This window comes from Triplophysa dalaica, chromosome 1, assembly GCF_015846415.1.
Source record: "Triplophysa dalaica isolate WHDGS20190420 chromosome 1, ASM1584641v1, whole genome shotgun sequence".
In the NCBI taxonomy this organism is placed as follows: domain Eukaryota; kingdom Metazoa; phylum Chordata; class Actinopteri; order Cypriniformes; family Nemacheilidae; genus Triplophysa; species Triplophysa dalaica.
The window spans coordinates 3,450,242-3,696,090 of NC_079542.1; the positions used below are offsets into that span (position 1 = coordinate 3,450,242).

General features: G+C 39.3%; 10 protein-coding genes across 14 annotated transcripts; 7 read left to right on the plus strand and 3 right to left on the minus strand.

The window, feature by feature from the left end:
• The first annotated feature begins 6,043 nt into the window (after nucleotides 1–6,043).
• On the plus strand, nucleotides 6,044–43,239 carry acsf3 (acyl-CoA synthetase family member 3). Of its 2 annotated transcripts, none has more exons than XM_056755777.1 (10): nucleotides 6,044–6,082; nucleotides 7,365–8,119; nucleotides 11,555–11,710; nucleotides 23,394–23,551; nucleotides 23,940–24,085; nucleotides 27,721–27,818; nucleotides 27,900–28,026; nucleotides 38,965–39,099; nucleotides 39,173–39,284; nucleotides 42,837–43,239. In XM_056755777.1, exons 2-10 carry the CDS (start codon nucleotides 7,418–7,420, stop codon nucleotides 42,958–42,960), a joined length of 1,758 nt encoding a protein of 585 aa, XP_056611755.1. In that variant the 5' UTR covers nucleotides 6,044–6,082; nucleotides 7,365–7,417; the 3' UTR covers nucleotides 42,961–43,239. The 2 variants fall into 2 exon arrangements, with proteins under 2 accessions (XP_056611755.1, XP_056611746.1); XM_056755768.1 differs by having other exon boundaries at nucleotides 6,062–6,082; nucleotides 7,360–8,119.
• Nucleotides 43,240–62,104: 18,865 nt separating this feature from the next.
• cdh15 (cadherin 15, type 1, M-cadherin (myotubule)) lies at nucleotides 62,105–76,885 on the plus strand. Its single transcript, XM_056755864.1, is given in 15 exon segments — nucleotides 62,105–62,237; nucleotides 67,797–67,961; nucleotides 68,294–68,449; nucleotides 68,676–68,820; nucleotides 69,673–69,854; nucleotides 69,985–70,113; nucleotides 70,196–70,381; nucleotides 70,470–70,708; nucleotides 72,055–72,197; nucleotides 72,293–72,526; nucleotides 72,657–72,692; nucleotides 72,695–72,895; nucleotides 72,998–73,143; nucleotides 73,962–74,156; nucleotides 75,575–76,885. Coding segments are annotated over 15 exon segments (2,406 nt in total). The 5' UTR covers nucleotides 62,105–62,189; the 3' UTR covers nucleotides 75,776–76,885.
• A 997-nt stretch (nucleotides 76,886–77,882) lies between these two features.
• Nucleotides 77,883–85,040, minus strand: spg7 (SPG7 matrix AAA peptidase subunit, paraplegin). Its single transcript, XM_056755670.1, has 17 exons — nucleotides 84,558–85,040; nucleotides 84,173–84,266; nucleotides 83,141–83,224; nucleotides 82,659–82,900; nucleotides 82,418–82,557; nucleotides 82,207–82,309; nucleotides 81,992–82,117; nucleotides 81,746–81,908; nucleotides 81,489–81,662; nucleotides 81,298–81,422; nucleotides 81,105–81,207; nucleotides 80,185–80,295; nucleotides 79,980–80,095; nucleotides 79,746–79,902; nucleotides 79,269–79,432; nucleotides 78,994–79,071; nucleotides 77,883–78,402 (listed from the first exon to the last, which is right to left on the minus strand). The coding sequence occupies exons 1-17, from the start codon at nucleotides 84,708–84,710 to the stop codon at nucleotides 78,181–78,183; spliced, it is 2,355 nt and encodes a 784-aa protein (XP_056611648.1). The 5' UTR covers nucleotides 84,711–85,040; the 3' UTR covers nucleotides 77,883–78,180.
• A 1,523-nt stretch (nucleotides 85,041–86,563) lies between these two features.
• Nucleotides 86,564–182,088, plus strand: ankrd11 (ankyrin repeat domain 11). Its single transcript, XM_056752901.1, has 13 exons — nucleotides 86,564–86,970; nucleotides 117,998–118,079; nucleotides 163,551–163,696; nucleotides 165,600–165,738; nucleotides 170,865–171,038; nucleotides 171,873–172,073; nucleotides 172,227–172,369; nucleotides 172,445–172,592; nucleotides 172,700–179,772; nucleotides 179,861–179,959; nucleotides 180,276–180,419; nucleotides 180,500–180,592; nucleotides 180,796–182,088. Exons 3-13 carry the CDS (start codon nucleotides 163,610–163,612, stop codon nucleotides 180,979–180,981), a joined length of 8,487 nt encoding a protein of 2,828 aa, XP_056608879.1. The 5' UTR covers nucleotides 86,564–86,970; nucleotides 117,998–118,079; nucleotides 163,551–163,609; the 3' UTR covers nucleotides 180,982–182,088.
• Nucleotides 182,089–186,283: 4,195 nt separating this feature from the next.
• On the plus strand, nucleotides 186,284–196,642 carry slc22a31 (solute carrier family 22 member 31). Its single transcript, XM_056755939.1, has 9 exons — nucleotides 186,284–186,765; nucleotides 187,998–188,101; nucleotides 188,932–189,086; nucleotides 192,916–193,084; nucleotides 193,325–193,470; nucleotides 193,928–194,036; nucleotides 194,294–194,508; nucleotides 194,650–194,761; nucleotides 195,307–196,642. The coding sequence occupies exons 1-9, from the start codon at nucleotides 186,376–186,378 to the stop codon at nucleotides 195,737–195,739; spliced, it is 1,833 nt and encodes a 610-aa protein (XP_056611917.1). The 5' UTR covers nucleotides 186,284–186,375; the 3' UTR covers nucleotides 195,740–196,642.
• A 672-nt stretch (nucleotides 196,643–197,314) lies between these two features.
• Nucleotides 197,315–203,056, plus strand: ist1 (IST1 factor associated with ESCRT-III). 2 transcript variants are annotated; one of them, XM_056754646.1, is made up of 10 exons: nucleotides 197,315–197,447; nucleotides 198,259–198,355; nucleotides 198,447–198,627; nucleotides 198,709–198,796; nucleotides 198,879–198,962; nucleotides 199,059–199,169; nucleotides 199,250–199,441; nucleotides 199,517–199,627; nucleotides 201,460–201,508; nucleotides 201,605–203,056. In XM_056754646.1, exons 2-10 carry the CDS (start codon nucleotides 198,268–198,270, stop codon nucleotides 201,769–201,771), a joined length of 1,071 nt encoding a protein of 356 aa, XP_056610624.1. In that variant the 5' UTR covers nucleotides 197,315–197,447; nucleotides 198,259–198,267; the 3' UTR covers nucleotides 201,772–203,056. The 2 variants fall into 2 exon arrangements, 1 of the variants encoding a protein (XP_056610624.1); XR_008907296.1 differs by having other exon boundaries at nucleotides 199,517–201,508; nucleotides 201,605–201,704.
• A 2,160-nt stretch (nucleotides 203,057–205,216) lies between these two features.
• On the minus strand, nucleotides 205,217–214,612 carry LOC130426164 (polycystic kidney disease protein 1-like 2). The gene is made up of 21 exons (XM_056752758.1): nucleotides 214,263–214,612; nucleotides 213,270–213,383; nucleotides 213,049–213,155; nucleotides 212,781–212,843; nucleotides 212,503–212,640; nucleotides 212,307–212,404; nucleotides 212,095–212,212; nucleotides 211,671–211,799; nucleotides 211,358–211,580; nucleotides 210,784–210,965; nucleotides 210,476–210,706; nucleotides 209,541–209,642; nucleotides 209,278–209,456; nucleotides 208,569–208,703; nucleotides 208,200–208,402; nucleotides 207,844–208,037; nucleotides 207,616–207,748; nucleotides 206,774–206,969; nucleotides 206,073–206,289; nucleotides 205,887–205,971; nucleotides 205,217–205,797 (listed from the first exon to the last, which is right to left on the minus strand). The coding sequence occupies exons 1-21, from the start codon at nucleotides 214,585–214,587 to the stop codon at nucleotides 205,751–205,753; spliced, it is 3,219 nt and encodes a 1,072-aa protein (XP_056608736.1). The 5' UTR covers nucleotides 214,588–214,612; the 3' UTR covers nucleotides 205,217–205,750.
• Nucleotides 214,613–215,623: 1,011 nt separating this feature from the next.
• Nucleotides 215,624–223,179, plus strand: dhodh (dihydroorotate dehydrogenase). Of its 3 annotated transcripts, none has more exons than XR_008906549.1 (9): nucleotides 215,624–215,710; nucleotides 216,477–216,689; nucleotides 216,828–217,027; nucleotides 218,664–218,746; nucleotides 219,177–219,364; nucleotides 220,212–220,325; nucleotides 220,754–220,907; nucleotides 221,010–221,176; nucleotides 222,167–223,179. XR_008906549.1 is itself a non-coding variant. In XM_056746754.1 (9 exons), the coding sequence occupies exons 1-9, from the start codon at nucleotides 215,693–215,695 to the stop codon at nucleotides 222,270–222,272; spliced, it is 1,233 nt and encodes a 410-aa protein (XP_056602732.1). In that variant the 5' UTR covers nucleotides 215,624–215,692; the 3' UTR covers nucleotides 222,273–223,176. The 3 variants fall into 3 exon arrangements, 2 of the variants coding, with proteins under 2 accessions (XP_056602732.1, XP_056602653.1); XM_056746754.1 differs by having other exon boundaries at nucleotides 219,180–219,364; nucleotides 221,017–221,176; nucleotides 222,167–223,176; XM_056746675.1 differs by having other exon boundaries at nucleotides 221,017–221,176; nucleotides 222,167–223,174.
• Nucleotides 223,180–226,893: 3,714 nt separating this feature from the next.
• LOC130430238 (adenosine receptor A3-like) lies at nucleotides 226,894–230,318 on the minus strand. The gene is made up of 2 exons (XM_056759275.1): nucleotides 230,114–230,318; nucleotides 226,894–227,762 (listed from the first exon to the last, which is right to left on the minus strand). The coding sequence occupies exons 1-2, from the start codon at nucleotides 230,316–230,318 to the stop codon at nucleotides 226,894–226,896; spliced, it is 1,074 nt and encodes a 357-aa protein (XP_056615253.1).
• A 6,888-nt stretch (nucleotides 230,319–237,206) lies between these two features.
• On the plus strand, nucleotides 237,207–240,866 carry hp (haptoglobin). Its single transcript, XM_056758944.1, has 4 exons — nucleotides 237,207–237,350; nucleotides 237,648–237,736; nucleotides 238,673–238,941; nucleotides 239,798–240,866. Exons 1-4 carry the CDS (start codon nucleotides 237,343–237,345, stop codon nucleotides 240,437–240,439), a joined length of 1,008 nt encoding a protein of 335 aa, XP_056614922.1. The 5' UTR covers nucleotides 237,207–237,342; the 3' UTR covers nucleotides 240,440–240,866.
• Nucleotides 240,867–245,849: the final 4,983 nt, after the last annotated feature.

Below are 245,849 nucleotides of genomic sequence, written 5' to 3' on the forward strand. Positions count from 1 at the left end.
TTTTCTGACCAATCAAATGAAAATCGAAAATCTAAAGGAGGAGCTCCTCAGTTTGGAATAGGAGGAGCCACTCAGAAGGTCCCGCCCTAACTTCCTGTTTCAGTGAAAATTACTTGAACGCATTCAACAAATTTGTGCATTTCAAGGAACTTCTGTAAATCTTTTCAGTCACCAATTTTCACGAAAGCTACATAAGAAAGGACAGCACAAATGTAGTTAAAAAGAGACAGATCTCTATGTTACTTCCAGCTTGTCTCCTCTTCAAAGTGTGCCCTTCACCACATGCAGTCACAGCATCTTCCCCAAAGCAGAGCCGTGCCGCCCTCCCAGAGAGGCCAGACAGCATATGGTGGTGTCTCTCAGCACAGAGCTGTGTGACAGTCTCACACCAAGACATGGAACGCTTGTCTGTGGGAGGTGAAGGAAGGGGAAATAAGAACCTGCTTCAAGACAAAGTGTGTCTTTTGTGATTTATTTCTCCAGCTTGTGGCCACATCCCAGAACTCTACATCTCCCCACTATTACAGGAGTTAATACATCTTTAGTCTCGTTTAGACAGACAATTACCATAAAGACCTATCCAAATTGGCCAGTATGTGCCCATTTATGAATGTAAACCGGACAACCATAGTTTGCTTATTCTGTATATGTGGCATTAAGAAAGATAGGTCACCGAATCATTTACTCACTCTCATGTCATTCCAAATCTGCATGACTTTCTTTCTTCTGCAGAAAACAAAATATATTTTAAAGATCGTTGGTAACCAAACAACATTGGACCACATTGACTTCCATTGTGGCGACACAAAACTACTGAGCCATTTCTGAAATATCTTCCACAGAGGAAAGAATCACATTCCGGTTTTGAACCACATTTGGTTGAATGAATTCAATGAATTCATGAATTTCTATGTTAGGGTGAACTATCCAGCAGGTAATAGTTCAGTTACACACAAAACGATACACGTAAAAGGCAATTCACTCTTTGTCATTTTAAACCAACTGAAAGCAGCTTTTGTGTGGTGACCTGAAGCAAAGATCCGAGTCTAGAGAGGCCAAGCTGCCTGGAAGTTAGACCGGGAAAGCCCTGATTGTCTCTCTTACGCAGTCATTTCCGTTGCCTTGGAAGAAAGCAAAGAGAAAACACAGCGATCAATAAGTCATTAGTGAGAGAGCATCAGTAAAGCCAGTGTGCTGCGAGGAGGATAATGACCAGCAGAAATACCACTGCATTTCAATCTTCTACTCTTCAAAACATCACATCTCAGTGAAACAGTATGTGTGATGAAAACATTCCACATCAAGATGTGATAGCAGTTTTTTTGGACGGCCCATCTGCATCAGCTGATTCACTAGAGTAAATTACCTGTACAAAATATAAGGGTAACACACTTTATTTTACTGTGCCCAAGTGCTGCCCATTTAGGAAGATGACAAAATGAAAATTCTTTCATTATTTACTTACTCTCATGTCATTCTAAATCTTTTTGGCTTTCTGTTTTCTGCAGAACATTGAGAACATGAGAACATTGAAGAAATTCGGTAAGCGAACAACATAGGACCCCACTGACTTCCACTGTACAATGCAACATGGGCGCTGTTAAATAAAGTGTCACCAAAATAAGCATACTTACAAAGTTATTTTAATTAAGTATGCTAAGGTTAAGTTTTTGTTGTATACTGAAGGTATACTAATATTAATGTACTAGTAGTGTACTTGTAAGTGTACTATTTCAATACCAGGTGGCCCAAATTGGCCAACTTTTTTCATGTATAAATGTATACTTTAAGTACACAACTACACTCAAAAAAATTATTTGTTGGATTTACATAAAAAAGTACAGTAAATTGGTTCCACGCAAATATGTTGAGTAGTTTCTACAATTAACAATTTAGTTGAATGAACAAAATAAAATTAAGAAAAGTTGACAAAACAAACCGTTCAGATTGTACCAGTAATTTTAAGTTACAACTTCACTGAAAAACACTTTAAATAACACTAAATTTCAAAAACGTATTGCCTAAATGAAGTCTTACGGAAAGCATGCTGGGAACTGAAAATTCCCCTCAACCAGTCGTTTTAATTTAACTTGTTTACATTAAGTAAACTCAACAATAAGTCCAATATTATAGGGTTAACATACGTTAATGTTGTTTCTTGCATTCTTTATGTACTGTGAACAAGGAGTGTTGTGTACAATTAAGTTTTTTGCTTGTACTGCAACTTAACTGCAAGTGATCTTATAGTTCACTAGTTCATGTAGCGCATTTTATAGTTAATGAAAGTGTACTTTTAAGTATTATTTCGGTAAACTTCTAGTTTTAACATTTTTATAGATCAAGGTTTTTTTATTTATTTGTCATATACACAGAATATACAACCAGCAGGGAAATGTAGGTAATGTTTCCCCCTCCGAGCCAGTGAACATATACTGTAGCAACCATCTTCCTTAAATATATGTTTTCTTCTCGTGAACTCAATATCATACTTATATTTTACTACATGTGTGTATACATAAAGTATCCATTAAAGTATACTAATACTGTACATTCCTATTTAGTATTGATTTTTATTCTTGAAATATACCTGTACTTTAAGTAGATTTGATCAAAAGATTGACATCAAGTTAAGGCCTAATACTCTTCTATATCTTTCAGTGTATGTCAAGTATAATAAGGCTACTTACAATATAATTGTTAGTATAGTTAAAATAGTTAAAAATAATTATACTATTAGCACACTTGAATAAACCTCTCTTTGTAAGTGTAATGACAAATCAGCTGAGATCTAGGAAAGAAAAGTGGCACACATGAATTCACCCCAAAGTGTTACATTGGACCCAAATGTAATAGAAGTGTTTCAAAAATTTGGGAAAGCCACAGCATCAGCTCAACACCAGCATCAGTCACCATATGTGGTGTTCACACTCTGCTCCCAATGGGCACAAGCCCCGGGCACTGATACTGTACACACATCTGCTTGGTTACCTCCAATGCCAACTTCCCAATGCTCTGGTTTTGGGAAAACCCCTGGTCCTGCAACTCAAAACTGCTGCTACTCAGATCCGGGTTTCATGTCAATCTTTTACAGGGTGTTTTTTGGATAATTTGTGAAAAAATGTTTAACATTAGAAGATATTTGGAAAAATGTAAGTCAATGGAAGGCCAATGTTGTTTGGTCACCAACGTTCTTCAAAATCAAACTATCCCTTTAACATCCACAAATAAAAACACACCAAACACGTTCGCAATTCCGGCTCAGACGCCCCTAATACCAACTCTAGCGCCCTGATAACACAGATTTTGTTTTCAGTGCCACAGCAGATGAGCTCCAGTGTGAGCTGTGGATCTTGAAGGCCAGTCCCGCTCCTGACATATGCTGCGGTAAGAGAGCAGACAGCAGCGGGGTCTAGTGTCATTTCTGCGTGTGGCGAGGATCGCTTATCCCCCTGCAATGGCACATATGCTTGGGACACGAAACAGTTGGATGTGGCCGTGGGCTAAAGTGGGTCACGCCAGCACAGATGGAACCAAACTCCCAGCGGGTCACGTTAGCTGAACGACAAAAGAAAACTGATGCTGATGAGACTTCATTGAAGAACACAAACACACAATCCGTACAGTAATTCAATCCAAAGTGCGGATTCCAGCGTCAGGCCTTGGCACGTAACGGATGCTTATAGATCACAACAAAGCCTGGCATGTTTGTAAAATGTGTGGCATGAAGTTGCCTCCTCTCTGATGTAAGCATGACACTCCGTTCTTTTTTTTTCACTAAAACAAGAAGATGTCGGAGAGCCTCTAGAGGTTTCCCAACTTCTGCAACATTTAAAGAACACAACGGTTACCCTTGGAGAGAGCAAATGATGCTTTCCAAATGAGAAGCTCTTTCAGAGTGCTGAAATGTGCAGAACAGCAGGCGTGTGAGACATGAGCCATGAGCAGACCTTATGTCGTAGGTCCTCAAGGGTGTTCTCCATATGTGTTAGTCAACAAATTCCTTTTTACATCCTAAATGAGAAAGGAAAAATATGGCAAACAGATTGGCAAATCCAAGATTCTTCTGTAACGGAGTACAAAGGTGTCCAAGTGATATTGAGGGTGAACCTCATCCAGAGACCAGAACGCCAGTGTTGAAAAACCAAACCCAGATGCAGCATCTTCCTCCCATGCGTTTATAAACATGTGATGCGAACGCTTGCGTGTGGTATGAGTCTGGCGTGTGTTTACGCTACTGTGTCTCCTGGAAAGAAGTCAAGTTTGCAGCTGCAGCACAAATAATTTATCGCCCGGGAGAAGCCACAGGTAGTTGATGAAGTGGCAGTGCCAAGCATGCCAACTGGCGAAGACAAAGCGCAGCTGCTGAGAGTCAACGCAGCCAGATGCCGCCGTCGACGTGCCATGTGTTCCAAGAGGGGCATGAGGGGGAGATTGAGGGGCTTGCCAAGATATTCTCATCTGGTGCCAACCTGACACATGTTTTTGGAACACCCTATGATTTCCGCTCCCCGCTCACTCTCTTGAATGTTTTGGAAATAAGGGGGCTTCTCTTGTCAGGGAAGCCGGTGGCAACCGAACAGGAGCTGGCGCCCACTGCCGGACACGTTACCTGCCAACGGCGAGATTTCGAAGACGCGGGTTTGGCGGGCAGCCATCGTAGCAGGGCGTCGAATGAGAGCTCACCGGGTTGCTGTCTGCTCACCGTCCACCCACCGATCGTCGTTCGAGAGTCAGAGAATCTTCGAAGAGCAGCTGGAACGTCAAATTTTGTGCCAATGCTACGATCCGACGAAAAGAGAACCACGTTCGGTTGCCAGGGTTCCTCACGAAAAGGACGCTCGAGTGACGTTCCAGCAATATATCTGCAACAAAATGCAAAACACACCGTCAAGAATCAATGAAATGTTGAGCTCATAAAGCCTTCAGTAGGGTATCCTTGCTTCGAGCTCTTGCTTAAGATGTGAATGGATCGTTCGCTGACGATACTACTTCTCAAACTGGAGGGGAGATTCTCAGTCAAAGCTTCCAGTTTGCAGGAACATGCCATCCCTATTTGCCACGGAGGGGTTTAGGGAAGTGAGAACTTTTTGAATGAGTGCCATGTCTGTACCATTCTTATTTGAGGCCCGCGACTGCCAGCTGGTGGCTAAGTGCGCCCGTGCTGTGAGCTGATGCCAAAACCAGTTGGCACGATGAAGCTTGGGTGAGAACAGTCGTGTGATGGCAAAATACCCGCGAAGATGGGTATTAGTCTCCACCACCTTTAATACATCTGTCCGTCCTTACACATTTTAGAAATGCTCACCAGAACTATAAAATAAAGTTAATATAACGTAAAATATGAAATAGCCAAATGACAGCGTAAAATTATGTAGTATTCAAAAATTACATATTAGAGACTTTGTTGGATTGCAGGTCTGCACATTCTCTTAACCAAATTCATGAAATGCATTCTGGGATGTACTAAAGTCTGCCATGCTTGCGTGTGCCTTTTCCTTACTATCTGGTGCACTTTATACTATCAAACAAACAAACAAACAAATAACGCATTAAGTAATGCACCTTTTAGTTTTTAAAGAATTTCAAGTTATATTTCTCCATAAAACTACAGAATAATTACAAGCATTTAAACGTAAGACTTCAATTGTTAAAATCACAAACAAAAATACAGTCAAAATTCTAAACTTATATAATATATTTTAATTTATACTAATATTTTAAAACAACATTAAAACCAGACTGCTATTATTAACTTACATTGTAAACTTTCTTTGCATAATGGAATCTAAATGGCCTGCAGTATATTTCCTCATTACTGTAATGATGTCATCTTTTGTGTAAAAATTGTATTATGTTTATTATATATTCATCAAATTTACCTTTATGTGCATAAGCACGCCTAACATAAAAGGGAAAGTGAAATCTGCATGTCATGAGGATTTCAGTCTCATAAAATCCAAAAACATTTGGACAGTAAAGGAAGAACACGGTTCCTAGCGAAGAGGACAGTGAATCAAAGGTTCCGCTTTTGCTCGGTTTCCACACGGACTGTTGTACACGACGCAAAGTGTCCGGCGTGATTGTAAGTAGGATGCGGTTTATCGCAGCATTGTTGTCGTTCATTTGTGTATATTTGATTGACAGCTGTAGAAAATATTATTAACTGGTTTTATTTCAAATTTCCCATAAAAACAAGTGCGTTTTTAAGCTCGAGAATGCAATATACAGTGTTTTATTGACCCGAGCGTCCTGCCAGATTGACTCGTGGTTCATTTGATAGGGACCCAAGTGTCATTGAGTCAAACACGTCTTATGTTCTCATTTGATTCTTTGGGATGTCAATCACAGCAATACCTAAAGAACAGTATATATAGGAGGTGTTATACAGTATGTAAATATTGTTTATGTTTGGGTTCAGTTTGACACCATGAGGAGGACTTTGTACTGTAGACATTGAATACATAAATGAATGCAGGAATAATTATATTAAAACCACCATTTGACAGGGTTGAACAACAACAGTGTACAACATTTAAAAACTTAATCGCAATGCAGTTTTACACATGAGGTCTAAAAGACACAAAATGTAATTTGCTTTTTGTGATGTAAATGGTTTTAAAAAAGGTTTACACTGTTTACTATAAACTTGCTTAACTGGTAATAAACGACAAGAGGACTAATATCTTGAAAATATATAACGTTTGAGGTAACACTTTATAGTTAACATTCATATTGTTGTGAAATACAACTGTTCTTAAAAAAGAACAAAAGTACTGTTTGCAACAAATTATTATTAAACTGTATATTAAAAAAAGAATTAATGTTCAGATTAAGAAATGTAATCTCATTGATAAAGTGTTATTATACATGTGACAAGTTACTATTGTTATTTTGATACCAAACAGGCTTTCTGGCTTGAGACCTGTTAGACATGTGGCTATTAAGAACATTCTCTGGGTCGCTCTGGAAGATAATATAATTTGTTTATTAAATAAAAAATATTTCAGAAAAGTTGGAAGGTTAAAGAATCGTTAACAATTAGTGTAAAGTAAGTTTGGTACATGATTTTGCCTTTTGTTTCAGTCTTACGGATTTTATATTAATATTTAGATACTAATCGGCCAATATATCAGTTATCGGATTCCAATGTTAAAGGATTAACATTATCGGCCAAAATCTACATATCGGTGCATCCCTATTATAAAGTCAAATATCTAATTGGCTGTTCTTCCAGATTGTATTTGTAATGTTTGAAATGAGTAATGAGTAATGCGTTCATCACATTTCTTTGATGTAAACCAATGAGTTTTAAATATGCAAATACAACTTTTTGTGTTCATTTTTTTGTGTGTTCCCAAGTTTAGACTTTATTGTCGGATGATAACATTTGCAGACTCCTCCAGTGCATTTGTGTGTCATGCTGTCCATCCGCACAGCATCTGTCTGGATCAGGTCTTCAGAGTGGTCTCAATGTAGAGACGGCCGAAGACCTTTGAAGTGGCTTTTTATAAATGTAGAACAGAGAGCGCCAGCATCATCCAGCCACAAAATCACTTCAACTGGAGGAAACGTGGCCCCTGTTTTCTCCAGAGCTCCTGCATACGGAGACAACGTGGCCATTATAGATCACAGCGGGAGCCACACCTACCGCTCCCTCTACAAAAATGGCAAAGGCCTGGCGGGACGTATTACCGAAGCACTCGCCTGTCAAGGGGGAGACCTGCAGGGTAAGCGTATCGCATTCCTGTGTGGCAATGATGCCTCTTACACGGTGGCGCAGTGGGCGTCCTGGATGTGTGGTGGCATTGCCGTGCCACTCTACCGGAAGCATCCACCAGCGGAGCTGGAATATGTCATCACGGACTCCGAGAGCTCGCTGTTGGTGGCCGGACAACCTTTTACTGGCTCCCTGCAGCCATTGGCCCAGAAACTAGGGCTGCCCTGTCTGGAGCTCCCTGCCACATCCAGCCTTGTTTCTATGGAGTCTGAGGACACGTCCACGGTATCCGAGGAGAGCATTTCTGACTGGGCAGAGAGACCGGCCATGCTGATCTACACCAGTGGCACCACGGGCAGACCGAAGGGCGTACTTCACACCCACAGCAGTCTGCAGGCCATGGTGAATGAGTAACTATTCTGCATGCAGCTTCATGGTTACAATTAGGGATGCACCGATACCATTTTTAAAGACTGATATTTGTTTTCCGGTACTCGCCAATTACTATGCCTGTACCTTTTCACAACACAGTGAAACTAATAAAGATAGAATAGCTTCATAATTCCAAACAGCTCCACCTTAAACACATTATGAAAAATATAATAATTTGATGTGCTTTTCACAAACTTTCAAAGCAAATTTCAGTAATATGTCAGTTATGTCACATGAGTTATCGGTCTTTGGCATCAGTGCATTTTACGATAGTACTATTACAAGTACGAGTTCAAGTACGTGAAATTACTATCGGACCCGATACTGGTATCGGGACATCCCTACCTACGATCAGCCGATTATTACATTGTTATACGATTTTGTTGTTAAGCTCGACCGCTAAACCACAGGAAGACAGACTCAAATGTGCTGCTTACACTGAGCTGTTCAGGGTTTGAAGTGTTTGACTTTGTATGTGAAGCCGTTGTTACATCAGGTTTTTGTAGTTGTGGAGTACTAGCAGCAATTTTTATGTGATTTGGTTTGATTGATAGTTTGATTGCGGTTTGTTAGCTGTGGTTTGAGAAGCCCCAGACCCTCTGTAAATATCATTTTAGCCTTTGTCTTACGGTCCATTTTAGTTTTTGTGAATAATTGCTCATTTCATGCCACACTCAGTTTCTTCAATCAAAACCTAACTTGCTTTTCTGATAGGGTGGAAATTTAACAGGAAACTTCTAACCAATTCAAATGCCTCTGTGTTTATTAAAGAGTAAGTAACATTGTATTTTTAAGCTCCTTCTTTGGTTTATGCAGTGTCAAACAACAAGTTTATGTACATAGAAGTTGTAGAAACACTATTATGTTGTAATTATAGGCAGTTATTCTTACCTTCTTGACTGACTCTCAAATGATTCGTTCTGCGATTCGTCCGTCTAATCCCCTCCTATCCGCTAGCCTAGTGTTGTGTGAATGGTCAGATGGTGTAGTCGGTTGTGATTGGTCAAACGCGTTCAGCATGTGGAGCAAACAGGACGTCTATTATCATAACCATAGTCTACTTTGATTGGTAAAACGCGTTCATCTCACGTGTCGCAAATGGAACACCTACCATCATTACTGGATGACGGTTTACAGGTGGTTGGATATTATATACAGTGAATAGATAGAGATGGCGGGATTTCACCTTACCAGTTTGAGTCTGACGAAGAAACATCCGATTTGTAGATAAACGATAGACGATAATAGATTGAACACTTAATTTAGCCGAGTTCAAAGCTAGATAAATAAACTGTAATACCCCAGAAATAACGGTACATGCTAACATTAGCGTTATATGCATTAGCTTAACACAGACATGAGGTACACTACTATTTCTTGAAGTTAAGACAAAAATAAATAGTCACACTTACAGGTTGCGATTCGGTGGAGCTAACAGGTCCAAATAAGGTTGGTGGTTCCCCCTCTTTCAGCGATAGTCGTTTAACATATCCTGAGGTGAACTCGGCAAGAATTTTGAAGCAATCTTTGTGAAATGACGTGCGTACAGTAAAACCCTGGGGTTCTACTCCTTTGGTGTCGTTTGAAAAATTAATTGTAACCATTGTTTCCTCAGAAGTTCATCCTTGGGTAGTTTAAAAAAGACGGACTTAGTTTCACATCGTAGAACACAGATCCTAGACACGATGCACACGCATCATGAACGAGCGAGCGACAGTGTTTGTGGGAGGAGAGTGAAGTCCCAGAGTGAAGAGTGAAGTTCGCGGCAGTCCCAGCAAAACGTAGGCGGCGGCCATTTCTAGCGACGTAGATACGCGGTGGCTAGAGACTCGGACTAGTTCACGTCTTGTTTGCTTGATTCAGAGTCGCCTCCCTTTACAAGCCAATAACTTTGTTATTCATTCACCTTTGGACTTACAACTTTCAAACACGGCAACATAACACACTGCATGAAATGTAATTTTCATCTAATGTAACTGGCTCTTTAAGAGAGATTCTTCTGGTCCATTTTTATGCATTGGGTGGTAGATTTTTTTATTCAAAGCAGCTAATAATGCGCATTTTTATCAGTATGTGTCAACTGGAATCGAACCCATTACTTTTGTGCTGCTAGCGCACCGCTCTACCAATTGAGCTAAAGGAGCAAGTCAACATTTTATCCTCCCCAAAACCTTTTTATATACAAGCCCTTTATTTCATTCCACACCCTTATTTCTATCACAATCTAACAAACCCCTGAGTGACATTTTCTGTTTGCCCTGAAATATTTTTATTCTTACTCAATATTCACTTTAAAGGTAAAATGATACGTCTTGCTTTCAGAGTTCTATGTAAACCTCTAGGCAGTTTTTGCTTAAAACAAGAAACAACTGTTTGCCAACGGGAAAAGAAAAGCAAGCTCTTTCCTTTTGAATAAGACTTTTTCTTGTTTAATGCAAAAACATCACAAACGTTTGTTAAATTTTTCGGAAAGCCAACATAAAATATAAAGAAAATATTTAGTGCTTCTTAAGTAAAGGTGTCATGTTTCAAGGATGTATAAATGTAATAAGACAAAGACCAGATCCTTAACTGTGTTTTGTGGTCATTATTGAATATAATACAATACAGAGTATTGAAGGTGCATGTAATTTATTCGCAATAAAGTTGAGAATAAGTTATGAATTTACCGTCATTAATAAGTGGCTGCAAACTGTTACAGCATTCATGTGAAATGTACACGTGATTTAATGCTAATGTTTGCGCAATGTTAGATTTTTTTTATCGACACAGATGACCTAATTCAGGACTGCATGATATTGTGTCCGCATGCATCATCTCTGCTGCATAATGATGTTCATTCTCAAACTCATTGTGACTTGAAGAACCGCATGTGTAGATCCTTCAGCACACTGTGAAATCAAACAATTAATATTAAATACACATCCATGATTTAATGGGGGTCGAGCACAAAAGCTTTAGTTTAACCTGTTTCTGACCCCTCGGTGCCTCCTCGTGTTTCTCTGTGCGGACTCATGAAAAATGTATATGGGATGGCGGGGTCAGAAATTAACCGGGGAAGGCCTACAGATGTCCATGTGCTGAATTTTGTTATCAAACACTGGAGGATTTTCATTCAGTGTTATAGATGGTTGGGTTTTATCTTAACAACATAAACAAGTGTTACTGCACATGCGCACTTTTGTGACCCCCAGCTTAATTTACGGTACACTTTCATAAACAATAGAGTGCCTTTAAATTATTTCTGATAACAATCAAAAGAAACCGAACTCAAACTGGAAGTTACCTGGGGGTCAGGTGCGTGCGAATGTACTACTACAGTTAAATGAAACAACGTGCAAATGAATCTTGATTGTAATGTGAGTGATTTTGTTATAAATTCAACTTCTATGTTTGGTCTCGTAGGTTCAGGGTTTGGTCTCGGAATGGGCGTGGAGTCGAGATGATGTCATCCTGCACACGCTCCCTCTCCACCATGTACACGGCATCGTAAATAAATTGATGTGCCCACTGTGGGCGGGTGCAACCTGCGTCATGCTGCCCGAGTTTCAACCTCAGAAAGTAAGTTCATCTCCCACTTTCAAGTTATAAATGTTCAACAAAAAATCAAATCACTTTATGGCGAGTGAAAGTCTTGAGTGCGCATATACAAAGTAGAATGCAGTTGGACAGACAACTGTATGACAAACAACTGTATGACTATTAGTGACCTTAGTGACAATGTCAAAAGTCCCCCAGAACTGTTTGCTTTCCTACATTCTTCAAAATATCTTCTTTTCTATTCAACAGAACAAAAAAGATGCAATCATTTTTCTTACTATGGTAGTCAATGATGCCCCAGAAATGTCCGTTGCAAACATTTTTCAAATATCTTTTTTGCGTTTAACAAAAAGTTTATACAGGTTTGAAAAACCTGAGAGTGAGAAAATGATGTTGTCAGAATTTTCTTTTGGGTGAACTGTCCCTTTAAATACTTATTTAAACCATTGCAAACATGCCTAGATTATTTGCAATTATAATATTTTTAACCAACAAGCAGCATTAAAAAGTGTTTGGTCATAAAGGAACAAACCCAACTGTTGGGTTGTAAATTGACTGAAGCTGGGTTGTTTCAAAACAAAATGATAGGTTGTTTTAACCCAGAAAATGTTTATATTTGACCCAATAGTGGGTTAATTTAACCTAGTATATGGGTTTGTCCCTTTTTGAACCAACACAGAGTTAAAAATGTAACTTAAATTCTTTAAAATCTAAACTTATTTGCATAAGTAACAGCAAGCCACAATGGTGAAAATTGAAAATTGACAATTGAAATGACTCATAAAGTTAATTTGATTGTACTAAAAACATTTAAGGCAGAAAACAAATGACAATGTATTGTATTGTATATTAATTTATTTTCCATATTCTCTATGTCCTTATTATTAGTTAATACAAGATACAATATTGAAGATTTAATCTTTACAAAATCTACTATATATGTTTGTTTAACTAACTTAAAAGGAGATTCAAAATATTGCCTGTTTATTGTCTTTGTGTTTTTGACTGTATCTAGTCTTTCTCACTATTTCTCACTTTTATATTCAGATTGAAATCCCACATCTGTTGTTAAATGTGATTTGTTTAGCCATGATGCAGCTCAATTCTATTTCATGAATTCTTCTGTAAAACAGTTATTTGAGTTGTGTGTGTGAGGTCTAAATCTAAACCTATTTTGGAGGTGCGACTACATTTCCAAGTGAATGAACTGATGTAATTCCTTTGGGTGGAGTAAATAATACCCGTAAAGCAACCGAGTGCTTTACGGGTAATCGCATCACTATTCTTCCTGGTATCACTGTCTGTAGGTGAAATTTACGAGTTCAAATATTATATAAGTATACATGTAATTCTATTAAACTTACACAGTGGTATAAGTTTGTAGGGTTTTTATAAGGAGACAGATTCCTCCATCATTGCTTTGCTCTTATTTTTAAGATTAAATGTTATTAATTTTCGGTACATTTAAAATCAAAGTAACTTGAGTTTAACTAAAATAGAATAAGAAGAATAAGCTTAAAAATGAACTCAATTCAGTATGTTTTCTCTAAAATCCAGTTTCTGAATATGTAAGAAGGACGACCCATTACAGTAAACGTGTTTCTCATTTTAAAGGGATAGTTCACCCAAAAGTGAAAGTTCTGTCATCATTTACTCACACTCAAGAAATATATTTTCAGTTCCGTTACATCATCCACTACCATAGTAGGAAAATAAATAATGTGTATTTTGTTGTTCTGTTGAAGACAAAGTGACATATTTTGAAGATTTCAGGATACACAAACAGCTCTGGGGCACCTTTGACTACCATTTCATTTGTGCTACGATGGCAGTCAATGATTTCATCAGAACAAAGTAATTTATACGGGTATGAAATGACATGAGGGTGAGCAAATAACGACAGAATTTTCATTTCTGGTTGAACTTATAGTTGTCACTATAATTTATTGTCTCTCGTAATCGACACCGTGCCGCTGATGCAGTTCTCGTACTTAGAGTTGTAAATAAGTCGTATCTTTGTCCCTTTCTGCGATGTGTGAAACTTTCTCTACAGAGGTGAAATGGGTTTGTGGGAGTCAGGCATCAGTGAGTCGGGTGTCTGCTCGGGTCCCATGAGAAAGAGCTCCTGAGACCTGCACAATGAAGTTGTGTTGGAGAGAGCCGATCGCCCTTATCGGTTACTTGTCAAAGGGACGCGCTAATTGTAGCCGTGTTGCTGCGTGCCGTCAATACCAGGATGCGGAACCTGTCAGATACTGCCTCGAACCACTGTGTGTGTGTGTGTAAAAGAGAGCACGGACTGTCGCGCTAAGCGTGACGCTTGCGTGATGGATTGCCCAGTGTAGCTTTGTATCTGGCCACGCCAACTCTCGGTATGGGCCTTAGAAGCAGATCAATGGATGCAGTGACGTTGAGAAATGATACCTCGCTTTGTAAAGGGCGGGGGCGAGCCTGCAAGCGGGCGAGCGCGCGGAAGGGCTTTAAGGTTCAGGAGAATTTAATGGGAGTCAAAGATGTGACTGACAACAGAGGCCTGGAGAGGACGACATAAGAAAAGTTATATCTTTATTTTTTTGGTGACCTTAAAGGCAACCGTTAAAAACCAAACATTATCTTCGAGTGATCAAACGCTTGCTTCACCACAAAGGTTTGATTTTTTACAACATGCGGTTCAGTCATTTTAATGAAGCGGAGAAATCGATATTTGAACCGCCACTACTTGGGCTTTGAGTTTTTTGAGCGATGAGCGCTCAGCTCGGTTCTGTTGGGAGTGTAGATGTATTTATTGTGGTATGAATAGATTAGACAGCCTGCAGTCAAGAGACTGTACCATTATTAATGACACCTTGTAAACGCTATCCATCAAAGGATGAGGCAGGGCGATGTTTTACGCATGGATTTTGCGTCTTATTGGACAACAAGGGGAAGAATTTCAAATTTGGGGGTGTAGAATTATCAGAAGTTGCTTTTTTTAAGTCTGTGAAGTGTCCTGGGTTCCACGTTTCATTTATCGGTTGAAAAAGTGCATCAAAGTGTTTTTAACACACTACTCACATTATTTATACTACAAAATGGTGTCGAATAGAAAATACCGTAAGTATGCAATTTGGGACACATCTTATGTCTGAAACAAACAAACAAACAACAATTTCCATTTGCAGTTTTTTTCAGTTTCTCTTAAGGCAAATATTTGCTGTAACACTATACTACTATACTACAGGGATGTTATTACACGGCGCTCTGGAATACTTGATTCTGATTGGCCAGTTGCAACATTCCAAGGGTTGTTATTCTCAGATAACTCAGGTGCTGTTTAATATTACACAAAATTAAATGTAAGCATGTATTTTTATCACATACATGACATTATATTAACAAATGATTCAACCAAATTGTGTGTTCGTAAATGTCATTTGAAGGTCGTGTCTTACCGAAAATAAAAGTTTTTTTCTTGCAGAAGGTCTCCATTCGTTAAAAATGAGCTAATCAAATATTTCAAATCGACATTTAATGTTGCTTACCTTATGATGTAATTAAACGTGTCAATGTCACTGTCGGAGCTTATTTCTGCAGCTAACATTAAATAACCAAAAAATATACTTTTACAGAATTTTCTTTTAACTTTTAGGTTAATTTCATGATATATTTACATAATTTAAAAATCAAAGTTGTACTGTAAAAATTAGCTAACTAACATGAACAATTGTATTATAGACAGGTTTCTTTAAATTATCGGTAACAATCGGTATCGGTTGATTAAAGCAATTTTTCACACTATCGGTAGAGGACAGTACAATGTAATGAATTTTCGCCTTGCATATAAAAATAAAATAAAAGGGGTGATTCACCGAAAATACGTGTTTTTCATTGTCTGTGGTGTGTTTTAAGTTGCTCATGCATGTATTGACACATTGTATTACATCTAAAGCAAACAATAATATTTGTTTTAGCCACGACATATGCTCCCTTTAAGAAAGTCACCAGTTTGATGTTCAATATTAATAGTCATTATAAGAATTAATAACATCAATTATCAGTTTTTTTTATTTCAGTAATAATTGCTATCAGTTGATAAAAGCAACTCTTCAAAATATCGGCCAAGGACAGTATCATGTAAAGAATTTTCGCTCTGTATATAGAAAATGTTAAGAAAGATCACCAGTTTGATGTTCAATATTAATAGTCATTATATGAAAAAATAACATTCAGAAAGTTAAGAAATATTTTTTTTGATCTTCAGAATTGGTATACCGGCAGATTTCTGTCACGGTTCTGCCTATCTTGTCTGGCTAATTCTTGGTCTTGAGGCAGAACCAAAACAGAATTCCCTGTTTCATGTGGGGAGAGAGATTTTGGACCTTTTGGGCTTCCATACTCTCCCCGAGTCTCGTCTGTGTTTCCCGCCATTTCGTGTCATTAGCTTCCCCTTAGTGTTTCATCTGTTTCACCTGTCCCCTATTAATTATCCTGTCATTGTCTCCCTTTAAGAGTCCTCTTGTTTCATTGTCTTGTGCGGTTCATTGCTTGTATTTGTGCTCTGTTCCTGTATACCGTGATCTTACCTTGTTCCTGTTTCCCGTGTCAAAGTGAGTGTTAGTTTAGTGTTCTGTTCCTAGTGCTTGTTTTCTTAGTTTTAGTTTAGTAATTCAGCGTCCTTGTTTTTGTCTAAGTATATTTATCCCTGTATTGTTTTCCCCCATCGTGGGTTTTGTTTTGCTTGTTTGTTTAGTTTAGTGTTTATTGTTAATAAATATATTTGTCAAGTCTTCGTCCGCCTTGCCTCTGCCTGCACTTGGGTTCTCTGCCATGCCTATCGAGAAGATTCATGACAGAATGAACCGCCCCAACAGAACCCAGCAGGCAACCGCGGACGATTCCTTGCGGTCCCACCAGGCCCGACTCCTGTTGGGTTTTAAGCAGGGGGATCGCGGGATCAGGCAGTTCGCTCGGGAGTTCCTGGCTGCAGCTAGGGAGACTGAGTTCGGTGAGGCAGAGCTCAAGGTTATTTTTAACTGCTGCCTCACCGAGCCTCTCCGGCGGTCTGAGATGAGGATGTTGAGCTCCCTGTGGATGGGCGACATGATCAGGTATGTGGTCAACCGGGATGATCCCTGGCCATTAGTGCCAGACTGGGTGTCCACCCCCGTGGCTACCGTCCCGGAGGACCGCGCCCTGGCCGCCCTTACCCTGGGGAGCTCGGCACCCTCATCCGCAGCACCTCCTGCGGCCACTCTACCGTCGGCCAGTCCCACTGGCCGGCGGAGGAGAAAGAAACTACCCAGTCCGGAGCTACCCAGTCCGGAGCTACCCAGTCCGGAGCTACCCAGTCCGGAGCTACCCAGTCCGGAGCTACCCAGTCCGGAGCTACCCAGTCCGGAGCTACCCAGTCCGGAGCTACCCAGTCCGGAGCTACCCAGTCCGGAGCTACCCAGTCCGGAGCTACCCAGTCCGGAGCTACCCAGTCCGGAGCTACCCAGTCCGGAGCTACCCAGTCCGGAGCTACCCAGTCCGGAGCTGCCCAGTCCGGAGCTACCCAGTCCGGAGCTGCCCAGTCCGGAGCTACCCAGTCCGGTGCTACCCAGTCCGGTGCTACCCAGTCCGGAGCTACCCAGTCCGGAGCTACCCAGTCCGGAGCTACCCAGTCCGGTGCTACCCAGTCCGGTGCTACCCAGTCCGGTGCTACCCAGTCCGGTGCTACCCAGTCCGGTGCTACCCAGTCCGGTGCTACCCAGTCCGGTGCTACCCAGTCCGGTGCTACCCAGTCCGGTGCTACCCAGTCCGGTGCTACCCAGTCCGGTGCTACCCAGTCCGGTGCTACCCAGTCCGGTGCTACCCAGTCCGGTGCTACCCAGTCCGGTGCTACCCAGTCCGGTGCTACCCAGTCCGGTGCTACCCAGTCCGGTGCTACCCAGTCCGGTGCTACCCAGTCCGGTGCTACCCAGTCCGGTGCTATCCAGTCCCAAATATTTTTTGGGGGGGCGCCGTGGGGAGGCGACTGTCCGAGCGGCCGTTCCGGCCGCGGATCCGTTCCAGGAGCCGGAACCAGGCCCGTTCCAGGAGCCGGAACCAGGCCCGTTCCAGGAGCCGGAACCAGGCCCGTTCCAGGAGCCGGAACCAGGCCCGTTCCAGGAGCCGGAACCAAGCCCGTTCCAGGAGCCGGAACCAAGCCCGTTCCAGGAGCCGGAACCAAGCCCGTTCCAGGAGCCGGAACCTAGCCCGTTCCAGGAGCCGGAACCAAGCCCGCCGTCAAGTCCGGCCGCCCAGCCGCCGTCAGAGAGCGCTGCCCAGCCGCCGTCAGAGAGCGCTGCCCAGCCGCCGTCAGAGAGCGCTGCCCAGCCGCCGTCAGAGAGCGCTGCCCAGCCGCCGTCAGAGAGCGCTGCCCAGCCGCCGTCAGAGAGCGCTGCCCAGCCGCCGTCAGAGAGCGCTGCCCAGCCGCCGTCAGAGAGCGCTGCCCAGCCGCCGTCAGAGAGCGCTGCCCAGCCGCCGTCAGAGAGCGCTGCCCAGCCGCCGTCAGAGAGCGCTGCCCAGCCGCCGTCAGAGAGCGCTGCCCAGCCGCCGTCAGAGAGCGCTGCCCAGCCGCCGTCAGAGAGCGCTGCCCAGCCGCCGTCAGAGAGCGCTGCCCAGCCGCCGTCAGAGAGCGCTGCCCAGCCGCCGTCAGAGAGCGCTGCCCAGCCGCCGTCAAGTCCGGCTGCCCAGCCGCCGTCAAGTCCGGCTGCCCAGCCGCCGTCAAGTCCGGCTGCCCAGCCGCCGTCAAGTCCGGCTGCCCAGCCGCCGTCAAGTCCGGCTGCCCAGCCGCCGTCAAGTCCGGCTGCCCAGCCGCCGTCAAGTCCGGCTGCCCAGCCGCCGTCAAGTCCGGCTGCCCAGCCGCCGTCAAGTCCGGCTGCCCAGCCGCCGTCAAGTCCGGCTGCCCAGCCGCCGTCAAGTCCGGCTGCCCAGCCGCCGTCCAACCCTGTCAGGCTGATCTTCAGACCCTGGTCCAGCCCGGCATTCCAGCCGTGGTCCAGCCCTCCAGTCCTGCAGGGGACTAGGACGGTTCCCCCCAGGACTACCCCTGTCAAGCCTCCTGGGGCTCCGCGCCCTGGCGCGTCCCCAAGGGCTGGAACTTTCCCACCCAGCCCTCCCCCCCTTGGACTTCCCATGTCTTCTTGTTTGCCCCCACCCCCCCTCCCTTGTTTGTTATTTTTATTAAGTCACCCTAATCCCCTATTGATTCTTGCCTGTCTGCCACTGATTTTGTTTTCCATGTTTTGTTTAGTCTTGTCTATGTCTCAGTCTGTCTTGTCCTGTGAGTCTCCTTGAGGAGCGTCAGGATGTCGCTCCTTAAGGCGGGGGTTCTGTCACGGTTCTGCCTATCTTGTCTGGCTAATTCTTGGTCTTGAGGCAGAACCAAAACAGAATTCCCTGTTTCATGTGGGGAGAGAGATTTTGGACCTTTTGGGCTTCCATACTCTCCCCGAGTCTCGTCTGTGTTTCCCGCCATTTCGTGTCATTAGCTTCCCCTTAGTGTTTCATCTGTTTCACCTGTCCCCTATTAATTATCCTGTCATTGTCTCCCTTTAAGAGTCCTCTTGTTTCATTGTCTTGTGCGGTTCATTGCTTGTATTTGTGCTCTGTTCCTGTATACCGTGATCTTACCTTGTTCCTGTTTCCCGTGTCAAAGTGAGTGTTAGTTTAGTGTTCTGTTCCTAGTGCTTGTTTTCTTAGTTTTAGTTTAGTAATTCAGCGTCCTTGTTTTTGTCTAAGTATATTTATCCCTGTATTGTTTTCCCCCATCGTGGGTTTTGTTTTGCTTGTTTGTTTAGTTTAGTGTTTATTGTTAATAAATATATTTGTCAAGTCTTCGTCCGCCTTGCCTCTGCCTGCACTTGGGTTCTCTGCCATGCCTATCGAGAAGATTCATGACAGATTTCACTCTGAATAATCAGCTATTGTTAGCTCATTGTTAGTTCATGTTAGCTATTAATGTATTTTTTGTCTTCTTAAAAAAATATATCATTTCTAATTTTATTTGCCTCCTATGTGCAATAATAGCAAATCACAATTCTTTGGATGCCCTCCTGAAAAAAAGTTATCCGACAAAACACTAATTTTCATGTGAATCGAAGAAGGAGTCTTGGAAAGATTCACACACACTGAAACCAAACAGTAGTTGAAACAAATGCGATGACTGATGAAACGAAAAGGAGAAACATGAGAAACTTGGGTACCAAAGTGAACAGGAGGAGGTGCTGGGATGAGAGATGGGTTTTTGATGATAAAAGAAGTGTCACTCTGTGTGTGTGTGTGTCTGTGTGTGGGGCGGGCGGGGGTTGATGGAGAGAGTGTGAGACACGAGGAATGATAAGAGCGTGGAGCTAGTGAAGCAGGAAATAATGAAATGGAGAGAGAGAGAGAGGGCGGGTGGGCGAGCAGGGGGAGATGTATGCCTCCCAGGAGGGACAGAAGCAAGGAGAATCTGTCGTTCACCTTCAATTAATTCACACGTTTCTCCCGCTGTGTTCTGAAGGTTCAGCCAGGCGTGTCACCCGTGTGTTTGTGTGTGTGTGTGTGTGTGTGTGTGTGACACGAAAAGAGAGAATTGTTACATTGTAACTTTAATGCATTTTTATTTGATCATTCAGTACCTCCTGTAGTTCTCATATGCTTGTATGTTGCGATGAAAGAATGTGTTTGAAAAGAAAGAGTAAGTGTGTAGTTTATACTGTTATTGATTTGAGTGCCTGCACGAGATGTGTGTTTATATCGGCTGTTATGCTGCTTGTCTACATGCATTTGTTCACTGTGATAGACTGGCGTGTGTTAGAGAAAGAGATAAAAGTGTTTTGTTGTAACTCTTGTAAACATTTACATTTGACAATTTTTCTGCGCTGCATTCTTGTGTACCTTAAAGGGAAACTTCTCCAAAAATTTAAAATTCTGTCATCATTTAATAGCCTCCGAGTTGTTTCAAATCTGTAAACATGTGAAAGATATTTGGAAGAATGTTTGTAAGCAAACATATCCTGCCCCCCATTGACTACCATTGTTCTGGTGAAGAATGTAGGACAGCAAACAGTTCTGGGGCACTTTTGACTACCATTGTGTTTTTTCCTGCTATGGGAGTCAATGGGAGTCAAAATCTTGTCTAGTTATAAGCATTTTATTTCAAATATCTTTCTTTGTGCTCATCAGAACAGAGAAATGTCAGAAAATAGAAAAGTGAAGTCCATTTAGGAAATTTGACAATAATCATAAGAAGTAGTCATCTGTATATAAATGATAGTATGAACATTCTTGAACCTTGATTCTATCATTATTATTCACCCATATGCCATTTAAACCCTGTCTGACATTCTTTCTTCTGTGAAGCACAATTGAAGATATTCCAAGAAATGTCGTAATGGTTTTGTGTTCATACAATGAAAGTCATAGGGTTCCAGTGTTGAATGCTCACCAACGTCCTTCAAAATATCTTCTTTTGTTTTCTGCAGAAGAAAGCAAGTCATACAGGTTTGGAATGACATGATTCATCCAAAACACTATTTGTATGCTGCCCATGTAGTGCGGTTCAGATCAAATTAGAATCCCGCCTATGAAGACAGTAGACAGCACGGCAGCTCACTAGGGTTTAGAAGAGAGGTTTAGTATGTAATGTAAGTTCTGTAATTGACTGTTTATATCGACTGTTATGCTGCACGTCGACATGCATTCATGTGATGGTGTGTGTAATGAATGTGTGCGTGTTTCTGCTGTCCTTCACTGCGCTTCACTCAACACATTCATCAAAGAAGAGAAACGCTGTAAAGGCGCATGGAGTCTTCATCCTGACCTCAATAGCGTCTCTACAGGGATTGTGTTTCTCTTCTGCTGCACATCACACTGACCTTTACGAATCTATACTGCCTTTTTCCTTTTTAACCGCATTTCTTCAGTCGGCAACCTTTCCCGTTGAAAACCAAAAGAGTCACTAAGACAGATACTGCAGTGATGTATGATACAGAATATATGTGACTGTGGTGTTTTTAACTGTGCACTGTGTATTTGTTTATCAGTTACTATAGCACTTAACACCAAATCCTAGTTTATGGACTCTGTGCACAAGGGTTAGAGACGTACATCCGATGTTTTCAGAGGTTGGGATATCAATTTCCGATTTAATTTCTAAAACGACTTGCAATAGCTAAACAACGACTAGGGAAAGTCACATTACTGTCAATTTTTTTCTTGTAGGAAAAACTAGCTGTTGTCAAAAGAACGAGCCGTTATTCCACTGATGCGGGAGAAAATGCTTAACGTGAGATTATTCACTTTATCCGTTGAATAAAGCTGTGATCACACAAAACGCGAACAATCGTGTTTCTTAATCTAGATTACTCGCGGGAAAAGTTCTTTATTTTCGTGACATGAGCTGACTAATATTTGTTACTTGCGCGGAAGGCGTGGTGGATGCACGTGATGGATGCGTCATTTGCGCAATCTCACCGGTCAATTCGTGTCATTCAAATTCGTTTCTGTCTATACGCATCTTTGCATTGACTTTGTATGAAATTTTCTTGCGCAAAACGCTTCATTGGCGTAAAAGCAGACAATAATTTTATACACGCGCAGAAGATGCATGTTCACGTGAATCGCACCCCTCGATTCGTGTCATTCGCTTGCGTCTATTCGCGGTTTTACATTGAGTTAGTATACAGGTTAATCATGCAAATCGCTTAATTCGTGTTTGGTGTCACAGTTTAAGACCTCATTTTTTTGACAGCGGCTAGTGTCTATTACAAGAACATTTTGATAGCAATGTGGATTTCCCCAGTTGTTGTTTAGGTGTGTTAAGTAGTTTTAAGAAACTGAACCGGAACTGATATCCCAACATCTGACAACATCGGAAGTTCATCACTAACGGTTTAGTCGAGTAAGTCACTTTTAGTCTTTTTTGTAAGTAAATTGTTTTTTCGTGACAGCATTTAAATATTTGTAGCGTTATTCAACCATTGGGAAAAAAATTGAAAACCATGGTGAATTCAGTAAAACTGAGTTGTTAAATATAAATTAACATACATGTACTGTATACATTTAAATTGAGTCTTTCAGCAGATGTTTTTATCCAAAGACTTACAAAAGGGCAGAATGCACAAGTACATCAAAACTGAACTCAATCTGAAGAGCTAATTTTCAAAAACAGATAACTATTATGTTAGCTATATTTTGTTAGTTATTTTCACTTAATCAAAACAACCCAACTACAGTTTGATTGATTATACTTGGAATGCACAATATAAAAACAAGATTTCTAAAGCATCGGTTTTTATTTTAATTTGATATTAGTAGATCAAGTCCATGAGCACGCTTAAAGGTTGCCCAGTTGTTTATTGTATCTCAATATACACCATTTCTTTTTTCAAGATTCACAGTTATATAGAAAATATACACCTAGTAGTGATATGTAGGTCAGTTCAGCTCAAATAATGTTTTGATTAACACAAAAGAAATAAAATAAAATAAAGATAAAGGTAATTTATAGTCGATGTGTAACAGTTCTCTAATGATGACAGCGGAGCCGTGACTGTCAAACTATGATAGAAAGTTAACTGTAAAAAAATTACTTGTTTGTTAACTCTACTACACAGTTGTATTTACTTATCATGTTTTTTGACAAAAAAATTAAATGGAAGTTTCATAACGAGCCGTTTTTTATAAAGTTGTTTATCTGATAATTGTTGCATTCCAGGTTTGGGAGCATCTGATTGGTTCTTCGAGAGCTTCAGGGGTGAATGTCTTCATGGCAGTTCCCACTATTTACTCCAAACTCATTGAATACTACGACCAACATTTCACTCAACCCCGCGTCCAGGATTTCATCAGGGCTGTGTGCAAAGAGAGAATACGGTACTCTCTGCCTCTCTTTCTCTCTCTCTCTCATTCTCTCTCTGTCTCTCTCTCTCTCTCTCTCTCTCTTTCTCTCTCTCTCTCTCTCTCTCTCTCTGTCTCTTTCTCTCTCTCTCTCTCTCTCTCTCTCTCTCTCTCTCTCATTAGTGTATCCAGAGTCATGACTATAGGCTTTGACGTTAGATCCACAGAATTGGACCCAAATTCTCTATTATCCCTCAGTAAATTCACATCAAAGAAGTGCCACCTAACATTCATTCAACTCAACAGACCCTCTTGCGGGCTTCTGTCTACTTTACCTGAGGATCCCAAAACAAGACATTTGTAAAAACAAGATATGCATCATTCCATAACACAGAATAATAGGAGATTTGATTCTCTTAAACAGGTTAATGGTGTCTGGTTCTGCTGCTCTTCCTCAGCCGATTCTGGAGCGTTGGGCTGACATCACAGGCCATGTACTGCTGGAGCGTTACGGCATGACTGAGATCGGCATGGCCCTGTCAAATCCACTCAAGGGGCCACGTATACCTGGTACCGCTTTAGTTATAATAACATTAAGTTTTGGTACTGTAAGTTGTTTGTATAAAAGTCATATATGAGTCATTCTCAAAATGAACAGTGACCTTCTGACTTTAAGGAGAGGTTGTTCGAATAGTTTCACTAGATGTTAAATAAGTCTCTGGTGTCCGAAGAGTGTGTTTGTGAAGTTTTAGCTCAAAAAACACCACAGATCTTTTAATATACCATGCGCTACATGCCCATGTTTGCATGTGAGGAGAAACGCGCTGTTTTGGTGTGTCTCTTTAAATGCAAGAGAGCTGATAGTCTCCGCCCCCTTTTCAGCAGAAACCGTGCAGTGAGCCTGTGCTTCCAGCGACAAAACATTAAAGTATGGTCACTTAAAGCGAACGAGAAACAAGTTCTCGTCTTTGAAACAACCAAACACATTGTTTCCGATAAGCACACCGGTCTCCCCCGGGGCAATTCGCGAAGCCCGTCCGGTCACGACCGCATTAAGGAGAGAGAAACGCGTTGCGTGTTTACAAAGCAATGACACAGTTTTCTGAAGTGAAGATACTTGAGACAAACACATCGACAAATAAAACACTCTCTGTCTCCCGTGAGTCTGTGAACACTGTTCTGGTGCAGCCAACAACACAACAGTTCGTAAGCTTTGCTACTTTTGTCATGGTGTTGGAACGTCACACATGTGAAAACAACAATGGCGGCGGCGCGATGGGTGGACACATTCAGAATAAGGGGTGGAAATATTATAATAAGAACGACAGCTTACGTCAGTAAGAGTGCGATTTCTGAAGCGCTCATTATCTCAAAGGCTTGCAGAGATAGGCCCAATAAAAAAAGTGAATGATTTGTCTTTTTTCACGTTTTCTGAGTTGACAGGTGCACTGGAGACCCATTTTTAGCATTTAAACATGGAAAAAGTCTGTTTTTCATGAAAGTCCCCCTTTAAAAAAGTAAAAAAAATTGATGTTTAGTATTCACTGGCGTGATTACATTGTTACCAATAATAAAGGGTAACTTGAATCTTCTTCCTTATTTAATTACTTTATTTTACTTATTATTTGCATAGAGTTTTCTGTCATTGGTGTAACACCAGTTACAAAATTCCCACGAAAGGCAAATTTTCCATCATGGTGGCTTAAAACACCTATAAACTAGCATGATGCTAATCTTAAATCTATACATTATACCGATAAACATATTTTCTCCAATAAAAATCATCACACTGACACAAACCAAAGCAACACAAATGATGCTTTTAAAGAACCACATCAAAATCGTCATTTTAAATAAAAATTCTAACTTATATTAAGGAAAGGGACGCTCACCATGTGTGTGCGTGAACAGAGCGTCCTCTTTTTTGACCTTTGACCTTGCAAGTATATATATTATATATTATATTATTTGTATTAATAAAATATTATTTTGGTTTGCATTATCATGCATTTATTAGGCCCTATACTTGTTTACTGGTAAACTTAATTTAAGTGTAAATTTCAATTTGAAATGAAATGTTTATACATCATACAAAAAACCTCAAAGAAGAGGGTTGCATTAGTCTGTTATTATTGTCATGCCTGTGTTACTGATTCTTATCCTTTGATATTTCAGCACAGGATCTAGTTTTTGCTCCGTCTCCGCTGTATTAAGATGGCGAGTCGTCACAGATCAAACTCTCGTTCTGAAACTAGTTTGTTTGTCTTTGTTTTCTCTATGTTTTGTTTACATGAGATTATCTTCTGAGAAACTCTCTGCGGGTCTTCCTCAGTGCTGAAGCATTGATCAAACTTCTCATGTCAACCTCCACGTCGTCCGTGAATGTCAGTATCAAAGCGGCTTTAGCGTTCTTCTCGTGAGCGTTTGAGGATTGTTTTGTACGTGTGTGTGAAGCGTGGTGTGATTTTCTCAGTTTGAATCGCAGACTGAAGTTAAAGCTCGGAGGGGATTTTTTTGGAGCTCAACATTTGTTGAAATGTTGTGCCACATGAGACACGAGTGCGATTCGGAAGAAGGTTCGAGGTGATCAATAACCGTCACAGAGATGACTGTGATCATTCTAACCCCCCTCAAGAGGAAACGCCCGTGAATTATGATGCGTGTCACAGTCAGCGTGTGGCGTGAACTAAATCATTCTCGTGTCTTTGTTGTTGGCACCGTGTTGATGTTGTTAGACTTCAAACTTCGATGAAATGAGGTTGATTTTATTTTTCTTTGTGACACCTCTCTCTGAATTGAATAATAAAATGGATATTTTGGACGCTAATATAAACTAATATAAATATAACAAATATATCATTTAAATGACATAAAAATGTTTATACATTTGTATATTTAATATTTTTCTTAAATACATGCATGTACAGTATGTGTATAAATATACAACTAATATAAACATAACAAATATATAATTTAAATGACATATAAACATTTTTATATTTCTTCTTTTTCTTAAATACATGCATGTACAGTATGTGTATAAATATAAAACTAATATGCGCACTACACCGACATATATTATGCAAACACAAACTTTTATTCGGGCTGAATCGCGATTAAGCGTTTGACAGCCCTAAAACAAAAATCTACTTGGATGTACTGTAAAAAAACTGCATTTGTATTCTTTAAGCATCTGCAACATAGCTAAATATAATAGAAAATAGTACAAAATAAATCAATTTTAAGATGTTGAACTCTTGCTGAAATATTTATTAATTTATACAGTGAAACACTTATAAAGTACAATTGTATCTTTTTTTATCTGGCTATATGTTGCAAATTATTTAACAAAAGATTCCATATATCAGCAGCATTAAAAATGCATGTTTATTGCTAAAGTTTTATTAGAAAAGCGTGCATCCAAAAACTTTAATTGAAGTACCTGAGTCACATCTACAATCCAAATATCAGATTTTTGTGTATAAATTCTTTATATTTGTTTCTAATTTTGAAGACAACGTTTTCAAGGGCAAACATCGCTCTCATTTTCATCAGAAAACCTACTTATTTAGTTAAAAAACCATTAAACATAATCATAATGTAAATTCTCTGTCTGTCTCTTTACTATTTTTACCAGGAGCTCGTGCCACACCCTGTGATGGCACAGTGTGCAACGCTGTGAGAGATTTTGAATAAAACATGTGTGTGTGTGTGTTGTATACGTGTGTGTGTGTTGTGTTTTAATGAGGGTTTGCGATGGGCAGAATCACTGGAGGCGTGTTAATGGTTTCTCTGTGCAGACTGGGATCTATTGTGTCCTATTTTCGTTTTGTGACAATAATGCTGTTATACTGACATCCACATTCCAGTGAACAGTATACTCGCACACTCTTATATCCCAGTGGACACAGCAGCACACAGACCTCAGATCAAATCCAGTGTTGGCTGTAACTAGCTACTAAGTCATTATTTACTGTAATTTAATTACTTTCCTCTGTAAAAGTAATGTAAGGGATTACTCTATTTTCCTGTAATTTAATTTCAGTTACTTCAGATGTAAGACATAGAACTTCTCTTTTGTGTTTCAGCTTTGATTTTTTGATTACTTTTGTTATATTCTATTTAGTCTTATTGTAATATATATTGTTATCGCTGCACGTAGACAATATAATCTGATATCTTTAATGTCTCTTTGTTTATTCCAGGTTCTGTTGGAGTGCCACTCCCGGGTGTGGAAGTCCGGATCATGATGACAAACTCCACCAACGCTGTCATAGCTGAGGGCAACAGCAAGGGGACGCAGGTACCTTATTAACTCCTTATTACTCACTATAGCAATTAAGACATTAACTTTACAGTTATCTGTGTGTGTTTGTGCCGTCAGGTGAAGGCCGGTTTAGAAGGGAAGGATGGCGAGCTGATGGTTCGAGGATCCTCGGTCTTTCAGAAGTACTGGAACAAACCTCTGGAGACGTCAGTCGCCTTCACTGCGGAAGGATGGTTTATAACCGGTACTGCTCTGTGGCTCAGATACAGAATCACACGCTACACTCGCGTGTTGTGGTCTTGACAGGTCATTGTGATGCATGTCGTTAAGGTGTTTTAAATATTTTTACCCATTATATCACGCGTCAGGTGGAATTTGAAGTCTCACTGTTTAAATAAGTAACCTTGCACTTTTGCACAACAGGAGGTGATGTCATTGTGATGTCATTTATGCACAGAGTACGAATGATGTGGGTTGTGCACGGACGTTTAACACTGAGGTTTTTTTTAAATATTAACCTCGAGTTTAAACATTAGTAGCAGTGATGAGGCAGCGAGAAAACATATTGCAGACGAGGAGAGAAAGAGAATAGATGAGGGAGAGAAAGGATGATGAGGAAGAAAGAGAAAGAGAGAGAGCAGGAGAATGGAAGGATGGACAGAGTTGCTGTGTGCTTCACGCCTCTGTCACACTCCATTACACACTGCCATCCCATAATGAGAGAGAGAGAAATCAGCTCAGTGCACACCAGCCTGCAGACATTGGGTGTGTGTGTGCGTGTCTTCATATTATCATGCTTGTGCTTTGAATTTATGGACAAAACCAACTCTCCACCTCTTATTTATTAATATTGTGTCCTTTTGGGCATAATTGTCCCATATTACCAGATTTTTTACCATAGGCATGAAAAGCAAAGCATTTAACACCTTGTTTTTGGCAGAAATCACTTAATTTATACAGGAAGTGACCGTCTGACACAGATTATTTAGACTTAATCTGAAGAGTATTAAAAGAACTGCGCAGCCAAAAATACTAATTCCTTCATTATTTACATTCCAAACTTGAGTGGAACATAAAAGAAGATATTTTGAAGAATGTTTGTAACCGCACATCACTGACCCCCTGTTGACTTCCATTGTATGCATACGAAACCGGTGTATACAAAAACACATCATCTCTTGTGTTCCACAGATGAGAGAGTTATGTACAGGTTTTCAGCCACATGAGGGACGGATAAATGATGACTGAATGCTTCTGATTTTAATTTTGGTTTCCTTTAATGTGTCTGGCTCCTGAAAGGCAGGGTTAGCATTTTTCAAAAACTGAAGAGGGCCGAGTACCAAAACAAACTTGTTGCCAGTCAGCAGTAAGGGACGTGTTCGCTCACGTTGATGGAGGGAAGAGAGGAAGCAGGCATTAGAAAGACTAGATGTCTAATCTATTACATATTATAGGTATATAGTATAGGGTCTGTGGATTTTAAGTATAAAAAGAAGGATAAAACTCTAGCGTTAACATTATACAGACTTTCCAGCGGAGATAAACTAGCACTCGCGATACTATGAATCCCAGCAGAGAGAAATTGCAGAGAAAGATGGTTTAAAAATCACCCCGAAGAGGTCGCTTTGATGTGAGTAACAATTGTTTTGCTGTTTGTCAGAACCAAGATATGTTGTTGTTGTAATAATAGCGGCCTAACGGAGCAGATTTTCTGCGTCATTGTTTATCTGAAACCAGTGTGCGGCTTGTTCACTCGTGTCGTCTTATTTTATTCATTTGCAGTATTATTTGCGCGGTCTAAGCTATGATAAAGCCAAGCGTTTCGTACCTGCGTTGCAAAGCACGTTTGAGTGCGGAGCGATGCATGAAGGGGCCTGTTCCTGTTGCGTAGTAGTGTGTTTTGTTGTCGATTTCAAATAACAACAACAGTTTTCAGGATTCCATTACCCTGCCTTTAACCTTGAACCTCAGAGAGGTTCATCTTGACATTTCACAAGTTAAATTCATTCAGAAAGAACTGTGTAGAACTTTATTTTTAATCTGTTTTGAGATCGTGTTCCCGGCTTCAACCCTCCTTGGCCGTCTGTAGCCTGAGGCTGCGTGTGAATCTTCTTTCTCATTCTCTCTTCGCTTTCATGTCCCTCTCCTCCTCTGCTCCTGAATTTGCTGAAGTCCATCCGTCACCTGCTCACCCTCACTCCTTCCTTTATCATCATCACACTTTCAGACACACAGAGAGAGAGAGAGAGAGAGAGAGAGAGAATCAATGTGGCCCATGTCTCAAATACTGTAAGTGTGGCCTGTGAATGGCACCTGTATAGCTCATCTGTCACCCGCTGTTGAGCGCTCACCTTCAACCAATCCAAAATCATTGATTTTCATGCATGCCTTTCTCTCTCTCTCGTTCTGTCACACTCTTTTGTTGTTGAGAATCTCAGGCCGCTGTTCTCCATCAGTAATCCGCGCTCTCATTATCTCCGCTTGAAGGTCATTAGGGCTTCATTATGAAGATCTGGGATCATTATATTCATCTGTACTGGTTACGGCTTTCGCTGTGTTCTGTCTGTAAGTGAAATATGAACACACTATCTCCTTATTAGGTGTCTGCACCTCTGGTGTAGTCTAGTTTCACCTAGCCGGAACGATATCGCAATGGCCGTTAAGTCGGCCAATCAGATTGCAGCTTGCCATTTTAGAAAAACGGTTTGCCGTTTGTTTGCACTAGTGTGCATGCTATAATAAGTCAGAAATCAAGAGTTTTTCTGGTTGTACGCTGGGCGTTTCTTTGCCGACGCGATTTCCGCCTCGTATTTAATGTTTGCGTAAACAGCATTTTTGTTTATTCTGTTTGAGAGACACGTGAAAAAGAGGGAGAGAAATGAAAGAAAGATAAACGAGGTGATGCCTTCATCATATCAGCTCACCCCCTTCCTGGAATGAATTACGCTCGGGGAAACGATAAATAAAAATAAATAAATAAGCAACGCGAGGCTACACGCAGAGAAGCATTAGCAATTTTCCAAATGCCGCCGCGCGCATGTAGTTATGAGTAATGGAGGCGTGCTAAAAGTCGGGCGCGCTCGGGTAAGCACTGGTTAGGGAATGCACATTAGACCGTCTGCTCGTAAATAACACAAGTGGGGTGGTAACGGGGTTGAATTCCGTGCACCGGAGCGCTGGGAGAATGTTAACTAGCTGTTTCACTCTCTATCTCCACCAGTGCTGTTGCCAGATTAGTCTGTGGACTGTTGTTAATGATAAATGGAGCCGTTCGTGCGGTTTATTTGCTTTGTTAGGTTCATCAGTGAAGTTTCAGTCTGCGGGCTGGACGATTCATCACTTCTGGTGACCTCAGCCATCGCATGCGTACGTGTGATTCCAGCATTAGTCCTTTCTCACACACACACACACACACACACACACACACACACACACACACACAGGTTTGTTTTACTATTTTAGCAAGGACATCTTTAAGACTTTACCTCTCTCTCTCTATGGTGGAGTGCGGAGAGACTTGTCATCAGATCAAGTGATGGTCTACTTACTCGACGTTAAGAGTGGAAAAAAGACATGAGACAGAGGTCAACCTCCTATAGTTACTGTTCTGGTAACCATCAGAGGACAATCCATTGACTGTTTGACTGTCTTTCTTCTGCAGAACACAAAAGAAGATATTTTGAAAAATGTTGATAACAGAACAGCACAGCCCCCAGTTCGCTTTTATTGCAACGTATACAAGCGAATAGGGGCCTATTAGCAACGTTCTTCAAAATATCTTCTTTTGTGTTCTGCAGAATAAAGAAAGTCATACAGGTTTGAAATGAAAAGAGGTAAAGAGATGAGAGTAAATGATGCCCAGGGTCCTGGCTCAAAATGAGGCGGTGGTGAAACACAGCTAGCTCTTGTTCTGCAACTCTTTTAAGCGCATCGAGGACTCTTAACGAAGTAGCGCCATCCCTGTGGCTTAATGCCGCAACTGCAGTTACAAATTACAGTCTGTAAGACACCCAACATAATTCTGGAGAGTCTGAGGCGGCGCGACATTTGACGGACACGGCCGCCTCCAATTTCTCTATGCAGGAAAAACCCTGATGACAGAATTTTCATTTTGGAGGTTAACTACTCCTTTAATAGTGAGAATCAGAGGTGTAAAGATATATTGTGGCACGAAATTGCGATCCATATGTCAAATATTTGGGGGGCACGGTGGCTTAGTGGTTAGCACGTTCGCCTCACACCTCCAGGGTTGGAGGTTCGATTCCCGCTTCCGACTTGTGTGTGTGGAGTTTGCATGTTCTCCCCGTGCCTCAGGGGTTTCCTCCGGGTACTCCGGTTTCCTCCCCTGGTCCAAAGACATGCATGGTAGGTTGATTGGCATCTCTGGAAAAATTGTCCGTAGGGTGTGAGTGCGTGAGTGAATGAGTGAGTGTGTGTGCCCTGCGATGGGTTGGCACTCCATCCAGGGTGTATCCTGCCTTGATGCCCAAAGACTCCTGAGATAGGCGCAGGCTCCCCGTGACCCGAGGTAGTTCGGATAAGCGGTAGAAAATGGATGGATGGATGGATGTCAAATATTTAAGATATAAAAAATGTTACATACAGTATATCATTGAGCTATTGTTACGATATTGTTTTAGAGATAGTTGCTTCAATGCAATAGGTTGAGCGGCCATCACGTCAACGTTTATGTTTAAAATATTACTTTTCTTATTTTTGTGCCTTTACGGATTTAGGAACTTCTCTCATGGCAAATTCATATTTCTCAATTTCTATTACATTTTTATGAATGTACATACTGGATAGAATGTTCTCTTAAACCTTTCGTGTTGTCCATTCAATAACAACATAACAAATTTGATGGAAAGTTGTTTATGTTTGATTTTGAATTTCATTTAAATTTTTACGTTTTGTTGAAAATACTGTGATAACAATAGGGATCACCCTAGGGAGAATATTAGTTGTAAAAAGTAGTTTTGCATCGCTGCATTTCTGTTCTTGAAATGATCTTAATGATTCAGAGAGAATGACTGTGTTGTGTTCACTGCACATTAGGCAGGTGTGATGTGTGGTGTATTCACATGATGCTCTTAGCCCCAAAGAACAGGTGTAATAGACTTTTTCAACCTGAAATTGGAGGCGAATTTATGATGTTAATGTACTGTAGCTCTCAGAACTGAAGAACTACAGTAATTGCAGACATAACATGTTGAGAAGGTCTGTCTATCCGTTGTGTTGTTTCTAGCTGTGCACTACAAAAAAAAACGTAATTGTACAGAATTTGTTTATTACATTTTAACAGATTTAAAACAGTTTAAAAACAGATTTAAAAATTTAGATGTAAACTTAATTTTACTGTTTTTACAGATTCTTAATGTCATTTTGAAGTACGGTCAAACAAACGTAAAATTACAGAAAAAGACAGGAAATAAAAAAGCGAGGGGAATTTATTTCTCTTATTTTTCTCAGTTTATCTCGTGTCACAAGATTGTATGTTTTACAGTTTTAAAATGCGGTAAAAATTTTTAAAAACAAATTTACAAAACAAATACGGGAAAACTGTTTATTATAGATCATGATATCCTGTAACTTTACAGGGATAAAAACTATCATTTAACGGTATATTTCTATAGTGGAATGACCAAAAATCTATTTCACGGAATTAATAAAAATATATATTTCACGGTAACAATCTCATGTTTTTATTTTATATCTTAGACCAAATTTTTCTTTGATTAATTAAATTTACGTATTTATTACAGTTCATTTAAATGCTGACCATAGTTTAATTGTAGGCACGTTATTAAAGTTTTAGAATGAGCTTTTTTTATATGCACGGGCAGACCCCGCACCCCTGCACGAGCACTGTGGTCGAGTGAGAACGCGCCAGCCTGGAGCGGATCACCAAACTACCGACTGAAAGAAGGTCAAAAGAATGTTTGATTTGTTAATTGGTCGTGTATTGTTGTTGTTTTTATCATAACGGCCAACTTGCAGAGCGCCGAGCTAACATCGCCTACTTATTTACATTATCCGGAATACTCAGAATATTACGGTTGAAATTTTATTCTGCGGTAACGGAATATTCCATCATTTCGCCCAGCCCTGTAGGCTAACACAGCTCTTCTTGTCCTTTTGACACAAACAATGACACACACGCCGCAGTTTGTTGTGTGTTCTTAGGCTCTTTAGTGTGAAATATGTGCACTGGCGCTCAACAGCTCTTAGGTCTTCTTGAAGATACGTCCGCCCTGTGACCCGCACACCCACCGAGGGGCCGACTGCCCTCTCCAGCTGTTGACCTGGCCTACTTTTAATGTCCTTCTCAACTCTTGAGCTATGAAAAGATTGTCCTCCTGCCTCTGTGAATCTGAATGGATATGATCTGATAGCTGTGGGACTTACAGGACATATTTATCCTGTAATGCAGTTGTTGAAAAATATAATGGAATGTAGCAGCGGTGTGGTTGGACTCTTTGAGATGAATTGTTCAAGAAGATTGTGAGTTTTTGATTTGAATATGATGGAAGTTTTTGTTTTATTTAGTAATTGGGTTTAAGTATTTTTGGGCCTTTTCCATTTTTTTTGTTAGGACATCATAGACGGACAGAAAGCAACGGGTAGGAGAGAGGGTAGCAGGATCGGGAAAGGACCACGAGTCGGGACTGGAACTCGGGTCACCCGAAGCGCAGTTGCGCTAAATGTTTGGAGCACTTTCCACACGGCCACAGGCTCTGGCTTGTTTAGTATATTTAAACATTTACTAAAATAGTTCATGTAATTGAACATTATTACTTTAATCCACTATAAGCGCCACTGTTCGACCGGCCGCCTGCCGTTTTCAGCCACGTTAATGCGTCCTCGGTGGACACAGCCCCTTACTGTGCGTTCAGACTGCCGCCGTCAAGAGCGTCTTCTGTCCCATCTCATTTCGAAAAAATTAAATCGAGAAATTAAATGACTCGCTCTGCATACTGTGTGAAGTGAATGTATGATCAGAAGTGCATCCCAAATTATAGTATATAATGAAATATTACAAAATTTTCAGGCGTTTGATGCCTAAAAGCGCAGTATGTTTGTGAGTCTGTGTTCTTTAGTTTTGTTTTCATGGCTGTCAGGGAATATAAAGTCATTCACACACACACATGTTGAGGTGGATCTCACGGCGTGTCAGAACGTTGTGTTTGTGCACTGATGTGTAAGTGTGCTGGACGGGGAACATGGCCTCTTTCACACTGCCCTTTCTAGAGCTGTCAGCTCGCCTTCAGCCTCTCATGCAAGCGTGTACGTGTGTGATGTGTGTGTCTGTTTCATTTGTTTACAGCCTCTTTGTGTTTAAATGTTAGTCTGTGCCAGGAGTCATAAGGGGTGTGTTTGGGTGGATCAGTAAAAAGGACACTTCATTCTCTAACATTGAAGATCTGTAAAAGCAACGACGCTTAAACTCCGTCGTCTGATGAAGAGCATGAAATTAAAGGGCTTGTGAATATGTATTTTTTTGTGGTTTTAGCTTTTTAAGGTTCAAATGTTTGGAACTTGAAAATGTTCTTAAATAAAAGCAGGTCTCTTTGGTCACCAAACATCACATGCCATCATGTGAATGTACTGTGAGGGATCACTTTGGTTTGTTGTGTTTTCTGTTCATTTCTTTCTCTCTGTTGCATCATGTGTTGGTCCTTGTTTATCATGCAGCATGGCCATTTCTCCTTCAACATCTCTCAGTGACTGATTTGGTCTGAAAAAACTTGGCAGTAAAGCTTCTTATCATTTTAATTAGGAAAATCAGTAGCCTGTGACTGCGGAAGTCTGAGCTCTTGTCGCATCTCATATTAGGTCTTTTACCACTGCTCGGTTGTTGGCGGGACTTTGCTGATCATGACTGCTCATTTGTTGAAACTATTCTTGCTGTTCACGAATACTTCTTTATACTAGCTCCTTACTTTATACCAGTCAAAGGGATCCTTCACCCCAAATTGAAAGTTCTGTCATCATTTACTCACCTTCGAGTTGTGCAAAATGTGCATGAATTTCTTTGTTCTGATGAGCACGGAGAAAGATATTTGGAAGAATGCTTGTAACCAAACAGTCCTCAACATCCATTGGCTGCCATAGTTCTTGAACTAGTTCTTGACCACTTGTTTTTGAAAGTTAAATGGACTAGCTTTTAACAACTTCAATTTTAGTTAAATATACTATGAATTCAATGCACATGACTTGCCAGACACACTTTAAAGTCCCAGTGAAATAAAAAATGACAATTCCTATTTTGTCATGAAATATTGCAGCGTTTATTATAAATAGTTTGTCAATGACTATCCATCCTAAATGATGTAAGTTGGATGTCTTGGGCGGAGCATACTTTAACTCCTCCCCTTCAACCCTCAGTCTGCTGCCAGTTCCATTTCAAAATGCAACGGCTGTTTTTGTACATCCAATCAAATCGCAGAGACAGACGAAAGCCACGCCCACTATTTTTCTCATTCAAAATTTCCTTTCAATCGAAAATACGGAAGTAAAAATGCTTGAAGGGGACTTTAAGGTCTCTCTTGCATGTAGATTAATGATCATTTGGATGCTAATGCTTCCCCTCCTCATGCCAATGACATTTCAAGACAATAAAGTTTGTAATATTCCTCAATGGCTCACCTCAGTTATCCATTTTATATTTTATGCTCATTATTAATGGAAATTGTTACTGTAGTAACTCAAATATCACTTAACTTTCCATTCAAAGTAGCAGCTGTAGCCGTGATGCCGCCCGTCCGCTCGCGTGCCGTTTACTGTATGTTTGGATATGTGTATGACATCCACACATCAACACCAATCTTCTTTCTCATCTAGTCAGAGAGGCTGCCCGCTGACACGAAGGTTTAATAATTCCTGTGACCTTTGATTCCTCCCCAGGGGCATTATGGATTTTCTAAATAGGACAAAAATATCCGTAAATGGCGAGCCTCCCCTATCCGCTCGCGCACTAACTGCTTATCCGTCCCCTCGACAAACACACTCTCCAGTTCATTTCCATGAGAAGGGATGCACAGCGGCGTGACCAAATTACGCCCTGCGTTTGCGGGTGGGTTTATTTTAAAGAGGGACCGGGCAAGTGTAAATACATTCTTATTGCTGTTAACACCCAGGCATTTCTCTGCACCGTCCTAATTCCGCGGCCCCCCCCTCTCTCTCTCTTCATCTCTTCCACCCACCCGCTTCTCCTTCACCTCTCCACCCCCCCTCCTCACCCCAGCCTATCACTGCTGCGCAGTGGTCTGTGAAGAAATTCCCAATATCTAAATTTACACACTGTATCAATCTTGTTTAATAGACTGGAAAGCTTATTGCTCCGGTGCCGGGCGGCAAGAGAGGGCAGCGCTGATAAATTGCACCGTCCCTGCGACAGCCGCCCGTGATGTATAATGAAATATTTATGATTTATCCCAGCTAATAAACTGAAATGAAGAGGCTGATGTATGGGAACAGATGGGCCCTCTATTGATGCCGCTCTCCTTGCTGGAGTGAGAGAGAGAGATGGGGGGATGTGGGGAGGGTGATCGGAGGAAAGAGAAAGTGATGAAAATAAGTAAATTACTGATTTATTTGAAAAGATGGTTGTTTTATGTATGACACTTTGTGCACAGCAGCATTTTTTTATTCAAACGATCTCACATGTTTTAAATATCCTTCCTCGTCCCGTTCGAAATAGCGAATGAGTTTGGCACAAACGTTTAATATTTATGGTGAGGGCCAAATCTCAGCTGTAGGAACCACGACGCTCACCTTAGAAAGCATCACGCTGATGTATCGATCTCGGTCGCGTGGATGAAAAATCCGATTCCAGTGTCACCCATCAACAGCATCTCGCCTCCAACCAGTCACGGCCTGCTGATGTGTGTCCAGTTGCCCTCTCCCCCCCATCTTAACCCTTACAACACACACACATACACTACAAGCCATTACACACCGTCCTTAACCTACACACTCACTCTGGTTTCTCGACTTCTCAGAGCCACAGCTGGGGCTCAGCACTCAATAATGATCCACGCTGGACTTCCAACACCTTCGTCCAATTCTCTTTCCTTCCTCTCCTTCACACTCACCTGCTACGAGTCATTACTCGTCTGTACCAGATGAGCCCACGATCAGTGCAGGGTTAAGATGACGCTTGGTAGACCTTAAGCAGTCCTGTAGTTCAGTGGTCAGAGCATGGCGCTAACAACGCCAAGGTCATGGGTTTGATCCCAGGTATTGCACATAATTAAAAACAAATGTATAGAATAATGCCACAATTCACATTTAGCATCTTATTTGTTATTTTAAACGTAGACGCGCTCAAATAGGGGGCGATGCGTTTATTTTTCTAGGCGCGATGGCGCTGCATCGAGATCGAAATATAAATTTTGACGAGTTTATTAGCATTCTAAAATGTGCAAAACTACTAAAGTTACTCTAAACATTTGACCAATGACGTACGTTCACAATTGAAATAAAAAAGCAGCGATGTTGACTTTGCACCTCAGACATGTTCAGATCGGCTTAGATTTTGACTCTTTATGGTTTCGCTTTCAGCGATGAAACTCCAGAATGGCAGACGCGTGTCGACGCACCTGTTTTGGACCGTGTGTAACACGCACTCCTGCTGATGACTGTAGTGTGTGCGTGTGTTTCGGGGGGTAATTAAAGCGTCTCCAGCTGAGCTGCTCTGTGCTGTTAGTTTTTAATGTGAGCAGAAGATCTAAAGCTGACTACAGCCTATTATTAGAGCTCAACTGAGAATAACACACGGCAGCCCACACACACAACGCTCGCGCCCTTATGAGAATACTTACTAGTGTGTGTGTACCGTCCCCTGTCAACGGCTGTAGAGAGATGTAGACTGCACATCCATTTCTATTACTCTCTTGCTTGTGTCCCGGGTGAACTTTTGAACATTAAATACACCATGAAATTGCTTGACGAGTGCTGATTTCGGTCCTGTATTGATACATTTCCTATAGGAATGGGAAGTTTGGGTGGGACCAATAGGAAATCTAAACAAAGCATTAATCGAAGCTGTAAATCTTAATGTATATTATATATGCAGTATATTAATTTGCGGCCAGTATCAGCTGGGGAAAAACAAAAGTGTCTTCTTTATCCTTATTATTGCAGTTGCGTTGTGTTGATTTTCTTCATGTTGCTTATGCAGGTGACACTGCACTCTACAGAGACGGCGTGTACTGGATCATCGGCCGCACATCAGTGGACATTATCAAGAGCGGAGGATACAAAATCGGCGCTCTAGATGTGGAGAGACATCTTCTAGCGCACCCTGATATCACAGGTACAGACGTTCACACGCTCAGGCATATAAACCCAGACGAGGTCAAATCTGTATCCTTCATGTTTTTCTGTAGATGTGGCCGTGATCGGTGCTCCAGATGCTACCTGGGGTCAGAAGGTCACAGCCGTGGTGCAGCTGAGGAAGGGCAAGACGATGACTCTAGCTGACCTGAAGACCTGGGCCAGGTAACTCAGAATCTAACAGCGCCTTAGCATAAGCATCACACGTGAAGTGATCGGGGTCCAGTTGACTGGAGGACTAATCAGTCTTTTCATATTTCAATTAGCTCAATCTACCTTTTTACCGTATGCAACTGATTTAAAGAAGTTATGACCAGTCTTAAAGATTAAATGACTAACTTCTAACATGGCCGCACCGTGACACGATAAAAGACAATAGGGTTGAACGTAGGGCTGGGCGATAAATATCGCGATTTACGCGACTCTTTGATCAGTTCGAAGTACTGCTCGATCTAAAATGACTACGAGATTGAGTGGTATATAACATGAATTTAAAAAAGTAACACTCGTCAAACATCATCACTATAAATATACTTAATTGTCATGAAAATACCTGAAAAGATTTGAAAAACAGCGATGGAATATGACCACTGGCATTTCCTGGAACTTATTGTTCTTCTTTAGTTTCACATTTAATGCAGTCCTAAAATTTCCCTTGATAAACAATGCTGTATAAATTAAATGTCTCGCACATTTGCATTAGTTCCTGCATTAAAACATTTCCAGTGTACTTAATTATTTACTTTAGTAAACTTTTGTAAAATTCCTTGCCACTAGTGTTGTTTAGTCTTAAATATTACCATAGTAAAGTATACTTCAGTATTTGCTACAACTTATCCCATTTCTATAGTTTATAATACGAAACATTGTAGTGTACGGCATAATAAAGTTCACTGTAGTCAGATCTGATCCTTCCTACGCAGGTTGGATAGGACCTCTGCACCACCAGGGGGCCCCCTTGAGTACCGAATCAAAAAACTATAAAATAAACAAGACGCTATTTATATATAGTCTTGCGGATTCAACTTCAAAGGAATCATTTGGAAATGTCCTTTTTAGTACTTCATTTATTTAATTAATTTTAGTTTTGCCAAATTATCCAAGTACAGATTTACAAATTCAGTATTTATCTACTTTCAATAGTCTGGCATTGGCTGGTATAGTATCGTAAGATATGTTTATGGTAGCGTTACAAACCTAAAAGACAATAGAACTCATCTGAACTCATGACAATTTTTTCATTTAATGCAGTCGCGTCCGGTGTAGACACGGTGTACGACAAGCGTATGCAGTTTATGCAACCCGGCCCAGTATTAGTCTTTATTTACAGGGTACATTTTTAAATTAAAGTTGAAATGTGACAAAGAGAAAAGATAAGAAGGAGGATTAAATATTTCACAATGATGATTTTGTATGATTTTCTTTCTCCTGCAAAAATCAAAAGAAGATATTTTGATGAATGTTGGTAACCAAAAACCGCTGGTCCCTATTAGCTTGTATTAACCAGTGCGAGTCAATGGGGACCAAAGGTTTTCATTTACCAACATTTTTCAAAATTCTCTTCATTTGTGTTTTGTAGAAGAAAGACAGGTTTGAAATGACAAGAGGGTGAGTAAATATGACAGGATTTTCATTTTGGGGTGAACTGTCCCTTTAAGCAAAGGTGTCCATTAGCTCACCATTTAATCTCATGGATATCTAAAAGAGCATTGCTTACTAATTTGCTGACAAGCATACATCGAGAAACAAGTTCTTTATAAGTGGTAGTAACGAAACGACAAAACATTTGTTTGCATCACCAACCTAGCCAGAAAACACATCTCAAAGACTGAGACAAGTGATGAAATGTTGTCGAAATGCAAGCGCACCATTGCTGGTATGTTCATGTGAAGTGCAGGGCTTGCGTCAGCGTGTGTGTTGCGTGTTGAGTCAGACGCGTGTCAGGCCAGACTCCCTCAGTAGCACACATAACAGACACCGCTAAGGACATTCATTCGTTTCGCAGCAAGAACAGATGTGTGTTTGGGTGGGTGAAGGTTCGAGAAAGACTGGCGAAGGCTAGATGAAGGATGCTGCCTCAGGCACGCTCGGTTTTTTTATAGTCACTTGCATTTTATTTGCCCCGATGCAAACATGGTCAGAAGACACATGTCTCTTAACATAAAGTAGCTTGGGGCTGTCCTGGTCTCTGTGAGTGTGTGAGCTCCATATGGTATGTGGGTGTTGGAAGCGGTCCTCTGCCCTGCTGGTGCTGATGCTGCGGCCGTCCCCTGACCTGCGCCTGCCCCCTCCAGCACGGCCCTGAGAGGACTGAGATGTGTGGAGCAGAGAGAGAGATGCTCACTCCTCAGTGCTGGACATCCAGCTGTCATCCTGCATATTCTTCACTCTGTTTGTCATAAGGAGTCGAGGCAGGAGATGATAAGCTGGAGGTGACGCGGCTCACAAACACAGTCAAGTACAGAATTCTCGGCGCGGGAGGGTAGAGAGAGAAAAGAAGCAGCACATACAGAAACTAACAGAAGACAGCTTCTGTAGAAAACACATTTAAAAGAAATCTCTTTGCACACGCACAGAATTATAGATGATAAAGATGACTTCAGGCTTATAGACACCCATGACAGTCAGTACACAAAACATTTAATTAACACAACACTTAACACTGCCTTTAATTATTTGTCTTTATTTCACTCTGATGTTGTTGTTTGCGTTATTAATTGATTTACACGTTTCTGCAAGCGCTTTATGAAACATTCTATTCTATCATTGAGAGCTGTGTTATCATAGGCTCAAAGTGTGTGTTTGTCATTTGTGTATGCATGGGTGTATTTCACCTCTTCCTGTTAAAGTAACATCTTTATAAATATACACTGTATATATTAGTGATGCACAATATTTCGTTTTTGCCAATATCGATATCATATACTGTAAGTCTATGATGATGATAAAACAAAAGGTGTGTCTCTTAAGTTTGTTTTCTATCATAGTGTTTCCAAAAGCGGCCATTAGGGTGCTCTACAACCACTTATTACCCCAAATTGTTAGTTTGTAAAAAAAAAAGCAATTGTTTATTTATTTACCTGTATTTATATTTTACTTTATGTAAATACCTGCAAAACTTTTGTTGAGTTGATTTTTTTAAATAAAAATATATATTTTATACATCTGTGTTCGGATATCAGTGCAAAATAGTATGTGATTTTTATTCCAGTCATTTAACATAAATACTTTACTTATAAAGTACATTTAGAAGTTGAGATACAAAAATACGTAGGGCTCTTAATGATAGCATTAAGAAGCTAACTGCAGCAATTACTATATTCAGTTTTAAGGAAAATTATGAACCGTCAATTATTAATTTAAGCATATTCTTCATACTTTTATAATGGGCTTAATATTACATTTCATACTCACAATTAATATCACAGTTAGAGCTTATGTGAGTCTCTGATTGTTGTGAAGAACCTTTTAAGCACCTTTATTTTTAAGAGCGAGAGTTTGAATCTTTATGGAGAGTTTTTTTTATGTCTTGGCTGTGTTACGCTTCTTCATGATGTGTGCTCATGTGGGCAAGACTCAAAATCTGTGAATTTATATGTACAGCATATGTGTGTAGACTTGAGTTTGTGGCCAGCTTTATCACGATGGAGTCGTATCGTACAGTTTGATCATCATAATCAACAAATAAAGTGTTTCTCTGTTCTATTCCTCTCCTAGAGATCACATGGCTTCATACAGCATCCCCACGGGGCTGATCCTAGTGGACGATATGCCCAGAAATCAGATGGGCAAGGTCAACAAGAAGGACCTGCTACGACAGTTCTTCTCCACTTCGGTCTGAATGAAGCACACCTGATCTAGGATCAGCACACAGAGATGGGAATATCGAACGGAAGCTGTATCTGGATCAGTTATTTGTTTAAGAGACGTTTTAGAGAAATGTGTTTATGATAGCTCGTAGACGGCCGTAAGGGGAGACAACTTTTCCCACAATGCAACACGCTGCATTGTTTTTATGTGTGAGATGACATCACAAGAGAATCGTCGTTGTTTGGTCAAAATGTGTCAAACAATGAATATTTTTGTAAGATTGTATAATAATAAATTATTTTGATCAATAGACGGTGTGCTTATTTTCATGTGATGTGTAGTCTCTGTACGCAGGTGAGTGTGTTCAGCTGTGTGTACACAGGTGCGGTCGGCCCCAGAGGCAAATGAAGCTAGTGGTGAGGTAAGTGATTGAATCACAGATGGGTCCTCGGTTCTCTCCTTCACTGATAGTTTGTCTGCAAATAAGGTCGTTGCATTGGTCTGTAAGAAAACAACTGTAGAAGTTTCCGTGGTTATGAAAACCCAACATACAGTCGATCAGTCTATCCGAATTAGCAGATTACGGTTCATGACAATTTTACGAATTACTGTGAGACTGTGTTGTATTTTGCAATAACAGCCGGCTGCTTGTACATTATCAGCTTATTACATGGCTAAAAAAAATTGGACATGAAATGTGAATTTGAAATCTGAATGCAGACCTACTTTTGGTTTTATGGTAAACGAACAGCCAATTTGGTTTAATCATGCAATTATAATGTCATATATTTGCTTTTAAAAAACATATTTGCATTTAAATTGTCAAAAAAAAAAATGCTGCATCCAGGCTACCGTCTGTTATTAGTTTTGAGAAATTGTTATCTGGGAAAGACAAACCTGCAAATGTCGCTACTGGCCAATCAGAATCAAGCATTCCAACGAGCCGTGTTGTAATAGATATTAGATTATTTTAAAGGTTTGGTAAATCTGTTAACATCGTTCTCTGTATTTCTTTCTATTTTCTCTTGTAAAGCTGCTTTGGAACAATGCACATTGTGAAAAGCACTATATAAAAATTAAATTAAATGATTGTACTCGCTAGACAGCATATTTTTTGTTTATTTATAATCAAGAACGTTATGTAGGCCTACTGCAGCTTTGAAACAATGTTTGAATCCGCTTTAAAATCTTGAAAGGTACTATTTATTATTTAGGCCACTAACAGTGTAAAATAGTATAAGTAGATCTTCATCTGTTCTGATGCACTTCTCCCATGCATACTGGATAAAACGGCCTATAGAGTCTCCTGTCACACCCATCTACCCCCCCCCACAAACACACACACAATCCATCCACCAGTGCCAATGCACCTCAGCCGACACATCCATCCTTCTCTGCCAGGCCTGAGATCAATAGAGAGTCCCTCTTAATCAGCTCTCTGTCGACTGCGGGTGGTGGGGAGGGGGGTGAGGTTAGGGCTCTTGCTCACCTCTGTTCATTCACCATGTATTTTATTTTACCAGAGTCCCTCCAGCGCTGGTGGGGCCGTCGGGTTTCAAGAGCCCTGGCTGGGGGAGTCTGTGTGTTACCGTCTCTGTCAGCTTTCTGGACGCTCTGAGATCTCTGTTCTCTGGCTCAGAGCTGCTGCTGACATCTGGAGTAATTGTGGTGATTTATTGTAGAGGAACTGCAGACTGTAAGTTCATTTATACACAACAACTTCCAAAGTCACAAACACCCAGGAGGAGATGCTCTCAGAATTAACAAGATACTTCACACAAAAAGGAAAAGTCTGTCATCATTAACTAATCTTCTAAGTGTTCCAAATCTGTATAAATTGTCCTACTATGGTTGGAAAAAAATACAATGATAGTCGAAAGTGCCGCAGAACTGTTTGCTGTCCTACATTCTGCAAAATGTCTTGTTTTGTGTTCAACAGAACAAAAAAATATGTTTTTATCTATTTTGGGAGTCAATGGGGGGCAAGATCTGTTTGGTTACAAGCATTCTTCCAAATATCTTTCTCTGTGTTCATCAGAACAAAGAAATGTACACAGATTTGTAACAACTTGAAGGTGAGTAAATGATGACAGAATTTTCATTCTTTCATAAAATAAATTGCAAATAAACTAATAATTAAATGAAAAAATACAGAAAACTGAACAACTTAAAAAAATCAATAAGTGGAAATTATCAAGCACCGTCCTTCGCACCAGAAGAAATCTCGGAGATCAAAACACAAAAATAAGAATCAATGAATATATTCAATACATTTTATAATCGATTTAATGAAATATAAAGTAGTAACCGAACACTGCAACAATATCTTAACTTGCCTCACTTTTCCTTTGATTTCTGCATCTCCGGCAACCACCGTTCAAAATGTGGAGATTACGAAATATGCAAATTTGAGATATGAAATAGGTGTTTCTGCATGTATAGTTAAACAATATTTAATACAGTATGCCCCGCCTGTGAAGGTCAGTCATTTGAATCATTGCATCACCTTGGTGTGTTCATAATGTCTCATGCGTTTGGAAAATGTCTACACAGATCACAGAAAACACTCATTGCCTTTCGCATACCATGTAAAACACACTAAATAGTGTCGCAGCAAAGAGATGAAGGAGTTATTGGGTTTGATGATAATGCTGGTGAAAATTGTTTTTGTGTGTTTGTGAAGAAGGATTTAAGTCCCTGGGGCTGTAGAATGATAGAACGTCTGCCTCTGCAGTCAGACACACTGGAGTGCACAAACACACACACACACGCGTTCAAATACCCCGGCATGCATGGATGCCCAGTGAAGCGTGCTGTAGTGGGCTGTCTGCAGATGGATGCTTATTGGGCCTCTGGGCCTTGTGGGGCCCGCTGGAGACGAGTCGAAAGAAACGTTCGACTGGACTCCACTTTGTGTTGCAGTCGTTTTTCCACCAGCTTTCAACACGGTGAACGCGGTGAGAAACAAGCCATCGGGTGCTGGACCGTAACCAGGACCCTCAATTAAAACCTGAACTCCCTCAGAGGAAGTCAGAGCAAACCAGTGTAGGTCGTAAAAATAACTCCACTAAATTATATAAATGACATATATTTTTTATTTCCTCAGAACACACAGAATAGCAGTCAGTGGGGATGTATGATTCACCGTGAGCCGGGTGAAAATGTATTATAATATGACGATTCAGGTTGGTTGGGATGTTTAATGAATCGCAAAACATGTTTTGAACAGCAGGGGCCACTGTGGTAACTAGGGATGCAACAATACAGGTCACCTATAGGAACCTCGGTTTATGGCCAACGGTTTTCAGTCTAGTTCGGTTCTGATGGCTTCAGCACATTGAAGTTTTTTTATTGTTTTGTGACAGGAACAGTAAAAACCTAAGAAAAAAAACTATTTTACTGAAATTCTCTTTATTTTATTTTATTTTATTTTACTTGACTTATTTGATTATCTTTAAGCAAACAAAAATTTGTACGAATTCCTGTTGTATTTAAAATATGTAAAGATTTACACCGGCAGCTCACAGCAGTGTTTGGGGTACTGTCCATCAACATGGTGGTAAAATAAGCTTCTTGAAGAGGTTTTGAGCATCAGAGTAATTAAAATGACATAATGCAAAAACTGCGATTGCTGTAATCGAAGTAAACGTGCGCTCAGTGGGAAAGGCCAAAGATAATAAATTAACAAGGTGCAACACTTCCATTGCAATAAATTAGAAGAAATGCAATGCTAATAGCTCCTTGGAGGCGCTCTTGCTATGACGTCCCGCATGATTTCTTCCCTGTGTTAACATGAGAAAACATGCCTTCTCAGCCAACAACCTCTTTTTGTACTGTGGTGGCCACCATAGTGTTTTCGAAAGGGAGGGGTGAGTGGAGGACTGAGTGATTGGTTGCAATTCTCAGATTCACTGCTTGCGGCCGCTATAAATGTATAAACCTTTAAATGTAAAAAAATCGAAGAAAAGCCTTTGTTTGTTTATATTAAAGAGACTTTTATTTTATACTTTTGTTATTTGTTTTGGAATTTGTTTTAAAATTGCAGTTTAGTTTTGTTATTTGACATACAAGATATTTAAATTTTACAAAGAAATGTGCAGCATTTGAGAAATAATAAAAGGGCAATTGTTCATTTCTAATTTGTCTCAACTCCTTTTGTTAAAATAAATCGTATCGTGAGGTCAGTATCGTGAATCACATCGTGAGCTGAGCATCAGTCACCGAACCTTGAACCCTTAACATGTGGAAGATGTTCAATAATGGAGCAGTAAACTCAGGGTAAGATGCCATTTATTTTATTTTTTCTCTCTTTCGCTGATCATTTTGCTCTTTTAGTAGCTGTCTGTTGGACTTCATTCCTTCAGTGTATGTTGGACACAAAAACAACCAGAACTGCAGGAGTAAAATACATTTAACTTGCTGTGAAAGATTAGAGATTAAAGAAGAGATGATGATGAAAGACTTTGTGCACAACAGTGTCATTAACATGACAGTCCTTCAACAGCTATCAGAAAGACCCAATGACAGCTAGATTCTGTCTTTACTAACTCTCGAGTTGTTGCAAATCTGTTTAAATGTCTTTGTTCTTATGAACATGGAGAAAGATATTTGGTAGAATGCTTGTAACCAAACAGATCCTGGACCCCATTGACTATCATAGTCAGAACTGTACTTGCAGTGAAAGATACGCAGAAAAAAGGCCATTCCAAATTTTTATTACAGCATATCTAGATGTATTGTGGCTGTTCCAGTCAAGTGTCTGTTGAATTTCAACAAACTCAAACCACAGGAGTGACATAAAGTCATCCAACAGCAATGTGAAAGGCAAATAAAGACTGCAATTAAAATCCAGGTTATCACGAGCACCTCTTTTCTGTTATTTTCACATGTTTCTACAGTTTTCATTTTCTGCAAATAAATCAAGTTCAAGTCAAGTCAAGTTGAGCTTTATTGTCATTCCACTACATGTGTGGACATATAGCGGGACGAGATGTCGTGCCTCACAGGACCACAGTGCTACATAAATACAGATATACAACACGAAGTAAAACAATACAAACCTATACACAACTAGCCTACTGTCAGCTTTGACTATACATATGCTATATATATATGTATATAAAAGTGGTTGCTTATACATAAACTAACAAATAAAAATAAAATATAAAATACAAACTGTACATCTGTGCAAATGACTACAAATACTGTACATGTGCAAAAAGAGAGAGACATTCAAGCAGCTGTCTGGGGAACAGTGTAAGGTGATTAGAGGTGCATGAAGTAAGCATACATACATTACAATGCAAATAAAATCAATATTTTAATATACAATCTGGGAGAAATGTTGTAAGTAGTTCAGAGAATGAAACAAAAACAATCATTTTACACATACACATACCTATAAATGAAGAGTTTGGTTCCAAAATGAGATAACTCTGTTTTTAAAATTTTGGGTTTTATTGTGTTAGTTAGCTGTATTTTTTTTGAGAAATTATTGCCTAAATCAAAACAAAGCAACTGCAGTTTGAATGATATTTATTGGAATGCATGAAAAAAAAACATGAATTTTGGAACCAAACTCTTCAAATGGTCATTTCTGAAAAACTGAAAATGTTATTTGAAAAGGTCTCTTATTTTTTTCCCTGATGACTGTATTTTTAAACAATAGCACTTATGTTTTAACATGTATCTGAGAATAGTTCACAAACAAAATTGATGGAATAAGTCAGATGTTTAATCACAGTTTCCATGTATCTTCTGTTAGAATTCAACAGACACTGGAATGAATTGCTGCCATACATGTAGAAATGATTTGGAGTGGTCTCTTCATTTCTTCCAGAGCTGTAACAACAGGTAATAGTTCAGCTTACAAATAACTATTACTTTCAAAATGTTACTCACCCTTTCATAACACTCTTGAACATTAAAACATGACAGAAAAAGACCTTTAGGAGACCAGTGCGTTTTCCTGTCACTTATGGAACAGTTATGGTGCATTCGTTTTATGAATGGCCTGACACTCCGGCTTCAAACTTTTGAAAACCAGCACATGAATATTGAATTATCACGTCCCGGCACTCATAATCTGACACGCTCCACAATAGACGTACACAAGGTCATGAGAGAATAAATAACTGGCAGACTGGCTAATGATCTATCATCCCGGACAACCGTGGGCACCGCCAAGCAGCCCGGCTGACAGGATCATTAATAAAAACCGCTGGGATTGTGATCGATCGCTTTGATGGATGATCAGACTCAAAGATACTATTAAACACCTGGCCGTCACTTGTGAGAGGGCTAGCTGCCAGTCCACAGAAACAACCAGAGATACTGTATTAACAAGAGCTACGCTTTTATACCCGGCAGCCTGCCCTCTTCCACATCATATCACATCATGCTTACTGTAGATGTAGATGGCAAGGGCTTTAAAATGGACGTATGTTCACAGGTCACAAGATCATTCTGAAAGTGGTCATATGGCGCGAACACATGTTTTCTGTGTCTTTGGTGTGTTATAAGTTGCTCATGCATGTATTAGACACTTAAAATAAAAAAATTAAATTGTAGGAACAAAAGATGTATTTTATCTAAAAGCGAATGCTCAACCCAGACCAGCGTTTTTGAATCTTAAATCGTGTTACATCTAAAACAAACGAGAACATTTGTTTTTGCCGTGTCATACGACCCCTTTAAAATGGGTTGTGTGGTATCTGTAATGAAATAATTAACACAATGAATTAAGGTTACATGCTATACTTAACTTTTTGGTTTAAAAATAAACAAACATATAAAGTACATACGATCAAACGTCTTTGTGAAAAACTGTCTTGCCTTACCCAGATTCACAAATTTTAGCTTTTGAGATGTCTGTTCGTATTTTGTGGGAAATATCGGATGTTTTTCAATCCGTGTTCTGCGAACTGTTTGTTTACCATTTTTGGGGCCCTAAGCAAAGTAAAAACCTGAGGCCCCCCACACATTAACTAACATTTTAGTTTGAATTGCACAGCAGTATTGAGTACATGGAATTGATGAGACATACTGTATATACATACAAGTGTAAACTGGATTTATTTTACGTTCAACCACATAATAGCACAAAACTCTACAGTTTGTTATAAGAATAAGCCTGTTCTTTGTTTTATTCAGAATTATACAGAATGCTTATAGCTACAAAGTAAAAGGTGCAACATTCTTCTTTTCATAAGATTGTTTAGCTATATTCGTAAAATTAGTAATAGATTTCTTTTCTTATGCTTTCTTCCGATTTTGAGCACCGCTTCATTGCGTATATCTGAGTGTCTAAAGTAAATCTCATTGCTTATATCTGAGTGTGTAAATGAAGTGTCAAGTGATTTTACCGATTGTAGCCACATGGGGGCCCCAAGCTTGCAGGGCCCTATGCATTTGCGTGGTGGTTAACTACGCTACTGCCAATAAGGGATTAAGAAAAGTTGTTACTAAGGGATTTCATGTTAAAAAAAAGTGTAAAGAGCACAGAAGTACTGTCAGAAATATGTCCAACTAATTTTTTTTGACTATTTTTTTTTTTACTTTAATCAAAAGTTTTTTAGTACATTTTACAACATAGAAATTCACATAAATTAGCCACCTCATAAAATAGTTACGTATTCCTGTGAGATCAGCTTGGCGATTCTTAGTTGTTGTTATTGTCGACAGTATTACAAAAGTGCTAGAAAACATCACAGACTGATTTGAGAAAGCGCTGTGGACGTCTACACTTTGGAGTGAATGTGAGCGCAGGCTGTGTTTTGTGTGCGTTTTGATTGTAGGATTATCAGATGCGCTGGAGGTACAGTAGATGCTGGTGTCAGCAGAAGTCTCCCATTGCCGCTCTGTAATGAGACACATTCATTATCGACCAGTTGCCCTGCTCAACAACCCGCACTGGTAATATTTATCTCCTTCATCTCTCCGACGCACTCAATATCCTCCCTTACTCAGCGTTTTATACCCACTTTTCCTCTTGCGTGTCCGTAATAATAATCAATTCGGGTGGGGGGTTATCTATACAGTGTAGCTGTACATTGACCGCTGTTCCTATCTGTCCAGATATGAATTGATTTTGTGAGGCTGTGTGACCCGGGGATCTGACTTAGCGTAGGTTGTACTGGAAAGTTCAGTTATCACTTCAAATGTTGGGTTTGTTCCAAAACAACTTGTCAGTAGTTGCATGTTTTGCACTTTTTAGTACAAGTTTTATAGCCTTGAAACTTGAGAGTTTTGGAAACACATTTGCTGCATTTGGACTTACAAAATGCATAATTTACATCAATTTCTAAATAATTTTATTTATTTATGTATTTAATTCATACTTATTGTTTATTAAAATGAAAACACAATAATATTTAATGTATGCGTTTTTAAATTTTTTAATATTTCTTTTTTACATTATACATAATTTTTGAATATTGTAGGATCATTTATTTAATGTAAATGGAAGCAAAGTAACAAAATGTATCATTTAACGATCTGCAGTGCACAGTCACACTTTAAGTCATTTTGCATGCTTAAAGCATTTTCGTGAATGATTCACTCTACCGATATAACATCACCAACAAGATCCTCCGATATGAGGCTGAGCCAAGTGTGAACACAGCCTGGCTCGGACACCACTATCAAGTTAAAGTAAAAAAAGAGAAAGGAGTAGACTGGGAAAGAAAAATCGATAAGAAGAAGGCCATTGTAATGCCTCTATAATGGGCTAAAGTATTAATTATTCAGCTGAGGCCATTTTATCTGGCAGCCGGGAGGAGAAATATGCAGCTTTGTACGACATGTCTGAGGTCATTACCAACTCTTTCCTTTCCGGCTCTTTCTTTCTCACACGCGAACGCACCGTGCACCACCATGACCTTATCTTCCCAACCTTCTCCGCAGAGAAGGCGCACGTGTGATGCGAATAAAAAAATACCGCCGGCTATCCAGATGCAGATCAGGCTATCACTGCTTCTCTACCAGCCAATCCATCAAGTCCCGTTCTGTCTCAAAGGGCGTGCGGCGAGAATTTCGATTCCTCCAGCTGGTCCGCCGCGGCTCCGAAACGGCGTCCTCGAAACGATGAGCGCGTGACGCGATTCCCAATGACTCAAGATCTCCTTCGATTTATTTCTCTATCCGTTACCGTGGCAACACTGCACGCACGCATCATCTTCCGCCATCGCTGTCGTTGTGACATCACAAAGTCAAACGTACACGTGTCGGGTGTCGTGAAACATCTGTCAGAGGCTCATGCTGTCACATGGCATTACAGTCATGGTTGAGGCCGGGCCTGCAGGGGATGACAGTACAGCAGGAATATCTCTGCGGGTACGCCCTTGTCGCTGTCCGGCTGGGCTGAGGCGGGATTGACTCGAAGCGCCGGTCACGCGGGGGTGCGGACGCTTTGGGGGAATTGTGCCGTCAAAGGCATGGAAGAATGTTTCGGGCCAGACTCGTCCAGTCGCTTGGTCAGTGGGGAGCTCAACGTGACTGGTTTAGTCTTATACGTATAGACTGTTTAAATAGTTTCAGCTCACTTGAGGTGTTGTTTTTTCTGCTGTAAAAATCTATTAACTATCTATAAAATCTATTATTCGATCTATTAACACTTATTTAACTTAACACTTGTTATAGTTGTGGAGCAGCGTTCAGCTCATATAATTTACATTTTAATCTGATGCAGGTTGGAGTTCAGCATCCTCAAACTTCTCTAATTCTCGAATTGATTTCCTAAAAGCATCCAGTAAAATAAAAGGAAACATACATAAGGATTAGATGTGCAATGAGAAGCATGCGTAAAGATCTTTAATTCATCATCCGTCCTTCTGGCGAACTCTCACTCTCTTCTCGCCCGCCCGTCTTCTCGCTCTCCTTATTTGCCCTGATGCTCCTCACAGACGGAGGTATTTATCATCTTTATTCGAGGAGTTTGAGGCTTGTGGCTCGGGCAGCGGCATCGGGCTGATGAATGGGGCAGTCAGTGATGTGCAGCCACCTCGGGGGGCCGAACGAGACAGCTATTTAGTGACTGAACAAGACACATCGCTTTTCTTTTATTGTTTTCAAACTGCACAGAGGGAGATAAAGCCGAGTCTGGGCAATGGGAAGAAAGAATAAAAAAGGGGGATATATAGCGGGTGGTCGCAGGGAACAGCAAATAGCCCCTGGATCCACACTGTGTATACATACATACAGGAAAAAACACACGTGGTTACAGTTATATTGCCTCTTTGTCCAAACTGTCCCTTGTGTGAAAACATCTCTCAGGTCAGAATTGAGTTCAATCGCCAGCCGTGTCCAACTCATTTCTGCTGAAAACGGAACGAGAAAAATTACATCTCTCTTTCTATATTGTATGAAATAAAAGTGTAGACTTTTTATGAGACACAGTTTGGACAGATGTAGAAAAAGGTGCGGCGTAAAGTGCTATAAGATAGCGTATATTTGTGCCTATATGTTTTACTTAAGTGTGTCTATACAGTTAGTAATCTATACAAACAATCTCCATACTCTTCATACTAAAAATATTGTAAATTGAAAATGTAGCATGAGTAGTACATACAGTACAAATCACAAAACTATAGTTTGTGTCTAAATAATTTACTATTTTTGAATGTTTTTATGAAATACAAATTTTATTTAAAAAAAATATATATTAAGTGTGACTTAGATAAATATATATTGCTAGAAGTTCTCGATGACCAGGTAACTTTAAGCAGGCGTAACACACAGGGTTTCTGTCAATCTCATATTAATCTTGAGAGAAGAATTGCATACTACGTATCTTCGAAGAGTATTTTGTTTTATCACATTTATATTAGATAGATACAGCCGTACGATAGATTTTGAAAACATACGGTGCGTGCCGGAGAGAATTGTCTAATAAGGAACTAAGAAAAGTTGTTGTGAAACAGTTCTATATGTTCGAAAAAAACTTTCCGAAACCTGTATGATCGCTGGGGGAGTGTATCGAGCACAGAAATACTACGTAATACGCCCAACTCGTTTTTTGACAAGTTGACCATGTTAAGCATGAGAAGACAGCACGTTTAACATTGCAAAGATGTCAGAATGTGCAACACATCATTGCAGGGCCGCTTTAAAAGTCTGGTACAACCCAGTCTCATGGCACACATTTAGAAGTTGTTAAATTGGTCTGTCCGCTCATAGTAGCTCAATTGAATTTATTTGAAGCGACAATAATACTTTGTGCGAAAAACAAACCGAAATAATGCATTTAACCGATATATTCCCTTCTGTCTTGTAAGTCTATGTTGCACGTTCACAAGAGCACTGCGATGCATGCACATTGGGTTTGTATAGGATTGGAAGGGCATTATTTTGGGGCTATAAGGCAGTGTTTCTCAATCATGGACCTCGAGATTTAGACTTAAAATAAGAAAAACATTCAAATAAGTGAACAGCCTAATGTTCCAGTACCTTGATATGACATGAGTTCCTATTTAAATGTAATTCTATTTCGCTTATTTTATCGGCTAGGCAATCTTACAACGAAAGCACTTCCTACTTTAAAATACAAGTGTTGATGTTTGGCTTGTGTCAGTAGACCAAACTGAACATTTACAACAAACCCCCTTATGATTAAATATATTGATGTGTGGGTGAGTAAAGGGTAAAAGAGTGAAAATAGAGAAGCACAGAGAGGTTTGGTGAACACGCTGAATGTAGTTTCAGTGATGGCCACAGATAAAAGGCAGATGCGGTGGATGAGTGTTGGGTACGACAGGAAAAAGACGGTGACTGCCTGTGTCCTCGCCTCTCCTTTCATGCAGACGAGCATATGTGGCCTGACAAGCTGACATTGCCAGCGGTGTGTGCAGGACCGGCCGGGCGTTTGTGTGTGTGTGTGCTGACATCCAGCAAACAGACAGCTGATGGCACAGATTAGCTTCAACCGTACTGGTAACTGTCAGGGGCCGTGCTATACCCTCAACACCACAAACACACACATCTGACCCCACTACACCCCTTCACACATACACATGAACCTCTCTTCAAAGGAGAAAAAGTTTTTTGTGGAAATTTAAATTTGAACGAATTTCCCACTTTTTCGGAACACTTCTGAAGGTTTATTAGATGTATTACACTGATCTGTAAATGTCATGTGACTCAAGCGAAATGCACTGTAGATGACTTTCTTACTTAGTCTTTTTTTCATGTTTTCCAGTAAAAATCTCTAAACATTTTTGAATCAAGATGCATATTCTCAATGATCAGACTGACCTAAGAAAATAATTCTTGTTTTTAGTCTAAAAATATGAAATTTCAGGGAATTTGTGTTTAAAACAATGTGGATTGAAAAATAATCCTCAATTGAGAAGAAAAAGGTAAACCTTAATTCGAGATTATTTTTCTAACCCCTTGGCAGGTTATTTTGCTTGTTATAAGCACAAATTCACTGAAATTTTATATTGTTTTATTAAAAACAAGAATTATTTTAAGGTAATTTTGCTCAGCGAGGAAATGCATCTTGATTGAAGAATTTGTAGATATTTTTAGATGTTTTGAAGTTTGGTGTGATGGTGACCTCATAACCCAAATCTTCAATTGTGATTTCTGAGAGTACAAAAAGAAATAAGGTTATTGTCAAATGAACTAATGCAATTTTATTAAAAAAATCTTTTTTCTTTGCTCAGGTCAAAATAAGAGTGAAGATGCTTTGTATTTTTTCAGCCCTTTATTACTGGAAAGAAAACAAGTTCATATTCACATTTAAGCAATACAATAATAATATTTCTACAAATAAAGTTCAAAAATAAATGTTTATGTTAGAACCTGGATTTTGGTCACAGATTGCATGTGTCTTGTCATCCTGACAGTCATTCACGTTGCTTTTGGATGACATTTGTCACTCCTGAGCAGTATCAGACAAGTTACCTTGAAAAGTAATGAATTACTAGTTACTAATTACATATTCAACAGTGTAATAAGATTACTGTTCAACTTTCTCTCTCCCCTTTATCAACCTTGATTTGTTAAGCGGTTCAAGAATAGAACAACTCTTACCTAATTCAAATAAATAAAATAAAATTACATAAAGTAGGATAATTTACTGAACAAAGTATTACAAATGTGAGAATTATAAAGCAAGGATTCAAAAGTAAAGCCCATTGCACAATAAGTCCGAAATTTGAGTCCGAAATTTCCACACGTTAAAAATTAAATACGACCTCACGTTGTGTCAATCACACTTACACACTCCCTTCGGTATTTTCGTCCGTCATAAAGAAATTCGGACCAGGTTTGATTTCTGCGTTTTTCGGATCCGTTTAGCTTTTTGAGTTGCCTTTTTAACAATTCAGAGACACCGTACAAACGACACCCAAATAGGAAAAAACGTTTACGAAAATTTCGGATTGTTTGTGCGAAGACCTTTAGACTTAGAATTTTTATGTAAATTCTATTATTGCACACAAAGTATTTAGTACCACCAGAATTAACTGTAATGAAATTTCAGAAAAAAACAAGAGTAATCCCTTACTTTACTTAATTGCTTAGTTACTATTAACATCCAAAACTGCTCCTTTTTCATTTCCTGAAAACATCTAATTTGGACATCTGGGGTTTTGCGGTATTTAATATACAGTATTTATGTAGCTAGCTTTTCAAAAAAAAAATCTTTATCACAACTAAGAAGTACAGAGAATGTTATTCGTGTTATATTTATAATGATCTTTAGTATCTAGTTAAATTTGATATTTAGTCATTTAGCAGACACTTTTATCCAAAGCAAATGTGCATGGTAAACACCAGAGGCAATTACAACAACACAATGACAACACTGCATAAGCATTTGAGTGTAGTCAGCATCCTCACTGCTCGTGATTCCTTCAACACTGCTCTTTTAACTTCTCGTAATGTGTATTTTTGTATCTGGTGTTTGTTGAATGTCAATCGGTGTGATTTGTTGTGGTTTGTAATGTGTAATTGTATTGAGTGCAGTCAGAGAGACGGCGGGTGTGTTTGGGGACCGGAGAGCTACCATTATGGTCTGACATTACGCTGATGTTTTGTTCCACACGCGTGTGTATGTAGAGAGCATGTTATTAACATCTCACAGATGAATGACGGGGGATTCTCTGTTGTACACATCGGCTGTTATTCTAGTGCATTTATTCATGTATGTATAATCTGATAGTTCTGTGTTTGAGTGTGACTGTCTGTGTTTTGTGAAGGTCGAGATGAAATCCAAGTTCTGAAGAGATCTGCCATAAAGTTGTGTAGTTGCACTGCAAGTTGTTTTTATATAAATACACGTAGAAAACTAAAATATCATTAGTGTGATATGAAAACAGTGTCCATGAGATGTCCTCAGTAATGTAGTGAAACAAACGTGTGTGTTGACATTTCCTCCTGACAGCGGATGTAGGAGCGTGTGTTTTGTGCAGAGAGGGAGACAGGGTGTCATCGATTCAGCCCCATTATCCCGGCCCACGGTTCACAGCCGCAGTCAAGCAAGACGCTCGGCATGTCCCGCGTTGCTTTAATTGGTGAAGTGTGCCAGTGCACTTACCTTCTGATTCAGTATGTCCTCTCTGCACCTCCGTCCACACACGTTTGGGTCGGACTACGTGAAAGAAGTGAATTGTTTTGTCAGGGTTTGTGGGACGGTTGAACGATCTGACCTTGTAAGCGGGCGATGAGTCAGGCAGCTGTGATGGGAGCTTTGCGTTCAGGGATCTCATTAAACAGGAAACGAAGCTCACGTATCTTTTCTTTTTGTGAAGAGCACTAAATTCACCAGAAGAAAAAAGATGCTCTTGTGTGTGGGTATGTGTGTGTGCGCATTGAACGTCTGATGAGTCATGTTGTTTTGTAGTGAACACCCAAAGCCCCACAGCCAAATTGTGCGTCTGCACACACGCAAGCACACATCACTGCACTGCTGCAGAGAGAGAGAGAGAGAGAGAGAGAGAGAGAGAGGCAAAGGGGAATAGAGAAAAACTGGAGAGGTCTTGTGAATAGCTAATATGATGGATGATTGACACTTCTGGGAGCGGTGCGATGCGGTTCTTATTGTGTCAGATGACTTCTTGAAGCTTCAGCACCGAAGCTTTAGCTTCATGACGCTGAAGTTGTTTAAAGTCTAAAATAAAAATGTCAAAGGAACCGGAGAACATACGTATAATGTAGCAGGAGAAATATCACCGCTGGGTCAATGTGTGCCGTGCCTTTAAGAGCTCATTTCACTTACAAAAATGATCTGATTTGTGACAATTCCTGTGTGGGAAGAAAAGGTTTTATTGTTTAGGAAAGCTATCCCCTAATGAAGGAATGTTTCATAAAACAATAGGTACAAAATGTATTTAAAATGACATGTTTTGTATATATGTGCACATTTTACTGCATCATTTTATTATATTCCTCTTTTTAGACATCTTGCTGTGTAAAGGTGTGGATTATATGAGGGTGAAAATCTGATGGTGTTAGATAAAGATCTGTTATATTGTGATAAGGTCAATGGGCAATCTTGACCTTTTATTCAACGCTCCTACATCGCATATCAAATTCATTTAGTTTCCCATGACATTTGACTTATAAATGATAAATGAATGGCTCTGAATACTCATGTGTGTGTGTATGTTACTCTTGTTAGGGAAGAACAATGCATTGAGGGTTGTTGGGTCTGGACAAATCAAGTAACATCAGTATTCTGGAAACATGGTTTTTTATTTATTTTACTCAGTCTCCTAAAACAGGTCATATGGCACCTCCATGATGTTTGAATTCAATATGTTATATTAAGCATTAATGTCGAGTCCAGTGTGTTTGGGGTTGTGGGGGAGTCTGGTAGTGCAACACTGCCATCTGCTGGCCATGAGGCATAATTCAATTCAAAATTATTTATATAGCCCTTTTCACAATGTGGTTTGTTCCAAAGCAGCAGATTCAAAGTTACTGAGTAGATGTTTATGAAAAATAGGAAGAGCCGTATAGTTGTGATTAAGGAAATGTAATTTGTCTAACTGTTTAGGACTAATTTGGTCTTATTTTTTGACCGATATCAGACAACAGAGGAATGTTATAAGCAGGGAAAATAGTAATGGCATAATGTACCCGAGTGCAGCTATAACTCCAAACTCCCCATGTGATGTAAGTTTAGCATCAAATACTAAGTATTGTTAATATAGCATTAATGTGACCGTCATTGCTCTTGGTTGGGGATGGAATATTAGGGATGGGCACATGACGTTCATCTGGGCCTGGCACAATCTGGGCATCCCGAGGCGGGGGAGGAGGGCAAAAAGAGACTAATTTGCGTAGCTGTTCATTATTATTTTAAATATATTTAGAATATTATGCATTAAGTGAAGGCTTGGCTGAAAAGATGTGTCTTTAATCCAGATTTGAATTGGGAGAGTGTGTGTGACCCTCCAATAGTATCGAGTCTATTCCAGAGGTGCTACACATGAGAAAACTCTTCTCTCTTTGGTGGATTTAGTCATTAGGTATAATCAAAAGTCAGGAGTTTTGAAATCTTAGAGAGCGTGATGGCTTGTAGTGTGATGGAAACTCTGTTATGTAGGTAGGCTTTGTTATGGTGTAGTTACAAACATCTGACAGTAGAGGCTGCTGGTGATAACCAGACACATGCTGACCCTGACGCATACTGTCTATATGATGACAGGAAAGAACTTTATCATGAGCATATTATTAGATTTCAACACACACCTATTGTATTTTGAAGATGAAAATCCGATAAAAATATTGTATCACTGCGATGCTTTACATTCAAGAAGACCATTATCTGATGCTACCTGCAGGTCAAAATGTAATAAATAAATCAAATGTCAAGAGAATCACTTTGCCTGGGTCATCTCTATGTTTTGTGAGTTTCTATATACTTTGTGTATATAGCCATAGAATAATTTTGAACACATTAATTTAGCCTATTTATTTGTTCAATTAAGAAAATAAATACTAAAACTTGGATGTTGATAATTGACATTTATTCATTTAAAGATGTCAATTAAGAGAATATGGCCCGGTTTCTCAGAAAGGGTTTGGCTTAAACCAGGACTAACACTTGCTTTTTGAAAAATCTTTATGTAAAAAACATTGCTAGGCTGCATCTAGAGATAAAACAATGGAATGGACATGTTATTTGAGGTAGCTCAAACTTTATTTAAGTCTGGGACTATAGCCTTAAAGCCATAGTTCACCCAAAAATGAAAATTCTGTTATTATTTACTCACCCCCGGGTTGTTTCAAACCTGTATGAAAGATATTTGGAAGAATGTCAGTAAACAAACCGACCTCAACCCCCGTTTAGTGCCGTAATATGGAAAAAAATAACATGAGAGTCAAAGGGGGACGAGATCTGTGTGGTTAATGACATTTTTCCAAATATCTTCTTTTATGTTTAGCAGAAAAAATAAATGTAAATGATGACAGAAATTTCATTTTTGTGAACTATCGCTTTAAGCCTTTTCTATGAAACCGGGGATATATAATATAATAATTTATCATGTATGTGCTGCTTATTCCAAGACAAATGTGGGATACACGTTTTGGAGAGCTTGACATCTCTCTCTCTCTCTCTCTCTCAATTTTCAATTTCAAGATATTGGCATGATTGCGTGTTCTTTGTAAGCATTCAACATATAACAAAAAACATATAATAAGTTCAAACATTAGACATACAATAAGTCTAAACATCTCTCTCTCTCCTTCAGTGTATGAAGTGAAGGGTTGTTTTGTGTGGATGTAAGAAAAGAAGAGATCGGCTCCAGCCAGCTGTTGTTCAGTGTGACAGAGACAGGTGCTGTACGTTCACACCCACTACACATATTTCCTCTTTTACCCGTCAAACCACCCAGTTCCTTAACAACCGCATCACTTTTCTGCTCTTATTTCATACAACCAGTCAAACTGTTGAATATGATGCAGTCTAATTATATTTCTCCTTTGATGTCAGGATGCAGCTATATCTTTAGGTTTTGTGGTGTAAATGTTTGGAAAGGTAACTGAGTGTCCATCAATAACGTAGTACACAATGAGGGCGCTTGACCCCATCCAGATCCCCGGCCATAGTTTGTCAATCGACGCTGTGCGGCAAAAACAAAGAGTGAAGAATAAACATAGTCTAGATCATTCAGTCAAAGCAAGACCGACTCTCCCAACACTTATATCATCAAAGAACCTCCCAACACCATACCTCAGGAGATGTGATGGATTTCTCTCTGTAGGCGTTTCTCTTAAAATTTCTTAGGAAAAATAAAAGCGTTAACAAATGAGACTGTAATTGTTGAAGAGTATGGAGGTGTAAAATGAATGCAGATTGTAGATTCTCTGTAGATCTTCACAAATTTTGATTGCAGAAATGATGCTGGAAGACATGCACACGAGTTTATCGCCACGACTGACACCTACGACTTGATACCTATGTAACATGAATCATCGTGAGATGTTGGAATGAAGAGGTCTTGCGGTCTTCTCCATCTGTGCAGGAACATAACCTGTATGTGGACGCATGGAATGTCGGCTGCTGTACTGAAGATCTAGACGATATCACATGACCCGTCGCTCAGTTTGAAGTGAAAGCAAACATGTCCAGTGCTCATAACCAGAGCCGGCAGATGATGAGAGAAGCTCAAATCATCTTCATTGTGACTCTGCACTTGTTTTTCATTGGCTGGTGAGCGTGTCTTCAGATGTGAGTCCTGAAGCATCACACACTGTGAGATTTCATCTTGGAAACTTATCAGCCGGAAATTCTTTTTGTTTTTTCATACGTTTCACAAACAGCTGTGGCAGCTTTTGGCTTCACATTCCCATGCACTTCTGTTGCGCAAGGGATTGTGGGTAACATTTGCAACGAAAGCTTTCTTGGCATACTGCTTTTAACATTTCTTAATCTGAGTCACGCGTTCCACGAACTGTTTAATTTCATTCTGTCTGTGTCTTTCTGTTTGTTATGCTCGTTTCATTCTCACACATCTTATTTTCACCCGTGTTTAATGTTTTTGAAGTTTCTATTCCCCATTGAATGGATGATATCTCAGGCTCTTTAAGCTGGTTGTGGGGTGTGCCTGTGCCATGGGAGAGCTGTGTGGGGGTTGAGAGCGCAGACGGCCCTGCACACATGTGCTGTCACTCAAACTCACCCTGTGCAAACCGTTCAAACTGAGACTGAGAGGACGGAGAGACCCAGCAGCTCACAGACGCTGTGTCGCCCGCAGCAAACTTTTCTTTAAGTTTTACAGATCTGCGGTGGTTTGTTGTGGTCAGATAATGAAGGCTGTGGTGCTCCTGGCTGTTTTGATGGCTGTTGTGTGTCAGGTGAGCTGAGATTTAATTTATTTTACTATGGGTGATATAAACTTCTTAACCATTTCTGTGTTTCTGTAGTAAATGGTATGTCAGTATAAAGTGGTAGGCCATGAGAGGGGGTGTGTTACAGGTATTTTACCTTTTTTTTTTATTATGCTTAAAATATATATTTCTTAGTCTATAAAAAATCCCTTTTTCCAGTTTTAAGCAAAAACATATTTTTTTTTATTAAATATCTCTGTAAGCAATTTTGAGGGGCAAATGTTGTGTAGTTGAATTAATAATAATGAATTAATAGTATTAATAATACTGAATGAAGAAATGGTGAAACACTCACTTTTCTAGAAAAAGTTTCAAATTGTATTAGTTATTATTTCCGGAAAGTAATAATAATAAATAAAAACTGTCAAGTTTTTAAGACTGTATTATCATTTATATTTTAACCTTGAAAAGCAAGAGTTAATTTATAGTTATATTTAGGTTTGATAAATAATTTTAGGTAGTCCGACGCATCATTTTTCGTTTAAACTTATTCAAAGTTATTATTGTGTATTATTATTATTATATTATTAGTATATATATTATTGTTGTTATTTTTCATACTTTTGTTGTCTATATTATTATTAATATAAATTATAAATTTCAAAATAATATTAATCAATTTTTCTAACATTTGGTAAGATCAGCATATAAAAATTTACTGGAAACATTAAAGAATTGTTTTGTTTTAAGCTAAAAAAAGTGTATAAAATGCAAAGGACAGTTTTCTCAATATTGCAATTTTTATTGTATTTTATATTACATCTATTGATAAGCATTTACAGGTTCAGGGTTTTTAAGGGGTTACAGTATGCGACCCGGTGAACTTGTGGTGAAATCATCTGTGATGTGGCATTACAGCTCATGTTAGTAATTGATTGTTAACTTTCTTTGTTTTCTTTCGCTAACCCTATACCAGCCATCAGAGGTTTCATACTGCCAGATCTAAACATGTGTCATTTCAGATAAATGAAATGATGACTGAAAATGAATAATATTAAGAGAATGCAGCTGGTTTGAAGCTCATTTTGACATTTTGGTTTCATGACTCGCTTTGGTCTCAAAAACAATGAATGAGAACCTAAACAAAGTCACACCGCCAGAAACATTGACCACAATCAGAGATCACAACTGTTTATATGTGAAAGAGAACGCAGATTGTGGAAATGAATGATCCGTCCGGAGTCGCTCCCCGTGGGGAAGTTTTTCATCATGATGTGAATAAACAAGGAAAGACTCTCCGTTGGCTGGTTTAGTAACTCTATTTATCACCAACTGCTCCAAACTGATATATGAATTTGACTTATAGTAGATGTTAGAAGGAATCATGGCCTTTGGATTTAAACTGACCAAATTTTCAAAGCATTAGTCATTTTTGCCTTTAGTTGTGTTCTCTCTTATAGAGGAGACCGAGATTGGTACTGTCCTTTTCTAAAATAGGTAATTTATCCTAAAAGTATAATTTAGCGATTTATATATTTTACCAACACTATTAGTATTCTGTGTACCATTCATGTGAAGTCAGTGTGTTAGGGTGTAGCATTGATAAAACTGTATGTCAGTAGTGTCGGTGTGGATATATTGATGGTTTATGGTTGTTTATGGTGACGTGCAGCTGTTCCCAGAACTGGCCTGAACACCATTTGTCTCGCGTGGTAATCTCTCCTGCGGAAAGAGGAGGCGTGACCACGCAATGAGCAAAATCTGTTCATAAAGCAGCCAGTGTTGAGTTCATGCCTCGTTCCAGTTGGTGCTATTGAGATTTACAAAAAATATCTCGCTGTTTACCTCCGTGACATTTTTACAAATCGGTGTGTTCACATTGTAGAAAGTGCGCTGCAGCGCCTGACCTCTGATCTGCTTTTATAAACTTGCAGAAGGAAACTGGACAGGGCTCGTTCTTTAGATCATGTTCTAGTTATTTCATGTTTGAACGAGCATGACATGACATCATTCAGGATTTGGAGGTTTGCTATCTGGCTGATTGAAAGCAAGATGTGAGAATTTTGATGGACTTGTTGCACACTCCATATTTATTTAGAAACAGAGAGAGAGAGAGGACCTTGAACACAAGGACGTAGTGACCAATGACGCGACAGAAAATCTCCACCTGTGTGACCTCTCTGACCTCTCAGGGATTCTGACATGCACTGCTGTTGATCTCTCTCTCTCTCACTCTATTTTGAGAGTTATTCCCCATTAAAGTGATCCACGGATGAGATCTCAATTATTTATTGTAGACATCAGTGAGATTAAATGGAGAGCAAATGGAAAAGGGATAGTTCACCCAAAAATCTAAATGTTTTCATTTTTAATCGCCCACATGACGTTCTACACCGTTTAAGATCTCCCTGCCTCTGCAGAACACAAATACAGATTTTCTTATGACATCCGAGAGCTTTCCAGGCCTCCTCATAGACATCATGGTAATTCTCTCTGTCAAGGTCCAGAAAGTAGTAAAGACATCGTTAAAATGGTCCATCTAATCATAGTGGTTCAATAAAAAATTTATGAAGTGATGAGAAACCAAAATAATGACTTAAGTCAACATATTCTTTTCTTCACTGTGAGTCTCTGATGCGCGTCCACAAGACCACCACATTCGATTCGCCATGCAGCATTCGAGTGCACACCCCGGAGGCGCATGCGTCATACAGCGTTCGTATGCACACCTCGGATGCGCATGCGTCATGCAGCGTTCAAACCCACAACCCGGATACGCATGCATTATGCAGCGTTCTAATGTGGACACGGATGCGCATGCATCATGCTGCATTCAAACATATCACCCGTATGCGCATGTGCCATGCAGCATTTGTGCGCTCACCTCGGACGTGCATGCGACTTGGTGTTCTTGTGGCGCATGTATTAGACCAGACACATGCGGCATGCAGCGTAAGAGCATGCACCCAGCAACATTAGGAGAAACATCTGAGACTGATAACCAGGATTTAAAGTCAGTCCATGGGATACACAGGCATAATGTGTTTCACACTCACCCGTCAGAAATGTAGCATATCTTATTCTATTAGTCACGGGCCACACCATCAGTGCCCGTGCTTCAGAACAGCTGCCCCTAACACATGTGCATGGCCTTCTGGGAATGCCTTACTCCGGTAAAAGTGGGGCTAAACTGGCTTAAATGTGACACAGGGAGGAACAACTGCGTCCCGGAATGGTGTGGAAGAACTAAAAGCACTAAATGATGACTCTGTCTTGGTCATTCATAATGTCATGAGAAAGCTGTACGTTATAGTGGGTATAAGGTTGAGGGGTAGCAGCACACAGGCTAAAGTCGGCAGCTGTTGTCTCCGGGGGTCTTAACATGAGGATCATATCATTTTCAGATGAGCTCTTTCTATGAATACACGTTTTATATACTGTTCAGTGTTCACATTACTCAAGAGACATAATGGAGCTCTTAGGGGACGTCTACACAGGCTGTGTTATCGCATCCGTTTGCAATGTTTTTCATAGGTTTGACTTGAAGGAATTTGATAAGAAATGTCCTACAGTTCATGTGAATAATAGACTCGCAGAAGGATGTGGGGGGTAAATAATGAGAGAGGTAATGTAACTGTGCAGCTCTGTTAAAGGCATTAAGGGACCCTGGTGAGAGGCACACGGGACCACCCAACTGACTTTCGTCTTCAGCACTGGGGCTCAAGCCAAACACCCAAAATCAATCATCTCATAAAAGCTTTTATCTTAGTTATTCATCCTAATCATCAATGAAATGAAACGGAGAACACATGGCCATTCGAGCTTCAGAAGAGATCTCAACAATGTCTCAAACAGAGCTCGGATGTGTCAAGTCTGCAATCAAAGTCAATCTTTCTGAAGATCTCCGTATGAACTCGAACAATTCTCATCAAATCGACACGAATCAAGAATATTTGACCACATTCATTTTACACGTCATGTGTTTGTCTCATCTCAGATTGTCAAACCAAAGAGAGTTGATTCGGTTTATTTTCACCATTCCGTTCCTACTCTTAAAAATCATACTAGTTCTTGTTGTTTCAATGTGAGAGGGGTTCATGTTAGCTGTGGAATGCAGGAGTGTGTGTCATGTAGTATGGTGAATTCAGACTCTAAGATTAGCCTGCGCATGCCTGTAATGTCTGACATTCTGCACATGCTGCTCAGAGGACAGAACCATGAGAAAATCAACCTGTGACACATGGGATTGTTGTGTTGGATTTTATATGGCACGAAATTAGCACCGCATTCTCATATCAAGAAAACATCTTTCCGCTGGATGGCGTCTTAGAACAACTGACGGTAAATAAATGATGGTATTGGGAAATAAAGTTGAGGTCCTGGTGGAGAATATTGTCACCGAAGCATTGACCTTTGACCTCAGGTGCAGAGTGAGACATAAAGGAGCGTGTGTTTCACAGAGACTGTGGGTGGGAATGCCGAGCTTGTTTCTTTACTAAACAGCTGCGTGTGTGTGTGTATGGTCCTTTAGAATAAATATATGAATGCAGTTTGGTTATATTTCAATACAGAGTATTTGTCCGTGTCTGTAAAGGAGTGATTTAAAAAGAAAAAGGGAATGAAAGAAATGCGACCACTTGAAAACTCATTAGGGACGGTGTGAAGCTTTTCTTTGATCTGAGGTCAACACTGCAGCCGACATCACAATGACAATCTAATAGAAAACCTAGAAAAACAATTAAGCACTTTAACATGATTTCATGCCACAGTGTGTAAGAGGTTTAAAGTGAAAGTGCAGGTTAGTTACGCATAGTTAGAGAACGTAATTTATATTCAGTAAAAATGTATAAAGCAATACCTTCTGTATAAAATATAAATGTATAAAATAATAACAACATTTTGATTACAAAAAAGTGTGCTACATTTGATTGTTTCATTTGCTGAATTTGCAATAATTGAATAATGAAATGTTGACATACGTAATCTCAGGAGTTACCCTGAGTAAATCTCTATGAATCTATGGTTATTATTTACATTTGTATATTTCGTTTATTTCATTTATTTTGTGTTATTGAGTTATTGGTTTGCACTTTGAAATGGGACTGGCAGAAGACTTACAGTTAAAGGGGAGGAGTTAACGGATGCTCCGCCCAAACCGTCTAACTGACGTCATTTGAGATTCGCTAGAGGGCGGAAGTGCATTTTCAGATTTTAACTGAAGATTATGAGGGCACACAAAATTTAAAAAGAGAGTGAACCACATTGATAAACTATTTACAATTAACGCTACAATACTTCATGAAAAATAGACATTGTCATTTTTTATTTCAATGGGACTTTAAATGCTGCGGAAGGATTGTTTACTGTAAGTTTATGTGAACTAACAAATATAACTTTATTGAAAAGTGAGCTTGAAAAAATGTCAATTTTAAAGCAGCACTTTTAATTAGCTTTGTGTATGAAATGTGTTAAATAAGTTAACTGACCATGCCTATTTGTATAATGTTTTTAAAATAGAAAGCTGAGGTTTAGAGGCCGCTGTAGATCATGTGTGTGTTACTGAAGATCACTTGTGTTTTATTGCAGGTCTGCGATAGTAAACAGGTAAAGCAGAGAGATCTAAACCCAGCGGCGCTGTATCCATGGCGACACAGGAGTGCAGGTACACAGGTCCGAGTGAAGAGAGACTGGATCATTCCACCCATCAGAGTTTTGGAAAACAGCAAACAGGTCCCTGAAGATCTGGTGCAGGTACACAAACAGCCATCAGGTCACTATAGATCTGTAAAAGATATCATATTCATATATCGAGTACTCCGAAAATGTGTTTAAACCTATTGACGGACTTCAGTGGATACCATGAACAAGCGGTATTTTAAGAATAAAAAGCTCTGTCCTGTAGACTTAACTGAACATGTGGAGAATTTAACTCGGACCTCGGCAGTAAAGTATAAAACAGTCACAGCATATGTGCACACGCAGGCTAAATACCTGTTAAAGCATAAAATACAGTCCTCATATTCTCTGAAAGGGAAAAGCTGTTTACCATGTGTCTTGAACACGTTCCACCTCCACTTTTACAGATCAAATCTGACAAGATTTTCACCGGGGAGGTGATATACATGTTGGAGGGTCCCGGGGTGGATCAGGACCCCAAAGGCCTCTTTGAAATCGATGATAAAACGGGATGGATCAAAAGTAAAATGCCACTGGACAGAGAAAAACACAGGAGCTTTAAGGTGAATTTTTATGTGTATACATGTTTCAAACAAAGCAACTGGACACTGAATGTTATTGAACAAAAGTAAATGAATCAGAAACCAAAATATCAAACCAATGAAACGATTTATCCAAAGATAGCACACTTGTTTTGTAACATTGTACAATCTTTAATGAGTTTAATGAACCTTTGAAAGATTTTTGCTTTCTGAATAACAAACGTTTCTATACTGCATACGTCCTCAGCTCAAAGCCTTTGCACTTTCTCCGAGTGGAGAGAGATTGGAGAGTCCCACCACCATTGAGATCTATGTTCTAGATCAGAATGACAACAGACCTGTGTTTACACAGAAAGAGTTCATCGGCACAATCCCAGAATTCTCTGTTCCAGGTATGATATAAGATATGTGTATAACAATATGGGCATCATCCACTAGAGGAGTTTATTACACAGAGATTTTATTTCATTGAAGAATCAGCTTCAGTTTTCGTACTTAATTTCCTTTTTGTTTTTGTTGCGTAACACATTTGTTTGTGACATAAGTAGTCTTTTTTTTTACAAGAAATCAGTATACTTCTTTATACTGTTTATACGTATATTATTAGTTTATTTATACTACTAATTTTATTTTTTTAAGTATACTTAGGAAAGGGTGAAGTATATTTTAGGTATATAATATGTAATATTAATATACCGTCAAGTGTACTATTCAATCCCGTTTGGGATTAAATTGGCTCATATTTAGTACGTATATGAAAGTATACTTTTTAGTATTCATTAAATGAACAGCAGTCAACTTTGACTACACAACTAGTGTACAACCATACGTAAAATATAGACCCCTTCACAAGACGTTAAACACGGGTCCAGCAGCACTTCTGGTTTTATTTGTATTTATATTATTTTGGAACCTCGCCTGTCAAATGACATTTTAAATATATACGTTTAACATTTTGATTCACAATAAATGTTCTGCTGGTTGTATTTTGTTCAACGTTTGTGTAGTTTGTGAAAAACAGGACATTGTTCTGGACCAGCGTTGGATTATCATTGCCTACGTTTTCTAAAGTGGTCTATAGTACTCAAAAAGTAGACCAAAAGTATTCTCTATTATTTTAAATAAAAGAAGTCATATAGCTGACAGCATACTTTTTGGAAATGGTTTGCTTAAACTTTGCGGCAGTCTGTTTACACGACAGGAAATGAAATCGCCTTGTTGTTGTTTGTTTTTTTCCTGCGCAGGTACTTCAGTGATGCAGGTGTCAGCAGTAGATGCTGATGATCCAATGACGGATAACGCAGCTCTAAGTTACTCCGTCACTGGCCAGGAGACCGTCCCACCCAACAGCATCAACAAGACCATGTTTGGCATCAACAACAAAACAGGAGTCATCTACACACGAGACGTGGGGCTAGACCGAGACGTGAGTTTATACTTCTCTTTAAAACATAACCTGCAGACAGAAATGTTGATCTGACTCCCGAAACCGAGACGAACGGTAACAAGCTGCAACGTGACCCTGTGACCTCAAGTGATGTGTGCTGTGTTCTCAGGTGGTGCAGTCTATTAAGTTGACTCTGCAGGTGGCTGACATGTCTGGAATGGGTCTTGCCTCCATCGGCCACGCCATCATTACTATTTCTGACATTAACAACCACGCTCCGAAATTCCAGCCTGACCAGGTATGTAGCAGCCGAGGCCGATTGCAAAAACATGTGCGCTGTGATGTTCTTTGAAGTTCACGTTACGATTTTGTGACTGCAGTATAAAATGTATGCGCTGGAGAACAAGCACATCGCGGAGGTGGGCAGGATCAATGCGACGGATAAAGACCAGAGAGGTGGAGTGAACTGGAAAATTATTTACAAAATCTCAAGCGGAGATCCCGCAGGACACTTCGGTGTCCGTACAGACCCTGTGACCAACCAGGGCATCATTTCTGTGGTTAAGGTGAGATTACTGCCGCCTTTTTAAATGATTTTTTGATGGTCCAAAACTGCTCTCAGCATCGCAGTAAATCTTCTGTGTTGTCTTTCAGCCGCTCGACTTTGAGTCTCAGGTGGAGCATCGGGTTACTGTCACAGCTGAAAATCTGGTGAATGTCAAAGGTCCGTACGAGCGAGTACAAAGCGCCACGGTCACAGTCACTGTGGTGAATGAAAATGAAGCCCCCATCTTCTATAAAAACCCCATTAAAGTGTCTGTCGCTGAGTCTGCCATTCCCAGTACAGTCCTCGCCTCAGACATCGCACATGATCCGGATAACGCCAAGCTACGGTGAGACTGGCACAGAGAAAAACCTTGTGTGATTTTAAACCAGTATGACCTTATTTTCTTAGTAGAACACAAAAGAAGATATTTTGAAGAGCGTTAGTAAACGAACAACACTCACCTACATTGACTTTCATTATATGGAAACAAAATAAAATAAACTAAAATTATTTTGTGCTCCATAGAAGAAAGAGTCAGATATATATTTTTTTGAAACACATGAGCGTGAATCTTAAATCATGAAATCTCAATCAACAGCATTAATAAAGCCGAACACTAAGGCAGTTTCCCTGACAGGGATAAGATTAAACCAGGACTAGGCCTTAGTTAAATAAGGATATTTAATTCATTTTTAAAAACATAATTTACAAAAAAACACTACAAGTGTACATCTTGAAACAAAACAATCACACAGATATATTTTAAGATATGTCATTGCAAGTTGTTTTTAAGAAACTTCTAACATTTAAGTTGGTCTGGGACTAGACTTGAACCCCCAAAACGCTAAAGCTTTTTAACATTCACCATCAACTAGAACATGTCGCAATGCATGCTGGGAAGCCTTGTTTCATGTCAAATTGTATATTTGACCATTGAAGAAACACTTAGTGTCCGGTTCACAAAATAATCTGTGTTTGCAACATGTTTAGATGAATCTTATTCAGAAGACATGAACCAGTACATTTACTCCTCCTACAAAGCCATTATTCTTCAGGTTATTTTATGATCTTTACTGTGAGAACTTTTTATTTTTTTATTTCATTGAAAATAAAAAACTTGTCAAATTCACTTACAGAAATATACTTTTACAAATATATTTAATAGGTATACTTAGGCGAATATCTAGTATATTGTTCTATAGCTTTATATACTTTATTTTAATATAGTTTATTATAATTATTAGTTTCAGTATACTTCTAAGTATGCTATTTCAATACTACTTGTGACTGAATTGACTCCCTTTTTAGTTCATAATAGTGTACTTTTAAGTATACCTCAAAAGTTTCCTTAAAGAACCTTTATCATCTGAAGAACCTCTTTGTCTCACAAAAGGTTCTTTTTACAGTAAGAAAGAGATGGTTCTTCAAAGAAGGTTTGGCTGAATGCTTCTTTGTGGATCCAAAAAGTTTCTTTTACGACATCGCTGTGAACAACCTTTTAAGCCCCTTTATTTTTAGGAGTGTTCTGTAACTGTAGCAGTTGAAGCTTTCAAGTACCGAGAAGTACATAAAAGTATTCCATTTTTTATTTTTATACTCTTCTCAAACTTAAAATCTCAATATCTTCTGTTAAGATGTCATTTGATAACAAATAACAGAATTGGATAGATACACACTGCGTATTTTCTCCAGGTATGAAATCATTGAGGATCCTGAGAACTGGCTTTTTATCGACCACGCGACTGGACAGATCTCAGTCAGAAGAACCTTCAACATCCGCTCCCCACATGTCAAGAACAACATCTACTCGGCCATCGTGAAGGTCATAGATCAGGGTGAGAACGTCAGACCTTAGAAACCTGAAGATGGAACAGAAGAATACTGATAGACTGCTCTCTACTATAATAACAACCACGATATTTCCTCACAGATGCTGATGGGGTTTTCACGACAGCCACGCTGGAGGTCACTCTGTGGGAAACCAACGATTACGCACCCGTCCTGATCCCATCCAGCGGGACGGTGTGCAGTGGTCAAGACAGAGATAAACTGGGTCTCCTGCTCAGCGCTGTGGATCAGGACATGTCTCCTCAATCTGACCCCTTCACTTTTTACATAGTTGACCAAAACGTGGCCGTTAACTGGACCATAATAACTCTGAACGGTAAAACATAAGATGCACATCGTGAGCATTTCATTTAAATGCAAATAAATGTGCATCACGTTTAAGTTTGTGTGTTTATTTACGTGCTATGTAAATTCATATTTTTTCTTCATTGTGTGTTTATTTCCAGAGACGCACGCTATTCTTCAGCCACTGATCGACATCGAGAGGGCGAATTCTCCGTTCCCGTGGTCGTGTCAGACTCTGGCTCTCCTCCGCTCTCCTCGTCCTCTCTGGTTAATGTCACTGTGTGTCCCTGCGATAGTTTTGGAGACTGCAAGAGCTTCACAGCAGCCATATTTGGCACCAGAATGGGCATAAGCTTCATTGCTCTGATGCTCATTATGGGCAGCGTTGCTCTTCTGTTGTGTAAGTAAATACATTTGGGAGGATCTCAGGATTGAGATTGTCCTTTACAAGCGTCAGATATGTACTGTAGTTCGCTGACAGTACTCTTTATGGTGTGCACAGTGCTGCTTGTCCTGGCGGTGGCCGTGCGGGGCTGCAGGAGACAGAACATGAAGAGAGATGGTGGTCTGCTGGTCGGGGCGTCCGATGAGGACATCAGAGACAACGTCTTTCATTACGATGAGCAGGGAGGTGGAGAAGAGGATGAGGTGACAGCTATAACCCTTCAGCCCCACTTCATTCAAATTTCAATGTCGTTGCATTAGATATCATTAAATCAAGTGTCTTTTATTTTAAAGGGCAGTTCACCCAAAATGTCATAAAGTCTGCTATCATTTATTTGTTCTGTTGAACACAGAGAAAGATATTTAGAAGAATTTGAGAAATGTACAGTTCTGGCACATCATTCACTACTATAGTAGAAAATAAATATTGTAAAAAAAAATTATGTAAGCAAACCGTTCTGTGGCACTCTTGACTACGTTGTATTTTTTCCCAATATGGTAGTCAATGATGTCCCTGAAATTAAAATTGCTAACATTCTTGCAAATATCTTTCTCTTTGTTCATCAGAACAAAGACATTTATGCAGATTTGAAACAATTTGAGGGTGAGTAAATGATGACAGAATTTTCATTTTTGAGTGAAGTTTCCCTGTCAAGACACAAATATATTTTAATATAGAGATGCACCCATATATCGGCAGATAAAAGCAATTTTTCACACTATCCTCCGATATATCCTGTCAATCAAAACAGAACAGGAAAGTGCAATGAATTTGTGCTCTGCGTATCGAAAATGTGAAGAAAAATCACCAGTTCAAGTCATTATATGAATTCATAACAGAAACTAATTTAATTTTCAGAATTGGTATCAGCAGATATCACTGTATCGGTTTTCTCTATTTTTAAGCCAAGTTAATTAAATTAAATTACATTTTAAGACTCTATTTCCAAAATTCGCCCTTCTTATTGCAATACAACAACAAAAGTTGTGAAGTTATACCTTAAGTTGTTTTCGTCCCCCAGGATGCATTTAACATTGACTTTCTGAGGAACCCGAGTGACGTGATTCCTCCACCCGTCGGATTTTTCCCTCAAAACCGCAGTTTGCCGAGAGGAAAACAACCTTTGAGGAAAGATGCTCCACATAACCTCCCCTCTCCGACATATCCACGCAAACCCGCAGGAGAACCGACAGACATCGAGGATTTTATTAACGTTGTAAGTGAGACTGCACAATGTTCACCTTTGATTCGTGGTCCATTTTATTTTCAAATAAACATCATTTAATAAGAGAAAGAGTTTAGGTCCTACACTCCACAAATGCATTTCTTACTCGGTTGTTGTGCCTTGTTTTCCCGTAAAAATATCAAAAAAATATTGAATCAAGATACATTTATTTAAGACGCATGCTTCTTCGGAAGAAATAAAAAAAGATTTAAAATTAAGTGAGTTTTTGTGTTAAGTACCCAATAGGGAGACTAAACAGTTTGATAATATTCTATGTACCCAAAGTTTATTCAAGTTATTAGCATACTTCTTTTAAAATAGTATACTAGTACATTAAAGTAGGCTACTTTGAAAATAATATATTTGGAAAAGAAAGGTGTGCTCTTAAATATACCACTGATAGACTAAATGAAGAGTTTGGTTCCAAATGAGATAACTGTATTAAAAAAACAATAATCTTGTTTTTTTATTGTGCATTCCATTTAATATCACTCAAACTACAGTTGGTTTGTTTTGATTTAAGCCATAATAACAAGAAATGAAGAGCTCTTTTCCAAAACGCTATAAATCCATTTTAATAGTTTTCATGAAAATTACATTTTTTTACCTAGAACTATAAATTTTGTTAATATTCAATTTATCCTGTTAAAATGGTCCATTGGCTCAGTCTGAACATGTTAAACAATGATTGTTAAATGAAACAACAATATTGTCGATTATAAATTCAATTTTTTATTTTTATTTTTTTCAAACATTTTGGGTTTATTTCTTTTTAAAACAACAAACAAACATGAGAACCTGAAACATACGACATCAGGGACTCTTACTATAAATTAATATAAATCAAATAAATGCAAATGCATGAAATAAATAAGAGCCAAATAAAATAAATAGTAACAAACTAAATAGTAAAATAAAATAAATATTTTCAATTTCACGTTTCAATATTTTCCACCACATACAAAAAATAATAAAAAAATAACATACAAATGCCACTAACGACTGAATTCTGATTGGTAGAGAGGACATATCGCATGTAGGCTAAAAACAGGTTCGGGATTTTTAGCGTTTTGGAAAGAAACTGCATCTTGCAGAACATTTTAAACAAGGAAATATAGCGATGTGGCATGAAACATTGATGGAGCAGTGAATAGGTTTAGTACACAGCAAAATGGCATGACAAACTCATTTTTTTTATTTGGCACTTAATGCGTCTTGGAAAAGAGCTCTTCAAATACAGCTTACTACAAATAAAAACTCATGTTGGAACTCTTCAAATAAGTATGTTTACACTTAAGTATACTTGACCTTTGCTTAGGTACACTTGATTAAATTAACTGGAGGTACACATATTTTTTGTAAGTGTGAAAAAAATGAAATGCTTATGTTTTGATTTTTCACCTTAACAGGGTCTTGACGCCGCAGATGCCGACCCGAACGTCCCGCCCTACGACACGGCTCTGATCTACGATTTTGAGGGTGATGGGTCCGTGGCAGGCAGTTTGAGCTCCATCGCCTCCTCGAGTTCAGACGGCGATCAGGACTACGATTATCTCAATGACTGGGGACCTCGCTTCAAAAAACTGGCTAACATGTATGACCCACGTTAAAGACCTAACCTAACCCTAATCGCCATTCAACACATTCAGATCTTATCACGCCCTACAAACCTTCACGTGAACTCTCTTCGTCTGCTTGAGGAGGTGCTGATGGTGTTTGATGTTTTTGTAAAAGGTCACCAGAGAAACTTCACACAGTCTCTTTCTCTATTCGTTGCTTCATGGATCAGTGAGCTAGCTCAACATGATGATGTGACGGCTACTTGCTGTGGGCCAATATGTGAGAATGGTTCATAGTGAGCAGCACCAACGGGAGAGAGGAACTGTGTGGAAACACATCCAGAGTAGACACGGAAAGACAGAAGGCTTGTTTCTAAAGCGTGTGTCATGTTCTTGAGGGATTAGATTAGATGAAGACCAACATTGAGGTTTGCTCAGCATGTAGGGCTTTAAAAACAAACATTCAACAAGTGTCAAAAGTAACATTTAAAAGTAGTTTTGCCCAAAATGTCTTCATGTCACCCTTATTTAGTTTCAAACCCATAAGATTTCTCCGGTGGAACACAAATGAAGTTTTTCTCCATATAGTTAGCTGACAGATATTAGGTCCTTGTGTTTATCATTTCCATACAGTAAGTGCTATATATAAAGTCCACGCAACAGCTTTGTGTGAGAAAAAGACTGAAAAACTTTTAATTAAAAAATAATAATAATTTCGAGGTGGACTTTCAATGACATATTTAGTGTGTTCACACAAAACTATTTTATGGCTCACACATATTTGTGTTAGCTCACCTGTCATGATGTTTTATGGAGTCATATGCGCTCGGACAAGCACAATATTGAGACATTGTTTTTCATTTGTTGAATTGTTCGATTGAACACTGTTAAAAAAGTAAAAAACTGGGGTGGTTTCCTTTTTCTACATTTACAGATACAAAAGTAAAAGTTGTACCTTTTTAGAAAAGGTATAGTTTCGTACTTATGTGAGTGGCAAAATGTCTAGTCTTTTTAAACTTGTATTGTACCTGTTTTTCTACGTGACTAGTTTACTGCGTTTGTAATATATTGTATTTAATACTGTTGTTTGCTTGCAACTTAACCACAAAATCAAGCCTTTTTCATAATTATAATAATAATTTTCATATGCAGCACAATAGCAGTTTGGCAATAAATGATTTTATAATTGTAAATATCTTTGCTTCCCCTCCATCAGGAAATCAAGAACAGACATTAATGATATCATAATTCATTTTTTTGGTTCTCCGTTTAGGTGTTTCTTAATATTGAACTACATACCGTTTTTATTTAATGCTGTCTTTATAGTTGCTAATAAAAGAATGAAATATCGATGGCTCTGTTATTCATTACCTTCAGTGTTCATGGTAAAGACATAAGGTAACCCGCATACAATTCAACCTGCTATTATTAAAGATAAAAGTACTTATACTACGATCACAACAGAAACTACGTAACACCCTGGACAAAGTATCATACAAACTTCTTGACTGAATGTATTTTTCTGTACGTGTATTAAGGCACTCACTATATTTTTACTACATGCCGGCATCTGCATACAGCGTCTATATACTAAACCTTCCTTAAATAAGCTAACTTAACCATAATTTATACTACGAGTCAAATGTTTAGGATCACTTGAAAAGAATGTGTCTCATGACCTAAAAATCTATTAATCTGAAGGTTTGTGTGTCAATGTTTGAAATCAGTTTTGTAGACAAAATATATATGTGACAACAAATTAATTTACTTTATTAGAAACTATTTTTGAAATGGTTTATTTGGAGGAAATAATAAATAAAAAGCCAGCTTGGATTGAAATTCCTTCAGTACTGTATAAAACCCTTCCCAGGTCGATACCTCAAGAAGCTTGATGATCAAATGTAAAGTGTACAATTCAAGTCAAAGGGTGTCTACTTTGAAGATGCTAAAATTTAAGTTGATTTATTTTGGATGCTTCGTCACAACATAATTCCCACAGCTACATTTGTTTTATTTCATGGTTTTGAAGGGTTTAATATTATTCTAAACTGGAAAAATATGTATAAAAAGTGATCCTAAACTTTCGACCGGTAGTGTAATCTTAAAGTGAAGGGGCTGGTGCTGCAGTTGAGCTAAAGAAAAACCAATTGGACATTGATCACAAATGTAATCATTTATTCCATGTTCACTGACCAATACCTCTGTCTGTCACAACTAAAATCAGGTCTGGATTGCATTTAAGTGCACATATTTAAATACAGATATAACTACTGGTCAAAATGAACTGCCTGGAAGACAAGCTATGTACATATGTTACTATGTTCAATAGTCAACTACAAATCAAACCTTAAGCATTTTCCCTTAAAACAACCTTTTTGGTAATCAAAGGTAAGCGATCCACTTCTGGACATCCACGTGTGACCATAAAAGACCAGTGATCATAATGTTTGCAAGCCTCACGCTGGGTTCAAGTTGACATCATCATCATCATCATCCTTCCTGCGTGGGGGTTTCTTGGGTCCACGCGGCTCATCTTCACCAGTGTCCTGCTTGTCTCTTTCAGCCTCCAACCAGCTCTGAGGAGAGATCATCTTCTTGGGTCCAAAAGGATGAGGTCCCAGTAAAGCTTCAATGTCATCGTAGTTCACCACCTCCCTCTCCAGCAGGGTATTAGCCAGCTGAAAACACAGAGAACAGGTTTTACATTAAAGGCCCACAAAAACACAGACGCATCAAGCGAGCAAGTTAAGTCGCAGTCACGCTTAATGTTTCGTACACTTTCATTCATATGAATTCAAACGTAACAATCTTTTCCATGTTGGTGAATTTTGACCTGTGAATTTGCCCAGCGAAAAATAGTCTGACCGACAGAGGACGCACAATTGACTGGTTGATTTTCTTGGCAGAAGAACATTAAAGAAAGTGATCCGTTTTGTATCAACAAAAAAGGAAAGAAACGCATGCTTTAATGAGCTATAAAGTATGAAGTGTTGTGGAAAACTGGATAAAATGGTATATTAAAGGTATTATGATCAAGGAAAAGTATTTAAAACGGAAAGCCAACCATCATCACATCCTGTTGACCATGTTTGTTGCATCTTGTGTGACCACCTCGGCATCAACAGTAAGATCTCACAAAAAGTGAGGCGAGCAATAAAATAATGCGAGATCGGATTATGAAAATGATGCAAAAACTGCTAAGAGTGACACACAGTGATGATGCGATTAAACAGCTATAGCGACATGACTGTGTGATGGATGGAACCAACCAAAATGAGTTTGTCTCTGTTGTCCAAGAGTGTTTTCTCTGTGTGCCTGTAGGCCTTTGCTATTAACAGCTTAGCTTCCTGTCAGAGAGAGAATGAGAAAAGAGATTACAAAACATAACTCCGCTCTGCATTCTGCATTCTGCCTCTTACCCGTACCAAAACCCCAGTAATCCTATTGACTTTCACACACTATAGACATCAAACCAAGCACATTTACAGGTACACAGCTTTATACTAGACACTTGAGAAGCAGGTGGAAAAGTTCTTGGACTCACATGGTCCATCTGCTGTTGGAGGCCTTGGCTGAAGGGTCTACGTCCGATAGCCCCCTGATCCTCAGAATCAGGGAAGGACATATGACCTATGCTGGGTGTCATGCCATACTGCTTCACCATGGAGTACGCGACACGCGTCACCTTCCGCAGGTCATCCTGAGCACCTAAGATGAGTTTTAGAGATGTATGAGCAGTTAATGGGCAGGTGCTAGCTTTAAATATTTATCAAGTGTGTAACATTGGGTCATGGGCCAGTAAATATCGCTGAAAACTTCTTATACAGCAGCAGTTGTCATTCCTGGTTGGAGTGCTATATACATCCTCGTGCTTAAAAAGGTATCATCTTAAATCTAATACAGCACAAAATACTACTTTGTTTCTAAACAACGGCACTAAGAAGCTTATAAAAGTCAAAGAGGTCAAATAAAATCAGTTAGATTCAACATAAATTTGACTTTGCTCATGTCCTGGTCATACCTGTGGTGACTTTATTAAAAGTAATAGCTTCGGAGGCTCGTCCACCCAACGCCATGCACATCCTCTCAAACAGCTGCTCTTTGGTGAACAGATACTGGTCTCTCGGCAGAATCTGAGCGAAGCCCAGAGCAGCGTTCGTCCTGGGAGCGATGGAAACCTAACCGAAGCAGAAGCCCGTAGACTCGGTCACTTCGAAAAGCATTTGCTACGAAGTGTAAAGAGTTCAGATCTTACCTTCATAACAGCTTCGGTGTGTTCAAGTAACCAGCCCACTAAAGCATGACCGGACTCATGGAAAGCCACCACTCTCTGCTCCTCTTTCGATAAGATTTTATTCTTCTTCACACTGCCTACACATCACACATACACAACACAATAAACATTGTGAAGGCCTCTCATTGGCTTTTTTTAAGACTGGAATGATTTGACGACTGTGTACCAGCGATGACTCTCTCTACAGCGTATTCAAAGTTGAAGGTGTGGATAGACTTGTATCCCTCTCTGGCTGCATGGAGGGCAGCTTCATTGCAGATGTTGGCAATATCAGCCCCTGTAATACCAACAGCGCACACTTGTTAACTCTTTCCACGCAAACGCTCCAGCTATAAGAACAGACATTAGGGGAAAGCTTTAATCTAACTCGACACAGAAGATACAGGCTAAATCACATTAAGTTTTGATTAGGCTTTAACATTATTAAAGTCCTGGTGAAAGTAAAAAGAACAATTCCTTTTATTTCATGGAATATTGCAGTGTTTGTTATAAACAGCTTGTCAGTGCGGGACATTAACTTTTTTAAATGTATACATCCTCGTAATCTTTCAACAAAATTTGAAAATGCACTTCCGCCCTTTAGTGGCTTTCCGTCTCAGATGACTTCCATTTAGACGGCTTGGGCAGGGCAGAGCCATTAACTCCACCCCTTCAACTGTCAGTCTGCTGCTAGCCTGTTTTTATAGATCCAATCAGATCGCAATGAAAAACACAAGCCTCGCCCACTGTTTATCTCACTCGTTGACCGTCGACTTTGACTTAATAATAAAAGAGCAGACTGTAAGACCACAAAAAAGATGTGAACTTCTTCAATATGGTTTAAAAAGCATCGAACATTTCTGCAAAATGTGACTACAATGATGACGAAAATATAACAAACTTTTTTATTGTTGTTGCAGATTTTTGTTTCAAGATAATTCTCGTAGTTCCCTTTGTGTTCTTTCACAGTTTTAATGAGCTTATTATTTTTTCGAAATTGTGGTTAAATTATGAATAAGTATGTGTTGTTTATCATGCAAGCATTGTCTTATATAATGTGAAAAATGAAAGGAATATGCAACCTCGAAACATCAAATCATCACTCACCACTAAAGCCCGGTGTCAGCTCAGCCAGTCTCAAAGAGTAGAAGTCCGCCGGTTGAGTAAGCTTCAGGATCTTCAGATGTTGCTCAAAGATTTCTTTTCTCTCCTACAAAACAATCAAAATAGATTCATCGTGTGTTACTTTTGCCTCAACCGTGATATCTATCATACTTAATTATTTATTCACCTACACTACCTGAAGAGTCGGCAGGTCTATAAATATGTGTCTATCAAGTCTGCCCGGTCTCATGAGAGCATTGTCTAAAATATCGGCCCGGTTGGTGGAAGCCAGGACAATCACATGATCTGTGGTTCCCATCCCTGAGAAAACATACACATCAGTCTCCGTTTAAAGCCTACGTATTTATCAGATTTCTAAATTCTCACCATCCATCTCTACTAGTAACTGGTTAAGGGTTTGCTCTTCTTCCGTGTTGGAGAAGCCAGACATGTTGGTGGACCGTTTCTTCCCCACAGCATCGATCTCATCGATGTAGACGATGCAAGGTGCTCGGGCACGGGCTTCTTTAAATAGACTTCTCACTCTTGCTGCACCAAGACCTGAGCAAATACATCTCAGGTTTAAATATCAAGAACTGATTATCCCATTACAAATAATCAACATATTCCGCCGTCTCATTTACCTCCGATCACCTCAACAAACTCTGAACCTGCCATGGCAAGGAACGGGACCTGAGCCTCTGTTGCCACAGCTTTAGCCAACAAAGTCTTTCCACAGCCGGGAGGTCCCAGGAGTAGAGAGCCTTTGGGTACCTTCGCACCAAGATGAAGGTATCTGTCTGGACTCTTCAAACAGAAAACAGATACTTAGAATGACAGATGAGCGATTGTAAAACCAAAAAACAGAACTGCCGTCACAATGCCATTACCTTCAAGTAATCCACAAACTCCTTGACTTCCATCTTGGCCTCGTGCATTCCCGCAACATCTTTGAAGCTCACACCCTTCCCAGACTTTCCATCGACAATAGTGAATTTGGCCATTTTCAGCTGATTCTGTTGGTACAGGGAGATGAATTGGCACCAGAAAACCATCTTTACAATAAAGAAGAGCTAGTGGAAATCTTGAAGAACACTCCACTTACGAATGCACTAAAGCCGCCATCTCTGCCGCCCATTCCTGCCAGTCGGAAGATGTACCATAGGATTGCGACCCCAATGGCAGCCATGCCGAGCGCATACAGGGCACTGTAATATTACAGGTTTTTAAGGCATTATTCATTATATAGTGAAAAGAGTTGAACAAGTAATTTGGAATGAATCACGTCCTGCTGGGTCGGTCTGAGAACTACTCACTTCCCAAAAAAGCCTGTGCGCCTATAGGTGACTGGTATTCTGTCTCTGTTCTCTATGTTTATTTCTTCCTCCGCCGCTCGAAGCTTCTCCTCAAACTTGTCAATATTGGCCACTTGCATTCGGTACATCAGGGCAAGTCTCTGTAACGGACAAGAGGATATCAATGCAGTTAAAATTGGCAGCCACATTATACCATTTGTCTAAATCAGGTTTGACACTGATCTTAAATTATGTGACATACCGGCCTGCCAAAGATGACTGCTCCAGGGTGAAGGTAGATCTCAACGATGTCGCTTTCTGGCACCACCTGTACCCGCGACACCTCCCCTTTGGCCAGCATTTCATTGACGAAGTCATTCCAGGATATATTCCCACCACTGGTGTTGATGGAGTTGAGTAAACTCATGATGACCGCGATAATAAACAGCGTGCGTAGTCTTTCCCTGTACATCTGATCCTCCTGCTCACGTCTCTTCTTCTCCTCTAGAAAAGAGAGATATTTATGTTTAAGTATAAATCTTCTGATGGTTATCGGTTATATGGCTCTCTGAAAAAAGTAGTCTTTGACCGTTGTCCCAATTGACCAATTTCCATAAGTTTCCCCCCAAAAAAATTAAGTTATGTCTATTAATTTGGTAAGCAGGCAATACAACTTCCAGTTTTTATTGTGAAATAAAGCTCTTTGTGTCATGGTCCTGTCAGTAATTAAAATCCAGAAAATACCTTCATTTTCCTCTGGAGTTTTGCCTTTTCCTCCATCTTTCTTTTCCTGTTTTCTGTCGGATGTGCTGAAATAACATGTCGTACCTGACGGAAGTGAAAACACATTTGTAACAATGTGCAATGACTAAACTACAACTTGCACTAAGATGCACAACTCAGTAAACATTTGAAAATACTTAAAGTCCCAGTGAACTTAAAAATGACAATTCTTATTTTTTCATGAAATATTGAAGCGTTTATTGTAAATAGCTTTTAAAAACCCATGTACCCTCATAATCTTCAATTATAATCTAAAAATGCACTTCGACACTGTAATGACTATCCATCTTAAATGACGTAAATTAGACGACTTGGGCCGAGCATCCGCTAACAACTCCCCTTCAACTGTCAGTCTGCTGCTAGTTTCATTACAAAATCAAAGCAAAAGCTGCTTTTACATATCCAATAAATTCACATTGAAAAACGCACTCATTTTTTTCCATTCCATTCCATTTTCTACCGCTTATCCGAACTACCTCGGGTCCCACTAATTTTCTCCTTTAAAATTCCTTTTCACTTGGAAAACTGTCAGAATATGAAAGTTAAAACGATCGCAGCTTCGGGTTAAGGGCGGCTTTAAAGTCACCATGAAACGGAGGATGCGATTGACTTCTTTTCCATATCGTGACCTGTATCCGAGTGAAACGGCTTCTGAAATTAGAAAAAAATGTAGGGGGCTTTAATTCTCCCTTCTCTTTTTGATTGGTTTGTTACAAATGGGGCCTGGAGGGGTGTGCTAAAAATGCCTTTTTTTGTTGCTGCCCTCATGTGGTGTAGAGTTGTTGTTGAGAGAGGGAGAGGAACTTGACGCTTTTGATTAAAGTTTACATGTGCAAAGTATTATTTTTTTAATAATGGCGTGCACGGATGAATAATTGATAATAATCACAGCAACACTTTCTAAAACACTTAGCATTTTCCTGTTTGATTGCATGGTGACTTTAAACTCTGCATCGTATAGCGGGAATGTCCAAACACTTCTACAACACTTACCCAATAGTTTCCACAACCTGCCAGGTTTTGTGGCAAAGGTTTGTCCACATTGGAAATTAAGTCCAATAAGTCTTGGGATCACAGGTGCGCAGCCCTGTAAAACAATGTCAAGCTGAGGCCTTGTAGATGATGGCTGATGATATTCTGATCAAACTTTATAGCTATCAAATTCAATTTATTAAATACTTATTTTTCCGATATATAACCTCAATTATTGACGTCACACAATAACAAAATCAAAATGCCATCTACATCAAGCACAAACAAACGTTACTACTCTGAACTTCACATTTACGTTACATTTATTCATTTGGCAGACGCTTTTCACATATGAGCGTATATAACGTATTTTACGAATACGAATGAATTAAAGCTGCTAACTCACCTGAACGTGTCCTGGTTTTAAACCTCGTGCGTTTGGAGTCGCATGTTTGCTCTCAAACAGTTTTCTGTTTTGAAAGCAGCTGATGCGAGATGTCAAAGACAAAACGCGATTGCCGTAACATTTGCTACCAATATGTAGAAGTAGCGCTGCCATATTAAACGCTTTTATGGCGTCGTTTTTATTACATGCATACTCAAATTAGTATTAATGCTACAATAAATGCCAGCCTTTCATGTGACCTCTCTGAAAAGTTGCTATTACATAGCTGTCATTGTGCTGGTGGTGTTACCCAACACAGCTAAAGATACCTGCACTAAGAGAAAGAAGTTCGTCTTTCACTCCAGATGTATTTAAAATGTGATAAGCAAATAAACCACGTTTCGACTATTTAACTGACGCGGTTAATGGCATAGTTTAAAGCAGCTTTATCTAGCGAATTTGTCAACGCTAATGTTTACAGGCTTCAGAAATCCTTTCTGTTGAACTTTCACCCTCAGGCTCAGCCAATCATGTGAGACGAAGATGAAGGAAATGGCCGATGGGAAATGTTGTTCAGCGTGGGTTGTCAATTGCAAGGCGCATGATGAGGACTGAAAACTGTTTTTAATTTTTATTTATGACTGAAACTAGGGTATCGACATTTCTAGGGCTGTCCTATTCTCAAAATCATTGCGTTGACAAAGTGCACGGAAGCTGCATTTTCGCTCCCTATAAATCCCATAATGCACCGGAACGGTCGTCAGAGGGCGGCCTTAAACGTGTTTACGAAGCCAGACCCTTATTATTCTTCATCAAATTATAAATCATTTTTAGTGAGCTTACATTTTACATGTGCACGAAAGAGAAACAAACTTTAGATAGAAAACTTTACATATGTGGGTCTTTATTCAGTCGATTCGAGACATTTATGTATTTTGCAGATGGATTGGATTAATCCAAAAGGACAGTGCAGTCAAACCATAACGTAACTTTCATTATGATCTGTTCAAATTTATCTTACTGTTTCCCAATGAGGAAAAAAATAATTAACGATAAATGTATAGAGACAGTAAAATTGTATTCAGATTTTTAAAAAGCACATATGTAAAATATCCACATGTATAATTTATCAAAATGTTGATATTGTTTGATATATTCGTATTCATTTTTTTTACAATCACCGAAACAGTTGTAGGCTCTATACAGCAGAGGGCATCATTGTTTCTTTCGTTCAAGAAATTGGTGTCAGACATAAATTGGGACGTCAAAGCAAAATAAGTATGAACATATAAATAAATTACTTGAATATTCAACAATGAGGAAAAATTTGTAAATGATAAATATATAGAGACAGTTGATTTTTATTCAGATTTACAAAGCACATATATAAAACATTAACATGTTTAATTTATAAAAAATGATATTGTTTGATATTTTCATTTTTTGTTTACAATCACAGAAAATAGTTGTAGGCGCTCTACAGCAGAGGGCACCATTGTGTTTCTCTCGTTCAAGAAATCGGTGTCAGATATACATTGTGACGTCAAAGCAAAATAAGTGTATTTAAAAACAAACAAACGTGTTTTAACACAAATCTAATCAACACAGTGTTAAACACCGACATACCATGGAGCGCTTGCGTACGGTCTTTGGCGCACAGTTCCATTAAATATTCTAGAATTAACAGAAAACGTTCAGTTGGTATGAACTAAACAGGAGGAACTAACGTAACTTGTCTTTGTGAAAATATCATCACCGTCTTCTTTCGCTTTCGCATGCTCAGCCTACTTTTCTGGGCTCATCTTGCTAGCTTCTCCATTTTCCTCTCACGCAAATGGAGCTCGCAAAAACATGTCACCGCGCATGCCATTTTGGCTCGAAATCGACGAAGAAAACAACATGGAAGCATCCCTCGCTTGAGCCACAATGGCACCAGTTTCACTTCCCCGTTGCGCTGGGTAACAAACAGTGACCGCCCATACGCGTCAGCCTATCACAGTCCGCGTATCAGCTCCTCGCGTCCGTACAGCGTCAGCGCGAGTCAAAGGCCGATCGAAACGGTTCGCAAGGAGACGGACGTGGAGGATTAACTTGAAGCGGAATTTCATTTTTACATCTCAAAGCAAGCAAACACGGTAAAATTAACGTTACCGAGGCCAGCTGATGTTTCGAAGGGACGAGTGGAGAGTCTATTACCCCTTCTGTAACTAGTCTCTCGGATCCAGGAGATTTTAATCATCGCGTTTTGGAGGAGGTATTCGGTTATTAGCTTAGCACGCTGGCCCGAGCGAAGCGCGAACTGAGATGAGCGTCGCGCGCCTCGGATGTTCTTCTATCGGGGCTTGTTGAAGCAGGAGGCCTCAAATGGGAAAAACAAGCATCGGGAAGGAATACCAAGGATAATTTTGTAGATGTAGTTCACATTTCGGAGAAGGTACGTTTGTTTATTTGCTAATTACGCCTTTATTGCGATTTTTGCTCTGTGTAAAACGTCTGGCTGTTCTTTCAGTCGTCGACTTTCAAGATTAGCCCGCTATCGGCTTTAGCCCGCTGCTAACTGGAGTTTGTTTTCCCTCCCCCACCCAGAAGTCGAGGAAATGTTTGCGTATTTCAAAAAATATCACTTAGTTCTGTCAGATTTAACTGTTTTCTGCATTGGAAAGTGTTGTGTAGCTCAAACAGTTATGGCTGTGTTTAACGTAAGGCTGAAAAAGTACGAGGAATGGAAAGATCCTCGTCATGTTGTCGTTTTCTCTTTGGGAATCGGATATGGCCAGACGGGCTCTGTTGCCCTGCAGAAATCAGCCATTGGGATGGGCAGCTTTGTATACAAATATTTTCAAGGGCATAGTTGTGTTTTTTCTATATAAGAGATATATTTTTCGTCATATGCTGATTGTTATGCTTTTAAAGTAGCTGCTGGACCAGTGAAGTAAATAACATAACATTTAAAAAAATGCTAACCCTATTTGTAAATATTAAACTTCTGCATTGCTACAGTTTGAATCTGAAATATGATATGGGAATATAAACAGGATGGATGTATAAGATTAATCATATTTTTATGGAAATGTGTTTATTTGTCTCTGATAACGTTACTTAAGTTGAGCAGATTTGAGGAAAACATGAAGCTTGAAAGCTTTTGTTTTCAAAAAAGCTGAGAGACACTTAACATTGTTCTGTAACTGTAACTGTACACCAGAAAGGGCATTTTCAATGTAAATCTATTGTTAGTTGTGTGGTTAATCAGTAACTATGATCATGGGGTGCATGGTTTTGATGTAGGGCTTGAACTTTGATTGTGAAGCACACGTTTTTGCTGGCTTGCGTGTGGACGTGGGCATGTGTTGATGTCTACGTGCTTGTTTATATATTCTGTGGTTCATCAGAGATGGGGTTGTTTACTTTGACATGCATTGGAGCAGGGCTTTATGACAGTTCTCTAAAGGATACTGGAGAGGAAAATGTAAGTTTGTGATTGTGTAAATGGGTCTAGTAGAGTCTAGTTTTGCTCTTGGTGCAGTGGAACATCACTGCGGCGATGTTGGGGCGTTAGCACTCTCTCCCTCTCTTCTCATACTCTGCTACCACTTTACATCCCTCCCTTACTCGATGTTGTGTTTATTTCTCCTGGAGTCAAGCCTTAAGTAGAAACATCGCAAAATACCTCTTTCCATTTCACGGCATAAGATAGCCTCACTGATTTTTGGCTGCTTGTTGGTTGTTTTTCCAGACCATGTTTGAAGATTCTTTCAGAGATACAGGGTTTAGCTGAAGTATTAAATTTAGGCAGTAGTATATTGAATCTGTGGTTTGTCATGCCTGTTTCACTACCCGATTCTTAATGTGTTTTAAGAGTCCTGGTCATTGTTCTTCTCCCCTAAAGGGAAATGGATTTTTTGTTGAGGTTGTGGGGTCAGGGGCTCTTTTATTAGGAGTCAGAGCTTTCTTGAGCTGTTTTTCTCTCTCGATTGCTATAGCAGTCACGTTGAACCATTTTATCTTTCCTTCAGTGCTGCATTTTCAGAGCAAATTCTGTTCAGTACGTAACACAGCCATGCCATAGGATGCTTCCAGGGTCCTGTGGTCGCAGAGTACAAATTCTTGACAAAGTTCATAAAGTATGATGGTATTTTGGTGCTTTCTAAATTGCAGCATATTTAATGTGGAAGTATTTGTGGGTTTGATGCAAAGCCATGTTTTGCTTGGTCACCATGAGAAATATGGCCTATTTAGGTCTGCAGATGCACACAGTTTTTAGCCAGCGTTCTGTAATTGGCGGTCATGTCCTGATTTGTTGTTTGTTTTAGCCGTTGTGTTAGCAAATATAAGATCCTAAAGGTCAGTCTGATTTAAAACCGGTCTTCCACTAAATGCACTTGCATTACAACGTATGTGAATATATGCCTTCAGATAAACGGGTTTGTTGGTGTTTGAGAATTGAGATTAAAGAGTGTGGAGACAGCTGTTCTTTGACTTGTGTGCTATAAAATTGGCTTGTTGTTACTAGTCAGATGCTCCATGCTGTTCTGCTGATCCATGGGAAAATTCAGGGTTCCCATGGATAACCTGGAACTATCAGGGAATGTTAAGGCAGTTATTTTTTTCTGACCTAGAAAAGTTATGAGGAATAATAAAAACTCTAGTGAATGCATGTGCAATTTTCTGGTGGTGCTCTGTTTTAAAATATTTTATCCTCAAGAATATTGCTTCCTAAGCAAATTCCCATTGAGCTCCGTTCACTTTTCAGGATGTGTTAGTAATCTTGTAGGATATTTTGTATAAAATGTGTCCTTTTGAATCTAGTAATTGTAGCACAAATGGAAATCTGACTGTCATATCTATAAAATCATTACCTTATTCAGTGATCACAAGTTTAGGAAAAGTTAAGAAGGAAACATTTAAATTAGTTTCTTTGGGGTTTATCAAGTAGCACTTATTCTAGGGCTTGCATGTGAAGGCTTAATGGGGTCATATGACAAGGCTAAAACAAACATTATCGTTTGTTTTAGATGAAATGCAATGTGTATACATGATTTAAGGTTAAAAAATGTTGAATTTGAATTATCCACATACCCTGCATGTTTTTATCTCCTCTTTGCCCCGCCTCTCTGAAACGCGCAGATTTTTTATAAAGCTTATCGCTCTAAAAAGCGAGGTGTGCTATCATTGGCCAGTTAAACAGTGCGTAGTGATTGGTTGAATACTGCAAGCTTGTGAAGGAAATGTGACATCTCTTACCATATTTGGAACAGCAGTTTCCAAAGTAATTGTACTGACCGTAATGCCCACCACCCTATCAAATCACACCACCAACTGATGTAGATTTGTGTGGGGTGTGGTTACACGAGGTGTTTCAGGCAGGTCTGGGTGAGCAGTCGTTTCTTTTTTTCGACACTTTAAAACAAAACGACACCTATTCGCGCCACATGACCCCTTTAAGCTTTTAGCTTTCCAGTGATTCAGTGTATATAGCATGGCGATAACAACGCCAAGGTCATAGGTTCGATCCCAAGGGATTGCACAAAGTCAGAAACAAATGTGTTGTACAATGCAATGTAAGCATTGCTTTTGATAAAGGCGTCTCCCAAATGCATAAATGTTAATGTCAAGCCCTACGTATCCTGTACCAAACACTTATCAGTGAGCTCTTACCTGATGTGTTGACATATCTCGGCAACCTCTCAGAACAGAATGAGCACTGAAGTAATCTTAATTCCCACTGTGGGAAATGCTGAAGGCGGGTTGTAATAGTTTTTGTCATTATTCACATGACTTATTGTGTGCTGGTTTCCTTTGGCCTTCCCCTTTCTCATTGCATAGCGGTAGTCTGTAAACAGGAAAGCTTGCTCTTCTCTCTCGTGTTTCGTTTCTCTTGTGCTCTATATAATTTTCATAGGCCCCTGTGTATGCCCCGGACAGCCAAATGCCATTTAAACTCCTCAGGGACTCTCGTTCACTTTGGCAGCACACAAATACAAATGCACATGACACTGAATGTCATCAACATTTTCCATCCTCTAAGACAGGGCAGTTTATTTGAGGTTTGAAGGTTTCTCTGCCTCTTCACTCGGGCGCAGGTTTGCTTCCACCGCAGTGTGTTTGATAACATTTCTTTCCAACTCTCATACATCAAAAGAGATGCTTCTCTCTCCCCGCTCTCATCTTGCCGCATTTCTTCTCTCTATATACTATTACTCAGTGGTTTCTTTTGATCCTTTAGTTTTAGCTCTTCTGAATGGAGGCTTATCTTTTAAAGTAGAAAACATGATGGAGGCGTGATGGCATGTACTGCTTTGTCTACGATATTGTTATATCTTGCCAAGGCTTCATAGAAACACAAAATATATTTCCTTAGTTTATACAAATATTATTAGCATCTTGATGTTAATATTAATTTTTGGGAAGGCTATCAAATGATTAATCGCATCCAGAATGAAAGTTTGTGTTTACATTAGGGATGTGCGGGACTAATCAACTCGTTGTTTAAGCTGTAAAGCTCCTAATGTTAAAAGGTTATAATTTTAATTACTTTCATTTTAATGCTTTGTTTAAAAACCTTTTAAATCACATACTAAAACAGTGTGTTCGAATAAATAATTATTAATAGTTTTTAAAAGGAAAAATTTGAGGTCAGATCTAGCATGCGTTTCCTTTCCACGCTCAGAAAGGACCACTTGAAAGAATTAGCTAATTTTGGCGGTATGCTTTATTAGCAGCGTTTTTTACATAGACTCTGCGCGAGATCAAATGCGTTCTGTACCTTGTTCTATACTTTTTGTCCATTGTTTTCTATTTGCTTTTTTTGTTTGTACACAGTGCTTTACTTTTTAAATAATAAAAACATGGCTATCTAGGCTATCTTGTTTGTTGATAGGCTTTAGGCCTACCCTAATAATAAATTGCGACATAATTAAAAAGCAATGTTTTTTTCATTAAACGTCATTTAAATTAATAAATAAATAATGAAACATTTGTTTTTAAGATTTAAATTAATTGTTGTTAAATATGGTATTGTATTTTTCATTATTTCAGTGTAATAGACACACAAATAAACTAAAATGTTATTTAATTTGATTACCAAATTTAGTTGAACATTTAGAGTCCTTAAAAACAGACTTTAAGGAGAAAATAAAATGAATTATGTATAGGCTACGAATTTTCAGACCAGACAGAGACCAGCCAAAGCAAACAAACGTTCATCGCGTCACTTCTTGCAGCTGCTAAAACAATCCAGTCAGGGTTGGTGCATCAGCAAATGCAGAAATTTTAATGATCATGACGTAAGGAAAGTGGAACACATATTCCTGTTTTAGCTACATTAATTATAGGATATGAACCGTTTGATTAATAGCATTTTCTATATACTTGCGTATATATATACAAGGGAAATAATAGTCTAAAGTTTATCGGGTGAGAAAAAGTTTTTTAACGCTTCCATTGTACAGAGAAATGCTAAATCATAACAATAAAGCATTTAAAATATAAATTAAGCGCTTAAGCGGACACTTAAATGAGCAGCAGCAACCCTAGAAAAAGTTTTAATTATTGTGTATTGGAAAAACATCAAGGAGACTGCCTGTACATTTAGATTATTTATTAACAAAAATACAAACTATAACATCAGTTACATGCCAAATGAACTTGCCTTCGAAAAGTTGTGCTCTGATGGTGTGGATGTGGAGGGGATACAGAGCATACTCTTAGCAGCTTTAGCGAGCTTTGGATATCGTTCTTAATTTTTTTGCCATGATGCCAACGGTCCCGAATCAACCTTTGGTTTGTCCACAAAGTACATCTTTATTTCATTCTTCTCTTTTGCAGGCTCCTCCTAATGAATGCCCATCAGCATGGATATCTCTACCTGATTTTTCTATTTTGGTGCAAGCTCACCCTCCTCTGTAGACTGTAGTACTAATGCTGTAATTATGTAATAAAGCAAACACACAGATAAAATGAACAGTGCTTTGAACAGTGTTCCAGGTTTGTCTAACTGTGGTTATTAGGTACAGAAACTGAATAAATGAGTCAAATGTAAAATAAAACTTCATAGTCTTCACAATATACTGAAATATAGATCAAACCATATTAAAGTTATCAATGTTGATCAGTCAGGAGCAGTGAGTCTGTTTTGTCTTCGTTTTTTGTTGTTTGATGAGCATTAAAACAGATATATTTATTATGCTGCTGTTCCTTTAAGAGCTAGTGCGCACGGATACACTCCCCCCTCCCCACTGTTTTGGTTTACAGCAAATTACATCCCTAGTGTACACAATATATGTCTGTGTACTGTGCATATTAATTTTATATTTATATACTAGAGCTGTGCTATATATCGAAATATCGCAAATGTGCATATCGCAATGGTTTGCAATAAATGCGCTATTTAATATTTAAAAAATGTATGTAGAGTCAAAGTTTTAGGTCGATGGGGATATTAGTTTGCTTTCTTATTCCTAAAATAATGTGAAACATATGTTGGTTATATCATTTTTGTTTATATATTTTAAAACAATTTAAATTGATTTTAGAAAAATAAATATTGCATCGAATATCGCATTATTTAGCATGCTATCACATTTTTCCTCAATATCACACATACATGTATACATATTTAGGACATATTTACATGTATTTATTTATATTATCCTCTCATTAACATTTAATTTTTTTATAATTACAAAATGAAAATGCACTGTAAAGAAACATATATATATATATATATATATATATATATATATGTTAACACAAACCTTTATTCTGGATGCGATTAATCGCGATTTATCATTTAACAGCCCCAGTTTTATGTCAATGGGATTCAGCAGTATAATATTATTGTATTTGCTCCCAATCGAATTGAATTACAATGTTTTTTAGCTCTTACCCTCTTGATGAAGTGAATTTCAGCTGTAAACGAAGAATGTGTAGATGCTGGGGGTGGAGAAGCATCATTTGTGTGGGCAGATGTGAACAGGGTCGAGAACATAGGGGGGTTGGGGCGACAAGGGACAGCAGTTGTTGTGATTGGTTGTGCTGAGGGCTGAGTAATGCATTATCCATATTAGCTGCACAGGCTAGAGATTATTTTGTAGTTGGAGACATGTAAGATCTAAACTGCCGTTATCGAATTCTTTGCATGTGGTGTGCAATCTCTTATTCGGTTGATGTTCATACCCCGATCTCAAATGTATTCGTTTTCAGGAAGCAAACACATTCGTGTCCTCTGACCAGGGTGCTAGTTTCAGTGTTTTAATTTTTAAGATAACAAATATTTGTGCATTGGTGTCAATTGTCCAATCATTTGCAGCCTAGCTATTTTCACACAATTGCATCACACAAATTGTGCATTATAATAGCAATTCTGAAGTATTAAAGTATTATATCAGGGCTCCATACTCTCACGATAATCTTTATGTATTTTATAGTACAGTACCTTTTACTTGTTGTATTAAAAAAGACAAGTAAAAGGAACAGTTAGCCAATTGCGTTGCATCATTTCCTGTATGTGTCATATAACCGTATATTTTGTTTGCTGCCTTCACATCGGCTTAAGTTTATAAGGGGCCATTTTCTAAATTGAAGCGCACTTCCTGCGGGCCGCTGGCTGCCGTTCGGCTCTTGTGATGTGTGGGGGTGGGGAAGCTGGCCTGGCTGAATCTCAATGACTGGACCCTTTAGCAGCACTGTCCTTTTGATAGGGCAGCTGCAGCCATTCAGTCTGCCTTTTTACATTGAAATGCGGGGACAGGAAGGGGGGAGGGCCTAGGCCGGTTTGTGACTGAAAAGCATACCTAACCAAAGACCAAAGAGAGGAGGTCCACTGAGGGGCTCTGACACTTCTTTGTTTTCGGGCGGTCCTGGTGCCGAGACCATCGCACAAAGGCTTTAAGCACCCTACTTTGACCACTCTACTCATTTCCACTTCTTCCATGCACGTTGTCAGTGGATCATTCGGTGGCACTTTCATTAGACTAAAAATAGAAACGGGTGTTGAATTGTAGCAAAATATCTGTTTTAAGTGCTGCAATGAGCTGCATCTTGATGGGTTTAAAGTTTTTGTTATGTTAAATCCTCAGCGTATGCAAGTATCAGAATTTGCTTGTCTGGTTTTGTTAAGGAAGGTCTGATCTAAAAGGGGTGTGTGTTTTTCCACTCTGTTGGGACAGGTTTGGTGAGGATGTCATCTTAAACCCTCAGGGCATTGCTCTTTTTTTCTTTGCTGCCGAAGTGAACCGCAGATTGTTTTGAACCCAAATACTTGTGACTTCCTGGTGCAACAGCACATAAAACCAGTTTGTGGTTATCTGCTGTCTTAACAGCCTTTGGGTGAGCTGCAGATCTGAACGCTCGGCTCCAGTCTGGTGTGCTATTTACACTGCATTATACATGCATTAAAAAGGGAACGCTTCACCAAAAAATTTGCATTCTGTCATGCTCTCGTTTTATTCCAAACTACGGTTGGGCCGTTAGATGATGACATCGTCCTTCGCCAATGGCTGACAGCCATCACGATGTTGGACTGGCATCGTGGTTCCCCTGCATGACGTAATTTTCGTCCACACATCCCATACCCGTACAGCACGACAAATGTTGACAGCCGAGTCCACATTAAGACATTCTGTGCATATGTCGAGCTCGTCCATTCGCACTTTACTGCTGTCGAGTATGATTTGGAGGTTGCGAAATGCGTGTGCGCACGAGACATGACAGACAAAGAAAGTGGAAGCAAACAGTGAATCTTAGTAACGCACTCACGCTGTGTGCGTGTAAACTGGTCAATGACGACCTGAACTGGGCGCATCCATGATTGCAGTGGGAAACATCAGCGACGCGTGACCCGCGCAGTTAACTACTCACACAAACAGCCTACACGGTTGGACTCGAGATCTACTCGTCTTTCCACGTGAAATAACAACTGGAAATTCTAAATATGCAGGTTGTACATGCAATTGTGTACAAATGTGATTTGTTGAGGGTATGGAGCCCTGATATAATTGTTTTTAATGTTTTGGCAAATTTCCATCTAGCAAACTGACATAACCCCGCCCACAGATGTCATCGTCCATCACGATGTTTCACTGTAGGCATCGTCCGATGCCAATTTCCCAACACTATTCAAAACCCAGTTGAGCTTTTGTATGGAGCAAAACATTCATGCTGCTTTTTTAGTACCATGATGGCAACAGAGAATAATTGCTTTGGCTCATGCCGATGATACTAGAACATTGGAAGCCGATGATCGGTATATTGGCCGATATACCTAAATATTAATTAGAGCCCGACCGTATGAGTTTTTTTGGGGCCGATACCAATGTTAGGAAGTAGAAACTGTCCTCTATTCTATGTGTATTTTATAGTACAGTACCGTTCAAAAGTTTGGAGACGGGAACTGGAAGTGCTCAAGAATCCAGTATATAGGCTACATAAACAGAATATACAAAAACACATTTTTTTGCAATGATCACTCAAATTATATGATCATACACTTAAAATGACATGACAAAGATATGTAATGGAGACAGGGTACAATTTAGTACAAATGCATGGACCATCATTAAAAAATATGATTTAGAGATGAGGTTAACTTAAGGAGTGCCAAACATAGCGCCCCTACCTTCACTATGTGTTGTTGGGCGTGTTGAATGATGCTCTGTGGCAGTGTCTTCAGGTGTGGCAGAGAGCGAGAAAAAAGATTACGACTGCACCGGCTCGGCCTTCTGCAGCACTTCATCCGTTTTGTCATGTAGCCCATTGTCAGCAATTGTCTTGCCTCAACTTTTGTATGTGCCCTAATAGTAACAAAATGTGGTATCGAAGGACAGGAGGTTTTTGATACGCGATGGTTTCGAGAAAATTCGGTCGGTGCCTAAAAAGTATCAAACTCGATTCCCTGCCCTAGTCATGTTTACCATGATTTTGCACTTAAAATGCGTGACAGAAACACATGCGCTACTTGATCAGAGCAGCATAATTGTGATTAAGGTGTTTACAAACCTGCGTACGCCACATAAGTTACTTCGATTATGTTTCCTGCGATTATGAGCTTCATCACATTATTTAAATCAAATGATTGTGTTTACATGAGGTAACGTGTTATCACAGTATTGCCAAAATCCTGTTATAATCCCATTATGAGAGGGTGCATGTAAACGTAGTCATTGTCACAAGAGAAGCAGATTTTTATCAGCAGGACCGATAGTGTGCGTTGTTCACTGCCACTGTCCGATACATATCCCATAATAGAATACACGTGTTCTTCCAGTGCCAAACTCCCACATTGCTGTGTAGCTTTTAATAGATGCACACTTGACTTCTGTGTGTGAGGCAGAGATTGTTTTCCCTGTGCTTTGGACTTTCATTTTATCACGGCAACTGGTTTTGTGGTTTTCAACGGCAGGAACAAAGTACGAGTTGCGTCAGATTCAGTTATTTGTGTCCTGGATATTACTAAATGCCATTTTGAGTGCCACACCACATATCTTGACCCAGTTCGCTGATATGGTCAGAATAATTTGTTATTATCTGGGCATTTCCCTGTCTGTTCTAGTTCTTTCTTGTCCTGTTTTAATTTCTTGCACTTTCCTTGGACCTGATTGTTTAAGTTGCTCAACTAAAATCGAAAGCTATTTAAAGCAACGGTCGTTCATGATTAATATTTTACATGATGAATAATTCAGTAGTTCGTACAAGGGTTATTTTTGTAGCAGAGAGTGGTCTCTCGACAGGGGCTGCTCGGCACAGCTCTATGGCCCAGCACAGCGGCGTACAGCTCTGTCATGAAACTCAAACGGATTAATATAAATGATTTAAATTGAGTCATTATTATGTGTACACTACGCACATTGTGTACATATGCTGCTGTGTAGTTATATGTAAATTATGTGTCATTTGCTATAGTATGATTAAACCAGGGCTCGATATTAACGCTTGCCTGGGACAAGTGAATGTTTTGTATGGGCAGGTGAGAGAGAATTTGTAAGTAAGTGTAGTAAATTGATAATCACTGTATACTATAGTAAACTTAAAAAAACACTTTAGTATCGAAGAATTTGTACTGCAGATATGGGCCTAATTTATCCTTCTGTATGTAACATCAATGTATTTTGTCAGTCACCTGCCTATTCATAATGAACTGCACTTGATTTTTTTTTTAATAACAATAGACGATTTATACTTGTGCTCCTACTGTTTGGCCTGTGCTACCAAACCTAAAACCTCTCTAGCACCACTGCTATGTAAAAAAAGTTAATTTTGCAGACTTTGCAAGACTTTTATTGCAGTCACGGAGAGTAGGCCTATAACCAAATTCAGGTGGCCAAAGCAGACACTAGTTAAAATGCGTAGAAGCAAATTTGACCAATCTAAATCCGGAATAATTATATGGATAATATTATTATTCAAATAAAATATATATTTTTTTTATCTTTGGAAAAATCATTTTTGTACACTGATAATTGAATTACAAATTTACTTGTCCGAAGGGCAACCACATGACAATGCTTAATGTCAAGTCCTTAAACACTTGTACAGAAATGTTTACTGTGTAAATGTGTACAGGAAAATGTCTATTGTAAAGTATTGTTATTCTTTTTACTTGTAATCTACAATTCCGTCTCGTATCTGTCATACTTTCATGTTGGTTGAAAACATCTAAAGCATTGTATTTGTATTTAACTGCACACACTGTTGGTCATATTGTTTTTTTTTATTGTTTGATTAGGGTGATATTGAAAGCAGATAATAATATAGCTTTGGTGTGGACAGTAGTTCATGGTTTCAATTCATACAGACGTTGTTTCTGTTGTCATAATGATTATCAGCTACATAAGCAGAAATTTGAATAGATGTTTCAGGAATGTTAATTTCCTTGGCATGGATTTATTCCACTGACATATTCCAGGTTACTCTAGCCATTTGGTGCTGTTGACGTGTCGTCGAGCTTTACATCGCCACAGCATGAAAACTAGCATTTGTCCTGCCCTTGCTTAAGTTAAATTGTTAATGTCAATTGTCCCGCCTAGGGATGGGTATAGGGATGGGCCAGAATGAGTTTCTTTTACTTTTTGATTACCTTGAGCAAAACTACCACGGTGTCACGGTATTACTATTACATATCTACAATGTGTCGTTTTAAAATAAATACAACATTTTTCCACTGAACACATTGTTTAATTTTTAAGAAACATATAGAACATTTTGGAACAGTAAAGTATGTCAGGTTAAAGCATTAAAATACATATTTTAGTTCTTAAATTAAAATAAATGCAGTCAGTTGCATGAGCCTTAACCTTTAGTTCAATAATAATTAGGGATGCACCGATCCGATACTCTGGATCGGAATTGGGGCCGATCCGGATGTTTTTTGCTGGATCGGGTATCGGACTGACGGGTTCTCTTCAGTCCGATCCGTTGCGATACCCGTGGAAGTTACTCTAAAGCTTCATAAAGGACTATCCATCAGGAAATTACCATAAACTGTGTCATGCACTGTTTTCGTTGTCATGTATTTTGATAGCTTTATGCGAGGAATAAACCAATATAGCATAAATAAAAAACTCTGACCTCCGCTGGTGCGGTCATCTGTCAATCTCAATCCAGCATGCGTGTGTCCGGGAACAGTCAGGACGTTACTCTTTCCAAAGTTTTTAATATTCTTCCTAATCACTAGATAGTAGACTGTGGTTTTGTTTAAAATGCATTTTGCCGGAGACTGTACTCGCTGAGTGTAAAGTTATTAGATTCAAGCACCGGAACCGGTCTATGTTATGCGTCATTCATACACTATAACTCTTTTTTTTTTACTTTAGGATGGATGCAATGTACTATGATTTAAACACATAACATATCTCTTCTCTTTGTGTTATAACTGTTTTGAACTTGGGAAGCAAAGATCCCCGCGAATACACGATCATCACTATCCGGGATGTGCGTGAGTGAAGCGGGTGCATTAAGCGCATCATTCTGCGTCCAATGCGCATGACTTTAAATAACGTAGAAGCGAATGTATTAAGCGCATCATTTTGTGTCCAGGATGTGCATGAGTGAGTTTGGAGACTTTTATATTGTGGTAGCTTTGTGCAATAAACAGAAATTTATTTGTTAAACATTTTGTAAGTATCTGTGCTTAATGAGACCACATTTTGTTTTGTATGTATTTTTAAGTTAAATAAAGCACTAAATAACATTAAAAAAAAATCATACTTTTAAGTAAAAATACTTAAGTGAAGGAAAATGGTAGATTTTAATGTACTCATGGATTTAAAGTTAAAAAAAAATTAAAAAATGTATGGACTGTAGTGGAGTAAATATCCTGTGCTTCATACTGTAGGAAAGTATTTTTTTGTCCAAAGTTCTCTGATAAAGTACATATATTTTAAAATGTACTTGAAAGTAAACATTCTTAACTATCCACCTCTGGCAATAAAAGTTAAAATATGCAAGTCTACTTTGATCATGAAAAACAGTGCTAGTATCGGATCAGAATCGGTATCGGCCGATACACAGAATTCAGGTATCGGATCGGAAAGGAAAAAGTAGGATCGGTGCATCCCTAATAATAATCAGAAGTTCAGAACATACATAATTTTCTGTAAAAATAATTTTAAAATGAAAAAGAAAAATACTTAATTCACTCTTCACTTAAATCACTTAATTGAGCCCCAACCTGCCAAATAGTATTTATTCTGACTTGACTTCTTTTTTGAAGCTGTTATCGTCTGTTTTACATTATAATCCCATAAAGTAAACGCCCTGAGCACTTTTTTTTTTAAACGTCAGCGCCGGCATCTTTTTCAGCAGCTCAGAGCGTCTGTTGAGGTGGAAAAAAGTTCAACTTTTCTTGAAAAAACACACCCTTTTTCACAGCTGACACGTGACAGAAACCTGTCGTTTCCATAACAACATGCGAGGAACGTGATTGACCAGATTGCTTCGTTGGAGCATAGTTTTCTAAACAATATAAGTAAAATTTTCACTTTCAACTACTTTTGAATGCATTTCTAGCGAGAAATTAGTATTGTAGTTTTTTAATATGCAATTAGTTATTGCAAACCTGCTATCTGTTTATAATTCAAATAGACTTCCGTTAAGCTGCCTATCTGCACAGATGCAGAAGTCATGGTGTTCAGCTGCTTTTTGTGACCAAACGATGGCAGCATTTTTTTTTTACTGTGTCTTTTTCGACGGGGAATCCTGGACACAGGTGACTCTCACTCAATGTCTGCTTGCACCAACCGGATGGGGAGGGGCCACGTGACTTGTTACGCTCTTCGCTGCACACAACCTGAGGGATTCCTGCTCTTTCCCTCTTTGGGTACGAGTAAAAAAACTGCAGCTACCGCATGAATGGTATAATGGGAAATTTTAGTGGTTTTGACACTGCAGATTTTTAAACCTTTTGAACCATGCCACTCTTTCTTTCATAAACACGCAAAACAACACCCGAATACACGGAGATAAAGAAATGCAATACTCTGGGATCGACCCAATTATGTACCGGTTCTCGGTACCCATCTCTAGTCCAGCCTTCGATACTATCGTGTATTGGCGATCCACAGGCTGGTGATAGAACGATCTGACTATATACAGGGCTCCAGACAAATAATCAATTAAGGAGCCATTGGATCCTATAGAGAAAAAACAAAGACGCCATATTATTTGATAGGGATGCTCCGATCCACCTTTTTTGCTTCCGATACCGATTCCGATACCTGAGATTCAGTATTGGCCGATACCGAGTACCGATCCGATACTAAGGTAACATTTTTAAAGTGCACAATTACTTAATAAACTGTGTGCATTGCTGTGCAAGACATCAAGCTCGACTTAACATTAATTTCCTGACCCCGTAAAACAAAATAACAAACAAATGATTCACAAATTTTGTGAATTATTTATTAAACCAGCAAAATAAAACAAAATGTTCACTATCTTAAACTTTTAAAGTGCAAATTAAGCAGCTGAATAAAAAAACAGCTTCACTAGCTTGATAGACAAGTATTAATAAATGGAAACAAAATCTCTTAATAACTGTTATGTGCAAATATAATTTAAAAAATCAATGCACAATAAACAATAAAGCAGCTGAAATTGAGCAAAAAAGCAATAGCTTCACTGCTTTAGATATTCAAACAGGAATCAGCTCTTTTTAATGCTTTAGTCATTAAAGCAAAGTCCACTAAACTAAGCTAAAGTTTAGTGGAAATCAAATTTAACATCCAACACCGAAAGATAAACAAAACACTAGCTTCCCTAGCTTGTGCTGCACATGTAAAAATAAACGGAAAAAGATATAATAGTTTAGTCGGTGCAAATAGAAATTCAAAGTCAAATTATCCACAAAACTCACCGCATTAACATCTTTATTTTTTTCGTATACATGTTTGCAGACTTTTTGGTACAGTTCAGGTCTCAGTTACGCTTCACAATGTCGTACCGCGGCTCCAGGTGGTTTATAAGGAGTCTGAAGACATTGTTCGCAACGACGGACAGCGGTTGCAAATCCATTACCATGAAATTCAAAATGCTTTCAATGATTTTCGCTGCTTTCACACTACTAGATGGAAATTTCTGAATTATTTTCGTTGTCTCCTCCAAAGTTAGCTGCTTCGTACCGTCTCGTTTTAGTTTCTTCAGCTTATTGAACTCGGCGTGCTTAAATTAGTAACATTATAATGAACAGCTTTATCACCACCCCTCGGAACATTTACTTCGCATGTATTGCAAACAGCGGTGTAACTTGTTGGCGAAGCTGTTCTAAAGTAAATCTAAATGGCAGATATTTTTTGTCGCTCCATGCTGTTCGCTGCTCAATGTAAGCTATGTTCGCTTGTTCACGCACACTACGTAAAGAGCACGTTGCTAGCGTATGATGTCACACGCTTCGCAAAGCACAGCCACGAGAGAGTTTAAGCGCCGGTGTCTCCAGGAACTTTTACATCGCCTAGCAGAAATTTTATGTAAGCTAGATCGGGTATCGGTGCAATTTTTTCACCGATACCCGATCTAGAATTTTATTCAGTATCGACGCCGATTTCCGATACACATATCGGATCGGAGCATCCCTATTATTTGAGAGCCACAAAGCATGAATTTAAATTTTTAAATGACATACTTTTACTTACCCTGTTGTATGTACATCCCTTTCATAGATTTTGCTCACATAAGTTTTTTTAAAGTTGTTTTTCCTCATAAGCAAGCCAATACTGAATCTGCAGACTGTAAATGTTAACTCTGCACTGAAATTTGGGAAAACAGAATCAAATGGGTTAACTTTTGTCCGCAAGTATGTTAAAATAGTCTAAAAATGCTGCCTGTCAATACTGTATATTTTATTTCAGTTGAAAGCAGATTTGGTTCTGCTTATTTATAAAGAGGCAGTGATGCTTTGTTTTTGATTGATTGACCACTGTTTAAACTCTCAATTCACCAGACCAGATTTGTAATCTGAATTCATTTGAACCAATAGAAAATATGCATGTCAGGACCGTGTTTATATGTTTTAAATTCTGTATGAAAGAGTAAATATTTTATTGCTTATTGAGTTTAAAGCAAAAAGAATTGGGTTGTGTTTATATGTTGATTTTAGATTGTAATAATGACCCTTTCCCGCATGTTCACAACACAATGTGAAGATAACTTCAAATAAAAATTAAGACAACACTTTAAAATGATCCATTGGTGTCTCAAGAAATAGACGGATAAATTACGTTCCCTGAAATTCTCCATGGTTAGTTTAGTTTCAAACGTCTCAAATAACATATTGTTCGTACTCAGGCTCACTAAAATCTGTCAAAGCAAACAGCGCATCATAGAAACGCGGTTGATTTCTGCCAGTTTTGTTCCGATGACATCGTTATTATATTTACTTATAGCATTTAACATCTTTTTTTTTTTTTGCATCGCTAAAATACCGAATCGCGATTCATATGTGATGCTCCCACTCCTACTAAACATTCGCCGATTACATATTCGGCTTCGGCCTAGAATTTTCAAGATAGAGCCAAGCTTAATTTTGCACATCCGTGGTATAATCTATAATATATGCAGAAGACCATTCCTGAAATATTCTCTCTTTTTCAGTCACCATGTTCCGTTTTTTCAGCCCTCTGCAGAATAAAACGTGTTCTCATTAGAATTTTAGTGGCTGTATGAGGGGTTGACGTGCCCCAGGGTCACATTGGCGATTACATATGCATGAATTCTGAAGAAATTACCCTTTCCTCTGCAGCCCGGAGTTGTCAACCAGTGTTTTGGCCGCTCTCAGAAGTGTACTACCCTATATTTCATTTGGATTTTTTTCTGTTGAAGGACATTTCAGTCTGTCGTAGGGCTGGGCGGTATGACAGAATATTCTGCTACCGCGTAATAAAATGTCAACCGTGTGAGATTTTTCTATTCCGTGTATTCCACGGAATGTAAATAAGTAGGCGTCATTAACTCTGCGCTCTGCAAGTTATTCTGAAAAAAACATGTGAATTAATGCACCCATAACTAATTAATGTATCAAATATTCTTGTGAGCTTCTTTCAGTCTGTAGTTTTGTGATTTGCCCCAGCCCTGCGCTTTTCTCTCATCCGCATTCCCCGTGCAGGGATCTGCGTGTGCATATAAAATAGCTCATTCTCACCAGGGGTGTGCCATATCATTTTCATTTACATCATACCGTCCATAATAACACCAGTATAAATTTTAAAAAGATAAAAAAGTTTCCTATCGCAAATCTCGCGATATCAATGATGTAGCAACTTGATGACGCAAGACGCATTTACGTACCATAGCGCACACAACACCTGTCTGAGAAGATCAGCAGCATCATGTCAGCCTCATAGTACGATCTAGTGCCTAAAAATAGCTACTTCGATAGTTTGGATGTGGTTTGGTTACAAGAGGACAGGCCTCCAGCAAAGCACAATATTTTGCAAAATATGCAAGAAAGATGTAGCCGCTAACAGTTGGTGATGTGCAGCCCAGAAGTAAACAGATGACTCAAATGAGCATCACTGGAGCAATTGCTAGTTGCACTCCATATGATGGTGAGTAAACGGTGGATGGAAATTACTTCAATGTGTAACTTCTAGGGATGTCCCGAGCCGATCGCAAAGATCGGGATCGAGAGCCGATCAAGGAAATTCTTACCTGATCGGGATCGGCTATATTTTGCCCGATCATTATCGACTGATTACCTCTGCCATCATGCAAGATTCGTCAACGACAGCGTAAGCTTTGACCGACAGCTGTGTCTGCAGTGTGGAAATGTGCAGCTGAACAGCTGCTTGCAGCACGAGCATTCCGCAAGGCAATAGCAACGAAGCTTCGTTCAATAATAACAATTTAATGCCAAACCCCTTAATAAAGTGGAAGGATCACAGCCAGTTCACTCAGCTCTGTGACACTGCTAGAGAACACGGGTTAGCCTCTCATTTCTTCCTTCATATAGCTCTCTTTACCGGAGCTTTACAACAAACTTAATGACACAAATGAGAAGCATTAGCGGCTATCCGCTAACACGACAGAGATGCTGTTTTCTCTTTATTTCAAAGTGACAGTTTAAATATATACGAGTTCCACAGAGTAAACTTGCGGGATTTTGTTGTGTTTTAGTTTTGAGGCAGTGTCAAATGAAGCTAATCCTGCTATTTGAATTAGTTGAAAAGACGAATTCTGACATTATGTTTGTGACAACCCCCATTTTGGGAGACGCCTGTGGAGTCATCAGAGACGTGCAAGATTAAAAAACGCAAGGTTAAACAAACCTAAAGACAGTTGCAACACACTAAAAATTTGCATATGAAGACCTACAGTACAGACCCCACGAACACCAGTTTATAACACTAGTCATATACTTTACTGTCATTGTGCATATATTCATATTTCATTGTTATACATGTTGTCTATCTCCCTACTGTATACTTATGATATAGCCAGAAGATGAATAGAAATAAATAATAAATCTTATTATCAGAACTTAAAGGCCCATTTCCCCCCCCCTTGTTTTCAAAGCTTTGATTGTGTTTATTGGGTGTTTAAGAATGGATGTACATGATTCTAGTCAAAAAAAAACTTGATATTTCAAGTCTACCGTCAACCGGTGTCTCTCTTCTCACGTAACGACTGGATTTCTTCCGGTTTCTTCAAAGTCCCGCCTTGACAATGGACCGAATGGTGTCAGACCGGTTATTATCACTAATAACAGAATCATATTTTTTTTATTGGGCCGGAGTTGGATAATAAAGCTAGCAGATTGACTAGGAGACCGCAAGCAGGACTTCATAGGAAGTTTCATAGAAGTGTTTTAGACCGAGGTATGCGCACACACACACACACACACACACACACACACACACACAATATCAGTGTATTTCACAGAACAGGTTTCACAGCCGATTTTAAAGTCATAGAAGCTGTTATTTGACCGTTGGTTATCTTAGAATGTGTGGCGCTGAATTCTTATTACCAGCTGTAGGACGGTGATGAAAGTGAAAGTAGTTTAGCGCGTAGCTCAATCAAATGTTTTGGCCACTTTTTTGTTGTGTTTTCCTTTGTGGGGAGGTTATTAAAAGCGCTTGGAATAGTGACATCATGTACACGGAAAGTAGAGGGCTGTAGTCAATTCCAGCCGTTCTCTGTACTCCTTGAAAAGTGAATTCTGGTTAAGACAATATCTCGTTTGGCATTTAACTTTGAGCTTTATCCTTTTGCAGGTATTATTTATGCTATAAAGCAATATTACACACTAACTTGAGTTTGATGTGATCGTGGGGAACGTGCTCTTTAATCTGATATCTTTAGTACGTTTTCATAACTTGCCAACATTTAAACTGTAGTCAGCCTTTAAATGAACAGTACCAAATAAATAAAGTAAATCAATCTAAAAAAAGGGGTATAAGATATTGAATTATAATGGGAGATAGTTACCTATAAATATATCGTTTGTAGATTTTCGGCCATTACGCACAACCCTAGTCTGTCGGAATGCTTTTTAGTGTGTTGCTTGCTCTTGGTGCTGTTAGTCAACGATCAGTGTGAATAATGGAACTTGCCATTGTGATTTCGACCGGCGTAATGTTCTTACCTTTCCTAATGGTGTTTCCTTCTGATCTCTATTCTGTCTTGTGGCTCTCGCTGATTTGATAGGATATTTGAGAGCTCAATGCTATTTGTGTGTTGGCTGTAGAAGATTGGTTTGGTGACAATTGTTTTGAAGCAGTATGCATTGACACCCAATCTTGGCATTGCAGTGAACAATTGCTTGCATAGCTGTTGTTTTCATGTCAGGCGTGAGCAGTGTCGCTATATCCCGTTATTTTATGAAAAACTATGTCTGTTTTAGGTAATGCGTGCCGTTAAATGCTTTGCATATAAAAAAGACTAAGGCAATAGCAATATATGTCACGAGTCACATTCATTTGACCTGTTTAGGTTGATTCTAAAATAGCGATTTTGTGAACTATGGTTCTTTGATCAGTAGGAAGTAATGCTCTATCTAAAATCACTACAAGATTGAATAGTTTATAACCTGCATTTGAACAAACAACACTCGTCAAGCGTGATCATTATAAATATATTTTATTATCTGGAAAATACCTGAAAAGGTTTGAAGAACTGTGATGAAATATGAGGATTGGCATTTCCTGGAATTACTTGTGTAAATCGTGCTCCTTCTGTGTCCCGTATTCAGAGTTTCTGCACGGGAATGCCCTCTGGCTTTTGGATGTGGCGTCATTTACAAGTAATACATTGAGAAACTGAGCATAAAAATTACATGATATATCGTCCCAGCCCTCATTTGATTGATTAATTGTAGTGTATATGCTATTATTCTGCAATGTGTCAGAGGACTGGAAATTGTAGGGAGTTGGAATAAATTGGTAAATTTGCAAACTAGATCCAAACTTGGTTTTCAGTGTACTCAATTTGCTCAATACTCTAATGGGAACGTACCTGCCATGTGTGTTTTGTCAAGTCTGATCTTATACACGTTAAGCTTAAGAATGAGAGTTTAATGTCACTCCATGTTTTTCAGTTAGCAGTGTTTGACAGCACTCTTTCCTTTGGCCCAGAATCACTGTTTGATTGGCTACTTTTGTGGTACACCGTGGAACCTTCTTTCCACAGCCAGACTCATTTTCCCCTGCGTTAACTCGAGCGTAATTCTGCCCAGCATTAATTCATGCATATCCACTTCTCCTGGGGAGACAGGTTTCCAATGAAGAGAAAATGGGAAACTGGGGTAGGAGGCGTGTTTGGCGATGGGTGGTGCAGTGCTTGCCTGATGGGAGGGGATTAGTTTTGACATAAGGGCCATGCAGTAGACGGGGGTGTTCTAAAAGGTGACTGTCGGCCCACACGCTCCTGACATCTTTCGTTTGCACTGCTCATCAACTTCCATTAGCTTGAGACCCTGGCCGGAGTTCCACATCACAGTGTGCGACAGGACTAGAAGCCCTTTTCTGACCCAATCACCGCTAGCCTTTCCTCAGCCCGGTTGATGGAGGAGAGCTGACATGAGGAGATTATGTGTCCCGTATCTGCTATACCCTGTTACGTACAAAGTGAGAAGGTTAAATGTGGAATACTTGAAGTTTAATAGTAGCCTTTTCTTTGAGTGTGTTTACTCCGTCAAACGCTGCCTTTGCTGTCGACCACTATGCAGTAGAGCTTGGCGATGTGACAATGTTATTACACATCGCCGATGTCTTGTAAATATCCCGATGTCGATTACAACAGACAGACACCTGACGATAATTGATAATAATGGAAAATACGCGTTAAAACTTTATTATGCGATATGATTAGGCTTTAGTGTGAACGTTAAGGTTCATATCCAAGGCAGTCTGTAACAGTGACCACATTTTGGAAACGCTGTTTTGTTGGTCAGTTGAATGAGCTGATGTTTTCTGCCAGTTGCTGCACCGATGGACCAAGAGAAAGACAAGCTGCGTCGGCAAAGCAAAACCTCACACATGCGGGGCTGTGCCGGTTTTCTAATTGTCCTACCCTGTCAGATTTCCCTACCGCAGGATAAAATGTTATATAATCTAAAAAACATCAACAAAATAAACAGGTAGAGTGATTTTACAATGCAAAATACCCTGTCTGATAGTCCTTCCATCTTCAAATAAACGCATACATTAAATTTTCAGTGTAAATACCCTCTCAGATTATTTTACTAGCATAAAAGAAACATGTTTGATTTAATGTACAGCGCAACACCCAATCAGATTGTACTATAGGTATTAAATAATATGTCAAATGATTTAACAACGAAAATACACTATCATATTCCCGTAGCAGTACCATGTTGATGCGCCACTAAATGCTTCTGCAGTCCCATTGGTACCAGAATCTTATTAAATAGAGCTTTATAGTCGGGGGCATTTCACAGGCTCTGGCCCACTCTCTGCTGTTCAACGTGATGCTCACGCCTTCCTACTCCTGCTTTTCTTCGCCTATTTTTGAAAAGATAATGTTTCAGAATTTCTTAAGCATTTTCCTTTCCAGTTGTTTATGTAACCTGCTTTAATAGAGAGCTGTTAGGGCTCTAGACTCATTTTTCCCACAGGTCGCACTGGCACCAATTCACAATTTGGTCGCACTCATTTTTTATAGTAATCATAAAAGCTTGCACCGTACAGATCAGACTGGCCTGGCTTTATAACTGTGGAGCTTGTGCTGTATGAAGAGGATGTGCAGTTTGTGCAGACCTGCCTCACTCTATAAGACGCGTGTCTGTACAGCTCGCGTTGTATACAGAAGCACTGTCTGACTTTATAACTGTATGAAGAGGTTGAGTTGTATAAAGAACGCAATTATAGAGATGGGCGATATAATATCATTCGTAATAAACCGGTAGAAATTCTACCCACGATAGAAATTACTCTTCCCTCGATGTAAACGATAAACACTAATTGATGATGTATTTCTTTGTGAGAAACTTTCACAGCTCATATGAGGAGTGAAAACTGGTATAGGGGAAGGGCAGACGTGAAGATGAGAAAGAGTTTGAACTAAAAGAGGAGCTCTAACTCTTGTTAAGGATGGCACTGTAGATGCAGCAGAGTTAATGTTTAGTTTCACTTTTGTTTTACTTTTTCGCGCCCACATGCTTTGCGACACAGCGTGCACCGCACTGCTGCCTATTTACATCAAGTACAAAATGTGAGTTTGTATTATGTTATTTTAAATAGGTTTATGAGCGTATGACAGCGTAGATTGTTTATATAGATTTATTTTATTTACATTTTTCTGTTCCCTTTCTAAAGCGTGAGTCATAGACAAATAAAGTATATGTTTGTGTGAGAAGAGAAGATTCACACAGTTTAGATGAGAGTGATTAAGAGCGTGAGGCAATCGTTTCCATCCATCAATAGACCATATACTATTTAGGTATGACATGTGTATTTGGAATTTTAGTTAATCGAATTCTTTCTTTACTACAACCTATTGAAGACTAATGTCACCAGTATATTTTATATTTACAAAAATACTGTGGGTATATTTGAGGAAGTTGTTTGGTTTGGGAAAGTTATATTTTTGAGTAATGTTTGTGTTTCTGAGGCTCTAGACTGCATGCTGCTACTATCACTTGTTGCAAAAATCAGCGGTTGATGGTGTTATAGTTGTATCGCCCTTGGTATTTTCTGGTATTTGTTGCGGTAACGATACAGTGAGAGTTTCAGGGCCATATCCCCCTTCTCTTCTTTTTAACTCTTCATTGAATATAACATCAGAATAACTGTGGTGCTCGTGCTGTATAAAGAGGACGCACAGTTTGCGCAGTCCTGCCTGACTTTATAATTGTATGAAGTGGACGTGTGTCTGTGCTGCCAACGATTTATAAAGACGCGTGTCTGCGCAGCTTTCGTTGTATAAAGACGACGCACTTTATAACTCTTTTATTGAATATAACATTAGAATAACAATACAATCAAGCCTCACTTTATAACTGTGAAGCTTGCGCTGTACAGATGACACAATTGATATCTGAATTGATAACTGCCCAGCTCGTGTCATTGCCCATTGGGATGTTTCACTGTAGCCATCATCCAATGCCAATTTAAAAGACATCGCCCAACTTTACTATAGAGCATCTGTATACCTCAGGATCATAAAATGTGACTTCAGCCAAAAATAAAATTCACCCTCATGTCGACAGCCAGAAATGCATTTTTGCTTCTGCGGAACACGGAAGAAGATATTTGAGAAATGTCTATACTATCGAAGTCAATATGGTATCGAATTGCAACATTCTTTAAAATATCATCTTTTGAGTTCCTTCTGAAGAAAGTCATACAGGTTTGGAATGACATGAGGATTAGCAAATTTTCATTATTAAGGTACTTTCCCTTTAATACATGTTGCAACGTTTTGCACAAGTAAATGGGTCATTGATGTGTTGCCACACTTTGTCGTAGAAACGGTTTCATTAGACACATACATTAACTGAAGATGAGCTTTGTTTGGTTCATTAGACTTTCTGCCGCAGACTAATGCATTTGAGAAAATAGAATGTTTAGATGTATTAAAAACTACAGCTACACCTAGTCTGTTACAAGTTTTTGTATTACTATAGCAACAAGGAATAATGTCATGATATGAATATAAAACGGTTATATCAAGGTTACATCATTAGACAGTTATAGAAACGCAGTTTTTGTACTACGCACAAAAGCGGCCAAGATAAATCACAAGATTAGACCCATGTGTCTAAATTTCCAGGAATGTAGGAGGGTGTTTTTTTTCCTCTTCCTGTAGTCCAGAAAAATGGTTGCCTTGACAACAGGAGAATGTTGAATGTTGGTAAACGGTTGAGCCGATCACGGCTGTGCTGTAAAGGCCTCACTGTAAACTGTGTCAGGAGGGGTGCGTGTTCTTAATTCAACAACTTCTTCTTCTGCGGTTGTCAGCCTCATTACATATTTGATATTCGATCCATGTCTGTGTTACGATCCTAACCGTGGGTTGTTTTCCTCATATTTGCTCTTGTTTTATAATTTCTCTTCTCATAGATTGGCACGTTTGCAGCAGTGTAGGCTGAATCAAAGCTGCGCTGTATGTGTATGCCAGATGGACTAATCTGCTTACGTTGGGCCGTCCCCATCCCCCTCGTCATGAGCTTGCACGAGTCAAAAACCATGTCCGTCCTGCAGGCTTCGGCTACGTCTAAAGATGTTTAGGAGCACTAACAAGATTACAGCATTTTTCTGACTCGAGCTTATAGGTGAAAAGTTGCTGGTTCTAGTCTTGGTAAAGCAAGCTGTGAGCTGTTGTTATTGTTTTTTAATAACTGTATTGGAACATCAGTTTCGCTATAACTGCTGATTAAAAGTGGAGACGGGTGATTTGAGATGATGTACACGTTTCTGTCCCTCTGCCCATGTTCATGGGGTTGATATCGCATGTGAATGGGAGGTGGAAAGGTCCCAGTGGAGGCCAGAGTGATCAATAATGTAGATGTCTTCGAAGAGGAGCAGAGAGCAGCTTTTCCTACTTTATAACATGCGTTTTTACATTCTCTTGCTCCTCAGAAGATAGTGTCAGGTTCCTCTCCAGTGTATAGGACAGATTGGATGGCTGAATTTAATTTGCCTCACTAAGATATTACAATAAGCAAGCTGCCTTCGCTGATACTTGATGCTTGAAATCCAGCAGGCCGTTGCTTTCTGTTATATTAAGCTTCTGTGATGCACAGCGTTGACTCTCATATGCAGATGGGAGACACCAGAGACGCCTTATACACACTCTACAGTCCTGTCTCTCCTAAAGAGCTGTGTTTGTATGGCATGTTTGTAGGGCTGGAACTATTCCTCGAGTAACTCGAGAAATTTAAATCTAACTACAGTACACAATGAGCACTGCGTTTCCACACTGACCATTATTACTGACGCACAGTCCGTTAAACTTTGGACGCGTTATGTAAACACAGAAGACGTTGCAGAATAAATTCCAGAAAAATATACAGAGGTTTTGATTTATGGTCTGAAAACCGCGAGACTGCGACAAACACGGTGTGTGTGCAGATGTGCGTGAATGGTGAGAGAACATTGTTCTTGGTAGGTTCCTTATCTCCAAAGGCTCAAAGTGTTCTTTGTGGCTGTTTAAACACATTCGTGCCTAACAGGGCTGCACAGTGTGACATCTATGTATTTACCAGTGTAGCACGCATGCGATGCAGTTTGGCAGGTGCATTAAACAGAGCCGCTTGTTTGTTTGAAGTGCATTTGTCGTTGTGCTTGTTTCTGTATGACGTTAATTAATGGCGCACCACTATTTTACTTTGTTTTAGTCTATTTTGCAAGTGAATTTTTTTTTCCGGCTGCATTGAAACTACATAATCCTGTTATTTACACATGCCATCTGGCTGAATTGCGTGACTGAGTGAATGAACTGCACAGTTTAAGGTGCTACACGCATGATTCTCGTTAATGCGTCTGCGCTGTATAAGGACATCAACACATTAACTTCATCTCCAGAGATCCTCTGAGAATTTATTTCAGAACATTTTACAGTGTTACTTTGTTGAGTGAAGCTATCAAACACACACTAAAAAAATAAGACGACCTGCCAAAGTAAAATTCTGGTTAACTACAGTAGTTTTATTTGGACAAATATATTACTATTTAATAGTAAAAAAAAAAGAACTTTGAAGATCAAAACTAATTTAGGTAAACTAAATGCATCATACATAAACCGAAGTTAGTTGTTTACATTTGAAATTAATTATTCTATTTTTATTCATGTTTTTATTTATATATCTGTATTATCTTGCAGTTTGAATGTAAAATGGCAGTGGAATGCCATTTTTTTTCTTTTTCTAAAAAGGAAACAAATTAGTTGTTAATTTTTAGAGACCTTTTATATTTTCTCTTGTATATTTAGTATTGCTCTTTAATAAAGAAAAAGTACTTATTATTAGCTCGATTTACACTCGATTAATCGATGTAATAATTGGTTGAATACTCGATTATTAAAATAATCAAGATCTACTGCCCTACATGTTGGTGTTATTTCTACTGTCTGCAGGTTTCCAGCGATTGTGTTCGTTCTGCTTTTTGTTTTGTATTTCAAGAACACATCATGGCCTCGGACATGTGATGAGATAAGAGAGGCAATGTTTTCTGACGAGAGAGGCACTTTGTGGCATAGGGCGGGACACTCCCGGGCTGTTTCCCATATAAATGGAGCAGACTGAGTTGTGGAAATGGTGGCGCTTCCTGTAACCCAACCCCCTGGGGAACAGCAGAGAGTGGGCCGCTATCAGAAGTGAGGTGATATAAAGGATGGTTGTGCCCTCAGGCTTGTATTAAAGCATGTGTCTCTTCTATAATCCTGCAATGCCCATGGCCCAATATAGTTATGTGTGCTTACAAAAGCCATAGCCTTGACACATAACAACAGCCTAGACCAATAAATGTTATCTCCCACTGCCAACCCATGCAGCTGTTCATGCGCTGGCACAAAAGCAACAGTCTTGTCCTAATCGAGCTCCAATGTGCGTTTGCTACAAACATACTTGCCGTGGAAGTGCTTTAAATGTAACGTGATGTGGCGACAAGTTTCATCTTGTTCTCAGAGGTCATTCATCTCTAGAGCACGTCTAAAACGCATTTTGGCTTTGAGCGCAGAAAAAGCGTTTTTTTATTGGGTCACTGACCCTATGGCATGTGGGAATTGTTTTAGTGATTGAGGGTTAGATTGCTGTCGAGAGTGTGTTGGTAGACATGTTTCCATATGTTTGTTATCTGGTCAGATGGGTGCTTTGGAGCCCTTTGGCAGCTATTTTCATGAAACTGCCACCGGATAGTCTAACATATTAAAGCGTTTTCCCGCAATCTATGTTTGAGTGAATCTCATGAACATGCTAATGCTTCTTTATTTGTCAAGATCAAAACTTAAGAGCTTATTTGGGTTTTTTGATGTTTTTCCATTTAAGCAATATATTGGTTTACATTTGGTTCATTTTTACAATTGCGGTACTGCCAATCCTTAATATTTGGCTAGATTCATTTAAAACAATCAATCTAACAGAATATGCTATAAGGGGTACAATATATATAAATTGAAATTATCTTTCTATTTTTATTAATGTTTCTTATTTATATTTTCTAAAAAGGAAACAAAATGTATTGCTCTTTAATAGAGAAAAAGTACTTATCCGAATACTCGATTAATCGATGGAATAATTGGTAGAATACTCGATTATTAAAATAATCGAGAGCCCACATTTTTGCGTTATTTCTCCTATCCACGGGTTTCCCATGATTGTGTTCGTTCTGCTTTTTGTTATGTATATCGATCATGATCATGGCCTTGGACATGTGGTGAGAAAAGAGAGGCAATGTTTTCTGACGAGAGAGGCACTTTGTGGCATAGGGCAGGGTATATATGTATATATTATATATATAAATATATATAATATTGTAGTATTTGTTTTCAGCGGTATTCTAATTATGCAGATTAAAAAAGTTATACACTAAGAGGGTAATAACTGTACTGAGAATAATGATAAGAATTTGGGGAATATGTTACATGATAATTTTATTGATTATGCCATGATATGAGATGTTTGTTAAGCTTTTAAAGGTAAACTTGCTTGATATTAGTGACTTGCTATCTGCTTTTTTCTATGGTTTGTTTACATGAGACGTATCCTCAGTCTAAGGAGACGCCATATTGAATTTCTTGTCTGATGTATGACTGTTGGTTTAGTTGAGAACATTGGTCGTTTGAAAAATTCAGGACCTATTCATGTTGTCATAAGATCTGTATCAAGTGTTGCATTCACAAATGGTCTTTGAGACGCATCTCATAAGTCTTCTGTACCACTCAGATTTCCAATGTCTCTGATTTTGTTAATATTCATCATTGTGTCAGTGATTTTTTTCATTTAAATTCAAATGTGATGTTTAAATCAGAACATTAAATCTTTATGCTTAAACTTGTGTACTTTTGAAAGGAATTGCCTGAATTGTATGTTAGTACCAGTGGCCAGTTGCATAAATTTAGCCGCTGAGTTTAGACTGCGTCTTAACATCTAGGCCTGGTTTCACAGACGAGGTTTAAGGCTAGTCCCAGACTAAAATTAATGTGTGACATGCATTAACTGAATATAACTTGCTCAGAAATATCTTAAAATATATCAGTGCCATTGCTTTGTCTTGAGATGCACAGCAGTAATGTATCTTCTAAGGCAGCGGTTCTTAATCATGGACCTTGCGACCGCCCCCCCCCCCCCCCCGCTCTTTATATTTTGTATGCTTCTCCTGCCGCTTCGGAGGTTTGTTCTATACGCCTTAAGAGCACTGCAAAGCAAACATCACTAGATATTCTGCCAAAATTCCAGTTCAAAAAGGGCGTATATGTTCCCTCCAAAGGGCACTAAGCGAGAATACGCAAATCTCAAGATTACGGTTAAATAACCCTCTAAACTTCCGTAGTAGGTTTTGTCCGTGTAAAGCCGCTGCAGGCAGTCCTGTTGTGCAAATTCGTGTTCTAAAGTAAACTTCAGCCGATTTCCTGCGTGCAGAGAGTAGAGAGCAATCAACACTGTTCAGGGAGCACGTCAATCGTCAATCAATTCCCCAATCTACCTTTTTTTGTAACTGAATTAAACTCTGCCCAGTCTTGAAGAAAAAAATTAGAAGACTAACCTTTAAGACTAGTCTAAGCAGTTTATGCAACCGGCCACAGGTATAAATGGATTCACAGTTATTTAATGGCAGCAGAGTTAGGTTCTCTTTCTATTGAGTCAATGTTGAGTTTAAATAATATATACAAAATACCCCGTGAACGCCTGTGTTTACAAATATTTCGTATCTGGATCTGAAGAACATCCCAAACAATAGTTTGTCTCAAGACATTCCCTTCCATATCCAGGTTGCATGATCGACAGCAAAGGAACGTTGCTATATGAACTTTATATTGGGCTATTACCCTTCACCACATTGTTTTGATTTTAAATTTGAAGTGAATTAGTCCCGTTTTAAACATGGTCTTTACACTGCTTAAGGTTTGCTTTCTGTTTGAGTTATAGCAAGTCTTGCAGTTTGATGTCTTGGTATTTTGCACAAACTGGCGTTTTTTTTTTTTAAGGATTGTGATGCTGACTAATTATAGACTGCCCACTCTAGAACCTTTGATTAGTTGTTTTCTCTGTTTACTGTCTGCATGCTTGGCTTTGTTTCTCTGTGCTCTTAGTGCTCTCAGATGTTAAACCAGTTGATTCGAGCAGGGTCTGCTTGTTTTGCCTGTTGTGTGGTAATGTTCGTCGTTTGCCGGTCAGGATGTGGTGAGCTCGGCAGGCCCATCCTCTGCAGTAGCGTTTCTTTCCTTTGCTAGCAAAGAATTGTGAAAGCATCTTCTTCAGACTGCACAAATAAACAGCCCTTTGACTGGTGATTTAAAGAGCTTTAGCCGTCCTCAGGCCCAGAGTTTCCTTTTAAGGTCAGCCGAGCATGACTCTGAGTATAGCTGGAGAGATAGATAGAAAAAGAGAGAGAGACTCCCTCTCCACATCCAGCTAATGAGGACGGCAAACTGGTCTGGGAAGCTTTTGATACCGAATACTTTTCCATTTTATCTCAAACTGGTTTTGTCAAACATTTAAGAGCCATTATGTTTTGTCTTAATTCCTGTCCACTTTCATGTTATTCAATATTTTCAAGATATTCTTAAATAGAGATGTATTTCGGGCAATGTCTAGCTGATCTGCGTTTGTGAGCTGGAGGCCGAGCTGTTCTTGTTCTGTGTATTTAGAGGATTTTCTTGGTAAGATTACAGATTCATTTTGCAGGGCCATTGAGGAGGAGTTCTCTCCACTCTGGATTAATCCAATCTGGCATATTCCTGCTAGGTGAATCCTCTGGGTTTTTTATCCTTCCAGACTATCCCATCTGTGTGAGGACGGCCCTTAACGTGGCCACCAATAGACACTGATACCAGTGCATAGGCTGATATTTGGCCATTTTGAGATCATGGGTATATTTTGAAAAGACAATGTGTTTTTATATAACTGTTAAAGCTTTGATTAATCTAACTTGACAAGCCATGCTAAAATGGAAATCTAGGTGCAGGACAGTGGACACTCAAACAGTCCAAGGCTCGTTGCAGACAATATTTAAAGATTTTAGCGTAAAAAAACATTTGATATTTAATTTCAAGAGTTTCTTTGTTAATGCATCTGTTTTCAAGAAACCGTTGCCAAAGAAACAAGTAGGATGGTGTGAAAAGAATATGTCTGTCGTTTTTTAGATAAAAGCCTTGAGAAAGCTCTACAACTGTATCTGAAACTCTGATAAACCTCTGCCCCCAAAGTGCAGAACTGTAACTGACCCAGATATTTTGGTGAATTACCCCCTTTGTGTTTGAACAACAAGAAGTACAGTAATATATACCTGCAATGTTAGATGTGTGAAATGTCAGCATTTATAAAACTAATTTTTGTCTCTCCTTTCTTTTTTCAGGATTCCTCGGACTTTACAACCTCATCTTCAGCATTTTTAGCTGGATTTTAATCTTTCCTATCTGAAGACGGCCATGGAATCGGTAAAACCCTGACTACCTTTTTTGTTTGTGCTTGAAGAATGACTGTTGCCTTATGCTTCCCCTTTTTTGTACATTGCAACGTTAGGCTTATGTAACACTGGGAAATGTAAGAGAGGACTAGTTCACGATGCAGTTCGTTGGAATTAGGTTTGGTTGTTTGTTAATAGTCAGTGTGAGAATTGTAATTGGACATGTTGAGATCACGCTTCTCTCGTTGGTTAAATTGCCTATATATGTTAGAACATGTGGCTTTTATGTGAATGTGATGCCGTTGAGTTTGTCGGCGCCCTGCTAGTACCAACAGGCAGGTGGATGGCTAAGCGCTTAGCTCTGGAATGTGTGCATTAAGAACAGGGCTTACTGCATGCCCGGGCCCTGCCTGCTGCCTTCTTTGTTAAGGGCTTTTTGTTTTTGAGTGTGGATTTTGCCTCTGTGTGTGTTTGTATATATATATTTATGTGTTTGTGAAGAGGATGTTTTAAAAATGGGTCAACGCTTTCACTGAGCTTACGGTGTCTAATCCAAAGTCCCGTTCTAGCACGCAGCTTGTCCGTCTTTCCCACTCATCAGTAAGCTGCAGCAGTCTACACCTTTGTCAAATAGCTTTCTTTAGTTTAGGAACACACTCCCTGTGTCGTACCTAGCAAACTGCCAGTGTACCGTTATCCATTTCAATCAAATTTACAATAACTAAATTTCGTATAGATATTTAACAGCAGTTATGCTACTTTTTTAGCCCCCCGAACCCTGGTCATTTCTCCCTAACGGTCTCGTCCCCTTAGACCCCTCTAGCTCGGAGATCTGATGTTTACCTCTGAAATCAGACCATATCTGCTTACCGTCAGTGGAAACCAAGGAGACTGATCACAAAGCTCATTATGCGGGCAGTGCTGTGTGTGTTTTTTGTCCCCTCCACTCCTCCTCATGTGATGCCAGTCACATGGTTTCCAGGCACCCAGAAGAGTAAATCAGAATCACATCTTATTTTTAACCGCTCTAAATCCAACCGCTGCGCTGATGGTTAGCAGAGGCGCTCGCGAGAGCCAGCTCTTCCTCCATTTCTCCTTGAAAGCCTGTGCACCACCTACCACAGATCTGATGATATTTGCAGCATTATCTGCCGGCTGCGAAAAGGGGCGGCGTTTGGCATGGCTGCAGATGAAAGGAGCCCCTCTGCCATGCCTCAGCTCATTACAAGCGTGTTTTTCTGTGCCTCTGCTTTTTCCAGGATAGCTTCGTCCCAGAGCGGGATTAGTCTGCAGCTCTCCAATGGGGGAGAAGCTGCCTTGCCAGTCAAATTACATAACTCTCATAGCCAGGCTTGAGACAACTATAGAGGCTTTGTTTCCAACTCTCTCCCCCCTTTTTCCCCTCCTGGCGGCCCAAATGGTAATCTGCCACTGAAAGACTCTGTGTGCTCCGAACAGGCCCGGTTCTGTGGTGAGCGAGCAGAAATCTTGCATCATTACCTTACACAATGGCATCTCGCTCGTATCGTGAGCGTAGAGATGAGGGGCGACCGGAGATCTGTTACTTCCTGTGATAGACAATTTGGGATTGATAGGGTCATTCTTTTAAATTACGTTCAACAAGCAGTCCAAGTTGATGGGGCTTGTTCTGTGTTTTTAGCATTTTCCCGGCCATTTCAGGCTTGGGCTCAGCCATTCTAATTGTAATGTGAGATGACGCTGAGCAGAAAGCAGACGTTTTGTTGCTTAAGTGCAGTGTTGGGAGGACTTGAAACAGATGTGATGCTTTTTCGACGAATTCAGAGTCATTGGAGTTCACATTCTTCTGTGGACTAGAAGTTTGCTAGTGATGGGAACAAGATACTTGGAGGATGTCGTTTTATGTAAAAATGGAATATTAATGTGGTGTACAATTGCATTTTCACCACCCATTTGTAGGGCACTGGTTGCTTTTGCATGCTCGCCAGTTTCTGCATTTCAAACATATCTTTTAAGTAACAAATTTTATTTTTAAAACGCATTACCTCTGTTAAATATGCCGGCATTCATGGATGAGTCATCACTCAGTAGCAGTGTATGATTTAGGCAAAAATAGCATACTTTTTTCAACACTGTTATTTGGGAGAGAAAGAGAATATTGCATGATGTCAAGACACCATTCATTGCTGTAGATGCCCATTTGGTTCAGCAATACCACTCATTTAACTTTCTTCCCTTTTAACCTCACCCCTATAATATATTTTGTGTTTAGACCTGACACACTGTAAAGCACCGGTTCAGAGGAAGCTCTAGAAATCTGTTGCAGGCGGGGCCTCCTTCCTCTAGTTTGCACGTAGCACTTCTGAGCGAAGAAGGGCACCTCTAAAACATCATTGCCACATTACTTTTCTTCTTTTTGACACAGGAACGTACGCGTCTGTTTAGTATTCGAAGAGATATTCTGCTCCCGTCCAGAGAGATGTGCTGCCAAGACTGTAGTGCTTGTGTCATGCACTGTTGGAAAACCAGTGTTTCTCACATGAGGAGAAATAACAAACTATGTTAGGGAGGTTAGTGGGAGAAAAGTGTCTGGGTGCTGTGTTAGGACAGTGAAGGGTGTGATTCGGTATGCCAAAAAAGTTGCTCAGCCTGTGTTTTCAGCCGCAAACTAAATATAGAATGCACGGTGCAGAACTTGTCAGCCTCGAAGAACTTGAAGCCTCCAGCCTCTTGATGTCCTTTCATGTTAACTGCTGGTTAACGCTCCGTTTGGTTTGTTCACTGACTTACTGCAGCTGTGCCTTGTTTTTCTTTTGCTTTGTAGGGCTGGCCTGTGAAAGTGACTTTTGGGTGATTTCCCACAGGTTGAGCTGAGCTGTCGTAAGCCTCGTCCTTCAGTCGTGATTGTGCTCTATGGTGTTACATGGTATCAAATAAATGCTAAGGCCACTTAACTGACAACAGGCCCAGTGAACTATTAAACCCTACGGAACAAATTAGAGTTTCATGTACTAATCTTGAGTCAAAAAGCCTTCCCACAGTGCCTCAGGGCAGTCATGGTTTTAACATGCTGGTTCAGCTGTATGGGCTTCGGCACGGCGAATAAAGAACGCAGAGTGTCGCAGAGATGTTGCATTGTTTTCCATAGACGCCCTTTCAACTCAATCTGCGAGCGGTAATTGGATTCTTTGTAAATGTAATGTGTTTTATCTTTACTGTGACAGTACAATGAAGGAAGTCCCTTTCCTTTGGCTGATATAGGAAGTGTATGAAATGTCAACTGCTGGGGCTGCACAATGCTGACCGTAGAGCAGCAGCTTCAGGGCCGCATGCTTGTCGCCTTCACACAGAGTAGATAAATGAACCGTTCCCTTCCACCATTTGTCATAGCAGCTGAGCTCATGTGTGCTCTAAACAATGTTATTAAAGTTCCCTGTGTCTGAAATGTCACTATATTGTGGATTAAGGTTGTCTTGAAATGCGACGCTGGTAGATGGGGCACAAAGATGTCGTGTTTGGCAGTGGCACCGTTTCTGTGAAGCAAATGAATTTAAAGGCACCTTTTAGAGATGTTTTTAAAAAACGGAGGAATGAAGCATGTGCTGAGCATAAATCTGAGCTTGCGTGTATGCAGCTGCCTAACCTCCCCCTTCCTCTCCTGCTCTCTCTGCCCCCTCCTTTTCATTCCTCAGTGACGTTTTGGTTTTCCCCTCGGCTCTTTCCCTCTCTACACCCCCTGCCTCTCTCACTGGCTGAATCATGATGACTGCGCCGCGTTAATGTTGCTGACATTATAGAACCCTTCACGATCTCGGGCTGCGTTCACACAGTCAGTGTTTGGAATCGACAGCCATGTTTGTGCTTGCTAGGTTGATTGCTGAGCTGTCGTAATAAAGTCTTTATAAGGAAGTAAAACTTTCAAATTATTAGCGACTAATCTTACGCAAAAACTTTTTGTTTACATAATTTGTGGACCGTGTATTTATTATGTATATATGAATACACACACGCATGTATAATTGAAAGAAACACTATATATTTATATAGCCTATTAATTATTTATATACATTATATATTAAAACATTTGTATGCTTGTAATATTTCCTAAACATGTACATGTGAGCGTATTTATACAATTATACAGCGTATGTGTACATGTAAACAAACACTTTTATTTTCCATACGATTAGTCGTGAATAATCATTTGACATATATATTTTCTCTCCTTTTTGGCCTTTCGTCCACACTGAGATGCTAGTTTTGTCAACAAAAACGTACTCGAAAGTGGATCAATTTGAAAATGCCGTTTTCGAGTTGTAGTTTGGATGAGGAAAACGGAGGGGTTTAAAAACTATGATGGGTTTTTCGTTATGTAACACAGTTGTTTCGGCTGCTCTCCTGTTTGCTAGCATTAATATCAGTTCATGCATACTTTAGATTGCGTTTCAGGAGAGGGAATATTTAATTACTCGCAGTTATTCTTTGGCAGCGGAACGTGAGTTAAGTTTCGCTTTTGCAGCTTTTAAGTATCGTGTTACCTGCAAAAACATCTCCAAGTTACCTCATTGTCCGTCTACTCAAAAAAACATTGTCAGGACATACTATGGTAGAACGTAAATAAACGCTTGACAGAAGTAACACATAGTTACATGGATGTAAGCGTTTTCAGACGTTTCAGTGTGGATGGGTAGCGTTTGGTAAACGCTTAAAAACACTAGTGTGGACGAGGAGCATTTTAAAAACGAAATCTTAGTTTTCAAATGAAAACGGACTAGTGTAGATGGAGTATAAGTGTTTCTGTTCTTGGGGTAATGTGATTTTTGGTGTATGCTGATTTTGGGGCATCTTTGGTAACTCCCTGCTGCTTTCAATTTATTAGACATGTCTGTGTTTGTTTTATTATGGCTGTTTTTTAAATGGTTTAGGTCTGTCTTACCATGCATTATATGTTTTAGAGATGACTTGAGAATGTTAGAATTGATCATTTTGCTCTCAGAAATGCTCTGGAAACTCTTTTATAACCAAACTCTCAAATAGTTGTTTCTTACGTTGTTGTGTGACCGTAGCCGTAGAGACCAGGCCCTTTAAAGTATGACCTTCATCCGAAGCAAGAAGGCAGAGTTACAAAATCTTCCCAACTTTAAGCCTACTTGTAATATTTTATTTGAAAAAAAAGTTTAATTTCATGGCGGGGCAGTGACATCTTGCATCTTCTCTGAGAGCTGTAATTGCAAAGCACCTATTTTTGGGGGGGTGGCTGAGAAGAGGCAAACTTGTAATGAAGGCTGTAATTTCTGTGTTTCTCCTTACTTCAGACAGGCTTTGGTCTCCGGACCGTTTTTCCACTTATATGAAATCCTGTAAAAGGACAGAGAGCCGTGTTCAGCGGGCATGTAACATGAAAGCCCACCCCACTGGCAACCCGAACCCTTGGGTTGGGCCCACAGTCACTCCTGGCAGCACAGAGCACAGTGACCCTGCTATCAAGTGTCCCTCATCTGGTCACAAGCCACTCGGACTCCTGGGAAGGAGCGTCCTTGTTCACAGCCCCTCGGTGTGCATGCATTCCATTCTTTTCTCTCATTAGAGGCGTGACCTTTGCTTGCTGTGATAATTCAATGTGAAAACAAGAAACCGAGTGAGAGAAGAAGATTGTTACCTCAAGTGTCTCCTGTTGCCCAAATATTGTATGCATTTTTTTATAACTTTGTTGGTTAGTCAATGGTTGCTATCGCCACGTTATCTGCAGCAGTCAAAATAACTTTGATGCACACGCCCTGTTTACAAGCCCATTTTCTAGTTTATAGAAGATGTATTGTTCTGTTGGCGCACATTTTAAAGCCGCTCTTATCTCGGAGCATTCTTTAAGCAGGTGGGCATGTTTGCATGCGTGTGCTTAAAACCTCTTCCAAGTCTCTGAAAGAGCTGCGCTCGCTCATGTTTTGACTCTAGAGATGGTTCGAGCTCTTCCGGAACCAGGTGTTCCTGATATCACAGGGCTCAAAGTGACAGCAGCCATCTTTGTGTGTGTTTGTACCCCCTCCTGGCTCCCTGGCTTTGATTCCTGCCAGCTGGATGGACAAAACCAGTACGAAATGAGCCTGAACTTGTTAGCGTGGAGAGGAATTTATGTTTGAAATGGTAATTGTTGCATTTATTTGCCTTTTTGGCTCGGTTGTTCATCATCAGAAATTACAACAACACACTTTTTTCCCCAAAAGAATGCTGTTTTTCTCTGTAATACTGCCATTTCTTTTTAGATTGGTGGCATAACTGTAGCATTTTGTTAGTGTGTGTTTTGCTAGAGACATTCTGTTCTTGAAGAAAATGTGCATAGTTGAAGTATACTACAGCAAAAGTTAGGCTATTATGCCATACCAAACATTCACTGCTTGTGATAGGCTGTTTTGTAATAAACTCTGTTCCACTGTAGCCTGTTTATGGGGGCCATAGACATTCATCAATAAAGGGGCAGGGCTTTGTGGGTAATCAGCTGCTCAGAGATGGAAAGAGAAGTCACAATCCGACTTTGCGTCCATTCTCACTGTTGGAGTCGAGCAGGGGCCAGCAGCCAGCCTGCACAACAGACGAGGTGGCAGATGGGGCCTCCTTAGTCTTAACCCTTCCCACGCCTCGCATGCCCAATCTGTCCAGCCTAAGTCCACCATCTTACTCGACCTCCTCGCTTCCTTCTAGCCTCTTTGTGGCTGACGTAAGCTTGATATGGGTTCAGGCCTGCGTAAAACATATGTTGTCTCTTAAAGAGGAAGTCCAAAATGCTCCCCTCGTTTGCATGGTCCCTCCCTGATTGTCCCCCCTCATCCTATCCCAGGAAAGCTGGTCACTAGAGGTTTGTTTTGCTCTAGTTTTTGTGTGTGCAGACATGCCACACCCTGTTATATCGGTTGGCGGGCAGCCATCTCGGTCAGATGACCTACACTGGCAGAGACAACGGCTGAACATTGTTCACATGAAGAGGTTGGGCGGCGATATATGAAATTCCAGTTTATCTCACTTGTTTCCCATGCTTCTGTGTGTCAACTGCATTGTGATATCAATGGGACTGTTTGAAAGGTTTACTCATGACAAATAAACAATCGTTTGCTTGGTTGCTGTATAACCAGGATCCACCTTGACTTCCGGTCATTTCTAAGAGCGTGTTACAGATGGGTCCTGCTCTCCCATGGGGGTGGATAGAGAGATGCTCAGGGTAATTGATATGGGAAAGATTTATATCCTCAGCTTGTGCTGTGTGTCTTTGCTCTTTCAAACCGTCTTTTGTGACGGTATTTGTGTTTGAACTGGTTGGGCAGGTTAGAGCTCATTGTTCTCTCCTCTTGGTTTAGTCTATGCCTTTTACTTTCACCGATGCATCAGTTGAGCGTATATTTTTAGCTTATTATTGAGATTCCTTTTGTGTTGCTTAGAGGGAATACAGTTATACTAGTTTAACAAAGACAACAGCCATTGTGTTGTCGATTTATAAGGGCAATGCATGTGCTCATCCTTATTTGATGCAGACAATAAAGCATTTAGGCATAACAGGCTGTGCTTTATTACAAACATTATCACCACGAAAAGATTTTGTTTGTCACGACATGTAGTTGACCTTCTTCTGTGACTGTATTTTTAATATAGCACATCCCGAAGTGCCTAAATGCTTCTATAAAACGGTTCTTTCATAATAAACATTATTCAGAAAGGAGCTATTTTTTCTATTAGAAGATTTTTCTTGATTTGTTACCCTAACTAGTTGTAAGGTTATGTGTTGGTCTTTGTGGATGCTGTGCAATTTGCTAACATAGATTTTGTTGTGCATCGTATTTACAAGTGAGCCTTGAATAACATCAATTTTATTAGCTGTTATAATGTAATTCATGTCTTTAATATCCTAAATCTCAAATTTGACCCAACGGAAGTTCGGAAGATTAACAGTGGGAAGTCTTTTCAGAGGTGAGAAAGTGACAATAAAAGAAATAAAGTTTTGGCTCAATGCAGAGCAGTTTTGCCCTCGTCCTACGGGCCGCCCCTGTTCCCCGATCACATCTCTAAACGAGGAGAGCCTGGAAAAGAAGTAAATTAGATTGGTGTCATGAAGGAAAATGGTCTAGGTTCTTTTCAGCGTTTTCTTTTTGTGTTCTGCTGGCTGTGAAAGGGAGCTCTGTGTATTATAGGCCCAGCAGCCTGACCTTTGTCCTGAAAGGAGATCCAGGGGTTGACCAATGTCACGTCGCTCACCCCTCCGCCCCTCCTGCTCTGCTGGGAGCGCACAGGCAGTTCACTCCGTATCGCCATTGTGCTGCTCTAGTTGTAATTTCACTCTGGCAACCTTTCAGGACACAAGTGGCCTTTTCCCTGACCCCTAACAGGGTCCCCTGACTTCTCAATGACGGACAGAGGAGCTTTACACCCTTCATAAATCCTGCTTTATTGTTCCGTGGACAGAGGGCGAAACTGTCAACGGTCTATTCAGGTCCAGATGTGGGAGGAACGGCTGCTACCCGGCCTCAGATTACACCCGCCATGCCTGAATGAACAGTTGCAGCCAGAGCCCAAAATTAACACTAGCCAAGTGCCAAATGCTCCTTACAAAGTGGCAAGGTCACTGGTGACAGTTTTCTGAAGTTGCAACGTAATGCATGGTTGTCTAATGTCTTTATAAAACTTTTACCACAGGTGAAGATTTGCCAAAAGTTTTTTTCCTCTGAATTGTCGTAATTCAGCTACTATTGGCAAGACACTCCTGGCACGTGAACCGAAATATAACAAACCAAATCGAGATTTGTATTGCTGTATTTATCCTGACAAACTGTAGCGACAATAAAGTGAGTGTTCCAGCAGGGTCAGTGACTGGTAAAACTGGCTGGACAAGACTAAGATTGAAAGCTTTTTTGTGTGAGGTTTACTTGGCAGATTAAGTTGTCTTCCACCCTTCAGCAGAGTTTGCCAGACCCCTACAGTGTCAGACTTGGAAATGGTTTGCTACCCTTGTCATCAGCTCTTGTTTGACTTGGATTTAGTGCCGAGTGCACTTAGAAAATCCAACTAAATGAATTTGCCCGGGTACTGTTTATCTTAGAATATGATGTGCTTTAATGGATGCGTCCATAGGATTTAAGATATCATAAGAGATCTAATACCAATTAAACTTTATCTGTAAAGTTACTATGACATTAGAATAAAATATATACATTTTAAACAAGTTTCTTTGGAATAACTAACAGTTCAAACAGTATTGGATTATTACATAACACTAACTTCCTTCAGCTGGCTAATATATATTAACAAAGTCTTTTTCCCAAGTATTATTAAAGTGTAAGCAATGTAATTATAAATGCATCAGCGTTGACCTCAATATTCTTCCTCAGACTTGTGCAGTCGTGCTAGCTCGTCTGGATTCTCGGCGTCTCTTCACCTCAGATAGAGTGGGTGTGTGCCTTTCATCAACAGTAAACGCAAGTTCTTTCGGACAAAACATCATCATCAAATGTTGTTTGACACTAAGATAGTTGAGAAAAGAATTTCTGTGCCTCCTGAAATGGATCTTGAAATGGCAAAGTGTCTCGTGTTTCCGTTTTCCCTTCATCTTTCCAGATTAAAGGGATTTGTTGTTTCTGTCATTTCTCGTCGTTTCTCAGCGATCAGGGTTCGGAGAGCGACACATTCAGAGGCCCTGTATGAGTGAGTCACAGCGCTTATAGCCTGTTTCTGTACTGAAATGGCATGACGATCATTATATTTCCTTAAGCATATAAGAGAGGGAGGTAGGGAGTCTTGGCTTCCTTGGTATGTACATGTGCTTTAATCATTGCATCGCTTTATGGAGTTTTTATTTTAACTTTTTGTTCAAACACGTCTGTGAATGTCTACATTCGTGGTGGACTCAGTCGAAAAATGTTCACCCTGTTGTTGTGAACAGTATTTGGAAAAACGATTTGCTTTAAACCGTTTTCAAACGCTTTTTTTGAAGAAAATCTTGAGTGTTGTTTTACATGCCACTGTCACAGTGCTTTGCTAGACAGTTGGCTTTGTTGTTGCTAAGGTTTTCTGGGTCTTAACTAGTTGGTTGCTGACCTGAATAAAATGATCCCACCCCTCGAGCATGTTATGGTCTGGTCTTTAGAAATGGCTCAGGTCCCTCCATCAATGGGTTTGTGGGTTTGTCTATTTTATTTTCTAACACAACTTCTTTAAGCGGTTGACTAATTTCACGTTTCATTTTCTTCCACAGTTTGTTTAAACCTCTAATCCCAAATATGTGTGGTGGTAAAAAAACCTCCCAAAATGATTCTAACAGTTGGTGTGGTGTTATTGCATTTTTACCAGCACTCTGTGTGTCATAGACGATTTCTTGGTGCCGGAACCCTGACTCTGAACTCTTAAACTCTTGTGTTGGTTAGATATTGACGTTTGGGATACTCTGTCTGTCCTGCCCATGTGGCCGAAGTGACATAGCTGAACCATTCTCCAATACTATAGAGTATCCACTGATCAGCCCTAATGGTGTTTCTATCTGTCTGTATTTTACCGTCTCTCTCTCTCTGTCCCCAGGGTGGGTGCATTATCTCTTCTGACTGTAAGAACTCCATTATTTACTGAGCACTGAGCCCGTCCTAATATAATGTTCCATTAGATTGCATCAGCCTGATTTATTACTGGGTTTCCTCTCTTACCCCCACTCTCCCATTATTTTTCCTCTTTCTCAATTCTTTTCCTGTCTCACTTGGACCACTTTGAATACGGCTTTGAGCGGGATGTAGAAGCAGAAAGGGCTTTAATAAAGGCAGTCGAATGGAATAGCAAGCATGAGGTTAGAGCCCATGCGCTAAAGCCATGATTAATGTGACACTGCTGCCATGTCAGCATGTCCATGTACTCTCACCGCATGTGCCATGGAGATGAGGATAGGATCGTACCTGGCCGCAGCTGTTGATTCGCATAATACTGATGCATTCACTTTGTTTCTGAATTACCATAATTATGAGATGACAGTTTTCTCATTCTACTGTGGAAAAATGTGTACTGTGTTTAAATCTTGCGTGTGTCAGTGGAAAATCAATATAGATCTACGTGCATTATGTGATATTAAATAATAATCAAGTGAGAGTTTTATACGAGCAGAGATTTGTACATTTAACCGTATGTTTCACACAGAGATCTTGATTGATATTTCTTACTGACACACTAATGCAAAAGATAAAATTATTTGTTGCTGTGATCTATGAGGCTATGTGGATGACCGCAAAATATGCTGTCACTTTGTGAAGTAACATCTATATTCTCTTTCAAATAATATAATACCCAGTTATGCGATTTAACATTGCCAACAATAAGAGCAATTGGTCAAGTCAGAGTCATTCGTGTTAAACAATTTCCAACTATCCAATTTGTCCTTCATACATTTTAAAACTCGTAATCATGAACAATTCTGATATTATTTGAATTTGGCAGAAATCTTTCAAGCATTTCAACTGCTGGATGGCGAGAGCCTGACCGAGCCATCTGTTTTTACTTCAGTAGTATTAGCTGTATGCACCCTCTATGAACACGGGGCGTTGACGCACTTCCGCTGAGGTCATTTTTACCAAGCGATGACGATGCGTTTAGTGAAGTAAACGTTCAAATTTCAGTGAATCGATAGCACTACGACTGAGCATTGTTATGTGCCTTTGTGAACAAGAGTAATTGCAAATGTTTATTTAGCTTCTTTCATGTTGGTAGCTTGAAACGGATAGCCTGAAACGCTTCTCCTTTTTAGTTGTCGATGTATAACATAGTGTTTGGATCATTTGACTTTTCTCATTGACCATAGTCCTACGTGCATAATGAGGCCTAGTGAAAAACGCCATTGTTCCTTATGGAGGCTACGTGCACCGGATGTAACAGAGGTTTTAGCGGCTATATGTTCTTTTACCTTGAAGAATAATCACACTTTCTTTGCACTATATGTAAGGGATAATGTGCAGTCAACTGATTCATTGCAAAAGAAACCCTAATACGTATCACAGCAGAGGTTTCCATGTTTTAAATAATCACTAGCCTGTTTGGGACACAGTGTTAGACCTTCACCGTCTCAGAGTTAATCATAAATATCAATGCCATTAGGACTGTTAAATGAGTGTGTGCTGTGAAAGTGCTGAGAAGGCAAAGATGCGCTTCATACTGTAACATCTCTCCCTCCACGATTACTCCCTCTTTCACCCTCACCGTCTTCTCCATCCATTTTCTCTTATCCCTCATTGTATATTCTCCTTGTACCTCCTTCCCCGAAGCTGATGTTCGTCCCTCTCTCCATTCCCCTGTCATCCACTCACTTCTCTTATGACTATATCAGCTAAAGTGAAATGCCAGTCTAATCTGGTCGTCTATTCCTGTGCCAGCGCTGCCTGTGCTCTCAGAACCACACTGCTGATCAGGCTGAAAGGGCCTGTCGATTGAAAGACATGAGCTTGCATCATGAATATTTCCACTCCGTAGGGAATGCGTGCTGCATATTGAGAGAGCCGACCCGCACCGACAACCCGTCTCTTTTGCTGTCCTCTAAAACCACACCAGACCTCGGAACTCATCCATCCGATCATCTTCCATGAGCGTGTCATACGTGTTGGGTTTAAAATGCAGCCTGCTGTTCTAGTGGAGCCGCAAGGGGAATTGAGACACGAGGCTTGAATATTATGCAGGCTGGATATGATTTGAACGGGTAGAAGATCAATAATATCATTAGCATAAGAGGACACGATGAGAGAGAGAGTGTGGATGTATCATGTGGGGGAGAGTGTGGTAAGAGTATATAGAGTTAGGGGATCTTCTTGGAGATTTCAGTCCGATTTTGTAATCCAAGTCCACAGAATAGGATCGGTCCTATTGACACCACTCACATGCGGCATTAAGGTTTTAAAATAGGTTAAATACCTGTTTATTTCTTTTTTAGATCACCATTTTTTAGGCAGGTGATTCTCCAAAAAGTCTTTTTTTAAGAATGTTTTCTTAAAAACATTCATATCAACAAATTTCCCTTTTATTCGTTAAAAACAAGGTACGAAATCTTTAAGAACAATCATTTCAAAACTTTAACATTTATCGTAAAAGGCCTTACAATTTTCATTACTGTAACTATTTAAAACTGGCAATCCCACAGCTGTTTTAGAAAAGCAGAAGCTGTGATGCCTAAACAAGCTTTTATTAATCATACAAAATAAGAGATTAATGACATAATTAGACAAAATTATACATCAAACATTTTTTGAAATGGAGAAAACGACCTGTATTAGTTATGAACTTGAAAAAAGTCATTTACACAATGTGACGAGAATATTTTTTAATTAGATAAATGTGAAGTAATCTGTTAACCTGTTAGTCATTTAAAAAGGTTTGTGTGTGTGTGTATGTGTAAACAGTCACAGATATTCTCACCCTCCTTAACATGTTTCACTATTTCCATTTTTTTATACATAAACAGTGGAGTACATAAACATTATGTCAAAGATTATCTTCTAGTAGAACATTTGATGTTTTTTTTTGAATATTTTAAATTGTTTAAATGACAGCATATAAATTATCTTGGACAAATTGGGACACATTAAAGTAATGAGTGTTAAAAGTATTAAAAAAAGTATAAAAATACACAAATAATTCATTCCTATGTTAAATAGCGAACACAATTATGTTCATTATGGTATTTTTGGTGTTACTGGTGTATACTAGTTATAACCTAAATCTTTACTGCCATGATGTTTCAGTTGTTTTGTGAGAATGGCCCGTTTAATGTCGGTTTTGTAACCAACAAGAATTATATTTCATTTTTTGATATGATCATTATTTCTATGAAAGGATGCAATCGTAATGCAACAGTTATCTTTCACTCACGATTCCATCATCAAACAAGCTCCTCCTCTTAATGTTTTGTCGTATCTTAAAGGGCTCAGTTGTGAAACATGCCAATCTCATTTTCTAGCTTTGCATGGCCCCAGTTTTTGCCAGGTGCTGCTGTGTTTTCTTATGGTTTCTGTGTTAACCGAGACTTCCTCGGTGTGCGGATCTCAGCGGATGTTGGTATCCCATTAGATCTCTTTGTACAGTCAGTGACGGGCCTTGTGCTCTTAAGACAGAAAGGACGAGAACATGCACAATCCAGCCCAAACAATCAGATAGAATAATAGTCCTATATCACGGATAATGCTTTATCTATATTGTATATATTATAATATTACAAAATTAAAGCATAGCATATAGATATTTTGTTGTAATTTTCTGCTGTTTATCTAGCACAACAAGACTAATACGGTGTCCCAATGATGTGAGGCATGATGAAGTGGCCAGACATTAATCTTGTTTTTGTTCTAACCAGCCGTGACCATAAAACAACGTTTTGTCGGTTGCTAGGTTGTATTTGTTGCATTTCACTCTGGACAGGCCTACAATGCACAATTTTATTGGCTCAAATCTCCAAGTAGCTTTATTTTATTTTAGAATAGTGGTTTCAAAAAGGACAGAAACATTGCTGTGTGGGTGCTAATGTGATATTTGCAAGAGCTTTGCTTTTGGGTTGTTAACGTCCAACATACTCATAGAAGTATTTCTTTGATGTATGCCGCACATGTCTAAGGAGCGATTAGACAGAAGTCTTGCCTAATGTTGAACACCTGAAATTGTTCCTAGTAGCTGTTTTGAACATCGGAAGGGTTTTCACATCCTAATGCGACTGGCCTCTCGCAGTTGCCCTGACAACAGCCTGTTGGACTGCACGATTTGCATGGGGGGCAGAGAAGTATGCATCAGCACACTACGTGATGTGGAATGAGATGAGGACGATCTACTGTTCACCAGCCCCTGCTGGTACATGCACACACCTAATACACTGCACCTCTGTGCCTGCATGGAATTATAATGTGAATTGTACAAAACTTTATGATAACGTGAATTTTATAGACTCTGTACAATGAACAGAGTAAATTGGTAAAACACAGTGCGTGCTTACATTTTCCAGGTGCAGCAACATTGTCTGTTTGACAGTTTGGTATGTCTGCCCTTAAATGCTGGTGTGTTTTTGTTCAGGGTAGGTGAAGGTGGATGCATTTGGGTAGAAAGTGCATATTTTCACAGTGGTGAGCAGTGCATCAAGGGTTGGAGTGAACTGTGTTTCACATGGCCGTGCGGTATCGTGCTGCGGTCAGCGGGAAAGAGAAGGACAGGTCTGTCTGCTCCAGATTAGATTTCCACCTTCACAGACACATCCAGTCGAGTTTTGCCAGTGCTGTGACCTTTAGTGAGACCCTAGCTGCTCTCCTCCCTGTGTGCTTCTTTTTCAAAAGCAAAGGCATGACGGTTGAGGCTACGCCACGTCAGACTGCTTGACTAACAGTGCAGTTCTGTTCAGGTGGCTCAGTCCATCCAGAATCACCCAAAACCTTTATTTCAATATGCGTCAGTACAGGAGGTTTGCGGAATAATTTGCATCTGGTCAGGAAATAATAGTTCTGCAGTTAACCTGTGAATGGTCTTTATGTACCCAAAAATTGCACCTCTGTTCATGCCACAGACAATGTTTCTTTACACGGCAACCAGTTCACCCTCCCATAACATTTTCCCCTGGCAGAGCTTTTGGACTTTCCTTCAACGACTGCTAAGTATATGCCCGCCACTTTTGGCCGGCACGCTCTCCCTTGTGCCCTCTGCTAGGACACATCTCAAAGCTCCAGGTGAGACAAGGGGTTTTGCTCAAAGCTTCTTTCTGTAACAACACGATTTAGGTGTAGAGAAGGGTTAAGAAATGGCAGCTAAAAGCTAGTCTGGGCACAGCTGCTGAGTGTGGCACTCTTGGCCACGGCCGTCTTTTGCGCCGCCTCCGCACCAACATGCTCCGTCCTCGGCAGTAAGGTGATGCGAATAATTTGTTGTACAGCCAGGATGCTATTCTGTGCCAGGAGGAATTCAAATGCCAGCCACAGGCTTTACTCTTCTGCTCTCTTTGTGATGCTTTGCTCCACCCCTTGGTAGGCAGGCGATGTGTTGCAGCGCAGAGCAGTCACCCGTGCTAGCCTGCATTCATGCGACCAGGCAAAGTGAAAATATTGCGTGAGAGATCTCAGGACGGAGGGTGGGAGCTTAAGAGAGGCCAGCCAGCGTGGAGGTCGTCTTTATTAATGGTACCATAGCTCATGCCATCTAAATTACCTTCTTTTTATCTTTTTCCTTTCTTTACAATCACAGGGTCCTTTTATTTTCTTATCCGAGGAAGGGATGAGCTATCAGAGCGAATGAGAATATAAGGTGGGGTGGAGGGAACCAGGCCTAGTCGTATGCGGCTCAACGTGGGGGTTGGAAGCTAAATATAGAGCAGCTTTGGAGGAGTGATGTCATGTTCTGGCAGTGAGCTGGAGAACTGCTAAATTCTCTTGGATGAAGTTCGGAGCATGCAGGCACAAAAGATGGCAAAAACACAAACGTTAAAAGGTGTCTAGTCAGTCTAAATCAATGCAAGTGCTCTCAACTTCAGTCTTGAGGATTTTAGACCATTCTGGAATATTTTATGATGACTTATGGATGTGAAAGCTAGTCGTATGTGCTAATTGTTTTTGGATATCTGAGACTTAGTCATCCATATTAAATGCTGAACATGGATTGTTTGTTTATCACCTTTTCTGGCTTTAACCGTCACAAGATAGCAGCCTGCTTGCCTGTTGGGACAAGCTGAGAATCTAGGTGTGTTTGGGTAGCGTTGCTTTGTGTCTTATAGTGCTGTACACTGTAACGTCAGATATTCTGCATGTATTTAAAGGGTAGTCTTATTATATGTTCAGGGTGGTGTGTGAGGTCTAAATAGAGCTGGCAGAGATGTTGTTTACTCCAGACTGATGCAATAACACACCCCATGGCTTCCTCAAGGTCGAGGACGGGAGCACACAGGTGCTGTAATCGGGGGCCGGGTCTAAAGCTACGCTCGCACCTCCAAATGCTTTAGGTCACACTGTCCTTACGCCTCTTGACTGGACTGATAACTTGACGTGCACGTCAAAAGCAACGTCTGCCATTCACAAGTATCCCCAGTCCTGCGTGTTAGCTTCTTTAACATTGTGGTATGTTGCTAAATCTGTGACCAGTTAGTGCTCTTAAATCACAGTCATGCTTGTACGTGCAAAGGTCAAACATTACTGGTGTTGGTGCGTCTCTTGCAAAGCGACACGATTTGGATTTCAAGGGCGACGAAGTTAATGGCAATAGCGGAGAAGTAACAAACGTTATCTTGAGATAACAACATTACATTTATGTCAAGACTGTTCTCATTCTCTTGATGTATGGAAAGGCGAAGCTCTCAGTGTTGGTTTGCTTGGAGCGATGATCTCACCATGTTTTCGTTCGCTTGCTCGTGTGTCACTGTGCACATACAGTGCCCTGGCCCCAGTGCAGCAGGAAGCAGCAGGCAGGCGACGAGTTGGTGGGCGGGCGGTTGCAGGTGTTGGGCAATGCTGAAGGGAGTGGAGCCGAGAGCAAAGGACGGGGAGTGTCACAGACATGGAGAGCAGCTGTTGGCGGAGCAGGTGTGAGGTCTGTCCTGCCCTCTCTGGTTCAGCTTTCAAGCAACGCTCGCTAGAAATACTTTACCCTGCTACACTACCACCTCTTACTTTAAAAACAAATACAGTCCATTTTGTGAGGGTTCTTTGTTTTGTATTTAGAGTTCCTGGAGAGATATTTGAGAAAAGCAAGGCTGGGAGTTCTTGTTGAGCTCTTGACAGTCCATTTTTTTGCCTCGAGCGCTTACGTTGACACCCTACTCCTCAACCACAAGCTTATTTAAAGCTTTGGCAAGTGTTTGGCACCAAGCAACGTTCTGTTCTTACTGTTTGTTTGTGTGTGCGTGTGAGAGGGCAAGTGTTTTGTTGATGGAAATAGAGTGAGAGGGAGAATTTGGAGAAGTGCTAACTAGGAAATGTTTGGCTTTTGAGTAAGGCTTGACGATGCAATAAATGCCAGCCGGCATCTGCCTTTGCAGATTAAATATCTGTGACATGGTTAAAAACAAAGCTATCCAGTGTTTTTTCGAAAGGCCCTGTTGTGCGTGAGAGTCCTGGTTGTGAGGTTGTGTTGCTTTACGAGGTGTGATGTTGTGTTGCTTTACGAGGTGTGATTTAGAGAGATGCCCAGGAACACATTGCCCCTCATTTCCTCTTATTCCTCTGATTTCACAACTATGTCTCTTCTTCCCGGTCTTCAATGTTCTCGCTTCATGTCCAAAATTGCTCCCATCACTGACTTTGATGTTATTACACCTCTGATGGCAGCCAGTAGAAATAGTGCTCTTGGTCTTATAATCAGTCTAATCGCTTTATTTTCCCCAGAAATCATGGTTGACGCTAATGCTCAAAACAGTAGAATGCTGTTTAAATAAAGCGTTTTGATATTACGGTCTGTTAGCAGGATGTTGCTTTCTTAGAAACATTCCCATTATCCGAATGTTTTGGACCAGAGTCGAGTCTCCATGGAGATTGACGTCATTCCTCACAAGCTAATTGTCCTCTGCCCTTCCTCTACCTCAGGAAGTAGATGCCTGCTCCCATTTTAAACCTATGTTCTACCTTGATCCCTTATTGGATTAAATGGCAAATATCACTAGCGATAGTGTAGGAGTACGTCTAAAAAGATCGAGCGAGTTTCCTGAAATGAACCTGTCCGCTGTTGAGCTGTTTGTGTAAATTAGTGATCCAGACAGCATCAGATATGTCGCCGGTCTCTTGCACGTTCTCCTGCTGTGTGGCGTGGAGTAGGTTGCCTAGCAACATGCCTGAATGTCCCCAGGTTTAAAGATCTTCAGATGGTCTCTGAAAAGAAGCAAGTATGAGAGCGAGGGTGCAGTGTGGTGGTGCTTCGTAGACGTGCGCATTATCTGTGTTAGTGTCATTTTTCCGGTAGTAATATTATCTGACTTAACTAGTATAAATAAATATAATATGAGACATGGGATTAGCACTATCTATGTAGAAATGCAGTTGCCTAGCTGTTTATACTAAAATATTTCCCCGTATATTTCACCGTTTTAGTAACGTACAACACCGAAAACGATTTGGCAACCAGAATTCGAGTATCACATAAAGCCGTGTATTAGTTATGTAAAAATCCTGGTCATGCCTGTAAAATAATGTCTGCATCAGAGAATATTTAATGCTTTTGGACTTTGTAATATCAGCCTGATTCGTTTTCTCTGTCATATTTCGCATTATGACTAGATTCTCGGTAAAAGGTCACATCATTTAAATCCAACGAGCGCAGGCAAGAAAAAGAGAGAGAGGCCACTCCCCAGAACTGGATCTTTCTGATGAGGCTTGTCTGGATTCGGCCACAGAGGTAGAAGAAACCGGGCCGGCCATGGAGACCAAACAAGAGCGAGTGAAAGACCGGGCTAAAAGAGAGAGAAAGAAGCGGTGGCCGCGATGACGATAGCAGGAATGAAAAGCCTTTGTGTGCTTTATAACAGCTCTGGCTCTCGGCCAAGGACTTGGGTAGTGTGGGATTAGCCTGAACAATCAAGACTGCAGGATCAAAACAAGGAGGCAGGAATGACGAGGTCACTGAGCTACCATCTGCGCTGCCTGCCGCAGTGAGGGGGAGGGGAGATGGCAGCCCGACGGGGCGGGGGGTAGGGGGAGAGAGAGAGAGAACGAGAGAGAGAGAGAGAGAGCGCGCAGTGACTCTGCTGATCACACTCTGTAAATACTCTGAAGTCCAAACTGCAGCTTTTTCTGTGTATGCGTCCTGAATGACATGCATTTCTGGACTATTTATTTCATCTGGCAGCCTTGCAATGACTTTCATCCAGAGTTGATGGACACAACACTAATACACAACTTGGAACGAGTGGTGTTGCAATAAATGCTGTGCAATAACGTTGCAATAAATGAAAAAAGAAAAAAAATCTTTAATGCATGGCTAGCCGTGGATTATCCCGTTTATACCATGGTCACTTGCCAGGTTAAAGCTGTTATTGATGTTTACATTACAATTTTTGATTTAAAAATACTTTTTCGTCACTTTTTCGTTGCTCTGCGCTGTCCGTTTTTTCAGACGGACTGTATTAAATGGTTTCCAGCCAATCAGAATCGAGTATTCAAACAGACTTGTATAATTGAACTGTAAATGCAACATTCTGCATGTCGGCTTGTTTCATCATCTGTTTTTCAGTCCATCTTTGTCTATCCGAAATACTGTAAATGAGTTATTTAGTCACACTGAAGCCAAATGTTTGGAATTACTTGAAATGTTTCAAATTGTTTCTGCTAATTTCATTTTTGAGAAAATGTACAGATTCAACGTAAAGTCCCCACAAACACGCACACGGCTTTATGCTTGTTAATCTACGTAGCAGTGCCATCGTCTTTTGTGCTTTTTAATCGCATAACTGAAAAGCTCATAGAAACGAGTGGCCTTCAGTGCTGCCGTGCTTGATTTCTTTCTTGTTTGTAAGGAGTTAAAAGCTCTTCTTAAATGAATTTCCTGTCATCTGTTTCTTCTCTCTACAGAAATGAGCCCGGCCGTTTTGTTTGCCTCTACACAATTGACCATGTTTTGTAACGTCTTTGAAACAGCCAGAACATTCCCGAGACTTGATGTGTTGAGCTAGTCTATGAATTCTCTCGAACAAGCCCAGGTCGAGCGCTGCGAGCGGAGGAATAACAAGTTGGAGATGCATGTTTGTGTCCGTGAAGTGCGATTACTTCAGGATGTGAAATCATGCCCTTGCATGTAGATAAATATTACCCGCTGCAGACGGGCCTTTTCATCTTTGCCACTGCCATGTGGGCTTTTATATATCTGCAGTGCGGTGCCGTATTGTGTTTTGGGGGATTGTTTCACCTCTGTTTATTGACAGCACACCTGCATCTTTATGAAGCAGAAGTCTTTGTACCTCTTTGGCTTGCTTTGTTTCATTAGCAGAGTATGTTTTGGCAGAGAGATTCAAAGGTCTCCACGCTGTTTACAATGTTTTTGAAGGTAACGCACTGTCATCTTGGGTTTAGTTGTGCTTGTCTTTTGCTCATTTGGAATTGAACAACGTGAACAAACTATGCCAGTCATTAATCACGCCTCAAATGATGCGGCTTGTTCAAGAAGCGTAGGCTGCTGCTTTTACTTTTCTGATCAGATTAACTCTTTTCACTTGATAAAACGAGAAACGGAGGCTTATTCAGGGATCATAACGTAAAGCGACTTGGTGGTGAGCCAGTAAACATCCACACTGCCCACCTAGCATCGCTACAATGCACACCATTCTCAGATTCCTCTCAATTGTTTTTGTCTGCTCTTAAACAGTTTACTGTAAAAAACAGGTTAGGTATTAAGCAGATTTTGTTTCCATAAGGGCCTGATGATATTTTTTAAGACTATTTGATCCCCAGTCTTGATTAAATATGCATCCCTGTGGATGAGCGAGTGGAGTAGAGACGGGATCTTGCCGGGTGATGTAATGTGTAATGCAATACGCTTTGCTTTATATGGATGTTCTATGCATTAGTGCTCCATAGTTCGGCTGGCTGTATTTGTCATCAATAATGCATCGTGTCTCTGTGGAGGCTGCATCATACACGCACGAGTACCGTTCTGTCTGTCCTGTCACCATGGCCGGCTGCAGCAATCATCTTCCCTATATATTGAATTTCATATCCAGGCCGGCCCATCGCTCGCGCTGGAATCCGAGCCGATACAAATCGTGTTGAATGGAGTGCCGTCTGGAAGGTTGAATGAGGACTCAGGCGGACACATAGTAAGAGCTCCTTATGAAGTGGGGGGAGCGCTGATTGAGCGTAATGAGTCTCGTCGAGTCCCTCCAGGCAGCGGTTCGTAGACAGAGACGAAGTAGATGGCCTGCTCTGGTTTGCTGTTGTTTGCTTTAAAAGTCTGATTGAAAACAGACGTCCTCAGACTGCCGCCTGCATTGCCGTAACACTACTAACCCATGAGCTTTAGAGAGCACCGGCCTGAATTGCCCTCAACTTGGCTGCTGATGCTGTCTGATAAGGATGATGATGTGTGGGATGTGGATTGATGTCGAATTTGACTTTTGGCCGTTCCACACTAGCTCTTATCCAAAACCTAGCGATACACCTATACCTAGACAACATTGTAAGCATGTTTCCAATGAGAATTTTGTTTCTGAAGGTTACGTGAATATGAATTATCCTGTGAATTAGCCATGTGACCCCCCCTTTGCATCTTTAGTTACCGCAAGTACAAGTATATTTTTTGCCACGTTTTACATAGACTGTTAGGGCTGTGCGATATTATTGAGGAAAAATGCGATATGCAATAGCATGCTAAATAATGCGTTATTCGAAATGCGAAAAATCAATTTAAATTGTATTAAATGTTAAAAAATTATATAACCAACATATGTTTCACGTTATTTCAGGAAAAAAAAAGCATAACTACAACTGAAAGATTGCTGAAGAATACTGCCATATCTTTGAGGTGCTTCTTCGTTTTGGCACTAAATCGTCAGCAGCAACTGCGGATGTCTCGGGATGGCTCATCTTTGCTCGCTATGAAAGCTTTGCGATGCGGGTTGTTGATTGATTTGTGTCAGAGTACATGCACACTGACTGGCATTCGCATGCACGTTTACCCCACCCTACAACCCCTTGCCAGATAAATACTACTATCCCCTTCGCCCTTAAACTTTGACCAAACTTTCCGAAGAATTAAATATAGCTTATTTTTATTGCAAACAATTGCGAGATGCATATTGCGGTATGCATATTTACCCCATATTTGGATATATTTCACAGACCTATAGACTGTCTATTTAGGACTTTTGTAGTGTTTTCGTTGGTTGCATTTACATGGCGTTCCCTCCCGTAGTTCAATTGTGCTAGTTACACATAGTCATGGGTTTGATTCTCAAGCACTATACATAAACATAATGTACACCTTGCTTTCACTGTATATATCTTGGATAAAATTCTCTCACAAGTGCATAAAGATGTTTATATATATATATCTCTTTCAAATGCAAACGATGAATATTTAACAAATAATCAATGAGGCAGAGAAAAGGGTTTGTATGGAGAGCAGAACAGCCCTCTGAAATGAATCTCAACAGAATAACAGCTAATGTGAAAAGATCTAATCAGTCTGGTGTGCAGCACACCTGAGGCCGGGCAGGCTGTGAGGAGGTTTGTCTGGGGTCGACCCATTGACGCTGCGCTGCGGTGACTTGTTTCTCAAGCTGGGTTTGTTTAGTGCTCACCTCTTGGCTGATCAATTCACTGCTTTTCGTTTCTTCTGATTTTTCCAGAGAAAGCTTAAACAATTAAGAACGCCACTGGGGCAGAGCTCGCTCCGCTTTTGCTTTTTCAAAGCACTTTTTGTCTCGCTTGGACGTTTTGTACTGCGTAATTGGAGAATTTTGGGCTAAGGTGGCAGTAAGTCTCCACGCCATTGGCTTCATGTTTGTACACGGGCATATTTAATGATGTAAATAACTTTTGCTTGCCTAAAGTTTAATTGCTACCCGAAATGGCATTTGTTGTTTAAGCTCCGGTCTCATATGTAGTATGTAAAAACAGCTTGATTGTATTGGATAGGAAAAAGGGTGGGGTGATTAGGAAACCAGATCTGGGCTCCTGCTTCAAAGAGAGCACTGAAGACCTCTGCAGAGTCTATTGATTAAAGATGGAAAGTAGTTGCCCTCTCGGCGCGCAAGAAGCTCTTCAGTAAAGCCAGCTTTGAAAAAGGTGCAAAAATGTATTTGAAACCAAGCTAGCATCATGCTAATGAATCCATTGGTTCGGTTTAGTGACATACTAGCGTAGAGTGCATTATATGCAGCTTACTGGTACTAACTAATATTTATATTGAGTATTTGAAATGGTAGTATACTGTTTGGCTAGATCATGTAGACCTTTTATTATTAATCATAGTTCGACAGCTACCCGAACTGCAGAAGAAGACCATAATACACGTAGTTCTAGGAAATGCCCAAGGACGTGTTTTTATCACTGTTCCTCAAGCCTCCTCAGGTATTTTCTTGATAATAAAGTATATTTATAAGGATCATGTTTGACGGCTGTTGCTTTTTTAAATGCATGTTATAAGCGACTCAAACTCGCTCTGCTTTTAGATCGAGCAGCATTTCCTACTGATGCAAGAGGAAATAGTAGGTCAAGTCAAGCGCGTTGCATTGTGGGATACAGTACTACATTTATTGTGTTCTCATTCTGTTGCTGTATATTTTTATATAGCAGTTTATCTGAGCTTTCTGTGCTTGCAGAAAATCTGTATTCTTTGCGTACTGTTCTTTTTCTGTTCCTGCCTCACTGCATACTGCAGAAATAGTGAGCGTAGCGTGCCGTGATGCACATACCCACTGGCTTCTTGCTGCTGTGTCCTCACTGTTTTTGCATTTGTTGTTTAGATACCAATGGTTTGGGCTTTTACAGGGAGTTCTTTGATGTGCCGGAATAGTGATGGGAAAGAGATGAGAGAGCAGTATTCAGACAACAGATAATAAGTCTCTGATTAGTTGATTTTTTTGTTTCTCAAGGAAGTGAGAGAGGTACCCTGTCATTATAAAACACTCTGTAATGGCGGCCTCCGCAAACGTTGCCCATGTTTTCTAGCCCTTTTTCTTCTCGCTTGTGTTTCTTCTTGCTCACAAAGGTGCAGATTCTGGCTTGGTAAATAATTAAATATGCAGAAGCTTCAGCCTCTCTTCCATACGCTGCCTATGTAGGTCAGCATGACTCATTTTTTTACGCTTCACATGCCCACGGATTTCTGCACTCAGCGGCTTCTCAATTTTAACAGGGGGTTGAGGCACAAGCGGGACTGAGAGCACGCTTGCATGATGGCACATTGCACTGTGCTCCAAAAAGATATTTTGGTAGTTTATATATTGCCATGTTTTATATGGTAGTGCTCCTAAAGTCGACATAAAATAAAAAAACTCTATGTAGCACAAATTACTTGTTGTTTTTGAAGAAATAGGATGTTATTTTAAACTATTTATCAGCAATAATTAAAAAAAAAACATCTTTTTATTTTATATGCAGAAATGTAAATATCATCCAAAAAGGAAAGTTGTTTTATGGCCTGTCCTCTCTATACCTTTCGGTCAAAACCAAACCTTTTCCTCATAGTCTTGAGTAGTTTAACCTTAGTCGTTCTTCCAGTGCCCATCCTCAGTTTTCTGATGAGTCCAGTTGGTGTAGCGGATATTGGTTTTGCCTCTTTATCAGTCAGTAAGCAATTTCGTCTGTACTGCAGTGCGTGAAAATCACTGTGCTTTGAGGTGGACTCCACCAAATCTCACATCTCTGGAAACCAGACCAAATCCAGCTCTATGCTGATGGTTTCCTTTTGTTTTCGAATTTGGTGAGCTGCTGAAAGCCGAACGGTGTGCACTATCGATGCCATTTATTTGCATCATTACACACGTTATTTAAAGCAGGATCTCATTGTGAAATTCATGTCACACTAGAGGAGAAGGAGAATGTTTGTATTGAACTTACTGCATGTGTCTTACGGTTTGGCAGTGCCGTGCTCCTCGGATGCTGCTGGCAATTAAATCCATTGCCAAAATCTACCCTTGAATCCATTATGGAATTAATAACGTCGGTCTTGTTGAGAAATGTGTAGCTGAAGGATTTGATGCTCTAAAGCTATGACTTTCAAAGACTTGTATGCAAAGTGCATTGCTCTCCAGTCACCGTTTTAACAGGAGAGCTTCTTAGCATATTGGTTGCTGCAGGGAAGGCATTGGCAGTTTGTTTTACTGAAGTGATGAGCTTTTGTGTAAAGTTGAAACTGGTGAATCCACAGATATAGACATATTTCGTCCAAAAACTGATAAGACAGTCATTATTTATTGTCGTATTCGCTAATAGCTAATATTGATTGCCAATGCATACTGTAAAAATACTGTAGCCTGTATTTACAACATTTAGATGAATCCTAAAGAATGTTTTCTATGTAATACTTAAATGCTTAGTGTTGAAAACCGGTGTACCGGTTATATTGAAAAATCTGTGGTATAAAACCATCTTAAGAAAGTAATTTTAGGGTATCTATAGACCGTTGATCTTAATATTAATGTTAATTTGTATTGTTTTGTTGTATAATAATTGTATTAAATAAATAATTTGTTGAATTTTGTTTTATGTTCATTTTATTAAATAAACAATTTGTTGAATGGGTCCTGGTGTTTGGTTGCATTTAAACAAACCATATAGTACGTTGTGCTTGGTATCGCAGTCTAAATTCAAAATATTGGGGAGACAAGTTTAGCCAAGTAACGATTCGTCTCAGTTTCTTTAGCTTGTTATCAGAAAAAATCTAAAGGCACTCTATTGTTTGTAGATCTAAAACACTATCATTTCGTAATAATAGGTAGTTATTCGTACCTTACTTCTTAACTGACTCTCAAATGATTCGTTCTGCAAATCATCTGTCTTATCTCCTCCTTTCAGCTAGCCTAGTCTGATGTGATTGGTCTAGCGTAATGAGGCTCACGATATACAGTGTTTGGTGAAGAAGAGTGAAGTTTTAGTGGGCAGTTCTAGCAAAACGTAGGCGGGGACTATATGAAGTGACGTAAATCTGTGACATAAAGCCAATAACTTTATTCATTCACCTTCGCATTTAAAACTTGACAGACTGCTTACTTTCAAACACGGCAATATTACACACTGCATGAAATGTAATTTTCATGATCTCATGTTATGAACTCTTTAAGAAAAACGATCAAATAAAATGCCATCTATTAGCTAATACCGTTAGGGTTCTGTGATGTGTTTATATCTGTGTTTATTTTACAGAATATCTGCTTGGTCAGATCAATAATTGATGGTCGATGACAGTTTTATCTTTGATAAATCTTACATTCGTACCCTGTGCATAATGTTTTCCACATCAGTCACATCCACAGGAGTGTTTAAGACGCTGCATAATCTTGTTTTGTTACAATTTCACTTTCAAAAAACTTGTATTTTCCTCTTCTGCGCCATGTGTGTTGAGGGCTGATTGGTCTCCGTGTGGGAAGCCAGCTCATTTTTTTCTCTGCACACATGGTTGGGGATCTGCATATGAAAGAGACCTTCTGCTCATGCAGAGAGGCGCCCTGACTCTGCTATTGTCCCCTAGAACTCGGTAGGGCCCCTCGCTAACCTTTCAATGTTATGCAATCCCCCTTTTTAGCGGGATTGCGTGTGCATGCCTGCGCGCGAGACGCTGCTAAAATGGGGCCCTATTGAAATGGGAGGGTCCATTGAGGGCTGGGTTTGGAGAAAAGGGATGGGTTTACACTGTCAGACATATAAGGGAGATGTTTAAAAGAGACTATGCACTGCACACTGTGACCTACTTTGGCGATTGTTTACTAGCATGTCATTATCTAAGCAAAGCAGAGCGTGCATTTAGTAGCGACCCTTACTTTATTAAAATAATTTGTCATGGGCATAAAAACAGCAGTGTCCTTAACACATATAACATAGTCTTGTCCTTATGTTGACTTCTTCTGCCCACGTTGACTAGGTTCTTTCAAGTGCTGTTAGGTATTTTCTTGTCTCTTTCAAAAGTTGATAAAGCTATTTATTTAGCCATCCAGATGCACGATTATGTTGTTAGATTCATTTTCCTGCATTTTGCTTGTTTTTCATGACTAAACAGATCTGCAAACCATCTGTTTGGTCGTAATCAAACAGTTGCAAACCGCTGAACTGGATGACATCAACTAACATCCCATTTACCCTTTAACCACAAAATTTTGAATATTGAGACCTTTCTCCAGTATGGAAACAATCCATTTGAGTCTAAGGTTATCGTGCAATGTGGCTAACAGCAAAAATAGCAGCGTTTACAGGAAAGACATGCTATAAGGAAATCAGATACTCAACATGGGAGTGAAAGGCAACTGGAGCAAACAGTATATGTGCATCGCACACATGTGGTGATCATCTTTCCTTCCCCCAAAGCTGAAAGCAGTCCTTGTATTCTTGAGTGTACAGGCTATTGTGGCTTCCACGTCCCTGCTGTTCCTTCTGTGAGACCAAGGGTTCTCTTTACGCCACCCGGCTTTTAGCAAGTACACCAACGCGTGCAATCTGGCCTAGTTAAGAAATTGTTTTGCTGTCCCTCTGGGTGCTCACCAACTCCATTATTCTGTTGTCAGGCCTGCCTGATGGTAATTCATCGCTCATTGATATCATATTGCTTGCATTTGATACCAGTCTGCCCTAGCACTGGTAGACCAGTTTGAAAGTTAGTATATAGGGACATATAGGGATCTGAACACATGGTGCATTAGCACCCTCAAATGTTAACATCTCTGTTTTTCCACAATTTTATTGGCTGCACATTTTTCCACCAGAGTGTGGGGTGTTTGCAGTGGGCCGTCTAAAGGAAATTCCAAACCGAAGGGCTGAGAGAGAACGGAGCGTTGTGGGCTGCAGAAGCACTGCTGCGTAAGGCTTTCTGCATGGCTTTTGACAGCCAGCAGGGAAAAAATCCTTTTGGATTGAAGTACTGGTCAGCGAACGTGGGCTCATGTGAGCTGGAGCTCTGTTGGCCGTGGTTGCTGTGCGGTAGGGCTGCTGGATGGGATGGGACGGGCTTAATTGCGTAAATTGCATGCATATGCTTTGTTTTGAAGTCTGGAGGTGTTGAATGGCTTTGATGCACCCTGTGAAGGAGTCAAACAACAATCCCCTTCAACTCGGCCTGGCTCTCATTTTTACTGGCGTTGATGTACAAACACAGACATTTTCACAGACGTGTAGGGCGTCTCCACCACTGATGCGTATTGTTTGCACTGCATTTGCATTGTTTTGAAAATGGACATTTGTTGCCACAGTTAAAACACGTAACGTGTTGAATCATGTCAAGTTTCTGGTCATAGTTTGTTTTGTTGAGTTTAGCAGAGCTTGCTGTATTCAAGTCATTAAGCCGCTGGATCCCCAGACTGCTAATGTTTGTTCTTGGAGGAACCGATGTAATGGACGTGGCTTTAAAATGAACCCGTTGCATATTGATTTGAGTTGAGGCGGCGGACCCTCCCTTCCCCCAGAGGTCATCTCCTGGCCTTTTTCAAACACAAAACACCCGTCTTACCCATGAGCCCTCAGCCTAACGCTGCACAGCACAGCCAGCCTTAATACAAAGTGACCATTGTTGCAACATGATGCATGTTCATCCATCTGTTAAAAACCTGATAAAGCAAAAAAGCAGGCAGTCTTATCTGTTCATCTTCACTGTAAGTGATAGAGCCTCATTGGCTGTAAAAAGTATGCAAAATGTGGTCTGATTAGTCTTAATACAGTTTAAATAAAAAAGGGACAACACACTTGAATGTCCAATACTGAATGTTTATGTTTAGTTTTAAAATTATATTTAGACATAGCTTAACATGTGTTGGTCGTTGCAATAGTATATTGTGCAGCTCAAGCTTCTGTTAAGTCATTGTTGAATGTATGTTGGAGACCCGGTGCGCTTGCTTCAGGAAGTCACATACTTGGCCAATCAGATAAGAGCTTGCCAGATCAAGAGAGTTCTGTGTGCATCGGATGATCAGGGAACAGTTAGAAAGCGATCCGAGTCCGAGGCTATGAAGAGACCAAATCCTAGGTCCATGAGCAGTTGGTGGAACACATGAACTCTTTGAAGTATCAGTACTGGAGCTTCAGTGTTTTTGGGCCTCCAGATCTACAGCCAGGTATTCATTGATTAAACGTATTGGTGTTAGCAATGCAGCGTCCCTGTTACTGGAAGGCACCGGTCCAAACCGCTAATTGGTGCAGTTCTAGTTTGCCTAATGAGAATATTGATTATCATGATGAGAAGCTGGCCATCTGTTGACACAGTGTGCTGGAGATTCACACACTGCTTCTATCTCCGCAGCCTACCACTAGATTCAGCACTGCTGTCTGCATGTGTTATGAGTGCAATAGTGTACGTTTCTTTGTATTGTTGGCTTATATGCAACAGTTAGTATTTTAAACTGTAGTGTGCAACATTGCCATATGGCATTACTGTTGCCCATTTAAAGGAACAGTTTACCCAAATGAAAATTCTCAAATTTACATACCCTTGTGCTGTTACAGATATGTATATGTATATATATAGATTCACTAGTTTTGGACCTACAGATGGCACCTTTTTAAATCAAAGAAACGCAGTAGTGCTGCGTAATATCGAAGATGATGCAATATTTATTAACCATATATGTGACCCTGGACAACAAAACCAGTCTTATGGGTCAAATGTTTTAAATGGAGTTTTTACATAGCTTTCTATTGATGTATGAGTTATTAGAATAGGACAATATGTAGCTGAGATACAGCCATTTAAAACTCTGGAATCTGAGAGTGCAAACAAATCAAAATTTTGAGAAAATTGCCATTGAAGATGCTAATCAGGGCACTGTGGCATGCCATCCAATAAAAAAAAAATAGTTTTTACATATTAAAGGTAGGAAATTTACAAAATCTTTTCATGGAACATGATCTTTTCTTAATAGCCTAAAGATTTTTGCATTTGCATTATTACAATGTAGCTTGCAGCCCTAAAGAAAGTTAAATACATTTGGGAAAGCATAATGTTGAGTAAATATGAGGGCAATTTGAGTTTGAGTAATCTATTGCTATAACTTGTAACTGTCGATCATCTCTCATATGTGTATTATTTGGTATTCCTAGTGTTCAATAGCAGGGCTCCAGACTTAATGCAACTTAATGTAAACAATTAAATAAATACTTTGTGGGTTATTATTCATTCAGATTACAGTCTGTCCATTTATCACCAATCAATAACAAAGCGTCTCTGTAGGCTCTGCCTCTTTTTAAATAATCAGAACCAAATCTGCTGTTATCAAGTAACTTATTTGTCAGTATCAGTAATGGTTATTTTGGGGAAAAAAAATGAATAATTGCATTGCAGGGTGCTGGCTTGCGCTCTTAGAATTTCAAGTCAGGGGCTACAGTGCTCCTAGTAAAACAATTTAGTCTGGAGCCCCGAATATACATTTTAGTACTATATATATACATACTCTGATTGTATACAGTTACATTAGAGCCAATGTGACCATACTTTTCTAGGTATGCATTCAGAATACTTACATGCTGTGTATTGTATACATACTATATAATACAGAAATAGTGCTACTATGTTCTATGTATACGTTAGTATGTCATTTATAACATACCGTTTGAGTAGGTTTACTGGAATGTTTTCGAGCGTTATAGCATTTCCTTTCAAGGATTAACATCCTCACAGATGTTCTTTTGCACACTATCTCTGGTGACGTGAGCAACTAGCATGGGCACCGCCCTGCTATCTTTGAGCCCTCTTATTTCACTCCCCCTCCTGATAATTGATACTACTCCTCGGGTCAGTTTCCACTCCGTAGCCTGTTTGCCCACCAACACCCACCACGTGTGCAGTTGCAGTAATTCCTGCCATTCTGTGCCCCTCGCCAAAGAGGCTCCACCAGGAGTGCTTTGGAATAAAGGGTGGTGTTTGCTCAACCATTCTGTCTGCATGTGCATTTTTTCCACTCGGGGATCAGGTTACACACCCCCCGTGTTTACACCCGCGTCTCTGGCATCTACGCCAACTGCACTCTGTTACCCAGGGGCTAGGATCTCCGTCTGCCTCGTCTGGAGTCTGGGTCTGGGACCCACAGACACACTGTAGCCTAATTTTGACCTGAAATTGATTGGGACCGTTCAGGCATTAGAATGTGAATCTAAATAATGTTTTATTCGGTATGATTGTATAGTTGATGTATTATTATTATATTTTTGTATATTTGAGTTTGAGATGACTCTTATTTTGCTGATACCAATTTACCAAACTACTATTGGCCTATTACGATTGTAATCTCATGTTTTTCATCTTCAGAGTTCAAACACATTCATTGATGTATAATGGCTAGTTTACTGCTGCATTATCAAGGTATTTTTTATTATTTTGAGTAGGGCTGCACTATTAACTGCAATTCCCATTCAAATCGTTATTAAATCGATGTAGCTTTCGCGATTGTGAAAACGCAAAGGCTGCAAGTATGTTCTATGCGCAGCTTGTTCATGAAGCATGGCTTTGTGATCCTCAGTGGGAAGTGCTGCTCCATCTGAAAGCACTGCGCGTTTGAGTCGCTTAAAAAAGTGCATTTAAAAAAGTAACACCGTTCAAATATCATTATGAATATACATTATTAGACAGCAGTTCCTGGTTACACTTGTGGTACTTCTTCTTTGGAGCATTGGAGTTTATGCGCGAGTGCACCCTCCGTCTTTCAGATGCAGCTTCATTTAACACTACTTCACTGACAAGCTGCGCATAAAACATTGCAGCCAACCGCCACGATTAATTGTGCAGCCCTAATTTTGAGTTTTGATTGCTTGCCGAGTTTCTCCTAGATGGTTTTTGCAGTTCCCCACAGTAGCCATGTTTCTTTTCACAGGCAGTGCTGTGTTAAATAAAATGATATGAGTGTATGTTTTTTGGTCTGCACTGTTGGAGTGGTTGGTTGTTTAGGAGTCTTTGTGATAGTCTGACCGTGGTGCCTGCGGCCCAGCCTCAGGGCACACATGACAGGAGGTCTCCACACCTGTGGGCACTGTGCTGCCACTCTCGTGTACCCAATGCTTTCACCTCTAACATGTCTTCAACTTACCTTGTTCCCATCAAGGCATGCAGCGAGGTTTATACGTTTGCATTGAACCTTTAGGACTAGGGCTAACAATGTGAAATATTATTTGATTTAATTTCCCATTTTCTTCACAGTTATACATATTCCGTGGTTAATTTAAAGACGGATATTTGGAATTTGGGCTGCCTAATGATAAGTCGCGATAAAATATTTTGTTTACATAATAAATGTGGGTGCATTGTGTATTTATGAATACACATGGATGCATAATTGTTAGAAAAATGTCTATGTATGTATTGAATATTTATATGTAATATAAATTATATATAAATATAAAATTGTATATACACATGCTAATATTTCTTAAATATATACATGAATGTGTGTGTGTATTTATATATACATAATTAGTATACACAGTACACCCACAAATATGATGTAAACAAAAACTTTTACTCTGCAAACGATTATACATGGCTAATCGTGAGGCAGCCCTATTTGTAATTATTTGCTTTACTCGACTCGATGCTCTTTTGGTAATAGTGACTGAATGAGTAGGTGAGAGAACATGCTACTTCCACTCGCCCACCCTCTCGTTCTCTTAAGAGCAAGTGACATGATTTGGCTTGGCAGGAGCTGCGGCGTTGCACGGCTGCTCTGGCAGGGCACGCAGTTGTTCTCGCTGCTGTAGTACCGTGCTCTCGGGCTCAGAAAGTGCTTTTCTAGAGCAGCCTGCAGTGGATGGTGTTGAACATGTTGTGCGTGGCTACCACACGTGATTCCATGACTGCCAGCAGCCGTGTTTAAATCCATAGCATGTTCTTATGTTCTGAAAAAAACACACGGCTTAGATTTTGTTACAGTTTGACAGTGCGTATTATGTTTGATCTATTGCAGAAAATTATGCGGTATTTAAAGTAGGTTCACTTATTCTCGGCCGGTTTCAGTCAAACTCCATTTCACAGTCGTAAATCAGTTCATATTAAGGCTGGATTTTTTTTACGTTTACGGTGTATATAGGGTCATTAATTAACTTTAATGTCAAATTTGTTTTCGGCGGATAAATATAAATTTTAAAACTAGGGCTGCAGCTATCGATTATGTAATTGAGTATTCTGCAGTTTTTTTCCATCGATTAATCAAGTATTCACATTATAAGTTATTTTTCTTTATTTAAGAGCAATACTAAATACTAGTGAAAATAAGACGGGTCTCGTTTACCTTTTAGAAGAAATCTAATTTGTATTGCTGAAATTGCATGCATTAATATCTGTGATGTTAACCCGTTTAATACATTACATTGCCATATTACATTCAAAATGCAGTATAAATAAAAAACATTAATAAAAATAGAAAGAATAATTTCAAAGGTAAATGACTAACTTCAGTTTATGCATGATGCTCTTAATCTATAATCTATAGTTACATGGACTTTTATTTTGGCAGGTTGTCGGAAGACATTTTTTTTTTTGTAAGTCTGTTTCTTCACTCAAACAATAAAATGTTCGTGAAATAAACTCTCAGAGGAACTCAGGAGATGAAGTTCGTGTCCTCATAAATCGCAGACAGATTCATGAGCATCAGGCGTGTAGCACGTTAAACTTTGCAGTTCATTCATACAGACACGCAGAACGGACAGATAACAGGATTCGGCGAATTTATTTATTCGAATTACTCGATTGACTCAAGGAATCGTTTCAGCCCTAGTAAAAACAAATGTTTGCCCGCTTAACTGCAATATTTTTAGGAGTTGTAGTAAACTGTGCTTAACATCATAATATAACATCATTAGTTTGTTCCTCACTTACGTAAGCAACACCTTAAAGATTAAAGACAATTTATTTAACAAATGCTAAGTGACCCATAAGTGTTTTTATTTTGTCATAGCTCTAGACCTCTGTGTGGTGAGAGATTCTTGGCATTTAGTCAACCAATTAATCAAAACTAATGAAAATGATTTTGTGTTTTCATGCCCTATTGACAGACCCATTTTTTGTCAAATATTTGTACGTCATAAGGCCAAAATAATTTTTTGTTAATCTCTACCATTAATATATCAAAACATTATCTTTGTGAGTGGATGCAGCAAAATCGCGAACAAAAATGGCTGAATAACACACAAACATTGCTTGCTGCTGCCCGCTCTTTGGAAATTAACCACTCAGATTTGGGATCTATGTAAAGCTTAGAATTTTCTCTTACAAGTTCATTTAGACTTCACAACATCATTACAGTGGGGAGCCAATAGAGAGCGTTCAATTAAACCTGTTTCTTCTTAGTAACGGCCTGCTACGGCGGCTCTGATGGATAATTTAAGATTTGTGTTTCACCCACAGATTTCAGATTTTCAAGTAGTTTCAGCTCGGCCAAATATTGTCCTCTCCTAACAGTCCATACATCAATGTCCATACAAATCTTTTTTTGTATAAATTGAAGATTGACCCTCATGGCTGGTATTGTGGTCCAGATGCTGTACATTAAAAATATATAAAAATATATATAATTTGTCCTTAAAAGGTGAAAATGGATCAGTTTGTTTTTGTGGTCTGGCTTGCTGGTTGGGATATGAGGTGTAGTTTGATCCTGTTCTCAGGAATCTTGAAGTCGTCTTCAGAATCTAGATTATGTGACATCTCTTATCCGTCCAGGTGCTCCATCAATGTTGGATAGGAAGGGAATTTACTGTTTGTACATCGCAGATTACAGCTTTTGGGCTAAATGTTACTGCGGCAAGATTCATGTTCCCTCTTTGATGAGCAGATTTGATCAACACAGTCTCAGTTTAGCATCAGGGCTGAATTATCACTGGCATTTCCCTCCATACAACAATTATCCTTCAATTACATACTTTTCTGACTGAATAAGAGCTCTTAAACATGCTACCCTCTTTTAGCTTTTGTCATTTAGGACCATAACAGTTTATAATGACGAGAAAGACATGTTCACTCTTGTCCTTTGATTTTACATCCAGGCTTAAGTGATGAGAAAGATACATGTTTTGCTACATCCCACAATAGAACAGTGGTTTGGATCACCTTAACTGTGGCTTGTTTGTGTTAGTAGATTATTTATGTCTGAGCAATGGCACCAGTTGATCTGTCTTTACAACACTGTGTCTGTAATCACGTGTGAATCGTAGATGAACCTGTATCCTGCGTACATAAGCCGTCACAGGCATTTGACTTGTAAATCAATTGGGAGAAATGTTATTTATCTAATAGTCCTTGTTTTACAAACATGTTACTACAGTGTCCCAAACCTGGTTGTCATGATGCATAAATCGCACCTTACAAACCTCTGTAATATCACAATCGAAATGTCTAATTTATTCATTAACCAATGCCAGTTTCAATCATTCAGACAGTTTGACGCATTTAAGATGTTATGTTGTCTGCAGGTAAAAACCCAATAGTCTCGGCGGACTTTTGTGAGATGGATGTTAATACCTGGTGTAAGAAAAGCTTAAGATGGCCGATTCAGTGGGAAATTCTTGTTATCCTGGCGGAAGGTGAAAGGGCACGAATGGTTTTCCACACTCGCATGCATTTCAAAACCTTCATTAAGATTCGCCTCCACCTCCTCTCTGCACCTTCCCGTTTCTCTCACTCTGCTCAAAAACACGTGCCCCGTCCATGCGTTGCTAGGCAACAGGCCTTGTGTGCATATCATGTGTGTATGCGTGTCAGCTGGCGCGCTGTGATCTTCCCCATTCCTCTGAGATAATTCTGCTTGTGAAAAGGAGGAGGAGTGAAAGCGACAGATGAAGAAATGTCTGTATGGTTAGAAAAGAATATCCAGAAAGTGAAGTGTGAATTATGTCAGCACTGTTTTCAAGAACAGATTACACTTCGCTGTCAGAGATGAGCGAGTAGAAAAGCGCAGAAAACCTTGCTTAGTCGGTCAGTCGGTGTATTAGTTCACCCGTGTTGACTTTTAAAAGCTGATGGGGAAAAATCTGCATTGTTTTGTGATTTCAAATATGGTCGGATGTGTTTAACGGAGCTGAGAATGCTACAGTCATATTAGCAATTAAAAGATTGATCAAATTAGCCCTAACTTTCCAACTTGTGCTTTTTTGTGATTATGGTGAAAAGAAGTCGATATGACGATTTATCGCAACATTTCAGCCCGTGAGACGTTATCGATACTCTGGCACAAAGTTTTTTTTTTTTTCAAATTTCAAAGATGTAAATTCATACCTACACTGTGCTTACCAGAACAGCAGTACCAACATATTTCATGTGGTGAAGCTCCCAGATTACGGATGGTCAGATTAACGGAAATTTTAATTCACAGCGGAGAAGAAATACGGGCATAATGGCGGACCAACAACAAATGAAAGATGCAATAGCGTCTTTTAAATCAAAGGTCTGTAGTTTCGTGATTCGCTCCAGTCCCGCGCTTTCTCTCCCACCCTTAGTGCGCATGCAGGGGTGCAGGTATCTGCGCTTGCATATTAAAAAAGATCATTCTCACGTATTTCAGAAGTCAAATTGTTTTGTAAAGCTTTTATAGTTTTTATAAAGTTCAACTTTAGGCGAGCAGAGGCGAAACTTGCGTTGAAATGTGCAATGCTTATAGCGTTATAGAACTGCCAAGCGATATATCGATTATCGTAGAATCGGCGCATTATGATATTAAAGGTATCGGGAGGTACCCTGCGATTCCCACCCCTAATGGTCATGGCTAGGGATGCACCAAAATTTCAGCTGCCAAAAATGTTCTGCCGAAAATTGCATTATCGGATTTGGGTGAAAAAAATGGTCAAAATGAAAGCTGAAATATGTTTAAAATAGTTCTCCTTAATTTTTGTGGTTCTAGTGTGTCTTATTAACAGAATTCAATATAAACTATTTCAAAGTTTTCAAAACTAATTTTCGGTATCGGTTTTCAGCCTAATGCATCCTGAATTTTTGGTATCCATGTCAGCCCAGAATTTTCTTTTCGGTGCATCCCTAGTCACAGTATGTCAGTATCCACCAATGAAATGTCCTGTTGCTTTTACAAAATATTCATTACAGTCTTTTACAAATGATACGTTTTTTTTTTTTAATTAAAACAATAAAATGAATCCTTTCTCTAGAATATATAGTTGGATTCGATGCATTATCATTTTGCTAAATAAAGCGTTCTGTAGATGTCGATACGGCTTTCCGCACAATTCTGTGGGAATAGCTTCCATTTGATTGTACTCATTAACAGCTACGCACTTTCCCAGAATATCACCACTGTGTTTCAGCACCACCTTCTCATTCACGGAGAAACAGCAGGACACACACAAACATACTGTATATGCAGCGTCCCTGCGTCACCGTGGAACAAAAATAAGGGGTGAATGCAGGGAAAAGACTGTGGCCTGCCGCCTCGCTCCTCCTCATGTTTGTCTTCTTTCCTCTCGGCACAAAAGCCTCTAATCAAATGAATTGGTGTGGGTCAGGGGCTGCTCAGCCAACCTCATCCCTCCGTTGCCTGGAAACGGCAGCGGGGCCCGGCTGGCCTCTGCAGCGTTCTATTTGCACACCAAACAGGGCTCGCTGCCGCGTTCCTCCTTATATGAAATGTAAATAGGCTGTTACAGTACCGCAGCGGAAAACGAGCGCACCACACCTCAGAGCTCTGTTCGTTAAGCCTCTCTCGGCAGCACCTGGGAACCATCATGGCCCTCGTTATGGCCCACACATCTCCCTGTTCCCGATGTAGCAAGATTACAGCTCAGACATGATCTGTGGAAGGTCTGTGATGATATGTACAGCGTTTAAACGTGTGTTAATCTCTTACATTTACAGCATTGCTGTAACGAAGCTTTCATTTTGCACGTTTATTTTGTAATCCAATTTGCCGATTGTGAAATAACACGCAGAATGTGTATTTTATAGAATCAAACTCTCAGCTATTTGTGGTTTTAATGAACTTAAGTACTGATTTCCGCAAAGCTGATGTTGTGCGGTAGCAACGCTGCTACTGCAACCGTGAGAGACATCTGCACTAAATGTCACGGGATGTGATGACAGCACCATGCGTTACCTTGGTGCCGGCTGGGGGTTGTGGGCCCTTTTATCTCGGCAGGGGGCACTGTTACCAAAGCACCCCATAATAGTCATACTGTGCGGGGTAGCAGCGATTGTATCCTGTAGCACACTATAGCAGTGGCCCCTGTTTGACCGCAGAGAGAGAGAGAGAGAGAGAGAGAGAGAGAGAGAGAGAGAGAGAGGAGTGTAAAGAAGGGGCGAGTTACAATCGATCGAGAAAAGTGTGTGCGAGCTGAGAGTTCAGGTACAGTCCCTCTCACACTGATGTTTTGTACGTTTTACCATTGTGTTCGACTTTATATGCAGTAGTGTTGTCACAATACTAAACTTCAATACCAGTACTAAATGTGACGATAGTTGAATTTCCCGCTATCATTTTGAGCGCTGTTTTGATCCATTGTATTTCCAAGCTCATCTGTCTTTTATAATCTGTTCCACACTCTCAAAATGATAGCAGGAAACGCAAGTATTGTCACATTTAGCACCGTTTGGTATCGTGACAACAATAATGTGCAGATGAACAGCAACCATTGATGGAAAGGCAAACTCTAGGCCGCTTCCTGGTACTACTGTTATGTAGAAATGCCTTCCAACAGCTCTGATACCTGCTGAAATGTAATCTGCGTCGACGTGAACGCCCATGAATTTAAATCTGCCACATGTGTACCTGCTTCAAATACCCTGCAGGCCTGGACATGATACAGCCGAACTCACACAACCGTCTCAAACATGTGAGGAACACTGACTTGTTGGAACATACAACAAGCCTGCTTTTCATTTATTTTAGGATGACCGCTACCTGGCGATACTGCCTTGGCGTGAACGGTTGTCATGCCAGGCCTCAGTCGACAATTGTCATGCCAAGCCTCTGTTGATGGCGTGACCGACCCCAGGGATATTTCACAAGCGATTGTTTGTGGCGCTTTCCTTTTTTAAGCAGCCTTTGTATTGTGTCATGTTTAGCTTTTTCTTTCCCTTGGAGAATAGCCACGATGTATATCCCGATCCGCATAGTATGCACATGTGCGTGTGACCGGGGCTGGTGGAAGCAGGAGATTAGAGAGAGCTTTGCGTCCCCGGCTGAGCATAGGCAGGGCCGCACCGTCAGCAGGCGGGAGGAAGCTGTCTATGCACTGGCCGGGGTCAGCCTCAGCAAACCAAGAGGCCTACATTCCTACCCGCATTAATCCCATGGCTCTGAGCCAGCCGTCCACTAACAAGGCCAGGCTTTCTGCCCATCAACTAGCTTAAAAATGAAGCCTGTTGAACCTCCATGTACATCACGTGATGACTGGACTATGGGTCTTTTTTTGCATTTGGAACGTGACCGTTTAAGCTCCATATCAAAGGCCAATGTATGATATTTCTTCTTGAGAGTACACAATATTAAATCAATAAATATGCAAGGAGAAGGAAGGTATGCATGTATAGAAGGCCTATTATTGATTTGCAAAGATTTAAATGGACTATATAGATTAATATATTTATATTATAAGACGACATATAAAGAAACAAAACGTGAACACTATTAAAGTGTTAAATACTAGCATCAAATATAGACCACTTACGTAAACAATGCTGGTCCAGTTTCATTTTTTAAACGGAATACAACCAAAAATACATTTCAAATCAAATTGAAACGTTAAATTAATATCTTTAAAGGTGTGATGAACTGGCATTGTTTATTGTTTAATATTGTTGTCTACATTTGCATGGTTTTTACATTCAAAACCATCAAAATCAATAAGTAATAGACTATTTTCTACCCAGGTTTTGAGGCCAGCTCTGCAAACACTCAGTTTTTATGGAAACTTGGAACTAAACGCCTACCGCTTTGATTGAATAGCAGTATGCGTAGTTGGAGCCTTCGGTGAATTTGGTTAGAGACTTAACGTTAGGTTACACATTAGCTCCATTCACAGTTTTCGCACGGTATTAGTATTATCTGGAGACCTCCTGTGCTTTATAAATGACCTCCCCACATCAGCATTTCATGTGACGCATTTGTACGGGATGATTTTACTCAAATTCACTGACTTATTTCCCAGATGTGATAGCTAGGCTTTGCGGATAGTTTGTATAGCCTATACTTGTATTGTGTTTTAATGATATATGAACGTACCTGTCAGCATTTGAGAACCCTGATAACCGGTCAAAAGATCACCGCGATCGAGGTTCTCAAATGTTACGAGAGTTTCCATGATAAATAAACAAACGGGAGACACCCGGTAACTTATGGATATCACGAAGCACCCGAAATAATAACAAAACATTTCAAAACAGCCTCCATTATTCCCAAACGGTGGATAAAACCTCGTAAATTAAATATGAGCCCACTAGATCACAGAGATGGCAATTTGCACATGCTTAAGATCACTGACTACCTCTGCAATTAATACAAATTACTAGAGGTCCCCAGGTAATACTAATCTCGTGCGAATAATGCTCCGGGGACATCAAGCGATTTCTTACAAAATAATACTGATGCATAGTACAACATTTTTCTACTCACATAAGACTGCTGCACCATCCCTTTTGCTGCACGGATCCAATATTGACGGCACAGCACTGCTTTTTTATTTTAGTCTCTTGTCGACCTGTGCCTTGTTCATGAAGGAGAATCCTGGGAGAAATGAAACAAACAAACGCTTCGTGTTTTTCCCACATGAGCAGGAACGTCTTTAAAAATAAACTTTAACCACGAATCCGAAGGTTAGCGACTGTGTTCTTCCACAACCAGGGATGGCACAATATTTAGCTATCTTTAACTGTTTGAACTGTTTATCGGCTATATATTGGTCATCGGCTTGAAATGTTAAATAATTATCAGTTATCGTTATCGGCCGACAATGTACTGCACTCCTAATGGTGGTCTATACATAAAGATAAACACATAATATTTGCATTACATTTTTCAAATATAAACATCATTGGATTTGCTTCTGGAAGTCCAACTTTGCGATTGTCTTAACTTTTTACATGTTTAAGTTGGAGTTGTGTAGAATGCAACACTTATGTTTGTTATAATGATATTCCATTGTATTTGGATTTTTTTTGCTTGTTTATTTATCACATTGTGCCTGTATAGGGAATGACATCTTGCGCGTTCCATCAGTGTGTAAGACCCCTGCAGTGAATGTGTACAAACTCTTCACGTGTTGTGTGGTTGTGTCTGATGCATGGAGATGTCAGTATGAAGCCTGGGCCATCCACCGTCTGGTGCAGCTACAGTAGAGTACAGTGCTAAAAGTAGATCTCATATGTGATGAATTACAGCTGGCTGCAGGCAAAAAGCGCTTTGTCTGACATAAGCACCCACACTGATGGCAGATGTACTGCAGCTTTTGATTTTGGCAGAGGAAATGATGCATGTTTTTGGAATGAATCTTGTTGTGTTTCCTATCTAGGTGCGTTTCTTTTCTAGCGTGGGGGACGTGGATAATTCCCACAATGTTTCCATTACATAGCATACAGATACGTATAAATTAAAAATATGATTTAACTTTGAATAATTCTAAGTACGAATCTAAACCAGTAAAGGTGCGTTGACGCCAAGAACGAGAAGTGTAATGAAAACTATTAGCGTCCACACCAACTGATGATTACGTTACATTTATTCTAAACGTGAACACTACAGTTTCACATTTTAAATAGGGATGCACTATAAATTAACGGCCATATCAGTATCTGACGTAAATGGTAATTTTTAATGTAAAAAAAATGTAGGTCAATAATATATTATAGCCGATAATTTACGAATCATTTCCCCTGGTTAAACCACTTTAGCTGCATGCTGCTCACATTTAAAATACACTGTCGTTCTGTTCATGATCATTCACTTACTCCTATTAGCAAAACATTGTTGATGTAGTATGTAGATGTGTGTAAATGTGTAAATGATGGGAACAAAAGCATATTGTTTGAAGCCGACTTCTGTCTGAATGCTTTCTGTCTTGAGACTTGTGGCTATTGAGAACACCTTTCTAGGTTCCTCTGGGAGAACGTCTATAATGTGTTTATTAAATAAACATTATACCAGCAAAGTTAAAGAATCTTGAATTAGTGTAAAGTAGGCTCGGGACATGATTTTCAGTCTCAGAAAATGTTATATTATTATATAATGTTATATTAAACCAATAAATCGGTTATCGACTTCCAATGTTCAAGAATTATCTATCGGTTGTCGTTATCGAAAAAAAATACATATTGGTAAATCCCTCATTTTAAATGTGTGACTATATATTATTTAAATTGACTGTCTCTCTGAAAGTGATCCCAACGATTCTGTTCTTTTGTAGCGTTATTTTTATATGCTCATCTTTGAGCTCCTGTTGCTTTCAACCGCGCAAATGCGCCTCTGTGGACAAAGCCCTTTAGAGATTTTAACGGAAGTCTGTGTTTATGCAGTAGGTGGTGCTGTTGCCCACCTTTTTAACAGTACAGCAAATACGGATCCAAAAGCAGTAAATGCTCTGTTTATGTTATGTATCATTAAAAATAAAAAATGCTGGATGGTTGCTTACGGATGCCTTGTTTTGAAAATTGCGAAATTGTTCCTTGTGCCTAATGTAAAAACAGCATCTCCGAGTGTATGTATAGATGTATAATGTCCTGTGGTTGTTTTGATCTCAAAATAGGGCTGGTTTGGTCGTGTATTGTTCTGGAACATGCTTTGACCTAATTTACAGTGCAGGCAATTTAGATTTTTGTGTATCCCCATCAACCTGACCTTTCAGCCACTTTAAAGTGTGGAGTTAGAATGTGGGGTGTGAATTGGCCACGTGTAAGGGACATTTTATTTCACACGCCTGCATATCAGAAGAGCAATATTACACACTGCCTGTTAGCTGGGGTTATAAATAACAGTCTTTGAATCAGAGGGCGGTATAGAGAAGACTGACGCTGTGGCAAGCGAGAGCACTAGCTATACTGGGGCGATACAGAACGAAGGCAAAGGAGCAGGGAACGAGCGAGCCAGCTCTGCTTACTAAACCAAAACGTATGAATTATGGAGAGGGATTACAGTGAAACTGCCCTCATGTGAAGCATTGTTGTTCTACATATGTAAATATTTGATCATGGGCGGAGCAGAGATGATCTTCACAGTATTACCTGTACAGATCGTGGGTAAACTCTAGATATCGTGGGAGGGAATCATTGCCATGCGATACGTTTGCACAATATTTGTTTATGATGCAATGCGTGTCATTGCCCATAAGTCTTGCAGTATGTTGCGAAAGAAACGTTTATATGGCACCGGCGGCAAATTGCGTGTCGTATAAAGCTTGTGCTTCTCCCAACTGAACCCACGTGCTCAATTTAAATTGCAACAGGGTGACTTGAAACTGCAGGCGTGCTGTGGGAACGTTCAGCATACCAATTGCTCCAAAGTCAGAAGAAAAAGATGATTGTTGTGTCTTGGAGACATGCAACCACTCATTTTTGCTCTGAAAACTTTACATTTTAAAGCTTTAAATTAGAATGACCAACACATTAATATTGACTTTCTGTACATTGATTCAGTAAGTTGATGTAGTATTGCAATATTACAGTATTGATTTTTCTAATCTCTGACAGCAGTCATCTCCTCCCTGCAGTGCTAATGAATTGCAGTATGGTTGCGAGTTCTGCACAATTTGTTTGTGTATGTTCATCTTTTTGTTCATCCTGTAGCTCTGATATGTTTAAATGACTTTGTCCAGGCTAATGTAGATTTCACAGGCCACTGAACTGTGCTTGGTGTTGGGTCATGTGTTTTAAAATAAATAAATATTTTTTTGTTATTTTGTGGGGTTTATGTTGTGTTTCCGAAATGCATTCATATTGGCTTTAGCTTGTACTTAGTTACAGATTTTAACAAACCTGTTCAACTTTGGTTTGTAATTTGTCTTGCGCCGCTTCCTCTACAGAAATAAATGATCCTTTATATTTTGTGCTGTTACTTCTCAAAGTGATCTTTTGACCTGAAAATAATAAATCCCCCTGGTATGCAATCATGCAAGGCTTCGTGTAATTTTATAAGTAGGGGATTTTTGTACATGGTTGTGTTTTAGCAGAAAGGTTGGAGTTAGTTGACTATTCTTAGAGTTTTTTCCAAGTACTTTGGTTTCTTGGGAATCCTTGAAACTGGCCGATACGAAACCAAAAATAGATATTGGCTGGTGTTTTTGACTTCTTGCTTGAATGCACCAAATGCATTCTGGGATTGATCCAAATACTAAAAACGTGTATTGCTGCATTGATAGCAAGCCTGTGATTTCAATGGCATTGGACCTGGCTGTGTGTAAACATAGATTGCGTAACAATGAATTGCAGATCAACATTTTCAGATTGAGTTTATCTTTTTACAATGAAATGTGTGAAGTATTTTCCTTTTCCTTGATAATGTAGTTGTTTAAAAAAAGATATCGCATATGATGTTAGGTTCAGGAACTAGTAATAGGTCTTCTATTGCAACTCCCAACTCATGACCTTTTGTAAATATTTATTCTAGGGCTGGGCAGAAAAATTGTTTAATCGCTTTTTAAATGCAGTCGATTCAATTACGATTCTCAAAAGCTGTGAATCAATTTTTTTGTGGCATTTCAATATTTTTAATTCCCTATTGTAATGTGTCATCCATCATTTTATTTTATTGAATCTACAATCATTGACTCGAATCGAGAGCTTGTGAATCGGAATCGAATGAAATCGGAACATCAAATTCGATACCCAGCCCCAAATTTATTCTGCTTTTCTGTTTATTGTGGTCTCTTGGGTTTAAGCAGAGTGGAGGTAGATGGATGAATGGGAGCTTTTGTGCATAGTAAAATGTCTTTTGAGCACAGTGAGGTGCTAATGTCTCTCTCTCTTTGGATTACAGACGGTCGATGACGATGCGATGGAAGCGTGAATGAGGTTTGGCGTGGCAGTAGCTGAACGATGCCCAAGGGTGGGGGTTCTAAAACCCCCCAGCTGGAGGACTTCCCACTCAACACCGACATGGTGGAGAAACAGGGTGGGAAGAAGGTGAGAAAACGACTCCTGTATCTAAACACACACACACAAACATGCAGAGATCATACAGATCAGTTAAGAGTAAATTCACCCAAACCATAACATTGTTGTTTACTCGCATTCATATTTCTCCAAACTCGTATGACATTCTGTTGAACGGGAAAAAGAGAAGATCATTTTTTTACAATATTTAATATACAGTATAAACATAAACTATAAACTATACGTCTAGCTCCAGTTGTATCCCTTCATCCCAAAGTGGAGATTTGTTTTGAAGATTTGGCCTGTGTATTGGGTAAATGCAGACAACATCAAATTCCTAAAAGTAAATGAAGCTGTACTTTAGGTTAAATAAAGCTGTAGTGGTAACGTAAAGCGCATTGCTTTACAAAACAGACGTTATGGGACAGCATAATAACATGCATGTGCATTCAAGGCTTATTTTCTGCTCATCATAATAACTGTTTTTGGGTCTGGTGGTCAGTGTTTTGATGTAAGAGCAGATAGACTTTATAGGCCAGATGGTGTGTGTGTATGTACATCATTCTGTGTTGGATTGCATCAGACTTTTCAAAGGGGAGGGAGAGAGAGAACGAGAGAGAGAGAGAGAGAGAGAGAGCGAGAGAGAGAGAGAGAGAGAGCGAGAGAGAGAGAGAGAGAGAGAGAGAGAGAGAGAGAGAGAGAGAGAGAGAGGGGAAGAGCGAAAGCATTGCTAGGAGACCAGTCAGTAAACAGAGCGCTCACACAGATGGTTTTGAAGAAAAGCAGCGAAACACTTTTTACTTGATTTCGCTTGTTTTCTCTACGTGCCGCATGAAGTCCTGCTCTACCATCACTCTCTCTCTCTCTCTCGAGCTGTGTGTGCGTGTTTGCACGTGGATGACATCATAGTCTCATGACTGGGATGTGGGCAGGACAGAAAGGCTCTCACAGTGGAAACATCTATACACTGCATTTAGCCTCAGCTTTATCTCTGCACTAAGAGCTCTTTAATTCAGTTTCATTAGCACTGCCTGCAGCCAGACACAGATGATCCGGTATCACTTCCTCCATCAATGATCAGCACGTTACTTACTTTTGTTTGTTTAGTTCATTTTTTTGGATGACCTTGTTTGTTTGTATTGAAAATAAGAGACTCTAAATTATTCGGGTTCATGATTTAATAATGACAATAAAATATTTTTTTGCAAATAAGCGTAACTGTGAAACACAAAATGGTTCTTTGCTCATTTAACCTACAACGATTTAACAAAGTTCAAAGACAGGATGACATGCATGAACATTTTTGTACAAATTTTTATTTTAATTGTTTTACTAATAATGGGTAAAAATGAAAAATAAAGAGTGGTTTTAGATCGTTTTACTGATGAAATCTTGCTAAATTCTCTGCTCAAGAGTAAATTTGATCATTTTTTTTTATTCTACACATTTAACTGTGTTAGTAAAGGTATGTAAGTACCGTATTTATATCCATTGCTAATAAAATCTTAAACAAATCTGAAAATGGGTGAAAATTAGAAAGCAAGGACGTGAGCAAATCTGTGTTTCTTTGTCCTCATTTAGACAAAATGGTTGTAGTCATTTGTAGTTTTTGATTTGTTCGTAACGGGTTGTGTTTGAGAATTGATCTTTTATTGGTTTTAAACAAAGATATATTCACATGTATAGTTTCTGGGGTCTTGGCATTGTTACAGACCCCTCTCCTTACTTTCTTTAAAGTATCTTTTGTTCACTGAAGTACCAATCCCCAAAAAACTGTATCTGGTTTCAGGACAATTTTTTAAAAGATTTGATATATACATACATGTTAATATCTCCATTTGTATAAGAGTTTATTAGACCTTCATCACATCTGCTATGGGCTGAATTTTTGATGGCGTTTCCTGCTTAACTTACACTTCCCATGTTCCTCCAGGATAAAGACAAAGGCTCGTCAAACAAGACTCCTAAATTGGACCGCAGCGATGGTGTCAAAGAGATGAAAGAGAAGGCTCCTAAGAGGAAGCTTCCCTTCACCGTCGGAGCCAATGGAGATCAGAAAGATTCTGACTCGGGTAAGGGGGCGGGGTCAGCTCTCAGGAGAGCACTCTGGGTAGCAGGAAGTAGAATGAGTTGTTGTGTGTTTGTAGCAGCAATGCTGTTTTCCTTCAGTGCTGTGTGTTGGAATAACAGAGCGTCTTGCTGGAGAAACCATAACTTTGTTTATTGGATATTTTGTTGGAAATGAAATGCACAGAAAGGTGAGCTTTGCTTTATCTATTCAATCAGACAAGTACTTATCCTGAGCTCCATTTCTGAGAACTGTACACTAAGTTTCTCTCTCTAGCCCAGATTGACAGGATTTTTGCATTTAATAGACTTAAAGGTCTAAACATTGTGTGTTTTCCTTTTGCATGTTCAGTTACTCTTAAGTTAATGTGCCTGGTTCCTCTAAACTCTGGTTGTGTATCAGGTGGAAACACATGCAGTTTGTTGTCTTTTCAGCTTTAGACAGACAGCAGTATTTTCAGCATGGGCTGTTATTTTTAGGGCTGTAATTTCTGCATGTTTTGCAGCCGAAGCACAGCCACTCTGTAATCTTTTAGCAAGCCGTTGGCAGAACACCCCCCTTGAGACGTGGCTGTAAGGTGTGAAATCTTGCCCGTTTTCCTTCTCACGAGACAAAGCCTGAAGGGCTCATTGTGATGCTAATAGGGGGTGTGGTCACAGCCATTCTTTGACCGGCCTGTTTCAGTGTATTTGTGTTTTTTCCTCGGTCAGATTTCAACTCTCCTTTTTTAAGGCTCTGAAGTGAAAACAATACTCCCCCAGTTTAGTTTTTGGTTATATTCTAAGGCATGCTGTTGCAGTCTCCGTTGCTTCACATTTTCTGCTGTATCATTGTGTCCTCGTCTCTCCAGCATTTGGCTCTGCGCCTCCTTACAGGGACTTTTTGATGTTGTTGGACTTCTCTCCCTAAAATGTCCAATATAGGACTAGTTAAATCCTTATTACTGCATTCAGCTTGTACAAAATACCCTTATACGTTTAATGTTTTAATGCTGTGTGGGTTTTAAATTATGACACGTTAGCAGATGCTAAGAAAACCATTATCGACTTAGTTCTGATGCGATGGAAATGGAAAAAGCCATTGCAGGTGGAGAACAGAGGTTGTTTTGGGGTTTTAAAGAGCTGAAGATGAATAAAGAAGGGAGGATGAGGAACGACTGGAGAACCCATCACAGAAAGTTTGGAAGAGGGAATTTTGCCTGGTCGTTGATAATTGCTTTATTGTATGGCCTATAGTGGATTTGATGGATAATATAGCCTAAATGTATCTTCCAGGGGCTGTTTGTCAACAGAAATAACGTTCTCAAGGAAATTGCATGAATTAAACCATCTTGATGAACAGTTGATGAATGGAAATCTGACCTGCAAAGAAATGGTTATTGTTTAAATTGGAACAAGCTATATCTGGATATTATCCGCCACCAACGGCAGGCATAAATCAGTAAAAAGACTGACACAGAATCCGCGCAGATCATCAGATTTCTACAGAATGGTTAAGAATTGTAATTTAGAGTTCAGCGTATCGGTTTACTTTATTTAATTTAATTCTGCTGCCAGTAAGAGGATAGTGCTCTTTGCTCATTTCATGAATTCAAACAATCCTTTATCCTGGTTTCCCCCAATAACCCATGCAGTAAGTGCATAAACAGTCAGCAGATTTCACACGGGCCTGCGATAATTAAAAGAAATGCTGCCGTTTAAGCCGCAGAGACATACTTCATATCTGTGTACAAGCACAGTTATAAAACGGAGCCAGCCTCAGTGTTTTCTCTCCGCTGATTTCTGGAAGATTCTATTTGAAACGCATCATTTATGTAGTATATATTTTTGCAGCATCTCTCTCGTGGGGCATTGTGCAGTCTGGGAGCCAGGGCGATCATCTGTACCACTTCGCTGTAGCTCAGGAGCAGCCCACAAGGCCCAGGAGCACTCAGGATATTTCCTTACTGTCTTCCCGCCTCCATCTTCTCTGCGTTTGCTCATTACCTCTGCTGCGCTTTCTCCGGCCACAGACATCTTTGCTGCATTATGTATTAGAGAGACAACTTGGCATGGAAATCGAATGCAGTGCCATTGCTCTGAAGAAGCACAGGGTTTGCTAGTGCCGATGCATTTCGCTTGCAAATAGCAATGCATTTCAAGAGGATTTTAATGCCGTTGAATAGATCGGAGGAGTTTATTTGTGGTTTGCGATGTGTGATTTGAGATCTTTGGTCGTTTGGGAGTCAGCATACATGGGAACGAGCGGCAAAAGGGTGGAGACAGAGTTGGTTGGCTGATAAGAGACGCCAATATTTGCTGCTCGGCTACTGCCCACGCCTTGCTAATGCTGGCAGGCATGAGCGCTGGTGTGCTCGGTCTCCGGCTAACGTATGTACATAATTGCATTTATGAGCCGTCCGCTCGCTTTAGGCGGAGAGAGAAGATTGTGTGTCAGATCGGACCGGCAATGTTTTTTTGGCCTTGGTGCGGTCTTCTGCATTGGAGCGTTGCTGGTATTCCTGCAGGGAGGAATGTTTTTGTAGTATTTCATTTTCCCTCATGCAGCGATCATATGAATTATTCATTATTGTGATTTTTACTGTATGTATCAGATCTGGTGGTGCCTGAATTGCACTGGGCGTCTGTTTTGGACAGACCCGTCTGTTTTATTACTGTGTGCAGCTGGCCCTGCATGCTGAAGAGGTGAAGCCTGGTCTGCTTTTACCCAACATCTCTTGTTTGCTCTGATTAAAGAGCTTGTTTCATTGATGTATACAATCGCTTCAAGAAAGACCTCACAAGTGCTCCGTTGATGACTCTCCTGTCATCATGGCTGACGAAATACCCTTTTTCCCCATTTTTTTTGTAACGTCCTCCCCCATAATGTCCTTTCGATTGCTATGCACAAAGCATTGACACAACTTCCTGTGGGCACTTCCTGTCTCTTCTGCCTTCATTTCCTGTTTTTTCTGGGCAGCTTGCAGAGATTTTCTACGTGGTAGTTTTGCAGTTCCAGTGATTCTGTAACTATAAAAAGGATGAAGCTTTCGACCTATTCGTTTTTTGTGCTTAAGAAAGTATCATACTCATCCATTAACCATTTCACTCGGCTTTAATTCTATGGTTCCTACACCCTCGGCCCCTGACCTAGATTCCCTTCAGCCCTCTGTCTCAAAGGACACAGAGAGAGGCTCTCTCAGAAAACATACCAAGAAACTCTACAGTACTACCACTGCACCGGGCTAGTTTAAGTCAGTCGAACGCTAGTATGACCGATCAACCTGCTAAACAAAAACTTGTTGCCTTTTTTCAGTTTTGCCCTCTTAGATGATCAAAAATATTTCGCACCTAACACTCCTCCAGCTCTTTTGGTTTGAGTTGTAATAGGACTGAAATGACTACAAATGACTACGACATGAAAAACTAGTTTGGCCACCTCCATCACACAAAGTGGAAAAATGTTGTTTTGATGGTAAAAGCAGTTTCCTTGTTATAGCAATTGAATCCCAAACATGTGTCCAGTGCTGTTGGTGTACCTGCCTCTTATCTAAAGTCGGTTTGTTAAATGCGTGTTGTTATGTTACAATATAGAAGATGCTTGTAATATTCACTGGTGAAAGTGGTGAAACTTGTCTTTTAATGTCATGTTTATATTGAGAAGCAAACGTTTTGTTTTTTAGATGCCCTGATCTTAAATCAATCAAATGGTGAGTTTCCATGGGTAGTCAAAGGTATTATCAAGTTACATAAACACGTGAAGGCCGTGTTGAAGGTTGCGTAGGTCGCAGGGTTTATTTAGAAGTTTGGGGCCACAGATTTTGCAAGGGACTGTTCATGACATGTCTCGTGTGCATCAATGACTCATGTTTTGGACTACATTCTAGCAAGTTAAAGTACAAAAAATACCTAAAGTTTGATCCTGTAATAACCGTGCCAGTGTTGTTACTTAAGTTAGTTCTATTTTAGGTTAAGGCTAAAAGAGCAAGCGCTGCATTTTTCTGTTCCTCTCATCCACCCATTGAAAACATGTTTAGACTGCTTCTGCTGTTCATGCGCTTCGAGATTTGAAATGGAGGAATGTGACTAAATGGCAAATGCGTGTGTGTTGGAGAGGTTAGGGTACATACGTACTAAGTGTTTACAGGTGTTGGGCACAACCATGAAGAGTGAAGACTACTGTCTGGCTTTCTCGGTTTAATTGATGCTTTTGGAATTTAGCAAACCGCTACTTTGGGAATAACAAGCACGTTTATATGTATATAGATCGAGAGCAGATCCAGCCTGACCTCGCAGGAATTCATAACTATTTTACGAGGGGATGAATTCGTACGATGTGATTCAAACAGAAACACACGATTGTTAAGAGGAAAAAGGTCCACCACCTAACAAAACTTCACTCATTCGTACATCAATGTATGAATGAAATCAAATGACTTAGCCACCGTGTTAAAAAATAAGTATAAATACAAATATTTACCTCGTAAAACAGCAACTCACCCCCGTGAGATTGTGTTGGCAGATCTCTTGATGAAAGGGTCAATGTGCATCTTAATCGGTTTTATTGGTGTGTGTGTGACATTTGTGCATGTTTGCACTGTTTGAAGCGTGGGGTTCGTACAGCGGGGAGTCGTCTTCGTGTTTGCCGGAGTCGATAGCGTGAGCGAGACGGGTGCAATGAACTGGACGGCTGCATTGTGAAGCCGATATGTTGACACTGACATACTGAGAATAATTGATGGGCGTTTCTGTGAAGAGCAGCTGCCTTTGTCCGTTTGCATCAGTGACCTTGCTTCAGCCACATTGAAATGTGAACACCAGCCATTTTGTAATCGGCGAGAGGCTGCCAAGTCATACTCTTAAAGAAACATACACGCTAGAACGGAGGGCTCGCTCACCCCTCCCCGTGGGGCCTCTGGGAAATCTCAAACCACCAGCAGGCTTTCAAACTGTAGACATGGGGAGACGGGTCAGGAATTCACCCGAGAGTTGTAGGTTTCACTTGACCTTCAGAAGTTACCAACAGTGGGAAATGCTCACGATGCACATTAACTTCCACCTAGAATGATTTGCAAAGGCCACAAAAGTTATTTTTTCAGTCTATTAGAGGCCGATTTGTGGTTAAATGTTGTCTTGTTTTCTCACCCGACAGAAAAGCAAGGTCCTGAGCGGAAGCGCATTAAGAAGGAGCCCACCAACACCAGGAAGTCAGGCCTGGCGTTCGGGATGGGCATGCCAGGGATCCGGGCCGGGTACCCCCTTTCAGAGCGGCAGCAGGTGGCTCTTCTCATGCAGATGACGGCGGAGGAGTCCGTACACAGTCCAGGTGCGTATTTGTCATGGGCACCACGTCTCGAAGAGCATAAACGGAAAGGGACTCTATGGCTCCAGTCAGTAGCTTCCACGAGCGCACATTTAAGCACACACCAGCGCACTTAATTACAATTCAATTAAACAGGATAACCCTCATCAATTCCCATTACTTCGGAGAAATGAACCTCTATGATCTTAATCCACCGTTGTTCATCAGGACAGTATTGTTGATGGAGCAACGAGCGACGCGGTCGTATCGTTCCCAAATGAGTTGTTTTCAATTCACATTTGATTTTATAGGGAGCTTTTGAGAAATAACCCGAGTTCTGTTGGTAGTTATTTTCTGAGCCAGACCACACAAAATCTCACGCTCAAAGTTTGTGTTTATTGCTTATCTCAAGTATGCATCTCGCTGTTGGATTAATCAGATTTAGCTATGCCTCTTCAAATGGATCTACAGATTTATTTTTCCAAAACAAAGCTGCAGGAAACTGAGCCCCCCGCGGAGCGTTTTTGCATGCCAGCCATTGTGCACAGCCTTTACTTTGTGCCGAATTTAAGGGTTTGAAAAATATTGTTTTAGCTGTAGTTTATCTTCCCCGTGGTCACTAATAAATTTTCTTGTTTACTTTGAGAGGCCTGTACATGAATATTAGTGAGCGTTGATCATAATAAATAACACAAATCCAAAGGGTAAAATGCAGTGGAAGAATTTGTGTGAATGATGTGAATGCATGATTTTTTTGTGTTGTGCAAGATCGCCACCTAGAGGTCAGAACAGACAGTCTTGAATGAATATTGTCTGTCTTGGTTGTAAATATTTGCTATTGTTGATGTTTCTGTTTAGACACAACACCAAAGCACCAGTCACAGTCAAGTCTGGGTCAGAAAGGAACACCAAACTCTGCCTCAAAAACCAAAGACAAAGTGAACAAGAGGAATGAGAGGGGTGAGACACGGCTGCACCGGTCGGCCATACGCGGGGAGGCACGCCGCATTAAAGAGCTCATCAGCGAGGGGGCTGATGTGAATGTAAAAGACTTTGCAGGTAAGACTTTGGTTTTCTTATTTCTTTAAAACTTGCTTTCAAATTTAGACCTCTAAAATAAACAGTGTGACATAAATTATTGAATAGATGTGCCAGTTCTCTCCATAACCTTAGATAATGAGGCACCTAAAAGTGGAATCTGTTCATATTTAGGCTGGACCGCACTGCATGAGGCTTGCAACAGAGGGTATTATGACGTGGCCAAGCAGCTGCTGGCAGCCGGGGCTGAGGTTAACACCAAAGGCCTGGATGATGACACGCCTTTACATGATGCGTCTAACAACGGCCACCTCAAAGTAAGATGACACATAAATTCGTTTTTTTAGATTGCACATTTTCCTGACACTGACTGTGTGATTCTTGTTTTGTAGGTTGTGAAGCTGCTGTTACGATATGGGGGAGATCCTCATCAAAGCAACAGAAGAGGAGAGACGCCGTTAAATGTGGCTAACTCCCAAACGATGCTTAATCTGTTGCTGGGAAAAGGCACTTACACCTCTAGCGAAGAGAGTTGTTCAGGTGAGTTTCGTACATTGTTTGTGTAAAAATTTAATACTTACTGAGCAAAATGTGTATAATTTATCAGCATTAATAAGTAGATTAATTGTTCTTTTCTATGTCAACAGATTCTTCAGAAGAGGAAGATGCCCCATCCTTCGCCCCATCCAGCTCTGTTGATGGCAATAATACAGACTCAGAGTTCGAGAAGGGCTTGAAGCTTAAAGGGAAGGTCATGGACCCACCTAAATCCAACACCACCACTCCCGTCAAGGATGAGTACGAGTTCGACGAGGACGACGAGGAGGAGCGCGTCCCACCCGTGGATGACAAACATCTGCTCAAGAAAGAGTTTCGCAAGGAACCCGTCATCAAGGCCAACAACTTCATATCCATACCCAAGATGGAGGTTAAAACCTATTCCAAAAGCAACTCGCTTACACCAAAGAAGGCTGTGCGTCGGATCGTGTCAGACAGCAACAGCTCGGACGAAGATGACCGAACGTTGTGTTTCATACCCACGCCCGCACCAAGACAACCTGCACCTCAGACGAACGTCAAGAGCCGCGACTCGACGTCAGCGAGCTCCAAGCAGCAAAAAGAGAAAAGTAAAGTGAAAAAGAAGAGGAAGAAGGAGACAAAAAATAACGTCAGTAAGGAGGTGCGCTTCGGTAAAGTCAACGACAAGTTTTGCACCTCAGACTCGGAAATCGGAGACATCGAGAGCGAGGACGATAAAGGCTCCATGCAGAGCTCGAACTGTGTTAAGGACTCTTCAACATTGAGCCTTAAAGAGCCCTCTGTCTTTAGCTCTCTATCTGCCTCCTCTTCGTCATCCTCACACGGCAGTCTAAGCTCACAGAAGCACACGCAGTCTCTGGCAGAGCAGCACCCAAAGCAATGGAGGACAGATGGCTGGAAAACTGTGTCCTCCCCAGCGTGGTCTGATGTCAGCTCCCTCTCTGACTCTGTCAGAACAAGGCTATCCAGCGAGTCCGACTACTCATCTGCCGACTCCAGCCTCGAATCTGTGAAGCAAGTTAAAAAGAAGGTGCCAGACAACCGAAAGAAAAACAACACGCATGCCAACGCAATAGACAAAAAGAACTCGGAGTTTTACAAGAACTCCAGCACGGAAGGAGCAATTTCCAAAACGGACAAAGATGGGAAGGTGTTAAAGAAACACAAGGTGAAACACAAACACAAAAGCAAGGAAAAAGATAAGGCTCCAAGTGTAGTGTTGAGTCAAGACATGAACGAAAAATTTGTCAAGAGCTTTTCTTTTGACTTTGATGACTCACGACAGAAGTCACTTATCGTGGAGACGGATTCGCCTTCTGAAAATAGAGTCAAACTTTCCAAACATGACAAAGATCATTTTAAGAAGGATGACCGACTGTCCAAAGGCAAGTCTGAGGACAAGGAAGCTCTAAGAGCAACGAAGGAAGAGAAGTCAAAGAAAACGAAAACGTCAAACAAGGACAAGGTGAGCAAAGAGGAGAGGGACAAACCATTGAAGACGGAGAAGGAGAGAACAATAAAAGACAAAGACAAGGCCAAGGAGGAGAAACAGAAAGCCCATAAAGATGAGAAAAAGAAAAAATCCAAGGACAGATCTCTTAAAACAGACAAAAAGAATGAGCAGAAAGAGGACAAACATTTTAAATCTGAAAAAAGTACAAAAGAAGAAAAGTCCAAAAGGGATAAAGCTGTAAAGGAGGAGCTTGATTATGATGACTATGACAGCAAAAATCACTTATTAGAGGATGCCAAGATAAGTGCATCAGACGACCCCCATCATCGCTGGCAGTCCGATGTGTCTTCTGACAGTTCGCTTTACGGAGATGATAGCTGGGAGACACCAGTGAAAGAATACAAAGCAAACAACGCCGTCAAGTTAATTGTGGAAACAATAAAGGAGGAAAGCAGGGAGCGGAAAAAGGAAAATAAAGTTAAAGATAAAAAGCCAGATCATGGGGAAAAGCGTCCTGAAAAAGACACCACGTCTAAGAAGAAAGACAAAGAATCATCTGAAAAGAATGCAGAAAAGAAAAAAGACTGGACGGACAAACAAAAATTCAATTCTGGGATGCCTGTGGAGAAGGAGAAGAAACGGAAAGAGTCAGCAGAGGGTGTCAAAGAAAAGAAAGAGAAGGATGCTGTGGATGCCAGCAGAGACAGAAAAGATTCTTATGAGTTAACTAAAGAAAGAAAAGATTCCAAAATAAAGCAAGAATCCTTGAGAGACGACTACGGGAGTGAAGGCTTCTTTAAAGACAAAGCAGAAAACGAAACCACCTGTAAGTCTGATTCAAGAGAGAGGAACCACTCTGGAAAAGAAAGGGAGAAGAAAATGGATGGTGTGGAGAAGAAAGAGAAATCCAAAGGCGACAAACACAAGGACAAACCTAAAGACAGAAATTTGGATCAGGAAAAAGAGAAACCTGAGAAGAACTCTGTTGAGCGATCAATAAAAGATAAAGACCCGGACAGAACCTCCAAAGACAAGCGGGATGTGGCTAAAGAAAAGCATAAAGACTCTCATAGCAAGGACAAAGACAGGAAGACAACAGCATCTGAGCAGAATAAAGAGAAGAAAGACAAGACGTCCCAGGACAAGCATGCTGACAGGGAAAAAGATTTCATGGAATTTAAAAAAGAGGAGAGAAAGCCTGAAAAGGGGAGAGAGAAGACGTGGTACAAGATCGCTGATATCTTTACAGACGAGAGTGAAGATGAAGATGACAATTACAATGGAGGTGTTGCAAAATTAAGCGATTCTCTCGGACTCTCAGACTCCCACAGAAAAGATTCCACTCCTGACAGAGATGAAATTGATCATTTCCAAACAGACAAACACAAGAAGTATTCTGCAGATGTGAAAATGCAATCCACAGATAAGCAAAAAGAAAAGGAACATAAAGAGAAGAAAAAAGAAAAGGCCACATTTGATGCCGGAAAGGAGAGAAAAGGCTCCATGGATAAACACAAAGATAAGAAAGATAAAGATTTGACAGACACAAAACACAAGGAACGTAAAGACAGAGCGTCTGTGGATTCTAACCAGGACAAGAAAAGCAAGCAGAAACTTCTTGACAAGAGAGATGCAAGCGAAGAAAAGAGCAAAAGCAAATACAAAGACAAACCAGAGCACTTAAAAGAGAAAAAACCCTCGAAGGGCAGCGGGGAAAATGAGAAATCCTTGTTGGAGAAACTTGAGGAGGAGGCCATGAATGATTATAAAGATGATTCCAATGACAGACACAGCGAAATTTCATCAGATAGTTTCACAGACAGAGGTCACGAGCCTGTCCTCAGCAGCTTATATGATTCGCCTAACATCAGCATACCCGACGCGTCAGAGGAGAGAAGAGAGTCAATAACCATCTCCACTCCACAGGACAAGTTCAGAGAGAAAGAGAGACATAGACATTCTTCATCCTCATCATCCAAAAAGAGTCATGACAAAGAAAAGGAGAAAGTCAAGAAAGAAAAGGCTGAAAAAAAGGACAAGTCGGAGGAGATCAGAGAGTCTTATGGCCGCAGAGAAAGCTTGCCCTTTGAAAAAGAGACAATGCCATTGGAGGCGGACCCTTACACTTTCCCATATGGTTCCAAAGCTGATGGAGAGGATGACTTGGACAAGACATTGGAGTTTGAGAAGGAGATGTCCAAAAAGGACAAGACAAACAGCATCATCAACAGTGAGAAAATAAAAGACAAAAAGAAGAAAGAAAAACACAAGGAAAAGGTGAAGGAGGAAAAGCACAAGTATTCAGATGGGTTTGGCTCCTTCAGACACTCCAAAGATGAACAAAAGTCTGGATTAAAAGAAAACACACAAGTCGCAAGCCTCAAAGAGAAATCTAAAGACGACTGTTCTAAATTTGATGGAAAAAGTAAGGACAGAAGCAAGGACATCACAGATAAAGATAGGACGGACATTAACAAAGCAAAGGTCAAAGATGAAAATGACAAATTCAGCCAGTCAAAAGACACAGCTCGGAAAGACACCCGGCCTCGAGAGAAGCTTCTGGTCGATGGTGATCTCAGACTCACAAGTTTCGGCCAAATGCTGAGTTTAAAAGATCAGGAAACAAAAGAGCACCTTAAGAGACGCAAAGAGAAGATGAAACAGATGGAAAAATTGAGACACCGGTCAGCTGACCCAAAACTCAAAGATAAAACCAAGTTAAACGAGGAGTTGAAGAAGAACCACAGTGAACTCTCGTCCAAAAAATCTGCTTCAGTAGAAACTGTGTTAAAGGAGAAAAAGAAAGAAATCGTCACCCCAGCTCAAATTATGTCTCCTGATAGAAAGGCACAACCTTTAGACAGTCAGAACTCAAAAGACTGGCTCGCTGCACATCAAATGAAGGAAAGTCTTCCTGCTTCTCCTAGACCCGATCAGAACAGACCAACGGGTGTCCCAACGCCAACCTCTGTGATATCATGTCCTAGCTACGAGGAAGTCATGCAAACGCCACGCACTCCATCCTGCAGCGCTGAGGATTATCCTGATATGTTTGAGAACCTCGAGTGTCAAAATTCCTCAGCCACCATGAATGCCTGCTCCCCATCCTTCTTCGACAGATATTCCAACTCCTCCCACAACTTCCAAGAAGGAACGTGCATAACACCCGCAAAGAACATGCAGTTACCCCTTGTGAGTCGCTCTGCCACCTCCGATGTCAGAAGACCGCTGGAGGTGGAGTTCAAAGCAGAGGCGGAGAAGTTTCTGCGACAGCAACATGTACTAGAAGTTACACCCTTCGAGTCTTCAGCCTCTCAGCTCAGCGAGGACAAGATTGCAGCTGATAGACTTAATTGTCTTTCTCCAGCTTACTTTTCACCTCCTATTGACATGATGTCTCCTAGGCCTGACCTGTCACAACATGACAGGATACCAGAGGAAACTTCCGCTGTCAATTCCATCAACGATGAGAGTGAACATCCTTCAGGAAGTATTTATAACTCGTATCTTATGAATCCTTCCACTCTCGTTCACAGACCTGACCCCCAAGAGCCCTGTCTGGATATAGCTGCTCCCCCGACTCCAACTCCTGCTGCCCTGCCACCCATGGATCTTGATGATCTCTCAGAGCCACACCAGAGTGGACCTGGTCTGATGCCCGCTCATCCTGGGAGCGTGAGTGACTACTTGCCTCCCGTTGCTGAGGAGCAAGAAGAAGAAGAAGAAGAAGAGGAAGAAGAAGAAGAAGAGGAGGAGGAGGAGGAGGAAGATGATGATTTCCTGGAGGATGCTGCAGAAGTTAACCGAGCTGTTGAAGAAGCCATCCAAGCAAGAGACGATCCTCCTTATTCTCTTGAAATTGACGAGTCTGATAGAAAGTCTTGGCTCGAGTGTCCGGATATCAGGAGAGAACCTGACATCGTTCCTGTTACACCCACCCATCCAGAGGACAGCTTCATGGAGAACTCATGCGATCAGTCTCTGGGCTGGAATACAGAAGACCTCACGAAATCGCCTCATGACAGTTATGGAGAAGTGGAGGCTGCGGTCTCGAAGATAAGCAGTCCCTATTCTCATCACTCCGATTGTGATCTGTCACATATCCCAAATGTCATTCCTGTAACACCTCCTCACTCAACCTACTCAACAGCGTACTCTGGATCTCATTACGACGTCTTCAAAGATGCAGTGGAGGACATTTCATCCCCAGAGAGACCTCTGTCAGAACAAATGGAGTCAGAATCACCTCAACTTGACACTTTCTTCACTGACTGCAAACCCAATCCCGAGGAGACCCACATGGACCTGGAGGCCCCATGTATGATGCACAACGATAGACAAGAGAGTCCCGGTTATGTGGCGGAGAGCACCATGTCCGTAGCCCCGCTGGTCAGCGAGGATCCTGTCGTTTCTTGGGCAGATCCGTTTTCAGGTGCAGCTGATGAATTGGATGACTTGGGTCCCTTCTCGATACCAGACCTTCCCTTCCAAGAGAAGGAGATGCAGGAGCCTGATATAACAGGCCCAGAGATCATAGAGAGCAAGCATCCGATTCCTCAGACAAGACCTCCGGTCAGTGAGCCAAGCGAGGATGTTGAAATGATGGACGTTGACTTGGCAACTTTGTCCAAAGCTCATTGTTCTCCGCCGATTGTGCCTCTTCAAGAACCCGCTCATGATTTGGACACTCCCATATGCGAGGAGGACTACAGACCACCGTTTGACCTGCAGCCTGAACCACATAGCATCCCAGAGGTTTCTGCAATTAAAGAAACGCTTCCAGAGGTGAAGGGGACGTTTGAAGAAATGGACGGTGGAAACGATGACAGCTTGTTTTCAAACGAGGTTGTAAAGGACCTTGAATACATGCAAAAAGAAACAGCCCCGGATACGGTGATGCCGCCTGTTATGACACAAGTTCTGGAACCACCTGCTGCCACAAAACAACATCAGTTAGTACAGAATCCAGTGGTAGCGTTGGGTCCATCATGCAGCCCTCATTCTTCTGTTCCACTTCTAACTGTTCCACTTCCGACTGTCTCATTGACTACCATCACACAAGTGTCAGAGGCCCTCGAGACAACCGCCAAGTTATCGGTGACCGTCCCTGTGCCCGAGCCACCCAAGAAATTAGAGGAGATACCTCAGAGGATGACCAGGAAAATGGCTCAAATGCTTGCCAATCAAAACAAGCTGAGCGCTGCGTCCAGCTCATCGAGCCTCTCCAGCTCCGCATCCTCCTCGCCCATCACCACAAGTCTCACCACCTCCAATGTCAGCGTTGAGAAGGAGAAAGAGCCAATCAGCTCAAGCACAGCTCAAGCCTCCACTCCTGCACCTGCACTCATCACCAAAACGAAAGGCAGGCCTATCGAGGACGATGACGGCCAGACACAGCATCCACGCAAAAGGAAGTTTACCAAATCATCCCAGCAACACGTGCAGGTTCAGCTTGTCAACACGGCCATGAAACAGACCCGGGAGATGATCCAGCAGACTCTTGCTGTCATCGTCAATGCCATCAAACTTGATGAGATCGAGCCTTACCACAGTGACCGCTCCAACCCTTATTTTGAGTATCTTCAGATCCGCAAGAAAATCGAGGAGAAGAGAAAGATTTTGTGTTACATAACACCTCAAGCTCCCCAATGTTATGCGGAATACGTGACGTACACAGGCTCCTACCTGCTTGATGGCAAGCCTCTGAGCAAGCTTCATATCCCTGTGGTAAGACTTGATCCAGAAAGATGCCAAACTTTTTCACCATGACACAATCTTATCTTTTTGATCTTACTCCTTGTTTCTGTTTTCATAGATTGCTCCTCCCCCATCGTTGTCTGAGCCCCTGAAGGAGCTTTTCAGACAGCAAGAGGCGGTTCGAGGAAAACTCAGACTCCAGCACAGCATTGAGAGGGTAAACTTTTACTCTTTGCCTGTAATCACTCTATCCTCTCTTCTTCTCCTTGGATCATTTCAGATGTAAGCATTGCTCCAAATTCAGCGATCACACAACACAAAACCTTTGAAGAATCATCAAAGCCTTTGTGTTGTATAAAAGCTTATTATCTGCGTTGTACATTTCAGCAAAATTTAAATATTGTAGTCGAATCAAGCCCCTTTTTCTCCGATATGTCTATGGTGAACTGCTTGTCTCTTGGTCAGATGTTTGCTGATGGGCTGTCTTTGGAACAGACGTCAAGCCTCACACTGATTGTCACGTCTTTTTACAGGAGAAGCTGATTGTATCTTGTGAGCAGGAGGTGCTACGTGTTCATTGCAGGGCAGCAAGAACAATCGCAAATCAGGCCGTTCCATTTAGTGCCTGCACGATGCTGCTGGATTCGGAAGTCTACAGCATGCCATCCGAAAGCCAGGCAAGTCATTGTTTTTAACTTTTAGATTTGGGTCAAATTGTCTTTTGTCTGAATTTAAACTAATACATATTGACCTACAGGGGGATGAAAACAAGTCTGTGAGGGATCGCTTCAACGCTCGCCAGTTTATCTCCTGGATTCAAGATGTGGATGACAAGTATGACCGCATGAAGGTGAGAAATATCCTGCGCCATTACTAATAGACCATTTAAAAGGTCACTTGCATGTGTTTCTTCTTATTTGGAAGCGTATGCTTAAATGTGAGCGTTAAAATCTATGAGCGTTTAAAGATTAAATATAATTTTAAAGATTTAAGCAGGTATGCAAGTACCATGTGAAGCAGCATGATCTAATCAGTGGTATCTTCCTCCACCAGACGTGTTTGTTAATGCGGCAGCAGCATGAGGCAGCCGCATTGAATGCTGTGCAGAGGATGGAATGGCAACTGAAGGTACAGGAGCTGGACCCCGCCGGACACAAATCTCTGTGCGTGAACGAGGTCCCATCTTTCTACGTGCCAGTGGTCGACGTGAATGACGACTTCGTACTGTTGCCCGCGTGACACAGACACACATTCAGACTCTGAGAGTTTGGGTCTAATATTAATCATCTATCAAAGAGACATCAAACAGAAAGTTCAGTAAGGGCTAGCCGGTTTGAGGAGATTTCTTTGAGGAGAGAAAATATATATTCTATAGAAAAAAGGTAAATGACATACAACTCGTCCTTTTCTGCCTGAGGAGGGGCCATCTTTTCACGGGAGAAGAACACAACTTGCACTTTCATCCTTCAAGTTTTTATGGTTTTGTTTGGGATTTAAAAGCGACAGTGCTTGAACCTTATCCCTTCTGTGATTCGGGTGACAGGATTCTTCTCTCCCCCAAACGAAACAACAACAAGGAGCTTAAGACAGGTTCTTCCACCGATGTGCTCCAGAACCCGGGGACAGTCAGCACAGCGGTGGTCACAAAACCCCAACAACATCTTGACGTGCCGGCACAAACAAAAAAGACCCAGTAGGGCGTGATAAGGAGTGCTTGCGCACCCTCTTGTTAAATGGACCCGAGTCCACGGCGGTGGAGAAAGCGGCATTCCTGCTGTATAGCACCCCCAGAACACGGGCGCCGGGGAGCTGTGTACACAGCGGAGAGGAGAGACTGCGTCAGGGCTTGACACCTCGAGTGCCCTTGATAGGGGCCAATGGGGTGCATCTGGTCCCACATGCTGAATCTGTCGGTCATGGATGGTCCCTTAGCCAGGCCCAACATGCCTGCCTTCAAAGGATTGCGTAAGGAAAAGGACTAATCTTAAGAGCGATGTTATGTTGCCATCTTAAATCATGAGGCGAGGACTTACAAGATGGTCTCTAGAGTTTTTCCTTTTAATGTTTTTTTTTTTGTTTATGTCTTTCTTTACTTGGGCATTTCATTGTTCCCTTTCTGAGGAAGTGACTTGAAACACTACAGAGCCAACATTAGTTTAATGGAAAAAAGAAAAAAAAGAAAAAAAATGTATTCCGTAAATTATGTACAGTTTTATAATCATTAACCAATGTATTCTCGCTGCCTTCTAGATAATTTATTTTGCCACACATTACTGCACAGTTGTAAATAACGTATGTACTGTAACATCACTCAGTTAAGTGTAAAGAATAAATGAATAAAAGTTATCATTGTATGTACAGTTCACTCTCGGGCAGCACTTTCCCCCCCTCATACCCATGGGCCAAATAGTTGTACACATCGTCAGTATTTTCAAGACTTCCACGCGAAGGTCCTTAAGGTTTTTTCCAAGGCTAGTCAAAGTTAATATCTAGATTGTTATTGTTAGCGAACATCATTTTCCTCCTGTCAGGGCCACCACTATAGTTTTCAGATGTAGCAGAGCGATTATGGATTTATTTAAAGAATAGTAGAGGTATATTATTCATCATTTTATTACACGAGTATATATCTTTATAAGTATAAACCAAGAAAATGCCTTTATACATTTTTACGTCTCTTGATCATTTTCTTCTAAAGCTGCACAAGTCATAGGATGGAAGACGAGAACTACTTCATTTAAGTCTGTCCATACGTAACGCCACCCCACGAACAGCCGAAGTATTTTAATTTTTCACACATTGTACAGTTGTGATTATAGGAGGGTTTTACCCCATCCAGCTCCAGCCGCCCTCTGGTCATGTCACGTTCATTATTAACATGTAACGTTTGATTGTAGCTGTTGTTTTCCCCTCTTTTCTACATTATACATGACCTCTCATTAGGTAAAGGCTACTGCTTTCTGTACAAGTTATTAATTTATTTTTACAAGAGTAAGATTGTGAACTAGCATGGTGAACCTTATGCAAACTAAAGGAATTGCATCGGAGGTTTTAGGTTTTGTTCTCTCCAAAGCAATTAGCTTTTTATTTAAATTTTACAAGATTACTTCTATTGCATGACACTTTGCAGTGACTGTCTCTCCACCCTCCGATGTGGACCTTTAAAATCACGCAACTCCGTTTTTGGACTCGCTGTTTGTATACATGGGCTCTCTGACTGTTTTTTTCATCCTTGCATCCCTCACTTTGGTTTTGTTTTGTGCACCAATGTCCCCTTTCCCATCCCAGTAAACATTTACAGTACGTTTCAACTCATCTATCAAAACAGAGGGGACTAGTGCAAGTTGTTTTAAAAATTGTTCTGTGTTTTAAAGAGAAAGAAAAGAGCTTTTATTTCTAATGATTAGATATTGCTTTTTCTTGGCAGGATTTGATTTTTTTTACCCTTCTTCATGACCTGCCTGTACTTCAGTGTGGTTGTGTGACGTTTGCGCAATCATCCTGGCCATGTTTTTTGTTTTTCTTTAGCCGTTTCATGTGTGGTTGTGAGTCTGAAAATCCCACATGACGCAGTTCTGTATGTGTGCATTGAGTCTGGGTGCAACAGGTGTCACTAGGTTCACAAGTTAGTTGTTTTGGATGACCGATGTCCTGGTTTCATGTGAGTACTGTACGGTGCTAAAAATGTCCGCACAACACCACGCTTTGCGTTCAATGACCTTTGCTTTCTGGGAGTTTTTTCGTGTTGTGTTGTATCCTCTGACACGTAAGTACATTTGATGATGTTATTCGGTGCATTTTATTTACCATGATAACGAAATAATGGCTTGTTAATGGAATGGTGTATGTATGTATCATCATTAAGCCCCTGTATTGTTTACAAGATTTTATGTCCTTTTGATTTGGTGAAAGCTGTTTGGATCCCATTTTTAAAAGGCTTGAAATTGTGAATAACATGATGTTCTTCTGGGCTAAATATACTGTATTTGAATTCTACTAACCACGAGATTGGACGGTAGTAATCTTACACATAAGCTTGTCTGCGATTCACTGATCTCCGTCTGCAACACATTACCTCTTACAACAGATCATGCTGTTCACTTTTGGTTTTTGCATCACGCCACAATTTCAAGCCTTGTTTTAAACATTTTGTTGGTTTTCCTCAGCGACAGATATTTTTTGCAATGGAACTGAACTCATAGCTCATGTAGAATAAGTCATAAATAATGACCTATTTATTATCTTTCTGACACCTGTGGTATGTTTGAGTTGAAGGTCTCCGCTGTGTATATTTTCCTCTTGTAATGCGTAAACGAGACGTTGTATATAACTGTAAATAATATTCCAGGACGTTTTGCACCCTCCTCTTTGTACTAGTCTAAACTTGCGTAGAATGTGAGGTTCTAACAGCAACGAGACGTGTCGCGCTCGCTGCCGGTGATGTAACAATGTATCTTTTTTTATTTGTACAATGTAGTTCAATTGTGTACATATTGTTGGAGCAGCTATGGGAGGGGAGGGTTTGTTGATGCTATCGTCAGTGCTGTCAGAGATCCAGTACTTTCACCTTTAGCGGTGTTGATATCTTACAATTCAAAAAGCGAGAAACAGAAAATGAAAAAAAAACTTAACGGAGAGGAGAAATTCAAAATTGTTATTTTCTACACTTGCATGTACAGAGAGCGCGAGAACTGCTGTTGTTCCTCAGAGATTATGTTCGTAAATAAATTTTTGAAATGACTTGTTTTGTGATTTTCTTTTTGGGATAAGCACTAATAATGTTACATGTTCATAATATCAATGATATGAGTAAAAAAATGAAGCTTTATGTTTGCAGGGGCGATTTATCACACAATATTATTCATGAGTTTTCTCAGAAAAATACTTATTTTCAAAGTTAGTTTCTGTACAGACATTTTGAACGTTTACACTGTTGTTGTTCAATGCAATGCAGTTCATTTCACATGCTTTAACCTTTAATGGGGCATATTGTCACAGCGGCAATCTGTTGTGTATCAGAATACCATTGTTTCAATAAGAAACCTTTTATTTTTTCATTGCCTAGCTTTCTAGCAATAAAATACATGGTACCTCAATACAATTAAGCCATTATATTTTTTTTAATTGATGAAAGATTACAGAAGTATAATAAAATGAATGTGGCAACATGTTCCTAAAATAATGTCATACATACTAAGCAAAAGTCTTTGGCTACCCACTAACTTTGTCGTTGACCATATGTTTTAGTTTCTTTATTTAAAAAACTTAAGGAAATAGAAATAAATCAAGCCAAAAGGCTTCTTCATGCAGGCATTTGGTTCATATTTACAGTGTGTCCGTGCTTGGAACTAAGCACATCTTGAATTATTTTTGAGAGACCAACCTGCTGAAAAACAGTATTTATTCTTAAATAACATGACCCATTATATTTTCACATTTAAAACCATCATAAAAAGGCATTTTTTGGTGGGTTTAGGGCATTATTCTAGTATAATGTAATATCCAAAGTACAAATCACATGCCAATAGACACCATTATAGTTTCCATTATACCCAAAACCATTCCCATTATAAGCAGTAACTCTAAAAAATAGCGTTTTGTGCAGGATTCTATTGTTTTTTTTTTCAGCAGGGATTAGAAAAAAAATGGGTATTGAAGAGTCAAGTTTTTGCTTTTTTTCATGTCGATGTCTCTAAAAACATGACTAAGAACGCTGTATTTTCTTCCAAATTTCCTGTATTTTTTGTTGTTGTATTCTAATAAAGAATACAATATAGTAGCTATATAACCAGTGCCACAGACATTGGTCTGGTCTTTGATATTTCTTTCATTATCAAAAGAAGAGAACCATTTTAACAATTTAGTCAGTCAAAGGTTCTTAGAGTCATTTCTTTCTTACCTTTTTATAGTCTGACGAACCTTTAAGCAACAGAACGTTTCTGTGAATGTTAAACTTGATCAGCTCGAGAAAGAAATGTTAAGGGACCGTTACTTTAAAAAATGTATTTGAGAACCAGCCCCAGTCTCTCTGAAGACCGCTTCCAACATTTACGACTAACAGTCCTGATCAACCGGTCCAAAATAGCTCATATGCTTAAAGTAAGAGGCCAGCTTTACAGGAACTGTCCCACTGGAAGACACAACCCGAATCTGAGTATATAATGACACGCTGTTATTGGATCAGTGTGTCATCTGTTTGTTCTCTGACGTGCAACGGGCTGGAATCCACTACACCGAGGTCCGATTCGCGAAGGATGATTCTTTTGAAGTGACTCGTTTTCTGATTCGCTCATTACATGGAATGTTGTGTAGAAGGAAATAAACCGATATTTTACGTTACAGCGCAAATTATGTTTATTCATATCTCATAATATTGAGTGATAATCATTCCTGTGATGGACGATTAAACGGCAATATTTAATCTTCGTAAAAAAAATGTCGGCGCAAGGATTTCTGGGATCGCCTTTGAGCTACGACTCGAAAGAATCAAACCGGCGGCTCAAAAGATTCGGACCTCTGCTCGATTCGCTCAAATAAATCGCGCTTCACAATGAAGCCCCTCAGTCGCGTCTCCTCACTTCCCTGAGAAATGTCGTCTGCAAACAGCCGTTTTCATCGATAAAGTCCCCAGTCATGGAGTTTGAGACGAAAATCTACCCTAAGATCGGTGGATACGGTCGATACAACCGTATAGTAACACTTTTCAGCTGGTTCCCAAACTTCGCGGTGTCGCTGAATCTTTTCAGCGATGTTTTCTTCACGCTCGTCCCAGAGTCTTACCACTGCAAACCGGATCTAACGTTACTGCCGTCGCCCGGTGCTCTCGGTAACCTCTCCAGACAAGAGTACCTCAACCTCACCATCCCGTGGGAGAAGGGATCCGGGTTCAGCCGCTGTGAGCTCTACAAGTACCCGGCGAATTTAAGCAGCCAGACGGGTAACCTGCTGAGAGAAGCCGTGCTGTGCACCGGAGGATACGAGTTCAGCAAACCCGCAGGCCTTCAGAATAACCTAGTGACTGAGGTAAATGTGTCACTCCTTCTACCCTCGTAGACAAAAGTGTAAATCTAGAGTCTTATTCCTGCAGGATTTTTTGTGTTTTATTGGTTCTCGTTGAACAGAGAACAGCTCACCCTCAGAAATGACCAGTTGAGACCCACAGTGGCCATTGTAGATGTGTGACGGTTTGTGTTGTTTTGCGGGTTTATTTTTAATACCACCCCACATGAAAGTACTGTGGTTTACTTTATAGTATACTACGGTAAACGTTATTGTGTTGCTGCAAATTGTTAAAGGATACAACAGTGTGTAGTGTTAACTGCAGAAGAAAGAAAGGTTAAGGAACCGTTACTTTGCCGTTACTTAATAGTTACTTTGGTAAGCTTCAAAAACGCAAAACACATTTTACTGCAGTGTACTATAGTAAATCTACTAAAGTACATTAAAGTATTTCATGTGTGACTGAAATGGTTTTTACAATATTACATTCAAGGTAAAATATATGTTATACTCCGAAGTGTTGTTGTAGGTTGTTGAATATTTCCAAAAAGCCTTATTTTTTATAATAATAATAATTTGACGTTAGTGTTGACTAGCCGTGTGGTTCATGAAAGTGGTCTACGTACATTTAGATTTAAGTTAATTACAAACAAATACATTAAAATATAGAGGATATTATCATTTATATCAGTACGATGGGTTGGTATTTGTGGAAAGACTATGCCAATGCAAACACTAATGGATTTACTTGTTCAACTGTGGTCAAAACTAAAACTATTATTACTATTATAACTATTTCTAATGTGTTCCAAACATCTACGTACAGGCTTTAAAAATATTCGCTTTAAAATATAAGTATAGCAGGTGACCGCCTAATGTCAACCGTATTGTGCATATATAAACTCTGTCGTGTTAAAAATGATATTTTTGAGACCCTCGGCTCCACCCCATCAATGAAAACACTCCTTAAGGAACATTACGTTTTTCCACAGGAGGTAAATCGCCTTAAACTCTTCCTCTAACCTTCGATAGCATTAACAATGTTTCCCTTCCTGCCTTTTCAACGTCACGCATTTTGTATGGAAGTTAAAGGAAGGTTCTTCTGGAAACAGAGCGATAGCATGGCTTCACGTTAGCTGTAATGGGATAATGGGATTTTGTTATATAACAAACAGCTGTTTTGTGCGATCTTGTCACAAACCAAGTACAGCTGTCCAAGCAGCATCTTTATAACATTTCTCCATGTATGTTCACAGTGGAACTTGGTGTGCGACGACTACTGGAAAATCCCACTCCATCATATTTGTTTCATGACGGGCTGGATTCTGGGTTATATTCTCTTCGGCACTGTTTGTGACTGGTAAGACTGTCAAAGTCATTATTATTATTAATATTAAGTAGTCACATAGCTTAGCACTTTGACCCAAGTCGTATCTTGGGCACCAGAATAGTATAAGTGACTTAAAAGGGATAGTTCACCCGAAAATTCAAATTTGCTGTTCATTTACTCACCCCCAGGCCGTCTGTGATGTAGGTAAATAAAAAAAGCGTCTCCTGGATGACATTTTGACGTCTGGTGAAGCGAATGGTTCGATATTTTCATAAAACTGAACATCATTTTTAATAATATTAGCCATACTGTACAGCCTCAACACTCCATTTTTCAAGTGGCACTAAACGCACCAGACGCTGATATGCCATCCGCCACTAAATACTACAAGAAAATCGCGATCGTGTGCAGAGGCTGTACAGTATGAACAGTGAAAATATGAAAATATCGAACTATTCGCTTCACAAGACGTCAACATTTCACCAGGAGACGCTTTTTTGGAATTATGTGCTTTAGGAACTCTTAGACGGATGGACCACATTTGTGACACTTGATGACAAAACCATTCTTAAGGTTCAAATTTTTGAAGTTAAGATTTTTACATCAACTGAAAGCTGAAGAAATAAAAAAAACAGCTACTTAAGACTGGTTTTGTTTTCCAGGGTCACATTTATTCCCATTATACAAAGCACAGAGGGCTGCGGCTTTACCAAAAAATCACATTTATTGTTCTACTCGAGTCAAAATGTCACCTACGTCACGGATGGCCTGGGGTTGACTAAATAAACAGCAAATTTGAACTATTGGTTGAATTATCACTTTAATGTTGGTCTTTTTTCACAATCTGTGTGTTGTCTCAGGTTAGGTCGCCGGCCGTCTCTTCTGCTGTCAGTGGTTTCGTCTGGTCTACTGGGAGTAATGATTTGTCTTTCAAACAGCCCGTCAACTATTCCTCTTCTCCGTCTCTGTCAAGGCCTAACATTAGCTGGAGTGTTTTTGTCCTCCTATATTGCACGTAAGTACAATCTATTACGTGACCTCTTTAAGCGGGCAACCAATATACTTTTTCAGACAAAACATTTGAGGCTATCTTCTACAAACAGGAGGTTTTGAAAGGATTTCACCCTGGAACATGTCAATATTTGAAATAGATTTGTTTGGGCGCATTTCTTATGAAGGTTAGATTTGAACGTTTATGGATTCAAAACAAGTTAAGCTGTATGGATTGTCATGTCGACTTAATACTCAGTGTAAGTGTTTACAAATAATGTGTTTTCAGTACACTGAATATAGCAGTAACTTTTACTTAACAAAGTAAGTAAATTCTACAAGTTAAGTAGAATTTACAAACCAGATTAAAGTAAATTCTGCTTGTTAAACACATTTCGTTTTTGTTAAAATATAAAGTAAATGTTACTTAAAGGAAACAAAACAAAAATTACGCTGAACAAAAACATTTCTAACTCAAACTTCACGGATCACTTACTTTCCTATAGATTTTTTATTTTTTTTACAACATAGATGATCAAGTAAGAAGAGATGGATGAACTCTGTACTGGCATTAGCACAGTTACTGCTCTAGAAGTGAAATAACACACTTCATGACTAATATAGTGCCCTCTTCAGCATTGGCACAAGTACAGCTCTAATGAACAACAGTATCAACTTAAAAAACACAAACTTAAAAAAAACACAAACTTAAAAATAATACCAAAACTCTCCTACATCTCAAAGCTAAATCAACATAAAACACGACCAGGTCTTTCTTTTTACTTTTTTCAGTAAAACAAAAGACCTGTTTGTGTTTTATGTAGATTTAGCTTTGAGATTTAAGAGAGTTTTTATATTATTTTCAGTAAATTGTTGATGACAGTTAAATCTGTAAAATGAATCTCCCAATGCAGTTGGATACAAAGCATGCTGGGAACTACAGATCAACTGCCAAGCTAGTTATATCTACAAAAATTATTATTAAATGTAGTCTCAACACGTAATAAATAAGTAAACTTAATTTTACCAATTTAAATGCGTTTAATATAATAACATTTAGTTGGATTTACTTGATAATTTGATGATGACTCAAACGAAATAATTAAAATCTAAATTTACCAAAATGTTATCAAATTAGTAGATTTTATTCCCAAGATTTTAACGTTATTTTAACTCGTATAATTATAGCATTATAGCATAATTATACGAAGTATATTTTAATCATTTCTTTTCATAAAATCTACTAAGGCACATAATCACTTTTTCAGTGTACTTCAATTGAAAGTGTGTGGGGCAAGAAATTCTCAAAGATTTACTAACAGATATGAAAAGCGTGTTTAATTATATTAAAAAAAATATGCTAATATTACAAAGTGTTGTTTACAAACCATGTTTATCAAGACAGCTGAACAAAAATCCATTTGACTTATTTTCCCCTTTTCTATCTCATAAAGACAGACATGTTTGAGATGTGATGTTTTAAGACAGAACATTGCTGATAAAGACTGACTTCTTGCTCAATGTGGGATAAAAAAGCAGCCGGTGTGTTTTTGGAATGTTCTCCGTGGGTTTCTCTGTTTGTATAGGTGGGGGTGAACCGATGGCCAGTGATCAGCTGGGGTTCAGTGCACAACATTCCATTTATATCTTACACATGTTATGTCGAAGAACACACTGTCCTCAAGATGAAAACCATCTGTTACATCTCAGTAATCTTAGTGAATGAAACTTTCTCGGGTGTTTTGGTATGTCCTGATAGGAGGATCTGCTCAGTTTTTCCATAGTGCAAGGGTTTGTGTCCTGGACTTCCTTTGATTGTTTAGTAGGAGTGTATGTTCGCGTTGAAGGTTAGTCTGTGCTCTCTCTGAAGGGCACTTCACGTAAGCCTGTTACGTGTTCTCTGTGTGGGAGATGGTGGTACTGGGCAGGACAAGGAATTGTTGAAAAGTGAATGTAAACGGGGCCGCATATCGCATATATGTAACATTCCATCAGGAATATAAACATAAGAATTTTGACAACACAGAAATGCCAAATTATCACACTGGAATGACAGGGTTGACGTCAACGTTGTTTGTTTAAACTAGCGATGCACCGATACCATTTTTTAAAGGCAGAGTGCGAGTACCGATATTTTTCTCTAATACTTGCCGATGCCTGTACCTTTTTACAGTCCAATAAAAATAGAATAGCTTCATAATTACAAACAACTTCACCTTAAACACATTATGGAAAATAAACCATATTATGGGCTTTTCACAATCTTAAATTTCACAACAAATTTCCTTAAGTTTTGTCACATGAGGTATCATTCTTTGGTATCGGTGCATTTTTACGAGTACGAGAACTATTACATGAGCTTAGTATCGGTGCATCCCTAGTTTAAACTATAAAAAATATCAAATTTACAACATTATTTGTCCTGCTGTGGCATCCACAATCTTTACACATGACCATGACATGATTTCTTCATGAATGTTTATGATTTCTTCAGCATTATAAAATTCCTATAACGGAGTTATACACAAAGAGAGGACACAGTTTTTTAATGGAATATTATTGAAGATTAACACAGTTCACCGAATAAAATATTCTGTCATCGTTTACTCACCCTCGAGTTATTCCAGATCTTTAAAAATGTCTTTGTTTGATGAACAAAGAGAAAGATATTTGGACGAATGCTTGTAACTAAACTGTTCTTGGCCACCACTGACCACCATAGTAGGAAAAAATACAATGGTAGTCAAAAGTGCCCCAGATTTACATTCTTCAAATTATCTTCTTTTGTTTCCAACAGAACAAATCAATTTATAAAGAGTTGTTTTCTACTATGGCATTGTTTGATAGCTTATGGATTTCAGTCTATCGATTTAAATGCATATTTTTCAATTTGGTTTTTTTAACACTTCGTTTGGAGGTTTGACATCATGCTGCATTTTCTCATGTGGTTAAAAGAATTCTAATGGAAGTATTTTAATGAATAAGCAAAGAAAGTCCTTTGTATAAAGATTTTCTTTAGATTAATTTTATTTGTTCTCATGATAAAGTGCTGGAACAGATTATTATTTAAAGCAAACTGTTAACAAGTTGTTTCAGATGTGTTGGTGATAGATATGGAATTTCCTGTGGCTCAGAGGTTAGACCATGTGACTAGCAATGTGAAGGTCATGGGTTAAATCTCAGGGTCAGAAATAAAATGTAAAATACAATGCAATCTAAGTCGCTTTGGATGAAAGTGTCTGTCAAATGCATTATTGTAAATGTTATTCAGAAACAATAAAAGGAGGGTAAAGAACTTCCTGCTCTCTGTTGAGGATTGGCGCTCCTGATTTTGCCAAGTCTTTGATGTCCTTAGGGCAACATCATTTTTTTTGTATAAAGAAGCATTTCAACGGTCGTAAGTGTATATTATTATGACAAAGTGTTTATCATACAAATAAGGTCGAAATTAAACTGAGAAAATGTTTAAGAAAGTAAAGTTTTCTGAAGATTATTGCAGAGCATTCAGGAGGCCCTGGGGGTCCCCAGACCCCAGTTTGAAAATGCCTCTTCTTGACCAATGTTTTTCAATTATCCTTTCCTTCTGAAATCCCACATTTCTCCCTGATGAACACGTGTATTATACATGTCATGAATATAAATGAACACTGGCTCTTCAGGTTGAATGTTAAATGCTCCCTAAATGAAACTGAAAAGGACTTGTTTAGATAAAAACACCTTATAAAGGTTTTAGCTGTGACATTAGATGGGTTGTATTTTTGTAATACTCACCATCTGCCTGTACATTATCTTTTACATACATTGGTTTATTTCCGTCCCTTTATTCCTACTGTTTTTCTCATATCTTGCTTCAGGTCTGGAGTGGTGTGACCCGTCTCACCGGCTGATGGTTTCTATGGTCAGTGGCTTCTTCGCTGTGTTCGCCGAGCTTGTGTTGCCAGGACTGGCCGTTCTTTGCCGCGATTGGCCGGTGCTTCAAGCTGTCGCCACGCTGCCCCTGTTACTGCTGCTTTCCTATTGGTGGTGAGTCATTCGTGTGAATGTCAAGTGTCTGTGAGCATGCGTCTATACATTGGATTTCTAAAAAATAAAAAATGCTTTCTTTCTTTTACTTTCCGGATGCAAAGTAAATGAGTTTCCATGTCAGTGGCCCCTGGTATTGTCGGCCCTTAATGACAAATAAAAGCAAACTTGCGATTGGTCACTTTACATAAATGTTTAGGTTAACTTGTGATAAACACAATTGTGTGTTTGTGTCAACAGTTGTGCTTCAGTGTTTCCAGAATCGCCTCGTTGGCTTTTGGCCACATCTCAAATCTATCAGGCAAAAATATGTCTTCAGTCTTTCTCGACACGAAACGGTGTGTGTGTGAGAGATGAGCTGTTCCCTGCTGAAACACTGCTGTCAGGTGAGACTCCAGACACATTTACAGTCATTTATCCAAAGGGACTCACCGATGAGGTAAACGATGGAAACAAATTGGAACAACAGAGACGTCTTACGTGTGATCAAACCCCAAATGACTTTAAATTTATGTGCTAAACTTAATACATTCAATACAAAGCATTATAAAATTTTATGTTGTTAGCAGAATGAGATGTTTTGTATTTATGTCATTGGGTGTTGAACCCTCTAGGGCGCTTGGTTTCTTGTACTTTCACGACGTGTAATGTCATCTCAGCTCTCTGGCTGAATTACATTACTGCAAATCATGATCCTGAAAGGATTCATTTATAGTGGTTAAGTTGAAGGAACTGACTCCGTCCGTCAATTTGATTTTCCTTCGGAATGTACCGGTCAGATGGTCTGAAATCCACCAACATCTGTCTGTAACACTCTCTGCTTGTTCTTTCTTTGTCTACTAGAGATAGATGAGACGTTCGGTGAAGATGTTCAGGCAAAGTTTCATAATGTTTTGGAGATGCGTCACACCAGAGTCATGTGGAGAAACTGCCTTATTTTGGGATTTACTCTGTAAGTTACTCCTGAAACCAACTCGCACGTGTTAGCTTACTACATACAAAAATCATGCATAATACACAAACACACTGTTTGGAACGCAGTCTGTGGCTCTTAACAAGCAACTGATTTTAACCGTCTCATGCTACGGGAGATGTTATTTATTATTATTACCATTCCTTATTACCATTCCTTATTTATTGAAGTAACGTGTGTTTTAACACATGTCTGACTGAAATAAAAATGATAATTCTCTTGTTGTTTATTCCCAGTTTCATTGGCACGGGAATCCAGTACTGCTTCACTCGTAACTTGCACATCTACTCGCCTCACTTCTACTTCAGCTATTTTCTGCGCGTGTTGACCGGAGCGCTGGCCTGCATCTTCCTCTGCATAACTGTGGATCGTTTCGGTCGCAGAGGGATCCTGCTGCTGTCCGCCATCCTCACCGGCCTGTCTTCACTGCTACTGCTGGCTCTCACACAATGTGAGTTTATCCGACAGCATGACACAGTGACCAAAGTGAACCAGGTTTCATGATGCTCTTGCAAACAAAATGCAGGGAGGATTATTGTAAGGACGTTTGTGTTAGGCTCTTGAATGAGTGTGCCTTTTTCTCTTTTTTCAGATCTGCGTGGGGGGCTGGTTCTGGTCCTGTCTGTAGTCGGTCTTCTCTCGTCTCAAGCTTTGGCTATGCTCAGTGTGTTCTTTGGCAGTGAGGTCATGCCCACTGTTGTGCGGTAAGCTCCAGCTTTATATCATTTTATGTCCACAGTTGTTTTATAGTATAATAAAAATCAACTAGTCAAGAATTTGATTTTGTTGTTAATTTACAACCCACAGATGATGATAGACATGTATAGACTTAAATGCACTGGAAATCACTTTGGATAAAAGCATCTGCCAAAATTTTAAATAAATAAAAAATGTGATACTATTTGGCCAGTTTTAAAGTGTCATGCCAAATTTTAAAAAGAGAATGACCCACATTGACAAACTATTTACAAAAAACGCTGCAATATTTCATGGACTAATAGGCATTGTCATTTTTTATTTCACTGCGACTTTAATAGATATTTTTTTATGTACCTACACAATAAATGATTTTGTTTATTGTTCCCAAATCTAGCGATCTTAAAAAAAGCTTTGCATGTTGTGATAATGTTATATTTGCATGTAATATCTTGAAATATTTTCTGATGTCAGTGTGGGCAGCAAATCCCATATTGATCAACCGCTGTAACATTCAGTTATTTCATGTTTTCAATGTGTGTGTCGTCCTCAGTGGTGGTTCGTTGGGTCTGATCATGGCCGCGGGCTGCGTCGGGATGGCTGCATCCTCTCTGATGGAGCTGCAGAATAACGGCGGTTATTTCCTACACCATGTGGTCTTTGCTTCCTTTGCCGTCCTCTCCGTCCTCTGCATCATGCTGCTCCCGGAGAGCAAACACAAACCCCTGCCAGACTCCCTTAAAGACGGAGAGCGTCAGCGGCGTCCTCCCCTCTTTCTCCCACGCATCGACAGGGACAACCCGCCACTGCTGCGCACTCGTCCGGACGCTTGCGAATACAACCGGGATAGCTACTCCCGTCTGGTGAGCGCCACCAAGAAGATGCTCGCGAAAGACACGCTTCCATTCAAGATCACTGTGTCATCGCAAGCTCCTCTGCTGCCCAGCAATGGAACATCTCAGGAGACCCAGAATGACTCGTCCTAGCATTTGTGTTTTAAGATGAGGAAAGCACCTGTGTCCACACGCTTCATCTCATTTACTAGCCGTGTCGGTCACAGTCTCTTCTATGGGAAGAGGTCTCGGTGCTATTTCATTAAACTGTAGAATATGACCGTTTGGATGAAGAATGTTCTCATGTTCTCATGTGTTTAGTTTTCTATAACTTTGTATGTTCGTTTTTTACTTTTTTCCTAAAATGAGGGACAGTCTAAAAGTATTTTGCACCAATGTTGTTCTCAGACTTAATACGCTTGATGTCGTATATCATGTTGTATCTGGAAGTTTAAGTATGAGGATGATAACCACTGATAGTCAGGGATAGGTCACCTTATATAAAAAAAACATTCAACCTCATGTCATTCACAACCGTTATAAATCTCTTCTGTGGAACACAAGATATTTTGAGAAATGTTACAAAGATTTTACATCTTCTTCTGCAGAAGATAGAAAGTCTTACAGATTTGAAATGACATGGGGGTGAATAAATGATGAATTGCATATTATTTTTGGGTGAACTATCCCCATGCCTCCTGTGACTAACAGAGGTACAAGTGTTCTTCTTAAAAAACACATCGACCTCGGTTCACTGGTGACTGACTGAAGAGTGCTCAAACTCAACACTATATCACAGTTCTCAGAAGCACTCCATGACGTCTGTATCACTTGTGAAAAATCAAAACGTGTTTTGTTTACTCCGTCATTTGTTGTTGTGGAATGACGTCATCTCATTTGCTTTCTCATTCCTGTATCATTTCAATGTGAAGTTTTCCATGTGCCAAAAAAAACTGCAACGGAGCCAAATCTGGCAAAGCAACAAGGGAAGTCTTTGTCATTTTTTTTTAACTTCTTTACGTGTTTAAATTGGAAATAAACCATGAATTGTGCCGAGCTGAAGTCATATTCATTGTCTTTTTGATCACAGTGGTTTACGTGTTAATGAGAAACACTGGCTGAGAGCTTTTGATTTGAAATAATTCATTCTGTAGATATTATCCAGCTGAAGCGATTTGCTATATGAATCATCCGAAGGAACCGATTCTTTAAAATGAATCAAACCTTGTCGACCAGATTTCCAGCAGGTGGCGCTTGACATCTTTCAAAAAAGACATGAAAACACGACCTAAAGTGTCTGTCAAATGTATATTCTTATTTTCCGTGTGTATTAGCAAAATACAGATTTGCCACAATAGTGAGTAATAAAAGTGTTTCGAGAGTTGTTATGAAAGAATATAAGTGGACGCTTTCCCCACATTTAAACACGTTCTTATACAACAAAAAACAACATATATATATATATATATATATATGTATGTATGTATGTATGTGTCTATTGTTTTATATTATAATCTAATGCATAATAACTAAAACATACAGCAAACTAACACAATAAAAGCATGATTATATAATAAATAATTTCGCACACAGACACACGCGTATGGATGTGTAGATGCAAATATTTGCGTAATCTCAGTTTCGAAAAAGCTTTAATTCAATTTCCTACAAAATATTTATATATAATAAACATGACATCATTAAGAGCATGTGATTTGGGGTTTTCCCTCACTGGTCATGTGATGTGACGCGCCATGAGTGACGACGTTACGCCCAATGCGGAAGTGAAGCGCAACTAAACATTCGCCCGTAATTGTCATCGAAACCTACTTCTCATCAGCGTCTCCAGTGATCATCAACTGTAAATATGACATTTATTACACATTTGTCTCTTAAATTCTTGATCGATTGATAAAGTGTTGTGTATTATTACACATTTGTAGGGGTTTGGATGGATATTTGTTGACTTTGGAAAAGAAGGTGCTGTTAGCCGCTTGCTAATCGACTCTCTTCCTGGTTATATTGTTTCAAATGTGATCTGTTTAATTTATAAGTACTGTAGTTTAAAGTATACGGTTATAATCGACAGATGGGATTAGATAGAATAACAACAGATTGTTGATTGTTTGGTATGTTGGTTCGGTTGTTTTGAGTCTTATTGTTGTTGTGTGTTTTGGGTGTTTCTTAGCTTCTTGTGACTCATACTGTGTAGACTGTACGTGTAAGAGAACCTCGTGCCAACAAACAAACTCATGTTTTTACATTTATTGTGTGCATAACAAAACGAGAAAAATGTTTTTTTTTACTCTATCATGTTACACATAATATGTTTTGCTTCACAGTGTGTCATGGTACAAAAATATGTTAAACGTTTAGACATCATCACTGAACAATAGTACTGACACTTCTTGTTTTGTAGGTGTTGTGACATATTGTAATACAGGATTAATTGTATCTTTAGTAATATTTATTGTTTTTCTGAATGTTCGATTAACTAAAGTGATCAAGTTTAACCTCTTATTATTCACATTTGCTTTTGTCTTGATATGACAGTGACATCACTCCTAATTCAAGCAATGATCTTTAAATGAGTTTGATATTTGACAGTCTGACTGCGAACAAGCGTTAGTCCACACGTTTCTTCTCACATTTGCTTTGGTGTTTGTCCTCAGATCTCCATCATGCTCGGTGGAGGATTTAAATCAGAGAGGCTTCGCGTCAACCTCAGGCTGGTCATAAACCGCCTCAAACTTCTCGAGAAGAAGAAATGTGAGTTGGATGCCCTCCTTACATGCAGAACTTCTAAAAGTTGATTTATTTGTGATATGAATGGCGTTTCATTTCTTCTCGTCTGAATTAGCTGAATTGGCCCAAAAGGCTCGTAAGGAAATCGCAGACTACTTGTCGGCAGGCAAAGATGAGCGTGCGAGGATCAGAGTCGAGCACATCATCAGAGAAGATTATCTGGTGGAGGCCATGGAGATTCTGGAGTTATACTGCGATCTGTTGCTCACCCGTTTTGGTTTAATACAGTCCATGAAGTAAGTCAGAAGATTCAGATTTCAGGCTCCCGCTGTCTGTACGTGGCAGGAGATGTTCACCGTTTCCTTTGATCTCTTCAGAGAACTTGACCCTGGTCTACAAGAAGCGGTGTCCACTCTCATCTGGGCGGCTCCCCGTCTACAGTCAGAAGTTGTAGAACTGAAAATCGTGCGTGTGTTTTCCGTCTTTAATCTGTTGATGGACTTGCATATGTCCTTATGTTTTCTTTCTAATGTTTTTTGTCTCGCAGGTCTCAGACCAGTTGTGTGCCAAATACAGCAAAGAGTACGCAAAGCTTTGCAGGACGAATCAGATCGGAACAGTGAATGACAGGGTATGATTAAACACCCATTTGTGTAGTTGGCCAAGCACCGTTAATAAATCTAGCTTTAGTTGTTCTTATAATTTCATATTCGACTGTCTTTCTTAGCTTATGCACAAACTGAGCGTGGAGTCCCCGCCAAAGATTTTGGTGGAGCGTTACCTCATAGAGATCGCCAAGAACTACAACGTCCCTTATGAACCTGATGCCATGGTTCGGGTAGGACCTAAACTCCTGTTCTTCTCACTCATCTCTGCTACTTCTGCAGACATTTCACATCTTAACACGTGTTTTCACAGCCTGAAGTGTGTCAGGGGGAAGAAGCTGATCTGATAGATGTGAACAGTGACTTCAGAAAGCCCGGAGCTGGTGGAAGGGGTGGAGGAGGGGGAGGAGGTGGAGGAGGTTTCACCGCCCCCACTGAGGCCATGCCTATGCCCATGCCAATGCCCATGCCCACAGCTTTCAACTACCCTGTACCCAAAGGAGCTGTAAGCACTTCTCACACTTTCAAGCATCTTAGACGTGTTCAAGTTGAATTCTAAAACTGTTCACATCCCCCAAAGGAGCCCTTCAATGGTCCTGTTGGAACCTATGATGGCTTTAGCAACTTCCAGCCTCCAGCGAGAGGAGGGCAGCCACCACAACTTCCCAGCTGCCCACCAACCTATGAATCTGTAAGTGCAAGAGTTCTCCAACCCCCTCACCCAGACGTGGACGACTCATTCAGGGAAGAGCAATTTGTTACAGTTCACATGCTTAACACTGCTCTATACTTACTCTTCTCCCTGGGAGCCTTCGCATGCCCGTGCCACAAAACATCACAAACTCGCCTCATTTCTAACCTCTGCCATGTTGAGTTTACTGCTTTTTTGGAATTCTTGGGGAAATGCTTTCAAGTATTTATAAACGGAAGAAATACTACAAGCATTTTTTCCAACAAATCCACCACTGCGCATGTGATAAATGGATGGTTCATTCCAAAATGTAATTTACTCATCCTCATGTCATCTCAAATCTGTATGACCTTCACCCTTCTGCAGAACACAAAAGATATTTTGAAGAATGTTGGTTACCAAACAACATTGTCGCCTTTGACTTCTATTGTATGGACACAAAACCATTCTCAAAATATCTTCTTTTGTGTTCTGCAGAAGACAGTCATATACGACATAAGGGTGAATAAATGGTACTATCCCTCGACTCTATCCCTTTTCCTTCATGAGCACTTGATCTGTATTCACGACAAGGTCATGTTGTTGCACGGGTGCGTTCTATCATACTTTTCCTCTGTCATGCTTTTACTAATGATACAGAAGTGTCGACTGGAGATCAGTCATGAAAAATTAGAAATAAAATGTTAATTATTTTATGAAAACATACTGTAACATATTTTTCAGAACTCAGTCCCTTCAGTTCATAAAGATCATCTGCTAAAATTAGGTTGCAAAAAACATCTCACTCTGAAATCCTTGGTTTCTGACATCACAAACCAGTCCACTATTGAAAAAGAGATTTTTAATCTCAATGAGTCTCTTTCTGGTTAAATAAAGGAAACTAAACCTATCAATACACTGGATTCAAGTCCTCCCCCTTGTCCACTAATATTTGAAGGCCCCTCCAATTAAAGTTTCAACTAAATGTAATCTTTTTACAGTGTGTCATAACTTGAAAGATCTACAGCCTCTGAAAAAAATTAAGAGACCATTTCAGATTTGTTTTCAGATTTAAAAAAGTACTATTTATAGGTTTGTGTTTAAGTAAAATTATTATTTTTGTTTCATTCTGTAAACTACAAAACTCCCCAATTCATTTTTTGGGATTTATTGGCAGAAAATGAAAACTGGAGAAACAGTTCAAAATAACCGAAAATATGTGGTGTATTATTTCAGATCTAAAAAAAATGCAAAGAAACCAGCTTCTATTCACGTATTAAGCAATACAACAGTAATATTTCTACATGTATTTTGGAAAAATGTGATTACCTGGATTTTCTCACAGTTTGCATCTGTCTTCTCATGCTGTCAGTCTTTCACAGTCCTGAAGTTTGATTTTTTTTAAATTCAACTAACACTGGACTGAAATGGCCACAATACAATTAGAAATGATTTGAAATGAAAATTTTGAATGGTTTCCTTATTTTTCCTGCGGCTGTACAGTATATTCAATATAGACCCCAAAATAGAGACCCTCAGATTCTAGTCCTGTCCTTAAGAAACACGGGATACTTTACAGTTATTTATTCTGTTACCTTTAGGGGAAAAAAACTGTAAAATAAGGCCTATTAAGAGGTATACATTGGAATTACTGAGCTAATATTTATATTTAAGCATTCAGCAGACACTTTCATCCAGAGCAGTTTACAAAAAACATTATATGGCCGAATAAAATCTGTAAAAATGTTTGACGACCTTTTAAAGGTACAAACACACCAGATTTATTTAGCTTTGTATGTTTTGTCCATGTTTTATATGAGGGGTTAACATTATCAATGTTGCTTTTCTTTAAGATCGATGATTTGTCAGTCAAACCCTCTGCTTGTCCCCAGGTGATGCCAGGTATACATTCTCCTTTTATTGCTTTATGTGAATAAAAAAAAGATGAATTATTTTCTTATTTATGATTCTATCTTTAAACATTCGCTTTGTCTCCAGGCCCAGTCCCATCCGGCCAATTCTATGACAACTCCAGCCTTCCAGAGCTTCCGTCTGTTCCCAACACGCTCCCCGCATCCTCGTTCGGAGGGAACCCCAACACTTCAGACGACATCGACTTTGACGACCTGTCTCGACGCTTTGAAGATCTCAAGAAGAAGACCTAATCGTCCAGATCACATCTGGAGACAGGACATCTCCTTCCAAACCTCCAGCTGCCACACAAGACATCATCGCACCTTGTCCGTCTTCACGTACACGCTGTTCTCTGTACTTCTGGTGGAGGTGTAAAGTAATATTGGTAACCAAACATAATGAAGGATCTCATACTAGAGACGCTTGTGAATGGCAGCGGAGAACATGTATACGAAATTCACTTTAGACTTTGGCCTGTGACAAAACGCCCTCCCTGCACAAAAGGCTTCGATGACAAATGAAACTAGTTAGTCCGGTGATCTGTTATGTATTCTAACTTCAGCAGCATGTATGACCACCACTAAATAATATATATATTATACTATTGATCTATTGATAATCATTCTATCTGTTAGCTTCCCCCTTTTTACGAGACAGATGCCTACAGTACTTTCTTTTTGCTTCCAGGACTTTCAGGAAATCTTTTGCGTACTCTTTGAGTAATATAGGAAAAAGCAGGTCTAACCTGTCTGCTTTTGTACACCATGAGTTGTGTAAAGAGCTTATCTGCTGTTTTATGAATGACCGAGCGAATGACGTAAAGGAGAGAATGTGTGTGAATGACACAGCTGTTTTGTTATTGACAAGTAAAACAGTCTTGACGTGAGAGATCTGTTGTGCCTGTTTCACATGCAACGGTGGGTTTCTCATCTAAACACCTAAGCTTGTTTGCTCTATGCACACCTAGTTAAAGATGGCAGGTTTTATTTTGCCCTGATTTTGAATTAACATCCCGTGTATTAAAGTTAAACATTTCTTTGTTTTTGTTAAGCAGGTTGTGACTGACGTGAGATTGTGTTCCCGTTAGAAATGTCACAAGTCAGCTTTCTTTATGATCTTCTATTAGGTTTGCATTGGCTAACACTCCATCTTTAGTTTTGTTTGTGTATTAAACTGTTATGGCCTTATACAGTTCTTCTCTCTTCAGCTGTGGCCTTGTCGTTTCACGTCTGCCTCTGGGATCTGTGTCCATGCTAATAGCTTGTCTATTGAACTCCATATTTTGGATGAGTCATTATTCTTGGTGAGGGTTTTAAAATATTTGTATTTACTCGACAGTCCCGTTGTCAATGCTTTATGTTTATTATGGGGCTCGACAGAAGCCTTTATATACGTAGGTGTGTGTGTGTTATTGTTTCTCCCTTAACACTAATTTGTTCATCTTAAATCATCTGAGTGAGAATCTGGCGTATTATGTATGTTTGATACTGATTTTGCTTGCATTGAAAACATGTAATAAAGTCTATTTGCTCATAACATTCTAAGTTCTTATCTAAATTCTTATTTTTCAGTGAGAAAAGAGACTTATACGTAATGCTGTGATGAAATGAAATCTTTCATGTTTTACTCTTTGAGGCCACTAGAGGCTGCTATTATACAAATAATATGAAGCAGGTCTGTTCACCCAAAAAAAGCCATTCATCATTTATACACCCTTATGTCGACCTGTATATAACTCTTTATCTGTGGAAGACAAAAAGAAGACATTTTGAGTCCCAGAGGTTTTGTGTTCATACAATGGAAGTTAGTGATGGCATGGGTTGTTTGGTTACCAACGTTCTTCAAAATATCTTCCTTTGTTTTTCAAAAAATTTGAAATGTCACCTTTACACAAAACTGGAATAAGTTTAAGATGAGAAACTTAATTATAATATAATTGATCTGATAAATTAAATAATTAGTAACTGGAAATAAATAAAAACAAAAAATGTCAATTTAAAACATTAAATATTAACAATAAATGACTAAAGCGCATAACAAAGTTGCTCAAATTAAACCAAAATTGACACAAAAAGTAAAGTATACAATAAAGTATATGATCCGAACGTCATTGTGTCCAAAAAGCTCATTTTCCTTTGCACATCTATTTTAAACTTTTTATATTTTATTATAATTTAGAAAATAAAAAACTTCCTATTTCCGGAGGATCCTCTGGCAGTGTACGTAGTATTAAAGAACATATTTAAAACTGGGTGTATTTTGACTCTTTGATTGTTAACTTTTACAAACAGAGAGCCATACAGCCTTAGATGCTAAATATAATAATGACAGGATGTTTGTTTTTTGGTCAACCGCCTTAAAGGGACATTTCACCCAAAAATTATAATTCTGACATCATTTACTCCCCCTCAGGTTGTTCCCAACCTGTATAAATTTCTTTGTTCTGCTGAACAACAAAGTAAGATATTTGGAAGAATGTCAGTAACCATACAGATCTCATCCCTCATTTACTGCCATAGTAGGGAAAATAAATGCGATGGGAGTTGATGATGGGAAAGAGATCTGTTCAGTTACTGACATTCTTACAAATATCTCTCTTTGTGTTTAGCAATACATAGAAATGTATACAGGTTTGGAACAACCTGAGGGGGAGAAAATGATGTCAGAGTTTGGTGAACCATCCCTTAAAGAACAACCTCTAGAAGCTATGCTTTCGTTTGTTTAGATGAAATGGGTGCAGTCTGATTCATCAACATTTTTTCTCTTCTTTCTCAGATGAGAGAGACAATAATTTTACAATAAACATGTTTTGCCGACATTTCAGTACACTAGCTAAAGCCAGACTAAAGCCTCAAAACTCTATGGAAATGGCCAATAATAGAATAATGTTGTTAGATTTTGTAAAACGGTGTCAGATGATATGCATCGTGCACATCTCTAGTCTCTATCTCATTTCTCCCTCTTTGTAAACGGATGGAGTGTCTGTGTCCAAAGGAGATTATCGTCACACAGACACAAGGCCATGCGTGCTGAGACTTCTGTCTGGATGTGCCTGCTAACACATCTGACCTGAAGCAGGACACAGAGAAACACAACGGGGGTCTGGAAGGGTGGGTGTGCGGGTTTATGATGACATTTTTCTAATAGTGTCCTAAAAGTGGGGTCTAAACCCCCGCCAGCTATGACTCCTTTGTTAACACAGTACATATTTTTCAGCCCTTCACACTATATTGACGTCTACAGATTTTCTGTGGTTTATAGAATTTTTGTTGTTATTACAAGATTTTGTTTTTGTGCGTTTATGCCTTTAACATATTTTATTATATTATGACTGTATGATATTATACATTATTATGCAGCATTATTATATTTTCATTATTTATTATAGTGTGTTTTCAGTGTTATCATATTTTCTCTCAGTCTAATACAGAGAAACTAAACTTTTATGAGGTTTTATACTAGCTATCACACTTTGTGAATCCGTTCAAACACAATTATTTCTTTTTGCAATTTAGTTTTAAACAACAAGCAAAGACCACACAAGGTAGCTGCACATATACTAACATTTAAAGACAGACTGAAATGCACTGGAGGCACATTTAAATAGAGTTTATTTATATAGGATATGTTTAAATACATTTCATTGTATATTTATGCATATATTTATTTGAGGTATAGCAGTTAGTATGCAGTGTTTTATCTAGTATATTTCTGATAATACACAGGTTACCAAAAATAAGTTTCCTAAATGCAACATTCTAAAGTTTCGTTGACATATTAGATTTCAGTCCTTTTATTAGACGAGAGAAAGAATGACAGCAGACAGACAGCAGTTCTAAACAGGAAAATGATTTAACTTTATGTATAATGAGAATCTGCTCTCTTAAATTGTACTTAAATAAAAATGATCATCTAGAATGACACTGACCACCAAAACGTAGCTCTATTAACATATTCCCTGTTCTTCTTTTTAAACAAACTTGTGTGAACGGTTGTGTTCCTTTCGCATCATTGACAAGTACTCATAGTATGTTAATATATTTCCAAAGGTTTCAAAATAAAGACAAAGCACGACATCCACTAAGACTAAGTTTACTTTGTTTTGACTACATTTTGATTCATGAATTATGTACAAGTCAAATAATCGGAACACGCACTGTTCCCAACAACAATATCTCGAGTCAAAATCCCCGCAAGGTTCTTCAATCCAGCATCTTTTACCGGTTATGTTCAGGAAGTTGATCTTCCGGAGTACTCCTGACATCTTTTCTTTTGCTCTGAAAAAGGGAAATGAAATGTTTGTGAGGTCACTGCTTGCATTTGGGAAGGCCGATGGACGTTACGGTTTTGATGTGCATATTCTCACCTTTCAGGAGAAGCTCGACCTCTTCGTTTTCATCCACACCCACTGGTCTCAGGATCATGGCGAAGAAGATGGCCACCAATATCACCTGAAATTCAAAATAACCAGCAAAAAAGAAACAAACAAAAGTGAGTTACAACGAAAGAAGTTTCAGTTTTAAGTCAGATTTTTCTCAAGAATGTCTTTTACCTTGAGAGGCTGCAGGAGGAAGATGCTCTGGACCAGAGACAGTGTCAGGGTGATCACCCACTGTATGGACGACTCTCTGCCGTACTGGAATCCGTACAGCAGTGTGAAGAAGGTGGAGATGCCGCTCATGAAGAAAAGAAGAGCCCATCCGACAAACAGAAACCACCACGGCAACCACCAACCCTTCTTCTTCTGTGGTTCCTGCACGATTACGGTACTAGGACACAAACACACACAAAAAACGTTTATGGAAAGAACCAATTCAAATTTTAAAAGACCCGCTGAAGAAATGGTTTAGGCCCGGAGTTAACTTGTATTACTCAGGGGTTGAAAGTTCTTAGTTGTGTTTAAATACATGAAGTGTATGGAGGTGCAAAATGAATGTAGATTGTAGTGGTAAAATAATCTGATTTGGGTCAATTTGATGAGAAATGTTCAATGACTTCATATTGAGATCTTCAACAATATTGACTTTTGCTCGCAGACTTGACAAATCTGAGCTCAGTTTGACACATTCTTGACATTTGAGATTTCTGAGTTTTTGAGTGCTCATATCTGATACTTAGAAATCATTTCCATTTGTTCTCCATTTAATTTGATCGAACCTCCGCGAAATTATTGTGATTTTGAAGAGATCTTTTGTTTTTTTAAGGAAGGTTTAAGCATCAGATAAGTGTCTTGTAAAACTGAATCATCCTCACGTTTGGGCCGCGTGTCTGAGAGACGCCAGCTCGGCCTTCTTCAACAAAACACCCAGCGTCCCCCTGGCCTGTCGGAGCTCTTCGTTGAGGAAACAGCCCTTTTCTCCAACGTGATCCAGAAGACGACTGACGTGACTTAAAGAGTAAAACACGAAGCGGCTGCAATACGACCAGTGAGGATCACCAACAATTTCCACTGCGGAAAAACAACAGAATGACGATTTGTTTTATATGACATTTTTCTGGCATGGGGGACTACGTTAAAGTGAAAGTTCACCCAAAAAATTAATTCTGTCTTTCTTCCGCAGAACACAAAAGAAGATATTTTGAAGAATGTTGTTAACTGGTCCCCATTCACTTGCAATGGTTTTGTGTCCATACAATAGAAGTGAATGGGGTCCAGTGGGGTCTTCGGTTAACAACTTTCTTTAAAATATCTTCTTTTAGTGTTCTGCAGAAGAAAGAAAGTCATGCAGGTCTGAAATGACAAGAGGGTGAGTTTTTTTTGCGTCACTTTAATGTAAGAGACTTTTTTAAAGGAACACGTATTTCAAAAGATGTCAGTTAAAGGGAAAGTAAACACAAAAAGAAAAGTCATCAATTTTCTTGCTTCTGCAGAACACAAAAGAAAACATGTTGAAGAACGTTGCTAACCGAACAACATTTGCCCCACAATGACTTCCAATTGTACACACAACACTGAAGCGTTTCTCAAAATATCTTCTTTTGGGTTCCACAGAAGTTTTGAACCACAAGGACGAATAAACTTTTTGTTTTAGGTGAATTAACCCTTTAAGTGCACTTTTTCAAATGAGGTGAGATTTCTGTAGTGATCAATGAACCTGTCATCCTCTCAATCAGGTCGTGGACTTTGTTCAGAGCCCAGAAGAGATCTCCGTTGCTTTCGGACCCCAGATCCTTGCCCAACATGTTTTTGGGGTTTTTGCTGAGACACACCAACAGATCCATAATTTCCTGCGGGCGGGAACACAACACGCACTTTTAACAACCTACAGTTTTGCTTACAGGAGAGAGAGAGTGAATGTAATGTTACAGAAAAACTGCTGAACCTGAATGATGGTGTTCATGGACACAGAGGCAGGGATGACTGCTTTGTTCTTGATGATGTTACTTTCCTCTTTGTTGTCGATAAGACGTGGCTTGATGTGACGGAAGATGGTAATGATGAGAATGTTGATGGGAAACATGAAGAGTCCGCTCTCCACCGCCACCATCAGCTCCTGCCAGGTCAGTGCGAAAGACCCTGAAAAACAAATGAATGTAAGTTAAAAATTCATTTTTTTACTTCATATTAATCGCATTTTGACAAAACATACTCTTAAAAACATGATGGATTGGTGTAAATACCAAAATGTGCCGGCACATTTGAGTGTTACAAAGGGAAAATTTGCACGAAAGGTCTGACCTATCTTCAGGAGGACGGGAGACTCTTCATCCGTTGGAAGGTTCCAAAACATGATGTTAATGGCCATGGTACAGAGCAGGAGAGACATACAGCAGGCGACCCTCTGCACCCGGGTGAAGGGGCTGCGGCGTGGCGGGTCCACGACCGACACCCAGATGTGCTCGTCACGGAAGCCGGATGATGTCCGAGTCTGGAAAATGTCACTGGGAAGGAAAACAGGGAAGAAGGTTTGGACGAACTTCTGATGATCTAAAAGAAACCGTATGACCTGAAGCTACTTGGCTTTTGTTCTCACTGCAAAATGGGTATCAAAACTTTTGTCTAGTATTGCACATAAAATTTTGTTTTAGTGATAAGTCGTGGTCCTACCCAAAGCTTGCGATTTCATTGTTCTTGGCCGAGTTGAAGGTTCTCTTGCAGGTCTCGCCTCTCAGCCAGGTGGAGCACAAAAAGTGTGTGATCTCTTGTGTCTGTAAATCTTGAACCGTCAGTCTGTTCAGGTACCTGAAAAATGTGAGACAAATGCAAGTATTCATCTCAAACTCTTAAGTTTCTGGTAGTTTTTGCCAGTGTATTATTGTTCGTTCTCTTTTATTGTTTTGGAACTGATATTGTTAAATGTTGTTTATGTTGCTGTTCGGTGAAAATAATACAAATTAATATAATAAAAACAACTAATTATGACAAAGTAATAATAATTAATGACGTTTTAAACCTGGTTAAATGAATGAAATGAAAGAATAATTCGATTTTTATACATTTCCCTATCAAAACTGTTCCTCTGTCATCCATTTATAATGTGAGTGAAGTGTTTCCTCTCTCTAACACTTAAAAATAAACTGCTATTTTATTTTTCTGTTGCCATTTAAAGTAAATTTCCTGTATAAATTTCAATAATTTATTTACAAGTTTATTTAGTTTAATTTGTGCTTCTAGCTTTTGTGAATAAAATAAAGCACACAGGAAAAGTGAAAGTGGCACAAAAGTGAAATGCACTCATTTTAAAGCGCTATCACTTTCTGCTTTGCTATGCAAAACTAAGAAAATGCATGCAAAGGAAAGGCTTTCAAACACTTACCAGTCCGGGTCTCCTGACGAGTTATCATGCCAAATCTCAATGCTCTCCAATGTACCGAGAGAGAAGGGTATGCTGAGCAGGAACACGTCAACACCTCCTCTCTCAAACACCGGCTTATCCGCATCAGACAGGTTGTAAGTGTCACTTTTTCCTTCCTCGAAGTAAAGGATGGCCTTTACCTGTCAGAGAAAATCACTTTTCATTTAGTTTAATTAAAGGCACTGAATGTCAGATAACAACCGTATGTAAACAGTATGGTTTACCTTAGCACTGGTGCCAGCATTTCTTCTGTGACCTGTCTGAAAAGTTATAAGATAGTTGTACTCGGCACATGGGTGGTTGTCATCCAGAAGAGTCATCTTTCGCTGTGGATACAGATATTTCATCATGTCACAATTATGTTTTGACAAAATGCATCATTTTAAAGAGGCTTTTAAACACCGTACTGTGTTTTGCCCAATGGATGTTTGGTTTGTGAGCATCTTATAAAATTATCCCTTAAAAAAAAATAAGCCTTGGTTTTACATTTACATTTACATTCATGCATTTGGCAGAGGCTTTTTTCCAAAGCAACTTACATTGCAATATACTGTACATTTGTATCCGAGTATATACAAACCCCTGGGATCGAAGGAACTGGAGAAAATGTTATTTTTAAAGTCTAGAAACCATATTTTTTTAAGGACTGATTAACATTTACCTTATATTTACTTTAAAGTTCACGATTAAACTAAAAAGAGTATTTTGAATGATCTTTTATTTTTTATATATTATTAGTGTTTATATTCATTTTTATTTTATTTAACCATTTTGTATTTTATTTCATTTTATTATGTTGCTCTATGAGTTTAATTTTTTTTAAATTACAGTTTCAGTTTAAAATTACATTCTATTTATTTCTATTTAATAATAGTTACTTAACTTATTTTAGCTTATTGCTGAGGCAAAATTTCATTAGTAGTCTATCAATTTTTATTTAGCCCTATATTTTATTTTAACTGAATTAACAAACCTTTTTTAATCCTGCTGTGGTTTAGTACAAAAATCTTAATACTGTAGTTAAACCCTGGTTATTTTTCATAAGGAATAGCAGTCTGTGTATTATCATTCTAGATTTCTTTCAACAAATGTTTTGCTTGTAACTTCAGTGTTACATTGTGCATACTGTCCTTCGAGTAAATGTGAATGTGCACCGTACCGTTCGGAGAGCTTTGCGGTCTGCGTACCAGGCCCACGCTAGGACCACCAGAAAGACGGCAAAGAAACAGCTCAGCAACACCACCACGATATAGTTCTCATTCACGGTGGCGAAGAGCGCCGCCGTCTGGGACAAATCCACTTGGTTGGGCATCACAAAGAAGGAGCTTCCGAAGAACGTCGTGTGGTTGCACAAGCAGTGGGTTAAGCTTGGTGTTGTTTTGGGACCGACCTGTCAGACGGAAGAAAGATCACAGTAAATCACACGTTTGTTACAGAGTTGAATATTCGCTTGTTGTGAAGTCTTACCATGCAACCATCTCTACTCCACTGTTCAAGGTCTGTGTCCCAAAAGAGACACTTGGTGACAAAAACAGAGACTTTCACGGTCAGCTGATTGCTTGAAGTGTAATTGATTGGAATTATGGCCACCTTCCAGCTGGAATAACCTCCTTTTCTCATCTCTGGGGTGATCAGCCAGCGATAACCCTCTATAATAATACAGAGAGATAGAGAGAGAGAGAGGGAAAGGATAAATCTCATATCTTTTTGCAACATACATTTTTTTCCATAAATCAATATTATTATATTGCAAGAATACTTTGTGTTTTAAAATAGAAAACAGTGTCGTCAAAGTTAACACTTATATGAATACTTTCTTATTTCATTATTCTGAGATGAAAACCAGGAAAGGATTTGAATGTCATATTTGGAAAAGTATCACTTGTGGTACAAAACTTTTTCATTCAAAGAATGATTGAAATCCAACCCAAGACCAGATCTCCGCAGAATGGGACTTTGTTTTACAATTTAATCTTCTAACGGGAACATTATTCTTCTAGTTATACTAATAAACAATGTTTCGCTATTTTTTAAACGTTACCTTTAAGGCCTATAGTAGCACTTGCAGTTGCATTTTGGTTAGTGCCGTTGGACGTAGACGGGAACAGCTGAAAAGCGAGGGTGACGTTTTTATTTGGTGACACCGTAACAATCACCGTCATATTGACGTCTGTAGTGTTGAAGGACGAGGTGACGGAATATCCAGATTTCCAGTCGATGGAAACTACTTCAGGTTCGCTGGCACCCGTGCGGGGCAGAAATATCTGCACAGAGGAGTTTGAGTTTCAGATGACGTTGTGCACAGAGCACCCTCCACTAAATAGTATACTGTGAAGAAAGCTCAATGTTCTCACCTCAATGTTCTCTGAAAGACCTTTCAGTTTGATGTTGGTGTTTTCATCCTGCAAAGAGAAGCTGCATGTTGTTCCCGTGATGCTTTCGTTGGACTTGTCCTCCATTGGATTCACTTTGAACTGGAACAGCTGCAATGAAACAAAGGATGAAGATTTTTATCGGTAAAATCATTACGTCATAAAGGTGAACAGTTCATTTCATTAAAATGTTACGAAAAACGCAATGATGTGAGAGGAAGGAAAACAAATAACGTTCTTATTAGTCAACAGTCTTTTGCCACAACGATCCCGAAAAAGGGCACAATGACACCAACGATGTTTATTAAGAAATCACACCAAGTATCTACAAATAGAGTGCATTCTTGAATTCTTACCCATATGAAATATGAGAGTAAATGGCAATGGCACATTATTGAGAACACACCTGGACATTGACTTTCCCAGAAGGCAGCTGGCCTGACAAAGCAGAAAAAGATGGCAGATGGCAATATGTGCCATTACTTGAGCCGACCTCCGATCCACCCAGTTGTTGGGGGGTTTTCCTATGGATGAGACGGAGAGCTTTATGAACACCGGAGCATTACATCAAAGATGAGCTACTGTACGTAACAATAAAAGGCTTTTAAAATCACAGACCTGTCAACAAACAAGGTTCCTGTCGGCATCTCCTGCGTGACAGGTCCGTCTTTGACCGCCGCATAAATGAGTCCAGCCAAAGTGATCAGCTCCTCAAACTGTTTGAATATAGAAGCATTCACCAATGAATGGCTATGACAACAATACAGAGGATTCATAAATGTGGAGAGCAATAATCCAACCAAACTCGACTTACGTCCTCCATGTTATCGAGGCCACACTCTTGTGTATACAGCAACATGGCCGAAGTGCTGTTCATAACTGCAGAAGCCATATCCACAGGAATTGGAAGAGTGAGTTTTACAACATTGTATATTCCTCTTAGATATAGGAGCTTTCAGGGAAACGAAGAGCGAGAAAAGAATTACATTCATACATTGTGTTGGAAGACAAATTGAACAGTGTAAAGATTTAAAAGCACAGAGAATGTGCTCTCTGGTTAAAAATGTGTTGTGTGTAAGAAACGCTACATACTCGATTGTCCTTTGTCAACACATCTACCGTTGTTTCCAAATCCTTTAATATCAGTCGGACATTCTGCAAAATTACAAGAAGAGGAAACATGTTCATTTACTGGTTCATCTACTCCTCTGGTTAGATCTAGTTGATTTATTTTATAAAAATGAACAAAAATAAAAATAGTAGTAGTTTGCTGGCATCATGTTTAGGCCTAATGCACCCTGAAGAAATATTTCATTTACACATGTATGGGGGGTCGTCTTAGACGGACCGAATTACTAACCTCCAACAACACAGGAAGAGTGCTTACTGCCCCCAGACCAGTTATTGTGTTGATAGATCTACGGTGTCTGTGCTTTCCTTCGCTTGACTTCAGATGTATATTTGTATCTGCAACGACACAATCGCATCAATACATTTTGTGTTCCGTTCATTTTGTCTCAGATGTATTGCTTCTGACCACCAAGTAGAATTGTTTTATGGGATGCCTTTGTATTTGCATACCTAGCGTGCAGAGGGAGCCAAAGCTCATGGTGCAGTTGGGTGTGGTCACTAGACGAAATGGCTCGGTGTCCAAATAGGTGCAAACAAGATGGCGTGGAAAGTTGAGGTCACTGCCTTGATTTGTAACAAGAGGGACATTACACAGGTTTATTCAAAATGGTTAATGCACATATACAAGAACAACATTTCGGAAACATTTAAGAAAAGCTTCTTTAGGTTTAATAGAACGTCCTTCTTATAGAGAAACGTCTTTACGGGGTTCACAAATTGGCTAGTTCCTTGAAAAGTTCAGGGTTACTTAAAGTTGTGGTTCTGCTACGGCTTTATTTTCATTTTAAATTAGTTTTACATCACAACATACTGATATTTATCGAAATGATTTTAACAGTTTCAAACGAGACACAGTACAATTTAAATCAATTGTTCTCGCAAAATGCGTTACATATTACACAAGAAAAGGTTGTCAAAATCTTTTTCCTATTCAAATTTCAGTTTGTCCTTGTGTGAGAAAGACTTTTTTGAGTTTTTAAATCTTAAGGTGTATCTTGGACCCTTTTTTTTTATAAACCAAGTTCTCTTGAAACACTCAAAAAAGAATCACGTTTTTTACACCTTGCCATCCAAATGTGAATGCATAATCTTCCACGCACATATCAAGATTTTGAACAAACAAACTTTGAGCGTCCAGACACTCTTGACTGTGCGTATGCACGCTGTTAGGATAAAATCTATACTACAATGTTATATGAATGAGGCCCCAGACCCATTTTGATTCTTTTCATAGATGTCTACCATATTCATAAGCTGAGCGGTGAAAGATTTTTCCAAATTTATAGTTCTTTCTGCTTTTTTACCAGAATTGCTCTCTCTCTCTCACTCTCTCTATTAATATACATATATTTCTGTGACTGTTATATTTTTATGCAGTTGGTCATTCTTTGTCATATAAGGACAGTACGTTCAGAGAGTCTACGATGAAACTTTGAGTCTTACCACGCATGGGATCTCCACTCATCGAGTCCGGATTGACCCACCAGCGTCCAGGTCCTGTAGAAAGGGTCCGTAAGAACTCCTTAACCTCATCATTCAGGTCTCTCAGAAGATGTCCTCCTCGATCCTCACAGCTTTTCTGAGCTTCAGCCCATGACATAGACTCCTCGACAAAGTCGTACGCGACGTCCCCGTGGATGTTCTCAAAGATGCTGTCATAATTATTTTGGTGGTGTCCATCATCCTCTTTCCCATCAATAGAAATCGCTAGTGACATCAAAACAATTGAAATCCAACAATAAACGGGCACCTGCTTCGAGGCAGCCATGGTCGAAAGCTGGAAACAACCTCCACCTGAGAGAAGTTTGTGAGGACTGGAAAACAGCGAGCCTATGTACGCAAATGTGAGATCTCACTTTGTGAAAACAGTGAATGTGAACTAACTTCATTAGGGAAATGGGAGACACTCAAATACATGCAAAGTCTGACTTTAAGCTAAGACGTTTCATTCCAAAAGGCCTCTACTATTGTTTTTTCCATGATCATTTCTGTGATACAGAATTTAATGAGTCTTACGGTTCTGTGCTTTGATGAAGAGTAGATTCACTGTCTCATCATTCTCCTTATTCTTAGTTATCTAGATTTTACAAACAAATACTGTGCCAGTACCACGGTAGACTGATGTAAAATAGTCATTTTGATCCCATGAACTGATAACCATGAGTGATATCCATATTAATGTACAATGGTACATACACTTTATTTTAAACAATACCGTGGTACTAGAGGTACATTGGCAGAGAAGTGCATTTGGTATTTGTATTCATTGATTTATCTGTGACGAAATACTTTTTGTCAATTTTAAATGAGTTGTAACCAATTCCAGACTTTATTGGGAAACAATTTTTTACATAAAAGCTACAAATGATATTTTTGTTTGTGGTTGTGAGGAGCAGCCTTTCATTTGTGTGTGTTTAAATACTTAAAGGAATGACTACAGTATGAATTCAATCATATAATTTATAATATAATTACGTCTGCTTAAAAAAAGGCATGGTTTCCATAACAAGTCCCGTAATGAAACACCATCTGTTTACCATTACAACTATTGCAAGATTCATTAAAAAATAGTTTTAGGCATTAATTTAGTAGGATTTACAACAGCACACTCATGGAAAACAAACTACTTTCCATTAAAACGAATACAATTTCAATTTTCAATTTTTATTTTTATTTTTTATTTATTGAGCGATTACATCACTAAGTTGAATCACTATTATCTTACACTTAGCTGCTATATTACCAATACTATATATAAACACTTAAAGATGTGTTTTTTTAGAATGTCGTATTATTACGTCTGTTCTCGCGAGGTTTCATGCAGGAAGTGAAGCGGCGTGGATTCAGGTTTCCTGCACGCGCATAACAGACTCATGGCGGGGAGACTGAAGGTGAATAAGCGTTGCGTTCCTGTGCTCAGATAAACATGAAGTTTATTTGTAAACATAGAGTTATCACTTTAAATACAACGTGCTTTTACTGATTTAACGACTGACTTCTTTCCTTGTTTTGTGCCTCACAAATATTAAATCAGTTCTTGGTTTTCTTTACCGCTGATCTGACGTTACGTGCTGAAATGAGCTTTTGATGGACAGTAACACTTCTACATTAACAGCGTACAATAAAATATTAATGATTGTTAAAAACTTTACTTATATAGTTCATTGAATATGGTCATGAATGAACATGGTCCCTGGCATTGTGCTGCCTTATACATTTTTGTGTTTTAGTAATAAACATAATATATAAATACTGAAGTGAAGAATTCAAATTGTATTAGACAAAAGCAATTAGATTAGTTACATTCATTTATAATATAATTCAAGTACACTTTTCAAGACATTTCGTAGGGTAACATATATATATTGTGTATTCTTCACAATGCAGTAAGTTAGTTTATAAACACTCGTTGTTGGACTCTGTAAAAAGTGAATATACTTATTTTTTATGATTCATTATGCATAGCCCTGGATGATATTGAAGTGTTGAATGTGTACCTGATGATGAGATCATTTTTATAAGTCTACACAATCCTTTATTATGTGTATTTGTGTTGTTGGGAATCTTTTATGTTTGCCATGCCATGAGTTTACCTGAAATAATGTCAAAAGAGCTTCTGCTTAATCGTCACTTAAGTCTCCTCTCCCATGTCTACAGAAACAAGCCAAGGATGCTGTAAAGATCATTGGATGTGGCGGTGCCCTGTTCTTCGGGTACCTCACGGCATCCGGAGACGAGCATTTTTACGCGAATGCTCTGATGCCTGTGCTGCAAAGACTTGTGGGAGCGGAGACGGCTCATGACATGGCTGTGCGGTCAATTGGCCTTGGTCTTGTGCCTCGGAACCGTTACAAGGACCCAGCATCATTGGTTAGTGCATCACGTTAAAGAACATTAAATAACATTAAATAACCATTGCCGTACCGTCAGGACACTATGTGCACAGGACATTGTTCATATTTATTACAAACAGCCTTGTATGATTATCACATTATTTATTTCCATCAGGAGGTTAACGTGTTGGGTCAAAGGTTCCAGAACCCGGTTGGGATAGCAGCAGGCTTTGACAAGCATGGCGAGGCAGTGGATGGGCTTTATAAACTTGGCTTTGGTTTTGTTGAGGTGGGAACAGTAACTCCAAAACCACAGGAAGGAAACCAGAAACCACGTGTGTTTAGACTGGAGTCAGACCAAGCGGTCATTAACAGGTACAGCATGTGTCCACGGCTGTAACCAAATCCCTCCCAATATTCAGATTAGTGTCTGACCAGTATGGGTTCTTTTGATAGTTGATTCCTCAGTTATTGGACTTTGTCTGGCTAAATCCTAAATATGAGTTGACATTATTTTTTGCTTAGTTGAGTTTTTATCTAAGAATTGAATGGATCAAATCTAGACATTCAACTTACACCCACTATTTGCTCGGTCTGTAAATCATTGAGAATTTGATGGACATAATATTTTCATATGAAATTTGGTCAAGTTCAAAACGTGAGATTTGACTAAAACTGGCTCAACGTAATGTATAAAACTAAACAAAACAAATACTGAAACGTATTAGCTCTATGGGGAAATTATTAATGTGATACTCAAGTCTGTCACTTTTATAATTTGAGTGCTTGGATGTAATCTGTTTCGGTCAGTGATTCATCTCATAACACTAACAACGTGGTCAGCACAAAGCATATATAATCTTTTTGTAATTGAACCCATTTAAATATAGTTTTGTTTTTGCCTTGCATAGGTTTGGTTGTAGGGAGGAGGGCATGTCACGCAACATGTGTGCGTTTAGATTTACTTCATTTGGTTAGTGACATAAAGCTGGGGACGAAATTGCAGCCTAATATTGTAGAATTTGATAAGATGAATAGCCTTGCGAGTTATTGACAAAAAATTATGGGTTTCCTCCTCCCGTTCAACACTAGCTTATTAGTTTTGCTTTCCTAACTCTATAGGTTTTATTATTTCCATGAAACATTGTTTGTACATTTACTTGTCAAACCCAGGTTTCCTCTAGGAGGCTTCCTTGAAAGACATGCATGCCTGGCTTTAAATTAAATAACATTAGCATCTTCCGTCAGTGCACACACCCCGTGTTTATTCTGACCATGGAATTTATGCAAATGAGGTGCAGGACAGCCCTGCCCTAAGGAAAAAGCTTGCAATGTAACATCAACTCATTATGACGCACTTTGTGTCATTAAACATATAAAATACACTTCCATCTGCTTTGTTGTCGGGTCAGTGTAGTTGTGTAGCTCAGACCTATTCATGTTTTGTGTCTCTTTCTGCTGTGTGCATGTGTGCATTTTTGTTTTATTTACAGAGCAATAGCATTTGTTGTGAACCAATCAAGTTATACAAGAGTATAGTTTGTCCATGAATATACTCTTGTTTTACTTTTTAATGTTTATTTTTTGCGTTCTTAATGTCTGCCAGATTTTTCACAGGTGCTCAAAAGGGCGGAGTCCTTTGAAAATGAGAAGTTGTGCATTCTGCATGTTTTGAATGCCAAATGCTGCTCGTTATTTGAAAGTTTGGATTTTCTCTTTCATGAACTCAAAGTACTGATGTGTGTTTATGTGTCATGAATGTAAATTATGTTTTGCTCTCAATTAAATCAATCTTTGGTAGCCCATATAATAGCACATATTGACGTAAATTTTGCAGGCCTGCCTCAAGCGCTCAAACTAAATCAGAGTCTAAATAAACCTTGAATGTTTAAGCTTTATTCAAGTCAAAGATGTTGTCCAAACCGCACGGTGCTCCTTGTTGCAGTCCCCTCAATAGACACATTTGTGTTTGAACAGATTAATATAAAAATATATATATTGTTTATTTCAGATATGGATTCAACAGTTGCGGCCTTTCTGCTGTGCATGACAGACTGAAAGCCAGAGAACTCACGCAGTCAGCGCTGACGGCAGGTAAACATCATTGAACCGCCACAAAATCTTACTCGGTTTTGTTGTTTAACTTTAGGGCTGATTTTGTAGAATTTCCGTTTCTCCAGGTTTAAGATTCAATTCAATTTATTTATGTAGCGCTTTTCACAATGTGCGGAAAGGTAAAACACAGCACAGTGCATTGTGTTTATAGGCCAAGCAAGATCGTTCTAATAAATAATATCTAATAAATAATTGCAGTCTCCGTTATTATTTTCTCGAACATTGCGAAAATAGCTTTGTAACACTCTGCCTCAAATGGTTTGGAAAAAAACAAGACATTCACAGTGTGTCATTCAGTGCTCGACTGTGGACTTTCATCAAACATGCGCAGTGATTTTTCCTACTTATTTGAATACGTCTCTGCATCTTTTCCACAACAGAATGTAATATCCTCGCCGTCCGCTCTCAGCAGGTAAACCTCTCGGCATCAATCTCGGCAAGAACAAGATTTCCACAGATGCGGTGGCAGATTATGTGGAGGGGGTGCGGACGCTGGGCCCACTCGCTGACTATCTGGTGGTCAACGTGAGCAGCCCTAATACTCCTGGCCTTAGGAACCTACAGGGCAAGGAACAACTGCGCCACCTTCTGGACAAGGTAGTGCATGATTCTGGGGCAGAATCTCTAATCTGATGTGACGTCACATATTTCCAAATTAGAAATGATATTCTCAACATCAATGACATGGTTACACAAACTAGCAGTTTGCAAGCACACATCACATGTCAGTCCAAAATTTCTTCAATTATGAAAAACAGAGCTACAGGGCCACAAAACATGTCAAAATGCCTTTACTTGTTTAACTATTACTTTAGTTTTTATTGCTTAAATATGGGTGTGTAAATGAATGCCTGTGACATTGGAAATAAGAAAGCAGATTGGCCTTGAAAGGCAATTTGTGCCATGCAAATCAAATGGCATGTGTGGACTTTTTCACAATGTTTTTTTGTTCCACAGGTTGATATTTGCAGTATGTTTTTCCTTTAATGGACGAATAACTCTGTATCACTTGTGTCACACGTGCTACGTATTTGACAGAGATGGACAGATTCATTTGATGGTTTTATGGGCCAGTTTCCCGGACAGGGATCATTTTAATCCATCACTAGGCTTTGGTTAAATTAGAACATTTAAATCGTTTTGACAAACAGGCCTTTTAAACAAACATTACGTTTGTGCATTTGAAGACAACACAATGGCACTGATATATTTTAAGATGTGTCGTTGCGGGTAGTTTTCAGTTTGGACAGCTCTAACATTAATTGTAATCCCTGTCCGGGAAACAGCCCCTAAGAGTTTAAAGATTGAGCATTTATTTACCAAGCATCCTCTTTTATTGTTTATCATATCACTCTACTATTAAATCAAGCTCAAGCTAGCGAAGTGTGTTTGAGGTTTCATGAGAGTTTAATGTGGTTGATCAAATGAGTCTTTGGCTATGCAGGTGTTGAAAGAGCGAGATTCTCTGCCGTGTAAGAAGCGTCCACCGGTCCTGGTGAAAATCGCCCCTGATCTTACTTCACAGGACAAAAAAGACATCGCCGAGGTCATCATGGAGGTTGGTCTCAAATATGTGACCCTGGATCACAACACCAGTCTTAAGTAGCACGGGAACATTTTTAATAAAAGACAAAAATACAATGTACTGGTGAAAATTATTGATTTTTCTTCATTAGGATATTAAGTAAAGATCATGTTTCATGAAGATATTTTGTTAATTTCGTACCTAAATTTCTCAATATTTTGATTTGTTTGCACTCTTCGATTCCAGAGTTTTAAACGATTGTATCTCAGATATTGTCCTATTCTAACAACTCATACATCAATAGAAAGTTTATTTATTCAGCTTTCAGAATATTTATTTCGAAAAATTGACCCATAAAACTGGATTTGTTGTCCAGGGTCACGTATCATCATTATTGTTAGCACTGCAGTCAGACCTGAATTATTGAAGTCCTTTTTTTGCCTTGACCTGTATTGATTTAGGTTGGTATTGATGGCTTAATGGTTTCCAACACCACTGTTTCCAGACCTGAGACTTTAGAAGACCCCAACAAACTTGAGATCGGAGGACTCAGCGGTCAGCCTCTCAAAGAAATGTCCACGCAGATGGTGCGAGAGATGTACTCCTTGACCCAAGGTACCCTTACATGCTGAAAACCAGAAGTCTTGTGATTCTTATGTTTCATATATAGTTCGGGTAGTTAGTAGTTTTCATAAGAGAAATTCATTTTTGTGTGAGTCTGTAGGAAAGATACCCATCGTTGGTGTCGGCGGGGTGGCCAGTGGGCAGGATGCTCTGGATAAGATCCGTGCCGGAGCATGTTTGGTTCAGCTTTACACCGCTCTGGTGTATCAGGGTCCACCTATTGTCAACAAGATCAAAAGAGAACTGGACGATCTTTTGAAGTACGCATAACAATTTTTTTATTCAATTTTCAATTTTAAGCTTTGGTGTATATTTTGTTGTGGGGAGTACTGAATATTTGAAGAGTTTGGTTCCAAATTTTTTAAAATCGTGTTTTTTTTATTGTGCATTCTAATTAATGTTAATCATACTGCAGTTGGTTTGTTTTGATTTAAAGGGGTCATATGGCACGAATACCTGTTTTTCTGTGTCTTTGCTCATGCATGTATTAGACACTTAAAATTGCAAAAATTAAAGTGTCAGAACAAAAGATGCATTCTATCTAAGACCTGCCTGATACGCCTCGTGTAGCCACACCCCCATAAATCTACGTCAGTTAGTGGTATGATTTGACTAAGACCTGGGCGTAAGGTGGGCAAGTAAGGTGGGCGTACCCGTCAGTAAAATTGCTTTGGAACCTGATGTTCCAAATATGGTAAGAGGCGTTACATTTCCTTCACAAGCTTGCAGTATTCAACCAATCACTACAAACTGGTTAACTGGCCAATCATAGCACACATCGCTTTTCAGAGTAAAAAATCTGCGTGTTTCAGAGAGGTGGAGCAAAGAGGAGATAAAAACATGCACGTTATGTGGAAAATACAACGTTTTTGAACCTTAAATCGTGTACACATTACATAACATCTAAAACAAACGCTAATATTCATTTTAGCCGTGACATATGACCCCTTTAAGCCATAATAACTAAAAAAGTACAGCTAACTAACACAATAAAAAAACATGATAATATTATAACTAATATTTTATCATTATTTGGATAAATCATGATGACAAGAATAGGTTGCTGCTGTTAAATACCTGTATGCTTCAAAAAGTGCCTGAAAGCTTCATCTTCATATGTGGGGCTGTATGACAAAAATCTTGTTCTGGTTAAATACTTTCTTCTAAATGACAAAAATACCTAGTTTAATATTTATTTGTTTGAACACTCATTGAACTGATTTTAATTATCTCTGTTCTTTTTTTAATAGAACACAAGGGTTTACGTCTGTATTTGAGGCAGTAGGCGCTGATCACAGACCAGCTGAGGTGACGGCACATAAGCAGACTCAAGAGAAAGCGACACATAGTGCCTGACCTCAGAACGGTTTGCATTTAACTCTTTCCACACGGGTGGAAGAACTGTACATTTATCTACCTCCACAATAGAGGAATCACCAGGAAATTAATTGCATTTCAGATATGTTATGGTGACTTGTTGGTATGTTGAATGAAATCTTGGCAAATGTTGCTGAGTCAAGTCCTTCAGTTAAAGGGATGTAACGATTTAAATAAAACATTTACATGACTTTGGTGTGTATATATATATATATATATATATATATATATATATATATATATATATAATCCTTAATCGAAAAGGATTGTTTCTTGAGCTAAATTGCGTTTACAAAGAGGTGGGGATAATAGTTATTGTTAAAACATGATTCTCAAACCAACCGTTGTTTGCGTATATTATCTCACAAGGCTTTTTTAATGAAAGCATCTTACAGTTTGATGAATACATTATTCAAATAAAGACATGATCAAAGAAAAACCCTCAACGTGTTGACTGGTCTACATTTTCTAAAGACATTTTCAATGCAGTTTGCATTTTTTTCTAATTCACATGGTTTCAAAGCACCATCACAGAATATAAAAAATAACATCAGTTTTATTTAAAGTTCCAGTGAAATAAAAAATGACAATGCCTATTATTTCATGAAATATTGCTGTGTTTATTGTAAATGGTTTATCAATGTGGGTCATAATATTTTTACATTTGTGTGCCCTTATAATCTTTAGTTAAGATCTGATAATGTACTTCCTTCCTGTTATATCCATCTTAAATGATGTGTGTTAGACGGCTTGGGAGGAGCATCCTTTAACTCCTCCCTTCCAACTGTCAGTCTGCTTTCAGTCATATTACAAAATGCAACGGCTGTTTTTATATATCCAATCAAATCGCAAAGAAAGATTAAAGCCACCCCCACTATTTTTCTCTTTGGAAACTCCATTTCAATCGGAATAAAATAAAGAAATAGAAACAATTGCATTTTCGGTTCACGTGGACTTTAAAGACAATTATGCTTTAATATATTTATCAGTAATAAAACCCCCAGTGAGCATAAATGACCTTTGTATTGCATAGAAGTTTTTTTTAGATATGAAGAATCTGGGATGAGACTTGAGCAAAAGCCTTTGTTCACTCTCCATTTAATGTCATGATGCTAGTAGAAACAGATGAGATTAAATCAAAGGGAGCTTTGGGATTCATCATATTATGAAAGTGTGTATTTGTTTCTCACGAACTGTGGATTCTTTTCTAATAAAGATTACGGTCTCTTTAATCATAAAATATACAGCACTTGATCTGAGGTACCATGCTGTCAAATTCTTTCATAAGAGTAACTGCAAGTCAGGGAAATAATAGAAGCGCAAGTGTCTGGATCTGTTACCTGGGTCTGAGTTGTTAATCGGGCCGGTACTTCGCCTCAGGCGGTGGGCAGATCTGCTTTATGTGAAATGTGTGGAGCAAAGGACTGATAAGACTTTGTGATCTCACACAAAGCTCGGAGACGTGACTGAAGTCTAAGAACCTGACAACTGTGACCCCATCAAATCAAAAAAAAAGTGAAGCTATGTCAGTTTTATTTAGCTGGTCAAGATTTATATGAAACACAAATGTATGAATTGAATTAAAGGTGGTCTTGAACTACAGAAGACATCTTCACTTTTAATTCAATGGATGGATCAGGTTAGAAAGTTTGCCTAAGGAGATGACGTATTCACGAATCACGTTTTCACCTTTTAGGGCTCCTGTAGAAACAAAATGGCAAATTCCACTTAAGGGGACCCGCGGTGTATGTAGACAGAAACAGCTCATTCTAAGGTAATAAAAACATAACGCTCCATAATGTAAGGTCTTTATACACCTGTGAAGACATTGTTATGCATATTATCTGTCGATAGATCCTCCAAAAAATGCACATAGGACCTTTAATGTTTCATGGTAGATGGCAAAACCACAGTAAAACGTTAAAATTGACTTTCACCTTTAGCTTTCACAGCCATATTTTTTCAGATGTACTAATTTCAATCTGATGGCCTGGAGAATAATTCATGTGACAGCTGTACTGGGAGGAGTTAAAGATGAGAGATACATTTTCTCTTAGGACATTCAGTTCCCGCATCTCAGCTTTGATCATACACGCTCGGTTACAACACACACGTCCTTCTAATCTTAATATGACCCAAATAACATTTGGAAGAATACTGTATATAACACTATGAGTTCTATTCTTTATAATCAACATAAGAACCCTTGCCCAAGGTTTTGTTCACTTTGTGTGGATTTTTGTATCACTGAAAAGCATGACAACAAAAAGCATACTTGAAAGATGACTTTCAACCCCATGAGCATACATTTCATGACATCACTGCTGTTGCTTAAAAACACACACGGCCAGAGGTGGTTTGGACATAATTGTTTCGACAAAATAATCTGTGTAATCTAGGCCAAAACAGCTAAAAACAAGAAAAGAAAACAACATATTTTTTTAAGCACTTCTGGCTGTATCTCAAACTACCCTTCACTGTCTCCTTGCCAACGGCAGTCCCTCCAAAGAACTGATTTCCATATCTGTACTCATTCGGGAAAACACACACACGTTCACAGAACTCCGGGCCACCATGTGACTGGGGTAAACATCACCTATTCAGTAACAATTCACTGATGTTTAAAGTGTATATTTTACATTTTTAGAAAGCATAATTTTGCCAGTAAAATAGTTTCAGATGTTTCTCCTAAAATAGCTTAAGAAAATTTAAAACATATGAGACATTGTTTAAGTAAATGAAGTGTAGGGAGGTGTGAAATGAACGTGTTTTGTAAAGGGGAAAATAATCTGGATTTGGGTCAATTTGATCTGAAATGTTCAAATTCATATTGAGATCTTCAATTATATTGTCTTGATTGCAGACATTACAAATCTGAACTCAGTTTGAGACATTGTTGACATCTCTTCTGACAGAGACATTTGTGAGATTTCTTTTCTCAGGAGAAACATATGAGACACAGGCAGTTCTAGCAAAAGTGTGTGTTAGCTCTCCATTTAATCTCATTGATGTCCAGAAGAGGTTATGAGATAATCTTCTTTAAATCTTCTTTAGGGTAGAACAGAATTTACATGTATCAGTTAAACAGAAGTAATAATCAATTGTAAAAACATCAAATGTTTTCCATATCTCCACCTTTACACTTTACCCTCTCCTGTTCTCTAACCCTTGCGTCACACGACAAACCGCGTGTGGGTCATGTCATGTGTGTCATGTCCTTTCTGGATAAACCTGCACATTTCCTCAATGTAGAACAGAGCAGACATCAAAGGAAAACTGACCTCAAAGGTCCACATTTGCACAAGAAATGACATTTAAAAAAAAGTTTAAGCCCTGAACTAACCTCTACTGTCAGTGATGCTTTGGGAATGGAGCTCGTAACATTGTGCTTTTCATAACATTTTCAGCTTGAACATGAGGGGAAAGCTACAGCCCGAGGCAGTCAGCATGAGATCTGAGCGTCTGCTGCTGAAGCTGTGAATATTAAAGCAGAAGACTGACAGACTTTTAGCCCCGTCACCTACAGTTATTCACACTCAATGAACAAAGGGGGAAAATCTGCTTAAAAATGAGTTTATTAAAAATTCAGAGGTCTTCATCCTATTAATGATGCACAGCAGCACTGATAATGTATGTCACAGTGTTCAGAGTATAAACTATAACAGGGCTATTTACTTAATTAATTTAAGTAATGTGTCTTAATTTAATTTTGTGATCAAAACTGTTCTGTTTTGTAAATTAAATCTGTAATATAACTTTTATTTATCGAACTGATAAAGTCAAATGCTTCAAAATATACACTGCAAAAAAAATCTTTCTTTGCTTTTTGGTCGTTTTTGGTGATTAAAACAAGAAAAAAATTAAAAAAAAATTGTTTATTTGATACTCAACTTCACATAATACTGTTAGATTTTGTAAAGTTTATGCTTAAAATCTTGTTAGATGCATTTGCTTATTAAGTGAATACCATAATATAAAGTATAGATTGCTGTGTTGGGAAACAACACAAAAAAGCCTATACGTTTTATGCTGTGTATTCAATTCAATTTAAACAAATCATTTTTTTTTAAATGAATTAGTTGGGATTCGTTTTTGAAATATAGATAAGTCACATTTAAAACTGTATTTCGCAGATTTGAGATGGAACATAAATATAATAAATTCTTAAGAAGGCCTCTTATCTGTCTGGTGTCCTACTTATGATGATTCACATGAAGATGATTCTTGCCATATCTGTTGCATAAATACTAAGTAAATTCAAGAATATATACACCATAATACAAAGCGAAAGGTCCTTATCGTTGTCCCTGAACCCTTTATCAAAGATAACCTGAAAAACAAACCGGCGATCTCTCGAGGCAGAAGAGCTAAAGGGAGAGTTCCCCCAGCCAACCCATCAAAAATCACCATTTATTCAGCATCATGGGTTCAAAACCTGACTCCCTCATCTGTGGAACACAAAAGAAGATATTTTGAGAAATGTCTCAGTGGTTTTGTGTCCTTATGTAAGTCATTGAGTTCTTCAAGATATCTTCTTTTGTGTTCCGAGAGTAAAAAATGATGAAAGAATTTTCATTGTGAGGTAATCGCCGAACTCAAGTCAGCTATTCTCTGAGTGAGCATGAGATCTGTCCCTCTGAAAGAGCAGACTCAGCCCTTTCCTAAAACGCTGGTCACGCACGCTGTAAATGATGACATTACAACAGCTGCTGCCCGCCAGAATCCAAAACGCAACGAAGGAGAACTTGCACCAGGTGTAGCCCACCACGTTCCCCAGCACAAACACAGCGATAGGACTGAAGGAGGCCATGAAGGCAAACGTGAGGATCCCGATGGTCTTTGCTGCTTTGATGTCAGAAAACGATGGTCTGTGGGGACAACCGCCGGTCCCTGGGTCCGCTCCCTCGGAGAGGAGGAGCTTGCGCTTACGAGAGTACCGGCGGATACTGGTGAAGGACATGATGTTGACGGCCAGCGTGCCACCCAGTAGAGTGAAATCAAACGCTGGAAAGAGGAGCAGAATATTGGTGTCTGCAGGCACCTGAAGTCCGATCAGTACCGGGACGTAGATGCACAAGCGACTGCATTCGTTGTATTCCAGCGTAAAGTTGTTGCTCAGGATGAGCGGTGCATTGGCCAACGAGAAGCCGCCGGCCCAGGCTGAAAAGATCAGGAAGAGGATGCGACGGCGCGTCACGAGTGCGTCCTTATGCAGCGGGTAAAAGATGGCCACGCTACGCTCCACTGTCATAAAAAAGATGGTGCTGATGGATACGAAGGTGCAGCCTGCGAAAAGCGGACCCATCAGCATGCAGGGTTGCCAAGGACCTGATACACCACCCAGAGAGGCCTTGGAGACGCCCTGGTACCACAGTGGTGGAGTTCCGGTTACCATGAGGGAGATCTCGGTGTATATGGAAAATGGCACCACCAAAACTCCAACCACCATGTCTGCGATGGCCAATGACACTGCGGGACAAAAGCACAATATTCCTGAATTACATTACAAGCATACTTATAGAAATAACAATTCTGTCATCATTTATTCACCCTCATGTATGTGGAACACAAACAAAGATATTTTGAGAAATGTCTCGGTGGTTTTGTGTTCATTGGGTGGAAGTAAGTGTTGTTCTTACATTTTTTTTTTTTGTGTTCTGCAGAAGAAAGAAAATCATGCAGGTCTGGAATGACATAAATGATGACAGATTTTAACTTTTTGTGAACTATCCCTTTCATAATCAAATAATGTTTCTCTAACTTTACTAATAGCTCACACAGTCTATTTTTATCTGTTAAATTATCTTTTAACAATGAGACTTGTCCTCTATGTAAGCAGCACTTATAAATACATCGCGGCTGTAGGATGTCATCCTTGTAAAAGTTACTGCGTTTACACGATAACAGACTGAAGACAGACACGGTTGGTCGGCAAAACTTAAACATTAGTCCGTTTCTGACACTTATAATGTGGAAGTGTTTTGGTTCTACTTTCAAAAGTATAACTATATCAAGTGTGATAACTGCATGTTTCTAATGGTCATTCTGGATTTGCTTTGATTTCTCAAGGGATTTCCTTTTAACACTTTTTTTATGTAAGAAGCAAAAAAAATGTCATACAGTAAAGCTATATTTATCACTTGAAGGGAATCCTGTCTTCATTTACTCACCCTCGAGTTGTTTTAAATTTGTTTTCCGATGAACACAGAGAAAGGTATTTGAAAGAATGCTTATAACCAAACAGTTGTTGGCCACTGTTGACTTCCATAATAGGAAAAAAATATTTTTTATTTCTTTGTTCTGTTGAACACAAAAAAATATATTTTAAAGAATGCAGGAAAACAGTTCTGGGTTCTCTTTTTAATGCCAATCTGCCATTGTCATTTTTTCTACTTTGGTAGTCAACGGTGGCCAAGAACTTAGAAGCAATTGTACAAGTATCTTTCAGAACAAAGAAATGTATACAGATTTGGAACAACCCGAGGGTGACTAAATGATGACAGAATTTAAATGTTTTGGGTGAACTGTCCCTTTAAGGGTACAAAACAAAACAAAAAATCATCAATTCACCCTCACGTTACTCAAAACATGTAGTGTGTATGACTTTTTCTTCCGTGGAACACAAAAAGATATTAAGAGAAATGTTTTGGTTTTGTTTGCGATGGAAATCAATCGGAGTCAATGTTGGTTGTTTACCAACATTCCCTCAAAATATCATCTTTTGTATTCTACAGAAAAAATCAAGTCATGCAGGTTTGTAATGACATGAGAATGTGTATAGGATGAAAGGATTTTCATTTTTGAATGCTCAATTTAACAGCTCACCCTCAACACTGCCATCACCTGGACACTTTCAAAAAGTGTATGTATCATGCATTCTGACTTCTTTAGAATGTTAATGCCTTCTCATGCTTAACATGGTCAACTTGTCTAAAAAACAGTTGGGCGTATTATGTAGTATTTCTGTGCTCGATACACTCCTCAGCGATCCTAAAGTTTTCTGAAAGATTTTTTTAGAACATTTAAAACTGTTTCACAACAACTTTTGTAAGTCCCTTATTGGACAATTCTCCCGGAAAAGCACGCGGTACACCCACAGGAGAGCAGGAGAAGGAGCATGCGCGGACATCACTTTCACTTGTACGCAGGAGAGAGAGAGCATACATTCGCGAAGTTCAGGTGTTTGTTAGTTCACTGTATTTGGACGATGAATGTTATATAAACGGTGGATATAAGGTTGGATTTGGAGATCATTTGAAACTGATATACAGTATGGAGCTGTCCCAGCGCTAAAAGACGCCGGACATGAACCGCATGCGCTGAGTGAAACTAATGTCTGTGTTTTGTTGCCAATGGGTGAGCACATGCTTTAGTTCAGCCTACCCCTCCCCCCCGCACACGCCGTATGTTTTCAGAATCAATCGTAAAGCTGTATCTATTTTTTATAAACGTGATTAAACTAAATACTTTTCGAAGATACAAAGTATTCAATGCTTCTCTATAGGTACTCAAGATTAATATGAGTTTGACAGAAACCCTGTGTGTTACGCACGCTTTAAGAGCTGGCTTATTCGTACAAAAATGTATGATCCGAAAAAACTCATACACTGCATACAAAAGAACTGTGTTCAAACTTTGCCCATTTAACAAAACAATGAATAAAGAAAGTAATAAAAATCAAGAAGTTGATATTAATGCTTTCTCCTTCATCGCCTGAAAACGTCAAGCCAAACTGAGTGCATTGCATCGTGTGCTACAGACTTTCACACAGTGCTTTCTCTACATGAATCTATCTTATACATCCAGAACTATACGGTTACCTTTGAGGTAGCACTGCGGTGTTCGGGAATGCCGCGTCTGCATGAGAACAGTAAGCGTGATCACGTTTCCCACAACGATGGCAAAGGCCAAGCAAACCATGAACGTGACCGCCAAAGTGCGGTTTAGGAGCCCACAGCAGCGGACCGTGCACAGGGGCGCCAGCGTCTCTCCGGCCACGTACGCTGTATGATTATCACTCTCCATTATCCCAAGTTGAGCTTCTGTTTGCTCGGGTACACAAACATCGGCCAGTAGCGCAGCCTGGCAACAGTCTTCATGCCTCAAAGAGGGACGGCTATTACTTGAATCTGTTGAGTGGCTCTGTTGTCTGCATTGAATGGAAATCCTGTGAAAGTGCAGAGAACAGAAAACACAATCAATTCAACACAATACACACAAATCATAGCCTGCGTTGATTTTTACTGTGCCTTACAGGTGATGGAAGACTCTGTGTTTGAAATTACGCATCAAAGCTGCAAGACACAATGAGGATCTTTAAAACGTCTTTAAAACTTGAGGTTTAGGATGCAAGCATCCTTATAATCAGAGGCTATAGAAAGAATCTACACGGGCACTGAAATCACTCCACATTCCACATCACATTCTGTAATTCTTATGCATGCATTCATTCATTCTGTTGAGCATGCAGGTTTCAATCAATGCAGATAGTTTCAACACTATCAGAGTTTGATATTTGTGCATTTTCAAAAAGCAGCGGCCCAAAAAATCTCGTGGCTTTTCAAGGCAAATGACTTTTTCAAGGCAAGCGCGCGAATGGCTAAAATATGAATTTAAACTCTAAAAAGAATAACGGGTTATTTTGAACACAAAAAGAGATGAACCCAATTGTGTAAATGCATTATAGTGCAATTTGATCAAACCTTTATGTAAGTAAACGTTGGTGTCTTAACAATCCCACTCCATGTGACACAAATGATACCCCGTCGCTGTAGCTTTTGGAGGGTTTTACTTTTTCAAAGCGACTGGAAGTGACATCAAAGGCTCTGAAAATCATTTGAGATCACCGAGCACTATGGCAACCACTCGGCAACACTATAGTCAATGAATGTCAGTTCTCGTGTGAGGAGTTTAACACCTTCTTTTTTACACCGTGTGGGTGATATCTGTTAATATATCAGTCTAATTGAGGTGTTTGTGGTCATAATGACGACTACATCATCTGTTCTGTCTCTCAGGCGTCTCTTCTGATGGAGCTCAAACATTAGCCACATCTGCATCTATAGTGCTTTAAAACAAACACATCTCTGCTGGGAACCTCCATCTCTCAGCGCACTAGCTGCAATTTAGCATGATAAATATTATGTGAGCATTTAAATAGAAAGCCCAACTGGGGCACTGCTCACAGCGTCTCAACTGAACACCAACATACACAAGATCAAGAGCGCTCTCTCTCTCTCTGTCAAAAACTTTTACATCTTTAACTACACATGCATTTATCATTTTGGAAGAAAGTAGGTCAGTAGGTCCTCTAATGTATCCAGCAGGGAGATTGCTTTTACGATCATCAATTTATTATGAATTAGGTCTTTAAGACACACACACACATGTTCCAACTGAGAACTCCATCAAATCTCAAAGAGCAACATTTGAGCAATAACATCTTCCTTTTAGGGCATCATCTTACACAACATGAAACCTTGTGACAAATAACAGTCCACACAAGAGACTATGATTCAAACATTTGATTCTGAAGCAGTTTGTTTCAATGCTTTTGATGCAATATTGTAACGAACATAAACATGTGTATGCTTTGATAGAAATATTTAGGGGGAAAAGTCTATTTTAAATGAATGGAAATCAAATTTAGTGTTGAATTGAATTAATGAAACGTTGCGTTGGCATGAATGATGTCGTATTATTATAAAAAGGATGTTAGTTTATTGACAACTGACATAATTCAGTAACATACAATGTAAGTAAGTCTTGCATATCTTTATCTTTCCTTTTGAAAAGATAGGCTGCCTGACCAGACAAAAAACATATTTTCATTATTTTACATATCCTTAAAGGTTCAAGTTCAGTTATACAGGCTTTGTCATATTGTAATGCGTCTGTGCTGTTTGTGCTTTGGTCTAAATCAATTCTAAAACCCTCTCAGAGGCAGTGGACAGCGAGTATGCCAACTACGTTTTGGAACAAATCCATCTTAAGCATCACACATTGTCTACTGTGCTTAAATGAATGTGACATGAAAGTAAACTATATACACAGATGTTCTTTAGTAAGTAGTGACAGCAAATTGCTTTATATGGAGAGAATGGGTTTAGGGATGATGAGGTGAAGTGTCTGTATGAAGTCTAGAGTGGACATATGTGTGGAATGACTCCTGAAACCCCTGGGACCTGTGACTATCATGAACTACATTTTAAGAAAAGGTCTATCTTTCATCCTTTGTGCCTTCAACTTCCTTGCTTTTAACACCACCATAGTCATGCTTTTGAATGGTGAAATTTAAGTCAACTTTCATTTCAGTTTTGTGATATTGAGCTTCAAAGTTTTTACATTCCGTAAAATGTACATTTTACATTCTACATTTACATGTAGATAAACCATTTTGTTTCCTAAAAAACTCCCCAAATTTACACAATGTAAAGAAAATATCACACAATGTATAGGCTGTCATAGAATAAGAACATGTGAATAACTTATTCTAAAATTCCTTAAAATTCCAAAGCAGCAATCTATCATTGTTATATCACCAATCTAAACGAATTATGATGAATAGCATAATGAAATGTATAACAAAAATGAACAATAAATAAAAAAGATTAAGAATACAGAAAGGTTAGCAATATTCCAGCAAACATTTATGTACATTAACCTAATCTCCTTCTTAATGTACAAGAGTATTGTTTAACAGATATCATAGCATAAATATACCCGAGCTATTCAATAACTGTTCTTTTTCTATTCTTTTTGTTAAGTGACAACAGCCTTCACGCACTTGCCTAAAATCACTCTGGTGTGGGAGGTTAGTTGTTTTTTGCTTGTTAAAAATCAAGAAAAACATGGCCTAATAAGAATCCTTAGAATCTTTCAAATAACCTACATCAAAAAAATTATATAAAGTCAAATTTAAAATAAATGAGCAATAAAAATATAAAAGAGCATATTATGTTTCACTTGAAGCCAGATAAACAAACAGTGGTAGAAATATCAAAAGCTCAAACATCTATATCACACACATTTGTGATAATAATAACAGAAAGTAATGTTCTTACATGCATCTTCTTTGTGGTTGAAAGCTGTTTCTGAGCAGCAGAAGACAGAGATGCCCATGTACAGTATAAATCCAGTTTGATCGCTGCTGGGGGACACCGTTTCTCCAATTAAAAATATGAACTTTCTTTTTTCTGTTGCTCTCTGGTTCTCAGTCGTCTTCTGTGTTTCCTCACCTCTCTTTATATTGCAGCTTCTCACTCGCACATCTCTCCACTTCTGCTTGACGAAGTCTCTCTCTCTCTCACACACAGCGGCGAGCTGAAGCCCAGCAGTGATATATGCACCTCACATTCGTTGTTCTATCGCTCATTTGCTTTCAGTGGTGTCTCACTGAAGTCAGAAGAGCTGCAGTGAGTCAACTCATTCTGCTCAGCTGGAGATATACGCACTTGAACTCCTACATCACCATCAACAGCAAGGACACACTCTCATTCACTCTCTCTCTTCTGATAAACGTCACTGGTTTCATCCGGTAAACATGGCTATTTAATACAGTATTTGCTCAGATACATTAAAACATCTTAAAGAAACTGATGCTTGCATTGACAGATGTCTTTCCTAAGAATTGACTTTAAATGGCCTCACTCTCCAACCCTGATAAAGCCATTCTGGCCTTGAATGCAGGCGAATGTATGTAATTTTGTAGATCACATTGTCATTTTATAATGACCTTCAAACTATTATGTTTGAAAATAAAATGCATCTATTCGTTCTGGATGGTTGCAAGGTGGTTCCTTACAGATCCGACCGTGGTGTCTTAATAATACTTCACTCTGTTCCAATCTGGGTTAGGTCCCTACTTCAGTAAAATGGTCTAAAAATGTATACATTTTCAGTTTGATTTTCATCAGTTTTATATTGTACATTTTTTATCTTTATATAGTTGCTCATGATATTATTTTACTTTCAATGTTGCGCTTGAGACTTCATTCGTCAACAGACACAACGTAAAACAATAAAAATTACAGTCATGCTTCCCTCCACACGTTAGATGAAGACTTGGTTTCTCTTAGAAGAAATGCAGTTTATAATTAGCGATGCACAATATATTATTGGCCACATTAGAATCTGTATTAGCTCAAAAATAAAGTCAGGCCGATAAAACTAATAAATAATAAATATTTTCCTGACTGAAAGATTTTTAACCTTATCGCTATTGAGAAAACTTTTCTGCATTGCAGAAGAAGATCCTCTATATGTTGTTTATTAAATAAACATAACACAAGGAAATATAAAAAATCTTTAGCCGCCGTAAAGTATGCTTGGTTGGTACATCGAAAAAAAATCGATATAGCTAAATAACTAAGAGATCAAACTGAATGGTACTTTGTTTTCTGTGTGAAATTTGTGCAGTTGTTCACGTTTTGCCTTCTGCATCAGGCTCAGAGAAATGTATATTAATGTTAAGATACTGTATCGGCCAACATATCGGTTATCGGCTTCCATAATGAATTATCAATTATCAGTATCAACCAAAATTTACATATCGTGCATCCCTAATTTCAGATAAAAACAGAGAATCTCTAAGCTCACAGTATAAGGCTTAGATGACACATCACTGTAATGTGAATCATTCATTATGATTGATATTTAGAGAAAATTAAAGAAGAAAATATTTGAAATAAAGCAATTACTGTATATACCTGTTCATAGTAGAATCTTGGGATAGAAGAACACATTTTTTGAGGTGACTAGGCAGACTGCTGTCTCATCATATTAAACTATAGCTCAGACTCATGAAATATGCAAAAAAAGATCAAATTGTTTTATTCATTTAAATGTAATCCTAGAAGAGTGCTTCCTATGGGACCACATCTGAATGTCTGAGTATGGGAAAGGCAAATATACCACTGCACTTAAAATTCTCAAAAGATTAAATACAAACACCAACATTAGACAAGACACTAATATGACAAATGATTAATTTAGTGGTCAACGTATTCTGGCTACAGGATGAGTAAATATACCTCTTCACTTACTTCTGCCACAACATTAAGTAGGAACATTATGTAAACCCTCCAAATAACTGAAAGAGTCATACAGCATTACACAACGGACACATATTCCCCAATGTGTTGTATCAGCAGGGAATGACAAAGTGTTAACAAAAGTTCTGTTTGATGGAAATTGCAGAAATGAAATGAGGTCACATTCCCATCATACGTGAAAATGAACTGAATTAGAACAATTCATTTTATAATTTAATTATAAATAGGTATATCTTACAAATTATACATTTCTTCAAATTTCTAGTTATAGAATATATTTTTAGACAAATACAGCTAATAGTCTGATGTAATATATGGGCACAAATCTACTAAAATCTACTTTGTTATTTCTACTAAGAATATTATTTTTACATTTATTTCTGCATCTATTTCAAATGTTTGGCAAGTATGTAAAAAATCCTGATTCACAATGTTAGTTTGGCATAATTTGACTTCAAAGATGATTTTTTTTATTTTTCAAGCTGAGATGGGGATAGAGATGTAAAAATTACGGATTGCCAATGTTAAAAGACGAATATAATGTTAACATTAACTTTCATGAGGTGACATATGACAAAGATTCCTGTTTTAAATAATAACTGCGTTCATCATTAAGGTATTAGTGAGGTTGCCACAGGATCATAAAGTTGTATTTTGACTACAGACAATTTCATTTTATCAACATAAACAAACGTTGCTTCGCATGCACACTTTTTTTTTTTGCGTTTTTTGCCTTTATTGGACAGACAGTGATTTTGGAGAGGACAGGAAGCGAAGTGAATGAGAGAGAGGGGGTGGGGTCGGGGAAAGGACCACGAGACGGGATTCGAACTCGGGTCGCCCGGGATGCACCAGCGCCTTGTGTAGGAGCACGAACCGCTCGACAATTCAATACAATTATTATCCAGTCAAATAATCATAAAAAATAATATAACATAAATAAAATAAATTAGGGCTGGGACTGAGACGCGATTAATTAATCGCATCCAGAATAAAAGTATTTTTTTAATGTATGTCTGTGTACTGTGCATATTAATTTAGTATTTATATACACATACATGTTCACAAACATGTATATATTTAGAAAATGTTAACATGTATTTATTTTTATTTGCCATAATTTGAATAATGTAAATGTTTATAAATACATTTTTGTTTTCATAAATAAATGCATGTTTTTATCAATAAAAAATGTAAATGAACATAACACAGACATACATTATAAAACCAAACTTTTATTATGGATGCGATTAATCATGATTAATCGTTTGACAGCTTTAAAAATTATATTATTAGACAATAGCAAAACACAAACCGGAAGATAACCGGGGGTCAGGCACGCAGCGTCCAATGAAACGGTCTATAGCTGCAGGGTAATGACGGCACATATGACCTACTTCCATCTCCAATACACCTGTGTGTTGGTACAGACTACTGCATGTCATTAACTGGTAATTTAAACGAAAATATTCTGGTCATCTACTCTAATCTCTCAAATCAGCAGTGCATAAGAACTGCAGAGCTCATAAAGTAATGAACCAAAATGACAAGCTGCTCATGTAGAATTCAAACAAGTTCATTTAAATATTAATCGTCTCAGTCCCAGATGAAAAATACTGCCAGATGGACGGACAGACAGTCTGGAAAGGCACAGGCATAAACCTGATCCTGAAAATTTTCTAACAAACCAAAATCATCAAAATCACAAAAAAACTGAAGACTAGAATTTATATGGTACAATATCAAACTAGAGGGACATTTGTTGTCTAAGCACAAACTCAATATCTAAATACACACATTGCCTTTGGACGGTTTTGATAATTTAACCTTGAACCTGGACATTCAAACACACTGGGAGATTTTCCCAGATTGTGCAATGGATGATGATGTAATTTCGGGAAAAATCAGTATCAAAATCATATAAATTCCAGGACCTAGATTCAAAATAACAAAACGATAAAACTCAGCTTCAATTGCATTTAGAAGACTTTCTCATCATGAAGTGGTACGTTTTTCCTTTGATCACATTTTTTATTATTGTTATTCAACAAATGTTCAAATGACAGACAATTCAACTTAGATAAGTCTAATTATTTGAGATCTCAGGTTTACATAAAAAATTACCTTTAACAGAAGTTTCTAATGACAAATACAATGTAATCATTTGAACTTGAATTTGGTCATATTTTCTGGAGCTCAAACTGTATGAATAATAAACATCTTTTCATTTCAAACATTAACATTAGACTTGCAAACTATTGTTTTATTTGTTGGTGTTACAGTGTTATGTTTTAATATGTAGGCTGTCTGTGGCTGTGCTGCTCGCGGGCTCGTTCGCTTGCCTGCCAAATGTGTCTCTGGGTTTGGATCGAGTCAGTGAAAATGTTTCGGGTAATAAACAACCTCCTCATGACCAAACAATGAAACACTTGTGGACATAAAAAATTCACCATTTTACTCTTGCTAAGTACAGCTTTTGTAAAAATGTGGTTCATAATATTAACATCTATGGCATTATTTGATTAAGAACTAAAGAACTTGAACTAAAAAAGACTATTTGTTATAGAATTGGGAGATTTGGTCCAAAAAATGGCTGAAGGGTTTCAAGGAGAAAATACTACAAGTTGCAAAATAGTTTTTTGTAACACAAAATAGTGTTGTATTTTATATACAATGTTGGCTTAAAGTTATGTACATACCATAGTTTTGTTTTGTACTGCTTCAGAAATCATTAATTTGTTTTTTCTTAATAGAATAGTTCACCATCAAAATGAGAAATTCTGTCATCATGAAGATATTTAGAAAATATTGGTAATCAAAAACCTTTGGTCCCAATTGACTTCAATTGTGTGGACACAAAACCGATGCAAGTGAATGGGGACCAACGGTTTTCTGATACAGACATTTTTCATAGTATCTTCTTTGAGTTCCGCAGAAGAAAGAAAGTCATGCAGGTTTGAAGGACAAGAGGGCATGTTAATAATGACAGAGTTAGCATTTTGAAGGTGAACCATTCCTTTGAATACATTACACAGAAGTAGGTGTTTTAAAACACTCTTTTTCATTGAATTGCTTGTGATTCATGTTGAAGGTTGCTGGTTAAGTTCAAGGCTTACAACTTTTTATTAAATCCTGAATGGAAAAAGTTCTTTCAGAATCAAGGCCACAGAAGTACTGGCTGAATTATGCTATACTGTTAAGAAGAGTGAATAGGGTTATTGAAGCAGAAAATCCTTATCATATACATTATTACATTTCCTATTACTTTTACGATATATATGCAGACGTTTAAAGACATCTCATTCAACTCTCATTGTCATTGAACAGCCCTACGACCCAAACGAATGATAGGGGGATCTGTGACCGCACCATTCCCCTGGCATGCCATGGTGTACCTAAGTGAAAATATACTGGACGGAGGTTTCGCTGGAGGAGCCTTGATAGCCGAGCGCTGGATCTTGACTGCTGGCAGGAATCTATTTGTAAGAAAGAGTCGAAATGACACAAGAGGAAAAGAGCCGCTCATACCAAAAGTCTATCTGGGAATCAGTTATCGCTCTGATGCACGGGCCTCTACAGAAGTCGCAGTAGAGAAGGTAAATATCCATGCGTTCCTATTTGGCGCAGTCTAATTTTGTTAAACATTACTACCCAAGAATCTTCACGTATTGTGCTCCCACTTATAATCTTCTATTGATAGAAATGCAATATAATATTCATAATGTCTTCAGAGACGTATAAAGAGCTGAAGTGTTATGTTTTTATTAGCTTAGAATGAGCTATTTCTATCTACATACACCGCATGTCCCCTTGTGTGGAATTTGCCGTGTTGTTTCTACAGTAGCCCTAAACGGACAAACTGCTCAGATAGAGCACGTTACATAAATATATTATCTCCTTTTGCAAAGAAGTGAAAATGTGACGACTTCTTTGTCCACTGAGAGCCGCCGTAGTGATTTTAAAGGGAGGGATGAATCGAGCCGTTGGTTGCAATTCGCAACCTCACCACTAGATGCTGCTAAACATCATACACTGACCTCTAAGCTGTGGTGTAAAGGTATATTACTTCAAAGAAAAATTGCTCAAGCATATTTTTCAATGCAAAAAATCACAAAAAAGCTGCCGATAAAAATACTGTCCGAACAATTATCGAAGTAATTGCCCACTTTCTGATTTGTCAGATGTTATGGAAACTACACACACAATTACTCTGTTAAGACGTCAATTTAAGAGAAACTGACTTCATACTTTCACAAAAAATCACCTTGATACCATTTGCTTAAATTATAAAAAATTGAAGTTTGCTCTGAGGCATTGAATAAAGGTTTCAGCGGCTTCTTCCTTGATTCTCGTATTTGTCATTTAATGCGATATCTTTTATGCTTCTTCCACTCTAAATACTTTTTAGGACCACTCCATATTTTTTGATGGAAAAACGCTTCCTTCCTGCAGGTGTTTTTACATCCAGGCTTTCAGAACACATCCGACTGGGACAATGACCTTGCTCTGATCAAACTTAAGGAGCCGGTGAATTTCAGTGAGTCTATAATGCCCATCCCACTGCCTGGGGTTGGAGATAACCAGGAAGAGAAAAAAGGAGAGAGAGGCATCATCGCTGGATGGGGCTGGGGGAGACTTTTTACCACTGCTCCCATACTGAAGTTTCTGGCTCTACCCATTGTGCCGTGCCAGGGAGAATACCAGGCAAAAGTTCTTGCAAGTACACCGAATGTGACTGACACACAGTTCTGCACCGGACCCAGTAAATATCAAGAAAACGTGTGTTTTGGGGACGCAGGGGGCGCTCTCGCATTCCTTAACGCCAACACCAATGAAGTTTACGCTGCAGGAGTCCTTTCTTTTGACAAGGCCTGTTCTGTAGAAGATCACGCTGTATACATAAAGATCTCTGCTTACCTGCCCTGGATTCACAGTGTCATGAGAGGAGATTCGCATGAATTTGCAGCACGCCGCACTTCATTTTTCAATCGCATGTTTCCCGACATTTTGCCCTTAGTTGATTCTAAGGGCGCAGTTCACGATGAACTATTATACACAATATTACAATCACAAAAGTATCAAGATATGAAATAACTGAAATTCACATGACAGACATTACTAAGACATTATCAATTTCAGATAACATTGTTATTTTGTTAAAAGAATTAACAGCATTCAAGGTTGTTTTTATCTATATAATCTGTATAAATTAAAAAGGTATGTCACTGAATTTTTTAAAATACAAAATCAAGAACTAATAGAGCTAAATAGTAGAGAGAACTTCATGAAGCAGTAAAAGCACAACATTAAGAAAACAAAGCATTCAAACATTATACTGCATATACTGACGCAGATCATGTGATGGCAGCTCCACCAATGGGAGAAAACAGATATATCTTAATTTTTGTATCACGGTATATCACCACATCTTTCTACCTGATTTAAATGCATATTGATTTATTTCTCTGATTTGCAATTTGAACTGTATGATTGTAAATAAAATTGTATTGTCAACATTCAATTGGCAAAATGTTTGCTTAATTTTTTTTCGCTTTATAGTCCGCACAACTGGAACATAGCTACAACCTACATAGGACACTGTATCGTTTATTGACCAATCGAAGCTAGGCTATTTACAAATATTGCTTTGAAAAGCAAGGCGTACTATGATTGGCCAATTAACCAGTGTTTAGTGATTGGTGGAATACTGCAAGCGTGTGACAAAAATGTAATGCCTCCTATCATATTTGGAACATCAGGTTCAAAACCAATTGTACTTGTGTAAACATTTGGGCAGTTTTAGTCAAATCATACCACAAACTGACGGGGATTTGTGGGGGTGTGGTTACATGAGGCAATTCATGCATTTCTTACATTCACCTTATGGTAGAATGCATCTTTTGTCCCTAATTTTAGCAATTTAACGTGACCTCTTTAACAAATGCGTTTATCAGAAGCAACAACCAGGCTGGGAGACAAGCTTGAGGAAGCCACATCATCCATTGTTATAAAATTGGTAACCAAACCACGGCAGTACCCTTGACTTGCATTGGTTTTTATCCGTACAATAGAAGTGAATGTGTAGCGCTAGTGTTACCAGCTTTCTTCAAATGTCTTATGTTCTGCAGAAGAACGTCAAACAGGTTTAAAATGACAAGAGGGTGAGTAAATAATGGTAGATTTTTTATTTGGGTGAACTATTCCTATAAAGATGCTTTCAGTCTTTTTGCTAACTTTTCCATTTCAAAATTTTACCACACCATTTTCTCTACCCATCCTACAAGACTAACCAAACGTTTCTGATGAGCCTTTTCAGTCAGGAATACCTCATATTTTCTAGTCTAGGGCTGTAATAAAACACACACCCATTTCAGTAATATCTGTCTGTATTAGAGACATTTTCTATGCATTATTTTAAACTTTTTAAAAATAAAGCTCTTGGTGTCATATTTTATACCACAAAACCCAACTCATCCTGCTCATGTGGTTGAAATAGATAAAATTAGGCCTACATGTTTAACAACTGAATGTACAAATAAAGACAAATCTGCATAATAATATTAAACTATAACTGCATTTCAATGTTACATTGAAAGCAAATAATGTCCATTAGTATGATTTGAGAAAAGAAACCGTGCCATTCTTCAAAAAATTTAAAATATTTGGAGTATGAATTTCAGTAATACGGTCTCCAGCCAACTAAATTATATAATGTAACCAAGATGGTCCATGGTAAACCATTTTAGTGTATAAATGTATTGCTGTAGCACAGAGCGACTTAATACTCTGTAACATGCATGTATAAATCCAAAATCCTTTTCTCATAAAACTCAGAGGACATCAAGATTGGAAAAACACAACAAGTCCTTATAGAGAATCTTGAATCAGTTAGAATTTCAGTAAGAGGGTGTTTTGTTTCTTAAAAATTTACATTATTTATTGTGTTAGTTATTTATTTTATCAGCAGATCACTAAGAACTGTGAAAAACGCCAATCAAGAGCAAGCATAAATATAAAGATATATAACGTTTTTGGGATTTATAAATATATTATGTTCAAACACAAAGACAGCTTTATCAACTGCAATATGCATGGAAGTCAAACGAGAATGAATACACCCAATACGTCGTAGTAAAAGATCACAACGTCCAGATCAAGATCTTCCTATCTACAGTACAATGTACTCATTTTCAGAATCACACTTTTAATCACAACAATAAAGCTACACATCATCTAGGCTTTTGCAATCGATTTAATCAATAACTTAAGTCCAATTAATGCAATACTACAAATTAGAGCCTGTAATGTCATTATCCCACCAACAGAGGGCACTCTCATCTGACTATTTGTAACCCATAACTGCTACCACTTCTTACTTTCTGCCTCTATTGGTGCGCCCCAATTGACATTTATACACAGTAGTCTACACCACTTTTTACTATAAATACTACAAATGTGTTTACATTGAAAAATGCAAACATATGATGCACATGACAAGTACCAAAATAATGCACTTTTCACACTACTTTGGCTTTAAACTTTTATCCAGTGCTCGAATTGAACCAAGTCTTATGGGGGGGGGCTCTTTTTTTTGGTGGGGGTTAGTTTCGCAATATACAATTTATACAAAATGCACAATATATTTGATAATGATATCCAACTATATACTATTTATTAAAAACAGGCATACATAAAAGAACAGGCTTCTTTCACTGTCCTGCACTTAGCGATCTTTAGATGCGGGGCGTTTCAAATTGAAAGAGAAATGACAACTAGCCCATATACAAACTTAACATAAATTATTGTAAATAATTCCTTCACGTAATTTACCATATGCATTGCATGAATTTAATCACATTTGTCATTATAATTTTTACTCAAATACAAATATCTGAGGGACCCCCCAAAGTCTATTTTTATTTCTTATGGGGTGTCCCGGATCCCCCCAGCCCCCCTTCAATTCGAGCACTGCTTTTATTCCTTACAAAAGCATCGTAACTACAAGACCATTTTTTAGGCTTTTCTCTTGGGATCTTAGGAAAGATTTGCAGGAAACAGATATATAAAATTGTATCAAGATGGTTAAACTAAATACACATATTCTGGCAACAGTAGCAGGATCCAGAAGGGCTGCCACAAACTGTTCGACTAAACAGCGGCATGAGGAAAGCATTCATCACTTAGCAAAATAAAATCATGCTGTTTTGCCTTTTCAACATCATCAGTCTGAGCATGAGAAAATGTGGCCTCCAAAATAGAAACAAAGAACAACAAAAAGACAATGCTCAAACAAGACATGACAAAAATAAATAAATATTTGTGTCTTCACACACTCTCAGTGAAAACATATTTAGATGAGTAGGACCAGTTAACAAAAGAAAAGCTGTCAATAAAGCTTATGAAGTTAGCTGACAGAGAGAGTGACAGCTTTGTCAATTGACTAGAAAAAATACAATAATAATAATAACATGTAGGCTAACTATCACCAGCTGTCACCCCTTTTAACCTGAGGCATTTTCAAGCTCAGGGTTTGAACAACATGTTTCCAGGAACCGGTTTGCAACACTGTGCAACAGGGTTTGAGATACATTTTCTCTTGTTTGGTGGGTGTGTCAAGAATGTCAGCCTACTCAGCAGCAACATGTGTATAACCTACGTGTTATTAAAGAGACAGTATGCCCAATGGTTCCAAGTAAAGTCGTTTAAATGTCTCCTCTGCAGCTCGGTATTAAAAGAGATGTATTTGACAGTATTCATCACGTTATTAGCTTTCCTGTAGCTCAGTGGTAAGAGCATTGTGTTGACAATGCAAGGTTGTGGGTTTGTGAAATGTATAGGATAACGCAATGTAAGTCGCTTTGGATAAGAGCGTCTGCTAAATGTAAGTGTTAATTTATGCCTAAAAAGAACACAAAGAATGGTCATCTCAGCTGCCATAGTATAACTCTTGCGTCATCAATAGGGTTTTCAACCGCGCCATCATTTCCGTTTTAAAAACGTTTTGCAACGTTTTGTCAGGGCTGAACGCAACACTGGTAGACGAGACTTAAGTATAGAGTTTGATAAGTGTTCTGGGGGGAAGAGACACACATCAGCTGCTCCTACTTTCATCTATCAGCTGCACACCCTCAGAAACAAACTACTGCCTTAATCTGTTACAATCAGTGCAAATATACACTCTTTACTTTTATAACATACTTTTGATATTGAAATTTTATTTCCATATTTAATTTGTTTACTTACATATACTTTATTTTATATTTCATTCCATATTTATGCCTTACTCAGCACCTTATTTTAATAATGTTTGTACTTATTGTATGTCTTTAGTTATAAGTTCAATGCTTTGGCAATATTGTAAGAACACGCAATCATGCCAATAAAGTACCTGTAAGGTCAGATGGTCACTTTGCTCTTGGGTGGTGATGGAATTGCCTGAGGTGGAGGATGACACGGGATATTCAGATGTAGCTGGCGTTCTCTAGTTAGGGATGGGCATATGGCATTCATCTGGTTCTGCCGTAATCTCTTCCTACATCTGCATAGGCATCCCAAGGCGGGGGAGGAGGACAGAAAGAGAATAATAAGCGTGTTCAAATATAATTTGGATTTTTTGTATTTGTTTTTTTGTGTAATTTGAGAAAGAAAATGTATATATCATTAACATCAGAGTTTGCTGTTGATTTTATTGCTGTACATGTAGAAAAAGCCATCGGTCTGGTGGGTTAGATATAGCAAATGACAGTCAAGTACAAGACATTTAAAGGGACCTTTACCTTCCCTCATTTTTTATTACAAATCTTGGTGAAGAGCTCGAATACATATGTATTTGAACATTGTTAGACAGACTGCTTCACACAGGAAATCCACAATGCCACAAATATCTTTTCTGAACACAAATTAACCATGTTTTTGTACAGACGTGTATAGATTGTCTGTGCTTTATCTGTCAGCAATTAGATTTCTAGTTGTCATGGATAGGAGAAGACAGATTCTAAATGGGAAGAAAAAGCAGTTTCACTCGAGGCTGCTTTACTTTAACCCTGCTTGTACTTTATCAAATAAATGTCTATTCTTATACATCTCTTACCATTATTGTATAGTTTGTCAACTGTCTGCATTCTGGCATCAGGACCCTTTTGGATTATACTACTCTGTACAAAGAATTCCAATATGACCTGCATCTCTGTGTGAGGGTTTGAGATTCAACGTCGTCTGAATTCACAGTTTCTTTCCTGCAAATTTCAAGTGCCATCTGTCAATTCAAGTGCAGAACATGTGCAACACTTTCCCTGTAAGTACTTAGTCTCTTCATTAAAGAAAACGTCTTGAAGACGTTTGTGTTTAACATAACATCGAATGTGCTTCAAGAGTCCATCCGCTCAGCCCTTGACACAGATAGCATGCTTGGCACAATTTTCACTCCACTATTATTAATCATGCATTTTATTTCTGAATTATAAACAAGTTCAAAATGACCAAAGTTAGCACAAGAAAGTGAAGT

What these genes read in the sequence shown, in the direction of transcription:
- LOC130426164 (XM_056752758.1), bottom strand. Translation starts at nt 214,587, where the DNA reads ATGGCTGCCTCGAAGCAGGTGCCCGTTTATTGTTGGATTTCAATTGTT. An exon ending in CTCTTCCTGTGTTGTTGGAG is followed by an intron (nt 212,844 to 213,048) that starts GTTAGTAATTCG and finishes GTAATTTTGCAG; the next exon opens with AATGTCCGACTGATATTAAA. An exon ending in GGAGTAGAGATGGTTGCATG is followed by an intron (nt 210,707 to 210,783) that starts GTAAGACTTCAC and finishes TCCGTCTGACAG; the next exon opens with GTCGGTCCCAAAACAACACC.
- hp (XM_056758944.1), top strand. An exon ending in AGTCAGTGAAAATGTTTCGG is followed by an intron (nt 237,737 to 238,672) that starts GTAATAAACAAC and finishes GTCATTGAACAG; the next exon opens with CCCTACGACCCAAACGAATG. An exon ending in CAGAAGTCGCAGTAGAGAAG is followed by an intron (nt 238,942 to 239,797) that starts GTAAATATCCAT and finishes TCCTTCCTGCAG; the next exon opens with GTGTTTTTACATCCAGGCTT.
- slc22a31 (XM_056755939.1), top strand. Translation starts at nt 186,376, where the DNA reads ATGGAGTTTGAGACGAAAATCTACCCTAAGATCGGTGGATACGGTCGA. An exon ending in TGCTGAAACACTGCTGTCAG is followed by an intron (nt 193,471 to 193,927) that starts GTGAGACTCCAG and finishes TTTGTCTACTAG; the next exon opens with AGATAGATGAGACGTTCGGT. An exon ending in CTTATTTTGGGATTTACTCT is followed by an intron (nt 194,037 to 194,293) that starts GTAAGTTACTCC and finishes GTTTATTCCCAG; the next exon opens with TTTCATTGGCACGGGAATCC.
- acsf3 (XM_056755777.1), top strand. Translation starts at nt 7,418, where the DNA reads ATGCTGTCCATCCGCACAGCATCTGTCTGGATCAGGTCTTCAGAGTGG. An exon ending in CAAGGGGCCACGTATACCTG is followed by an intron (nt 24,086 to 27,720) that starts GTACCGCTTTAG and finishes TGTTTATTCCAG; the next exon opens with GTTCTGTTGGAGTGCCACTC. An exon ending in GGAAGGATGGTTTATAACCG is followed by an intron (nt 28,027 to 38,964) that starts GTACTGCTCTGT and finishes TTGCTTATGCAG; the next exon opens with GTGACACTGCACTCTACAGA.
- LOC130430238 (XM_056759275.1), bottom strand. Translation starts at nt 230,318, where the DNA reads ATGGAGAGTGATAATCATACAGCGTACGTGGCCGGAGAGACGCTGGCG. An exon ending in ACCGCAGTGCTACCTCAAAG is followed by an intron (nt 227,763 to 230,113) that starts GTAACCGTATAG and finishes TTTGTCCCGCAG; the next exon opens with TGTCATTGGCCATCGCAGAC.
- ist1 (XM_056754646.1), top strand. Translation starts at nt 198,268, where the DNA reads ATGCTCGGTGGAGGATTTAAATCAGAGAGGCTTCGCGTCAACCTCAGG. An exon ending in GGTTTAATACAGTCCATGAA is followed by an intron (nt 198,628 to 198,708) that starts GTAAGTCAGAAG and finishes TGATCTCTTCAG; the next exon opens with AGAACTTGACCCTGGTCTAC. An exon ending in ACCCTGTACCCAAAGGAGCT is followed by an intron (nt 199,442 to 199,516) that starts GTAAGCACTTCT and finishes CATCCCCCAAAG; the next exon opens with GAGCCCTTCAATGGTCCTGT.
- dhodh (XM_056746675.1), top strand. An exon ending in GACCAAGCGGTCATTAACAG is followed by an intron (nt 217,028 to 218,663) that starts GTACAGCATGTG and finishes TGTTTATTTCAG; the next exon opens with ATATGGATTCAACAGTTGCG. An exon ending in GCAGTCAGCGCTGACGGCAG is followed by an intron (nt 218,747 to 219,176) that starts GTAAACATCATT and finishes GTCCGCTCTCAG; the next exon opens with CAGGTAAACCTCTCGGCATC.
- spg7 (XM_056755670.1), bottom strand. Translation starts at nt 84,710, where the DNA reads ATGGCAGCGCTACTTCTACATATTGGTAGCAAATGTTACGGCAATCGC. An exon ending in CGCACAGGCTTTTTTGGGAA is followed by an intron (nt 82,310 to 82,417) that starts GTGAGTAGTTCT and finishes GTAATATTACAG; the next exon opens with TGCCCTGTATGCGCTCGGCA. An exon ending in TAGACCTGCCGACTCTTCAG is followed by an intron (nt 81,208 to 81,297) that starts GTAGTGTAGGTG and finishes ATTGTTTTGTAG; the next exon opens with GAGAGAAAAGAAATCTTTGA.
- ankrd11 (XM_056752901.1), top strand. Translation starts at nt 163,610, where the DNA reads ATGCCCAAGGGTGGGGGTTCTAAAACCCCCCAGCTGGAGGACTTCCCA. An exon ending in GGAGTCCGTACACAGTCCAG is followed by an intron (nt 171,039 to 171,872) that starts GTGCGTATTTGT and finishes GTTTCTGTTTAG; the next exon opens with ACACAACACCAAAGCACCAG. An exon ending in GCATGCCATCCGAAAGCCAG is followed by an intron (nt 180,420 to 180,499) that starts GCAAGTCATTGT and finishes ATTGACCTACAG; the next exon opens with GGGGATGAAAACAAGTCTGT.